Raw genomic sequence first — 288358 nt, forward strand, 5'->3', positions numbered from 1 at the left:
GGAAACAAGGTTCCGGGGACCGGTTTCTGCCATTTCAGGCGTCGTCGGCCCGGCTTGCTTGAATCCTGATGGTGCAATGAGCAAGGGACTCACATCTGAGTATACCCTTCCACGCTTATGGTGGACAAAATGATTCAGAAAAGGGGGTGGTGATGAACAGAGTGCCTGAATTAAGCAGACCACTCTTACCCAGTCCAAAGATCAGGGCTTGATCCATCACCGTTTTTTAGCTCACTGCACCATCCCAGCTCAGAACTTGGCTATATGCAAATTAGTCTGTTCCTGTCCCAGTGCATGATGGGAACAGGGCAAACCAAACTACCAAGCCAATTCTTATACTGGGAAGGAAACAAGCTTCCGGGGACCGGTTTCTGCCATTTCAGGCGTCGTCGGCCCGGCTTGCTTGAATCCTGATGGTGCAATGAGCAAGGGACTCACATCTGAGTATACCCTTCCACGCTTATGGTGGACAAAATGATTCAGAAAAGGGGGTGGTGATGAACAGAGTGCCTGAATTAAGGCAGGGACAGACTAATTTGCATATAGCCAGGTTCTGAACTGGGATGGTGCAGTGAGCTAAAAAACGGTGATGGATCAAGCGCTGATCTGTTTACTGGGTAGGAGTGTTCTGATTAACTCAGATATTCTGTCCATCACCACCCCCTTTTTGTAATTATTTTGGCCACCATGAGTGTGGAAGGGTATGCTCAGACATGAGTCCCTTGCTCATTGCACCATCAGGATTCAAGCAAGCCGGGCCGAAGACGGCTGTAATGCCAGAAACCGGTCCCCGGAAGCTTGTTTCCTTTCCAGTGAAGAATTGGCTTGGTAGTTTGGTCTGCCCTGTTCCCATGATGCACTGGGCCAGGGACAGACTAATTTGCATATAGCCAGGTTCTGAACTGGGATGGTGCAGTGAGCTAAAAAACAGTGATGGATCAAGCCCTGATCTGTTGACTGGGTAGGAGTGTTCTGATTAACTCAGATACTCTGTCCATCACCACCCCCTTTTTGTAATTATTTTGGCCACCATGAGTGTGGAAGGGTATGCTCAGACATGAGTCCCTTGCTCATTGCACCATCAGGATTCAAGCAAGCCGGGCCGAAGACGGCTGTAATGCCAGAAACCGGTCCCCGGAAGCTTGTTTCCTTTCCAGTGAAGAATTGGCTTGGTAGTTTGGTCTGCCCTGTTCCCATGATGCACTGGGCCAGGGACAGACTAATTTGCATATAGCCAGGTTCTGAACTGGGATGGTGCAGTGAGCTAAAAAACGGTGATGGATCAAGCCCTGATCTGTTGACTGGGTAGGAGTGTTCTGATTAACTCAGATACTCTGTCCATCACCACCCCCTTTTTGTAATTATTTTGGCCACCATGAGTGTGGAAGGGTATGCTCAGACATGAGTCCCTTGCTCATTGCACCATCAGGATTCAAGCAAGCCGGGCCGAAGACGGCTGTAATGCCAGAAACCGGTCCCCGGAAGCTTGTTTCCTTTCCAGTGAAGAATTGGCTTGGTAGTTTGGTCTGCCCTGTTCCCATGATGCACTGGGCCTGGGACAGACTAATTTGCATATAGCCAGGTTCTGAACTGGGATGGTGCAGTGAGCTAAAAAACGGTGATGGATCAAGCCCTGATCTGTTGACTGGGTAGGAGTGTTCTGATTAACTCAGATACTCTGTCCATCACCACCCCCTTTTTGTAATTATTTTGGCCACCATGAGTGTGGAAGGGTATGCTCAGACATGAGTCCCTTGCTCATTGCACCATCAGGATTCAAGCAAGCCGGGCCGAAGACGGCTGTAATGCCAGAAACCGGTCCCCGGAAGCTTGTTTCCTTTCCAGTGAAGAATTGGCTTGGTAGTTTGGTCTGCCCTGTTCCCATGATGCACTGGGCCAGGGACAGACTAATTTGCATATAGCCAGGTTCTGAACTGGGATGGTGCAGTGAGCTAAAAAACGGTGATGGATCAAGCCCTGATCTGTTGACTGGGTAGGAGTGTTCTGATTAACTCAGATACTCTGTCCATCACCACCCCCTTTTTGTAATTGCCTCTAATCTTCAACACTTTGGTGTTGAGAAACTGAAGAATGTTTCTCTGGGTGCAGAACTTGGGAATTTCCTTTAATACAGAATGAAAATGGATGCTTTACATTAACTTTAAAGAGCAAGCGCAGGTTTGATACAGACCACTTTCTTCATCGATATCTGTTTATGTAACTATCTGTATTTATTGTTTTCCTTCTCGAGTCAGTGTTTGTTGGACAGTGGTGATCAGACTGTCCAAGCTTTGGCCTTTCTGCAGAACGATGTTCACGTGTACCAATTGTAATTTCTGTGTTGTATGAGTCTCTGAAGGAGTAATACATGGATGTCGAGGTGCTGATTGCATGAAGAGATGGTGGTGTGCTTGCAAGTGAGGAGAGTTGTGTGATGGAGGGGGTCATACATGCGGTGCATGCAAGATGCAGCGGGGGACAGTGGACAGAACGAGGGAGATGGCATCTGGGTTGTGCAGATTGAGGATTTCGGATGCAGAGAGAGACAGGGTGTGGGTGGTTGGCAGTGAGAGACTACAGATAAGAGTAGTGTGGAAGGAGAACAGGAGAGATCGGATTGAGAGACTCTGGGTACCGCTGGGCCATTCACAGATCCTAGTGATGTTTGTTTTATAATCACATTTGATTATTCACAGCACAGTTGCTGTTGCTTATTTGGCTGGTACTGTTGACAGGGATTGGCAGAGCCCATGGGTCTGTCTTATTTTGAGCGTGTGTTCATTTTTTGTGATGTGTCTAGATATGATGGTGGAGAGTTCACAGAGAGTGCTCGGGTGCTGCTTGCTGCTTTAATTTACTTGCAGGAAGGTGCCACTCATTTATCTGTGCAGTGTCACTCACACACACTGGGGACACTGAATTCTAGAGGCTTCGCAACTATGCACCCATATGGCTCACTGGGCATATTTTGTGCTTTGTGATGGTGTGGGAATCTGGAGGACAAGGGGATGTGCGCACACATCACACATGCACAGGCATTGTGTTCGCCCTGCCTGGTTTTTTTAGGTCTCGGCTAAGCGCGCGGAAGCGCGTTCTCGCCGAGAACCTATTGTGGCCGTGTCTGCTTCCCAGGAGACAATCCTGGCCACGCGCATCCCCTTGGTGGCAATTTGAAACTGCCAAGCGCACGCGAACGCGTGCTGTGGCCAGGCGCTGTCTCCTGGGAAGCTCAAAACACCATACACGCATGCGCATACACACAGACACACACACAAGGGCACACGCACGCACATACATACAGAGACACCCCCCCCCCACACACACATACACACACGCGCGCACACACACACAAGTGCACTGAGGCGCCCCCTCCCCCGTCGCCGTCGCACACATACATACACACACGAGCATACACACACACACACACGAGTGCACCAAGCCCCCCCAGCCCTTTGGAACTTACCTGGCCAATCTCGAGGACTCTGCTCTCAACACGCGGCGCGCAACCTCCTGCTGGCGGCCCCGGGGCTCTCCACCGCTCACAGGAGCCCCGGGCCGCGAGACGCATTGACTCCGCCTGCCTCCTCTTCCGGTCCGGACGCGGCCCCGCCCCCGTCACAGGCGACCTTGCCTGACTTCCGGTGCGGCCGCGGCGGGATTCCGGGGGCATTTTCTGACAAGAGCACTTATCCATGCTGGCTGGACTTCATTTGATTCTTTTTGTTAACTGGCCCACGTTTAAATCAAGAGAGCAGCCTGCTAATTTGTAATTTGTAATTCTTGTGCGTCATTGCTCCTATGTTGATATCTATGGAAATGGGAGGTGGTCACTCACTTGTTTGCTGGACCTTACAGGTTATTCGTCTTTTTAGCAGGTCTTTACTTAAAAAGATATAGTGTAGAGTTGATATGTCTTTGAAATTGTGTATTGATTTGCACCCTTTGGTCCTTTCTAAATTGGATTATCTCAGGTCAAATTCTTTGAGGCAAGCTTGTAATAAGGTTTGTTGATGGTCGCCCTGGGTTGCCTAACACTGGCCCATGTCTCGGGTGTTAAAGACTCCAACCACTAAGCACTTGTGCATCAGTTGCTCATATAAGAATGTTTTTACTTGTTCAATGATGTTCTTGATTTTGGCCCTTTTTACATTACATTGAGCTATTGGCATTTTAAATGACAATGCCATTTATTTATATGTTTTAAAAACAAAACCATAAATAAAAATAATGTCATGAGCAATGCCAATGGCTCTAACTTTATCAATGCCGAGACCATTGCATTGTAAATGCTTGTTCCTACATTTAAAGAGCTTTATTTGAGGGGTAGATTTGGGAGCAGCATTGATGAAGGACACCACAAGGGATGGGGAAACACAGGGGAAATTCCAGATACTTGTTGCACGGGGAGAATGTGGGCGTTTAAAGATATCTGGTCAGTCAAAGTTGAGACAAGGACGGAGACTGCAAGATTTGTCAAGGCGCACCTTGAAAGGGCCACGATGGCCAGAAACACTTTACAGGTGGGGGAGGGCGGATTATTCGGGCTGCCTTGCTGATGCTGCACTGCATATTGATTGTAGTAGCTTTATCGGTGTCATCCCAGTTGTCTTCAGGGAGAAGGATGCAGGTCCTCCCAGGGCCAGGCTTGCATCCCCCCAACCACCAAGCAAGATGTGGGATGGTGGGGAGCCATGGCCAACAGTCCTTGGGTCAGGGGAGCTACGGACCGAAAACGTTTTGGAACCTTTTCATTACAACCACTAACCAGCACGTGCATCATAAGTCACACACTCTGAAGACCTGGCATCAGATCCACGTTAATTCTGTAGCTGAAAAACCCTTACTTTGCCCAAAAAGAGTGTCCTTCTGGTTTGCCAGACACTCAGAATATATTTATTTGCAGCTGCCAACTGGTGGCTGCTAACAAGCATATAATTTATAGCCTACATGAAACCTCAGCAATTACAGAAACATACAGAGTCTGATTCTCACTGCTTTTTCGTATGTAACCTGAGCTCACATGCACAAATAGGCTTTTCACAAGTTAAATCATGATAGATGTTTTTTATTGTTTGTATAAAGATTTGCCTGCACATATTTTCGCCTGTATATCATTTATATAACCTATACCTCTAGCTTTCTTTAAAAAAGTCCTCTAGTCATCGTATGAAATGCTACAGCAGTGGCTCCCCAAAGTGCATGCTTGGTGCGCGGCACCCGTGGCTACCTCTGATGGAGCACCGGGGTGCTGCAGCGCGCAGATTGTGAACCATTGTGCAATACATTTATTGTGGATTGGCACATCATAGAAAAGTATCAAACTATGTGTTGGCAAACCTTCGCTCTGTTAAAAATCTCCACATACAAAATACTTTGGTAGTGTTGTGATTTCTCAATAGTGCTGCCTCTAATCTGGAACACGTTGGTGTTGAGAAAGAAATGAGTTACTTACCTGTAACTGCAGTTATCCAGGATTGGTATCTTTCATAGATTCACATGCTTGAATCATTCCCCGTCGTCAAAGTGGGAGTCCCACGGTAATATAAATAAAGCAGCAATTAACAAGTCACATAGGCTATCATGGGGAGAACCATGCATTTAATAGCCTATCTACCTCCTTTTCTACAAAAAAGGACCAAACTTAAACATAACCAATCAGCAACCAGCATTCTCTAGATCCTTTCCAAGAGAGGCTGAGACCCTCAGATTTTCCAGAACAAGTGAGAACAGTAATACTGTAGTGTCAGAGCATCCTCTCTGGGGAGGAGGGTGAGTTGCATGTGAATCTATGAAAGATACCAATACTGGATAACTGCATAACTGCAGTTACAGGTAAGTAACTCATTTCTTATCCAGTATTGGGGTATTTTTCACAGATTCACATGCTTGAATCAGAATAGTAAGCAGTTACAAACATTTAGTAAGCACTTCTAGTGGATGGCGGGTAGTGCCAATAATACTTTCATATGTATGCACAAAAGGTATACGTTTTTAAAGTGCGGGTGCAGAGTAAAAGCATGTAAAAGGCATTTGACGTGCAATAAATATCTCTATTGTCAACACAAGTATATATAAATTCAAAATGTATCAAACACACATTTTTTACATTTTCTATTGATATTGACAATAGAATAGAAGTCCTCCACTTAAAGAAGCTCACAATATTGAAATAAGGTACGTAGAACTGCCTGTCCACTATTGCGTCAGCCCGCTCTGTTGACTCCAGGCAGTAATGCTGTGTGAATGTATGCATTGTTTTCCACGTTGCCGATCGGCATATTTTTTCCAGTGGCACACCAGGAAGCATGGCAATTGAAGTAGAGACTGCAAGGGTGGAGTGTGCTTTCACTGTCCTTGATAATGGTTTACCAGCCTTATCGTGGCAAAATTGAATTGTGGTTGCTATCCATCTTGCTATAGTAGTTTTAGAAACTGCAGTGCCTTGACAGCCTTGCACGTAGGCTACGAATAGTTGACCCATTTTGCGTATAGGCTTAGTCCTTTGCAGGTAGAATTTAAGACATCTTTTGGTGTCTAAAGTGTGTAGAGCTCGTTCCGCAGGCGTAGAAGGAGCCTGGAAGAAAGTCCTTAGAATGACCGATTCGTTCAGGTGGAACTGAGAGGGAACAGGTCTGGAAACAATGTATGACCAAAAAGTGACTCTGAAACAGTAGGATGTGTATGTGAACAAAAGTTGTTGAGAGTTGTAGGTAACCAAAAGCTAGAATGATTCCCATCAGACCACCTTCACGATGGAGTTAACGTCACGTGGGAATTACTGTACAATCCATACCTCACCTGAGCGTCTATATCTAGAGATAGCTGTGAGGTGAACTTTAACAGAGGAATATGCCAGCCCTGATTTTTTCAAGGATAGTAAGTATGGTAATATTTGTTCTGGAGCAGAGAGGTAAGGATGCACCTTATTACGCCGACACCATAGACAAAATCTTTTCCATTTCAGTCTGTACGTCATGCTGGTGCTTCCAGCACAGGACCTGGCGATAATGTCTGTGCACTCTTGCTCAATAGTTAGATCCTTAAATTAGAAGAATTCAGGAGCCACGCATGTAATTAAAGAGACGCTGGCTCCGGATGACATATCTAACCCTAGTTCCTGGTCAGTAGAGTTGGTGTTGGTAGAAGATGGATGGGTTGGGCTTCCGAGAAGAGGAGAAGCTTCGTGTACCAGTGTTGTCTGGGCCATCTGGGGGCTATTAGAAGAAGGCAGCAGTGTTCCACTTTCAGTTTCGTAAGGACCCTGGGTATCAGTGGAGTGGGAGGAAAAGCTAAAGCATATATCCCTGACCAACGCATTGAAAGAGCATTCCAGTGAGAGTTTGGGAGAGGGAATCTGCTTGCAAAGAATTCACATTTGGAATTGATTTGAGTCACAAACAGATCCAAGGCTGGTCTTCCCCACACTGAAAAGATCCTCTCCAGCTGTACTTATTCGAGCTCCCACTAGTAGCAGCTGTCTTTTTTTCTGCTCAGAGTGTCTGAGAGGGTTTTCGGAAGTCCTAGAACATGTTCCGCTGTCAAGGATATCCAGTGAAATGTTAGTGAGCTCCATAGCTGCTGGGCATCTTGCGCGATTTTGTTCCTCCTTGTTTGTTGATATAAAACATGCTTGTGGTGTTGTCCGTACGGACCAACACCAATGAACCTTTTATTTGAGGGACAAAAGCCTGCAGGGAGAGAAAAATGGCTTTTAACTCCAGCCTGTTTATGTGCATTTGACGCTTGGCCAAGGACCATCTTCCCTGGATCTGAAGGTCTTGAAGATGACCTCCCCAACCTTCCATGGAAGCATCTGTGGTGACTATTAATTTTGGGATCAACGGCAGAAAAGAGAGACCCTGAGACAGATGTGACTTCAGTGTCCATCATCTGAATGCATCATTCATGCGTGGGGTGATAGTTATCATGTCGTCGTAGGATCCCGTAGTTTGGATCCATTGAAATTGGAGTTCTTCTTGCAGAGGTCTCTTATGCAGACGAGCTAGCGGTACTAGGTCGATTGCTGAAGAGAGCATGCCCAGTAGAGATTTGTATGTTCTCACAGAAGTGCACTTTCTTCTGGAAAGTCTGAGAGCCAGAGCTTGCAATCGGTCTCACCTTTCCTGTGAGAGGGAAGCTTTGTTCTGAATGGTGTCCAAGTCGGCCCCTAAAAATGTCATTGTCTGACTTGGAGACCAATGATTTTTGTAGGTTTATCGAAAGGCTTAATTTGTGAAACAGGTCCACACCATCCTCTGTAGCAGCCTTCGCCAGACGAGCCAATGGAGCTTTCAGGAGCAAATCGTCTAAGTATGGAAATATTTGATGACCTTGGTTCCGTATAGTTGCTGCCACTGGGGCCAGACACTTCTTAAAAATCGGTGAAGCCAATTTGAGGCCGAAAGGAAGGTCTCAAAACTGATAGTGGGTACCAGCCACTGTGAATCTGAGGAATTTTCTGTGTTTGGGGTGAATAGGAACTTGAAAATAAGTATCCTCCAGATCCAATGAGGTCATGAAATCTCCGCTGTTGAGGCGCCGAAGGATGTCTGAGAGTGTGACCATTCTGAAGGTTTGATTTTTGAGGAATTTGTTTAGTTATCTGAGGTCTAAGATAGGTCTCCGCTCTCCCGATTTTTTGTGAATAAGGAAGAAACAGGAGTAGAAACCTTTCCTTCTCTGAAGTACAGGAACACTTTTTATTGCTCCTTTTTCTAGCATAATCTATGCTTCCTGAGTAAGTGAAGACGACGGGGGTGCGATCCTCTGGGTGGTGTGTTTGGTGAACGCTTGGTAACTTCTAGAGTGTGGCCATAAGATATGAGGTCCAATACCCACTAGTCTGTTGAAATATCGCACCAGTGACGGATATGGTTGGAAATGTTCACACCTGTTGAGGGGGAGTGAAAAGTAGCTGGTACCCTGTTAAAATCACTGTTTGCGACCTGAGTCGCCTGCTTGCGATGCTGGTTTTCTGCGAGAGCCCTGCCTGGAGAAACGAGCTGTTGTTGGCTGTCGATAGGATTGTTGTTGTTGGTATCCCTGGCGATATTGTGGCTGGAAGGATTGGTAATTCGGGGTGCGCTGGAAAGTTCCTCTATGGCTCGAGAAGCAACAACCTCGATCTCCCCGAAAGGGCACCTTACGGTACTGTAGGGTACCTAAACCTTTAGAGGTGTCTGTATCTGTTTTTATTGCCTAAGAGCTTTGTCTATGTGTTTTTCGAATAGACTATCTCCATCATAAGCTATGTCAAGTAGTTTTTACTGCATTTCAGGGCGAAAGGACGTTGTTCTAAGACATCCATGGAATCTTAAAACAGCTGCACCATCCAGCTGGCGAAAGCTCGTAGTGGCTATATTCATAGCACAATCTATAATTTTGGCTGCTGTGGGTTCTCCTTCCACCAGGACCTTATTAAATTCCTCCTTATTTCCCTCTGTAATAAACTCGCTCATGGCTCCTATATCGGCACATTTGGCAATCGTAGCGGCCCAGAATGGCTAGTGCATTAGATGCTCTGTTAATGATTGCGGACATTGAGGAGAATCTTTTCCCAATGGAGTCGAACCGGCGACTCTCCTTATCTGGTGCAGTCGATATTGGAGTAGACTGATTTTTTGATCTCCTTTGGCCACTTGGGAAATCACAGAGTCTGTTTTGGGATGACCTGTAAGACATGTAAGACATGCAGGGGAATCCACTGGTGCCCTGTAAGACATGCAGGGGAATCCACTGGTGCCCTGTATTTTTTGTCAAGTCTTGGCTGTACCGGTAGTACAGAAGCTGGTGTCTTCATTACCTTAATTTCTTCCTGCCAGATACAATCAATAATGGGTATCTGTTAGACTTGGCATCTTTTGGCGTGTTTCCCCTGACTTTTTTCTTTCTGACCTCCCGGTTTTGACTCTGTTTTTGCTGGTGTAAGGATTCTGTGCACTTTCCTCACTGCTATCCAGTGGTAAAGTGCAAGTACTCGTGTATAAAATGTGTTGTGGATTTGTATTTCCATGATTGGCCTGTTTGATTTACGTGTCAGTCCCTAGTAAAGTGCACTGCGAGTGCCGGGCCTATAAATCAAATGCTGGTGGTGGGCTGCAGCACTGGATTGTGCCACCCACGTAAACAGCCTGTAAAGAGTAACTCTGCCCTGCCATTGGAGAGCCTGTGCGCAGCCTGGGGCTGCCATGTCGACTTGGCAAGTGCACACACTTGCAAGTCCCTAAACCTTTCATTTTCTACATGTGAGTCGCCCCTAAGGTAGGCCCAAGGTACCCCCATGGGCAGGGTGCATTGTTTGTAAAAGGTAGGACATGCTCTGGTGTGTGTGGCATGTCCTGATAGTGAATCACAGCCTACTTCGTTTTTCACTATTGCAAGGCTCCCTGTTCTCCGTAGGCCAGAATGGGCAATTTTGGTCATTACATCCTATGTTCCTAACTGACTCAGGGAACATGGTATAAATTTGAGTTTAGTATGCCTGAACTCAGAATGATAAAATACATCTTTTAGTGAAGTTAGTTTTAACATTCTGTGTTTGAAAATATCACTTTTAGAAAGTAGGTATTTTCTGGCCTAATCATCCAGCCTGCCTCTTCTAGCTTGTGTATTAGCTGTCTGGTTTGTGAGTGACAGGGGCTGGGGGAGACAGGGTGAGTCAGCAGGGCTGAATAGGCACATGTACACATAGATGGGTGGGAGGAGTAGCACCTGGGTCTGAATAGGGCTGGGTTTACCTTCCACAATGCTGGCTCCACCTTCTGTGGTGTGTCTGAGGACCCTGGCCCACACTGACAAAGAGAGAAGGTGCACCCTGGCAGAATGCACCCCAAACTGGTTTGAACTAGGTCCAGGCCCCTATACCTTCAGAGGACAAAGGAATTGCTGGTATAAATATTGGGGCCCAGACCCCAAGACTTTAGATCTCGCTGGAATCAAGGAACCTTCCAAGAAGAAAAGCTGTCAGGAGGAGTACTGCCTCTTTGCTGTTTTGTTGCTTTGTTGGGTTGGCCTGCAGCTGCTGCTTCTGCCTTGGGCAATGAAAGGACTGGACTGAAATTTCTCTACTTTTGCTGAGTATCTCCAAGGGCCTGAAACTGAGCTCGCCTCCTGCTAAGGAGTCTCAGGAACTGCAAAGACTTCACCAACCTCTGGGTTCCGCTCCTGGAACCGGTTTTTCAGTTGCCACAAAGAAGAGGGAACCGCGGCCGACTCCGTAATCCGACTCCGTCGACGGCCTTGTGTCCTGAAGGCACAGCAGGCCGCACCATCTCGCCCTGCACCGCATGCCTTGGTCTCACCGACGCCGTCTGGACGATCATCACTGAGCCGCTGTCTGCACCTCATCGAGAGGCACCGCAACCCGCATCGCCTCGCTTCAGTTCGCTGGCCTGGTATCACCGACACGGTCGCCGCTTGCTCGCCACCCGTGACCGACTCGTCATGCACAGCTGTCCGGCTCAGCCAGCGCCAATTCCCGCCAGGGGGCTCTGTCGCTTGCATCGCAACTTGCCAGCACCGCATAGAGCACTGTCTCGCCCTGCACCTCACACCTTGGTCTCACCGACGCCGTCAGGACGATCGTCACCGAGCCGCTGCCTGCACCGCATCGAGGGACATCGCACCATGCACCGCTTCCACTTTGCACAGTAACCGCGACGGACGCCACGACCGGCTCTGTCACCTGCACCGCGACCTGCCAGCACCGCATCAAGCACCGTCCCGCCCTGCACCGTGAGCCTTGGACTCACTGACGCCGTCTGGACAATCGTCACCGAGCCGCTGCTCGCACCGCATCAAGAAGCACCATGTACCGCTTCCAGTTCGCATCGCAACCACAACGAGTGCCAAGACCGACTCGCACCTCCGTGTGAGTCGCACTAAGAAAGGTACTGTGAACGAACCTGTCCCCCTGCTGCAGGCCCGCACCGACGTGGTCAGTTGGAATTACATTACGTTAGGCACGGACCGAGCTACCGACTCGTACGAACTGTGTTTTCAACTTAACTTTGCAATTTAAAGACATTTTGCAACACAACTATTTTTAAAGTACTGTACTATGGATTTTTATCGAATTTGGTCGTGTTTAAGTATATACAAATATTGGATATTTTTCTAAACTGGTCTGGTGTCCGTTTGTAGTGCTTACACTGTATTACTGTTGGTTATGTGCAAATGCTTTACACACTGCCTCTAAAATAACCCTGACTGCTCGTGCCAAGCTACCAAGGAGATGAGCAGGCGTTATTTTAGGAGTGTAACTCCCTTATCCTGACTAGAGTGGTGGTTTCTGCCTGGCTTTGGTGCAAACCTTGCCAACCAGAAATCCCATTTCTAACAGTATCGATCTTATTGATTTTCTTGACTGTTCTTTAAAATAATAAAGAAAGCAATCTGATTGCTTGACAATAGTGGGCAGATGAAATCTGGATGTAGCCCTGTCCATCAGGTTATGAAAACCTACAATATCCTCTGGAGGCGAGTCCGAAGGAAGATGAGGAGGAGGGGACTGCGTCGGTACCACATAATCATCCCATTCTTCTGCTGGTGGAGGTGGATCATTAATTTCTCCTTCTTCAGGCTCTTCCTCATAAGTGGTTGAGTCCGGCTGCAGTGACAGTCTGGGCTTTGTAAATGGAAGTGGAGTTGAAGGGCCAGTCGACGACCCCGAAACTGTCGTCACCGGCAAAATTGTCGACAATGCCGTCATCGAGGCCTGTGACGTAATCGCAGTCAACAGTGAAGTCATTGTCGACGGCAAATGTCTCGTCGATGATGGAGTCGTCGTTGACTGTGGAGCCTTCATCGACGTGGGAACTCTCATCCACTCTGTAGTCCTAGTTGACGGAGGAGTTTTCGTTGACGGTATCATCGATGACAAGGGTAATGCAGACGGTATCAGGCTTCTTGTACTCGCCGGCGAAGTCGTTTGCGCCCTCGATGACGAGAGGATAGTCGTCGTTGTCGACATTGTTGAAGTGATAGGCATCGACGGTGAGATTGAGGCCGATGATGATTTGTGGCCAGACTTCCGTCTGGAATGTCCTGAGGAGTCAGGTTTTTCTTTATAAGTCCCAGAAGAGTGAGGTGAACTTATCTCTGAGGAGACCTTAAGCTGTTTCTCCTTTGTATGAGATTCTCTGGTCAAAGGAGAGGTGTTTGGGTGTTTCCTGCCCTCCTCAAGTTGACCCTCAGGCGACCTGGGCCTCTTGTGTGATTTAGAAGAAGTGTCACTTTCTTCACCTGATGATTCTCCTTTCTTCTTCTTCAGCCAAAGTAAAAGTCTGCCCTCTCTGTCTCTGATAGTTTTGTTTGAAAATGTGCGGCTGATTTCACATTGTTTTGCCTCATGATGAGGATAGAGGTAATATATGCAATCCTTGTGGGTGTCATCAATATGCACCCTCTTCTTTCCACAGGACTTACAATGTCTAAATAGTCCCTTCTTATCAGACATTGTCTATAAAGTAAGAAGTATGACTTATCTGAGAAAAATTGTAGAAGAACTGAGCAAAGTTCAGGGAGACTCCCTTCACACACGACGTGCAGTTAAAATCTGAGGGTCTCAGCCTCTCTTGAGAATTGTATTGTATTGTTGTATTGTAATTGCTTTTATATAGCGCTTACTACCCCTGACGAGGCGTCAAATCGCTTTTTCGGCGAGTAGCACGCTACTCTGGGACCCATAGAGGATTAGTGTTGAATTAGTATAGTGAAACATGCAAGTACATTTTAAGTGGTGGATAGGTTAGTCAGTTATTTGGATTTGGAATGATAGCAGAAGTATAGAGGAGGACAAAGGTTTGTATTTATGTAGCGCTTGTTGACGCACGCTATTCAGGAAGCCTACAAAGGATTAGTGGTGAATTAATATGGTGAAATATGAAGTAATTTCAGTGGTGGATATTAGTCAGTTACTTGAAGTGAGAAGGATAGTGGAGGGATAAAAGGGGAAGATAGATTTGCATTCATATAGCACTTGTTAACCCTAATCGGTGTTGATTCGCTTTTCTGGCGAGTAGCACGCCACTTCAGAACCCATAAAGGATTACTGTTAAAAATTAGTATAGCAAAAAAATATGAAGTAATTTGAGTAGTGGATATGTTATTCAGTTATTTGGGTAGTATATTAGTATAGTTTAATATGGAATTTGAGAAGTGAACATGCTAGTCTGTTCATTTCGATTGAAAAGGATAGTGGAGGGATAAAAGAGTGAAAGATTTTTTTTATTTTTGTCTTTTGTCTTAGCAATAGGAGGAGGCTTTTGGATGAGTAAAAAGGAGTTTGGGGTATTGCTAAATGAGAAACAGGGCAGCAATTCTGGCCCTAGTCCCGACCAGTCTCGAACAGGCTCAAACAGGCAACTACCCTTATCCACTCTGCCCTTAACAGGCTCAAACAGGTAACTACCCTTATCCACTCTGCCCTTAACAGGCTCAAACAGGCAACTACCCTTGTCCTCTCCGCCATTAACAGGCTCAAACAGGCACCTCCCCCTTTTCCTCTCCACCCTTAGCCGAGACGCCCTAAGCCTGGCCTTTTTTATAGACCTAGTAATCAGGTGACCTCTTCAGCCAATGGGAACACTAGCCCTAACACTATCCAATCACAACACTAGCCCTAAAATCTAGAACCAATAGGAGACCAGGACCTTTCTGCCAATCTTAGCCCTAGTCCAAGCACCCAATCAGTTCAAAAACCCTGATCTCTACGTCCAATAAAGGCCTTAGCCCTACCAGTAGTCCCAACCCAAGTCCAAACAGCCAATGCTACAAGTAGCCCTAGTCCCTACTGTGAGAAGTTGGCCTGGTATATGATGTTCACTATTCTAGTGAGCACCTTGCACCAGTCCAAACAACCCTTATGGTGATGGTTGTAAAGTCAACCCTATAGACCAGCTATCCTAGTGGTAGCATGGACAAAGCAGTCTTAGGCTAAACTCAAAAGGGCATGTGAAGCCAGCTGTTTTACCATGTGCAATCCCTTTAAAACCAAATGAAAGGACACCACACAGGTTATATATGTAAAATATATATGTATGTATTACTAGAGGTTCTAGAGGGCGCTGGTTGCTGATTGCTTATGTTTAAGTTTGGTCCTTTTTTTAGAAAAGGAGGTAGATTATAGGCTATTAAATGCATGGTTCTCTCCATGATAGCCTATGAGACTTGTTAATTACCGCTGTCCCAGCATCTCTACTGACCTTGCTATCAGCGCTACTTGACCCCCTCGACCAGCGGCCGGGCTTGGCTCCGCCGCATCTCTGTTTGCAGCGACCGGCCGGGCTTGACTCCGCCGGTCTGCCTACATCACCCAGGATTCCAAGGGGGGAAGTGACGACGACTTCCACCAGCGCGCCAGGCGGCGCATAAAGCAGTGTCAGGGGCCGAGTTCCCCGTGTCCCAGCATCTCTACTGACCTTGCTATCAGCCCTATTTGACCCCCTCGACCATCGGCCGTGCTTGGCTCCGCCGCATCTCTGTTTGCAGCGACCGGCCGGGCTTGGTCCGCCGGTCTGCCTACATCACCCAGGATTCCAAGGGGGGAAGTGACGACGACTTCCACCAGCGCGCCAGGCGGCGCATAAAGCAGTGTCAGGTCCCTCGTCCCGCGAGGACGCGCGCGGGACGTGCCGGACGAAGCCCGGACTAAGGGCGGACAGTCTAAGACAGTCCGAGACAGGCAGAGACTGGACTGGGCACGTTATACTGCCCGTACTGGCTAAAAAACATCCGGTCAAAGTAAGAATACCTGTACTTTGCTATATGCCATTTGTATCGCTTCCTCTGTTTCCCCTTTTTTACCCCCAGTGTTTACCCTGATCGTAATTGCTCGGTTTAAAAACCTGCTCCCTGAATATCTTCATCCAGGATGCCTAAAAAGAAGATCACTGTCGTGGAAAACACTATGGACAACTACATGGTACATGTAGTAACTAAGATCAATAGTGATAGAAGACAGTCACTGGGTTTAAGTCAATCTCCCATTTTACACCCTATGAGTCCATCTCCTAACTCCCCATGGATAGACATTACATCTCAGGAAGCAGGAAATCAAATTCCAGACACTGAGACACTAGATAGTGAGATTCAAAATCACAGTGTCCTTCTAGAGCTTGACCAAGACTCAGTCCATTTCACCGATACTGAATTGCAGCCTGATGACGTTGTACAGGATTCTCCTGTACGTGCGGACATACAGGCGGATAGTGCAGTTGAAGACCCTCCAGCTCTAGTGCCTAATACACGAGCGATCAGGAAATGTAGAAAGACACAGACAAATCGCGGAGGGAGGAAGAGGGTTGCAACACTCCCAAAAATTAGGGATAAAAGCGTGGGTAAAGGGGATGTTAGTAACAAACAGTTAGCTGATGATGAATTATTAAGTAGGATAGCGGACATGTTTGATAGCAAGCTTAAGGCTTTTATCAAACTGGTGGTGGCTAGACTCGATAAGCTTAGTACTGAAGTGAAGAAACTAGGCATGGCCCAGAAAATGTTGACGGATGAGTTAACTAACCTGTCAACTATAGTCACTAATTTAGCGAATACTACCAAAGAGCCTAACATGACAGTGACAGAGGGAGGTGCAATTGTAACACAGTCTAACTCACCTTGACACACATCAGTAACACATAATAACTTTTTATTGTCAAAAAAAGACCCACCTTTAAATTCAGTTGAAATGCCAATAAACCTCGAAGGTGACTCCCTACATTTTATTGAAGAAGCATCACCCCTAGTTTTGGTACTTGCAAATGTCCCATCTTTGGCTACTGGCCAGAGAGAAACCCCTACATCACTGACAAGCAAGGCCCTCCATTGGCTGTCTGGCAATATGCAGGTGGCACCTCACGGGAAACACCAGCTAGCAGAAGAGGTTAAGTCAGCGAGAAGGGTACCCTGGATAGGACAAAACCCAAAAAAGTTTGCCGGTGACTGCGTAATCTTAAATTTTATGAATGCAGTCACATTACCAAACATCTTATCGAACATATTTCCCCCCCAACGCAGGAAAGGCACCATCGTACCACTCAACTTAGAATTTTTTGGTAAAAAACAACGTAGCATGACTTACCCTAAGATAAATCATGCTTCCTCAAGACTAGCCTGGAATGATACATCAAATGGTTGGGGTATAGTTGCACCTGACAATAGTTGGGGCGCAGATTAGATAGGTGGGAAAGACCCCAACAGATATACCAACATGAATATCAATATCCAACCCATTTTATCCCTATTTCGAACAGGTTCAATGCCCTCTATGGACAGGGAGGTTTGGATGGGGTCAAATGACTACCGGACATACCTCTTTCCCCTATTCATGTGAATCACAGTCAACAAGGGGTAGAACCGGGATATGAGGACTATCTAATTGGGATTCATGGACATACTTATGAGTTGCCTGCCTTACCAGCTCAGACAAATAACTATATCAATCCACCAGATATGCATAATCCTTTAACTATAGACACAATATATAATTCTGTGGCAGGAAAAATGGACAAGCAATTAAGCGCAATGCAAAATATTTTACCTGCTAAATCTGACACAGATACATATACCAAAACCTCTTGTCCACCATCATCCTGCAATGAAAGTTTGATATCATGGAATATAGCAGGGCTCCGCGATAAATCTAATGATATCGGCTGGTTATCTCTAGTCAAACAATATGCGGTAATTTGTCTACAGGAAACATGGCTGGTGGGGAAAAATGTACATATTGAGGGTTTTCAGAGTTTTTTTACTCCGGTTGTACCTTCACTCAGTGGTAGAGCAAAGGGGGGATTGGCAATTTATGTTAATCTGTCGCTTATATGCTCTAAATCTGAATACCACTCTGGTAACCGAAATATCCAGGTTTTGAAGCTAAAGAGGGGTAACACTACTTACACTCTGATTAATTTTTATAATGCGATTAACCACCTAGGTGATTGTAAAATACAGTCTTTGTGTGACTTTTTGCGAGAAAATACTGAGAGACTGCCCCGTCAGTTGCTGCTTGTTGGTGACTTTAATACACATCCATGCGGAAACCCCGGAGTTACTGCCATTAATGATCTAGGATGTAATAACCTGGATGGCTTCCACTTTGATCATTCGCGGCGTGGTACGGATTTAAACTCACTAATGAATGAAAATAATTTAATTTCAGCAATGTCAACGGTGGCGGATCAAACTCTATTTCTTATTCCCACGTTTAAAGGTCACACTACTGGATCATACATAGACCATATTCTATTATCTGCTGACCTTGCCAATGCTGTTTTGAACTTCCACATCCAGATGAGTATTTATAGTGATCATAATCCTATGTGTATTAAAATGGGTGGGGGAATTTTCGAACAGTGGAAGCCTCGAGCGGATTGTGGGTCCATAAAATGTATAAATGGGAAGCGTCGCTTAAAATGGTCAATGGTGAACCATGAAAATCTGTATAACACTATTAACAGTACCTGTAGTTCTGAATTTTCGATATGCATATCATCTGTATCAACACCGCAACAAGTCTTGGCATCCTTCGAGGGTGTCACAAAGATAGTAGGATCAATGTTAACGGTGACAACTAGAGGGGAACTTAAATAGTAATCCAAAATGGTTCGATAATGATTGCTCAAAGGCTGGCCGCGAGCTTAAGGTGGCATTAAAAACCAAACCTAGAGACATAGCGCTTATAAAAGCTTCTCGAGCTAGATATAAAAAGACTCTTGCAAATCGCAAAAAAGAAGTAAAAAAAATGTATGGGAGTCCCTCTTAGACCCTGAAACACTAAGAAATAGTGCAAAGTTCTGGGATATCATAAATAAAACCCTTTTTGATAACGCAATTGATTCTACCACGGGCACAAACATCCCAGAAGCAGAGTGGGTTAATCATTTTAGTTCTATTTTTAAAAGTGACGAGTTGCAGGCAGAATGCACGCATGTCGTACTAAAGGGAAAACCACTGCACTTCACAATAAATGAGGTCGAAAAAGGAATTGATGGGCTTACTAGTAATAAGGCCCCAGGACCGGATAATCTTCCACCGGACCTTTTTAAATCCTGCAGTTCACTATGGGCTCCAGTACTCACCGCAGTACTAAATGCGGCTGTGGTTTCTGGCTGCCCAAAGTCATGGGGGGTATCTACCATCGTACCCGTGTTCAAGAAAGGGGACCGTAATAGCCCCCTTTGTTACAGGCCAATTTCTTTGATCAATTCTATTGTCAAAGTAGTGGGGGGCGTAATTTTAAACAGATTGGTCGCATGGGCAGACGAAAATAACGTAATATCGCCCATTCAATACGGTTTCAGACCCGGACATTCTAGTATTACCCAGTGTTTGAATTTGTACCTAATTATAGGGAAGTATACCAAGGCACGACAAGGTACAATTCACATGGCGTTCATGGATCTGTCGTCGGCATTCGACTGCGTGAGCCGTAGAGAGCTCTGGACAGCCGTGGCGAAAATGGGCGTAGAGCAGAATTTAATTAATTTACTAGCAGACATGCATTCTAATACAAGGTCAAACGTCCGGTTCACACGAGATTTAAATGTGACAGAGGAATTCAGTGTGCGCCGGGGCGTCCGACAAGGATGCATCTTAGCCCCGTTCCTTTTTAACCTATATATAAACGACCTGGAAGAGCATCTTTTAAGTACAGGAGCAGATTACCCCTATATTGGCCGTAAAGGACTGCCAGTCCTGCTCTACGCGGACGACGCAGTCCTTTTGTCTAGAACCGCTAAAGGTCTTCAAACGTTATTAAACTCCTTCTTTACATTTATGAAATCTCTTGATCTGAGTATAAATAACTCTAAATCCTTCGTAATGAAGGTTGGCCAAGGTAGTAAAAAACCAAATTGTTTAACTGTAAATGGGGTAAAAATCCCGATTACAAAAACATTCTCCTACTTAGGGGTCCTGTTCGATCACCAACTGAACTGGGGTCCCGTAGTTCAAAAAAAGAAGGGAGAGATAGTTAGGGCAAATGCTGCAATACTTAATTTTGCAAGAAGAATGGGAAATAGCCCAGTGGCAGCATTACTCCAACTATACCAGGCCAAGAGTGTCGCCATAGCATGCTATGGCAGTGAGCTATGGGGATATGTCTCACTAGGGGCGCTTGAAATAGCAGAAAACAACTTTTTTTAAAAGATACTAAGGGTCCCTGGTGGAACAGCAAACTTCTCTGTACATGAGGAGCTAGGTGTACCATACCTATGCGACAAAATAGCAGTAAAACCCTTAGTATGCTGGCTACAATGTTGGACAAATAGTGATGTCCCTCTTACCCAGCTAATACTGAGGGAAGCGCTCAGGCTCAAGGTTCCCTGGTTAAAGTACCTAAGCAATTGCTTTAGGGAAATCGGCCGCCCCGATCTTTTCCTAGATCCGGATTGCATTACAAAACAGGATGTTACTTCTGTGAAGAAGACCTTTACTACCTTACGGTACTTAGACAGGGAGGCCGGCGAAATAACGAAGGGTAGTGTACGTAAACATGTGGTATTACAAACAACCCTGTTCATGGAACCGTACCTGACATGGCCAATGACAAATTACGATCGTTTCCTGCTGATAAGATTTAGGTTGGATCTATTTCATCTATTGCTGGCTGTGCCAAGGGGGGCCCACCGAGGACAAGTGTTGCCGGCTTGCGGCTGCGACGAAAAGTCTCCGCAAGACCTGGCTCACTTTTTATTTTTCTGTCCATTTTATGACATCCCACGTAGGCTATATTTAAAACCCTGCCTAAAAAAATTGAATTTCTCCCAACACAGACCAGCATTGTGTTACCTTCAGATGTTAGGATGGGATTGCACTTTATTTGTGTGCAGTTTTTTAAAATTGGCACTGACATTCAGGAAAAGTATGGATGGTTAACTGCTCTTGAAATTGATATGCTTTTAGTAAAATTATTTTTAACTTCTTTTTATGACTGTATACTAACTCCTTTTTAATATTTGAGTACATGTTTTGTCTGTAAAACTCTTTTACATCATTATGTGTTATTACATGTATGTTTGTAATGCTTTTATGGTTGTTTTTTCAAATAACCGAATAACGTTTTTTTTTTACCTTGACCGCTGGACTCCCACTTCAACGATGGGGAATGCTTCATGCATGTGAATCTATGAAAGCTAGCCCAATACTGAATAACTGAAGAATGTTTCTGTGGGTGCAGATTACATTCACTGTATAGAGCAAGAGCAGACCATGTTCTTTATGGGTTTATGTAACTATCTGTATTTACTGTTTCCCTTCTCGAAACAGAGTGGGTTGGACGGAGGTGATCAGACTGTACAACCTTTGGCCTTTCTGCACAGTGATGTTCACATGTGCCAATTGCAATTTCTGTGTTGTATGAGTTTCTGAAGGAGTAAAACATGGATGTTGAGGTGCTGATAGCATGAAGAGATGGTGGTATGTTTGCAGATGAGGAGAGAGAGGGTGGATGGGGGCTTGCAGGATGCATCGGAGGACCGTGGAGAGGACAAAGGTTGTGCAGATTGAGGATTTCGGATGTAGAAAGAGGCAGGGTGTGGGTGGCTGGCAGTGAGAGACTGCAGATGAGAGTAGTGTGGAAGGAGAACAGGAGAGATGTGATTGGGAGACTGGGAACCACTGGCCTATTCACAGATCCTAGTGATGTTTGGTTCACATTCACATCTTTTCAGACTTGAGGAATTTTCAAATTTAATTATTCACAGCACAATTGTTGTTGCTCATTTGGCTGGTACTTTTGACAGGGATCGGCAGTGCCAGTGGGTCTGGCTTGTTTTGAGCATGTGTTAATTTTGTATGATGTTTCTAGATGTGATGGTGGAGAGTTCACAGAGAGTTCTCGGGTGCTGCTCACTGATTTAATTTGCTTGCAGCAGGGTATCACTCATTTATCAGAGGAGTGTCACACACACTGGTGACACTGATGTCTGGAGGCTTGGCAACTATGCACCCAAATGGCATCACTGGGCTTATTTTGTGCTTCGTGATGGTGTGGGACTCTGGAGAACAGAGGGGACGTACACACATGAACAAGCTATGTGATTGCCCTCCTGGGCTTTTTCCCTCCACTTAAAGAGCATTTTTTGAGGGGTGCTTCTGGGAGCAGCAGTGATGAAGGGCACCACAAGGGATGGAGAGACACTGGGGAAATTCCTGATACTTGTTGCAGGGTGAGAAAGTGGGCATTTAAGGATATCTGGTCAGGCAAAGTTGAGACAGGATGGAGACTGCAAGTTTTGCCAAGGTGCACTTTGGAAGAATCATGATGGTCAGCAATCCTTCACAGGTGGGGAAGGGCAGGCTGCCTCAATGAGGCTGCACTGCATATTGATTGTAGTACCTTCATCAGCTTCATCCCGGTTGTCTTTGGGGAGAAGGATGCAGGTACTCCGAGGGTCGGGCTTGCATCCTCCCAACCGCCAAGCAAGGTGTAGGATGGTGGGGAGCAGTGGCCAACAGTGTGTGGGTCCGGGGAGCCATGAATTGAAATAGTTTGGGAACCACTGCGACATAGGCTTGTAAATATGCCCCTGTATTTGCTATGTGTTTAGAAGTGTGCACATATTCGTAACCCGGTGCACTATCAAGTTGTCATGATTTTTGGGCCTTGAGAACTGTTTCAGTAGAAGCTCAAGTTTAAAGCCTAACATCCAATTCATATTTAATCTTCAATGTAGAATGTATTTGTTTGCATTTTTTTGTTTCTATTGCAGGTGCGTTTTAGTTAGATAGCAAGGTATGAGAAGATGGATCTTGGCATGGAGAAACGCAGTAATGAGCAAGGAGGTGAATTCCCATGGAGAAGGAAAAGAATGGCCAAGGATGAATGAAGTAGCAACTTATCGATGTTGGAAAGGGGGTGCCAGTAACCAATCTGTGCTGGAATCATGGAAAGTTACTGGAGATTAATACGTGACTTACCTTGAGTGCAACAAATGTCTTATCATGTAACGTTGTGATGGTCAGGACTTCATGAGGTACAGACCCCTGCTTCTGCTTTGTGTGGCTTCATGTTATTTGACCTTTAGTTGAAATTTCTTATTCTGAGGGCTCTGACAACTGACATCTTTCTATTAATCATACTTACTTAATGTTCTTAGTTTAGGGTTCTCCCTTTTAAGGCAGTGTCGGGAGATATAGAATGCTTATGCTTACCTATGAGAATCATTTGATGCAATTTAACGTTAAATTCTGTTTCGTGATTACTTGCATCTTCATAACAGAGCACGTTGTATGCTTCTTGTTATATAGGGTAAATATCTTGATTTGGAGTCATTTCCATACTGGGATGCTGATGTTGATTTATATCAATCTATTTTTAAATGTAATATGAAACCTTTTCTAATCTCACATTTAGATGTCAAGTGGATTATTGCGTGACTAAATTGGTTACACTGTACTGAAATCTATTTGTGAATGTGTTCTCCTTCATACCTCTCATGCACCTAAAAAGACCATTTGGTTGAGTAAGAATGTTTAAGTGGGCCCAGCTCTCTCAGGGGCATATTTACAATAGAAGTGACGGAGCACGGTGTTAGCCTCCTTGGCTTAACGCAGCGCTCCACCACTTCTGAAATGCAGAGATGCACCATATTTTCAACAATATGGTACAGCCCTGCGTTTCCCCCTGCCCTAAATTTAGCTGCCTAGCGCCAAAGCAGGCACCCTTACACCATAGTCCAAGGGTGTCCTCATTGCAGGGGAAGATTGTTTATGTGCAGGAAGGTGTCGCTTCCTGCACATAAACAATCTTTAAATGGCGTTTTATAACTTTTATGGGGCATATTAACAATAAAAGTGGCGGAGCGCAGAGTTAGTCTCCATGGCATTACGCCGTGCTCCGCCACTTCTGAAACGCGGGGTAGCACCATATTTACAACAATATGGTGCAGCCCTGTGTTTCACCCTGTGCTGGCGCTAAATTTAGCTGCCTAGCGCCAACGCAGGCACCTTGCACCATAGTGCAAGGGTGTCTGTGTTGCAGGAAAAGATTGTTTATGTGCAGAACAGTGTACCATCCTGCACATAAACAATCTTTCAATGGCTTTTTGTTACTTTTATGTGTGCTGCTTCATGCAGCACACATAGAAGTTGCAAAAAGTCATGTTTTTAATGATTGCTTATGTGCAGGAAGGGACACCTTCCTGTATATAAACAATCTATGGTGTTTTGCTGTTTCCACTTATGCTGCAAAACGCAGCACACGTAGAAACAGTGAAAATGAGGAGAAATAAAAAATGTCTCCTTGTTGCGATGGAGCGCTCATCACAACACCCATTGCCCTCCCCTTTCATGCTTAGTGTAACGTGAAAGGGTGCCTTATTTACAAAGCATTGTTAACGCTGCATTGTAAATAAGGCAAAGCTCCTATCGCCACCACAACGAAGTGGTGGTGACATGGGCTTGTAAATATGCCCTTCAGTCTTTTGGGCACATAGTAAACAACCAATGTAAGTTTAGTTTAGGAAGTAAAATTTCGCACATGTATTTATGAAAATTAGTTTACCACTAGGATTGCCAGATGCTTTTCTGTTATATAATTCTTGACTGCCAAATACTTATGTCATAATAATTTGAAAGTAAGGGATCGCCACTCAATTCATAACTTTCAATCATTCACTCTGGGTTGTAGGCACCAGAATCAGTTGGGTATTAAATTGGCTTCCAACTAGCAGGACCCCGTTCTCTTCAGATTGTCTTTCGACTGTTGGAGAACCGGGCTTTAAGGGCCGAGCGGCGCAGGGCACGCCTAATATCTCCGAGTTCACCTGCCTTGTAGGACAGAGACACGAGACACTCTGTTAGGCGTAGAAAATCGGGTTTATTAGCTGCAGCTAAGCACAGTTATCCAAGAAGTACAGGGTATGTTCTTAGGAGACTGCCACTTAATTCCGTGGCGCACAATCTTTTATAGCACACATATTTACAACGTCTACTCCCAAAACATACAAAACTGACAAATAGGAAAAGTTCGAAAACAAGCTATCAAGTATCTTGAATACGCCCTTCTTTCAGACCCCGTGTTCTCTCCTCCCCCCAAGTTAATTAATGCTAGTGCCTGTAATCCAATTTGCAGGTGGCAGGACGTATCTACATGCCTCAAAGGATAGTTGTGTAATAAGAGAATACAAGGAAAGAATAGCGAAGGCCAGTCAAATAAGATAAAGTAAGAGAAGAAAGGTGGGACCCAAACAGTCAACTAAGACAAGGATCAATCAGTCTAGACATGGATTAACAAACTCGGCCAGACCCTGACATCGGTTTCATAAGCAAGGACAAAGGGTTACTTTTTAACAGAAGAGATGCATGTCAGCGGAAAATGCAAAAACACTACGTTCGCCGTGCTGCCTGAGTGAAGGCAACACAAAATGGCGGCTAGACACAAAATGGCAGCTAAATATGAAGCGAAGTCGAAAACCACAGAACCTCAGGCCCTCCTTTTGCCATTACTCAGGCAAAACACAAAGGACTCAAGTTAATCTGAGTCAATGTCAATGGTCATGAGGTCATTGAGCTGCAACATCATTTTAATATTCTCTGTTTTCTGTGACACAGGCTTTGGGACACACAAGGTGGCACAAAGACCACAAATGGCGGGGCCACACTGAAAACAAAGACAGCAAGAGAAAATGATGGCTAAAATCATTCCAAGGAAAGTTAACACTTTCCATCGCCATGTGGACAGTAGTCCCCAAAACCATCCCATCACAGACCAATCTCCGGTGTCCTGATGAATAGACTCGGAAATTACATGTAACTTAGAAATGGCTTGGTATACTGTAGGAGCATTATCAGGAATGCAAATGCAGCAACTAGACCCAATCAATTTACAGACTCCTCCTCTATCTGCAAGGACAATGTCTAAAACCATTTGGTTTTGCAAAGTCATAAGACGATCCGCCTGAAGTTCGGCTGTCAGATTACTCAAGGCTCCGGAACTACATTTATCGTAGCCTCAACAACACGAACTAGCTGTCTAATGTTTCAGCTATTGGCCAGAAAGGAAGAGACCCTTTGATAAAGTCTCCTCCCTCTTGTCCGGCTGTGTCTTTAGAATCAATAACCCCTCTGCCATATCTTTTTCTGTGATGACCTGAAGGAGCAGTGTATGTAGGGGGGAGAAGAAAAGCCACATAACATGTTCCTGAAAAATAGGGGGGAAGCCATGTATAGGCTCTATCATGACAGATGAAATATGTACCTTGGGATGGTACTAACGGTGAAGAAATCAAGGGTGAATAGATGTATGTGTGGGAACAAACACTCTTTTCCTGTTTATTCTTATTATTTTGACCATTTATCTGCAAACATAAATTACCTCAATGAGGTATGGTCCAAATTGGCAAGGATCTTCTTTGTCTAGCCTTATCAGTAAGGCTAGTAATGTAACGAGTCACGTTCCAACCATCATATGCTCGTTTCTCATCAACGGGAATCTTACCAATTTCGGCAATTTTAGCCATAGTCACTATTCCCTTTATCAAAGAACTGTGACTAAAATTTGCTCCACCATTATGTGGACCACCAAGAGGATGTCAAAGTTGATTTTGGTATGCATTAGAAAACATAGCCAAATAAGCCCAAGCGGAACCTTCATAAGAAAACGGAAGGACTAAATATGGCATCCCTTTTTCTCAGCGTTATGGGGCATAAGCCCACAAACCCAACAATCGGTAGTGTTGACTACCAGTTGATGCTGATGTAACAACTGGATAAATGAATTGTTGAAGTATTCTGTCCTCCTAATTTGCTCGTGATCTGGGAGTATATAGAACTTATGCGGGTAGGTAGTAGTAGATAAAGGCAAAGAAACAGAAATTGGAGCAGGTGCTTGCTGCATAGTGTGGACAATCCAACCCACACAGGCTAATAAAATACATAAACATACTAAAATACATGCTACGCCACATCGACTAAACAATAATTTCTTATACTTAATTTTCATTGCAACTTTCTTATCATTCCCTTCCACTTTATTATCCATTCTCTAAAGCGTTGCTCACGGTAATCTTTCTGGATCACTTAGTTGTGGTTATTAGCCGTCCTATGACACTGCAAGTCCTGCAGACCTATGTCACTACTCAGGTCACAGCCCAAGACTCATACCGTGACCCTGCAACTTGATGGATAGTGAAAAGGAAATGTCTTTTAAAAAAAAGGTAACCAAAAAAAGAAAAAAAAAGTTCAATTGTCTTTAGTCAACCTAGGTCTTAGGTTGTACGGTGTTTTGCCAGGTATCGTTTGGTCTCGAAACAAAGTCTCTGGGTTCGTTGTATTCAATCGCAAGTGTGGTGGTACAGCTTCTTGCAACACGTCGTCATCTTCTTTCTCAGAACTTGTCCAGTCCAGGCGTGCACTACTGAAAGGTACAAATCGGGGTACTTTTTCACTCTCACTGTCACCTACGCCTTCTCGGACCCACTGGTCGTAAGGCAAAGGCAAGGGTACCCTTTTACAGTACACGCCATGGACCCAATTTTTCTTCCCGACGACCTTCACGGCTGTACGTGTTACAAGGATCACCTGTCGTGGCGGTCCCCAACGAGGTTCCAAATTCTTCTTCCTCTGGAAATTCTTCCAGCAGACAAAATCTCCAGGTTGAATGGAATGACCTGGATCTGAGGAAGCCTCCGGCAAAGCGTTTTGAACCTGTTGATGAATAACACGTAATTTAGTGGTGAGGTCATGCAAGTAATCAACCAACAATGGGTATGGGATGTCAGAATACCTTTTAGGTCGAGGGACTCCCCAAACATTGGCTGGGCGCCCTAAAACGACCTCATAAGGACTAAGTCCTAAACGAGAATGTACAGTTGTTCTCGTAGAGAGAAGTGCCAAAGGTAAAGCATCGGGCCAAGCAAGACCCGTGCTGGCCTGAATCTTTGCTAATTTGAGCTTGAGAGTGCCATTATAGCACTCTACCAAACCCGCTGATTGAGGGTGGTTTGCCGCATGGAATTTCTGCCTGATACCAAGACCCGCACACACCTTCTGCATAATTTGACCTACAAATTCAATTCCATTGTCACTCCAGACAATGCGCGGCAAACCAAACCTCGGGAAGAATTCCTTCAAGAGGACTTTGGCAGTGGACAAAGCAGTATTATCCTTTAGGGGTAGGCCTGGAAAAGGCACAAACCACCACCAGAACATACTTGAGGTTATTGGAACGTTCCATATGAATGTAATCAATTTCGAATACCTCAAAGGGATACGTAGGGGGAGCAAAATGAGTTGCCGGGGTTGGGGTTCCCTTTCCTGGATTAGGCATCAAACAAACAATACAATGCTTCACCAAATTTTCCACACATTTAGGGATACCTTCATTCTGCCATACTGGAGCCAGAAGCTTGCATATTCCTTTCGCACTAATATGAGCAGGACCATGCGCCATAGTAACTACAGGCAGTACATAGGTATCTGGTAACAACCAACGTTGGTGTTCTGACAATTCCGTCCAACACCCTGTCGCGTCCAACATTCCCGTACCCTCTCTCCACTTACTCAATTCCTTCTCAGTTGCTTCTTCTTGAATCATTTTCACGCTTTCTACTGTGTCCTCACACATACCCATTTCTCTGACCCATCTTGCAGGACCTGCAACATACATACGACTCTTGACATCTTTCGCTGTTTCTTTTGCTACTTCATCTGCAAAAGCATTCCCACGGCCCACCTCATCAGTGATCCTTTTATGTGCACTGCACTTTACAATCGCTATCTGAATAGGCAGGGCAAGTGATTCGAGAAGGTCAGTTACCAACTGACCATGCTGTATTTTAGTCCCATGGGAAGTAAAGAATCCTCTTTGCTTCCACAAATGACCAAAGCTATGAGCCACGCCAAAGGCGTATTGGCTATCGGTGTAAACAGTCACTCTCTTTCTCTTTGCCAACACACACGCTCTCGTCAGTGCAATCAACTCAGCTGCTTGTACTGAATTCTGTGAAATGCGTGCAGTCTCTACTACCGTATACAAAGTAGTAACAGCATAAGCTGCAGTCGTCTCGCCATTAGGAAGCTTGAAGCAAGACCCATCCACCCATAGGATCCCATCCGGGTCCACGAGTGGTGTATCTTTTAAATCTATTCTGCCTTTTGTTTCCTCCTCTCTACGAAGAAAACAATCATGCTGTTCTTGTGTATCTTTCTCTTCTGGAATAGGTAACAATGTTGCTGGATTTAAAACATTACATCGCTTGATGTGTATGTGGCTAGCCAAAAGCGTCAACTCATACCCAGACAAGCGAGAACTCGTGAGATGTTGCGTTTTCGTTCTGTTCAAGAGAGTATCCACTGCATGTGGTACCATAACAACAAGAGTGTGATCCAATACCAATCTAGCAGATTGACGAATGGAGATCGCTGCTGCTGCTGTTGCTCTGAGACAACTAGGCAATGCCTTGGCTACTGGATCCAATGTAGCCGAAAAATAGGCACATGGCCTTTGTTTGTCTCCAAATTGTTGCGTTAAAACTGACAATGCACATCCTTCTCTTTCATGTACATAGAGTGTGAAAGGCTTACTATAATCTGGAGTACCCAACACAGGAGCAGAACACAAAGCAGTACGTAAATCAGAAAAACTCTTCTGACATTCATCAGTCCAAGGAAGAGGTTGGGGTGTATCTTTCAGAGTAAGTGCCAACAAGGGTTTAGCCAACAAAGAAAAATTCGGAATCCACTGCCTACAATAAGAGGTAATACCCAAAAAGGCACGCACCTCCCTTTGTGTGGATGGTACAGACATTCGTGCAATTGCATGAATACGTTCTGGGGTAAATCGCCTTCCCTCCTTCGACAAGAGATGACCTAAATAGGTAACCTCTTGTCGGCAATATTGTAACTTAGAAGGTGACATGTTATGGTGTAAGTCAGACAAATGACGCAAAAGCGAAACAGTCGCATTTTTACAAACATCCTCTGAATCGGCAGCCACTAACAGATCATCCACATACTGAATAAGAGTAGCACCTGGAGGCAAAGAAAAAGCACAAGCTGAGATTTCAAAGCTTGACTATAAATGGAGGGACTCTCACAATAGCCTTGAGGTGCACGTTTAAATCGAAAACTTCGGCCTCCAAGAGAGAAACCAAAGAGATCCCTACTCTCCTCAGCAATAGGAATGCTAAAGAAAGCATTCTTAAGATCAATAACTGAGAACTAAACAGCCGAAGGAGGGATCATTGTGAGCAAAGCAGTAATATCCGGGACAACGGGAAACTGAGGGACAACAATTTTGTTGACCTCTCGAAGATCAATCACAAAACGATATACAGGAGGCTTAGAAGGATCAGTACGTTTAAGAACAGGCAGAACAGGACTATTGCAAACATTTCCTCTCGTTTCTTCAACCACACCCTTCTGAACTAAATCATAAACAATGGCTAATAGAGCTCTTTCGCCATCGTTAGAAATCTTATACTGAGGAATGTGTGGCAATTTAACGTCAGGTTTGACAGTAATCACGTAAGGTGGAATTTTGAGCAAACCAACATCATTCGGACCCGTGGCCCAAAGCGTAGCAGGAAGTAAACGCAATTCAAGTGGCAGTTCATCCTTAGACAAATACATAGGAGAAACCAATTTATCACCCAAAGTAAGATGTACACCAGAGGGGGAACAATACAATGTTGCATGTAGACGTTTCAATAAATCCAAACCCAACAGATCCTCACCGCAACCAGTCGTTAAAATGAGCAGGGCTTCCAAATCATAAGGACCAATGGAGATAGGCAAGGGACAAGAAACCGGGTTGCGAACTGGGGCGCCAGAGAATCCTACAGAAACATTCGTTAAGCCAGACAAAGGTGCCCCAGGGAGTTTGGAGTGAATGATAGAACTTCTCATGGCACCAGTATCCAAAAGAAATGGCTCTGAAACACCCAATGCAACAACGTCAACATAAGGCCCATTCTGATCCACTGGAACTGGTACTACTCCCTTGCTTTGTCCATGGCTGTCCTAGCTAGTATGAAAATCCTGATTTTCGCTTTCAGTACAATAATCGTCATTGTAATATTGTGCAGACTGGGAATTTTGCTGATCAAAATAATTCATAGAATTCTGAGGGGGAAAGGAAGACAACGCACCTCGCCCTCTACCCCTAGGTGCTGACTGAAAACCACCACGGCCTCGCGGCCCTAGCAGTCCACCATTACGCTGCAATAAAACCGGACAACTACTCTTAAAATGACCTTCCTCCTTACAGTAGGCACATTGATTAGGACCCAGCAAAGGTCGCGGAACAAAAGGTGCAGGTTTCTGTAACAATCTTTGAAACTGGGGAGGCTGTTGCAATCGACGCTGCGCAGAACGAGGGGGATAAGCTTGTTGCAAAAGAACCTTCGTTTTCAACTCTTTAGTCTTTTTCTCCATTTTCTCCTTTTCTTCCTTATCCCTATTCTCGTAGTACTGAGCAGTAGCTAATATCTGGGCAGACGAAGAAACAGCCCACGAACTCTCAGAATCTTTCAATTTATGCGATAATTCTGGAAGTAAAGTAAATACAAATTTATCCACAAATAATCGCTGTCCACCCTCAGTACTCATATCTTGACCACTATGGTCAATGAACGTCTCCTCAAAATGGGTGAAGAAATCGGAGACACTCTCATCTTTCTTTTGTTTACACGCAGCTAACTTATCCCAATTAACACGTAGGGCAGGCATCATCGCTTTCATTAGGGTAATGATTCTACCGGGCAATTCTGTAATTAAAGCATCAGGTTTAGCACCACCTACTTGTGCTGCATCTGCGGCAGTTATAGCAGCCCACGCACCACCTAAAGCTTGATCATGGTCCTCCTTACGAATCCGAGCCCATAATGCTTGTGGGACTACATTTCCCATCAACATATCAATATCAGCCAAATTCATAACGCACGCATCAACAGTCTGGGACAGTTCTTTATAATATCCAGCAGGATTCTTACGAGGGTCAGGGAAAGACTGTTTAAGTGCCAAGACTTCGGACCGTTTCCAAGGGACATGTACCCATATACGCTGGAAATGAGCAGGGACAGGCGGATTAGCACCTGCCTGTGGAACTGCCTCTCTCCATTTCGGAGGAACTTCTTGCATAGGGTAGTGTTTCACTTTACGTCGGACCGCAGGATCAGGTTCAAGAGAAGTTTGAGAGAAAATGGAAGACTTAAAAGTGACAAGTGTCTGTACGGCATCCTCTATGTCGGGACCCACAATAAGTCCTTTATCAAACGTAGCCTGTACATCTAATAGACTCTGGGGAGCAAGACCCAAATCCATATCTTCCCAACCTTTAACAAGAGTGTCACACATGACATTAAAAGCATATCTCTATCTGGGCTCATCCCACTCGGAAAAGGTACTCATGATATTGGGCACACTATACTGTGGACCACTCGTGACCCATTTACGGGAAAGGTTATCCAACACAGTTCGTTCGTCAGTACCTGGAAGTTGATTACGGGATTGTCTCCGAGAAAGAGTAGGAGTCAAATTAAAAGATCCAAAAAGGGGGGAGAAAAGGCCAGAAACAGTATCAACCAATTGTCTTCGAGCTGTATGAGAATCTGACAGTAAAACAGGAGACAATGTATTAAGCACAGCAGGAGAAGAGCTAACAATAGTAAGGGGAACCGAGGATAAAGGAGACTGAGGTGTAGGAGCCCCAGGAACGGGAGTCGGCGGCAAAGGAGGCAGGGGTGGCAATACTGGAAGAGGTAATTGTGGAATAACTGGATCAACTGGTTGAACAACAGGTTGCTGAACAACAGGTTGCAATGGGGGTGCATTAGCACCTAATACATAAGGCGGAGGCAATCTCAACAAATGAGACATTAAGGGATCTTCGTCAAGATCTTTATTCTGTGGGGAGTAGACAACACAGGATAACATCTATCTATTGCCATACGATGCTGTCTTTCTGAGACTTCAATCATCTGATCAGTCTCATTATTCTTGAACTGTTGAGCAGCCTGTAAAATAGTCATATCTTGTTCTTTCTTATCTCTTTTTCCCTGTTTAATTTCTTTCTGTTTGGCTTCCTTACGCCATAGGTGGAAAGAATCAAACATTGCCGGCCGGGCTTTTCTCTTAAACAAAATTGTTTCTAGGTTATCTAATATGTCAGACTCAAAACTACCATTTTGTGGCCACTGCAAAACACCATCTTTCTTTGTATATCGGATCCATGTGTCATTAAAAATAATGGGGCCGAGACCATGTTTCGAATAGAGCTCATAAGTAGGAGTTCCAACCAGAGGAATTGGACAAGAGTCCTCTAGCTGGGAATCCCTATTACAGTCAAAACAGCAAAACGTCCTAAACTTACTAAGCTCAGGCATTTCGTAACGTACTGGACTGTTCACAAACTTCAAGGGGGTTAAAACAATGATCTCAGCACAAACGTACTTACCCCTTGGCTTCGACTAGTGCAAAAGTCGAATAACAAAACAAGACAAAAGGGTGGGCGCAACCCACGAATACTTAACTAAATGTTTTCTCACGCCAACAGATGTCCCTCTAACGTCTCGCGATACCAATCATCACCAGAGGGCCAAGGCAGGGCGGCAGTCAGGGCAGCAGTCGTCAGCAGCCGTCGGAAAGGAGTAGCCGTGCTGCAAAAGACTTTCGGTCCACTTCGACATTCAGGGGTCGCTTGACGTGGTTCGCGAATCCTCCCGAATTTTCTTGCGAGGCTCCTCACGACCCTCGGGCTGAACCGCTACCACTGAAGCCGCCCCACGTTGGTCGCCAGTTAAGGGCCGAGCGGCGCAGGGCACACCTAATATCTCCGGGTTCACCTGCCTTGTAGGACAGAGACACGAGACACTCTGTTAGGCGTAGAAAATCGGGTTTATTAGCTGCAGCTAAGCACAGTTATCCAAGAAGTACAGGGTATGTTCTTAGGAGACTGCCACCTAATTCCGTGGCGCACAATCGTTTATAGCACACATATTTACAACGTCTACTCCGAAAACATACAAAACTGACAAATAGGAAAAGTTCGAAAACAAGCTATCAAGTATCTTGAATACACCCTTCTTTCAGACCCCGTGTTCTTTCCTCCCCCCAAGTTAATTAATGCTAGTGCCTGTAATCCAATTTGCAGGTGGCAGGACGTATCTACGTTCCTCAAAGGATAGTTGTGTAATAGGAGAATACAAGGAAAGAATAGCGAAGGCCAGTCAAATAAGATAAAGTAAGAGAAGAATGGTGGCGGCTAAATACGAAGCGAAGTCGAAAACCACAGAACCTCACTGTAAGCTTCAATAGGTTTCATTAGAAAGGTTTGGATGTCTTAAAAACGTCAAGCTTCAAACTGTGTACTTGAGGGAAGGAAGCCTGGAGAAAGTGGAGAGGATGCCAAAGAGGAAAATGAAGAGGTAGTGGAGAGGGTCAGATGTGGAGCGTGAGCTGTTTGTGAAAACCGGATAGGGTTACAATCCACTAGCCAGCCACAGGGTTCCCACTAAGTGAATGTGAGGATTAGGGTTCCACAAGTTTGGAGCCTACATTATGTTTAATTAACTTCAATGTAAATCATTTAACTGTTAAACCCTTCAATTTCGGTAAGTCGTTTATTAACATGCATGAGAGAGAGATAAAAGCGATAAAACACTTGAAGGCTCCCTTGCTGTCAGGTTGGCTAGAGAAGCAGACCACGAAGGTGCTTGGTGGTGATAGGTTATTTTGCCAATAAAATTGTCAGGTAGTTCTGCTCCCACTTTCTGAAAGCAAGATGTGCTCGCTTCAGCCTCTTTTTTTATATATTAATTGTAAAACTTGCAACATGTGAAAAACTAGTCAATCATGTCCGTGTATGGCAGAACTGCGCTTGTTAACTAGCTGTTTGTCTCCACCCAGTTGATGGGTTCCTTTCTTGGGGCCAGTGGGAGGAACATAAGACTGGGCTACGTTATGAAATGTTACAGAAACCTTTATTGGAACCTTAGCGGAAAGCCTGCTGGTTGCATACTGCTGAACTTTTGAATAAATCTGTTACCTTAAAGACTGCCTTCTCAAGTCTTTCCAGTGACTAGAAGTGAAACTTCTAGATAATGTGACTACCAAAACAGTGATCAGGTTTATGATCGGTGTTTTAGGACAAGGAAGGTCTTCATGATAATGGGCACAAGTGACATACTTAGAGATAGAGGAGTTTCTCAATGGACAAGATGCTGGTAATATTACCCCAGAAGCAATGGCCTTGGTGAACCCTTTAACAGGGTTATTAAAGATGATTTGCAGGTATCTTTGGCTAATGGACTGAGCTGGAAAGAGGTATTTATAGATTGGCTGTGGGAGGTGCGGACAAAACCTAATTTGAGTAATGGTCTATCTTCCTTGTGTTGCTGAGGGGCAGAGTAGCAGATGCCAAAATTACTGAAATAAATAAAGCAAGATGAGATGTGTCAGTAGAGATTAGAAACAGAAGACTGGTGGTATCCAACCCAGAGAAGGTACTAAAACAAGGAAAGCGGATCACTTAAGGGGTGTATGTGTAATTGAGTGAGGCTGAAACTGAGTGGATGCATTCTTACGGGGTTTTCCAAGAGCAGGAGTATGGTGGATGTTATGAATGCAATAGTGATACTTGAGGGCACGAAGTTGTGGAATAATGATAGTGCTTGGTCATTCCCCATGATTTGCATGAAAAGATATGTCATTGGTTCTGCAAAACTGAAGGCCTCATTTGCAAACCTTTGACGCACTGCAACGCAGCAGGCCATCCTGCTGTGCTGCCGTACGTAAAAAGTGGCAGGAATGCGCTGAATCTACACAAAAACAATCATTAATGGCATTTTCCTATTTCCTTGTGTGCTGCATGAAGCAGCTCGCACAGAAAGAGAAAACAAGCATTAGAAATGCAATCGGGCTCGGATTTATTTGAGTTTGAGCTAATGGCATTGTAAATGCCAATGTATTGTTGCTATGTGTTATGGAGTGTGTTCATGTGGTGTGTACTGCCAGTGATCTCCTTGTGAGTGTGAGAATATTGCACCGTTACTGCCTGTGATGTCCTTTTTGTGAGTGTGAGAAGCTTGCACCTCTGCTGCCTGTGGTCTTCTTGTGAGTGTAAGAAGCTTGCACTGCTGCTGCCTGTGATGTCCTTCTTGTGAGTGTAAGAAGCTTGCACTGCTGCTGCCTGTGATGTCGTTCTTGTGAGTGTGAGAAGCTTGCACCGCTGCTGCTTGTGATGTCCTTCTTGTGAGTGGGAGAAGCTTGCACCTCAGCTGCCTGTGGTATCCTTGTGAGTGTAAGAAGCTTGCACAGCTGCTGCCTGTGATGTCCTTCGTGTGAGTGTGAGAAGCTTGCACCGCTGCTGCCTGGGAGTATGAGAAGATTGCATTGTGCATCTCTGTGCTGTGCCTGTTCTTTGTAAGGGACTCTTGCTCTGTTGCTGCTGCTGCCTTGGCACAGTACCTGCTGTGAGTGTGTAAGGGCAGCTTGCACCACTGCTGCTTGTGATGTCGTTCTTGCGAGTGTGAGAAGCTTGCACCTCTGCTGCCTGTCGTCTCCTTGTGAGTGTAAGAAGCTTGCACTGCTGCTGGCTGTGATGTCGTTCTTGTGAGTGTGAGAAGCTTGCACCGCTGCTGCTTGTGATGTCCTTCTTGTGAGTGGGAGAAGCTTGCACCTCAGCTGCCTGTGGTCTCCTTGTGAGTGTAAGAAGCTTGCACAGCTGCTGCCTGTGATTTCCTTCTTGTGAGTGTGAGAAGCTTGCACCGCTGCTGCCTGTGGTCTCCTTGTGAGTGTAAGAAGCTTGCACTGCTGCTGCCTGTGATGTCGTTCTTGTGAGTGTGAGAAGCTTGCACCGCTGCTGTTTGTGATGTCCTTCTTGTGAATGTGAGAAGCTTGCACCGCTGCTGTTTGTGATGTCCTTCTTGTGAGTGGGAGAAGCTTGCAACTCAGCTGCCTGTGGTCTCCTTGTGAGTGTAAGAAGCTTGCACAGCTGCTGCTGTGATGTCCTACTCACTACTCTACTCTACTCACTACTCTGCACTCACTACTCACTACTCTACTCAGTACTCTACTCACTACTCACTACTCTACTCACTACTCACTATTACACTCACTAATCACTACTCTACTCACTACTCACTACTCTACTCACTACTCACTACTCTACTCACTACTCTACTCACTACTCTGCACTCACTACTCACCACTCTACTCACTACTCTACTCACTACTCACTACTCTGCACTCACTACTCTACTCACTACTCTACTCACTACTCTACTCACTACTCTACACTCACTACTCATTACTCTACTCACTACTCACTACTCTGCACTCACTACTCTGTCTGGGTTAAGGGAGACCCTCGAGGCCCTGGTGTCACTGCACCTGCTGCACCCTCACAGCCACTGGTAGTAAAATACAGGACTGTCTGGGTTAAGGGAGACCCTCGAGGCCCTGGTGTCACTGCACCTGCTGCACCCCTGGACACCCACAGCCACTGGTAGTAAAATACAGCACTGTCGGGGTTAAGGGAGACCCTCGAGGCCCCGGTGTCACTGCACCTGCTGCACCCTCACAGCCACTGGTAGTAAAATACAGCACTGTCTGGATTAAGTGAGACCCTGAGGCCCCGGTGTCACTGCACCTGCTGCACCCCTGGACTTCCACCGCCACTCGTAGTAAAATACAGCACTGTCTGGGTTAAGGGAGACCCTCGAAGCCCCGGTGTCACTGCACCTGCTGCACCCCTGGACACCCACAGCCACTGGTAGTAAAATACAGCACTGTCAGGGTTAAGTGAGGCCCTCGAGGCCCCGGTGTCACTGCACCTGCTGCACCCCTGGACACCCACAGCCACTGGTAGTAAAATACAGCACTGTCAGGGTTAAGGGAGACCCTCGAGGCCCCGGTGTCACTGCACCTGCTGCACCCTCACAGCCCCTGGTAGCAAAATACAGCACTGTCAGGGTAAAGTGAGGCCTGCTGCACCCCTGGACTTCCACCGCCACTCGTAGTAAAATACAGCACTGTCTGGGTTAAGGGAGACCCTCGAGGCCCCGGTGTCACTGCACCTGCTGCACCCCTGGACACCCACAGCCACTGGTAGTAAAATACAGCACTGTCAGGGTTAAGTGAGGCCCTCGAGGCCCCGGTGTCACTGCACCTGCTGCACCCCTGGACACCCACAGCCACTGGTAGTAAAATACAGCACTGTCAGGGTTAAGGGAGACCCTCGAGGCCCCGGTGTCACTGCACCTGCTGCACCCTCACAGCCACTGGTAGTAAAATACAGCACTGTCTGTGTTAAGGGATACCCTCGAGGCCCTGGTGTCACTGCACCTGCTGCACCCTCACAGCCACTGGTAGCAAAATACAGCACTGTCAGGGTAAAGTGAGGCCATCGAGGCCCCGGTGTCACTGCACCTGCTGCACCCCTGGACACCCACAGCCACTGCTAGTAAAATACAGCACTGTCAGGGTTAAGGGAGACCCTCAAGGCCCCGGTGTCACTGCACCTGCTGCACCCTCACAGCCACTGGTAGTAAAATACAGCACTGTCTGGGTTAAGGGAGACCCTCGAGGCCCTGGTGTCACTGCACCTGCTGCACCCCTGGACTTCCACCGCCACTCGTAGTAAAATACAGCACTGTCTGGGTTAAGGGAGACCCTCGAGGCCCCGGTGTCACTGCACCTGCTGCACCCCTGGACACCCACAGCCACTGGTAGTAAAATACAGCACTGTCAGGGTTAAGTGAGGCCCTCGAGGCCCCGGTGTCACTGCACCTGCTGCACCCCTGGACACCCACAGCCACTGGTAGTAAAATACAGCACTGTCAGGGTTAAGGGAGACCCTCGAGGCCCCGGTGTCACTGCACCTGCTGCACCCTCACAGCCACTGGTAGTAAAATACAGCACTGTCTGGGTTAAGGGAGACCCTTGAGGCCCTGGTGTCACTGCACCTGCTGCACCCTCACAGCCACTGGTAGCAAAATACAGCACTGTCAGGGTAAAGTGAGGCCATCGAGGCCCCGGTGTCACTGCACCTGCTGCACCCCTGGACACCCACAGCCACTGCTAGTAAAATACAGCACTGTCAGGGTTAAGGGAGACCCTCGAGGCCCTGGTGTCACTGCACCTGCTGCACCCTCACAGCCACTGGTAGTAAAATACAGCACTGTCTGGGTTAAGGGAGACCCTCGAGGCCCTGGTGTCACTGCACCTGCTGCACCCTCACAGCCACTGGTAGTAAAATACAGCACTGTCTGGGTTAAAGGAGACCCTCGAGGCCCCGGTGTCACTGCACCTGCTGCACCCCTGGACACCCACAGCCACTGCTAGTAAAATACAGCACTGTCAGGGTTAAGGGAGACCCTCGAGGCCCCGGTGTCACTGCACCCTCACAGCCACTGGTAGTAAAATACAGCACTGTCTGGGTTAAGGGAGACCATCAAGGCCCTGGTGTCACTGCACCTGCTGCACCCTCACAGCCACTGGTAGTAAAATACAGCACTGTCTGGGTTAAAGGAGACCCTCGAGGCCCCGGTGTCACTGGACCTGCTGCACCCCTGGACACCCACAGCCACTCGCTTTTTCACTTTTTTTTTTTTAAAGTTTTACACTTTGCTTTGATGCGGACGCTTTCTTACACTGTGGCATGGAGTCATCCTGCTCAGCTCTCGGCCTCGCCACTGCAGGCATATGCTTTCAATTATCTCCGCCGTGATGGCGAGATAATTGAAGATATATGGCCTTCTCCTCTTAAGACAATGCCTTTCAAGTCTGCCCTACACGGAAAGAAAACACAGGAAAAGCACGAACACCGAACGCCGCCATTCCCAGCAGACTGGTGAACGCGCCCACAACATCTGCATTACATTATCGCGGCACCCTGACAGCTCATAATTGAAATTAATGGACTCCTGTGCGCGTAACCACAGAGAAAATGCCAAGATGACGCACGCTAAATTACAGATAGCCTATCATGTCAAGGCTACTAAAAACACAGCACAGCGAAGACGAATGAACATGCACATGCCATAAATAAAAGCGCGTGCACTAAGGAATGTTGCTGTCCGGACCCCTAAAGACACTTTTTTTTTTCTTTTACTATAGAGCTCGGAGCTCCGCCCCACTTCGTGGTGACGTAGGCCCGAGCCCTAAAAACTAGGAGAAATAAAAGTATTTCTCCTTATGCCACTCCTTTGCCTCCGCTGAGGAAGCATAGGAATCTGACGCATTCCCAGGTTTACGATTTCTCATAAATCTGGGAATACTTCAGATTCCATGAGGGTTACGTGGGAACACCCACAGCAACACCCGTGGAATGCCCATTTCACACACTGTTCTGCGTGAGACGGGGGCACATATTTACAAGGCCATGAAGAGCCACGTAACCTGGCTTTGCGTGGCCTTGTAAATAAGATGTGGCACATTACGCCACCGGAGCGTAAAAAAAGTGACACTCCAGCGGCGCAAAAAGGCTGCAAGGGGCATTGTATAGGTGGCCCTGAAATTGCAAGTCATGATGAAGAGTCACATGTGAGAGTCGATGGTTGCAGAAAACTATCAAGTAGAATTACAACCCTGTAAAAACATTCTGTGGTTTTATGATTTAGCTAAGCGCACAATTTGACAAACTACCTATTGTTTCTTAGAAATTGGGAAGGGAGACGGGGTGTGTTGGGTTTCATTTTTGGGATTGTTGGGTGGAGCATGGAACTTAGATACGTAACCAAATTTAAAATTTTAAACTGAGCGCTCTCCCTCTGCAACTGCCCAGCGGGAAGCATGACAGTTGACTAATTCTGAAATTTTCAATAAATGTTGAGTCTTTTCACTAGTCCGATAAAAGAACCACCAGCTATTTTTTTTCTACATGGCTATGAACAGAATTTACTTTTGTATAAAACACATGCTATTAAGTTAGGTAAAACTGCATTTCACCTAGGAGATTGATCTTGGATTTGCTTTCTACATTGCCGACCAAACAATGGTATGAGGACTCTTAGAAGCGTACAAGCACTTTTAGACGATCTCAGATGGATCGTACACATGCTGATGAGGTGTCTCAGAAACCTCCAAAGTCTTCCACCAATAAAAAAATAATGATCTGTCTCACCTTCCCTATAATACCTGGTCAGCCACTGTCCCCCCCTTTCGGTATCACTATGCTTAGAGCACTTTCTGAAGAGTAGGCAAAAAAGTTCATCTAAGACCTGAGCAAGTGCTTTTTTTTAAGCAACAGCACTTTGAAAGTGCTTTCAATGGGATATGACCCTTCCTGTCACATGGTTGTTGCACTACATAGGTTTTGCTGGAAATATAATGTATAATGTTAACTGAAAAATTACATTCAAGACAGAGCACCATTGAGGGAGCATAGCCAGGGACAGTGTTCATTAAAAAAAAGATAAACTCAGTTGCAGACAGGTGGAAGTGCAGGTCGTCAAATGATTAACGCCCTAATATAATTTAACTTGCCCAGGTATGACAATCGTGTTCATTATCGACCCACAAGCTGTAGATATTGCAGGCAGATAGGGACCACTAGGACCAGTCTGACGATTTCACTCACTTCATGTTTTTGGGCAGCCTAAGGTCTATTTACCGACTCTCATATATCATATTTATAGAGACACTAATGTAGGTTCCACACAAAGGGGCATATTTACAATAGAGTGGCGGAGCGCGACATTAGCCTCCTTGGATTAACACAATGCTCCGCCACTTCTGAAACACAGTGCTGCACCATATTTACAACAATATGGTGCAGCCCTGCGTTTCCCCCTGCGCTTGTGCTGAATTTAGCAGCCTAGCCCCAACACAGGCACCCTTGCACCATAGTTCAAGCGTGTCTGCGTTGCAGTGGAAGGTTGTTTATGTGAAGAATGGTGTCTCTCCCTGCACATAAACAATGCTTAAATGGTGTTTTGCAACTTCTATGTGTGCTGCTTAATGCAGCACCCATAGAAGTTGCAAAACATAATTTTTAGGTCGAGCCTAAGACAGCGAATGATGTGTCTGCAAGAACTGTTGTATCCTATTCCATGACTTGTGGCACACCCAGTGATTCTTATTTGCTGTTGTCTGTGTCAATTAGAAATGCTGCTTTGTTGTTGCTGCATTTCAGTAGCAGTCCCTCCTTTGTGTGTTTAGCTGTGCTTATGGCGATTTAACTCGGAGAGCATTTATTTTGGCCATCACACTGTATAGCGTGTGATGGCCCTTCCTCCCTCTTCCGAGCTCATTTACTTCCAGTGTTTCCCTTGAACAGTGGGGTAGGTCTCGCTTTATCTTTAATCATGGCAGCTGCCAGCTTCATATTTCAGTCACACGAGGTGAGAAAGACAGTGAGTGCCCTGTCATACCCTGCAGCTTTTATCTTTTTTTTTCACCACACTGTCTGCTTTTACATCAACAATGGCGCCGGTTTTATTAGTCAAAGGCCCCAAGCCCACAGTAAGTAACTCTGCTTCTGCTGTGCACACTCAGCAAAGCTTTTTCTTTTTTTCTTGTTAAAAAGAGAGGATACATGTAAATGATTGTGTTTAAATAAAAATACTTTACGTTGTTGCATGTTCGACGTGAAATCATTGCTACCTTTTAGTATTAGGTTTGCATACTATTTTAGTTTAAAGGGTCATGTATTTAAAGCATAGATTTCACAGTGTACCTTCTGCGAGTCCAAATGTTTCAGAAGTTCTTTTGTATTGTGGTATTGATGGGTAGGTAATGGCACACACAGCCGGTAGCAGCATTGAACGTATGCTATCATCAGCATGAACGCGCTTGTTTTTAAACAGCAACTCGAGGAATTTGCTATGTTTAATTAATGCACTTCTTACATACTGTATTGCAAAGAAGAAATAACTGGCACTCAAAAACAGGAGTTAAAAATAACAATTTACTATCGCGCACATACAAGTCCTGTTTTTAAAGGAGGCCGCATGCAAGCTGCGATTTTCTCTGCAGTGTTGTTAATTGGGCCAAATATGTTAACTCTTTTGAGTAAGCAACTGACATTTTTAAATCTCACTGGTCTAGTTACTGGTTTAGCTTTTCACGTACATGCTGTGCGGCATATCTGCACTATTTAAGCTTGGCTTACACTCTTTCCCCTGTATCAGCTAAATGCAGTGTTCAGGGGTGCCTGTAGAGTCCTGCGTGGGTCAGAGTGCCTGGGGCCTATGGCGCGCAGTGAATAATGACACATGCACACAGTATTTAGGTTGGGTGCCGCCTGACCTCGTGCGGTCACACCCCCTTTATTTATCCACGCTCCGCTCGCCCGCCGGCGTAAGCTCGTAGGTGCAACATATCCGGCATGTGCCGGGTTGATCAGCTAGCCCACTGACTCATTATATACCATCCCAACTCAGTCTATTTTTCCCCTCTTCTTTGCAAGCTGCCCGCTGACTCACCACCTGGCAAGCAAAGTCTCTCAGACGGGAGCTCGGACCCGGATTATCTCTCATTCCATACCTGGCGTGACGACCCCTGGTGAGGGATAGGTACTCCGGTGCCCTGGATGTTTCTGTAGGCTCCCCGGGGCCATTCGGTGTTGTCTCAGTCCCTTGGAGGGTTTCCCTTGACGCTGTGGGGGGTATTTGCTGCGGGGAGAGACACCATTCTTCACATAAACAACCTTCCACTGCAACGCAGACATGCTTGAACTATGGTGCAAGGGTGCCTGTGTTGGGGCTAGGCTGCTAAATTCAGCACAAGCGCAGGGGGAAACGCAGGGCTGCACCATATTGTTGTAAATATGGTGCAGCACTGTGTTTCAGAAGTGGCGGAGCATTTGCTGCAGCGGGCTTGCATGGTATTCCTCAGGGTCTCTGTCACTCGTTTTGCCTGCTCCAGGGACATGATCTTCTTCCGCCGCAAGAAACGGCTCAGACACCTTTTTGAACCATGAAATATTTCTGGTCACCTCTGCTCCTTCCTTTTCCGCCGTTATTATAGTTCTCTTCACAGCCACTACTGTCCAGTAGCCTGGTTTGTACATGGTTCGGAATTTTCCTCCTGGTCTCTGTTCTTTCACAATTACTGTGTCTCCTTGTTGTAGGTCCTGGGACTTCGTCCTTCTTGTCCGGCTGGTAGCGAGGTTTTGTCTCTGCCTTCGCCCGAGGGCGTCTTCCTCGTTGTACAGCGGCGGCGCAGACAGGGATGGTGTCCCAGCGGGGTCTGTTGAACATCAACACCCACGGGGTCTGACAGGTGGTGCTGTGTGGCGTGCTCCGATACGCTCAGAGAAACAATTGCAGGTGTTGTTCTGGTTCTGCATTTTCTGCCACAGCGATCCGCAGGACCTCGTTAAGAGTTCTCATAAATCTTTTTATTTCTCCGTTGGCCTGAGGCCATTGTTGGGTGATGCAGCGATGTCGTATCCCATGATGCAGCATGAAGTCACGGAACTCACCTCCTTGGAACGGGGGCCCGTTGTCGCTATTGATCTCATCTGGGCACCCGAAGATTGCAAACGTCTTCTCGAGCACCGGGGCAACCCGGGAGAATGCGGTGTGAAGCTGACAACTTCTACCACAGTGTATTTGGAGAAGCTGTCGACCATGGCTATGGTCATTCGGCCATCGGGGAAACTCCCGAAATCGATGCTCACCTTCTCCCAAGGGGCAATTCCATGCTCTTCCATTTGAAGGGGGCGCCGGTTAGCTGGCAGGCCGGGCATCTCTTTACGGCTTCCACCACTTGAATTTCCATCCCCGGGAACCAGATCTTTTCCTGCATCTGGGCTTTCATTTTTTCAACCCCGTGGTGTCCCCCTGTGAGCCAGCTGTGTTGCGTGGTGTTGCAGGGCTGCGGGCATGATGATGCGGGATCCTCTCAGCAGAATGCCTCCTTGGGTCACACTTCACTCATTCCTGATCTTCCACATCTTCAGGAGTTCTTCCCTTTCGGGTCCCAACAAATTGATGGCTGACTGCAAGAATTGGTGCCAGTTGCCTCCTTGAACAGCATTGCACACCTTGGCAATTATGGGTTCTCCCTTGCTGCTGCGGCGATGTCCGCCAGCGTCAGTGCTTTCGGGCATGTGATGGTTGAGATCATTTTCAGGTGAGCTTCAAGTGTTTTGACGTTGGATTCTTCTCCTCGCCCTCCTTTGGAACCGGGTGTCAAGAGAGGAAATCGTCTGGGTTTTTTGCACTTGGTCGATATATGACTTCCATCTTATATTATTGGAGTAATGGCCCATCGTTCAATCTTTGGCGGTGGGTGCGGCGCCGACCCCCTGAACAAAGGCACCAACGGCTGATGGTCTGTGACGACCATGAATGGTTGGCAGCAAATGTACAAATGAAAATGCCGGCATGCCCACCGGATGGCCAGGTCCTCCCTCTCGATCTGCACATAGCGCGCCCCCGTGGGCAAGAGTGCCTGGCTAGTGAACGCTAGAGCCGCCCACCTTCCCGGCTCTTGTTCCTAGGCTAGTAGTGCCCTGAGGCCCACGGGGCTGGCGTCAACAAGTATCTCTGTGTGTTTGGCGGGGTCGAAGTACACCAACGTGATGTGTGGTCCAGGAGGGTGCTATTGACCTTCTGGAATGCTGTTTCTTCCAGGGGCCCCCACTTTCACATGGCGTTCGCGCGAGTGAGGTTCCGAAGGGTTATGAATCGGTAACAGTACGTGGCCATCCCGCGGAAGCTTCGCACTTCGGACACTGCATGAAGGGACTGGTGTGTCTTTGATGGCTTGAGACTTCAGCTGATCTACTTGGATGCCCTCCTGGTTGAAAAGATAGCCAAATAATTCTTTCTGTCTCTGGAAGAAGAGGCACTATTCCTGGTGCAGGGTGACACTGTGTTCTTGGAGTCGCTTTAATGTGGCTCTCAGGTGTCTGTAGTGTTCACCCGCGGTGTTGGAGTGGATGAGGATATCATCACACAAATTCAACACCCCTGGCAGACCTGTTATGATTTCTCGCACCGCGTCCTGGAAAAACCTCTGCAGCAGACGAGATTCCAAAGTTGAGGCGCTTGTATCTCCGCAATCCTAGGTGGATACTGAACTTTGTGAAGAAGCGGCTTTCTTTGGCTAGGACCAACTGGTGGTACCCCGCGTTCAAGTACAATTTGGAAAACCACCGGGACCCGTTTACATCGGCCACGATGTCGTCCATCTTTGGCGTTATGTGGCGTTCCCGCTGGATGGCTTTGTTGGGAAGTCGCATATTAATACATAGCCTGATCTTTCCTGGCTGCCGTGGTTTGTCCGCTATCTCCATGGGGGACTCCCATGGCATGGGCCCAGAGACCTTTTCGATGACTCCTTGATCTTCTAGCTTTTGCAGCTCCTGCTCCACAAGTTGGTCTGAGGTGGAACACGATTTGTCGGTGGCGTAATGCAGTCGGGGTGACAGCCGGGTCGATGGGGAGTTTGATTGGGGCCTTCTTGATGTGTCCTAGACCCTTGAACAGGTCTGCAAATTGGGCCAGCAGTTCTTTGGTTTGGTTCACCTGCACACTCCTCGTAAACATTACTAGGCCTAGATCTTCGGCAGTGTGGCTGCTAAGTAATGTGTCGGCCTCTTGGTTGATGACGTGAATGTCGGTGGTGATTTCGTTGTCTTCTGACCGTATTGGCATGGTCATTTTGCCATGGAGCAGCAGGGGCGAATTGATTCCATTTGCAAAGATTTTCATTTTTGAAGGTCTTAGTTCCGGTTTGGGTCTCAGTCGATTACACTGTTGAACCCCAATGACGTTAACCTAGCGCCGGTGTCAATAACTGCGTTTACTTCCGATCCGGGGATCTTCACCGTGCATGTGGGCTGTGGTATCCTCCGCTTCTTGAGCGCCTGTGTGAAGGAGACTAGTTACGTCTCTCCTTCTTCGTCTTCTGTAGATGTATCTTTCACTCGGTATGTGACTTGTTCGTTTCTCTTTTCACCTTGTGAGGATGTGAGGGAGGCGCTAGATAGCTGGCACATCAGCCTTCGCATTGGTCTGGCTCCCTTGCTGTCCTTGCGCTGGGTTTTCTTCCGGCATACAGACGCAAAATGATATGGGAAGCCGCAGTTGGAGCATGTCCTTCATTGGGCGGGGCATGCCTGGGCTGGGTGTTCTTTGTACCCGCAGTAACCGCATTGACCCTTTGGGGTCTGCGGTGGACGGCCTCGCTGCCCACTCCCTCTGTTTCGGGTTCAGACGGCGTATTCCTGTTCCACCTTGATGGTCGCGCTCTTTTCTGTAGTTCGCGTCAGCGCCAAGTCCATCTGATGCGCTCTGGCCGCTGATAGGTCATGTGTTCTGGCCAGAACAAGTATATCGTTGAGAGGTATGTTTGGCTGTCTCAATATCAGTCCACGTAGTATATTGCTGCGTACTCCCTGTATGAGCTGAGCACGGATCTCCTCTGCAGCTCCGTCCTAGTCGGTGTATGTGCTTGCAAGCTCTCTCAGTCTCGCGTGGAACGCATCAATCGACTCCCCTTCCCTTTGTTGGGCTTGTCTCAATTTGAATCTCTCGAAGTCGGGGTTTAGTTGTGGGTTAAAGTGCGCGTTGAGCGTCATCACAACCGCGTCGTAGTTGTTTGGTGCTCCTGTGTTAGGGAGGTGTTTGAATAACAGGTATACTTCTTCCCCCGAATAGTGAAGTAGTAGTGAGCGCTTCACAACTCCGCCTGTTTCCCTGGTTGCCACAAAGTAGTTTTCCAAACGTCACAGCCACGTTTTCCACCGTGGGGACGCAGTGGTGGGGTCAATAACTTCACTAAAAGGGGGTAAGACACCTGTGGGTGCCTGTTGTGTTACCACTCGGTCATTAGTCAAAAATCCTTCATTAAGGACACCACTGAGGTCCTCAACATTCTTGAGAACACAAGATTTGATCCTGCCAGAGAGTTCCTGGTTACCATCGACATTGAGTCTCTATACACGTGTATCCCCCAGGAAGTGATGCTGGTGGCAGCAGCGCGCGCCCTGGGGGAGCAAGAGTAGTTTTATGACGCACCGTAATCATTTGTGATGCAGTGTGTCGAGATTGCACTCACTAAGAACTATTTCAGCTACAAAGATCAGCTGTATTTTCAAATCCCAGGAACTTCAATGGGAGCCACTATGGCCCCCAGTCTGGCATGTATTTATGTCGGAGAGTTAGAGGAGCACATCGTCTACCCTTCCACCAATACCTTCCAGAGGAATCTCCGCCTCTGGAAGAGATACATTGACGACATGCTCTGCATTTGGTCAGGAACAGAAGAACTGCTTTTGGAGTTTCTCAGATGGCTAAATACTCAGGATCCAAGCCTCAAATTCACATGGTCCTATAGTCAAAAAACCGCTGTATATTTGGACTTGGTAATCGAGGTCCAGGGTGATGTTCTTGTTACCTGTGTGCATCAAAAATTGACAGACAGGGGGCATGGCCGGGCAAGATGGCCGAGCAGACGTGAACTGCTTCGGCTCCCGTTCCGCGCGTCACCTGGCGCGTGTTTGCTGCCGGTATTCTTGCACGGAATCACCCGCGCAGCGCAGCCCCAGACAGCGGATGGGGTGAGGCACAGTAGACGGCCATTTTCGCGGCGTCCCGAGGTCTGGAGGCTTCATATGCGGCGATCCTAAAGACGGCGGGAGCATCGAGGATAAAATGGTGGCCGTGAATCAGCCCTGACGGACTACGGCGTAGTGTCGCACAGCGGAGTTGGGATAGCAGCGGCGGCATGCCGGAGACCCCACAGTATTGGAGGTGATGGTGGTGTGTACAGGCTCATGTGCGGCGCTTTAGATCCCTGCAGCACCCCGACGGAGGAGCTTTTCCCTGGCGCCTGACCTCAAGATGGCGGCCGTGGAGGTCCCCTGAAGCGTGGGAGCCCCTTAGACGCTCGCCCTTACTAGAGATATATCCTGGAGTGGTGAAAGGGGTAGAGCAGCGGAGAAGGTGAGAGGGACCCCCTAATGGCGGTTATGGCTACATAAGATGGATGCAGAGACGGAGTGACCTCGGGCGATTGTCTTGCCGACCCCCCACAATCTAGATGGTCTCGTCTCCATGGGCGGCTAGTTCTTTTGGGCTTCCCCCTACTTTCCTGTGCTAGAGGAGGGGTGCAGGGCCCCAGTCCGGATGACACTTGAGTGAGGGGGCTCCAAAGGTGATAGAGGTCTGGTGATTGCTCCTCCCACAGAGTCCCTGGATACTGGAGTTCTGCGTCCACTTGGGCTTCCCTCAAGTTTCCTTGGAGGGATCCTCCCTATGCCGCCGAAGAAAGGCACAAACAAGGGGACTAGCAAGGTGTCGGATTTCTTCGCTACCGCTGATAATCGGCCAGCACAGAAGGGAAACTCCGACACGTCGAATATGGCCCTCTCGAAAGCGGATCTGCTGTCCATGTTCAAGGACGTCAAGTCCGAACTTCGCTCTGAACTAGGCCGGGACATCAAGTCCTCTATTGACCAATTACGCACTGACTTATCGGAGCGTCTGACATCTCTTCAGCAGGATGTAGACTCAGTGGGCACCAGAGTCCAGGATCAGAGTCCAGGATCTGGAATCTCAACATCAGGAGCTAAGGCAAACGGTGGGGGACTGCCGGAATGACATCTAGTCCCTCAAGGAACAACTCCAACAGTCGCAGCTTAAGGCTGAGGACCTAGAAAACCGTGCACGACGGGAGAACATTCGCGTCAGGGACCTGGAGGAGGGCGCAGGAGGGCCTGACCTAGAAGCTTTTATGGAGGGTTCTTCGCCGAAATCCTGAGCCCCCAGGTTTTCAAAATCAAGCTGGATAGAGTACATAGAGTGGGCCCCCTGCAGAAGGATGATAAGAAGAGACCCGGAGATGTACTGGCGAAGTTCCACTCCTACAAAACCAAGGAGGCAGTTTTGCAGGTGGCCAGGGTGAAAGACTCTATCTCCTTCCAGAACTTCTCCTGCGCCATCTTCCAAGACGTTGCCCCGGCCACGTTGGCGCGTAGGCAGATGATGAGGCCCATCACGACCAAGCTTCAGGAGGATGGTATCACATACCGGTGGACATACCCCTTCGGTCTTAGTTTCGAATATCGCAACAAAAGGCGTCACGTCACCGATCTACAGGGCGGCTTGCAGCTACTGGGCCTCGCTTCCGAAGAAGGAGGGGATACATCCCTGGAGACGTCTGGGGAACCAGCGAAGGGTGCAACTCCAGCTTCATCCTGGGTACCGAACTTGAGAAGAGGACGTCGTTGACAAAGCCCGAGGGTCGATACTTAGACGTGAGTATGGCTGTCCTCCTGGGGGGGCATTGCTGAGTTACGGGCTGCCATATTTGGGACTCGAGGTTCTTCTGGAGTCCAGAGCCACATCGGAGGTGAGACTATGTACTCTTTTGGTTATTTGGTGTACCCTCCTCAAGTACTTTGGCTCCCGCTCCTAGTGGGGGCGGTCAGGGGCTCATGTTCAGACTCCAGAGTCTAAGGGTATCGACTGAACTTTTGCAGTGACCTGGATCTGCTTCATGGACATGCTGGGTGGAGAAGATGTGGCTGACATTGTGAAATAATTAGCGCAACAGCACTGAAGTTCTGTCTGGTTGAGCCGGTGTTTAAGCCTTTTAGCCAAGGGCCGTACACAAATGTGCAGTCCGATACTTGATGATTCCGCTAAGAGTTCTCGCTAGGGTGGGGTGCGGACTGGGTCCCAGGACCCATAGTCCCCCGTCTATATGTGTGGGCGTATTCGCCCTGCACTACGAAGGAGTAATGTTTGCAGATTTTTGTACTGTATTTTTCTTCTTTGGGCTTTTGTGGGGGTTGGGGGTGGGTTAGGGGGGGTAGTGGTGGTGGCAAGGGATTGTTAGCTCACAGCAAAGATCAGATTGGGGGGTCTTCGCATGCATGGATGTTCTGTAGAAGGGGGGACTGGAGGGGGGGTAACTTGAAAGGATGGAGGATTGTAATGCTTGGGCAGATCCAGAACACATTCGGAGGTCTGGGCGGGCTGGATGCTGGAAGGGTCAGCCGCGCGGTGGCCCCTTGGGGTTGGAGTGGGTGGGCACCCCTTGCAGCACAGCGTCTTTGGTTATTTCCCTGATGCTGCTTACTATAGGGACTTGGAATGTTAAGGGGCTGAATTTTCTCCAGAAGCGCCAAAAGATTTGGAAATATATCAACGACCACCAATTAGATATAGTCGGCCTCCAAGAGACCCATCTGACTAAATCAGAAGACATACGCCTCAGGCACAAACAGTTCCCACTCATTTATAGGTCCTCTGCCTCCACAAAGCAAAGAGGGGTGGCCCTTATGTTCAGGTCGGCCGTGCACTTTCAGCCTATGGGAGTTCAGAGTGATAAAGAGGGGCGTTGGGTCATCGTGAAGGGCCTCCTGCGGGGCAGACTGTGTACCTTTATCGTAGTGTATGCTCCTAAGAATGGCCTGAGTGGGTTCCTCCAAGTCCTCTTGGGGAAAATTACAGACTTTGCTGAGGGGCCATTGATTCTCATGGGGGACTTCAATTTGGTGTGGCAGAAAGACCTAGATAGCACTCATTCACAGCGATCTGACATGGGCTCATTGTCCTCTGACATGCAACAGAAGATTCATGACATGGGCCTTTTTGATTCTTGGCGGTCCCTGTACCCTCAATCCCGAGATTACACATTTTTCTCCCACGTTCACCGCTCTTATTCCCGGCTTGACTACATCTTCCTAAGCCAGTCCCTGCGCGGTGATCTTTGCGAGGCCAAGATTTTCCCAGGGTCCATTTCTGATCATAGTCTGCTCTCAGTTTGCCTCGATTGGGGCGTGAGGAGTCAGGCCAACCCTAGATGGTACTTCCTGGCGTCCCTAGTTCGGGACAAAACCTCCTGTGACACTCTGAGGGGGGCTATCAATGAGTTTTTTGCTCTTAACGACCCGGGGACACTTCAGTCTTCATCACATGGGACGCATTTAAAGCGTGCTTTCGAGGGCAATGCTTAGCCCTAAACGCTGCTCTCAACAAACAGCGAGGTCGGGAGAGGGAGCAATTAGAGGAGGAGCTATCCACTCTGGAGAAGGCACACAAGGGGAACCTCACCAGACAAGCACTACGTAATCTAACGGCAGTTAGAGGTAAACTTCGGGCGCACTACAATAATAGGGCAGAATACACCTTGAAGTTGCGACGTCTTTCCTATTCCCAGGTTAACAAGGTAGGGAAACATCTTGCCAGGCAGCTAAGGGACAAGAGGGAGCGGGAGTATATTGGGGGTATCCAGGATACTCGGGGGAACTAACGCACAGGGACGAGATTAAGGCCGAGCTCTTCGATGCCTTGTACAAGAATCTATATTCGGGAGACGCTCTTGATTCTTCCGCGCAAAGAAAGTATCTGCATACTTACCGCTGCCCCAGGTATCGGCGGAGTGGAATGAGACGCTTTCTGCTCCTTTCACTAGAGAAGAAGTGATGGCTGCCATTAAGGCCTTGAAACCCCATAAAGCCCCCGGGACGGATGGGTACACGGCCATTTTCTATAAGACCTTTGCCTCTGAACTCAGCCCGTACCTAGTCCGTTTATTCAACGGTATGGCGGACGATGGCGAGACCTCGGGAACGATGGCTGAAGCCCTGATATCCATCATACCCAAACCCGGGAAGGACCTTAGCAGGTGTGCCTCCTATAGGCCAAGTGCCCTCCTGAATCTAGATGCAAAATTATACTCCTCCATAATTGTGCAACGGCTTAATGACCTGATGCCAGTGCTCATCCATCCTGACCAATCAGGGTTCATTAAAGGGCGCCAGACCCATAACAACACAAGGCGGGTAATACATCTGATTGAAAAGGCCAAAAAGTTCAAAATCCCGGTGGTCCTGGTGGGCCTTGATGCCGAGAAGGCGTTTGATAGGGTGGACTGTTTTTTTTTTATTTCAGACGCTGACTGCCTTTGGCTTCTCCTCTAAATTTTTGTCTATGATCCGGGCGAACTACCTTTTCCCCAGGTCCAGAGTAGCGGTGAACACTTGCGGGGCACCAGGCAGGGATGTCCCCTATCGCCTCTGCTTTTTGCCCTAATCATAGAACCTTTGGCACTGGCGATGAGAGCCAAATCCGACATCCGAGGCCTGCCCTTCACTGGAGAGACGCATAAGATCACTCTCTTCGCGGACGATGTCCTTCTCTCCTTCTCTGAACTGGCCCACTCCCTCCCTCATGTGCAGGTGGAACTGGAGTGCTTCGAAGCAGTAGCGGGGTTCAAAATAAACCTTGACAAATCTTACGTCCTTAACCTCACTCTCCCCCAATCTGAAGTCCTTCGTCTCAAGGCGCTCACACCTCTCCCATGGGCCAGATCCTCTATTCAATTCCTGGAGATCCATCTGACTTCCACGCTGGGGAAACTATACTCGGCCAATTTCCCCCCGCTACTAGCCAAGATCCAGGCCGACCTCGCCCGCTGGAAGCCAATGTTTATATCATGGCTGGGGAGTATTCATGCCGTCAAAATGTCCCTTCTTCCCAAACTGTTATATTTGTTCCAAGCCCTTCCCATCGAGCTTGACGGGGAATTTTGCCGGCGAGTGAAATCTATGATGTTACGCTTCATTTGGCAGGGTGGTCGAGCACACTTTTCTTTTTCTATTTTGCGCAGACCGAGGAAGGAGGGTGGTGCGGGGCTTCCCGACATTCAATTGTATTACAAAGCAGCGCAACTCCGCGTATTGGTGGAATGGACACAACAGGAGTCAGAAAAATACTGGTTACATATGGACCGGAGCGTTGCAGGGAGGACGATCTGGGATTTGGTATGGAGGCCCAAGAGCGACAGGCCCAAAAATGTTTATATCAGCACCCCCACCCGCACTACTTTGAAGGTTTGGGACTCGGTTTCCAAGGATGATAGGTGGACTACCTTTCCCTCCCCTTTTATGCCAATACACTTCAATCGTGCTTTTCCCCCAGCGATGGACGAGGGTCCCTTTGAGGCTTGGAAGGAGGGAGGCTGCCTTGCATTAACACATCTCTTCCATAACTTCGATCCGCTCACCTTTGACAGTTGTAGGAGGGACTATGGGGTTGGGGACAATGAACGGTATCATCACGCACAATTACTTCACTGGGCACTATCTCCTCAGGTGAGAGATGCAGCTACACGGACCCTCACGAAATTTGAGGCCTTTCTTACCAAGACCTCCTCCATGAAGGGTGTCATCTGACTCCTCTCCTTCATATACGGGTTCTTACTTTCCACTGTGATTTCCCCCAGACCGATACATGTCCATGTGGGAGGGAGTCCTTCGTCAGGACATCACCGACGAGGAGTGGACGCATTTATGGTCAGATATCGCAAAGTTTAAATACTCCTTGGAACTTAGAGAGTCGCACATGAAAACCATGATGGATTGGTACCTCTACCCAGCCAAGCTGAGACAGATATTCCCCGGTACCTCTGATAGATGTTGGAGGGGATGTGGGCTACTAGGAGACATTCAGCATATCTGGTGGGACTGCCCCGGTATCCGTCCGTCTGGGAGGAAATTCTTGCCCAAATTAAGGAGATGTTGGGTTACCCCATCCCTACATCGATGGCTGCTACCCTACTAGGTCTCCGTGATCCAAGTCTCGAACACAGACTAAGGCAGATAAAAAGATTATGTGGCTTTGCATCGGGGCGGCCAAGCTCACCCTGGCTGCAGCGTGGAAAAGAAAGGAGGCGCCGGCCGCCTCCCTCTGGCATTTGCGCCTCTGGAAGCTACTGAGTCTAGAGGGGATGGCAGACATCTTTAGTGATGATTTTAAGAACTGTGAATTCCGCTGGAGCCCATTGGTCGCGTTTCTCTCCAGGGGTCTTCCGTCTGCGGTGTGTCCTGCTAGTGTTAGAGCCCTCCACCTCTTCCAGCTATGATTCCCTGACAATATGTGTACTTGACCTCCGTCTTTTTTAAGTTGCTACCACCACTGGGGAGGGTTTTGGGTGGGGAGGGGGTTCCGTATTTCGTTGTTTATTCCTCTTATCATTTCTTCTACGACAATGCCCACAAGGGAAACTGCTTGGGAAAGCACCCCGATTGACATACCGTACTGCAGCGGCTATTAATTTTAGCCCTGGAACTGTAGGCCGCTAAACAAGCCGCCGGGAGGGCGTTTGCCTTGAGCCTTCACAACTTCTCTTCAATTGGCAGGTCGCATGGTATACCCCGTGTATGTCAGAAGCTGTATCCTTCAGAGAGCTAGCTTGTGTGATAGGGGTCCTGCTTATTTGGGGTCTGGTCTTGCTCCACCATGTTGCATTTGGACTTGATTGAATTGCTACCCCCTGCGTGGGAAGATGTGCGGGATTGTCGCATGTTTCTATTTTAAATAATAATAAACATAACTTTGACAAAAAAAATTGACAGACAGAAATTCCTTGCTGCTCTACAATTCTTATCACCCTAGAGCACTTAGGGACAATCTCCCTGTGGGGCAGTTCCTCCGTTATAGAAGGAATTGCTCCACCACTGAGACATACCTTGAACAATCACAGGATTTGGCTAAGAAGTTGCAACATCGCAACTATCCGTCTAAAGTTGTTAAACAGGCCAAGAAGAGAGCCCTTAATACTCCTCGTAGCGCCCTTCTTCAGAAAAAGAATGTAAAGACAAAAATGACTGTGTCCCTGTGGTCATGACTTTCGACCCAATGGCGACTAAGATTAGACAATCCATCAGCAAACACTGGTCACTATTATCTAGTAAGGATTTCAGAATGCCACCACCGAGGTTTGCTCTTAAGCGGGCCAGTAATTTAAAAGATAAACTTGTGCACACCCGCGAACCGAGGACAGGACATAAGAATGACACCACTGTCCCCAATGGGCATTTTCCCTGCGGAGGGTGTTCGGTGTGCCCGCTAACAAAGAAAACAACTAGTGTGACTCTATTCTCGGGAAAAGAGTGGTTTCTAAATCGTTTTAGCAACTGCAACACTACTAATGTTGTATATCGTCTAGAATGTGAATGTGGCCTTCACTACATCGGCCTTACCTCGCGGAAGATCAAGGTGAGGGTGCAAGAACACCTTAGTACCATAGGGGCAGGGAAACTCACCACCAAGCTTGTACAACACTACTTCACAGAAAAACATACATTCACATGGGTGGTTTTGGAGAGAGTTAAGGATACCATACAGAACATTGAGAATGTGCTTCTCTCCAAAGAAGCACGATGGATTTATCAAAAAAGAAGCAACCAGATAGGTCTAAATGAAATTATTGAATGGAATAGGGTCAAGTGATTTTGACTTTTAAGGTGGCTCCTTGATCTCTGACCAAAGTTTTTCTAAAAAACTGCTCTATGCATAATGAAGTCCATTTTTACCTATGTGATGGATTGTTCCATTTAATATAGAGAATTGTGACGTACACGAGGGGATAGGAACCTCTGTTTTCAGCAGAGATCTGCATCCTCGAGAGAAAAATTGCATCTGAGCATCCATCTGCTGTCGTTTCCAGATTTTCATGAGGGTTTCAATTTAAGATGACATCAGGTTAATACATTTTTTGTGGAAGACGACGTCTGTGCTCATAATGGGCCATGAGGAAGGGGACAGGCGCTCTAGGGCATTGTTTTTTGGTGCCTTAACATTTTAAGCGCAAAATGTAAAATTCCGATAAATCACAAGAGTCTTTCCTTATTCATAACCCCTGTCATTCTGAGTAAGAAATCGCCCGATCTAAGATGGCGGACGATGTTTTGCCTGGTGTCGATCATGTGACCCAGTGTGTGTACATCAGTTAATTAGAAGCCCAGAGAACGCAGAGACACCGAGGACGAGGAATGGATTCCAGTAATGCGGTAGACGGTGAGGAGTATGGGTGCGGGGTCACAGGGATGATAAAGGTGGTGACAAGGCTACCCCGTTTTGTAATGTTACAATTTAAATGTTAGGCAAGATTCGACAAGCTGAGAAAAATATTTGTTAGAGACTTTGAGACCATGATGTCTGCATGGAAAGCGTAGCTGGCAATTTAGATATACATGGCATATCACAAATGACACGGCGATATTAAATCATTATTAGGTGTGAGGCACATGTTTTCGTCTATGGAGCGTGTTTAACGGGACACTTTATGGACGTTAAAATTATGGATGACATGTTGGAAATGATGGTTTTGATATGGCCATTTTACTTTTGCAGATTGATAACAATATTGCGGCGCCGTGCTTTTAAGAAGACTCACGTGAGGAGTATACCTCTTTTTACCATTCATTCACCCTGCAGCTGGTATGAGAGATAAAAGCTGACAGAGAGTAATTAGTAAAATATGAATAATGTCCATTATCAGTCTGGAGAGAGACCGTTTGGGAATCCTCACTATATGTGTTTTCTTTTATTTCTGTTTTTCCAATTTGACAGTTCAAGGTGAACGTAGTGTCCAACACAGGTGGTGTGACAAAGTTATCAGCCCTGAAGAATCTGCCAGAAATTACTGTAGGCAGAGAAACATGTTGGCAACAGGCATTGGTATGCAATGATAGCTACCTTTCCCTTTTTTGATTCAACAGACCACACCTTAGAAAATAGAATAAAGTGTTGTGAGAGGTGTGCCTGTTTGATTTTAATCTCTTTGTCTTTGTCACTGGGGGAGTGAGATCGCCTTTCGCTCCTCTGCACTTCACATAAATTACACAAACCTTTTTTTTCGGTTTGGACACAGTTTCTGTCTTTTCTTTTCCTGGACAATAAAATGACTGCCTGTGATGAGAAAAGGGGCATAATATGGTGAGTACCTGTCAGTTACCCCGAAGGTGGTGCGCCCGTGATGGGTCATTTTTGTCCTTCACATTTTTTCACTAGTTGATGTGTGTAACAACTTGTGATTCAGACATTTGTTCTTTGGACTGTCTTCTGGAAACGTTATTTACATCAAAAATAAAAAATAAAATGAGAATTTTTTGAAATTTTAAATATTTGATGATATACAGTTTGACTCCTCCTGACTAATGAGAAGTGAGGGGTCATAGCAGAGGAAATAAGTATATGATATTCTTTCTGCAATTAAAAAACTGATATATATAAATCACCCATAGGACAGGGTTATTGTTGTATTGATGCTTTATGAGTGGAGGGCAACCCTGCCTGTTTGTGCCTCTGTGCTCCTGCTGAAATAGAGGTGTTACCACTCGGACCTGTGTCTGGTTCTCCTCAGGGTTGTCCCCCATTGCGCTGTGAGGTTGTTGTCAGGGATCTGCAGGGGTGAGAATTGTGCTGGTCTTCTTGTGTGCCCTTTCTTAGTGCTCTTTCCTCACTACTCGAGCGTGTGCAGTGGGGATGTGCCACTAAATTCTTGCTGGGCCTTGGATTGTTCCCTGTCAGCAGCTAAGTGATGCCTCGTGCTTGTGGCCTCCCACTGCGGGTGCTCTCTGTTGTGTCCTCTGACCTTGTCCGTGTGGGCGTGGCCTCTTGCGGCTGCTGGGAGAAGACGCGTGTGGCAGTCTAGCGCGAGTATGCGCTGTGTGTGGGCATATGAAAACGTTCAGGGGCCGCACCCTTACCAGCTGTGCAGGATCTTGCACCGTCTTAACAACGGGTGCTTGTTGTCGATTTTGCCAGCTGCGGGGCTCAGGGAACGCGGGCTGCGCTCCCGCCCCTCCTCTCCGGTGTCGTCGGGTTGCGCGGCGACTGTGCTCAATGGCGGGTGAACGCGTGTGAGCGTAGGTCCAGCTCCGCGATCGTCTCTAGTGTTGAGTCCTGCGTGGGTCAGAGTGCCTGGGGCCTATGGCACGCAGTAAATAATGACACACACATACAGTAATTAGGTTGGGTGCCGACTTATCTCATGAGGTTGCACCCCCTTTTATTTATGTGCACTCCGCCCGCCGGCGTAAGTACGTGGGGGCAACAAATCCGCCTGTGCCGGGTTGATCAGCTAGCGCGCTGACTCATTATAATACTTGTAGCGTCCAGCTACAATAAATACAAACACTAGTATAGTACTAACTGGAGCTTTATTACATACATGTTACTCCTGCATTGTCCCTGCTCTAACTAACCATTTCCTGCGTCCACTCCTCCTCTTCCTCTGGCCCCCTAGCTCCTCCCACTCCCAACTACTGGTGTGCTAACTTCACAACATCTCCCCCCTTTGTAACAAACAAACAGAACATACTGACTTCTTAGTCCATCTCCTCGATCAGTCTCTTGGGTGGACGTACGTCACGATGAGGTCGTGGCGACCTGGCTCTCAGACTATCGGTACTCAGTGTCTCAATGATCGGAGCAATGTTTTCTTGACCATTTGAATGTGGTTCTTCCACTCTGGGATTGTCCATGTCACTCATCATGGTTCTTGAGGTGTCTGGTGGCAGTTTCTTAAAGTGCGAGATGTTTCTCGTAACTCGCCGCTGCTCGGACTCCGCAGTTACCATAGTCCCTTTCCTTCTGGTGACCACCAATGGTTCATTCTTGAATGGACAGTCAGTCTTTTTCTGCGTCTCTTGCTTGACGATAACATTGTCCCCTTCATGTAATGACAATGACCTTGCTCTCCTCCGGTGGTCTGCGTAGGCCTTCATTTTTCTTTTGTTGCGGTCATCAGTGGCTCTTATTTCACACAGGTCCTTCTCAGATGATGATGCTTCCAGAGCTCCATCCCATGTGGGAATGCGATTCCTCATGGGACGACCCAGCATGAGAGTCGCCGGGCATTGGCCAGTCGTAGCATGAGGAGTTGTACGGTAAGCTCGAAGGACCTCATTGAGTGCTGTTTGCAAGTCTCTCCCTTCCACGGTAGCATGTTGGAAGGTCTTTTTGAGCGTGGCCATGAACCTCTCAATTGTCCCATTCGCCTGTGGCCAGAGAGGCGTAATCCTGCGGTGATGAAAGTCTAGGTGCTTCGCAAAAGCAGCAAAGTCATTTCCGTTGAAAGGAGGCCCGTTGTCTGATTTAACGATCTTGGGAACTCCCCACGTTGCAAAGACTTCATCAAGGACTTTAAGAGTACTGGCAGTGTTCGTGGATGACACAAAACAGGCAATGGGGTATCTGGAATACTCATCGATGATGGCCAGCACATATTTGCCCGATGACAGGGGTCCATAAAAGTCTATGGCGATTTCTTGCCACACACCACTGGGCAGGGTGGTCATATGTAAGGGTGCTGGAGGATCGCTCTTGCTGGTGAGTTGGCAGAGATGGCAATCTTTCAAGGTGGCTTCCACTAGTTGATCGAGGAACGGAAACCACACTCGTTCCCTTAGTGCTCGTTTGGTCGACACTATTCCTCGATGCCCTTCATGTGCAAGAGCAACCACTCCTTGTCTCAGTTGAGTAGGAATTACAATCCTCTGATCACGCAACAGTATGCCATCAGTCGTGACCGACAGCTCACCACTCACATGCCGGAAGGCTTGTAGTTCACGTTGGGTCAAGGAATCGGCTTTATCGTCCTGAGGATCATGCCTCCATCGATTGTTGCGGATTTTGTGAAGGACTTTCTGCAAGATGACATCCTGTGCTGTAATCTCTCGAATGGTCTCCATAGGAATAGCTGGAGGAAGAGCTTGATCTGTTACAAAATGAATGTACTCTTCCGCAATGGAGGATTTGGAAGCTGATGATGGAAGAGGATGCCGGGACATGTAGTCCGCCGGATTTTCAGACTTCCCTGGTTTATGAAGTATAGTGAAGGTATATTCTTGTAACCGTAGGCCCCACCTTTCGATCCTCGGGGGCATCTTGGATCTTGGATTTCCATAGATGGTGATGAGAGCTTGATGATCTGTAATTAGGGTGAAATGTTTGCCATAAATAAAGACATGAAAATGTTCACATGCCCATACCACGGCTAGGCTCTCTTTTTCGGGTTGGGAGTAGGCTCGTTCCGGCTCAGTCAGACTACGACTCGCGTAGGCAATGATGCGGCGTTGATCTGAGTCATTTTCATACTGTGCCAGGATCGCTCCAAGTCCCACCGGACTTGCATTTACAGTTATTTCAGTTTTTCGCTTTGGGTTGAAATATGATAAGTGATTCGCCGATTCCACCGCTTTCTTGATTTTCTTGAATGCCTGCTCACATTGGGGAGTCCATTCAAAAGGCTGACCCTGTTTGGTTAGCATGCGGAGGGGGTGGCTGATCGTAGCGTAGTCCCTAATGTAGCGAGCACAATAACTGGCCATTCCCAGGAACGACCTGAGGTCGCTGACATCTCGGGGACTCTTGGTGTTGTTTAAAGTCACAATTTTGTCAGGATCAGGTTTCATGCCGGCACCAGAAAAGATGTGACCGAAGAACTTCAGCGTGGCCTGTTGAAATTCGCATTTTTCTTTGTTCAGAGTCAAGTTGGCCGCCAATAGGGCATGGCAGACACGATTGAGTGCAATGTCGTGATCTCTGACGTCAGAACCATAGACAAGGATGTCATCGCTATAGTTGAGCGTGTTTGGAATATTTTGAATGACTTGCCGAATCATTTCCTGAAATATCTCGGCCGCCGAGGACACACCGAAGCTCAGTCTTTTATATCTAAACAACCCCAGGTGAGTTGCAAAGGTGGTGATATATCTAGACCCTGCTTCCAATTCCAATTGATGGTAACCTTTATTCAAATCCAATTTGGAAAACACAGTGGCTCCATTAAGTGCCGCGATCATGTCGCTCAAGTGTGGCCCCGGGTGTCGCTCTCGTTCTATTGCAGTGTTGGGCAGGCGCATGTCCACACAGAGTCTGACTTTGTTGGCTGTGCCCTTTTTGGGGACGATGACGACCGGCGAAACCCATGGGGTCGGGCCATCAGTGCGTTCAATGATGTCCGCAGCTAACAAATCTTGGAGTTCTTCCTCAACAGCGGCCTGTAGGTGAAATGGTACCCGCCGAGGGTGTTGGGCGACAGGCCTGACTTGTTCATTGATGTGCAGTCGCACTTGACAGTCTTTCAATTTGCCCAAACCTTGAAACAACCTGGGAAACAGGCGAGTCACGTCTCGGATGTCGCTAACTTTGAAAAGAATTTCTACCAGGTGGAGCCGTTCAGCAGTTGGTAGGCTCAAAAGACAGTCTGCTTCAGGGCCTTTGATAACATGGATGACCGCTGATATAGTTGTGTTGTCGTGTGTAAGCGTCGTTGAGAACTTCCCTAGGCAGGGAAGTGGCTTCTTAGCCATCCACGTGAAAACCCTCACAGGTGCAAATGTCAGGGGAGGTCGTGGACTCATCCTTTCATATTCAGTAACTGGAATGTAGTTTAAGGAGGCACCAGAGTCTAGCACAAACTTTGAGTCATGATTTCCAACTTTGATGTCCAGCCGAGGGTATCTTAAGCTGGTCCGGATCTGCTGCCAAATTCAGGTATTCAATGGTGTAGGCAGAGTCTCGGGACGAAGGTCTGGATTCTCTGGAAGGTGACCTCCTCTCCCACCGAGACCGACGTGACTCTCTGCTGGAATGTGACGATCCAGGGGACTGTTCCTTCTGATCTTGGACAGCTCGCGCATGGTGTCTTCGAGTGTCGGACCGCGACACTCTTGGAGCTCTGCTTCGTGTGTCAGATCGTGTAGTACCTGAGTGGCCACTTCGTTTTTCTTTGTTGTAGTCCCCACACATTGCTTCAAAGTGGTTAGTGCAACCACACTTTCGACATCTATGGCCCATGGCCGGGCAGCTGTCCACATGAGGGTAATCATACCCACATCGGTAGCACTTTCTCACTCTTTCCAATCTTCTCTCCTTCTTCCATGATTCTCGACGTTGATAGCCTGATTGTTCTTGACGGGAGGACGTGTGTGACCTCCATTGTTTGTCTCTGGAGCGTCTTCGACTGTCACTCCTGGCGTGTACGCGTCGCGCCTGTTCATGACTCCCTTTGTGTTCCGTTTCCATGACGGCTGCGTACTTCTCCGCCTGATCATAAGCTCGTGTCATTTCCTCTATTTCATCCAATCCATGTGGTTTCCTTAGTAGTCGCCTCCTAAGTTGATCCGAATGACATCCGTCTATTATTTGAGATTTGATGGCAGCATCTGTAGAGAAGGAATCAAATTCACAGTACTTGGCTAGTCTCCGCAGACGCACCATGAATGCACTCATGGGCTCATCCTTCCCTTGCCTAGCGGAGTGAAATGTGTGTCGTTCATAGTCTACATTTCGCTTGTGAAGAAACTTTTTATTCAGGACCTCACATGCTTTAACATAAGTATCTACGTCGGTAGCGGGCAGGTCTTTGAGTATTTTGACTATCTCTCGCCCCGCCAGGTTGCGCAGAGCAATCAGTTTCTTTTTCTCATCAGTGATATCCGAACCTTCAATATAATCTTCAAACTCTTCCAGCCACTCTTGCCATTTGGGGCCCATGCTCCCTTCCGTTGTTACCTTGATAGGGGCGGGTGCTCGCAAAAGCGATCCACTGGGTGGAAGTTGAACATCTTCGTCAGACATTTTGCAGCGATCTCACTTGTCTTCGCCAGTGCTTATTTATTTTCCACTGCTTGTTTCTTTCAGTCGCCAATGCTTGTTTACTTCGCCAATGCTCGTTCCTTGCAGTCGCCAATGCTTGTTTGCTTCGCCAATGCTTGTTTCTTTCAGTCGCCAATGCTTGTTTACTTCGCCAATGCTTGTTTCTTGCAGTCGCCAATGCTTGTTTGCTTTGCCAATGCTTGTTTCTTTCAGTCGCCAATGCTTGTTTGCTTCGCCAATGCTTGTTTTCTCCCCAGCGCCTGACTTCAAAATGGCCGCCGTTGCTTTGCACAGGGTTGTCCTTCCTAGGCGCCTGACTTCAAGATGGCCGCCGTCCTTGCAGGCACACACGAGGCTGGCTCTCCAGGCTCATTCACTCGGGTGTACTCAGGACTCACCGGCGGTCGGCTTCTGGGGCAGTCCACGCCAGGATTTACTTCTCCACCACCACCACGGACATCAGGTGAGATCGGGGTGGGCTCCCGACTTGCCTCGGCAGTTCCCGCGTTTGTTCGCCGATGGTCTCCCAAACCTCACGCATCGGGCGTGAGGTTTTCCGACGTCCGATGTCGCTCGGGCTCGGATCTCAGCGCTCTCAGCAGCGCTTGCTGGCAGCACGTCGTGGACGCCGTCCACACCTCTGGGGCACTCCACAGGGTCGGAGTGGGCTCCCGATTCCTGCTTACCGGCTCTGCACCTGGGACACACGCTTCCAGTGTGCAGCGCGTTTTCAGCGCGACAGCTGCTGGGGACAAGGCGTTTTCACGAGGCTCTGCACACAGTGGAGTTTGCTCAATCCCACTCCTCGTCGCCAGTTGTAGCGTCCAGCTACAATAAATACAAACACTAGTATAGTACTAACTGGAGCTTTATTACATGCATGTTACTCCTGCATTGTCCCTGCTCTAACTAACCATTTCCTGCGTCCACTCCTCCTCTTCCTCTGGCCCCCTAGCTCCTCCCACTCCCAACTACTGGTGTGCTAACTTCACAACAATACTGAATTGGCAAGTTGAATGGGAGGAACTTGCTGATGGCTTGCAAAATACATGCTAACTTCAAGTTACATTAATTTTAACATACCACTATATCAGACAATGCTTAGCGTCACATGGATGTATTTTAAGCTTACTCTTTTATGTCCAGGAAGGCCTATGATGCCTCTACCTAAACAGGGCCAAATTCAACATCTTACTTAGCAGCGTACATTTTTTCACATTTGCCAACAAGCTCAATGAATTTAGATGTGTAATTTAGCAAGGAACCGATTTGTCGTGTCACTCAAAACCGTGTCGAATTTTTATATATAATCATTGGACTTCTTATGGTGACATTGCCTTCACTTGTGGCTTAATATTTATTTTGACACTAGTGGCCTTATGAACAAAAACACGAGTTTCAAACTTTTACTGACACACAGGAACTACGAAATACATTGAGAATCCAACAGACTGTTCTACAATTCGCTGAGAAAAGCAGCAATGGATATTTCACTTTATAGTGGTACGCCACATGCTTTGGATGTTTTTCTAATTGTAGAAGTAATAGCCCTTTTTGAACGATTACCCAAATAATCAAATATCTTACCAACTGCCAAGTTAAGTTATACATCCAGGCAGCTCGTGCCCCTCAGTAAGCAGTTTACAAAGAGCTTTGGATTCAATGCACAATTCCAGCATGCACATTGCGCTTCTTTGGACAGGATGTCTGTGTATTACTAAAACAAAAATGACAGCCGCCAGATGTCAGTTGCAATGCAATAGGTCTTGTATTTGTGAGATTTTGAGCTTTTGACATTGTAAATGACAATGCCTTTTTATATGTTTAAAAATCCTGCAATAATCAAAGGCATTGTCATTTACAATACCAATAGGTCAACGTTTCGAAAATGTGAGACATATTGCATTGCAAATGATTGTTTTAAAATTATTGCTTATGTGCAGGAGGGGATACCTTCTTGTACATAAACAATCAATTGCTTTTGCTGTTTCCATGTGTGCTGCACAATGTAGCACACATGGAAACAGAAAAACGAGGAGAAATTAAACATTTCGCCATTGATTGTTTATGTGCAGGAAGATGTACCTTCCTGCACGTAAACAATCATTAAAACAAATGTCTTTTTGCAGCTTCTATGTGTGCTGCATTAAGCAGCACACATAAAAGTTACAAATCAACATTTTAAAGATTGCTTACGTGCAGGAAGGGACACCTTCCTGCACTTAAACAATCTTCCTCTGCAAGGCCGGTGTTGGCGCTGGGCGGCTAAATTTAGCACCAGCGCACGGGGAAATGCAGGGCTGCACCATATTGTTGTAAATATGGTGCAGCCCAATGCTTCAGAAGTGGCAGAATTCTATTATAAATATGCCTCCAGGTTTTCCCTGGTCTTAATTTTGGTGCTTCCCCATATTTACGCCACCCTTGTAAATATGGGGCAGTGTCAAAATCAATGGATGTTGTGGCGGAACGCCCACCACAGCACCCATTACCCACCCTTTTCAAGTATAGTGGGAAAGGATGCCTTATTTACAAGGCAGCGTTAAGCCATGATAAGTGGCTTAACGCTGCCTTGTAAATAAGGCGAAGCCCCTATCGCCACTACAATGTTGTGAAAAGTGATGTTGTGGTGGTGATACATGCTTGTAAATATGCCCCAAAGTGCTCCGATGGGGCAGAGATCTTCATTGCTACGTCACCCTGACCGCTAAAGAATCAAGTCTTTCTTTATCCTTAGCACAATACAAAATATTCAGATAATATGTGTAATGAGTGTCTCAACTCGGCCACGCTGGTTGCCCTTGAATTATGACAAAATCATACGCTTTGGGCTCGCTTGGAAACCCCTTTTAACTTCAATGGCTCTAATTAAAAGCTTAGAACACACTTTATGAAGACAGTGTCAATTTAAAGGGGGCCTTTCACAGGCAGAGACAGACATTTCAGCGAAAAATCCAAAATTCACTGAGGCAAAGAAATCCACTTGATGTAAGCGAGAAGGCTTGTGCTAAATCAGCTATAGATGACTAAAATCAAGTGATCCAGCTTCACTGCTATTGGGTGCCCACTCCTCCTTCCCTGGTGTCTGCTGTAAAATCCACCAAGAGTGCAAAAAGGGCAGAAGAAGCCCTGACTTGTCTAAAGGAAGTGTATTCGGCCAAGATGGCGACCTGATCGGACGCAGGCTTCAGTGGCTCCCTGCCCCGATCCCTCCTAGAGCCCCTTAAAAGTGCATTTTGCCCCCCCAGCCCTTGGTACCTTGGCCACCTGGTGAAGGTGCTTTGCAGTCGCCCCCGGAGTGTGGTTGTCGGGTCACCGAAGCCCCCGAATCCGTGCCAGCGGAGTGAAGCTGCTGGCCCGCGAGTGGGAAATGGCGGCCGGTCCGGCGCTTTGAATAGCTCTGCCCCGACCTCCGATCATCGCCAGGGCCCTCCTGCAGCCATACGGGACTGTGCCATTGCCCCATTGAACTGAGCCCTGGATGGGGAGGCGGTGCCGTACACAAGGAACTGTCCCCGCGACACTCCCGGTGGCGTGAGGTGAAGCCGGCCGGGAGTCACGAAACTTGAGGGCCCGGCTTCGGGCCTACGAAGAGGGCCCTGCGGAGACCCGCGCCGCTGCCTTGCCAGCTTGCACCCTGGATACACGGACGAGGCCCGGCACACACCGTCGCCACGGCGTCGCTCCTGGCGGCACGGGGCGGGATCCAGCTGGAGGTTGCGGACCTTGGAGCCTCGGCCTGGAGCCTATGAGAAGTGCACGGCGGGGTCTGCCTGGCGCGTCGGGCCCTGAGTGACTGTGGAGCGCGGCCAGGTAAGGACAACGTGGAAGTTGCAACAGAGGCGCTGCTACAGGCGGATGGCGACAGAGCTGATCGGGGGCTGCAGCAAGTGGGCCTTGGCACTAGCCCACAAGAAGGCTGAGGCGAGCACCTTCCATCGAGCCGGGACCGGCACCGGGACACCAAGAGACTCCTGACAATCCCCGGGGAAGACTGGAACTGCGGCCTGATAGAGGTGAGGAGAGCGACACGAGGCGGCTGAGGGTGCACGGCTCGGGGGGCATAGTCGAGCCCCCGGCGTTGGGCCTGGCTGCGACCATAGGTTGGGCTGCACCGGCGGAGAGGTGGTGGGCCACACAGCTTATTGTGCCAGCACCGGGACCATCAGTCACGGGGATCCCATTCACCATCCACCTGCACATTTGGGGACGTCGGGGGAGCAGCTGGGGGTCCGCGTTCGGAGCAGGCTTGAGGCGCGGCGACCGCCTGCCTGGATGTCGCCATTAGCTCTGCCCCGGGCCTCCTTGAGGCGTGCTTTGAGTGCCGGACCTCCGAGAAGTCCCTGCATAGCAGCAGTTATCCCCCGACTGGTGGACATCCGGGGGTGTGAGGCGAGGTGCGGGCCCTCCCTGACGCAGCGGCCTGCCGCCTCGCTCCCCATCGAGACTGCAGCGGCGGGCCACATTTCCTGGGCTACTTTGCTCTCCGCAACATCGCAGACTGCAGACGCACTTGTGGTCTCCAAGCCTCTACGTTGATTCCCAAACCCCCTGAAGGCCGACGGGTGGGATCGAGCTAGCGGCCAGGCACGACATGGCGGGCCTCAGGGGGAAAAAAGTGACTCAGACACTCCCGGAAATGCGGGCAAAAACCCAACACAAGACTGGCAATGAGCCACCCTCCCCTGAAGTTGCAAAAACACCGCCGGAGCCATCCGGGGACCACGCACCCATCACCAGGTCCTTTCTGGAGACCTTGTTCAACTCCCTCAGGGATGACTTCAAGTCCCTGAAGCAGGAAGTGGCCGGGGAGGTTCGGGAACTCAGGAGAAACGTGGAGGGACTTGGGGAACGAGTGGTCGCCATTGAGGAGGCTGACCAGACGAGGAGCAACGAGATCGAACAGCTCCAGCAGGAAGTCCTGAGACGCACAGATCAACAGCTAGACCTCCAGGCCCATGCAGAGGACCTTGAAAATCGGTCCCGTCGCAACAACATACGGGTCCGGGGGGTCCCTCAGAAAGCAGAGGGGGCGGATGTCACTGGCTACCTACAGGACCTCTTCCGGAACATCTTGGAGGAACCTGCCGACTTTGTCATCCGGATAGACAGGGCTCATAGAGTGGGACTCCCCAGGCGCGCTGCCGCCCCGCCGCCGGACATCTTAGCCTTTCTCCCTGACTTACCGCTCAAGGAGAGGATTCTTCGGGAGGCCAGGCGGGCGCAACCTCTTCAGTTTCAGGGTCACCCTGTCGCCCTGTATCAGGACCTCTCGGCCATCACGCTACAAAAACGGAAAGCATTTAAAGTGGCGACGGATTTTTTACGGCAGCAAGAGGTTCCATATTCTTAGGGTCACCCGTTCCGGCTGATATTTAAGTGGAATGGGGCCCTACAACAGATGCGTTCGCTCAAAGACACTTGTGCTCTACTGGGACTTGACTTGGAGGAGGACGCGCCACTGGTGAGAGCAGTGCAGGGGCCTTCCAGAGGAGACTGGCAAATAGTGGGCCGTAGACGTTCCCCGACATAGCGCTTGAAGCCTGAGGCCCACATCATCACGAAGGAGAGGGCAATAGCCGTGGCAGAGGTGGCCAGGGAAACATCATCCTCTGGCTGATTTCTACACCCTGTGGGGGGGTTAATCATAGCATATAGCATGCTCATAGGCTGGGGGCGTGAAGTGCGAGGGCCACGATGGTTGCCGCTGGACATGACCCTTGTAAGTAACTTTACCACAGCCCTGTGTGGACTGACAGGACTGGGACTATGCATTCTCATGGTTTGGGTGTTGGGGAGAGGGTGGTGGGTGGGGGGTGATTAACATTCGGGTTGGGAGTTGGGGTCCGCGTTTCAAGCTCCCGGGGTGGGAAGGGGGATGGGGATGGTGGGGCATGGTTTCAGTTGGGGTTGGTTTGGGGTAATGGGTGGGACTGCGGATGGGAACCAGTGTGCCAAAGAGGGATTGCCGGAAATGGAATAGCTATAATCCACATTTGTCTTCTGTTGCCTTGCTTGCCTCCTCGGCTAGCGCCTTCTTTACGTCTACCTTTAGATGTGTCTTTATCCACACGCGGCGCTCCATGTACACTTACTTTAGGAACCGGGGTGTCGAGGGGTCTTACAGTGCTGATTCGCTCACTACATCTCCATTTGCCTCAGCAGCGTGATTCCGATCATGTGACACTCCACTCACCTCCTTAATATGGCAGACTCCAGTTTGAAGGTATTGAACCTTAATGTGAAAGGGTTGAACAATCCTGTCAAGAGGACGGCTGTGATTTTATACCTGGAGAACTCTGGGGCCGAGATTTGTTTATTACAAGAAAGTCACCTTTTGCCCAAGGACTGGCACAGGATGCGCTCCCGTGCCTTCCCCCAGCAGTTCATTTCCTCTCTCCCAACGAAGAGGGCTGGGGTGGCTATTCTGGTATCTAGGCGCTTCTAGGGAAAGGTGGGGGACAGGGCGGGGGAGATCAAGGGTCGTCTCTTGGCTTACACCTTTCTAATTGGAGACCGACGCTTGACAATAGGCTCCATCTACGCCCCGAACACGGGACAGGAGGCTTTTTTAAAAGGCGCAGTTTCGGAGTCACTTCAACCCTCTAATTCTCTCTTGCTCATAGGGGGGGGGCTCAATCTGGTTATGGACACGAATAAAGACAGGTCAGGGCATCGCTACGGGGATTCAGGCGCTATCACAGCCACCGGTACAGAGTGGGTACGGGAGAGAGGCCTGGTGGACCTCTGGAGGACCAAGCACCCTAACACGATGCAATTCACCTTTAATTCCCACGTGCACCGCACGTATGCCAGGTTAGACCATTACTTAGGCTCCTCTGAGCTACTCGCGACCCTCGGCGATGTTTGCATAGTGCCTGCGGCCCTCTCGGATCACGACGCGGTGGAGCTGTCGCTCAAGATTCCCTCCGCCCCTCCGCCCCCATGGGTCATGGCACCTGCGTGAAACCCTCCTGCAGCGACCGGACGTCACCAAGCAGCTTCATAAATGTATCAGTGAATATTTAGCCATTAATGATACTTCGGAGACATTGGTGTCGGCTCTGTGGGGAGCCCTGAAATCAGTGGCCCGCGGTAAACTTATCGCGATAGCAGCAGCAGAGGCATAGGTCCGTAAAGCGAAAAGAGACGACCTCAGCTCTCAGGTTTCTGAGCTGGAAAGGGTTCATAGCCGCACCTGTGCTCCACGGGTTTGGAGACAATTGAAGGCAGCCAGGACCCAGTTAGCCAGCCTAGACACTGACAGGGCGGAATTTGCTGCTCTCCGTCTCCGCCATACGTATTATGTTGGGGTAACAAAACTGGCCGCTTACTTGCTAGCGCCCTGAAAGCTGAAACCCAACGTTCAAAAATCTCCGGCCTTACAGATGACTCTGGCGCAGTCCTCACTGAGGAGACTCAGGTTGCGGAGGCGTTTCGGACCTTCTATGCCTCTTTATACGGGCCGATGCGGTGTCCCTCGAGGACGTCGATGCTTATTTGGATTCGGCGGCGATCACCGAGCTGTCTCAGGCAAACGGACGCGCTCTGGATGCCCCCATCCATCTGGATGAAGTGCTGGCCGCTATATCCCGCCTTCGCCCACTCAAATCCCCAGGACCGGATGGCTTCTCGGCCGGTTTTTACAAAACCTTCAGTCAGCTGCTAGCTCCTGTTCTCAACCGGCTTTTCAACTCCTTTGAAGGCCCAAGCTCCATCCCCCGGACATGCTGGCGGCCGAAATAGTTGTGCTACCTAAACCGGGTAAGAAACCTACGCACTGAGCCGCGTTCCGCCCTATTTCGTTACTCAACTTGGACCTGAAGCTCTTTACCGGAATTTTAGCAGCGCGTCTTGGTCCATGCCTGCCTGGGATTTTGGAGCCTGACCAGTCAGGCTTTGTTCCTAATCGCCAATGCAGCGATAACACCAAACGGGTACTCCATCTGGTTGACAAGGCCCACTTCCAGGACTCGGACTCTGCGCTGTTGGCCATCGATGCTGAAAAGGCGTTTGATCGGGTCGACTGGACCTACCTACAGCGAGTCTTGGCACGCTTTTGGCTAGGAGACCGCTTTCAGTCCTGGATCGCAAGTTGCTACCACCGCCCCCAAGCTCGGGTCCGCTTGGGTGGCCTCCGTTCGAGCCCTTTTGAGATCCAGCGTGGCATGAGGCAGGGGTGTCCCCTCTCACCCCTCCTGTTTGCCTTGTACATAAGAGCCCCTGGCGCAGAAGATCCGGATAACCCTGCTATCCATGACGTCACCTACGGCGGTGAACCTCACACAGTCGGCCTTTACGCCGACGACATAATAGCCGCTCTCGACCATCCAGACCGCTCCGTACCCGTCTTTTTGGAGGAGCTGGAATCTTTTGGTGCTGTCTCAGGCTTCAAAATCAATAGAGGGAAATCACTGATATTGCCCCTGGGCAAAAATGCCCACCCTGGCAGGAATACATCCGCATACGGGGGCGACTTACAGCTGACCACACAACTCCCATACCTGGGTGTAACTCTCACTTCCTCGACGGAGTCGACGATAGCTCTCAACTACAAAACCCTCACCTCCCAGATCTGGACCGACCTTACACGCTGGTCCAAGCAACCCCTCTTCCTACTGGGGCGTGTCGCAGCGGTGAAGATGTCAGTTCTACCTAAGATCTTATACCTCTTTCAAACCCTCCCGGTCCTGCCCACCGCTGGCGTCCTTGCGGACCTACAAGCCGCTCTCCATCATTTCATCTGGAAGGGGAAGCGGTTGCGCTTACATAAACAGCTGGCATACCGGAGCATAGATGAGGGGGGTCTCGGAGTCCTCAACCTTATGCAATATTTCCAGGCCTCCCAACTCCGCTATTTGGTGGAATGGTATAGGCCGGAATCCGAGAAACTGTGGCTATTTCAGGACAGGGCGATGGCCCAGACGCCCCTTTGGAGGGTTCCTTTCCTCCTCCGGCAGCACCGGCCGCGTTACCTCTTGAAGTCACCTATCACTCGCACCATCATGCGGGTTTGGGACACGGTCCCTGTTAAAAGAGGTTTAACAACCTTCCCCTCCCCATTTACCCCCATCCTGGATAACCCGGAGTTCCCGCCGGGCAATGACCCCCACACCTTCTAGCAATGGCGCGGTACCAACTGCCGTTCTGCCGGCGACCTTTTCGATTTACGGGGCTTTCTCCCCCTCTCGGACATCAGGCAGGGCTATGACATAACAAATCCTCACCTTTTCCAATACTTCCAACTCCGGCACTGGCTCACAAACCCGGTCTACGCCCCACTAGTTGGTCGACCGATGACGGCCTCTGAGAAATGGCTGATGACAAAAGACTCGGAGAGACATCTTATCTCAGACATCTACAAAATGCTCACGCCCCCAGCCACTCCAGGCAAAACAGCAGGTCAGAAACGTTGGGAAGCGGAACTTGGCAGGGCTCTGACACCCAGAGAATGGAGCTATATATACTATAGGGCCTCACACACCCCACACAACACTGCAGGCAGGGAAACAGCGGTGAAGCTGGCCATGTATTGGCATCTCACTCCGGCCGGCTCCATAAGGGGAACCCGACCCGTAGCGCATTGTGCTGGAGGGGATGTGGGGAACGGGGCACCTTGACCCATCTCCTCTGGGACTGCTGTGAAGTTCGGGGCTATTGGGAGACGGTCCTAGACGACATTGACTCTACCTTCGACACCGAAATCCCGAGATTTCCAGCCTATACCGTCTTGGGCCTGGTAAACAACCTTTACTACGAAGTTTTTACCACGCGGTACCTTTACCACGCGGCCATTACAACGCAAGTCGTTACCACGACTTGCGGTGGAGGGCGATGTGGGATAAGGAATTTTATAAATTTATATTCCAACACCTTCCCTACTGTTACGGGGACTGGTGTTGGAATATAAAATTATAAAAATCCTAAATCCGCGCCCTCCAACGCAAGTCGTGGTAACGACTTGCGTTGTAGCGGCCGCGTGGTAAAGGTATGCGTTGTTACAACCTGCGTTGTAACAACGTACATCCCTTGGGCCTACCTAACACAATCACCTTTCCCCTGAAATCTACCCAGGGTCGCCAAATGGGGATCGCCATGCAAGCGGCTACGCAACATGTCCTATCGCTCTGAGGCTCGACCACCAGGCCTACACACACGGGATGGCTACACAAACTCTGGTTCACTTTGGGGATGGAACGCATCCAGGCTACACTTACACACACCACAGCTGCATTTCAGAGGGTCTGGCTCCCGCTGCTATCCCTCTTGTCCAAAGAGTTTAATGAGATCACATGCCCCAAATACCTCCACATTCTGCGACTTACGGAAGCTGCGCATGACCCTCCGCGATCTCATGTATCATTGCAGTACACACTACCTGATTGTTTCTGAGATTGTTTCCCATGCACGGCACACTGGTTGGGGTGGGAGGGGGGGGGTTGGTCAGGAGCGGGGGTGGGTTCCTGGTTTCTGTTTCTTCAGTTTTACTCTCTTACAACGCCTACCATTCGTTGCCTCGGCATTATACCTCTGCTCTGGCATATGTACCTTGCCTACTGTTCGATTTACAGAGAAGACGTGTCTGTCTGTCTCGCTAGCAATTTATACCTGCTGCCTTTCCATCGTACTGTGATGCCTGTTTTTGCTCCTAAAATCAATAATACACATTTGAAATTAAAGGAAGTGTATTCTAAACACGGCTGGGTTATCCTAATCTCATGATTTTGTGTTTAATTTGTAATATAAATAAACAAGTAAAAATTGTTTTGCCAATACCTAGACTTTTCTGTGCTTGATTCCAGTACATGCCTCTTCCTTCCACCACCCTACACGTCCTGTCTCTTTAGCTCACTCCTGCAGGTTCTTTTTTGTCCCTTCAGTCTCACTTTGTCACGATTGCTTCTTCTCCGCTCTCTTTTCTGCCTCTCTCTCCTGCTACGAGTCAAAGTCTGATGATGCAAAATAAGTCCAGTCTCCATCAAGCATTGGAAAAGCCAATAGGTCTTGCCTATTCGAGAGCTACTGGCTTTGGCAATGTGTTTTAGGTATGTTGTGCACCCTGTAGTTCTTGCCAAGAAGGCCACTGGCAATCTGCGCACATGTGTGGACTTGCGCGACCTTTAGAAAAATATATAGATCGACCAACATCTCTTGCCCAATATTACTCAGATGACATCTACTCTCAAGGGTGCTAAATATTTCAGTTTACCAAATATGTCATCTGTGTATCATCAAATTGAGTCACATGAGGAATCAAGACATCTTACTGCATTTATCACTCCGGAAAGTCTGTTTCAATTTAAGCGCATGCCCTTTGGTCTTGCCTCCACCTCTGCTGTTTTTCAGAGAGTGGTGAAAAGTATGTTCAAGGGTATGTCTGGGATACAGGTTAACTTCTGGAGGGATTCAGCCGAAGCAAAATCTGGTAAAAGCTATTGAGAATTTCAGCATTCCTACCGACAAGGACCAGTTGAGATCATTTATGGGTCTCATTAAATTCTATGGCATTTTCATACCCACCTGTGAATCTAAAACCTTTCACATCAGGTCATTACTAAAAAAAAAGTTAGGTTCTGTTGGAATGATGAATGCACCAAGGAGTTTGATGAAATCACACGAGAAGTAGTTCATGCTATACCCCCTTAAGGCATTCAGTACTACAGATTAAACTATTATAATAACTGATGCTAGTCAAAAGGCTCTGGGTGCGGGGGGCGTCGCTTGGACGGCAGCGGTGATGGCTGTCTGATCGCGTCGCTCTGTAGGCAGAGAGGAGCGATTCCTCCTGATTTCAGACGCTACACCAGCCCTGCCACGGCCGACTTGACATGCCATAATCCGCGCTGCCTGCCGCGCGCTCTGTGAAGGTGTTTTGGGGCCGCCAGCCCACTTCTATCCTCACCTCTGAGCGAGACAATACGCTCTCTGTCTCCGGGCTGGAGCCTTAAGATGGCGGCGATCTGATGAAAGGGTCTCCTCCGCCCCAGAGATCGCTTAGCCTCCTATGTCCTGCTACACAACGGGCGCGCTGCCCAGCCATCAAGACCTCTGCCGAGACCTCCTTCACTGAGGTGGGTGCACAATTTACCCGCTACCGGCGCTCCTGCCAGACGAGCCCCAGCTATGCCTGACTTTAAGATGGCAGCTCTGATGACGCTCCAGCGCTGATTCGCGCAAAAAGGCCCGATGACACCTGCTTTTAACCTGTTCTTATTACGGTGCTTTGCCACACTACCTGCCTCTGCTAGCCACCAACAAGACACACTGTGTGTCGGGAGTTCCCTGGCTCTGTGCTCCTCAGCAGCAACATGATGCTACAATACTGACTTTCTCCCAGCCACAGCACTATGCCACTGTGCCCCGGGTTTTGGCTCTCTGTTGCCACCACAATGGTCCTGAGTTTTTCCGGTGTCGTCCTATGAGCCATACAAGCCACTAGCGCTTACTTGGAGAGGCACACTGTACCTGCCACGCTTTGCCATAGCCCATACCGCGCCTCAGCACTCTAAAATGGCGTTGTGCTAAGCAGTGATTGCTCTATCTCGTCGCACCTAATTCACTAATCTACGCCTAACAACGGTACCAGCGCCTATACGGCATACGCACTTTAAAAAAAAAAACACCAATACGGACATCACATATTGCAGAGACACCTGGGACGGCTTGCCTCGGTTCGCTGCTACTTGCACACCTGCGGCTTGTAACCAGGGGTATATGCCGCCCAACGAACGTTAGCCCAAGCCGCCAGAGGCTTACCTGACTACTCTAGTCACTACCAGATGCCGGTAACGCTGACTGTTGCGGCTTGACTTACACCACACTTCAATACATGGAGCCACTCATTGTACCGTGAGGCCCACGGAAACCAGCCTGACAGCTGACGAACCTCATCTGTAGATCTCGCCTCTTCTGCTACGGGGCCCCGCTATATCCTGCTGCCCTCGCACCGCTTCTTGTGCCAAAATGGCAGACAGGGAAGGAAGGAATAACTCCAAGAAAGTGCGACCAGAACCTACACTGTCGGATTCCCCCATCAGAGCGAGGGCCGACATCTCAGCCACCATGGACATGATTCTTAAAAAACTTGCTGAAGTACATGATCTTGCTAAATCCACCAAAAGCAATTCAGACTCTATGCAGCTGGAACTCACAGCGATCAGAGCGGATATGAGTAGCATGAATAAGAGCCTTAGCGAAGCAGAACAACGCTTGTGCGACGTGGAGGACAAAGCCTCACAATCCTCAACACTGATACGGCGCCTTCAAACCACCACAGATGACCTTCTACGCCAAAATGCTGAGCTGGAAGGCCCTAACAGGAGGGGGAATATCCATATCTGTGGCGTACCAGAAAATTCGGAAAAGGATGCTGGTTCATGTGTGGCATTCCTAGAAGCATGGATTCCAATGATCACGGGGATAAAGTTCCAACATGAGTTCGAGCTAGACAGAGCACACAGAATCCCCGCCTTCCCCATCCAGGGTAGGAAGGGCCCTCGCCCGCTAATCTGCAAACCCCTCAGATATCAGCACGTCGAATCCATCCTGCAATTCGCAAGGAAAAACCACCAGATCTTATGGGAAGGCCAGAAGATACTATTTACCCAGGACTTCTCCAAAGAAACAGTAGATCTGCGGAAAGGCTTTCTCCGACTCCGAGACAAGCTGAAAGCAAAAAGCATCCTGTTCTCCTTTGCTGGCCCATCCAAGTTCAGAATCACTGACAAGGGCAAACAGCTTTTCTTCTCTGATCCACGTGAACAAGCAAACTACTTGGAAGGCTGTCCAACCCAGAACATGGACCTGTCGAGCGGTTCGTCCAATAAACGGAAAACGGACTTTCAAGACGCCTCAAACACCTGATATGCCAAGCATCCAGTTGCATTGCTTGCTCATAACTCAGGCCTTCTATATAGGCTATAAGTTCTGTCTGGTTTCCTATCATGCCATTCACCTCGCTGAGGTGCTTTTTTGCCCCTGTTGGGCTACTGGTTGCATCTTTGCTTAATTTTGTGCGCATGCTATGTCATGTTGATTCTGTTGAGGGTATGTTGATGTCGACCGCAATTAATGTTTCTTGAATTGCTCCGATGTACCCATCTACAGTGACTATAGGTAATATCGGTTTCCATATCTTTTCCCGTCTTGCCATTTACCACGTTGGTTGGCCACTAGGTTACAGCACTCGGTGTGCTTTTTGCCCCTGATGGGCTGCTGGTTGTCTCTTTGCTTATTCTTTATGAACCGACTATGTCATGTTGAATTTGTTGAAGGTATGCCGATGTCATTCACAATTTATGATTCTTGAGCTGTTCCGATGTATCCACCCCTTGTCCTTTGTTTTGCACTTGTTGCTGTGTTGCTTCCTCACTCAGCAATTATTGTTCAGGGCTATCGTAGGCTCCTCTTGCAACCTGCCCAGCCTGAAACTTCATGGCCCACTTTAGTATCCTCTGTTCTCTTAGCAGACGGTGCTGCCATCGCACACTCCACCTTTCGTATTCTGGGGAGGGGGAGGGGGAAGGTGGGGAGGGAGTGGTTGGGGAGAGGGGGTTGGGGGTAGGGGGGGCAAACTTGAGGTCTCTCACCTCACTGGTAGTTTCCACTTATTTTGTTTACTGTTTTTTGTTTCTTTTTTGTTGCGAAGGTCCTTCTTACACTGCCTACTATGACTATGCGCACACTGCGCTTGATTGTACACCCATCCACAGAGATAGTAACTGGTCAACTCTGTTTACCACTTCTTCCTTTGTCCATGACTGTTTTACACGGGCGACTTCCCTCAGCGCCGCTTGGATAGGTGATTATGACTAACTCAATAACGGAGAACCTCACTGTAATTTCGCTGAATGTTAAGAGTCTCAACCACCCTGTGAAAAGAAGCAAGGTTTTTGAATAACTTTCTAAATCCAAGGGGGATGTCATTCTACTGCAGGAGACTAAACTATCAGAAGATGACTTACGCTTTATCAACCTCCACTGTGTCTCTCATATCCCATGCTCCTCAGCAATCCACAAAAAGGGAGGGGTGATAACTTTAATCTAAAAAAAATCCAATCTAACGCTCACCTCTCATACGCATGACACAGACGGTAGATTACTTATTACCCATCTACTCAGGGATGATGGCCCAATACATGTAGTGAACATCTATGGCCCCAATGCAGACTCACACGACTTTTGGGAATCAGTTTCTCTTGCCATTGAAAACATCCCTCAGGATGAACTTTTAGTGGTGGGTGGAGATATGGACCCCCTGTTTGACCGCAAATCAAGGTGCCCATTCCAACCCTCTATGTCACATTACTCACTAATGCGCCTTTGCAATAAATTTCTGCTAAAGAATTCCTGGCGTCTCTAGAACCCTGATGGCAGAGACTACACCTTCTACTCAGCCCCTCATAATTCCTACTCCAGAATTGATTATATCCTGATATCCAGCCCCTTTGCTCATCTCATTGAGGAAACTGATATTGCCCCAAAGCTGATCTTCGACCATGCTTGCATTAGCGTTAAACTTGCAGGCTCCCATTCGATTGTGCCCCCAAAACGTTGGCGCTTTAATGATGAGATTCTATCGTCCACCGCTAACAAATAATTAATAGAAGACGCCATTGTTGAATACATTAATATGAACGACTCCCAGGACATTCCCACCTCCACAGTCTGGGACGCACTGAAGGTCACTATCAGGGGGACAATCATGGGCATTAGAGCGCGTACGAACAGGGAGTTAAACTAAGATCTGGATAGGCTTGAGAAAGAAATTAAATCCTTGGAAACCTCATACTCCACTGACATAGACAACAAACAGATTCTAGAACAACTCACCAGCAAAAAATATGAATATAATTCCGCTGTCAGCAAACGTGCGGGGGTCTGGATCAATAAATTAAAATCCTTAAAGCTCTGCGATGGGAATAAAGCTGGGAAACTCCTCGCTTCCTATCTCAAGCATAAACAAAAACTACTTACCATAAACTCGATCAAGGACACATCTGGTGCCACACATACTAAGCAAGGGAAGATCATATATACCCTTAAGTCCTTCTACGAGGACCTCTACAAGGATAAGACACCCTTTAACCCAGCTTCGTGCACTGACTACCTAAGGTCCTTGACTTTACCCAAATTATCTGAAGAGGAGAATGCTGCTTTAGGCTCCCCCATTAAAGACACTGAAATCCTGTCCTCTATCAAATCACTTAACAGCAACAAAGCCCCGGGTCCGGATGGCTTTTCCGCGAACTTTTATAAGGCCTTCGACAACTCCCTAACCCCCATGCTCCAAAAACTCTTCAATTCGATAGCCCCCTAGGGCAGTGTTTCGAAATCCATGAGCGAAGCCACCATAATTGTTATCCCCAAGGAAGGTAAAGACCCCCACCTACCTAAAAATTATCGCCCCATCTCCCTTATAAATTTGGACTGTAAGATCTATGCAAAAATGTTGGCGCGCAGATTAAACGCCATCCTTCCTAAATTAATAGGTGACTCCCAAGTAGGGTTTTTAAAACACAGAATGTCCAACGACAACACACGACTCCTTTGCCATATTTTAGAGAAAGCAAAATTAATACCCGCCCCATTGGTAGCCATAACCCCTGACGCTGAAAAAGCGTTTGATAGGGTTTCTTGGCCTTTCTTACACCAGTGCATGACAAATTTTAACCTAGGGACCTCCTTCATTAACATGGTTATGGCCCTCTACTCCTCGCCTTCTGCCAGGATTGCCATCAGTGGCACCCTTTCAGACTCATTCTGCCTACATCAACGCACCAGAAAAGGATGCTCTCTCTCTCCAGCCCTATTTTTATTAGCTCTCGAACCCCTGTTGATAGACATAAAACAGAATAAGGATATAGCCGGAGTCCCATTCAGTGATACTCAGCTGAAGTTAGCAGCTTATACTGACGACATCCTAATTACCACAGAAAAACCTGAGACCTCCATAGAAGCCCTAATGGATACCATTGACAGGTACTCCTTCCACTCAGGGTACAAGTTAAACCGCGACAAGTCTGAAGTAAAGCCATTAAACATCCATGGCACCAAAGACATGCTGGGCTCCTCCGGACTTACTTGGCAAGCTGGATTCAATAAATATCTGGGAATCAAATTCGGCAGCTCCCTGCTGGAAACGCTTCACCATAACGAAACCCTCATTCTAACCAAAATTAAAACACAACTGGATGGCTGGTCCCCCCACTTTATAACTTGGTGGGTAGGGCCGAAACAATTAAAATGATGATCGCCCCCCTAGTCAATTACCTCATCATGATGCTCCCTCTTACCCTAACCCAAGACTTTCCTCATAAACTTGATAAGCTTCTCTCTAATTTCCTGTGGAGAGGGAAGAAAGCCAGAATCAGCCTAAAAAAATTGCGCCTAGACAAATCCATGGGTGGGTTCAATATAGCAAACTTCAAACTATATCAGACGGCCTTCCTAGCGAAACAGGGCTCCTATTGGTTAGTGCCACCGGCCAATTACACTCTGGTATGGCTCATTGTTGAGAAAGCCCTTATTAAAAATCTCGCCCCAGCTTTCCTCCTCACAGCCAAAACAAATACACCGTGCTGCTCAATTCCCATTTTTAAAAACACGAGACTTGCCCTGCTCAGAATTGACAAACTAAAACCGAAAAGGATTCGGGGCTCAGAATGGGAATCGTTATGGCACAACCTCTCCATAAAATATAAGGGGGTACCCATCCAGAATGAGACCTGGATTAACAAAGGGATATTCTTTCCCTATCAACTGTTCTGTAACAACTACCCACTATCCTTCAGAGATCTCCAAAATATGTACGGTCTAGACCCTGCTGAATTCTATAACTTTCTAAATATTAAAACAGCAGTCACCAAAGCTAAATTATCCAGATATCATCTTTCCCTTCCGCAATACTTAATTTCCCTCAATAAACTGGGCACCAGGTCTCCAGACTTTATAAATTACTTTGCCCACAACACTTCAACCTCACTACAGATCTCCAACAGTACTGGGCAGCCCGCTCTTCAACACCAATCTCAGAAGGGGACTGGGCCAAAATCTGGGAATCTGCCATAAGAAATAAGATAAGCCCTACACTTTCCCAGACAAAATGTTGGCAACTCCACAAAGCCTTCTGGACGCCGGCACGCCTCTTTACACACAAAATCAGGGACAGTGCCTTGTGCTGGAATTGTCATGAGAAGGATGGAGACCTAGAACACCTTCTTCTAGGCTGTAAGTGTGTACGACTTTCTGGGACCAACTCTTTGCTTTCGTAACTAAGGTTTTTTCCTACTCCCCTCCTAGAGAGTTCTCCACCCTAGTATCTGGGTTCACTAAAGCTTCCACACTATCGGAGGATGATAAGGCCCTACTTGATCCCATGTTCACGGCCGGCGTAAAAATCATCCTGAATAATTGAAAGGACACCAGCAAGGTCTCCTTTAAATGCTGGCTAAACTGGCTCACATACTTGAGTGGTGCGGATATCTCCCTTCAGAGCACCCCGTGGAGACCCCCCCACCGACGACTGTGGACGTCTCTAGACAATTACTTCAGCCTGCACAAGCCCCCATGACTTCTCGATCTGTAACCCCTGCCCACCGACCCTACGACCCCTGAGATAGGATGGTGTGTGCTTCGCGCCTAACACCTCTAGGAAGTGGCCTAATAGGTATTTAGGGCCCGTTATTGTATCACCTTCGCTTGTATTGTATATGCTCTGTTATTGCTGTATATTTTTTCCCAATGTTTGTATCATTTCTTCCCCCTCCCCTTTTATTGTATTATATGATACGAGGTTGCTATCTTCATTCTCACTGTATTTTCCCTATCAAAAACTCTCAATTTTTGTATGTCGCCATGATTCTTTTTTCTTTGTTTCCTTTGATTAACGATATGTTTTGGAAACTACCAATAATAATAATAAAAATTTGTGAAATAAAAAAAAAGGCTCTGGGTGCTGTTCTAATGCAACATAGAGATGGCAAGGACAAGGCGATTGCTTTCGCTTCCAGCAGTTTACATGGTGCCAAAGCCTCGTATTCCGTGATTGAATGTGAGGCCCATGCTTGTTGGTGGGGTATTACGCATTTCTGACATTCCCTGTATGGTTCTAAATTTGTGGTATGTGTTGACCATAAACCCCTGGTTGAGTTATTCACCACAAGAGGTGGTGGTAAAGCGACTCCCAGAATCGTAAGATGGCAGTATAGACTTATGAAACAGAATTTAACTGTTGAGTATGGTCCAGGCAAGAGGAATCTTGTTGCTGATTGTTTGTCTCATCTTTGTTCTAGTGACAATGATGCCTTGGCAACAGAAAGTGTGGATGATGATTTGGAATCGGTATGCAGTGTTTTGGGTCATTCTGGAAATGCCATATCTGAGCAAGAGTGGAGAGAAGCCACTGAGAGTGATTTGGAGTTTAAGGAAGTTATAAAAACGTTAAGCAAGGGGTGGTCGCATGAGATTAATGAGTGCTCTGTGAGCAAGTACAAGCATGTCTTCGATGAGCTGTCAGTAGTGAAAGTTTTGTTGTATAGATCATCTCTGTTAGTGGTTCCTGTTGCTATGAGGAGTAAAGTATTCACCCTTGTCCACGAGGGTCACATCAACATGCGTGCCATGAAGAGGAGGGTAAGTGAACATTTCTGGTGGCCGGCTTTGGACAAGCAGGTGGAGCATTTTGTAAGGGATTATATGGAGTGAGCTGTTAGTGACAAATCGCAAGTAACCACTCCTTGTCCTGTAGAGGCCATCTAGGTTCCCGACAGACCATGGTTCAGATTAGCCATAGACATCATTAGTCCCATGATTATGTCTGGTAGTGTGTCTGAATACGGTATAGTCTTTTTGGATTTTCGTTGGACCGAGGTCAAATGGGGGAAGTCATCTGATTCCTTGAGTCATTATTTTCAAGGGAAGATGTACCTGAGGAATTACCAATAATGGCCCCCAAGTGTTTCCTTACAATTTGACGAATTTTCACAGTCCTTAGGTAGTATTAAGTATGTCAAAACGTCCCTTTATCATCCCAGGAGTAATGGTCTTGTAGAGCGTTTCAACAGGGTCATCAAACAAAATGTGCAATTGTCCAAAGCAAGTAACTTGAATTGCAAGGATGAGTTGCGTAAACTGTTGTGGGCTGTAGGCACAACTGTCAATGCTGACACTGGTGTGTCCCCATTTGTTCTGCTAAGGGTGTGTGTACCCACCTCCAAACTGTTATGGGGATGGATGCGTGGTGGCGGTGGGTTCACGTTGACCACAAAGAAAATTGAGGAGGTTGGCAAAAGGCGTGTGGATGCCAAAACAAATATGTTCAAACAAGTGTTGGGCCGTATTCCAGACAGTTGAATGTCAAAGTGGGGGACATGGTAAGTGCTCTAGGATCTTACCCAAAGCTGCATCCAAGTTTTCGGTTTTGAGAAGAGTTGTGGGGATCAACAAAATCGCTGTCAAATTGGATGATGGTAAGTGGTGGAACAAAGGAAAGATTGTTGTATCAAAAGTGGGCCTGGTTGTTCTTTCCAAAGAACCTAGTCATGTGGAAGATCTTAAAAACTCGAATGTTGCGACTCGTCAATTGTCCTCCAGGTCCACAAAATGTCCTTCTATGTTCCGGGACTATGTTGTGTGATGTACGGGCAACCATTCCGCCCTTTCAATTATCTCATTGTACTTTTGCTGTTTATGCTCTTTTATTAGACTTTGAACATATTCCTTGTTGTGTTCATTCTTATGTTAAACTTTGTGTAAAGGGGAAAGATGTGTTGGGTTCTCCTTCTATTCTCTGGACGTTGGGAACTCCTGGACGTCGGGAGAATAGAAGGAACATTGCGGTGCCAGGGGGTTCGGGAGACGGTTGGGAAGAGTTGCGGTGAGGAGCGGACTGCTACCTTCAGTCCTGTTGACTTAAATAAATAAATATTTTTCCTCTACCTTCGTCTGCGCTTCCTCACAGAGTCGTCCTTGAACAATTGCTGGCAAGTAGAAATCTCCTGGAACTCTGCCCCAATAGAATGTATCAGAAAAAATGTAAATAAAAAGAACGTGTTGTAATGCAACTTGTGCTCATTTAACCCCTTCCGTGCAGCGCACGTTCAGCGGACGTCGCGTGCACTACCTCGGTAGTGCGCACGTCCGCTGAACGTTCCGGCCCCGCCCGCGCAATAGAACGTTCGCCACCAGCGCGGAACGTTCGGCGCAGCGGAGGGGTTAAATGGCTCTGAGTTGGGTCAAATTTGTGCTATGAAAAAAGGGGTAAAAGAAGGAAATGAAAACTGAGTATTATATTTGTATGGTTTGATTGTGCAGTTGCCTCCGGGGTGCAGAGCTCTGCAATACATGTGCAACTTGACAAATAAAATGTGTTTAAAAAAAAGTACCTCAATGACAGCGCAAGCAGCACACAGACAATAAATTAAGATATCACTGTATACTCCGCCATGCGCCACACAAAGAACTGAAGTGATGCAGGAACTGACGCCTGGGACATGCTGTTGAATAAGAAGGCAGTTAAGAAGAGTGATAATGAGGACTATGAATGGTAAGTAATGGGCGAGCTAAAAGCCAATTTTAAGGATTAATTTTTTAAAGATACATAAGGTCACCAAGTGCGCTGCCTGCAGGCCTATCCTAAAAACAAGCATAGCCAATAAGTCTCGCCTTTGTGACCTTATAAGTGTTTAGCCTTACAATCCTTAATGTTGGGGGGGATTCAAGGGGGCAGAGGGGAGGGGTTGAAAGTTGCGTATATCTGCCAGTAAATAAAGGGCGGTGGGGAAAACACCTTCTAAACCCCCCACCCATATGCACAGATTCCTTTATCCAGCCACCTCATTGCCAGCTTTAACCCTCCAGAAATCGCAGTTGTCATCACAGCGAACATGTAACAGGCAGCATAGCTCATTGGGTTATGCGACTACTGCTGAGATCGCAGTGATGCCTTTATGTCCCTGTCTTGAACCATAGCGGTGCCAACTTCATTCTGTGGTGCTGAAAAGAGTACCATTAATTTGGAGGTCGCCCTAATGTTATTGTGAGCTCTGAAAGTATGAAGTCTGGTGGCAATGGGTGCTCCATAAATAGCGCGCGCATGTTACGATTTATAATAACCTTTTCACGTGAAGCATTAAACAGACTGATACCCCAAGGGAGCTGGGGGAGAGTGGAGACGATCTATCCTACTATGATGAAAGGTTGGCTCGAGCCCCTCTGGGTGGTGCGGGTGCACCGCGCCTGGCCGTCTCCGTGAGTTTCTGGGACAGCCATGCGGTAGGGGGCGTTGAGCAGCGAGTGGATGGAAGCTGAGTTAACAGATAGATTACAGTAATTAAATTACTTGGAAGAGAATTCCTCGTGCATCTCATTACGCATGGTCATGTGACCAAGTTTGCAGCGTGTCCAGTCTCTTTGAAGCGCAGACTTTGGGTTCTGTTGAACCTCTTTATGAGCTGATTGCGTTCGCAAAGTACATTTTACCGACTGTAGCGCAAAGACGCGGTCCAATGAAAGATGCTGTATTCGTAAATTGCATCGTTCATAAAGTGCTACAAAGGGCACGTCAAAGCGTTCTTCACTGCGTTCGCCACAGTCTGTTTGTATGGTAATGCAAACACGCAGGGAGAAAAGAGGCGAACGGCACAAGATAACACGGTGCGTCGATGGGGAGTGGAACTGGCCGGCAAAATACACCCAAACATCAATTGTCTATTACTAAATATGAAGGATGGGTGCGCACCCTCAGGTCAGCTTGAATGTTGCACACAAAGGGTGAGGAATGGCTGGTGCCCTCTCCCAGGCGGCAGACCTTCCAAGCGTGGCGAGAAGAAGCCAGCCCGGCTTGGCATGAATGGAGCGGGTGTGTGTTCATGCAGGGAGGAGCCAACCGAACGAAACAAGCGCTCGCGCGGCAACAGGGGGAGGGATTCACTCACGGAAGCGATAATTGCGACCAGATGGGCCGGGCGCTCCCGCGAGTGGATCTCCTGACGGCACGAGCTGCCATTGAAGGCAATAGAACGCGTGCACGTGCTTGGCTGAAAAGCCTGTGCTCGGAAAAGGTTGTTTTCCTTTTTAGCGCATGCGTGCTGCGAAGGCTCGACCTAATGAGTGCTGGTGCCCACCACCTGCAACTACTTGCACAAATTAACCAAGGGCCCATGTTTCTGTACAACTTTAAATGAGCTTTGCGTAGTTTAGACATGACAAACGAAAGACATGAATATGCTCAGGAGATAGAATATTTTTTCGATATGTATTATTCCCCTAAAGCTTTTTTTGCATGCCGAACAACATAAAACTGAGCATACCTAACAAAAGTTTCCATTTAGACTCTTAATACTTACCATGACCATTTTACCATCTTTAATCTCTCTAACGAAGGTAGTTTCCTTTCCGTCCCATTTCTGTATATGAACCAATTTGTTACCATTCATTTTGAGTACAGACTGCAAGAAACAACAAAAACAGGAAATTAATAAAAGCAATATAGTCTTATTACCTTACATTGTACTAAGTGTGTATTGGCTTGGTCTTGGTCTTTCAGTGGAGTGATGGTGTGGGTGACAGCCTGATGATGTATGAATAAGTGCATGAGGGTCAATAAAAGAATGAATGGATGGATAAATGAATGTGAGGAAGGATTTTCGTGCATGTGGGTGGCTGGATCAATGTGTTGAACAAGTAACTAACTATTAGAAGAATAAGTGAGGAATAAGTGAGGATGAATGGATTAATATGCTGTAAAGGTGCAACCAGGAAGAGGTCCATTACGGGGTGGCCAAGAGGGTGAACCGATTAAGTGGGTGGAGACTGAATCTGGGAATGGTGAGCATGCTTAGACAGACAAGGCACCCCCTAAATGAGAAATCCGACCCCGAATTCCTCAGAGTAGTTCGGAGGTGCAAAGGATATCATTAATATGCAGAAACAATGGTGTTCAGAGCACATTAAAATAGGTATCTGAGCGGAGAGTAAGTGGCAGCTGCGGCATGGTGTGGATCACAAAGTAATGTCAGGCAGCTTTAAAGGACAACCATATCATCCACGTGTGTTTTTATCTCGTGGGATCTAGAAGCTCATGCATGAAAGAAGCTGCAAACACAGGCCCAGATTTATTAACATTTTGCACCTAGATTGCGTCAATTTTTAGATGCAGCACAGACACAAAATGTATTTTGGGATTTACTAAGCCACGCAAAGCTTGCTTTGAGTGGCTTATTAAAAAAAAAAAATAATGCAAAACAGTGCATAATGTTGCCTTCTCTTACTTAGCACTGACGAGGTATTCCATGGCAGGAGCATAAGTGTTCTAGTGCATTCACCCATGTGAAGCAAACCATGATTTTCTAAGGTCTCAAAAGCTGGGTTTGCGCCAAAATGGTGCGCCTACCCGAGAGAGGCCTAAGAAGAAGAAACATCTTAATTTCTCCTTGTTATTTCCTCTTTCCATGGGCACTGCATTCTGCGGCACACAAAAAAAGAGAAATGTGCAGCTGACAACTGTTTTATGCAGGAAGGTATCTCTTCATGCACAAAAATAATCCTGACCACAAGCAGGCATCCTTGAGATATGACAGAAGCGTGCCTAGGCAGCCACAAGTGATCTTTGTAAATATAGTACTGTTTAGCTCTTTCCCGTCCATGCAATGAAGCAACTTATTTTGCTGTGATTCATGAACTTTTAGTAAATCTGCCCCATAGATTTTACCCAGAGGAGCTTGGCTGGCTATTTTAATATCCTTAATGCCAAAGTGTGCGACCCATTTCAAAGTAGGTCACTTTGAGTTATCTGTATGTGTGCATACATTTGAACATCTGATTTTCAGTCTCTTATCTATGTGTCTATATTTACTTTCAACCTTGGTTGTGTTAGGCAAGTGCCTGCCATCTTCCAATTCTATTTTTTTTTAAGTAGGAAGGGGGGGCGTGGCCTAGCGGTCCAACATGGTGGACGCGCTGTAAAGGAGAACCTGCAGTCCCTTACTAATCCTGCTGCATTGGTGCTTGAAACAACACCTCTGACCCCTCTGGATATTACAAGATTCGACTGCAGCGGAGACCTGGCGTGAGGTGAAAGCAGCGAACCCGCTCCGAGACATCTGAGAGGTGCGGTGCGCGTGCATACCTTTGATCTGTGCAGCTCAGTGCAGAATGAGGGGAGGTCCGGTCGGAATCTGTCTTCGGGGCCTCTCAGCCAATAAATGGTGCCCACAGCTTCCCCTAAGTGGCGTGAGATCACTAATGTGATGTGATCGCTGTTGCAAGAAACACTGCCCTCCGCCTATACATCGGCGGCCATATTGGGATGCGAGACGCGCAATAACCCGGGGCAGACTACCGGGACAGCCTCCTGACTGCGGCACCCGTGAGTCGACATCTGCATGTGCGTGGGCAACTGACCAGCAAGACCGGTGCTGGTGGTGAGCTGTTCTGGTATTGGAGGAGAGGCCTACAGACAGCCCTCCCTCCATTACAGCCAACTGGGGCTGATGCGAAAATAGGAGAGTGGCCCACACTTAATCCCCGTCGGGGCGCAAGCTGCTGACATAATGACATCCAACTTTCCTTACTTGTGGCTGGTCCGCGGGGAGAGGGGTCAGACTGTTAGTATGGGTAGTATCATTACACTCCACGGTCATCCTCCACCAACTGTGCCTGAAGTGGCCTAGGGTTCGAAACTCGCTATTCAAACCAACACTGGCGGTTATTCATGGCCTCAAACCCCCTTTGCCGCACATAGCATCCAGGTGATTTGAGGTGGTAGCAATCGCGCCCTTCAATATTCTACGTGGTTGAGCTGCCATATTAACTTGGCCTACCACATCGGTCCACACTAAATACATCCATAAGGGATTGCTCCTGCACCAAATATCTACATCATGACCAAAGACAAACTCCCTAACGCAACGTCACGGCAAAATACCATCGATAAATACACAGGCACTGCGGCCTCTATGCCTTACTCAGGAGACCCGACGCCATCCATACCTGACAATGTTGCTATATAGGCCAAAATCGGGGAAGTCAGCTCGGACGTCATGCTACACAGGCAGGATCTTCGTAACACAGTACAGCGAATAACAGAGGCAGAAACCAGAATATCGGCAGTAGAAGATACAGAGACTACTCTGGAGACAATTACAAAGGGTCTTGCAACAAGTGCTGAAGATGCAGAGGGGTGTGCACGCAGAAATAACCTCAGCTTCGTGGGATTCCCAGAGGGCTGCAAAACCAATGACATTGAGGGATTCCTTGTTAAATGGCTGACGGACTGACTCCCCTCTGGTGTACTATCCCCCTGTTTCATCATCGAACGTGCACATCAAGCTCTGCTGCAGATAACAGCACCGGGTGCCCGCCCTAGGCCTATTATTTCTAGGTTTTTAAATTATAAAGACAGGGATGTTATCATGCAGCAAGCCAGGCTTAAAGAGACCCTCAACTATACTTCATACCCTATCATGATATTTCCAGACTATCCGAGGCTAGTCCAACAGCGCCAACAATCCTTTACTGAGGTCAAAGCCTGACTGAGAGCCTTGTAAATCCAGTACTCCCTGATGTTCCCGGCCAGGCTGCGGGTCTCCTACAAATCACAGACACACTTCTTTGAATCACCCGAGGAGGTGTTCACCTGGATGGATGTGGTCATCAAGCTTAAACCTCACACCCCACCTAGAATGGATTCAGACATATCGCCGCAAGACCTTCCAGACTAATGGAAAACGACGTCGCAGATCACGGTCCGAGAGATGGTTCAGGATTTACAGCAAATCCCGTATCCGATCTACAGAGGACACCATATTAAAAGATAATATCCTTGTTAATCTTTGTCATGAACACTTTATTCATAATGCCGATGGCACTATATCTTGGCTATTGTTTTTTCTTTTTTTCGTGCCTCCCTTGACTATGGAGATACTTGCATGTAAAAGGGAAGCTCTTTAGGGATCCATTGGGAGAAGGTAGTTTCTGACCCGTGTTGGAGTTGGGACACCTATCATTCCACAAGAAATGCTTGAACGTTTATGAGGTATTGGGGTGGGTGGGAGGGGGCCTGGGGTTTGGGAAAGTTATTTTTTTTTAATGTTTGTGTTATGTATCCACAATGCTTAGGGACTGTTTCAATTAGGAATGCCAACCATGTATTTTCTCTTACCCACATGCTTCACCGCCAACCACATCCCTACATATGTCCAGGCTATATGAAAGGCACCTTCGCACTGTTATCTGGAATGTTCATGGCCTATAAGGATAAGATCAAAAGGGGGGGCTATCTTCCGCTAAGCTGAATGATATGAAGCTGATATCTTGCTTTTGCAGAAAACACATCTCCTAGGCAATAAGACACCGTGCCTGACACGATTTGGATATGTACAGACCTTATATTCCAGATTCACTAGAGGCTCTCGGGGATACCTGTGATGATCCACCGCTGGCTCCCTTTCCTACACGAAAAAACATGGTCCGACCCCCAAGGCAGATACATCATTATCACACTTTATGGTGAGCCGCTTGCTCTGGGCAGCGTATGTGCCCCTCTTCCATTAGCATAGAATCTAGCAGAACGCCTGATGAGACTGTGGACAGAAATTCCACAGTCTCTGACATTAGTTGGGGGTGTCTGGAATAATATTTTATGCCTCTATGCAGATAGATGGCGCCGCGTAGGAGGACCAGTAGCAACAAGTGAGTTGAAACTTCAGTCCCTGGTCCAAGGGATGGACTGGGTGGACACCTGGCAGCTACTACACTCAACTGACTTAGGAAACTCATACTTTTCTAGTACACACAGGTCTTTCTTGCGCATAGATTATGTCTTTATATCCGTAACACATGTACATAGACTCAAGGTAGCAGAGATATTACCCAGGGGCCTCGCTGATCACTCCCCTATATAGCTAGATCTAAGACTAAACTCTAAAAGCCCCCCTTTCCTCTGGCGGTTATCTCCATGGCATCTACACGATGAACAATACAGAATTCATATACACACTGCCATCACAGAGTATTTTTCCCACAACAATGGGACAGTGGAGTCACCCGTGATCTTGTGGGAGGCCATGAAGCCAACACTCCGGGGGGTGGATATTGCATACTGCACAGCACAACGTAGGCAGCGCCGCGAGACGCTGACACAGATGGAAGCCCAGCTCATTGACACAGATCTCAAGAGCAGTATGGGCGATGGCGACACTGCACATAGACAACTGCTCCATACACAGCAGATATATGCCAGCGAGCTGATGGATGAGGTTAGAGTGGCTTGGTTAGCTACCCGTAGCAGGATTTATCAGTAGGGGAACAAGTCCAGTGCACTACTAAATTGCCTCTGTTAGAGGGCGCTTTGTCCTCTTACTATTCCGAGCATCCGTAGCCCTACGGGAGAGATACTTACTGATCCACTACAAATTGCAGCAAGCTTTGCAGGATCTGTATGCCCCTAGAGAGACAATTTTGCCGCACCTTGTCCATAAATTTATAGAGCATATGCCTCCAAGTGCTCTGACAGATTCAGTCAGAGATGGGTTGGATAATCCGATAACAGAGAAGGAACTCCACAGGGCACACTCTGAGATGCGCCCGGGCAGGGCGCCAGGCCCTAATGGTTTCACGTGCGAATTCCACCAAAAAATATCAATCCTTACTGATGATTCCTTACTTAGCGGTACAAAAGGGGGTGGTGATGGACGGAGCATCAGAACCAATCAAACACTCACACCCAGTCAAAAGGTCTGGGTTTGATCCATCACCGTTCTTTAGCCCACTCTGCCACCCCAGTTCAGACATGGTTATATGCAAATCAGTCTGACCCTGTGCCTCATGGGAACAGTCCAGCTCGAACTGCCAAGCCATGCCTTCCCTGGACCGGAAACAAGCTTCCGAGGACCGGTTTCTGGCATTACAGCTGTCTTCAGCCCGGCTTGCTTGAATCCAGTGGCAAAGTGAGCAAGGGACTCACGTCTGAGCATACCCTGCCACACTTATGGTGGCCAAAGCGGTACAAAAGGGGGTGGTGATGGACGGAGCATCAGAACCAATCAAACACTCACACCCAGTCAAAAGATCTGGGTTTGATTCATCACCGTTCTTTAGCCCACTCTGCCACCCCAGTTCAGACATGGCTATATGCAAATCAGTCTTACCCTGTGCCTCATGGGAACAGTCCAGCCCGAACTGCCAAGCCATGCCTTCCCTGGACCGGAAACAAGCTTCCGAGGACCGGTTTCTGGCATTACAGCCGTCTTCAGCCCGGCTTGCTTGAATCTAGTCGCAAAGTGAGCAAGGGACTCACGTCTGAGCATACCCTGCCACACTTATGGCGGCCAAAGCGGTACAAAAGGGGGTGGTGATGGACGGAGCATCTGAACCAATCAAACACTCACACCCAGTCAAAAGATCTGGGTTTGATCCATCATCGTTCTTTAGCCCACTCTGCCACCCCAGTTCAGACATGGCTATATGCAAATCAGTCTTACCCTGTGCCTCATGGGAACAGTCCAGCCCGAACTGCCAAGCCATGCCTTCCCTGGACCGGAAACAAGCTTCCGAGGACTGGTTTCTGGCATTACAGCCGTCTGTAACCCGGCTTGCTTGAATCCAGTGGCAAAGTGAGCAAGGGACTCACGTCTGAGCATACCCTGCCACACTTATGGCGGCCAAAGCGGTACAAAAGGGTGTGGTGATGGACGGAGCATCTGAACCAATCAAACACTCACACCCAGTCAAAAGATCTGGGTTTGATCCATCACCGTTCTTTAGCCTACTCTGCAACCCCATTCAATGCCGCTCTAGACGAGCAGAGCCTTCCAGGGGATTGGCATCATACAGAAATAGTGGTGTTCCTCAATCCGGGCCGACCCCCCGATCATCACGCTTCGTACCCCCCTATATCACTACTTAACGTAGAAGCCAAGCTTCTTGCTAAGGTCATAGCCAATCGCATAGGACCCTATATTGCAGATCTAGTTCACTCTGAGAAGGCAGGCTTCATGCCAGGCCATGCCACACGTCACAATATTCGCCATGCACACAATGCCATTGCGTCAGTAAACCGCCTGGACGACAGGGCTTTGACTCTCTTAGCTGGACTTACCGCTTGCACTCCTGTTGATTACATTTTGGCCCGCCTCCTTAAGTAAATCCAACTTCTTTATACTGATATTACAGCCTCCATCCACGTTGCAGACTCTATATCACAAATCTTCCTCATAGGGCGGGGTACCCGCCAGGGCTGTCCCCTTTCTCCATATCTCTTCGCTCTGGCCATGGAACCTCTCGCGGCCTGGGTACGGATAGATGCACAGGTTTGTGGCTTTGAATGGTCCAGGGAGGTCTCTGACTGTATAGCACTCTATGCAGACGATCTTCTATTTTTTCTCAAGCGACTGGACCGGTCGGGACCAAGACTGCTGAGGATTCTGCCGATCTTTGGTGAAACATCTGGGCTTTATATGAATCCCCGGAAAACCTACCTAAGGCCTGTGCAGGATGGGTGTCCCCTGGGTGAATGGGCTAATGAAGTGTCAGTGGTGCGCGACAGGTTTATATATTTGGGAGTTTTCCTGGCGGCGTCCCAGCCTGCGTCCTGGGAGAGGAATCTGACCCCGCTGTGGGTACAGATTAAGGAGCAGACCCAATCTTGGTCACACTTACCGCTTTCCCTGTTTGGCAGATCCGCCATCTTCAAGATGGTTTCCTACCCCGTCTATTATACCAACTTCAAACCCACCCGTACCAGATACCACCTATCCGGTTTCGGCAAATAAATGCAACCCTTCAACACTTTCTCTGGGGTGGAGGTTCAGCACGTGTGGCACTGAAAACATGCTTCCAGTCTACGTATTGTGGAGGCTTGGCAACGCCGGACGTGCAGGCATATTATGTGGCCTTGCACCTTCTTATCCTGAATGACTGATGGTATGGAGATAGACGCGATCCCGCGGATGAAGTTGAACGCTGCCTGATGGGTGATACGTCATTACAGACGATTCTCTATGCAGGCCCGACCCTGAAAGTGCTACCGCCACGATATTTAAGATCTGGAAACGAAAGCTGCATCACATGGGTTTGTGGGGCCGACTAACCAAAGAGGCCCCCCTTTGGCACAATGGTCTTTTACCTCAACTGGCAGGGTTAACTGGCTTTTCTAGCTGGGCGCTATAGGTATATCTGCAGTCGGCAACGTTCTCCATGGTCAGACCCTGAAGTCCTTCCAGGAATTACAACAAGAATATGAGAGGCCCCGATGGCAATTATATAAATACCTCCAGTTTTGCCACGCCTTCTCTCCTTACCTCACACCAGGAAGCCATACCAGCCTTTAGCCCCATCTAGGCTAAAGTGTTTATGAGGGAACTCGAAGAGCATAAGATCACCAAGATATAGCGCACACTCGTAACAAATAGCCCCACTGCACTTAGCAACACGTGCGAGGCTTGGCAAATAGATTTGAGTCCCCTAGATGACAAAGACTGAGATGAAGCACTGGAGTCCCCAAGTGGTGTGGCCATTGTGGCATGACTACAACCTATACAATTTAAATACCTTCACAGGGCCTATTACACTAGACATTGGCTCTGGCGCTGGGCTAATTGCTTCGCAGCTCCGCCTGCGATTCCAGGCTCCCGATGGTGCCCTTATAAACACCGTATGGCAGTGTACAGCGCTTTCTGGATTCTGGCGCGGTGTCATTACAATTCTGTCGGAGGTCTTGGTGTAGGACATCCCCCATTCACCACGGTTGGCCTTACTCCACATCACCAATGGTATAGGGGGCAACATATATAAACACCATTTACTTCTCTTGGGCCTTACACTGGCAAACCGGGACATAGCTAAAGCATGGAAGGATACTGCACCACTAGTTATGGTATGGAGGAAGGGCCTTGATTTTTGTATGGGGTTGGAATTACCTATATTTAAAGCAGGAGGATGCCCCTAGAAACACCTCAAGATTTGGAAAAGATGGGCAGAATATCAGGGACTATATTTGAAGCCAATTCCAACTGTCTTAATAGTTTAGCAATTGATAAGATGGACACAATGTGGGATAAATATGGTAGGAGATGTATCACTTTTCGATCAGGGCGACTAAACTTGGCATGTACTGTATTATGCTTCCAATATATGACACTCCAGTTCACAGTTAGAACAATATGTTTAATTGTACTAGATCCTCAGTAGTTTTATTGGAATCAAAAAGTCAACTTCACTATTGCTATTATGTACACTGTATTATTGATGAACTTGGTTATGCCTGGCCTGTTCCGGCTGTTAACAATAAAACTTGTTGTGATAAAAATAAAGTAGGAAGCACTCATAACCACACAAAAAATATCAAAAGTAATGGTGGGGTACATAGCTCTGACATTTGTCCTTTCAAGATCTGAAGGATCGCTATGCTTCCTTCAGCTGCGACATGCTCTGCAACCACACATCTCACCAGACGCCCGCTTCCTGAATACAGTTGGTTTGAAGCCAAGATCCTCCTGGGGCACCTGGGGTAAGGAGCATCTCTGATTTACTGCTCATTGGTCAGTCATGCCCCGGATGGCTTTGATCTGCTCAGACAGAAATGTGTAAATTGGGTGGGGGAACTTGATGAGGACTGGAGGGAGGGTTGTCCCGCACCCCGTGGACTGGCGATCTCCTCCTGTATGCCCATGATTCACATAAACTACCTTTATGCAACATATCTCTCTCCTTCGCCGCTTGAACCAAATATCTCCCAAAGCCTACACTGCTTGCACGCGGTGTGTGCTCACAGCTGCGGAGTTCCTCCATATGGCATAGGACTACCCCACGCTGCTTTTCTTCTGGAAAGGGGTGGCTTGGAAGCTCTCTGAGGTTCTTGGGTGCTCTGGAATTGGCTCCACATAATGTGCTGTTGGGGCTGGTGGAGGAACTGTGGGGGCCATGGGCTGATCGTGTTTCCCTTGGGGTGGCCTGCTTGGTGGCCAAGAGAGATGCGGCACACACATAGAAATAGCCGACACCTCCATCGATCTTATTTTGCCACAGGGGTTAGACTGGTGTGTGCAACAGGAAAAGTCAGTTTATGCTACTTGTGGGTGTCCCCATAAACAGAAATGGTGTGGGGAAAGTGGTGCTCTTTCTATGTATTATCGATGTAATATAATTGATATCATCTGCCGAAATGTTGCCATGTCTTGATGTGTTATTTTATGCATAGCCCTTATTGCATGTTATGATGAATGCCCCTGCCGCAAAATTGCAATAAAGTTGGTTATTAAAAAAAATGTAAAGTCTAATTACTGAATGGGATTCTTGCTAGGTGATGTTTACATGTGTTCAAGACCAGCAGCCTAATTTTTCTTAAACATTACATCAGTATGTGTATATAGTACAAAAAAGGCATCACTAAATAGTTGCAGGTGAGTGGTAGCATAACAACACCTCCACTCCTGCATCATGGCAACCATCAACATTTGGCCCTAAATACTTGTAATGGGGAAGTACCGGCACTTCACAATAGCACACAGGTACACTTGACCAGTGAGGACCTACACTTTATAATTCCATTTCAGACACTGAGGGCATGCATATCCAACTTTAATCATTGTCTCCCAGTCCCCTAAATGGGCTGGAAACATGGCCCACGCACTTCTTTCACCCTGACAGGCAAATGAACAGAGAAATCAAAATACGATATGCAATAAGATACCATCCAGCTGCCCATAAATGGGTGTTATTGCATGTAGTCTATGCTTTCCTACTCTTTATACAGGTCTTGAATCCTGCTATGAAACTGTAGGTCACTACAGAACTCCTTGGTGAGATGCATTATAACATACAGCTGGGGTACCATATATCTTTTCACTTCAGCAACAAATGTCCTTTTGGGTTCTGCCATTAATTGCCAACCGTTTATTTAGGAAGACCTCAAAAAATGTCGCCGTTCTGTGTACCAGGATTCAATCACATGAACCATTTGGACTGACAATCACTTAGGTCAATGAGATCTATGCAGACACAATAAAAATGAAATCAATGTTGCTCTCACATCACTAGGGGGCTAATCACAAACTGCACTGTGTGTTCCTTCTCAGTCAAGCCAATATGTGCAGTCAACACTGTCAAAGACGCTGTAGCAGCGGTCCAGCCCTCAAAAGAAGACACAGTACAGGCGACCCCTGGTGCGCCGGTCACCCCCTGACACTGCTCACATGGAACGTGCACGGCTTAGGAGATAAAATCAAGCGGGGTCTGGTACTGCAGGCTCTCAACCGTCAGGCCCTCATGTTGGTACTCCTACAAGAAACACACCTCACAGGCACGGCGTGCAAGGCACTGGATAGGTGGGGGATATAAAATGGCGGTGCACTCAGAGTTTTCATCAGGCTCCAGGGGAGTAGGTATATTGATACAGAAGTCTTCCTCCTTCATAATACTACAGACAAAAAAGGATGATCTGGGGAGATTTGCAGCGGTACGGGGTCAATAAGAGGGGAGGGCTATCAACGTAGTGTCGGTGTACATTCCCCTGGCGCTCCATACTGTAGCACTTCCAGCTCTTAGTGATTTCTGCTTGCGCTGCCAGAGGGGGACCTGATTATCGGGGGGGACTTTAATGCGACGATGAATGCTGACTTAGACAGATACCCAGTTAAGGTGCAGATGCCTGGAATCTCTCGCCTACAGAGTTTCACAGAGGCACTTGGACTGGTTGACATCTGGAGATACCAACATTGCACAACACGACAATATACATTTCACTCAAACGCACCCAACAGTCTCTCCAGAATAGACTATTTCCTGACTTCTACTAATAGTTTGCAAAACATAGTTGATGTAACAATTAAGCCCAGAGGCATCTCCGACCACTCCCCGATAATGCTGACTTTTTCACTTCACCATGTGACCCGTAGGAGGCAGTACCCTATCTACCCCGGGTTCCTACAGGTCCCGAAAATTCGTTAGGAAATCCGCAAAGCTACGAAATATTTTTTCACAGAAAACACTGCGTCCGCTATCTCCCCGTCAGTTCTGTGGGAAGCTTATAAAGCGGTCATTAGAGGGCAGGCTATAGTCTCCATCACGGGCTATAAGCGAGAGAAACAGAAAGAACTACTAGATCTAGAGTAGGAACTGCACTCGGCCGAGATACAGCACTCAACAGATCACTCTTCATCCTCAGCGCATGCACTGCACCTCAAACAACAACAATATAGAGACCACCTGCGAAAGGAGACTATGTCCAACCTAACAGCCACTTGGCATAGGATCTACAAAGGCAGGGAAGCTCTTGGCGTGGCTAGATAGGCGGGAGCAAGGCTTCAGGGGAATAGCACAACTACGGACGGTTGAGGGACAATTGATAACAGACCCACAGGAGATAGTAAACACACTGGCGCGACACTTCCGAGACGTTTATACGTCAACATCGCTCGTGTCAGAAGAGGTGCTGCCGCTTCCATAAAAGATATAGTAATGCCCAAGCTCACTCAATAGGCCTCCATGGAGTTGGAGGCAGATTTTGTAGAGGAGTAATTGCACACCGCAATCTGTTCGTTACAGTCCGGGAAGGCACTAGGACCCAATGGGGTCCCAATAGAATTGTATAAGCAGATGGCGGACGTTCTTACCCCCCATTTATTAAGTATTTACAACGATAGCCTGGGAAAAGGCGAGCTGCCGCAAGATCAGCAACTAGCCACAATAGTGGCTATTCCGAAACCCGGGAAGCCCCCGGCCGAATGCGCCTCCTATCATCCAATCTCCCTGATAAATGCGGAGGCCAAAATTCTGGCTATAGTTTTGGCTAACAGACTTATAGCGCACCTCCCGCACTTAATTCATCCGGATCAATCAGGCTTCATGCCAAATAGAAACACCGCGCTGAATCTCAGGCGCTTACATGGGGTGATAACCAAGGCACAGGCCCTGACAGAGCCGGCAGTAGTGATGTCCTTAGATGCAAGAATGGCTTTCGACATGGTGGAGTGGAGTTTTCTTTTTGCAGTCCTTAGTCATTTAGGGTTCGGCCCCAAATTCTGCGCCTGAGTCCGCCTCTTATATTAAACACAAAAAGTTAATCCGAATACCTGGGTTCGCCTCTTATATAACAGCCCACGAGCGCAGGTGACGGCCAATGGGCACATATCGGACAGCATACCGTTGACAAGAGGGATGCGCCAGGGGTGCCCCCTGTCACCGCTCCGTTTTGCGTTGGTTTTGGAACCCTTGGCAACTCTGATCAGAGGAGACCCTTTCCTGAAAGTAATCCGGTGGGCGGAAGGCTGGGAGGACCGTCTGTCTCTCTATGCCGATGACATCCTGGTGTACTTGACAGACCCTGAACACGCCATACAAGTGCTTCTTGAGATATGTGACAGTTACGGGAAAGTATCAGGTTACACTATCAACTGGCCCAAGTCTGTCCTGTACGTATTGCAGGGACCCACGCCACGTCTCCCTGAAAGCTGCCCACTTCTGGTCTCCCGTAGTTCCTTTAAATATTTAGGCATTCATATCACAGCCGGACCAACAGATTTCTTCACCAAAAATTTGGCGCTCCCACTGGAGCGTTTGAGGAGAGATGTGGTACATTGGGAGCTGCTCCCGCTAACGCTGTTGGGAAAAGCAGCATTGTTTAAAATGATGGCCTTACCCCGTTTCTTATACGCCCTTGAAAACACACACACCGTACCCAGTGCCTTTAAAGTATTTTAGCAAGAACACAAAATGTGCCTAACCCACCCTTATTTATACACAATCTTAATTGTAACGGTCCAACAACAGATTCATTGGTTTGACCAGGTATTTTTATGAAAGTTTTTTTTTGGGATGGATGTTGTCAAAAAGTTTGTTTAATTTAGTGTATATATGTAATGTGAATTTATGTTTGTAAATTGTATGGTATATTAGTGTAAATATATGAATGTACAGTTTAATTTTTTTGCATAAATGAGTTTAAAATTTTTTCAAAGGAAAACATAAAATGGAATGGTATAAATAAAAATACCTGGTCAAACCAAAGAATCTGTTGTTCGACCGTTACAATTAAGATTGTGTATAAATAAGGGTGGTGTAGGCACATTTTGTGTTCTTTGCTATAAAAAGGTCCAGCCTACCCCATGCCCCAATGGACCTAACTCCTTAGTTTTACAAAGTTTAAAGTATTTTAAGCAAATAGCTGCGCAGGTGTCCACGCTACTGTGGGGCAATAAGCCGGCTCGAATAGCACAGGCGAAACTGAGTCGCAGTTGGTACGACAGGGGAATAGCGCTCCCTAATGTCCAATTGTATTATTGAGCAGCTCACCTCAAAATTATTAATCAATGGATACACGCCCCCCAAGACGACCCAGCCTATAGGGCAGACAGGTCCCAGCTGGGCACAGGAGCTTTGCTTTTAATGCTCTACAATAAAGACCAAGTTCTGAAATTATTAGGACCGACAAAACACAAAGCTACACTATGGCACGCAGCACAGACACGACTGGGATGGAGGGGGATCCTGACCTGACTTACCCCACTAGGGACACAAACAAACTGGGGCGTTTGCATAATAGCAAGGGATTTGACCAATGGGACAATATTGGTATCTCCACGATAGGCAACCTGTGGGATAAAGGGAATGTGATTCTGTTTGCCCAGCTCAGACAAAAATATGACCTTGCTCCATCTGAGGCTTTCCGGTACACGCAAATACGACACGCGCTGCTGGTGGCACTGCCGCAGGGTACGGAGGTCCCTGAGGCTTCCCCGCTGGAAGATAGACTGCTCACAGACTATATGCAGAAACGCGCCACTTCGTTTACTTACCGTAAATTAATCAATAACCTGCCGGGCCCTACTACATCGTTGAGGGAAAAATGGATGGTTGAGGTGGGGGACATAGACGAGTCGGAGTGGCAGAAGGCACTGACCTCTCCCAAGGAGGTAGGGATACCAGCACGGCTCCGGCTCATACAGCTTAAGACTCTACACCGCACGTACCATACTAGACGCACACTACACAAAATGGGCAGAATACAGCATCCATACTGCCTTGGGGGATGTGGGGAGGAGGGATCCTTCTTTCGTACACTATGGGACTGTCCCAAAATAGCTGATTTCTGGAGGAGGGTACTGAGGACACTGTCACAGGTCACGGGTGTGTCACTGGTTCCAGAGCCACGAAAGTGCCTGCTAAACATGTGGGAACCCAATGACCTCAAGCGCCTGGTGCAAACGTGGGCTACACTGGGGCTCATGGTGGCTAAGCGCAACATAGCGCAAAAATGGGAAGCCGAGGATTTACCATCACTAACGGCCTGTTGCAAGGATATAGACCTAGCTATGATGGCCGAAAGGACGGTCTACATAAACCGGGGTTGCCCCCATAAATGGACCAAAATATGGGAAGCATGGAACGTTTACCGGGGGACCATATGTGAGCCTATACCTGACTATGAAGAAGACAGTTCTGATGATGACCTATGAGGCATGTGGGGGAGATGTGTTAAATACAATGTCTAAAGTCTTTATTGCAGCCGGCCGGATTACTGTAAATTTTGCTACTGGTTTTTCAAAGCGGTTATGTATGTTAGGATACGAAGGCAGTAGATCCCCTTTCCACTATCATGAGGGCGGCTACAGGTAGGAATATGCTGTACCGCGCTACTTGCACTACATCTCCCAGAATGCCCTGGTGGAGGCGATCGAGTAATGAGAGACACTGGGTGTCTATGGGCCAATCAGACGAGGAGAGGAGGCTCTTATACCTCCCCCACCAAGATGGCGGCGCTTGGTTTTCCTCGCTTCCATCCATAGGCGTGCTCCGTGTTTGGACCTTGGATCTACCCTGGTTTCCGATATCGAGTATCTGGAAGATTCCTCCCTGCCTTTCCCTCAACTCCTGAACCGCTTCACTGTTTCTCTTTGGCTCACGGCATTTGCGCCGAACGGAAAGAGAACCGGTTCCTAATCTTGGATGAGCCTGGACTTCGTGACTCCTCCCCCACACTCCCGATCCAATCCCTCGTCACTTCAGTGATCCTTGACCTGGAGATTCGTGTCGCGCACGGGAGCGCTTACACGAAACAAACTGTGTTCGAGTTCCTGGAATTTAGCAGCGCGAGGTCGCGGCTGTACTTCTTGGTTTTTCCGTTCCTTTGGAAACACGAGGAAGTGTTTCTATATTCCTTGGCCACATTATTATTTTGAGGGAATGCGAGGTAGCGTTTCTACTACAAACAATAGTGCATAGTGAACTCTGGAGAACGTGTGGTCGTGTTCTTTCCTATGCACTCAGATAATCCTTCTCTGTTTGGAACTTTCTCACCTGATAACGTCCCTGGAGCAATAAGGGAAAAGAAAAACCTTCTGGGACTCTGTTGCCTTACTGTTTATTTTTCTTCTTCTTCGAGAGAGAGACCTAAAGACTCCTGCTTGATTTATATCCTTTTTCTGCTACTTAAAAAGCCTTATGATTTCCTTTATCACAAAGGTCAGGTAAGAGCGTGACAGCATATTCCACTTGTAGTGGCTAGTAAGCAAGTGTTAAGACTTACAAGATTGCATGTTATTTAATTCCCTTTGTGTCTCTTGTCTCTCTACCCTCTGCAGGAACCTGTGTCACATTGACGTTCGGTTCTCTCCCCGGATCCCATTTAGACCTATGGTTTTGGTCTCTCTCTTTTCCTAGGATAGTAACCATCCTCTTGTGTTTCTGTATCACGGAGGAGGGTCTGTCTTGGGGAAGGGGAGTGACGCTGTCTACACTTCTGAGGAGTCTGGTTTCTGCCTGGATACTGGTTGGCGCACAACAGAAAACCAAGCCCACGTTGCATATCTCCTCCCGAGTGTAGACAGTCATGGACGAGCACGTCTTAATGGAGGATTCTAACGAATGTACCTTGAGAGACTTAGCCACGACAGTAGTAAACTTACAGACTGAATTAAAACTATTAAGAAACGAGAATCAAAGGTTAATGTCCGAGAATACGATGTTAAGAGCAGAGAGCAAGCCCACTGAGATACAACCTAGATTTAAGAGAAGTTATATACATCCTGCACATTTCCAGGTTCCTACTACACTGAACCCCTCCCTAACTCCTCTGAGACCTCTTCTAACCCTGTCCAAGTCACGGTAGTGACCCCCCCACAAACTCTCCTCGCCATGCCTGAGAGATTTAATGGAGACAGTCAAAAATATTGTGTTTTTATGAACCAATGCCACCTGACCTTCTTATGTAAAGCTGCCTCCTTTCCTGATGATGCGGCTAAAATAGCCTTCATTATCTCTTATTTAAGCGGTAATGCAGCCACTTGGGCTGTTACCCTTGCTGAAAATGACGACCCTGTTCTGTATAATTTAAATGTATTCAAAGAAAGAATGAGAAGTCTGTTCGCGAGGCATACATACATGCAAGCCAGCGACAACAAGCTTTTGAACCTGAAGCAGGGATCCAAGGATTTGTTATCCTACATCACAACTTTTAATCGGCTAGTAACCAAAACTCACTGGCCTGAAGATAAACGTACTTCGCTCTTTTATAGAGGGCTCAAAGATGAATTAAAAGACATCCTATCCCAGATTGTCGATCCCCCTGAGGAATGCTCCGCATTCATAGATCTTGTGGTAAAACTGGATCACCGACTTACGGAGCGTAAAGGAGAGAAGACAAAAGGAGATTATCCGAAACTGTTACTAACCCGACCTGAAAAAAGAGAACCCAAAGATACCAGTGAACCTATGCAGATCGGGGGTATTAGGGGTCCTTTAACTTTAGAAGAGAAAGAAAAACGTAGAAGACTAAGTCTATGTCTGTACTGTGGTAAGGCCGGACATTTTGCCAGAGAATGTCCGGTAAAACCCAAAGGCCCTGTCAAGGATGCACAGAGCAAGGTCCCTAAGACGGTGCCTTCGGGAAACTGATTGACTTGGGGAGTACCGAGGTCGCTCTTCCAAGTCCCTTTGTGTCTCAGACCTCTCATTGCCTGGCAAACACGTGGACGCACATACCCAAACCTTTTACCATTAACGTGGTGTTTATCTTGCCTTCTCAATGTCGACATACCATGGCCATCCTCCTAGATTCAGGGGCGACGGGCAACTTCTTAGACATAACCCTAGCTAAGTCATTAGGACTGGAATTTGTAAAAAAAAGAAAACCCAGAGAAAGTCAGAGCCGTTGATGGGACTGAATTATCGTCAGGAATGTTGATGTACCATACTCCTGAAATCATTGTACTATGTGATAACGGACACAGTGAGAGTGTGTCTTTTGACCTCATTGATGCACCTTCTTTTGGAGCCATCTTGGGGATTCCTTGGCTGCAAACACACAACCCCCAAATAGACTGGATAGCTAGAACAGTCACTCTTCGTTCTGCTCACTGTTTAAACCATTGTTATCAAGACATTACTCATTGGCATACCCCTGTCTATTGTGCTACAACCACTATTGATGGTGCCTCTCTACCTAGAGAATATCATCAGTATGCCGATGTGTTTGATGAGGAAAAAGCAATTGCTTTACCTCCGCATAGAACCTACGATTGTAGGATTGATTTAGTGCCTGGTGCAGATCTACCTGTAAGTCGTACATATGCGCTCACAGAAACAGAGACTAAGTATCTCTACGACTATTTGCAGGACATGTTACACAAAGGGTTCATCAGTCATTCCACCTCACCAGTCTCATCCCCCATCTTTTTTATTCCAAAACGAGAAGGGGGGCTCAGAGCTTGTCTGGATTACCGCTCATTGAATAAGGTGACAGTAAAAAACAAATACCCTCTCCCCCTTATCTCTACCCTACTGGATCAGGTGCGGAAAGCTACCCTATTTACCAAACTCGATCTCCGAGGAGCATACCACCTGATCCGCATCAGAAAGGGGGATGAGTGGAAGACTGCCTTCCGAACCAAGTTTGGATTATATGAATACAACGTCATGCCTTTTGGCCTGTGCAATGCTTCCGCAGCGTTTCAGTTTTTTCATCAACGAGATACTGCGGGAGTATTTGGACATCTTCGTCATAGTCTATATTGACGATATACTCATCTATTCTTCCAATGAGACAGACCATGTATCACACGTGCAAACCATCTTGAGCAAATTACAAGAACATCATTTGTTCGCCAAACTTGATAAATGCATCTTCCACACCACAAGCGTGGCTTTTCTGGGGTTTATCATTTCCCCCTCTGGGATACACATGGATCCAGCCAAAGTTTCTGCCTTAGTCGAATGGTCTAGTCCAACTTCAGTAAAAGAGATCCAATCCTTTTTGGGGTTTGCTAATTTCTACAGACGGTTTGTCTCCCATTTTTCGGATCTTGTTTCACCGATAACCCGATTATTAAAAAAGGGGGTAGAATTCAAGTGGGATAATGAGGCGGAGAAAGCCTTTCAAGCTTTAAAGGCTAGTTTCACTTCTGCCCCTATTATCAAACACGCGGACGAAACACAACCCTACTTTCTCGAAGTAGACGCATCTCAGTATGCAGTAGGTGTTTTGTCCCAACGCGACTGTTCTAAGGGAACACTCTATCCTGTCGCCTACTTCTCCAAGACTTTAACCCAATCTGAACAGAACTATACGATAGGAGAAAGGGAACTCCTTGCAATAAAAAGAGCCTTTCAAGAATGGCGTAATTATTTATTGGGCTCTCCCCATATGATCACTGTATATTCAGATCACCAAAACCTACAATATTTCAGCACTGCCAAAGCCCTGACACCTCGGCAGTTAAGGTGGGTCTCATTCTTCAGTGAGTATGATTTCCAGATACATTTCCGTCCTGGAATAAGACAAGGCAAAGCGGATGCTCTATCCCGGTTGGGAAAAGAGAATAAATGCACTGTGGAGAAGCCTTTGCCCATCATACCAGAGAATAGACTCATTGCTGTAGGAGACATAGCAGTGGACTCGCATACTTTCCTTGTACATCTTGAAAAAGCCTACACTCACTTAGATCGGGAAAAATGGGTAGCAGACAACAATAATGTCATTCTAGGTAACCTATGGTTTCATGATCACAAACTCTTTTTACCCACCAAAGAAACACAAAGACTCATACTGCACTGGTGTCACAACTTGCCTTTGGTGGGACACCCAGGAGAAGCCAAAACTAGACAAATGTGTCAACGCTGGTTTTGGTGGCCTGGAATGGCTCAGGATGTTAGCGACTATGTCAAATCTTGTCCCACATGTGCACGACAAAAGTCATCTCATTCCGCACCCACTGGGTTATTACAGCCTCTTCCTGTACCAAACAGCCCATGGACGTCCATTAGTATGGACTTCATTACAGACTTGCCTGCGATTCGGGGTTACACTCCTATCCTGGTGGTGGTAGATCTACTATCGAAAATGGCCCATTTTATACCCCTTAAAAAATCACCTACGGCTTTGGAACTAACTGAAGTCTTTATACATGACATTGTTCGACTGCATGGTCTACCTTCAATAATCATCTCAGACAGGGGGCCCCAGTTTATTTCTAGATTCTGGCAAGAATTGTGCAAAGCCCTACACATTGATCACAGATTGTCCTCCGCCTATCATCCTCCGACGGATGGACAAACTGAAAGAACAAATCAAACATTGGAACAAATCCTACGATGTTTGATAACTACCTCTTGTCATGATTGGGTACAGGCCTTACCCCTCGCAGAGTTCGCTTATAACAACTCCACTCACTCTGCTTCCAAGATCTCTCCGTTCTTTTTCACAACAGGTTATCACCCTAAATTTCTTCCTCTAGAACACCTCCCCTCTGACACTCTAGTACCCGCTGTGAGGGAGCAACACGATAACCTTTTACGCATTTGGAAACTAGCTAGAGAAGAATTAACACAGGCCAAAGCAGCTATGAAGACACAAGCTGATAAACACAGACGCCCAGCTCGTGACTATAAAGTGGGGGATAAAGTGTGGCTTTCATCAAAAAACTTAAGACTAGAGGGTCCCTGCAAGCTACAACCTAGATTCCTAGGGCCTTTTGAAGTGCAGAAAGTGCTTTCCTCTGTGGCCCTTAAATTGAGTCTCCCCCCTGAATTACCAATACATCCTTTCTTTCATACCTCCTTACTGAAACCCTATTTGGTACCAGCACACCCTGAACCCCCTCCACCACCTGTCACTGTTGAAGGAGAGCTAGAGTATGAAGTAAAAAGAGTATTGGATTCTAGACGTCTTCGAGGGAAATTACAATATTTAATTGACTGGGTAGGTTACCCTCCTGAAGATAAAACATGGGAACCCGCAGAAAACATTCATGCCCCTAGATTAGTACGAAGGTTCCACGCATTGAACCCCTCCAAACCCAGACCCGTTAGGAGACCATTAGGGGGGAGGGGGGGGGGGTACTGTTAGGATACAAAGGCAGTGGATCCCCTTTCCATTATCATGAGGGCGGCTACAGGTAGGAATATGCTGTACCGCGCTACTTGCACTACATCTCCCAGAATGCCCTGGTGGAGGCGATCGAGTAATGAGAGACACTGGGTGTCTATGGGCCAATCAGACGAGGAGAGGAGGCTCTTATACCTCCCCCACCAAGATGGCGGCGCTTGGTTTTCCTCGCTTCCATCTATAGGCGTGCTCCATGTTTGGACCTTGGATCTACCCTGGTTTCCGATATCGAGTATCTGGAAGATTCCTCCCTGCCTTTCCCTCAACTCCTGAACCGCTTCACTGTTTCTCTTTGGCTCACGGCATTTGCGCCGAACGGAAAGAGAACCGGTTCCTAATCTTGGATGAGCCTGGACTTCGTGACTCCTCCCCCACACTCCCGATCCAATCCCTCGTCACTTCAGTGATCCTTGACCTGGAGATTCGTGTTGCGCACGGGGGCACTTACAGGAAACAAACTGTGTTCGAATTCCTGGAATTTAGCAGCGCGAGGTCGCGGCTGTACTTCTTGTTTTTTCCATTCCTTTGGAAACACGAGGAAGTGTTTCTATATTCCTTGGCCACATTATTATTTTGAGGGAACGCGAGGTAGCGTTTCTACTACAAACAATAGTGCATAGTGAACTCTGGAGAACGTGTGGTCGTGTTCTTTCCTATGCACTCAGATAATCCTTCTCTGTTTGGAACTTTCTCACCTGATACCGTCCTTGGAGCAATAAGGGAAAAGAAAACCTCCTGGGACTCCGTTGCCTTACTGTTTATTTTTCTTCAAGAGAGACCTAAAAACTCCTGCTTGATTTATATCCTTTTTGTGCTACTTGAAAAGCCTTATGAGTTCCTTTATCACAAAGGTCAGGTAAGAGCGTGACAGCATATTCCACTTGTAGTGGCTAGTAAGCAAGTGTTAAGACTTACAGGATTGCATGTTATTTAATTCCCTTTGTGTCTCTTGTCTTTTTACCCTCTGCAGGAACCTGTGTCACATTGACGTTCGGTTCTCACCCCGGATCCCATTTAGACCTATGGTTTTGGTCTCTCTCTTTTCCTAGGATAGTAACCATCCTCTTGTGTTTCTGTATCACGGAGGGTCTGTCTTGGGGAAGGGGAGTGACGCTGTCTACAATTCTGAGGAGTCTGGTTTCTGCCTGGATACTGGTTGGCGCACGACAATGTACGTTGATTGTAACAGATGATACTTTACATTCTGATTTACTTGCCAATGTTGTAAATGCAAATAATAAAAAAGAAGGCACAGTACAAGGAATGCATGTTCTTGACTTTATTTCACAACGGGAGAGCGCCAGGGTCACTCCCGCACACAGAGCCCTCAGTGCAGAAGATTGCCGCCGGTGCTCCCAGCATCCTTCAGTGGGCCACGTGGTCATATACCACTAGAGCACTACACCACATATCTCCCTCCTTTAGTAACACCACAACACAAGAACTGTAACAGCAGGGGGCACCTGGGGGGAAACCCAGGCACAGATTTACAACATGTTTCCGTAGGCTACTGATCATAACAGGGGTAAGGAGAAGGGAACGGGGGGGAAAGACAAGTTCATAATGCATCCAGATTACATATCAAACTCTTTGTATCTTTTGGGTAACACTACTGCCCTGCCTGTGCGGGTGCGTGTAGTAGGTGTTTGTGTCATGTGTGTCTCTCTAGTGCATGTTCTGGTTTCTCTTGTTCTCCCGTGCTGGTCACTATTGGAAGCCGTGGAGGTTTGTCGCCTGGTGTCTGATTTGCCGATATTCTGGTCCTCTAGTGACATAAGTTGTCGTGTGGCCTCCGGACTCCTCAGTTCCTGTGTATTGCCTCTCACGTCTTCATTGACTCCTGTAGTACCGTTTCTCTGTGTATCTATCTCTGGTCCATGCTCCTCATCATCCGACTCCCAACTGGTGTTTCCATTTTGTGATGCGGCTTCTTCTTTGTCCCATCCGATTACTTTATTGCACCTGGTCATTCTGCTGTGGGACCATACTTTGTCATCACTTAATAATGCAGATCGTGAATAGGTTTCCTTGACTCGCAGAGGGTCACTGAACTTACTTTTGCCTTTTCTCTGTAATTGTGCCAGCTTCACTCGACCCACTCCCCTTTTTCCAACAAAATTTCTTTTACTCTGTGCTTCTTGTTGTAGTGGTTTGTGTAGATTTTCTGGGCCTTCTCCAAGTTGCTTCGGACCACTGCTTGGGGCCATTTACTTTGTAGCGTCAGGTTCATCCAAACTGTGTTGTCTCGTGTGAACGGGTCTCGGACCCGTAGAATCTTAAACTGACTGTATCCCGTCGTTGTGGGAGTAATACGATAAGCCCATACCGTATGTCTGATTTCCGTCTCCCAATTCTTTCCCGCCGCGCTGATAGCAGCTTGCACGGACCCCATGATCACATAGTTGAACCTCTATGCGAGGGCATTTCCAGCTGGATGATACACTGGGGTGTGTTTGGTCACCATGCCGTTCTGTTTCGTGAAGGCAGTCCATTTCTCAGACGTGAACTGGGGGCCGTTGTCGCACGTGATGACTTTCGGTATTCCCTCTCTCAAGAATGTGGCTGTGAGAAAGGCTACAATCCTGTCCGTGTCTGCTTTTTCGCAAAGTTCTACTTCCCGCCATTTGGAATATCGGTCCATCAGCACAATGGCATACTTGGGTAAGCCCCATGAGTCGAGGATGGGGCCCAGAATGTCGACGGACAATTCTTCCCATGGGCTGGTTGGAGTGATGAACTTCCCCAGAGGTGGTCTTAGCATGGTTTGCACTTTGTCTGTATTGCTCCCAGGTCCTTACGTGCTTCTCCACCTGGCTGTCGACCGCAGGCCACCAATACGATTGTTTGACTCAATGCTTTGTCTTCACGATACCTAAGTGGCTCTCGTGCAAGATCGTGAGCAGGCATTCCACTAATTGTTGTGGAGGGATCACTTATCCCCTTGTAAGAGGAATATGGCATTCTCACCGATGGGCAATTCTTCCCGCACTTCCCAGAATTTACGGAGGTCTGTGTCCAAGCGCTTCTTCTCTAGCCACCCCTGCGTGACAAATCGTTTAACCTTTTCGAGATGAGGGTTTTCTCGTATGCCGTTTTCCAGTCTTGTGCGCTTATGACTTCCTCTTGATCATCAGTGAACGCTATTGTGTACTCGTCCCATTCCGTGTGTGCGGGTGCACCCTCGATCGCCGCTGATCTGCTGAGGTAGTCCGCTACTTTGTTCTTGTTGCCAGGTATGTATTCTACATCATATACAAAGTCCAACAACCTGAGGGTCATTTTAGCAATGCGTGGAGTGGCACTGGCATGTCCGCTGGATGTAAGAACCTTAACCAGCGGCTTGTGGTCCGTCCTGAGGAGGGACCTGGAACCCCAGAGAAACTGTTAAGATGTTTCCATTGCCCAGATGGCCGCCATCATCTCCTTCTCAATGACGCTGAACTTCTCCTCATTAGTGGCTTGAGAGCACGACGCAAAACTGATGGTGGTTACAGCGCCGTCCGTGGTCCTCTGCGACAGGACAGCCCCCAGGCCTTTGTCGCTGGCGTCCATGGTGAGGATGGAGAGGGCAGTTTGGTCGAAGCCATGGAAACGTACGGCCTCGCAAATGTCGTTCTTGATTTTTTAGAAATTCCTCATTGGAGTCGGTTGACCAGTTGAAGGCATTCTTTTCTTTCAGTATTTGACGTAGATGGTGGGTCTTGGTGGCAACATTTTTCACTAATTTTCTATAGAATTCGGCCATTCCTGGGAAGGAACCGACTTCTTCATTGTTTTGAGGTGTAGGCGCTGACTTGATTGCTTCCACGTAGGCACTCTTGGTAGAGATCCCTTTATCGCTTTTTTCATGTCCCAAGTAGGTGACTGTGTGGAGGCTAAACTTGCACTTTTCCCGTTCTGCTGTAAGGCCGTTGTGTGATAGGATTCGCAGTACGTCCGAGAGTTTCGTATTAGGATCTTGTTTGGTTTTACCCATAATCAGGATGTCATCCTGAAAGTATTGCACTCCACTGATGTCTTTGAATAGCCTGTGCATTAGTTTCTGAAACACCGCTGCAGTGGATGCCAGGGCAACGGGCATCTGCCGGAACCTGTAGCAGCCAAATGGTTTAATAAAGGATGTGAGTTTCCTACAGGAGGGGTGCAGTGAAATTTGATGGTACGCCGCTGTGAGGTCAATGGTAGAAAACCATTTGATTCCTTTGGTCTGGGACAACATTTCATCAATTCTGGGCAATGGGAATTTGTCCACTATAATGTTTTTTGTGAGTACCCTCAGGTCGATGCATAGGCGCACCTTCCCGTTGGGCTTGCGTGCGACTGCCAAGAGCGCAAACTATTCCGCGCTCTCGATTGGCTCGTTCACCCCATTGTCTTCCAGGCGTTGTAGCTCCAGCTGCACTGCTTCCCTGCAGTTGAATGGGATGTTTCTTACTTTGTGGCATACTGGCACGGCCCCGTCCTTGAGGCAAATTTTGTGTGTAAATTTAGTGAGCTTGCAGATGGTGCCGCCAAAAACTGCTGAATAATCAGCCCTCCATGTACCACTCTCATAAGTCTGTAGGTTATCTGTCATGAGTACCTGCGTGGGGCCTCCTAGATTCAGTTGAATCCCTAATGCTTCTTGGTCTGCCCAACCTAAGACAGAGTTTTTCTGCCAGTTTGCACTCTGAGGTCCTACCTTTGAACTCAAAGCGTAGTGGGCGGAAGCCTACAATGGGGATCTTTTCTCCCATGAAGGTGACATGGTGGACGTCTGTGGGGTGTAGGTGAGTGCCTAAGGTGCGTATGAAGTCCCGCTCCCAGATCTTGCATTGGATGATGGTGTATGGGGACACTGAGTCTACTACCATGGACACTTGTACACCCTTGATGGACACTAAGCAAGAGGGTTTCTTGGTACTGGAACAGGTGATGCCTAGAATTTGGTCGTCAATGCAAAGAACACTGTCCTCATCAGCCTCACCCTCCATCCCGTCTGTGTCAGAGTCCTGTAGGACACATTTAACAGGTGAATTACTAGGCTTAAGTCTATATGCTTTCCCAAAATGACCCATCACCCCACAATATGAGCATTTGACCCGAAATGCTGGACACCGTCTGTCATTTGCTGCATGCGTATGACTGCCGCACCTATAGCAGCTATTCTTGTAGTCACTAGATGCGTTGTGAGGTCCGGCTGCCCTGGGTATGGGCTTCCTGTGGTACTTTGCCCCAGCTGTGGGTGGAGGTTTGTTGTAGTGGGCCTTGGTTTCGGTCACTTTGCACACTGTGGCTTTGCTGGCACTGTCCTTTTTCGCCGCCATTGCACACCGTTTAGACAGTTCCGCCTTCTTAACCATGGAAATAATCTTGTTGAGGGGTGCATCCCCACTGACCCACAACTTTTCCTGTATATTTGTATTCACAGTGTGCATTATTATCTGGTCGCGTACCAAGTCATCGTGGAGGTGACCAAATTTGTAAGTGACCGCTAACTTTTTAAGCACAGCCACATAATCTTCTACCAACTCAGTGTCTGTTTGTTTCCGTTGAAAGAAATTATAACGGTCTATGGCCATACAGACTACTGGCTGGTAATGGCTGTCCAAATCCTCCAATGCATGTTGAAATACGTCGTCGGGCATTCTAGTCTTTTTTACCATATTCTCATACACTCTTTAAGCCCTTCTGGACGCAGATTGTGCAAAAGGATTTTTTTCTGCGTTTGCTGGAAAATTCCTCCTCCCCTTTGTCTGCTAGAGCTGACAAATAATTAAAAAAATACCCCTTCCAGTCCTCCCACTTCATGGCTGGTTCCCCCGGTTTTGGCTGGAAGGGGACTGGATTTGTGAGGGAAAATGTTATGTTATTCTTGCTTGTATAGCGCGCGAATCACCGGGAGGCATCTCGGCGCTTTTTTCTCAATCGCAGTCACGAGAGGCATAGCAGGACAACTAGAACTGGTACAAGTGGGCTTTAAGATATTTCCTGAAAGATTGGTAGGAGGGGATGTCTCGAAGGGTCACAGGGAGACTATTCCAATACTTAGGGGCCAGGTAAGAGAAGGCCCTACCCCCAGTCCTACTTCGTTTGATGCGAGGGACATGCAGAAGATGCCGCGAACTAGACCTCAGTGGGCGGTTGGGCGTGTATATTTCCAGCTTTCGTTGGAGATACAGTGGTCCGCGGCCCTGGAGAGCCGTGAAGGTCAGGCAGCAAACTTTAAAAAAGGATCTTTGCTTCACTGGAAGCCAGTGTAGGATTCTCAGTAGAGGCAAAGATGGAGTGCCCGCCGGTTGGTTCAGAACCAGCCTAGCGGCTGTATTTTGAATGACCTGCAGTTTCCTTATGTGTGTTGCACCTACTTCAGCAAGCAGAGCGTTTCCATAATCCAGCCGGCTAATGATTGTTGCCTGAGTCAGCGTTCTGCGATGTGTCATGGGGATAAAAGGAAGGATCTTCGGTAATAATTTCAATCTATAGAAACACGTCCCGGCTACCGAGGAAATGTGATCTTGCATTGTAAGGGTGTGGTTTAATTTGATGCCCAGATTATTCACACACTGAGATGGCAAAGGGAGCGAGCCTAGTTGTGCTGGCCACCAATCCGGGGACCAGGATTCCTCAGCTTTACCCAACAGCATGACTTCCGTCTTGCTCGGGTTCAATTGGAGGCAGTTATTGGCCATCCAATTTGCGATCTCCATCACACCAGTGCAAAAACGGAGTCTATCGGCTGCCACGTCTGGCCCGCAGTTGAACACCAGTTGGGTGTCATCGGCGTAAGACACCGTCTCAAACCCCAGGACTTCCACCACACTCGCCAATGGAGCCAGATAAATATTATGTCTGTGCACACATGCTGATAGGTCACTGCGGTCGGGATCCACATGGTGTAGACAAGGGAATGCAGGTGGGGACTGACTAGGTGGAAGCACAGAACCAGTCTGTTGTGCTTGGTCGTCAATTGTGTGGTCCTGACCCCTATGTGCAAGGGCTGGGTGCAGGTGACGGGGCAACGCCGCACTTCCACTGCTTCTGTGCTCGTGGGGGGGCCACTATGGATATTGCACAGTTAGGTTGCACGCTGGGGTGGGCGCTGTGGGTAACCAGCTCTCAGTCCTGCCCTGTAGGTAGGTCAGCTGGGAATGTTTAAGGCTTCAAGGTGAGGCAGCGCTGGGGTGGTGTCCCTGTGGAGGGGCCCTTCAAGGAGTAGTCAACAAGCACACAGGCACTTACTTTGGAGGCACTGGACGCTGGAGGCTTCTCATACCGAACTGCAGGGTCTTGGCTGCTGTACTCAGCTCCTTTCTGCTGGCTTTATATGTGTGACCTTGTGCAGCTGGTCCCAGCTCTTGTGTAGGGCTGAGTCTTTGTGTGGACGTTCAGGAGTGTAGGCGGGCGTCTCAATGGCCCCGCGTCCCTCTGCCACGCTCTCCCTGCAGGGGTCGTCCTCCCGAGCACAGAGGACCGATTCCCAGGCATGCGTGTGTTTCCGCAGGAGGAGTGCGCTGTGCTCACCAGTCTCGTCGCCAATTTGTAGCAGCGGTCCGGCCCTCAAAAGAAGACGCGGTACAAAGAATGCGTGTTCTTAACTTTATTTCACAATGGGAGAGCGCCCGGGTCACTCCCGCACACAGATCCCTCCGTGCAGAAGATGGCCGCCGGCGCTCCCGGCATCCTTCAGTGGGTCATGTGGTCATATACCACTAGAGCGCTACACCACAGACGCGAAGCCATGTTTGTGGTGATAACCAACCGTAATTGAAAGGGAACCGGGCAACTACCATCCTCAGCTTTTGTTTTCTGTGAGGGTACTGTCCGAGGGATGGGCAGAAATAGAAGCTAGTAGGCTTAATGTGATGCATAATTTTGCCTTTTATTCACTGCTCAGAGGTTTTTAACAACAACAAAAAAAAACTGTTTTCTGTCTTTTCCTTTCTTGTAATGTGTAATCTAGGGGCCCCGGCAACAGTGACAAAAAAACTTCAAGTCACTCAAAATTGTGCCGCACGTCTATTGTTTAACATCCCTCGCTGGCAGTCAGCGAGGACTGCCCTGAAAGAGCTTCATTGGCTCCCAGTGGCTGCCAGAACACTATTTAAGGCCATGTGCATTTTGCACAAATCTTTTCATCGAACTGGCCCGGCAGTGCTGTACCCTTTAGTGCCGCCTTATGCGCCGCCTAGAACCCTCCGTTCGGCTTCACTGCATTTGGCAACTAAGGCAAAAATAAAGAAAGCTCGTTGGGGCGGCCGCTCCTTCACCCACTCAGCGGCGAAGGCATGGAATTCCTTGCCTTTACCCCTCAGACAAAACAACAACTTGATGTCATTTAGGAGAGATTTAAAACCTACCTGTTTTCAAAAGCGCACTAATTTTACCCAGTAGCCGCATTCAGTAATCAGTCTATAGCGCTGCGAGGCCTCCGGGTGGTTATGCGCTATATAAGTGGAATTTTTCATTTCATTTCATTCATTTCATGTGCTTTCTCTTTTCCTCTCTTTCTCCCTCCCTCTTGTAATGAATTCTACAACTTCTTCACTTTCTCCTCTTTTGTCTTTTCCACAGGTTCTTCTTCCAGATGGGGGACCACAGGACACTAGGAATAAAAAAGGATACCAGGACGGTGAGTACCTTAGCTTTATTTATTGTAGAGGTTGGATAGTGCCCTTCACCATACCCAAGAAGGTGTTACATGTAGTTTCACACGCTCTAGAAAGAGGAGTGATTATTGGATGGCGCCTCACATTCATGCAGTAGGACAAGAGGTATCACAAATAGACTAATAGGTAGTGGAGCGAAGTACAATTGAAGGTAGGCATCTCTCTTACTCCCTCTTCTCCCCACCCCTTCTTTTAGTTCCAACTACACAATGTCAAAAAAAAAGAAAGGAAAGGAAAACTCAACCCACATGAGCTAGCCTGATTCCCCAGGGCTCGATCCTCTGTGATCTGGCTCAGTGGGTTACTTATGTTACCCAACCTCTTTTGGCTTCCTTCCTTCCACCCCCATCCCATCTCTTTTCCTTTTCTCGACCTGTGTACAGTTACTCACCATCCATGCCGCAACTCTCCAGAGTTGCAGTGACGGTTGCACTCCTCCTGGGGGGAACCCACCAGTCCTCACACCACTCCTCGTCCGGTTCTTCGGCCAGCTCGTCTTTGGCGATGGGGTTTTCGTCTCGTTCCACTCCTTCCTTCAAGGCGGCCGTGCTGCAGTCTTACTCAGCGTCTTCCCATGCACCCTGTTCCCACCTCTCGACCTCCAACTTTCCCGACACTAGTTCGGGGGTGCTGTCCTTTTCGCCTCCCAGCGAGCTCTGGGATTGGTGTTCTCCGGACGAGGGACCTCCTTCTTCCTGCGTGGAAAAGGTGAGGAATCTTTTAACTCTTTCGTCCCTCTTCTGTACTCGGGATGCTCTCCGGGTCCACAGGGGCGATGCCACCCCACGAGGCATGCCGCGAGCAGTGATGGGTTCCATCTCACAGTCAGGATTTAGGAAGATGTGGCTAAGATTCCAACTGTTGAAAAAGGTCTTCCACATAATCACATTACTCCAGTTTCTTCACTCTTCTTCTAAGCTGTATTAACCTCTCCTTTAGTCCTAATCCCTACACTAGGCTGTGGTCGAAGTGGGGGGAAAAAGTAGGGGAACTGTGGGCGGAGCATCAGGGGGCGCGAATAACCAGAGGATTTGGTCAGTGGGCGGAGTCAGAGGTGTGGCTAGAAAGAGCAAAACATACCAATATTTAGTATGTTTGGATTTTCACTGACCAGTTACAGCTTAGAACGTTATTTAATGCAACCAATAGATACACGTTTATTTGGAGTTTAATATATGAGTTATTGACATTAAAATACATTTACAATGTGGGATATTTTTTCAATCACAGAATGTTCCAAATACGCTTATAAGTGGAATCATAAGCCATTTGTCTCCGAGCCATGCAGTTTCTTTTATCAGCACTTCTACTCCCTTTTTCAAACCATTTCTGAACATAAAATTTGGGTTTAAAATCTATAACAGGAGACCCCAGGTTTTGGGGAGCACTATTGAATATATCATTCTGTGCCCGACGGTCAATGCAAAATTGTAGTCCTACATTTTTGATGTTCTTCACGCAACATGTCATGAAGCCAGCATTAGTTGCCTCTTATTTCCTGTTATTGTATCTAGACATAGCACACAAAAGTGAATATATAGACCTAATACATCCCAGACATGCTGACTTTGCAGATGCTTTAAGCAGTTTCAGATGAATGAGATACAACTATTATATTAGTAGTTTGTGTAATTACTACTCAAGGTAGTTAGCATTGAGAATTGCAAATATATCAACTCTGGAATTATGAGTGTAGGAAGCTGGCTCTGTGTACCCTCTACCTTACTTTGGTATAGTATATACAGAGTCCAGTGAATCCCCAAAGGCTTACAAAGGTAAAAGTAGGCAATACCTTACACTCTATTTGTGGTAGTGTGGGCGAGAAGTAATGCTTTATCGGAGGGTAGTGGTGAGCATTTATTGTACACACTCAGGCAAGAAATGATAGCAAACACTCAAAGAAGGAGCTCAGACCAATTGTTTGTATAAAACACTTCTTTTATTGTATTTTATTTTTAGAACCAAGCAGGACTTGGTAATGTTAAGTAAAATTGTAATTTCACACACAGGTTAATAAGAATATGCAGCTGAATGAATTTGACTTCGTTACAGGTTGGTACAATGCTTAAAACAGTTGTACTAACTTTTGGAATACTTTGCGATCACTCTTTAGGTCACTTTTCCTACTCAGTGTGATATGCCTAGTTATCATACTAGGACATTTCCTAGACAATGGTAAGTAAAACGCTTTTACATTACATTAAAAACACAGTTACTTAGGTTTCCATACAAACACAACTCGACACAGAACTTTTTCTGAGAAAAACAGTTAATGCAATCCTGTGGAGGAAAATGTGGGTATCGGTTTGCAGGTAAGTTATCGGTCTTGAGGGTTGACTTTCAGGGGTTAGAACAAGGAATCCCCCAGGGTCAAGGATGAACTCAAAAAGCACCCTCAGCGGCACTAGGGCAGCTGGGTGCAGAGTGCTGTGCCCAATGTTAGCCTGAGGCGCTAGGGGGGCCTTTGGTTGGTCGCTGCTCACGGGCAGGGTCACGGTCTTGGGAACTAAGCTCATAGGGTTAAGATCGGGGCAAAGGGGGTCCCAGGTCAGCACTAAGTCCACAACACGAGCAGTGCCAGGGCGGCTGAGGGCAGAGTGCCTAGGAGGGGTCGGGTGCCCAATGCAATCCTATGGAGATTGCCTGTTTTGTTTTTTAGCTGCAAGCTCGGTCCTAGAAGTCTTCCAGGAGGAACCAACAGCTGGGCAGGTACGTTTGAAGGCTCGGAGAAGTAGGTCCACCTCAGGTCCTCTTTTCCAGAGTGCAGGGCGGCTGGATGCAGGGGTGCCTTTTGAGGTTGGATTTCACCTTACCGGGCCACTCAAGGTTGGGCGGTCTCTGTACAGAAGCTGCAGGCAATGTCAGGGAGTCTTGGAGGGGTCAACCCATGGAGGATTTGGATTCTGGAGCGCTGGGGACCCTTGCTGGGACTGGTGGGCCACTTGTACTTGGGCCGTAGGCGACGGGTGGCGGGGTGGTTCCAGGCATCGGGTTTGTCTTCAGCAGGCTCAGAGTCTTTCTTTGGGGATTCTTTTGAACAGAGTTGCTGTTCACAGGATATCCATTATTGAAGGCAGTCAGTCCTCCCAGGGGTTCTGGAGGTCGCTGGCTGCAGGACAAGATGACTTCTGGCGCAGGACCTCTGGAACCTGCAGATGGGCTGGTAGGGCTGGGGCCAAGTCAGTTCTCCTCTGCTGTGCATCTTCTTTTGTCCTTCTTCATAGGTTGTGGGAATCTCCCTTTTGGGTCCAGGGCAGCCCCCAAATCACAGTATTTAGGGGGTGTTTTAGGGGTCTTGGATTAGTAACCAATAGGCTACGGACCCTTGGGTGACTGCACCCTTGGGGTGCTCACCCTACGTGGAGGATTCGGCACAATCCCTAACCCTGAGTGGAGAGGGCCTACCATCTGAAGATGGCAGACACTAAAAAGTGGGTTTCACCTCGCCTCCCCCACCAGAGGAGTGAGGTTGGCAGAGGTGGGCACATCTTCTAGGCTGTCCTAATTTTGCCCGCCTGTCTTCCCGCCGAAAAGGAGGTGAGGCAGGAAGGGGCCTGCTCCTGATAGCAGGAGAGGCTCGGGGTGGCGTTGCAAAGGAGGCAAGTCCTTTGAAGCTCCCTTCCACAGATGGCTCTTCCTGACCTAGGGGAGGTGTGAACACCTTCCCCCAGGAATGGCTTTGTTTCTGGCCTCAGAGAGCGATGGCTCCCACCCCAGGGGTCCAGAAACTTGTCTCTTGGTAGCAAGCTGGTGTCTACCAGTCAGGGAACCCACCAGAGGCCGGTTGTTTTTCTGGTGGCATCTCTAAGATGCCCTCTGAGTGTAATCTATAATAACTCCCATACTGGCTTCAGTGAACCTTTCTGCACAAAAACAATCCTGAGAGGCTTTTTTCTCTTTGTATATGTGCTGAACATATAGAAAGAGGAAAAAACAAGGAGAAATAAAGATATTTCTGCTTGTTGTGCCTCCCTTGGGGAGGGGTAAGATTTTGATGCATTCCCAGGTTAACAAGTCCTTGTACATATGGGAATGTGTCAAAAACCATGAAAGTTGAGTGGGAATACCCACTGCAATGCCTTCCTTGTGCAGAGTAAGGCAAAGCAGTAATTTGCGCTGTGTTGCATTACTCCATATTTATGAAACCATTCAATGCCATGCAAAGTGGCTTTGCGTGGCTTCATAAATATGATGTTCCGTGGTGCAAGCAATGGCCCTCGTAAATATGCCCATTAGTTTGGTGTGCGTGCAAATCATGCAGTGCCGATCCCTGGTGGGTTGCACTACTACTGCTGGAACAAGGCCAATGGAGGCACCAATGGGTGAGGTGGACTGGCCTCAAGGGTCCTGTAACCTCAATGGCAACATATCTGTTGATCTAGGGTGTGCTGCTTTGTAGGCCTGCCTGCAAGTCTGGAGGTGAACCTCAGTATGGATTGTGGTGGACAGGGCTTAAAGGTTAGACCACACAGGCCACTAGTAGTGTCCACCTTCTGGTGCTAAGAGACCAGGGCGTCTATGTTCTAGCAGGGGCCTTCTACAGTCAAGTATGGAAATGTGCTCCCTCAGGATAGTGGTCTGGGTGACTGGTCATGATGCTTGATCCTGGTTCGTCAGTTCCAAATTTGGTAGCTCTGGCCACAGTGCCACATCCTCACCCCCTGAACACCTTTCTGCCCCACTGAGAGAAATATGCACTGCCTTCAGCTACAACTCAATTATGCCCTGTTATAAACGCCTAAATGTGACTCAATTCAAATTATGCACTGCCTGGAAAAAAAAAATAATATCCTGGAAAAAAGCAAACACTCATACGGAACTCAATATTTTGTAAAGCATGCAAAATATAAACAGGAACAAAATGGTTACCTTAACGCTTTGTTAAACAGAAGTGGGGCTGCTCCTAGTGAGGTGATCTACAGGTGCTTAAAGATCCGTGATTGGTGAGGGCATCTTACAAAAAGTGAAGGACTGGCCTCACACACCACCTGGTGCCATGCTTCATTATAGGCCGTCCTCGCCCTCTAAAAACTTGATAGAGGGCGGGCATACACCTAACAACAGGGATGCACTTCTAAACAAGTGGGGGCCCGTGGGTCGTGAAAGTGATCTAAAAACCATTATGTTGGACTTGGCCCTTCTGGCAGGTTCACCCCTAAAACTTTTTGCTTTTAATTGTGACTTGGTGTTAGTGATTTTTGGCTTCTGCAGACTTTACCACTGTGTCCCAGGGTAAAGTGCGTGCGTGTAGTGAGGTTGGCCTGCCCTTCCATAGGAATGCATGGGGAATGTATGTGTCCATGTTAGTTCCTGATGCGTGGGGAGTGCAGGTGCGAGTTTGGTATGTGCGGATTCTTGTGATTACATGCTGCGCGATCATGTGTGCGGCATAAATGTGTCTAGTGTGGAAGTGCCACTTCTAGAAGTTGGCATGTCTGTGAAAATTATGTGAATTGGCTGTTGGCTTGTGATTGGCTGGATCTGGCTGGTGAGCCTGGCTCCAGGAGTCTGGATGGGTCTGCCCCGGTGGTGAGTGGAGAGATCTGCATGACTGATGTGAGGGAGGAGTGCACCTGGGACCTGAATAGGGCTGGGCTTTCCCCACACAATGCTGGCTCCGCCCACTGTGGTGCGTCTAATGTCCCTAGCCTGGCCAGTGAATGAGAAGAGCGGCTGAGCCCATCAGAGTGCTCCAAAACCAGCTGCGACTGGTTTTCCCCCCACCCTGCAGATACAGACAAAGGGTTTGTGTATATAAAAAGGGGCTGTGACCCCTTACAAAATGTTCTCTCTTGCTGATCCTGACTTGAGGGGGGCCTGCTGCTGCTGGGCACCAGGAGGACCGCCACTGGGACTGCCTCCCTGCCTGGAGGGCCCTGTGAGCTGGCACCTGGGCCCAGCCTTTGCCCCCACCCTGCCTCCATTTCCTTTCTGGATCTTGTCCCTGCACCTGTGGGGCTTTTGTGGCCTGCCAGCACCTGGGGAGTGCTGGCCTCCCCCCCAACGATAGCGTGTTGGGCCGCTGATGTGGCGATCCGTATTTCGAGGGATTCCCCTTTCTGCTGATTTGCGGCACAGGTGCCCACCCCGCACTGCCTGCCGCTTAAGTGCCTGGGTTCTTTTGTTATATAGCCCCTGACGAGTGCCCACCCCGCCAGGGACCTTATTGTGAAGAGGGTGCCTACCCCTTGTTTTGGCCGAGATACGAGAGAGCTTCCCCCGGGCCGTTGCCTAGCGCAACCTGGAAGTGGAAGCGAGAAACAGGAAGCGGACGGGAGCCCACCCCGTGCTCCTGTACCTGGAAGGAGATCGTAGCGTTTGTACCCGGGGCCCCCAGAGCAAGGGAGAGCCCGAGGTGCAGAGTAAGGCGGAAGGGGCCCGAGGCGCATTGTCGGCGCCTGCCCCCGCCGCAAGGGAATTGTTGCTGCCTTTGAGCCCGGTGGTGACCAGCACGGGAGGCGGAGAAGAGCTGCAGGGCCGGAGAGAGCCTAGGGGAGGGAGAGCTTCCCCTACAGCCGTCGCCAAGACCTGAGTCCCACGAGAACCGCCTGGTGAGTAAAGGAGGGCTAGTGGGGGCTCCGCGAATGTGACAGTGGAGCCGGCTCGTACCCGGCTCCGGTCCTGAGTGGGCCCGCCGTTGCGGGCCGCTCCAACAAAGGGGGTATTTTTGAATTTAGAGCCCACGAGAGGCTCCGGGGCACATTGCTGTTGAGAGCCCACGAGAGGCTCCTGGGTATTGGCTGATTCTGAGTCCCCCGAGTGGGACTCCAACGAAGGGGCTATTGGTTTCCTGAGTCCCCCGAGTGGGACTCCAACGATTGGGGCAGTTATCTATAGCCCACGAGAGGCTTCCACATTCCTGGGGGCATTTTCGAGGGTAGAGCGGCCCCGGTTGGCAGCGGGCCGCTCCCCCCAGTGTGGTGACATTTGTTTAGAGTCCACGAGGCTCCCAGGCTCCTACGTTGTTTTGAGCCCTATTGTTTGTTCAAGGGCCCCAGAAGAGAGTCCCAGCTGCCCAGCACTTAGTTTAGGCCTTGCGCACCTCCTTTGGCTGCCTGTGCAGCCTGCCCTAACATTTTGGACACGGGACGTTTCAGCCCCTGAAAGGCGAGTTGGCTGGGGGACAGTTCAGGTGTTTGTGCCCTTGCGTGGGGTACATGTATGCCCTATGTGATCTTTGCGCAGTTTGTGATTACCTGCCTAAGGGATCACTGAAACAATATCGACGTCAAAAATATCGAATTACAAAAATATCGAGGCAAAAATATAGAATTCCAAAATATCGACCTCCTATCTCCAAACAGGTAAGTACAAAAATATCGAATCAAAAATATCGATGTAAAAAATATAGTTAGTCAAAATATCGAATTTTTTTAAATGCTTTAAATTATTTAAAAATTAATAACATAATAAATATAATTAACTTAAACATACTTAAAATACTTAATTAAGTAAAAAAACATACAAATTGATTTGTTGATACATATATATATATACGTAATATTAATAAAAAAATTACAATATTTTTACCGTAGGATAGCGGAAAGGGGAACATTTACTATTACCACTCCAGTGAGTGCAACAGTAGGGAAAGCGTTGGATAGCGTAGGGGTAAAAATTACTATTCCCACTCCAGAGAGTGCAACAGTAGGGAAAGCGTTGGATAGCGGCAGGGTAAAATGTACTATTCCCACTCCAAAGAGTGCAACAGTAGGGAAAGCTTTGGATAGCGTAGGGGTAAAAATTACTATTCCTACTCCAGAGAGTGCAACAGTAGGGAAAGCTTTGGATAGCGGGAGGGTAAAAATTACTTTTCCCACTCCAAAGAGTGCAACAGTAGGGAAAGCGTTGGAGAGCTTAGGGCTAAAAAATACTATTCCCACTCCAGAGAGTGCAACAGTATTGAAAGTGTTGGATAGCGTAGAGGTAAAAATTACTATTTCCACTCCAGAGAGTGCAACAGTAGGGAAAGCGTTGGATAGCGTAGGGGTAAAAATTACTATTCCAACTCCAGAGAGTCCAACAGTAGGGAAAACGTTGGATAGCGGGAGGGTAAAAATTACTATTCCCACTCCAGAAAGTGCAACAGTAGGGAAAGCGTTGGATAGCGTACGAGTAAAAATTTCTATTCCCACTCCAGTGAGTGCAACAGTAGGGAAAGTAAAGATTTAATATATTAATAAAAATAAATTAAATATCAATACCAAGAAAATATTAATTAAAATAAATTGCCAATTTAATATTATATAATAATCAATCAATCTAAAAATACAAATTAATATTAATAAATACAATTAATTACCTATTAACACACATTAATTACCAATTAATTGATACATTACAAATAAATACAAATTAACAAATAAAAATGATTTACTTAATTACAATTACCTTACTTCCCCCCATTCCCCTAAAAACCCACAACCCAATACACAAAATAAATTATTAAAATTACCTTAATTATCAAATAATCAATTACCAAAATTAAATGACCAATTAAAAATAAAATAATTAATTAATTAACATTTCAAAGTCAATACCAATAAATTATTTAACATATTTAATTCATTACAATTAAATTACTTCCCACCCTATTCCCCTGTAAACCCACAACCCGCTACGGAAAATAAATTAATTAAATTAACATAATTATCAATTAATCAATTAATAAAAATACATTACCAATTAAAAATTAATTACCAATTAAAAATTAATGAATTACCAATTAAAAATTAATTAACAATTAATTCAAAATAAATACCAATAAATAAATTAACATTTTTAATTAATTACAATTAAATTACGTCCCACCCTTTTCCCCTATAAACCCACAACCCACTACGGAATATAAATTAATTAAATTAACATAATTATCAATTAATCAATTAATAAAAATACATTACCAATTACAAATTATGTAATTACCAATTAAAAATTAATTAACAATTAATTCAAAATAAATACCAATAAATAAATTAACATTCTTAATTAATTAGAATTAAATTACTTCCCACCCTATTCCCCTATAAACCCACAACCCGCTACAGAATTAGATTACGCAAAAATTAAATAACATAAGAAAACACTCAAGAAAATTAGATATTATTACAAAATTCGATATATTTTAATATCTATATTATATACTTCGATACTTTATCTTTCTATATTTTAAAAATCGATATTACTTACTTCGATATTTTAACTTTCTATATTTTAAAATTCGATATTACTTACATCGATATTTTGACTTTCTATATTTTTAAAATCGATATTACTTACCTTCTATTCGATATTTGTAACAACTATATTCTGTCCATTCGATATTATGTCCATTCTATATTTTTTACTCGATATTATGTCTGTTTACCCTGCCTAATGTGATTTCTGCATCATGTGTAATGCTTTTTGCCCTATACCTCTAAATGTATTTTGATGCTTAGGAGGTCGTTTTTCCTAGTATAGTTATACTAGTGAGTTCATAGTTCCCTGCGTGATATTTTCCTAAGGTGGTTAGGGTTGCATAGGTGGTACTTACCTTTTACCAGTGATTATTGGCTGGGTGCTACATTGGCTATTTGGTGCTACAGTTATTATATGTTCTATGTTCTAAGTGCTAATTCTACCAAGTGCTAGTTCTAAAAGTGCATATTCCTGACAGTGGTCCATGTGGCCCTGTCCCATGTATATAATCCCCTGTAAATTATGCCCGTGTCTCTGGCACATTGTAAATGGTGTGTTTATTTTCTAATGTGTTTGGTATAATACGAAGGCTATTTTTATATATAACCTTGTATGGAGTTTCCTTTGTGGTGGGCCTTGGGTGTTGTTGCTGGGTGCGTGCGCAAATACTTAACCTACATTGCCTCCCGGATTAGCCTTACTGCTCGTGTCACGTTACCTAGAGGCACGTTACCTAGAGGGTGAGCAGGGGTTATCTTTGGCGGGTAACTCCCTTGCCCTGACTAGAGTGGTGGTTTCTGCCTGGCTTTGGCGCTAGCCTTAGCCAACCGGATATCCCATTTCTAACACATTACAATTGTCATAAAGACTAACTTTCTGAAGAGTCCCTTTATCTTCTGAGCCCTACTTAACCCCTTCCTTGCTGTCCACGAATGCAACAAAGGCACACCTGTGTACAGGAGGAGCCCTCTATTTGTGTCCTCACGTTTGAGGCAAAAACACTCATTGATTTCTGAACAGTGAGTGTTAAAGCTTTAAGGTAGAACACACTAGCCCTGGTATGCAACCGGGGATGGGAACTAGAGGCACTGGGCGTTAGGAGCTAGCTAGCCTCTCACGCGAAATGTTAAACACAAGTGAGGCTGCTCCTAGTGAGGTGATCTACAGGTGCTTAGAGAAGCGTGATTGGTGGGGGCAGCTTACAAAAAGTGAAGGACTGGCCTCGGTTTGATAGAGGGCGGGCATACACCTGACAGGGATGCACTTCTAAACTGTGTGGGCCCGTGGGTAGTGAAAACGATCTAAAAGCTATTACAGTTGTCATAAAGATTAATTTTAATTAACTGTGCAACTGTATGGTGTTAAAAGAAGTGTGCGGTGACTTACGGAAATGTTTATCCCTTCACTGTGACATATGTGGTCAACATGTTTCTGCCTAATGTCCCATGAGGGTACGTGGCATTCATCAGGAACTTTCTTCTAATGGGCTACGTCTTTATAATTAAATAATTAAATAAAATCAACCACTCGGTGGGGTGTGAATTACAGCTCACCCCACTGGTATTGGACTACAAGTCTAGCCTGTAGAAAAATGAGAAGACAAACACAGACATATGTAGGTTTTCACTGGTTATTTAACAAGTAACCATCCATCACCACACTGCTTAGCGCACGTGGTTTTGAAAAGTGCATGACACGTGTCACTCATACGTGTGTGCACTCATTTAAAAACTATGAGAGAGAATGTCTCATAGCTTACCCTAGAACTTTAAACTACTTTCTCCATGGGAGGCGTGGGGGAAGGCCCCTCTAGTGATATTCTGGGAAGGTAGGAAAAACAAAACCAGATGATGTTCCATCAGGTTCATAAATAAATGCAGATTTTATCAAAAAGGATTTTGAAGAGACAGAGAAGTGCCCTCCTTAGGCGTTTCAGCCGTATCCACACATACACCAACACTCATATTCTTACTGTCTCTGGGTGCGCCTTCCGCCGAGAAACCTAGCTGTGTCTGCTCCGCCTCCCCGTCGATGAATGGGAGTGGGCTTGGCGGGGTTTTATATAGTCCTCCATCGCATATAATTGGTGCCAATGTAGATTATATTGGTAGCACCATGGTAGGATCCGGTGTCCCAGCTAAATGACGTGTTTCGCTGGCTTGTCCGCCTGACTATGGGTGTGCTTGGTAGTCTCCCTAATTTAGATCTCATGTCCCCGTATCCCTAAGCTTTTTGTAAGCCTGACTGCCTGACTCTGGTCGCCTCCGCGGAAGTGAGCGTATACAGCTTCCTGCCTTGATCGCACTCACAGTGATTTCGCTATGTAGTTGAACCATTGGTGGGCGTGGTCGGGGCGGCATCACGGTCATGCCGTTAGACGTTGAATAAATATACGCCAAGGACGCTAATCATGGTCAGTTACTGCCTGGTCTCTTGTGGTGCTTGACGGGTCTAGAAAGATTTGTCACTTTATGCGGAAAAAATTACAGGAAGTATACTAAACTCCTCTGGTGCTTACGGGACTGGTGTTGCCACTCACCGTAAGACACAGACACTAATTCAACTTTTAGCACTTTCACAAATAAAACTGGGCCATGGTAGTGGCAAGGGTGGATTACGAGGTAATTAGGACGCAGGTTGGGTTTAATTGTCCATGGGTTCTAAGATTTTTACGGGACTGGAGTCACTATTCACTGTAACTTGCAAAAGGGATTTCCAAATGCCATCCCCTAATAAAGAAAGGTGTTCACACCCTGGGAGTGCGCAAAGGTTCTAATCACATGGTGGGCGGTACCCGTAGGGTGGGAGGGCACTAGCATTGCTGATCTATAATGTGTTCATGTTCATACACAGTGTGGGGTGCACTGTCTGGTCGATTCTTTGCCCTATTCGAGAGTGTTTCATTCACTGTGGGGCGGTAACCCTGAGATTACTGGCTTTCCGATTAGTGATCTATGATAAAGTGCTGATGTTTGCACATACTGTGGGCATGCAGTGGGGTAGGGTGCACTGTAAGGTTGATGTTATCGTGCCATCTGCAACCATGGGATTTCATCATTTAGACCAATGTCCCAGGAGCGCAAGCGATATACCCAACGTTGTTCCCTGACATGCAAATTCCTTGTGATGTCCGTTTCTTTGTTTTCTCATCACTTCCAGGACTACCCATTGTATATCAGATTCATTATCGTTGAGGTCTAAGAAATGCTTCGTTAGTTTGGTATTTGATTTTATGCAACGGATAGTGCTTCAGTGCTCGTTGATCCATGTCTTTTCTCGTGGTCATCCCCACGTACCTGAAATTGCATGTGCATGTTTTTTTTTTTTTCAAATAATTTTTATTAACTTTTATGTCAATGGAAAGCTTCCACAATACATCATTTGCTGCTAGACGTGGTACAACGGTGTAGTCAGGCGAAAAGGATGTATACAATAATCTGTGGATACACGGATTGGGGGTATGGGGTCGCTAATAACTGATGCAGCGTGAGAACGGGGGGACACTTGGGGGAAAAAGGGGGGAACTAGGAACCATTTGTGGGAAGAAGGAGATTGTGAACATAGGTCGTGTGACTGCAGGGGAGAGGGGAGAAAATACCCCAATGAGGGGAGAAAAACTGGGGGAGAGGGGGGGATCGAGAGGCGAAGACTGAGGCAGGGGAGCAGGATTAAACAGATTGTATAGGGCACATCTATTAAGAAGGCGATGAGGGGGACGATGGAGGGGGGAGGAAGGACGCGGGGCGAAAGGCTGGGGAGGCGGAGTGTGATGAAGGAAGGGGAGATTAGGTAATGTGCATACTAGAGAGGTGTTGGTGCTGTCGTTGGTGCTGTGGGGGACGTGGAGGCGCGTTGCGAGGTGGTCGGGCGTCGCGTTGGTGGGCTAGCAGAAATTGGTAGGACAGTGTGGCCCATTCCAAAGATATAGGGCGCTTACGCTGCCCCCTTGCCTCCTCCTCCCGCAGTGTGTCTTCCTCTGCCATAGCCCATTTTTTCACCGCTCCCACCCATGTCTCGAAAGAAGGTCCGGCAGCCGCCCGCCATTGCATGGCTATGTTCCTTTTAGCTAAGAGCAGGGATAGGGCTGCATATCTGACCTGTACCTTGTGTGTCTTTGGCTTGCGGAAGATCCCTAACGCAACTGCCTCCCAGGAGCGTAGGTCTGCGAGGCCTGTGAAGGTGCAAATCGAGTCAAGAATGGCCGACCAGTAGGACTGAACGGTCGGGCAACTCCAGAACATGTGCAGGAAGTGTGCGTCTGGAGATTGACATCGGGGGCATAAGAACTGAGTGTCGGGATAGAACCGCTGTAGGCATGCAGCGGACTGATAGGCCCAGTGTAAAATATAGAATTGTATATTTTTGAACCTTTAGTTTCTCAAGACTTTCTTTGGGAATTCTAGCGCCCTATCCCACTCCTGGTCTTGCAATTGTCGTCCGAACTCGTCCTCCTAGGTAGCCCTCAGAGTGAGTAAAGGTTTGTATGTGAGTTCCCTGATTGACTTATATAGCCAAGTGACAAGGTGTATGCCGCAACCCATGTAAAGGATGGTGTGAATTACAGGGTGCGTCGCAGGTTCGCCTGCTGTTAACTCGCTGTGTGGGCAAAAGCAGTCAATGAGTTGGTGATGTGTCAGAAACTGTCCGGGCGGGAGGCCGTGGTCCTCTATGAGTTGGTCGTACGGGCAAAGTTGGCCCTCCGCAAATAGTGTCTCCGCCTCCGTGATCTCAGATTCTGTCCATATGTGTACCATGGCGCTTGTGAAGTATGAGCCCCCTCTGGGCCAACCCACTAGTGGTAGTCGTGGGGAATAGCAAGGAGTCCTTGCGCCATACGGTGTATATGTAACATACATTGTCGGGCCACAGACACCTGCAAGGGTTATGTCCGGCGGGGCTTGGTGCAGGGGAGCAGCAGGCGACAGAGTTCCGGTGTGGGAATAGGGCCGTGTGATGTGTGAGTTTCCCCGGAGTGTCTGCCAGCCGTCCAGTATGACAGCCACTGGAGTTGCGCTGCCAGGAAGTACGACTCAAAGGCAGGGGCACCCAGGCCCCCCCCCCCCTGTGTGGTGGGTAGTTGGAGCTTGGCGAGGGCTATTCTATGTCGGCCATTTCCCCACACGAGGGTGCGCAGTAGCGTGTCCAACTCGCAGAAGAAGCTTCTGTGTGGGACAACCGGAAGGTTGGTGAAGTAATACAATAGTCGGGGGACGATGACCATTTTTGCAAGTGCTACACGACCGATAGGGGCCAGTGGGAGGTTTTTCCAGAAGCCCACCGAGGCGCGGATGCTGGCGAGGACTGTACGATGATTGCCCTCGTAAATGTCGGTGGACGATCGATAGAGGCGGACTCCAAGATAACGAGGGGCACCCTTGGTCCAAGAGAGGTTCTGCATACCGATCCGGACTTCCCGAGGGTCAAGGGAATGATGCAGGGGATACACCACCGATTTCTCCCAGTTCACTCGGAGGCCAGATGCCTCGGTAAACTCGGAAAGGATCGTCCATATGGGGGTTAGGTCGTTGGTGATGTCCTGAACATATAGTAAAAGATCGTCCGCGTACATAGAGACGCAGTGGATCGTATCTGCTATGGGAATGCCCCATACTGCGCCCTCCCGGCGTAGGCGGATCGCCAATGGCTCTACGGCCAAGGCAAAGATCAGCGGCGAAAGCGGGCAGGCCCGTCTTGTGCCCCTCTCGACTCGCAACGGGGCCGAGATGTATTTGCCTAGTCTGACCTGAGACCTTAGGTTAGTGTAGAGCAGCCGAGTGTATTGTATAAGGGTGGGAGACCTATTCCCGTCCGACGGAGAACAGCAAAGAGGTATGGCCAAGTCACTGTATCGAAGGCTTTTTCGAGATCTAAGATAATGCAGGCCGCACGTGGAAAGGTGTCACCCACCTGAATATGAAAGACTCGTCTGATGTTCTGGGATGTGTTCCTGCCGGGTACAAAACCGTTTTGGTCTGGGTGTATTAGGGGGCGAAGTATTTGTTCAAATCGGGTAGCCAGAATTTTCCCCAGGAGTTTCCAGTCCGCTGAGAGGAGTGTGATGGGGCGGTAGGAGGATAGCTGTTGCGGGTCTCTGCGCAGTTTGGGAAAGGTCACAATCACTGATTCCCGGAGAGAACTTGGGAGTTCCCCTCGCTCGAGAGCGTCCGCGATCATGGCCGTTAACAGGGGAGTCAACAATGTGGAGAAGGTACTGTAGTACTCGAGAGGTAGCCCATCAAGGCCTGGGGCCTTGTTCCGAGCTAGGGAGCGTATCGCACTGGAGACGTCGGCCGCTGTGATTTTCGCATCCAGGGTATCCCTGGTTGCCTCCGCGATATGGGGAAGTGGCAGTGAATCTAGGAATTGGGAGACCGCTTCCTGCCGATAGTGTGTCTGGGTGCTGTACATGACAGCATAATAGTTCTGGAACGCATCGAGTATGTCTTGTTGAGAGCGTACCAGAGTGCCCGCGGGGGTCCGAATTTCGGTAATGAGTGTCGCGTTCGAGTCTTGACGCGCCAACCACGCCAGTAGTGTGCCCGTTTTGTCCCACTCCTTGTGGACACGAGCGGCATAAGCTCGGAAGTTGAACTTGCGCATATCCGCTAGAGCAGTGGCGTATTTCGTTTTGGCCTCAGCTACCTGGGCCACTGTAGCCGACTGAGCATCCTCCTTCTTGGTGAGTGTTGCTAGCGTACGTTCTGTGTCGGCGAGTGTGTGTTCAAGCGTGCGGCGGGCCCCCGTTATCTGTTTAATACAAGCGCCTTGTGCTACTACTTTGAATGCGTCCCATTCCACAAGTCTGGAGGCGGCGGTCCCGATGTTGAAAGTAAAATATTCTTGGATCGTCTGCGCATGATCGTGTCTAAATACCTGGTCAGTGAGACAGTCTTTCGGGAGACGCCAAGTGGGTACCGGAGGGTGGGGTGGTCTCCAACGGATACTTAGGTTGTGTGCGTCGTGGTCTGAGATCACGCGGCCTAAGTAGTCAGTGTGTTGGACCGTGGGTATTAGTGACGGGGTGCATAAAAACTTGTCAAGCCTGGTCCGCAGATTGTGTGGGATGGAGTGGAACGAATACAACCGACTATGGGGATAGTGCGCTCTCCAAGCGTCTACTAGTGACCAGTGTGTGACCCAGCGACGGAATCTTCCGGATCGTGTGTGGGCTGGGGAATGTGGAGGTGGTGGATGGGATCTGTCGAGTGTAACGTCGAGCTCACAGGTGTAGTCGCCCCTCAGTATCCACGGGAGCGTGGCGAATTGGGCGAGCACGCCCGAGAGGGAGTCCCAGTACCTATCCTGCTCAGTATTGGGTGCGTAGGTGCTACCTAATAGGACTGGCTGCCCGTCCAGTAGACCCTCCAACAGGACATACCTTCTCTCCTTATCCACTACCCTACGTGTCTCCTGAAAGGGGGTGCCTGGGCGAACCCAGATGAGCGCGCCACGCGCAAATGCCGAGTATGATGTGGCGCATATGAGTCCGCGCCAGCGGGATCTTAGTTTGTCTGTCTCTGCTGCTGAAGATGTGTTTCTTGTAGGAACACGATTTGGGCTTGTTGGCGCTTAATGTATGCAAAGGCGGTATATCTCTTACGTGGCGTGTGTAAGCCGCACACGTTCAGGGTGAGTATATTAACGTCTGCGTGCTGCATGGGACGGTATGAGAAGGGTGGCCTGTGCCTAAATGCGGCTTCTCGAATACGGGATATATGGGCATATCTGTGAGCGTGGTGGTGCTGCGTGTGGAGATAGCCCCCGTTTGCCTTCCTCCATGTGAGTCATCTGCCCTTATGCTCATGTCTTCTGTGGGGTGTAGGGGATGTGAGAACAGGGTAAACGAAACCAACAACTGAATGGGAAAACTGTCCCAATACGTGGAGCGCATCGGCAAGCTCGATGCGTCCAAACTATCTCTCCCAGAACCAGGGAGCTAACAGTCAAATCTTGGGGGTGGCAGGCCGGGCCTGCGAGGCAAGTTCCTTTTTGGGCGTTTGCAGGAGAAGTGGTCATCCATTCGGGGTGTACTGTGTCCATCATGTCCTGACATGGGTTGTGGGTGGACCCCAGATGGGGTGCCCACCCGCATTGATCCTCCAGCTGAGCATGTAGTCAGTTTGCAGCCAGTGATATCGCTATTGGGCAGAGTAAGCGATCAAGGGTGTGACCGGGGGCATGGTGATGGAATCAGCAGTGGGGTGGCGTGAATTACTATCCTCTTCACTACTTGATGAAAAAAGGTGCGGGATCCCCTCTACGTCTTCCTCCCCCCAAGGTCCACTACGGCTTGAAGGGCTCCGCGACGCTCCTGCATAAGCTGCTCCAGGTCCGGGGATTCAACTTCTCGGCGCTTGGTAGGATCTCTCTAGTTCATTTGTCCCTGCTGTTGCGTTTGCTGTGTGGCTCCCTTCCTATTGCGGGGTGTCCTGTGGTTGCGTTTCTGTGCCTGGGTCGCAGCCGATCCACGCGTGCAGTGGAGACCAGCCCAGTCGCACGCCTCTTCAGCTGTGGAGAAAAAGTGTGTGGAGCCTGCGTGGATTACTTTCAGGCGGGCAGGAAAGAGCAGAGAGTACTGTACGTCATTCTCCCGTAGGCGTCGTTTCACCTCCAGGAAGGACGCCCAAAGTTTTTGCACCGCCTTGACGTAGTGCGGAAGACCATGACGTGTTGGTTCTCGACCTGCAGAGGGCCCGCACGTCTGGTCACCCGTAACACTGCGTCCCGGTCCTGGAAATGGAGGAATTTCGCTAGTAGGGGGCGAGGGGCGCTGCTGGGTATCCGTCTCCCGGTTGGCCCGTTTCAATGAGAAGAAGGTGGTGCGGTCCTTTGTCGGAGTAAAGGATTTTACCCAAGCCTCAACATATTCGATGGGCTGTGTTCCCTCGACCCCCTCCGGCAATCCTATTACACGTATGTTGCAGCGCCGAGAGCGCCCTTCCAAATCGTCCACCCGGTCCTCTACCGTGGCCAGACGGTCCATGGCCGAACGGAGGGTCGATTGCTGGGTCTTCAAAGTGGGTTGTACGTCTGCCAGGGTCTTCTCTCCCTCTCTGACCCTATCCACCAGCTTCCGCTGGTCGTCACGGATTAGGTTGATGTCTGTGGTAAGAGAGCCCAGGCATTCTTCCATGGAAGCCCTGGAGAGTTCAATGGCCGCCAGGACTTTGTCTAGTTTGTCCGATATGGTAGGGTCCGATTGCGGCAAAGGCGTCTTGGTGAGGGTGCTAGTGCGAGGTTGGTTTTCCGGCACAGTTTCAGGGACCGCCAACTGTTGTGTGGCTCTTAGCTTCCCCATGGCAATGATCCGGGGTGCAGCGTTCGTGTTCGTCTTCTTCAGGCACGGTAGTGTGGTCGGGATGTCGCTCCCCTGCGCGGCAGTCATATGGCTCGCTTCCTTCTTGTGGTAGGGGGCGTAGTGCGCCCTGAGATTGCCCACGCCCCAACGGGGGCCGCACCGCCGTGTCGCCAGTTGTTCTCGTCAGGCGGGGCCCACCGCACACAGTATATCCTGCGTCAGTCCTCACAGCGCACCTGCGCTGGCAAATAGGGCGGGGGATCACCCCTCGAGAGCAGTCTGATGCCAGCCCAACAGGGATAATCAAGTGTGCCCCCGGCAGCACCGCCTGCTGAGGAGTATCCAGGAATGGGGCCGGGTTCTTGCCCAGATCAGTCGACCCTGGACGCCATCTTAGGGTCAGGTAGAGGCAATTTTGACGGTCGGTTTGCCAGCAGGGTGCCCGGGCTGTCAAGGGTAACCTGCGGCAAGGGGGCCGAGGGGGGGCCCGCGGGAATGACTGCTGGGCGCAGCACTCACCCCCAAATGTCTGCTTTCAGGGTTGGGAGTGTTCTTCGCTCCGACGGTGTCCCGGCATGGGCGCCATGTTGGGGTCAGGCAGGCTCTGAATCCAGCGACTCCTGTCTATTATCTGTGCCCCTGGGGGGTGGAAACCGATCCACTGGCTCTCCTTGGGGTCATGGTGTGTGTCGGGGGGGCTAGGGTCTCCCCTGCCTCCCGCAGCAGTCCGTAGCAGAGCGGTGATGTCCAGCGCTCGTCAGCCGTCTCCGTCTCTCACGTGGACGTTACAGGCGGTCCGCCAGCATCAGGTGATATTGCCAAGCGCAATGCTCGATGGCAGGGGAGGTCACCAAGTCGCCGGAACCGGCCCCTCACATCCGCCGAGCAGCGCAAGTCCGGGCGGGTCGCCGCCGTTCTCCCCCGTCCCTGTCAGTGACGGGTCGCCGCCATCTTGGCCTCGGGTCCGCGGAGCCGGGCAGTGCTGGTTTCTCGCTCCTCTGGCATGAGGGACCCGGGCTTCTCTGGCGCTCCCGGTGCCGCTGGTGATCTGGTGTCTGGAGGGGGTGTTCTGACCCCAAAAGGACAAAGATGAACGGACTAATGGGCCTCAGCAAGCAGCAGCCGCCATCGTGGCTCGCTAAGCCACGCCCCCCCAGATTGCATGGGCATTTTATTAGGTAAATTACATTCTCTGTATTGCAGTTGCCGAATCCTTCAGCTTCCACGGGTTGTTTGTACCGATGTCGACTTCTTTAGTGGTGTAGGTCAACGCGCAGGTTACAAAGTTTCCCCATGAGAAATGTCCTGTCCGCCTTGGTTGGTTCCACAGTGTGGTCTTGGTCCCTTCATCATGGTGCTCAATTTTATAATGTACCAAATCATCGCAGAGGTTTCTACTTCTCTTGAAAGCGAAAAGGGGGGGTTCCCATTGTCTCTGTCCACTGTTTAAAATTGGCCATTTCTTCCTTATAATGTTCTGGACTCTGTTTGATACAGGGGTATATGTTGTTACGCATACCATCCTCTCAGGTTTGTCTTTAGGTGTGGGGTCCAGCAGGGCTTCCCGGTTGTTATTTCTATCCCTTTTCTTGGCTTTCCCAATCAATTTCTTTGGATAGTGTTGTTCCAGAAGTTTGGCTTCCAGCTGTTCTGCCTGAACACTTCTATGTCAGAGCAGTTTTTCCGAACCCTAAGGAATTGTCCCTCTGGCAGGTTTTGACGCAGTGCCCTCGGGTGATAGCTTTCGTACAGAAGTAAGGTATTCCTATCAGTTGGTTTGTTGTATACTTTTGTGGCGATCCCTTCATTTGTTAGAGTGATATCCAGGTCTAAGAAGATGGCGTGGTTTTTCTCAATAGTATGAATGAAGTTTAGATGTTCGTCTTTGCTATTAACCCACTGGACAAATGCTGTGGCTTCTTCTGGCGTCCCATGCCATACGATGACAATATCATCTATGTAACGCTTTCAGGTCTTCAGTTGTAGTGCATAGGGGTTGTTTGGATTGAAGATATAGTCTTCCTCAAATTGATGCACATAGAGGCACGCCATGCTCGGGGTGAAGGTGCTGCCCATGCCATGAACGTGCCCTTGATCTGGTGGCACACAACCTCCTCAAACTCGAAAAAGTTTTCGGTCAGTGCCATCTCTGCACACTCCATAATGAAATGCCTCGGGTCATGAAAATCCAGTCTTGATTAAAAGGATTTGTTTGAAGACTGCCAGGGTGCGTTTTGGGGGGATGCTCGTATAGAGCTCCTCGATGTCCATAGTTATGAAGAGATCCTCATTGATGTTGACCTCCAAATCTCGCAGGTGGCACAGGACATCCTTCGTGTCTTGAGGTATGATGGAGATTTTTGCACGATTGGTCTCAGGAACCAGTTGCAAAATTGCGACAATGGCTCCAGAACGGATCCGATCCCCGACACTATCGATCTCCCTGGTGGGGGCATCTTATTTTTGTGGATTTTTGGTAGGACGTAAAATCTTGGTGTCCTTGGGTCGGTGTTCATGGGGAATTCCGCCTCATGTTTGGTAATCCAGTCGTTCGCCATTCCTTTGTTGACCATGCTCCCAATTTTGTTCATGATCCATGTGGCGGGATTGCTACGGTGTACCTCATAGCTGGTTGTGTCCGATAGCAGGCGAAGGCATTCATCTTTGTACATTGTGTAGCTCATGAGGACAATGGCCCCACCTTTGTCCGCTGGTTTGAATACTAGCTCAGGGTTACACTTAAGTCTCTAGAGTGCTGTTCTTTCTCCCTTTGTTAGGTTCTGGAACCCCTTTGTGTTATTAAAGTCAATTTCCACGACCTCTTTCAGGACCGCTTGTTCAAAGGCCAACACGTTGCATGAAATATTTTGTGTTGGTGGGGAGAATGTAGACTTCTTCCGGAGGCCGGTGTTTAAATTTTCAGCATGTTCCTTCAGGGTGTCGCCAAAGTAGTCCCTCGGTTTGTTGTTTCTGAAGAACTGTGCCAGTTCTGTATTGAGAGTGAATGGGTCATTGTTCAGAGTTGGAACAACACCGAGTCCTTTAGGGAGGACAGATTCTTCGTCCTTGCTGATTGTGTGTCCACTGAGGTTCACGATGTTTGTTAATCTTTGCTCGTCATTGGGCCGCTGCCTATCCCCTTGCTCCGTGTTACAGCTCCCCCGCTGGCGGTGGGTTCGTCCTCGCGCTGTACCCTGGTGTTGCATCTTTGCTTTTGCCTGCCTCTTCCCCTGCCCCTGTATAAAAAAGGCTGCAGGCCTTGTTGGAATCCAAATCCGGGCAGGTAGTATTGTTGTGGCCAGAAGCCAAACGGGTGCATGGGTGGGGCAAACATAGGCTGTTGGGGTTCTGATGTTTTCTTATATACTGCCCTCCAGTGCTCTCATCGCTGCTGCTGTCGCTCCTCTCATCTCCTGAGCTGAAGGTCCAATTTTGAGGGGTCGGTCTGAAGCGTTGTTGTTTCCTGGACATTTGTGGTTGGGGGGGTCTTTCATAGTATTTGTCGGTGGTGTAAGGATATATGGTTTAGCGGCTGAACTTTTGTACATCATTCTGTATTTTTGTGATTTTTGATTGGGTGAGATATTCTCTGTACGCCGAATGATCATTATTTAACCTGATGGAACATCATCTGGTTTTGTTTTTCCCTACTTTCCCAGAATGTCACTAGAGGGGCCTTCCTCCATGCCTCCCATGGAGAAAGTAGTTTAAAGTTCTTGGGTAAGTTATGAGAGACATTCTCTCTCATAGTTTTTAAATGAGTGCACACATGTATGAGTGACACTTGTCATGCACTTTTCAAAACAACGCACACTAAGCAGTGTGGTGATGGATGCTTACTTGTTAAATAGCCAGTGGAAACCTAAATATTATGTCTGTGTTTTTCTTCTATTTTTTCTACAGGCTAGACTTGGAGGCGGATACCAGTGGGGTGAGCGATAATTCACACCCCACCGAGTGGTTGACCTTTATTTAATTATAAAGACGGAGCCCATTAGAAGAAAGGTCCTGATGAATGCCACGTACCCTCATGGGACATTAGGCAGAAACATGTTGATCACATATGTCACGGTGAAGGGATAATCATTTCCCTAAGTCACCGCACACTTCTTTTAACACCATACAGTTTCACAGTTCATTAAAATTAGTCTTTATGACAACTGTAATGGTTTTTAGATCAGTTAGTTTAGAAGTCAATCCCTGTCAGGTGTATGCCCGCCCTCTATCAAACCGAGTTTTTAGAGGGCAAGGACGGCCAATGATGAAGCATGACACCAGGTGGTATGTGAGGCCAGTCCTTCACTTTTTGTAAGATGCCCCCACCAATCACGCATTTCTAAGCACCTGTAGATCACCTCACGAGGAGCAGCCCCACTTGTGTTTAACCTTTCCTGTGAGAGGCTGGCTAGCTCCTAGCACCCAGTGCCTCTAGTTCCCATCCCTGGGTGCATACTAGGGCAAGTGTGTTCTACCTTAACGCTTTAACACTCACTGTTCAGAAATCAATGAGTGTTTTTTGCCTCAAACGTTGAGGACACGAATACAGGGCTCCTCCTGTACACAGGTGTTCCTTTGTTGCACTCGCGGACAGCAAGAAAGGGGTTAAGTAGGGCTCAGAAGATAAAGGTACTCTCCAGGAAAATCTGATCTGACTCACGGAAACCCACAAGGGCTTTTTCACATTCATGTCAGCCAGCTAGCTGCTTAAACATCGACATAATGTATTGAAGTGTCCTGCAAAGGATACCTTTTGAAGTGTCCAGCTTGGCTAACTCTCCTTCCCACAAAAAACTTGAGTTCTTGAGAGTAAAAGGCAAAAATTATATTTTCATTTGGGAAGTGAACGATACATCCAACTTAATTTTTTTGGGTGACACTATAGTATGTTAGTGATGCTGAAAAGCGTCGCCAAAAAAATTCATAAACCTAAGAGGTCCCAAAGGCAAGACCCACTGGTTTGCTAATGCTTGTTTAGATATCTAATTTGCTTAATGGGGCACTTTTTATTTGGTGCCAGACAGGGCTGAACTGGGAACCCAAAGCAGTCCTAGCAAAGAGGTCCCAAAGACAAGACCTATTGGCTTTGCCACTGCTTGTTTTTATATCTCATTTGCTAAATGGGGCACTTTTAATTTGCTTCCTCTCAAGGCTGAACTGGGAACCCAAAGCAGCCCTGGCACTTCGTCCATCCCCTGTACGGTGTGTTGCGAGCCAACGCAGTAAGCGAGCCTGACCACTACAAAGGGGACTTTGGAAGAGGGTGTTCTCTATCCAAGAAATTGTAGAAAAAAATACATAAAGTGTGCATTCTAAAACACATTTTATTATTTATTCAATTGTATTGGCATTTAGAGCGCAGTAAATGGTGAACTTACAGTGCACCAGGATACAACAATCTTGTTGGGGCTCTTCAATGTTTCCCTCACTATCACCCTCCAACACTGCCCCTCATCTCTCCGTAGCCCCTCTCACATGTATTTATTTTGTTTTATGTAGCGCCTCTCATACCAGTGTAGCTTTGCGCAATAGGAAGGGAGCAGGATAGCGCCATATTTTCAGAGATATGGCTAACTCCTCCCCTTTCCCTTGCGCAGGTGCTCATTACGGCTGTTGTGCACCACATACACACCTTAGCGCCATAGTGCTAGGGTGTGTGAGTCCAGCATTGGCTTTGTACAGGAAGGGTACCCTTCCTGTACAAAATACAAAGCTCAGGCACATGCAATGTTTTTCCCACTGTGTATTCGTGCTGCACAGTGCAGCACGCACACAAAGTCGGAAAAGGAAGGAGAAATTAAAGCATTTCTCTTTCCGTGCGCCTACTTGAAAAAGGCGCAGTTTTCTCACGCTAAACCCAATCTACTTCATTTAGTAAATTGGGTGTAGTGTGAGAAACCCTGGGTGGGTGCTTGGGAACACCCATGCTACACCCTTGATATGCCCCCATGGCGCTAAGTAATGCGAAGCGATTCAGAAAAGGGGGTGGTGATGAACAGAGTGCCTGAATTAAGCAGACCACTCTTACCCAGTCCAAAGATCAGGGCTTGATCCATCACCGTTTTTTAGCTCACTGCACCATCCCAGCTCAGAACTTGGCTATATGCAAATTAGTCTGTTCCTGTCCCAGTGCATGATGGAAACAGGGCAAACCAAACTACCAAGCCAATTCTTATACTGGGAAGGAAACAAGCTTCCGGGGACCGGTTTCTGCCATTTCAGGCGTCGTCGGCCCGGCTTGCTTGAATCCTGATGGTGCAATGAGCAAGGGACTCACATCTGAGTATACCCTTCCACGCTTATGGTGGACAAAATGATTCAGAAAAGGGGGTGGTGATGAACAGAGTGCCTGAATTAAGCAGACCACTCTTACCCAGTCCAAAGATCAGGGCTTGATCCATCACCGTTTTTTAGCTCACTGCACCATCCCAGCTCAGAACATGGCTATATGCAAATTAGTCTGTTCCTGTCCCAGTGCATGATGGGAACAGGGCAAACCAAACTACCAAGCCAATTCTTATACTGGGAAGGAAACAAGCTTCCGGGGACCGGTTTCTGCCATTTCAGGCGTCGTCGGCCCGGCTTGCTTGAATCCTGATGGTGCAATGAGCAAGGGACTCACATCTGAGTATACCCTTCCACGCTTATGGTGGACAAAATGATTCAGAAAAGGGGGTGGTGATGAACAGAGTGCCTGAATTAAGCAGACCACTCTTACCCAGTCCAAAGATCAAGGCTTGATCCATCACCGTTTTTTAGTTCATTGCACCATCCCAGCTCAGAACTTGGCTATATGCAAATTAGTCTGTTCCTGTCCCAGTGCATGATGGGAACAGGGCAAACCAAACTAGAGAAGCTTGTCTCCTTTCTGGTGAAGAATTGGCTTGGTAGTTTGGTCTGCCCTGTTCCCATGATGCACTGGGCCAGGGACAGACTAATTTGCATATAGCCAGGTTCTGAGCTGGGATGGGGCAGTGAGCTAAATAACGGTGATGGATCAAGCCCTGATCTTTGGACTGGGTAAGAGTGGTCTGCTTAATTCAGACACTCTGTTCATCACCATCCCCTTTTCTGAATCAAGTAATGCGAAGCAGCGCAATGCGCGGCCTCACATTACTTTTCCATTATTTACAGCGCTAAACAAGTTTAGTGCTAGAAAATAAATTGGGAAAAAAAGATTTTGCGATGATTTGCGTCACTTTTGTGACGCAAACACAGTGCAGAATCTTAGTAAATCTCCCCCTTAGTGTGCTGGACAGCCCTGCTGGTTTTGTTACTGGGGGACAGTTTTGCAGCCCAGAGTAACAAAACCAGCCTCCCACTCCTCCAGCCTTCATCCCGATGCATGTTAAGCCAGTCCAGCCTTGGTGCCTGGGCCTATTTGTTTTCACAGTCAAACCCTGGATAGGGTCCACAAGGTGCTCTGGTGCTTGGGTGTCTCAGAACTGGACACCTGGGGCTGCTTTTATGTTATATCCTTAAAAAAGGTAAACGGTATTTTTAAAAATACCACATCCCTAAACACAGACAGAGCAGCAGTACACAATCTATAAGATAAAATAAGGAAGGCATTAAACGTTTTCTAATGCTTTTTTTTTTAAAAGCGCCATGGTTAGTAAACAGTCTGCCACAAATTCCACACTGGAGTCCTCTTCCTTTTCTCGTGGCATTGTCAGTCAGGGTGGGGCCGCCAATGCATCCTGATGTGACATATTGTATTAGTCACAGTGGGGTGCAGGCAGGTAGCATCGTCTAAATGAGATGTAATCATTGCAGCAGCAGGGGCATCATTGGAAGCCACTTTCTCATGCTGCTGGATTGCTCCTACAGTGCAAAACAGCTCCTACAGTGTTCCTGGGCAGGCCCCTTCCCACAGACACAGAGGGGAATGGGGAGGAGGTTCCGCAACTGCAGAGGCCGTCCTCAACGTGCACCAAACAGGGCTCGTAATATTTTTTCAAAGTTCGGACCATTCCTGCCGTCCTGGGACGCATTTTTGAAATAAAGTAGGGGAACGGACTTTGTTAAATTAAAAAAGTTGGGGCACCCTGTGCCCTTCTGATCCTACCCACTTCTACCACTGTCTCTAGGCCATAACCCTGTGTACTCCCTCACCATGTGCCACATCTCGACACTCACCCCTTTCGATTCTCTATGTTCCCCTTTGCAATGGATGCATGTTTCTTGGTTTTACCTCACTCCTCCCATGTCCCCCTTCCTCTGTGCTGCTCGTCTTCTACCACGAGTTTCCCACAATGGCTGACCCTCAGTTCAACACCTGAGACCCACTCTTTCCATCCACTCTGGCCGTTCAGTGCACACTCTTATTTCACATGTCATTCACCCTTCCAATAGTACTCACTGCTTGCCACTACTTCAAACCTTCAATACCTCTCATTGTGGATCTTTATGTTTCCCCCACATGCCCACCCTCACCACCCATGTATGCCACAGCACCCTGGAAAATGAGGACCGCCATCGTGGGTGGTGTGTTAGGAGTGGCAGGCTGGGGGAGTTAGGGCAGCCACAGTCTCCCACTGGGTGACTGTGGCAGTCAGATGGCAGATCCACCATCAATTTAAGTGAGGTCAGGAAGCTGGAATTAGAAGGAAGTTAGGGTGGGTCTGCAGGGGAATATTTACTCTTTCTGCCTTGCCCCTGCGATTAGCTTAAGCCCTAGTAAGCTGTGCTGTAAAAGAAGGAAGACCACAGGGGATTTTCCACTCCCTGATCTCGTGGTCCAGGTGTAGAAGACATGCTGGAAAAGGAGGTACTTGCACCACATGGGTTTTCCAAATTCCCGGCCACTGCAGGCAGCTTAGGTGTGCCACCAAACTATAGAGCTTTTCCATATTGTTGATAAAGATAGCATCGGGACAAAGATATTGAGATTAATGTCTGCAGCAATATCATCCGGTATTATTAAGGTAATGGTTAAGGTTACAATTAAGTTCAGGGCTATGACAGGCTTAACTTCAGAGCTATATTTGTAGGTCAAGCTTAAACAGACAGTGCAGCTATGGGAGCATAAGCAAGTCATACCGTGGACTTACCCAGAACAAACAGGGTCTTTGAGCCCATCCATTGATTACAATTGGTTGGCTTTCATGTCACTCATTTGCCTGCTTCTTAATCGTACTCCAGCTTGCCATTCTTATGTTTGTACCCCCCCCCTTCATGCAGCATACCCTCCTACCCATCTCTTTTGATTGGCTGGTTTCTATACTTCTTTCGTTTTTCGTTAAGCATTCCACTAAAGTGCATGTGTTTTCCAGCTGTCTCCCCTGTGTCTTTCTCCCTACCATCACTCGTGTGCACTTGCCCTTCGTCCACACCTGCACACTCCTGTCACCCACTGCTTCTCCTCTCCATCCCTGCCCTCCGTGTTGCTACCCCCCATTTGTGCCATACGTGTTGCCTCCCACCCGTGCTTAAAAACATTTCTTTTTTAAATAAACACTTTCAAGCATTTTTAATTTTTCTTTTCTAATGCAATTTGGATTGGCAAATAAAAAGGAAAAAACCGACCATGTATGTCTTGGTCTTTTTCCCCCTTGTGTGGCCATGCCGCACAGCACTGGGATGCACACTCCTGTCACCCACTGCTTCTCCTCTCCATCCCTTCCCTCCGTGTTGTTACCCCCCATTTGTGCCATAAGTGTTGCCTCCCACGCGTGCTTAAAAACATTTTTTTTTATAAATAAACACTTTCAAGCATTTTAAATTTTTCTTTTCTAATGCAATTTGGATTTGCAAATAAAAAGGAAAAAACCGACCATGTCATGGTCTTTTTCCCCCTTGTGTAGCCATGCTGCACAGCACTGGGATGCTGTACAGCATGCTAAAAGTCATTGACAAAGCTAATAGGTCTGGAAAGCAAGCCCTATTGGCTTCATGCAGCACCCATGAAAGTCACAATATGGCATTTTTTTAAACAGATTGTTTATGTACAGGAAGGGGGACCTTCCTGTACATGAACAATCCATGGCAGCTTGATTTTTCCATGTGTGCTGCACAAGGCAGCACACATGGAAAAAGCATAAACGAGGAGAAATAATGCATTGCTCCTCGTTTTGCCAAGTTAAGACCAAATTTTCCCAGGTCTTAATTTTGGCATTGCCTCCCACGTACGTTGCCCTTGTACATAGGGGGCAGCATCAAAATCAATGGGTGTTGCGGTGGAACGCCCACCGCAACCACCCACTGGCCACCCCTTTCACGCTAACTATAGTGTGAAAGAGGGCCTTATTTACAAAGCATAGTAAATAAGACTAAGCCCCTATCGCCACTACGTATAAGTGATGTGGTGGTGAATGTCATGGAGGTGTCAGGCACGACAGTCACGCATGTAAGGGGTACACAGTCACTCCTTTACCCCCTTACTCTACTGTAGAATGACTGGGAGCCAGCTGCCCCAGAGATAGTTGGCAGGAAGAGGCATCTGTACTCAACTGCTAACTGAGAGCAGGATATAAGCCCCTCCTACACACCGCCCGGTGCTTGACAATCTGCTTCCCTGTGTTTGCATCTGCGCTAGGAGTTTGCTTCCTGGCATCTCCAACATTCTTGTTTATTGGATTTCTGGCTTGCCTGTAAAGCGCACATCGGAGAGCGTCAGCTCCTTCCTGGTGAAATGGAGACTTCCCTTCACATGAGTTTCTACAGCGCGTCTTGTCTGTTGCAGCTGCCCTTGGCTCTGCGGGTGATGCCGTGCCTACTGTAAGGACTCAAGAGTCGGTCAGCATTCTAGTGCTGAGTATGTATTTACACTAAACACCCACCCACCACTGATGTCACTGGTCAGGTGACACAGGCTTAATAAAAGTGGCCAGTGTGTCCTGTGTCTGCAGTTATTGCCAGCATGAGGGCCTAGTGCCTGACCCTACAATGGCGACGAGGGCGGACGTGAAACACGCGTGCCGCAGCTAAAAGGAAATTATTGGAAAAGGGGAAGAGAATGCTGCCCGCCTGAGGGCGCCCCCTACAACGATCAGAGCAGGCTGCCGAGAGGCCCGCAGGGCGTGAGACGAGCCCCGGGCCTGGACAGTAACGAGACGGTGACCGGGAGCCCACCCCGCACCTCTCAAACCAGCCAAACGAGAAGCGGACCGACCGGAGCCCACCCGCATCGGCCGCCACCAAGCCTGCACTGCCCCCATCGTGGAAATCCACGCGGAGCCCACCCGTGTGGATGAAGAGGCCCACCTGGGAGAAGAAGTGCACCGAGAGACGTGCGGACCGGCCAGAGCCCACCTGCGCCGGCCGCGACAAAGTGACCCCACCGGGAGAGGCCCGCAGGCCGAAGGTGAGCCGGCGTGCGAGGGGCGAACCACACATGAAGCGAGGCCAGCGGAGCCCACCCCTGTCTCCCGCCGCTGTGGAGAGCTGCTGGGCGCCGATTAATTAAAGCGGAGCCCACCCGCGGTAAGGAGGAAACTTTGCACGCCTGCACCAGCGAGCACTGGTGCCAACTACTGCACCCCGAGTAGGCAAGACCAGCGGAGCTCACCCGCGGCCTACCTGCAGCGAACCCTACCCCCGCCGCGCAGCGTGTGACTAGTGAGGCTACGGCGGCGGGGAGCGTGAGGAAAGCTGCCGGACCCTGCCCAAAGTCAGCGGGAGACCCCCCCCCCCCCGCTCCTCGATGTGCCCGCGGTGAAATCCCCGCATGGAGAGTAGAGTGGACTTAAGAAGAAGGGAGAGTGGAGTAGCTGCCCATTTCCCCGTCCCCGCGAGAGAAACCAACTGTGCCCGAAAGCGGAGCAAGCAGCCCAAGCGCCACCGCCCGTGCAGAGAAGAGAGTTGCTGAAAGTAGCGGCGGGCGGCCCATACCCAGCGCAGGCAGCACCAGCAAAACACCTCTCCCCCTGCGCGGCCCGGTAAGAGGAAAGGCCTGCCGCGAGGGGAGGGAAAGTTGTAATGAAATAAAGATTACCCACCGTAGTGAGGTGAAGTCCTCCGATTATGCCGGCCTGCCAGCGTGTGCCCACAAGAGTCCGCTAATATACGTTGTGCCCTCCCGCATGACCCGGTGGTGAATGGGTCGAAGCTACCAGGCAGCGCCCGGCGAGAACTGAAGCCAGCCCGCCCCCCGTGCAGCATGTGTGCAGAGCGGCTGCAAGCGGGTGTGGAAAGAGGGGGAGGCACAACAGGAAACCACGGCATCCTGCAAGAAGGATCGGGAGCTAAGCAGTGAGGTCCTTGCAACGCGGAACACGAAGCCTACAGCAGAAGGGAAAAATCTCCGAGGCTGAAAGGAGAGAAACAGCGCCATCTAGTGGCCAATATCCGGTACTGCAGGAAAGGAGACAACAAGCTGCGACAAGCCAAAAATCCCTGCAGCAGCACTAAGCAGACCCCCCAGGATATAGCGGCATGGATTGGCAAATTTAGCGGCACAAAAATGAAAATTTAGCGGCACAAAAATGGAAATTTAGCGGCATTTAGCGGCATTTTATTTTGGGTTTTTCGCAACACCAAACACAGATATCTTACTGTTTGAGTTATTCATTCTTCATAGAAGTGTATTTCTTTTATATGGGGGTGGGTGTTGCATACCTTTAATGATGCCGAGACCATTGCATTGTAAATGCTTGTCCTAAAGTGGATGGCCGCTGAACACAGAAGGTGAGCATCACAGAGCTACATGCTGTAAATAACACACCCCATAGATGTCGGAATGACTGAAAAGACATTGAATGAAAACGATTACTATTAACAGACAGCCCCCTAGCCATGGATTTCGGTTCCTCTTCGCATTGGAATTCGCTTCTGCTCGAGCACAGCATGACAAACCTAAATAAATGTAAGGACGTAATGCATTGTAGTATGACTAAACTGCGATCTGTGGCGAAATTAGATTGCAATGGGCCCTAATACAAACAAAGGAAAATAGGCCGCTAACCCCCGAGTGAGTTGTAAAAGCAAGGGCGCCATATTTGATCTTCAGTGGGCATTCCACAACCTGGGGTCCCGGCACCACTGCACCTGCTGCATCATTTATATCCCTCCACCACCCCTTATTGAGATGTAATAATAAATGGTGCTCAACAGATCTCTATATTTTCCACTAGAGGGGGCACTTGGCTTTCTCAGACTTTCAAGGAAGTTTCATTCTTCCATTTCAGCAGTATTGGTCCCTACAATATTATTGAACTACAGTGTATTTTCTTTTGCTCTCCGTGGCGAGTTCCATTCTGTTGTATACTTAGTAGCTATAAATCATTTGGGTGACGCACACATTGGTTGAGGTTGCACGACGAGCATCGATTACACCAGACGACAGAAGTGCAGCGCCCAGCGCTCCTTCGAAGCCCCGTCTTTTCGGAATGGTCTGTACATTTTAATCTCTATTTCAGCACCTCCCAAATCCCTCCCCTCTATCTGACCTCTCCACGCACTTACTAAGTCAGAAGTGTTTACTCCAGTGATTGTTCGTCTGTATTGGTGAAGAGGTGGACAGATTAGCACCCGAATGAGGGTGTTACCCCCAACACCGACACATCAAATGCGTTTCAGCAACAGTCAGTCAGTGGGGGGCCCGCAGATCACCTCACCACAGGATGGCCGATGAATGACAGAGGGCGTTTCACAAAGGGTCGCGCTCTCACACCTTTTAGCTCACCCTACAGCTGGGGAATTGAAAATGGGCTGGATTTTAAGGCGGAAACGGCAAATTTCGCGGGCTTTTGCCCAAATATCGCGGCATTTAAACAGATCGGCCGATTTCGCGATTTTTTTGCAAATCGCGAAATCGCGATAAGCTGGAGGGTCTGACTAAGACACAACCAAGACTAGCGTCAGTGCACACAAGGGATTGTGACACCTCCACAGGAGCACAGCACAACAGCGCCCAAAGAAAAAACAGAAAATAAACACACAGCCAAGAGTGCATAGCCCCACATGTGATGCCCAGAGACTGATAGAGGACCACCTGCTGGCAGGTGGCTACTCCCAAGCAGAAAGGAACTGAAGAGCACGCAAGAGACAGTCAGCAAAACTGGATGCAAGGCATACACTCAAGGCACTGTAAAAGGCGACGGCGCAGGAGCGCGCCAGAAGCACAAAAACGCGCCAGAAGCACAAGAATGCTACAGAACCCCAGAAACGCACCTGAAGCCCCAGAAGCGCGTCAGGACTCCAGCAACTCCACGCAGCGACATTCCGAAGGATCGCAACCAACAACGCAGTGGTGAAGCGCGACGACAGCAGACACTGCTCCAGAATCCCCGAAAGCAAGCAAGCACACCCCGTAAGGTAACGGGAGCGACCTGAAAAGGAAGAAGCAAAATGGAGTGGTGACGCAACCCTCCAAAAGCAACGTTCCAGAAGCACCCACGCCACGCCGGAAGAGAATGCAGCAATACCTAGTGGCCACAGGTCATCGCTGCAGCAGTATGGCGAAAGTAGGAGCACCCCCTCATGAACCGACGATGGTTCTGGAACCCGGCATCAAGAAAAGAAAAGCTGCATGACACAAATGCGCAGCAGTGCAGACAGCACTAGCCCAAAGCAGCAAGTCACAAGGGAACACCCAAAGAGCGCACCCAGTTGCGCACCAAAGCAATCCAACTGCGATGAAAGGAAAATGGTTGCGCAGACAACCCGCAGCATTGAAGACGCAACACAAGAGCAACCTGACCACTCAGCCTGGTCACAAAGCATGAATCCGACCAGCCAGATGGTCGCACCAAGAAGCCGACCAGCCAGATGGTCGCACCACGAAGCCTACCTGCCAGACCTCGGCAGAAGGGACCAGCGCGAGGTCCAAGAAGTTCAGCCAAGGCGCAGTCCGAAGACATGGACCAACGAACTTCAACTTCACAATTAATGGAGGCGACAGAAAGAGGAAGTGAAGGTCGCGACGCTAACCCTGGGAATTGAGTGACAAGAAGATAGTGTCCTAGGAATAGGACAAGACTAGGAAGACACATGTAGAGTGCGCACGCTGCATGGGGAAGCCTGGCCAGGAAAGATGAAGAAGATCGGGCCAGGTTATGTCGCGAAGAGAAGAAGAGTGGCCACTGCCACTGAGAAAAGAAGGAAGAAGAAACCAGAGTGGCACGCTGCCACTGCATGAAGAAGGAAGGAGAAATCAGAGTGGCCACCGCCACTGGAAGAAGAAGGAAGGAGAAGTCAGAGTGGCCCACTGCCACTGCAAGAAGAAGGAAGGAGAAGTCAGAGTGGCACACTGCCACCACAAGAAGAAGGAAGGAGAAGTCAGAGTGGCACGCTGCCACTGCAAGAAGAAGCCGCCCCTGCGGAAAGAAGGAAGGTGACAGTCACTGGAATACTTGAGTACGTTGGAGAACAAGGCCGCACTGGAACACCTGAGTGCGTTGGAGAACAAGGCCTGGCAAGAGCACCGGCAGCGCAGATCAAAGACACCTACCTACGAGCCATCCATCCACATGGCGATCGCAGAAGAGAGCAAGCTAGACTGTTGGCGACATCTACCTCTGGGGTTGAATGGAAGATTGGATGGCGAGACTGCTCAGGCCTCCGGAAGCCGAGGAACTGACCACCTCACACCAGCCCGTGGCAACCCAGGAAGCAGAGGCCTCAAGGGACTCTGGTGGCAGCACGTTCCGCACGGGAGACAGATCTACAGATGCGCGTCTACAGGACCCTCGGGATGAAAGCCTCGCGAGCAAGGAAAAGAGTCGACAACCCAACCTTCAGGTGGAACTAGGACACAACGGTGAGGCTCGTGGAGCGCCCTGCTCACGGCCCGAAAGCTATGGTAGAGCAACACGACCGACAACACCAGTCCAGTGGAAACCTGGCAAAGAGGTCCTCCCGGACATCTGGTGAGAGAAGAACACCGGCGAGATGGGCATCCTAGTGAGAGGGATGTTTGCACCTACTCTCTTCACCTGCCAAGAGACACGCTGAAGCCTGCCCGGAAACATCACGGAACCAGAGTGGAGAAAAGAAGCCAGAAGACAAACAACACATATACGCCATCTCTCTCTCCAACTAATCATCATCACCAAGTGAGCGAAGAAAAGTTAGGGCTGATCCCAACGTCCAGACAGCACAGACAAAGAATGAACCCGCCGAACAACTGCGAGCTGTGCCACAGAGAACTGTGAGTCCGGAATGCAGGAACTACACGGCCTGCGGCATGCAAGCAGCCAAAGACACTCGTTTGAAATTATGAGTCATTTGTTATATTTCTGGTGTTTTCTTTTCCCCACAGGATTTTGGACATTTCCCGTTTGGTTTGTTTTTCACCAATTTTGGGAGGGATGTAAGGACTCAGTCGGTCAGCATTCTAGTGCTGAGTATGTATTTACACTAAACATCGACCCACCACTGATGTCACTGGTCAGGTGACACAGGCTTAATAAAAGTGGCCGAGCGAATGTGCTCTGGGCCAGTTGCACCATGTATCCAGTGTGTCCTGTGTCTGCAGTTATTGCCAGCATGAGGGGCTAGGGCCCGACCCTACACCTACCTGCCTGATCGAGAAAGGAACTTCCTCGGCAACAACTCACGCCAGCTCCCACATTTCGGCCGCAGCTTTCTCTTCTGTCACCAGGCGGTGAAGAGGGTCATATTGGGACGCAGAAGCTAAGTGTTCCTCGTAAAACCTTACCTTTGGAGTTCCCCATCCGCTCCTGTGACGGAACAGTGAGCCGCTCTTGGAGAGACAAACTCAGATAAGTGGTGGAGCACATTAGTGGCGCTCCTGACTCTTTTCTTTTCCCTCATGTGATTTGCTTTATTATTGTATTTTGAAACTTTATTGACAACACAACTGTCTCCTGGAGGAGAGTACAGAACATTAGACCATGACTTTCGAGCACTATATCTGTTGTTTTCTCTACCTAGCTGGCTGGTGGACTATGTCCCCCTGGTCATTGCAGGATCGTCGTTTGCTGTGTGAGAGGGGGATGTGAGTACACAGGACCAAGACCAGGGTGCAGTGTTGAGGGTTTTCTTTGTGTTCATGTCTTTTTTCATTTCTGTCTCCTGTCTTGCACACAGGGCTCATCCAGTATGGGCGATGGTTCCCCGACATCTTAGAGGTCCTTACTGTCCAAGAGGGTTTCCTGCCAAGCACCTCTCCGAAAAAATCTCACAGCCTTTATTATTTTCTCCAATTCCCCTTTTGCCCCCTGCGTTTCTTTGCAAAGCAGTGACTGTAAAACACTCTTTGGGAGGCAACGTAGAAGGTAATAGAAGAACCAGCTTCTAATCATCATCCCAGCTGGACGGTTCAAAGGTCAGTGGTATTTCAATCTGACATCCCTGACAGTGATAGGGGCTTGTACATATGCCCCTGGGTGGCTTACCATGGAGGTGGGATATAGGGCTTGGCAATACCACAAACAACATGAGATGGGTGGTAATTGATCAATTAGATGATGGTATCACCAACCTGCAGAGTAGCCTTCTCGATAAAGAACAACAGTGCGTTTATCGTTTATCAACACAAAAACGGACTAAATGACAATATCCCATGGAACTCACTCAACAGACCACAATAGATAGATCCCACATCCAGGCAACCTAGGACCAATAATTAACCCAATTTCCATATGTTCCAAAGCACCAATTAACATAGGGGGGAACTGTATTATCATACATGAGTCACTTTTTCCCAATGTATACATAACATTTAACATACAACGACTCATGAGCCACTACTAGAAAAATATAAAACACGTTTTCTCAACTTGGATAATTCACAAATAGCCTTCTCAATAATTCCTTAAACGACTATGCGTGAGCTTGCATATTATGCTTTTCCGGTATATTATGGTTTTCTGGTATAGTCACTTTTTCATCCTTTGTGACTTTATGTCCCCCACGTTGAGGCGCACAATATTACGGATCACCTCCTTATAATACAGAAGTCACCAACATTCTATCCTTGGTAATATGTAATCCCATACCTTACGCCAGGAACCTAGCAGGATCTCCTAATGCAGATTCACAGTTCTTATCCGCCTCCCCTATTTACATACATACACCACTTGAGAATTTTACACACAATAGTACAGGGCATCTGTCATTGGCATTATGAACCGTTTCTTTTCACCTATATCTTTATTGTTCATTTACAAGCATTAACATAGTCTCCCTCTCCAGGCACGCCACGTCATTGAGGTTAGCACTCCAGTAGTGTAAAGAACCACAGTCCCCCGAGCACGTGACCACGTCACGTTACGCTACCACACCCCTGCCAAGCGTCACGCTACGCTGCCACGCCCCAGCCAAAACACCAGGTAACGCTTAATACTTCACCTCCACTCACGGCTGGTATCGGCAGGATACTGAGAAGACCGGAGTAGGTTTGAAAGGCAGTAGGTCATCCTTGATGAAGTAAGTGACTATGCATTACATTGCGACAAGGGCATGTATCGATCGGCCGCAAGCAGGTCTCCTAGACAGACCGCTACATTTTCACGTGCCTTACTTTTGTTTTCATATTGTTTGGCTACAGGAGACCCCCTCTTCCAGGATCCGTTTGATCTTTTTAATTTTCATAGCTGGTGTAAGATATTTTCAATAGTTTTTTGCACAGCTGAAAAAAGGCATCTCTGTCTTGTCGCGCTGACTCTTTCGGTGACATTAGGAACACAATCTATCTTGGTATATCAATAATAATACATGAGCTAGAGAATTATACACACGCTCAAATTAAGACACCATACAAATTGGCCATTTCTAGAAACTATCAGGTTTCTTTGGGAGCTAACTCGATGTTCTAAAGTTTGCATTGCTTTTTCCCCCCTTTCACGACTGTGCATACTTGTGACTACGCAAGGAGCTTATTCAGCTTACCACCATGCATGACCTCTTGCTTAGCTTATGTATATGTAGTATGTCTACATATGAATGGTTGGATGCAAACACATCCAAAATTCCGACTCACAAAGTTCACTAGAATATTTCAGTGAGCACATCACGAGCGTAAAGTTAAATGAAGCCATACAAAGAGTTGTGATAATGCTTCTTTACATGTTGTGTATGTCTTTTACGTTGTGTGTTTTTCTCTTACAGATTTCAACTAGTCAGTGGGTCTGTAAGTACGTCTACACCACCTCATGCACAGCACACCTTAGCGTGTGTGCTGAAAAATATTCACAAATTCTCGAGGCTATCACCAATTTTGTAGCCACATCACAGTTCACATTCAGTGGTCCTGAAGAAAGCCTCATTACTATTGGAGAGGCTGAAACATGTCGGCCAGTATTTAGGGGATATTGAAGGCCAATTTTTCATCTTCATTATATCCCCGCCTTGTTTTTAAACGTGACTTAGGACCTTATGAATAAATATTTTTCCAGTCGGGCATCCTAGAGACATTTTTAACCTCAGCACTTTTTGAGCACACACCACACTGACAAATCAAAACACGCTTTGCTGTAATCCAGGTGTTGAAGCACAGCTGGGTTGCACACTGCAGCCCAGCTGGGAAACTAATGATGAAGCATGCTACCAACTAGGTTGGTGGGTGAGGGTTCTTCTTACAAATCCACTGGATTTTTGTGCTTGGCACTGAGTCGGTTAAACTAAAGGATTCATTAGTGGGTCCGTCCATGTGGTTGCATTTATTGTCAATCAGGGGAAGAGGACGCACCCATCTGTTCTTCCTTGCTCTTTGATTCTTCCACCAGTTACATTACACAATGACACAATTCATTTCTGGTAGGCACTGGGAGATTAAGTGATTTGCCTAGAATCACAGGATGTGGAGCCGACGCCGAGACTCGAACCTTGTTCCCCAGCTCCAAAGTCGGCAGCTCTGGCCGTAAGGCCACATCCAAGCTTCGGTTTCTAACTGGACAACCAAGTAAAGGGGGATAAATGGAGCTTATATGCTTCGACGAACAGATACTAATAAAACACAAGATGTGGGAAAGGACAGGACATTTTCGTACTTAGGAACGGAGTGAAGCCAGACAGCATTTAGGTATGGGAGAGAAAGGTGAAGAAATATAGATAACAATATAATAGAGCAGGCTTTGGGACCACGCTTTTCAACCACTGGCCTTCTTCGGCCAGCATCTTTCATCCAGTAGGTTGAGTTTCAATCCAGTAATTATTGCCTCCTCTGCAAAAAATATTGTTTCTAGTTCAAGCGTATTAAAAAGGTGCTAAGAAGACAACACTGCAGGTTTCCCGCAAAGGAAATTGCTAATTGTTGGCTCAGACAGTGGAATATAACACATCTCACCTAATGCTATTGGCTGGGGCCGTCTGCCACAACAAAGCATTTGCATTGAATTAGCTACACGCGGAACTACTTTACATCTATTGCCCTCTATGTTTGCACCAACGGTTTCCTCCCAAGTGTCTCTAATGTGCAAATTCGTCACATGTTAGCACATTAAACCCAGGCCTATTGGCTCTTAAAGAGATTGTTTAGATTGCTGTGTACTTTGATAACATTTTTGCTCTATCGCCAGAAAGCACATTAGTGATAAGCCTAATTGGTCCAACTCGTGGGTGACTAATTTCTGCCGCTCCTGGGCCGACTTCTCATCCTGCTGGCAAGCGAGGATCCCACTCCCTCAGTTCAAGTGATAGCCAACTGTCCTGAATTTCAAGCGGCAATATCAAAGGCATCCGCCCAGTCCCTTCATTTTTTAAACCCCTACCATACATATGTTGCCCCATAACAATTTTAACGATTCAACCAAAGTAAACTTAAGGGGAAAAAACTCGTTTTCAAAGGTAGATTTTCAGTTAGTAATTGTTTTGCGTGCAACTTCAGAGACTGGTCTGGAGTAGTGCGTGCAGTGCACACACTAACATGGCATACAACTGTACCTTTTCTCTGGACTATACTTGTAGTAGTCGGAGAGAGGTGTTCTTTGTCTGGGGCAGTGGCATGGTCAGTGTGTCATGGACACACAGCAATGAAGGAAATGTCCTAGTTGGCCGCTGTCTCGACCGTAAAATACAGCACTACTCAGTGTTTAGCGGGCCACTGTGCTACTGCACCCGCTGCACAAAATGAGGCTACGTCAATGGTGTGGACCGTGGTCTCGTTGAACTCCTCGCCCAGCTTGAAGTTGATCTCCATGTTCTTGAATGTGCTCTCGGTGCGGATCGTCACCTTGTCGCCATTTTTGCTGATGATCTGGGTAGGTTTGGTCACATTTCCTGCCTGCCGGGTGGTGAAGGCCACTTCTGCGGAAAAGAACCGTACACAGAGTAGGGTGACCAACTGGCATGGGTGCAAATTCAGGATGGTGAGTGTAAAAATTAAGGACAAAGGGTTAAAATTCAGGACAGGAGGTCAAAATTCAGGACAAAACTTCAGGATAAAAGGTACGTTTCACAGACGCATCCGAGGAGGTCGCGCAATAGTATATAAATATATATTATTATTATTAAAGGGGTTTGTAAAGCGCCTGGTGAAGCCTCCCGGCGTGTCCCCGCGCTGTGGAGAGAGAGTTTTTTTTTTTAGGAAGAGAGGCAGAGATAGCTACCACTAAAGAGTAAATAAATGGGTTTTCAGCAACTTTCTGAAAGATGCCTCGTTCGTTTCTTGTCTGATATTCGTGGGGAGGATATTCCACTTCTTGGCTGCCAGAGTGCGGAAGGACCTACCTCCCATTCAAGCTCTTTTAGGGAGCGATGTTTTGAGCAAGCCCATTCCTTTAGATCTAAGATAAGATCTAATATACAAACACTTAAGTACAAGTACAAGTCAAAATAAGTTTATATTAGGTTGAGACAATTGTACACTTCACGGTTTTCAGTATGAGCGCAGCTTTGAGCAAATGTGTAGGTCTTTTTTTTTTTTTTAACTTCATATGATAATAATCTATGTATATGGTTACTGCACTTGGTTGTCCAGTCTGATATTTTGTTTACAATTCTTGGTCCTGAGCAGGCATGTCTGGTGAGAGAAATTGTAGGGAAGATCTGCTCGGATTGACATTGTGAGATGTAAGCGGTACGCATAGGATGCAGCTAATTGGGCCCTGCAGTGCTGGACTAGAGTGCAGTCCTCCGAGTGACCAGCTTTATGTGTCAGATTGCCTCAAGCATTCTGTTAGAAGGTGGTTCTGACACTATGGGCTGCCCGTATTTTTCACTTTTTGAGCACCTAATTGTGCTTTTACTGTGGGGGAGCCTCATAAGTTGGGACTCGCCCACAGTGAACTCAGGATGAAAGAGACTGCATGGGGATTTTACTGGTGTCCCCCTGGCTTGACCAGGCCACTGCGCAGCAGCTGGAGTAAGGGACACCAGGCTGGTTACATGCAGACACATGTGTACATGCGTGTGCACACGTGTAGGGGCTGCACAGGGAAGATTCCTAGCGTGTGCTGCCAAAGAGCAGGTGCAGATAGACTGGTGTGGCAGGACACATGCAGAATGGGGTGGTGACATGGAAAAGGCTGTATACTCTGGGAAGAAACATGCCAGGGAAAGTCAGTGTGTTTTACTGTTTTTCACTTCATTATTTCCCTAAGGGGATGTGAAGCCCATTAACTTTCCTAAGGTCTACAGATTCCAGACACACATTAAAGTCCACTGTAAAGGGTGTGAGTACAAGTATTCTGCAGAGTCCAAAGTCCTATTTGTACTACTTTTGGGTCATCCAGAAATTTCATATTTCTCTGAGTCAGCCATAACCAGGGCCTGGCTGAGGGCTTACCTCAGCAGACTGGATTGATAACCTTTCTTCCACAAGCTAAGGCCTCCTCTCCAAGGAAGAGAAGATGGGTGGAGCTGCAGGCTCATCCATCAGCAGCTATCACTGGGTGTACCAGGCACCAGGCTCCACCAGGGAGAAGGCAGCCCTGGGGGAAGGGGCTTTTTCAGGGACCATGTGGACAGAGACCCTGGACGACGCCAACTTGAACCAACCCAGAGCACTGGGTAGGAAGGAGGGAGCCGAGGCAGGGAAGTGATGTGTCGCTGTGTGATAGGGAAAACAGAGACTTCCTGCCAGCCCCCTCCCCAAACTTTAAAAAGTGTTTGCACAGGAAGAGATGCTCTCTCTGGGGTGTGGTCAGCAGAGTTAAAGGGTGCTGGAGCCTAGTGCAATGGGCAGTTAGAAGAAGGAACCCCCTGACTGCCCCCAGGATCCTGAACAGTGCCAGGAGAAGTGTCCAGGAACAATGTGCAGAAGCAGGGGCCTCTGCGCAGGGAGAAGAGAGGCCCAGGAGGAGAGCAGGTGAAAGGCTGGCGTAGGCAGCCAGTGAAGACAGCTCCCTGCTGAATACCCCCTCTCAGAGACGCAGAGGGCAAAGGAGAGTGCTTCCAGTGGCTGGGGAGCGCCACCAGGAGCAAGAAGAGGCCAAAATCCACAAGATCGGTCACCTGGGGGCTGAGATCGGGCCCCCAGAAGGTAGGCGACCTTTGGCTGACCGATGACGAAGCGCGTGAAGCTCCGCCGCCGGTCTAGAAGATGCCCCCGGGGTGGGTCAGGTCCCGGGATCTGCCCCCAACACGAAGTACAGCCGGGGAGCACTGACGTGCTCCCCGTGAAGTGACCCCCAAAACGGTGGCCAGGAGCCCACCCTGGCCCCCGAAGATGTTCGAGGGCCTGGGATTCCATCCCCGGGCCACGAGTGCCGGAAGGCGGGTGACCAGAGGAGCCGGTGAAGGTCTGCACATCTGCCAGCCGGAGCGGGCAGACAAGAAATGCTTAGCCGGCTCCAGAGGCAGCACGCGAGGGTGCTGGCCGTGCGGGGAGCTGTCGGGACTGGCCTGCAAGAGTAACACAGCGTTTTCACTTCTTGTGGTGGCCCCAGGAGAACGGGGTCATCTCCATGTGTGCAAAGGTGCAGGGGGAGCTGCTGGAGAAGTGCGGTCTCCCCAGCACGTTAATGAAAATCCCTCCCTAAGTCTCTTGAGAACTTGAAAAGGATAACCCCCTCATCAAGGGCTGCGCCAGCATTTTAACACCTTCTAGGCTTGAACTTTTGTTCTACAGCTGGGGGTGTACTGAGAAGTGCATTAAGGAGTGAAGAGCTGAGTTGGGGATGTCTGGAGGAGGGCATCCCTGGAGGTGAAGAGGTGTAATTGCACCTGTAGTGCATTTACTAATGTTATTCCTTTTAGAGGGACTGAAGGTCACATGTGTAATGTACCTGTGTAAGGTGATGTCATAAGCAAAGTGGGGTTATGCTGCCAGACATTCCTACTAGGGTGTCTGGCTGTATATGCATAATCCTGTGATTTCATCTGTGATGCCTTTAGGGGCTGTAATTGCAATGCATTCTTATGATCCACACATGTGATGTGTACTGTCATTCTCAAGTGATGCTTAAACATGTATTCTTGCTGCTGCGGTTAAGAACCCAGACTGCTAGCCCTTAAGATGTACAGGTGTATACTTTATGGTCAGTAGGAAATGCTCAGTCAGGGTTGCGTGCCATCAAGGCAGGGTTACCTATTTTAAATGCTTGCGGGATAAGTGGGGGGGGGGGGTAGCCACTGGGATGGTGCCAGTGCGCAGGGCCCTCGCTCCAGGTTATGTGCAACTAACTGCAGTGGGGGCAACATGTCACAAAGTAATTCCAACAGCTTATGTATATTTGTAAATTGGTGCATAGTATTGAGTAGTGTGTGTGTTGGACTTGGCCCTTCTGGCAGGTTCACCCCTGAACTTTTTGCATTTGAGCTCTGAAATAATTATAATGATTTCTGGTCTTTGCGCACTTTTGCACTGTGGCGCAGTGTAAAGTGCGTACGCTCTCTGAGTGCGTGTGTGAGATTGGCCTGCCCTCCCACAGGAATGTATGTGTCCATGTTAGTTCCTGATGCGTGGGGAGTGGAGGCTCGAGTTTGGTATGTGCGAACCCGTGAGATTTAATGCTGCGCGATGATGTGTGCGGCGTTCATGTGTCTAGTGTGGAAGTGCCACTTCTAGAAGTTGGTGTGCCTGTGCAGTGAATGTGCCGGCTTGTGATTGCCTGGAGCTGGCTGGTGAGCCAGGCTCCATCAGTCATGCTGGGTCTGCCCCGGTGGTGAGTGTTGAGATTAGCATGCTGATGGCTGGGGAGGAGTGCACCTGAGACCTGAATAGGGCTGGGCTTTCCCCACACAATGCTGGCTCCACCCCCTGTGGTGTGTCTGATGACCCTACCCATCCTGTGAATAGAGAGAGGGGCTGAGCAAAAACAAAGTGTCCAGGAACCAGTTGTATCTGGTTCACCCCTTGCCTGCACCTTTAGACAAAGGAAGTTTGTGTATAAAAAGAGGCTTTGACCTCTTGTAAAAGGTTCTTGTTCCTGACTTGAATCTACCAGGGGAGTGCTGCTGCTGGGGCCCAGGGGAAGGCGTGCCTCCCTGGGCCCTGCTCAGCCCTTGGATGCCTGGAGGATCCCTCTACTTCCTGAACCCTGACATAGGGGGCTTTGCTGATGGTGGGGCCCAGGAGGGACCGCCATGGGGGCTGTCTCCTTTCTGGACTGCCCTATGTGCTGGCCCCTGGGCCCTGCCTTGCCTCCCTGACCTCCAGGATCTTTTGCTGTGCCTTTGCCCTTGCCCCAGGGCTGTGGCTGCCCCCAGCGCCCTGTGAGCGCTGTTCATTGTTTCCTGGATTGTCTCCTAGCGAGGGAGAGCCGGGGGCTGAGCAGCACGATGCTGCCCTTCTCTCCGAGGGATTCACCGGCGTGGGGATCCCCCTTGGGTCATTGTATGGCGCGAGTGCCCACCTTGCTTATTTGCCGTCATCAAAGCCTACCGAGGGTGCCCACCCCTCATTTTCCGATATCGAGATCACGGCCGCAGCCCTAGGCTGCTTGTGTACACATTGCCAGGCTGCTGCCTGCCGCGACCCGGAAGTAGTGGGGGTGGGCGGGGCCTGGTGACCCTGTTGTTCCACTTCCTCCTGCCGGGGGGAAGCCGTTGTGTGTTTTTCCGGTCTCCCGTAGGGAGAGGGAGACCGGAGATACCGCCCGCCACCGAGGAGGAGTCCCGGAGCCTTGCGGGCTCCGTTTTGAAAGTCCTGGTCCCGAGATGGGGGACAGGGTGAAGTAGACCGGGAGCCTGGTGCAGGCCGCCGGACCGGGCAACGAAGGAGAACCACCGAGAAGAGACGCCACAGGAGAGGAGACGCCACCTCCCAACCAGTGGTGAGTGCTGGTGTCTGTGTTCCCTCCTGCTTCTGAGTCCCCGAGCGGGACTCCAACAAAGGGCATATTTTATGTGAGAGCCCCCGAGAGGCTCGCAGGCATTCTGCTGCAGGGGGGAGACTCCATCGACGGGGGCCGTTTGCTCAGAGCCCACGAGGCTCCCAGCCCGCATTAGTGTTTCTTGAGCCCACGAGGCTCCAAGGGGGGCAGTTTGTGTTTAGAGCATGCAAGGCTCCCCCGAGGCCCCGCGTCCCCAGAGCCATATGGCTCAGTTTGGCACTGTGGTTGTCCCAGACGGCTGATGAGAGCTCTGGCGCAGTTTTGCTGATCTACAGCTGCCCAGCAATTAGTGGGCAGCTTCACCGGTTAGGTATTTTGCTTCCTAGGGACATGTTCTTTTGGACTCAGGAGTGAGTCGCACTCCTTCGCCCTACTTTGCCTTACCCAGCTGCGCGGCACTTAGTGTCAGCTGCAGCGTTTAGGCCCTGTTCTGTCCCTCAGCTGCCCAGCAAGTAGTGGGCAGCTGCTACGTTTAGGTTTTCGGCGCAGTGGCGCAACCTGGACTTTGTTGTGAGTTATGTGCTTCTTAGGGTGCTAGGAAATGTACTATGTGTTGTATGTTTTGCGCACCCTGTGTTCTGGTACCTCTGAATGTGTTTTTATGCATCATGTACAAAGTTTCTTTCCTACACCGCTGAATGTGTTTTATGCATCATGTGTTTTTCTCTACACCTCTGAATGTTGTGATGCATCATGTGTAATGTTCTTATGCCTATCCCCCTAAAGGTATTGTGATACTTAGGTGGTTGTTCTTCCTAGTACAGGTGTTGCTAGTGAGGTCCTGGTTCCCTGCGTGATACATTCCTAAGGTGGTTAAGGTTGCGTAGGTGGTACTTACCTGTTACCAGTAGTTACTGGTTGTGTGCTCTATTTTCTATTTTGTGCTAAAGTGATTATTCTATGTACCAAGTGCTATTTCCAACAAGTATTCTAAACCTAAATGTACATATTCCTGACAGTGGTCCATGCGGCCCTGTCCTGTACATATCACCTGTAAATTCTGCCTGTGCCTGTTGGCACATTGTAAAGTATGTGTTCTTATTTACTGTGTTTTGTAATACAAAGGCTATTTTTATATAACTTTGTGTGGAGTTCCTTTTGTGGGGGGGCCTGGGATGTTGTTGCTGGGGTGTGCGTGCGCAAATACTTAACTTACATTGCCCTGGGGATCAGCCTTACTGCTCGTGTCACGTTGCCAAGGGGGTGAGCAGGGGTTATCTTTGGCGTGTAACTCCCTGGCCCTGACGTAGGAATGGTGGTTTCTGCCTGACTTTGGCGCAAGCCTTAGCCAACCGGAAATCCCATTTCTAACAGTGTGTGTTTAATAAATGTACTCTTACTTTTAGAAAGCAAAGTACAGACTGTACAATCAATTATTGAGTGTTTTTTCTGCGCACCTGCAAATGGCGAATACTAGCCCACACCAACTACCTTGAATAAGCTTCAGACTGCTCTGCAACGCTATCCTCTGAGAGTCAGATGCTACAATTGGGTGTTTGGTTCCCAGTAAAGGACAAATGTAGTCATGTTATTTGTGCAGGCCTCACGGATGCTGCCTCGTTTTCCAACACATTCCTTTTCTGTTCAGCTGGTAAAGACTGGTATGCGGGCTGGTATAGTACTGAGTGATGCATGAGACCCTTAGCGGAGAGGTCTTTTATGAGGGTAAGAACACTAAGCAGGAAACTGGAGTTATTAACCAGATTGCATGAGCTATAAACAGCTGAGTGTAATGGTATTATTATTGTGAGTCAGAGCAGTTAGATAGGAGTTGACATTGCCATATCGTGCCCTGGCTCACCATATATCAACCCTACTTTTTAGCTGTATATTGGAAATAGTATACTGATTGGGCTGTTTCATTTCCATGAGCTTTAAACGGCAGATTCTCATTGATGCATAGAAGTGTGCTACAGATTAGAAACTGTATACGCTGTTGAGGCATTATTGTAGGGCAGAAGGAGGCACTGTCTTTTACATACAGACCATTTTCTATTCAAAGGAAGCAAAATGCCATCATGCAGTTTTACTATATAATCTATATAGCGCACAAATACTAATGTGTGGAAATGCGGTTTCAGCAAATATGTATCATTTGAGCATCACCAAGTCAAATGTTTTGATTGTTTTGATCCTATTAAAACTCTGCCTCCAACACACTCTGAATTACAAACAAGTGGACCATTTGTGGTTTCCTAACTGCTGATATGTTTTGAAATTTGTTGCAGTTTATTTACAGATATTTAAAAGTTGTTGTGTGTTACAAACAAACCGACAGCTCATAGCCTTTGCTTTCGCACCCCCAAGAAAATTTGGGAAAACATGGTGCATTGTACAACACATTTGTCATTATATATCAGTTGTATTAGCTTCTAAGGCATAGTAAATAAATGACTTTACTGTGCCACAGGATACGACAATCTTTGATAGGGCTCTTCAATAAGTCCCTCACTATCACCACCAGTGCCTCTCATCTCTCCACAGCCCCTCTCTCGCATGTATGTCATTTGTTTTATAGCCCTTCTCGTAGCAGTATAAGAGGTCGGAGCACTTTACATCACACACACACAGACAATGAACCATACATGTGTAAATCAGTGTATAGAACATGTAACACAAGGCAAAGGGCTCTACAAGGTGTACGATGCACATGTCACCTATAATGGTAGGCATTTTAAAGAGTTCTTTGTCTGAAGAAGCACACATTCAGGATTCAGAACATAACAGCATGGTTAGAGTTAACTTTAATGATAAGAATTTATTCCTACCCTTTGCAGCAGGCATATTAACCTCCTGTACTACCTTAAAGAAGATTCAAAACTCCCATTTCGCTCCTGCAGGTACATTAGTCACCAGACACTTGCGAACTACACCTGAATATAAGTGAGGCTGCTTTTATTGTTGCCTGAAAACTACTGGATATACAAGGAACTTTGCAGTGCCAGCCCCCTGTAACAAAACTGCTCCCCACACCTTTGCAGCCTCCCAGGGAAACGCCCGATGTGGCCTTGCTACTGTTACCGGTATGTTTGCACTCGGAGTCTGTGCCAGGATTCCGCAGTGGTGGTTGACCAGAGGAAAGCTGATTGCTGGCGGCAGCGTCCGCACATACCTGCAGTCTGAAGGGGTTTGAGTGGAAATAAATCTCATTAACTTAGTACTGCATCAAGCATCTTTCTTCGCAACAATGGCGACAAGATACTCAAACCCCACGAACCCAAGCTACTAATTCCTTGAATTTTGGTGTTCATCGCTATTTTCCAAAATCTTCTGGAGTATAAAAGGAAACTAAGGAATACAAAATCACGACAGCAAAAAAAAAGGAAACAGAAGAGCGGTCACAGCCCTACCACACCGAAAGGTATTGTTCTACTTTATTTACCTTGGTAGTGGGCTCCGCTTAGTGGTACTGCCTACCGGCCGCATCCTTCGAGCGGCAGCAGAAGAAACTAAGGAATACCAAATTTCGACAGCAGACGGAACCTGTAGAGCGTTAACGATCCTACCACACCTAAGGTATTGCTTCTACTTTATTTACCTTGGTAGTGGGCTCTTCTGAGTAGCCGTTATAGGTAGCTGCTTACCGGCCGCATCTTTCGAGGGGCGTTCCAGACGGCATCTTCGTGACAACCTCGTTCTCTTGCTCACTCTCCTGCTGACGGATTACGCACGTTGAATAATACAAGGTCACGCTGTGGTGACACTTCGTGCGGCTATTTTTACGCTCCCCGTTCATGTATAAATTAAAAGAGATATTGGAAATTGACCCGTCTGTGGTATCGGACTGGTTTTCACGTATTTTAAAAAGTAAAGTCATTTCTACTCAATTTTCTTCAGCGTTTTCTACAAATTAGTCTTCACAGTAATACGCACACTGCGTGTCAACAACCAAGGTACTGTCTTAGTTTCGTTTTTATTTTATAATCCTCCACTATTAGTTACACTTCCATCCATATCAAGACTAATTAACATGGCAGTAGCTATCATGAATTTACCTGACCCACAACAAGTCATGGTGAAAGATTGTGAAGTCTCTAGTCAGAGATGGGAGTAATGGAGAGATTATACCTTTGAGAGTAAAGAGTTAAAACCAGAAAGGAAGAAAAGTATTCTTTTACATTGTTTAGGTCTGGTGGTCTAAGAGTTTACAACTCAATTGAAAAAAAACATTAGCTGGTAGCGAAGTCAATGTGTCCCCACAGGCCATCGCTGACCTTAATGCCTGCTTTGCACCCACTGTATGTAAAGGTGTACATAGATACAAATTTTACCATAGGAAGCAGGAATCCTATGGGAAGGTGGAGGATTATATTGCTTCCCTAAGAAGATTAGCCTTGTCCTGCAAGTTTGGAGTTATTGAAGAAGAATTAACGCGAACAATTAATTATGCACTGTAACAATCAAAACCTTCAAGATAAACTTTGGATTAACGGGGATGCTAGTTTGCGGGGAATTTCTGCTATTATCAGCAAAGCTGAACTAACGTCAAGATGTGCTAAAACCGTCATTGCAAAATTTAAAGGAGATAATAGTAACGAGATGGTGAAAGTTATAAAAACTAACTACGTTCGTCCTGAACTAGTCAAAAAGAAAAATGACAAACTACCAGTTAAAGAGAAAGGAAGGAACAAGGAACGTAAAGAAAACACAGTGGAAAACAAAGAAAGGTATTACCGCTGTGGTAGATCTTCACACCTTGCCAATGATAAAAGATGCCCAGCCCTTGGTGAAAGATGTGCATATTGTAAAATGTCTGGCCATTTTGTACAAGCTTGTCGTAAATCCAAAGTTGTTAAATGTATTGCTGAGGAGTATGAACATGTGGATGATAGCGATGATTCTGAGTAAGAAGACAATAAGGTATGTTGCATTCCTGACAATGAGGATCAGACTTCTGGTAAACAAAGAAAAAAACCTGTTTGTGAGATAGTTGCCGGTGCGGTGCAGGTGACCTTGATGGCAGACTCTGGGTCACCTTACACATTCGTGAACAAAAACAAATGGGAGGAGTTTTTTAGTGCTGTTATTGGGCCTAACCTAGAAAACCCTGATGTACAATCTGTAAGTTAAAAGGGGAAAACCCATTGAACTCCTTGGTTTTCGGAAACTCACCTTTGAGTATGAAGGTAGAGTAGCAATGTGTAAGTTGTATGTATCCAGAGCAGGACCCTGTGTTTTAGGTTGGTGGGACCAAGGTGAGTTGGGTATACGCCTGGATCCCAATAGTCAAGAACCTGTCCTAGTTGTGAGTCCGGCTCAGGAAGACCTGCGCGAAGAGTTTGCTACTAAATTTCCTAAGGTTTTCTCTGGAAAAATCGGTGAGCTCAAAAGATTCTCACATAAAATAATCCTTAAGAATGATGCTAAGCCTTGCATTCATAGAGTTAGGAACATCCCTTTAGGTGTTTAGATGAAGTTGTTGGGGAGATTAAAAAACTTGTATACAAGGGCATAATTTAGAGCATAGAATCTTCAGATTGGGTCACCCCCCCCTCGTCGTTGCACGCAAGTCCAATGGTGAAATCTACTTATGTGTGGACTTGAGGGACCTAAATAGAAATATTTTTATTGACGTATTTCCCCTTTCCAAAATTTCAGAGGTACTTTCAGCCACCAAACTCATGGTATGGTTTTCCACAATTGATTTAACTTTTGACACCCCCAGAGGCTGTAAATAAAGGCGGTGGAGACACAGATGAGAGCTTCCGACGTTGGGGTAAACTCGACGTTGAAGATCTTAACGCTCTCCTATCTAAGAATTCGCCGGACACCAGTTTGTCATTACCCTTGTTCGATGCAGCTGTTTCGAACTGGATAATGTTGCTGTTAATACTCTTCTTCCTCTGGTGCCTAAATACTCTTTGCCACACCGTCCCCCAGTGCTGTGGTTTTCAGAAAACTTAAAGGCTATGAAGTCTAAATGCAAGGCCCTTGAGAGGAAATGGAGGCGCTCTTATTCACCTGCCCGTAAAGTGGACTATAAAGGTGCCCTTAGAGAATACCATAAACAGTGTAAAATGGCAAGAGCCACCTATATCCTCAACACTGTCACACATGCCCAAAACTGTTCGCGTACGCTTTTTTCAGTGGTAAAAAAGCTGACAGGCTCTGATACTGTACCTATTCCCCAGATTTTAGATGAGGCACAATGTGACTCAATTGCGGAATTCTTTATAGCAAAGGTCGAGCTTATCTATGATTCCCTGGGCTCCCCTGTTCCCCCTGGGAAATCTATTCTGCTTCCCGAATCCACTCATAGTAGCACGCCTGACTCCGCAACTAAACTTGCTGTCTGGTTACCCTTTGACGATACATCCTTTGCTCTCTGTCTGGAAAGTATTAAATCGGGCTCCCCGTGCGACCCTTTGCCGATTTAAGATTTTGAAACAACTTGGTCCAGACTCCCTTTGTGTTTTGAAGGAGCTCCTTAACTCTTTTTTGAGGGAGGCTTCTGTCCCACCGGAATGGAAACATGCAATGATTATTCCTCTCTTAAAAAAGGCCGGAGCTGATCCTTCAAAACTATCAAATTACAGGCCTATCTCCCTTTTGCCTATCCTTTCAAAGATTTTAGAAAGGCATATTAATACACAGCTTACCCATTATGTGGAAAGCTCGGGCTTCTTACATCCGTCTCAATCAGGCTTTAGGGCAAATCACTCCACTGAAACAACGCTTTTAGGAGTCACCGAGAGATTGCGTTATTGTATTGATCGCGGAGAAAAATCTGTACTCATATTACTCGACTTGAGTGCGGCCTTTGATACGGTGTCACATTCCATCCTTCTCGCATCACTTCGGTCTCTGGGAGTTGAGGGTCCTGCTTTGGCTTGGGTGGCTTCCTTTTTAAGTAGCCGCACTTTCCAGGTCTTCTCTGCGACAGCCTCTTCCAAAATTTGTTCTTCAGCGTACGGTGTACTCCAGGGGTCTATCCTGAGTCCTTTACTGTTTAATATCTATGTTAGACCCCTGGCCACTATTGTGGAGGAAGCTGGCCTTACTTTATTCTCGTACGCTGACAATACGCAAATTATTTTTTCCTTTTCTAATGTGGAAGATAGCAACATCTCAGTTCTTAAACAAGGACTGATTAAGGTCTCTGAGTGGATGCGCAGTAATTTTCTAAAACTTAATGGAGACAAGACCGAGGTTGTCATCCTGGGCAAAGGGAGAAACTCATGGGGCCCTCAACATTGGCCTAAAGAAATGGGCTCCATCCCCAAACCTGTCGCCCAGGTTCGCAACCTCGGATTTCTCATTGATGAGAATCTTTCTATGCGGCAGCAAGTAGTAAAGCTGGCTTCTATCTGCTTTACTATTTTTAAGATGGCTCCACAAAAACCTCTGGATGCTCCCTGTTTCTACCCAAAGGACGGTGGTCCAGGCATTAGTTGTTTCCCGCCCGGACTATGGTAACCTTCTTTGTTTAGGAGCTGATCAAGACACTTTAAAAAAACTTCGGGTTGTGCAGAATGCGGCTGCACGACTCCTATGTCATGTTCCGCGGAGAGCCTCCATCTCTCAATCACTTCATGATCTTCACTGGCTTAGGATTGCCAGTCGATTTAAGTTCAAGGCTCTCTGCTACATTTTTAAGATTAAACAAGGCACGGCCCCTACATACCTACTAGTGTAGTGTGTTTATATAGGGACCTGTATCGATACTCCGATTTCTGACCCTTGTCCGGTTATAAATCACTAATATCCATACAACGGCACAGAAACCCGTTTCATAAATCAGTCATAGCGCATGCTGTCACATTAAGCAAGCACTATTCCTCCAGCCCCCTAGAAAGCACACCGAGTTCTCTAAACAAACCAAGCCTCCAGCAAACCTGGGAAATCCCCGCTGCTATTGTTTTGATTTCGTTCGAGAACTCCTGCAAAGAATGTAAGAACGACCAGTTCTTAATTGACGTCTTATGTCCATCCTTACGTCAAACCCGGCACCTCTCAGGTATAAATATACCGACACTGCCCTAAGTAAAGACACGGTGGTGATGAGCTTGGAGCAGCGACTACTTGCCGGAGAGCCCAGCTGATGCGAGAGCCCACGGACGCTGCCCCTCCCTTTTTGACGCGCTGAGGAGAAACGCTGCCTTTCCTCTTGCCGAGGAATCCAGCCTCCAGCGTTTCCAGCTTGCCCTCGCGGGTAACTGGGATACCGAGTCCTGAGAAAGAGATACCAGCCCTCCTGCCTTCTAAATCCCAGGTACTGAACTGACTAACCCCTTACAGAGAATTCTTGAGTCAGACTCTTGGCAAAACCAACTTAACTTAAACTGCTACTTACTTACTCCCTCCCATGTATTAGGCTTAGGTCAGGTACACCGGGGTAGGCGTAGTTAGAAGCACCAGTTGAGTACGATTAGTCAATGTATATATGTATGTATATCTTTTATCCATTTTAAAGTAACATATGGCTAAGAAACCATATCAATGCTTTTACAGTATTATTTTATAATCCTGCTCTTACTGTATGCACTTTACTTAACTATAAGTATTACAATTGTAGCGATTCATTTCTCTTGTATGAGAAAAGAGACTGATCAATAAATAACACCTTTTATTGAAAACGCCCGTCTCTTCTTTTCTCTACAATCTGGTGAAACTAAGTATGCACGTATTGACTGAGTAAAATAGCTGTCTTTTGTTTTCACACGACTCTAGAGATATACTCTTGATCAGGGAGAGCAAAGTTGTCATGTTCTATGGTTGTCAGAAACTAAATCCCTTCGTGTCTATCCAGGGAGGTTAAACTCCTTCTCGCCTATTTGAGAAAGTTTCTAGTGAACTCTGAGCTAGCTGGCACACAAAACTTAAGTCTAATATCGTCAGTAGAAGACCTAGTTAACCTCTGTCCTACGTCTATACTATTGAAGATATTATTCCAATGCGCAGAGCCTATTGGGAATATAGGAACTACACTACATGGCGCCCAACGTTTGGTAAGGCAATAAAACTAACGCAAGACATTAGAGTAACTCAGTCGTGCTTTTCACACAGACCCCTTTCTCCCATAATTACTCCAAAGACGTCTGGAGTGGGTCAAAGGTTAAAAAATCCGCCAAACTTAGTAGGAGGAGACTCCTATGTATGGTTTTTGGTTTATTCAACGTTGAAGGATACAGTGTTCCAAAATATTGTGCACCTAATCTTTGTTTCCTTGAAACTTGATCTGCAACAAATTAAACCTTCCTGTCAGTAAAATGTCAGACGGTGAAGGAGATAGGGAGACAGCTAGATTAGCAGCTCAACTCATAGCGGATGACACAAGTCCCCTACAGCAAGACCCGGATGCAATACTAATCCCCGTCAGCATAAGAAAAACTATAACACTAAAACTTATAGAAAATGGACTAACACCAAGAGGTGGTACAGTCATATTCGTAATTGAGGCACACGAATATCGGCAGACAGAGGTATTCTATTCATGGATAAACTTTCCAGCAGCAAACGCTGTCACAAAAGAGTTCCACTATTACAAAATAGAGGAACCACCGGATGAGTACACTCCTTTCGAGGAGGTGGAAATACCATTAAAATACCAAGAGCACCTGCTCTGGTTTAAAGGCGCCCTAAAACATAATGATCACATCACCAGGCTCGGTCCACTAGGTAGACCAGGAGCAACGTGGCCGGTTCTAGCCAGCTACACACCACATCCCGACATTGAAAAAATGTCAATACCAGAACTTTTAGTACAGCTAAAACAACTGATTAAAATACATAGACAATTGGTCCAATATGTAATGCACACTTCAACAGTCCAACCAGCTATTAAAATTCCACAGCTGACCCCTCATCAGGGGAACACAAATAAAATCACACCACAGAACATACAGTCCTGTCTAGGCAAAGTACCCATTAAACGGGAACAAATTCCATTCTAGTTAGCACAGAAAATCACTCAAATAGAGGCAGTATTTCCGGATACTACCCCTACTGAGAAACACAGAATTCTGACTATCTGCCTTCCAATGGGGATCGCACCACATGTGGAGGACTGTGACACTTGGGGCACAGTCTTTGCTTCCATTTACACAAAAACACATGGTGTTCCATCCATGGCGGTAATACCAGATGTGCTAAAACAGATTCAAAATGAATACGGTCCAGAGCCTGCTTTAACTCTGGGTATGAAATTACTTGAAAGACTTCAAGCAGGTCTCAGCTTTATTGTTATCCAACATAAAAGGAGAAGCAGCATCTGTGGCGATCCGCCAAAAGTTGAAAGAAACAGATATAGCAGAACAACCATTTGAACTTGCCAGAATCATAGAAAAATCCTATGAAGAACTAGGAAGAGATAGTTTGGGTGGGAAACCAGTGAAACCCCAACTAACTGAAAATCCTGAAAAGGTATTTATTAAGAATAATCTAACAGCTCCAAAAAAGAACTGGGATGGAAATAAACAGTCCACTCCCAAAGAAAAAAGATTCCAGTCCAGAGGAAGGTCTCCTCGGCGGAGAGAGAGATCTCCGGACCAAGGATACAAGTCTCCCCAGAGGGAGCCCTCTGAGAAAAAGTACAACCTTAGAAATAGGGATAATTTGAAGAAACCTGATAGATATCAAGATATTGATACACGTCCCTCTCGATCTTTTCAGACTTCCTCGCAGAAATCGGAAAGAAGAGGACGGTCAGAACAAAGGGAAGAGCACTTCAAGTCCAAAGACAAGGAGACTGCTCATCAAAACAAAAAGTTACAATTTCCAAAGAAGAAGGTAGCCAGTATTAAAGTAATCAAACATGCCGAGGATCCTGAGGACACAGCTGAAAAACAGAGAGTGGGCTCAGACAATGCTAGACAGCGCAGCAGAAGTGAGCATAGCTCGCAAGATCCTGATGAATCATCTGGAGACAGTGGACACGAATGAATACATTCAGGTGGAAACTGCAGACACCAGAGTTAGCAAACCTCATAAAATATACGAAATAACATTACGTATAGAGGGAGATAAGACTAGGAAAATAAGGGGTCTATTTTGGGATAACCTCTCCAAAGGCTCATGACATCCTGTTAGCTGAGAAAGACTGGCCACCAGAGTTTGTCAGGGAGTGCCCTCATGGCGAAGAAATGATTATGCCTGCCTTCTCAAATCACATTCCAATTCATAAAAAATATACACTTGCAAGAAAGTGGGCAGTAGCCCAAGCTCCTGCATTATATAAAAACCATGTGGGATGGGATGAGGACTCTTTTCCTCACAAAATCCAGTTAAAATCATAACCAACTGCACAGAGGTAGTACCCAATTATGCAAGAAGCTAAAAAACAGGTCAGGGAGATCTTAGATCAACTTGAATACCAAGGGGTGATTGAAACATGCACCTCACAAATGAACAATCCTTTGTTTCCTGTCTCCAAACCAGATGATTCATATCGTCTAGTTTTGGACTACAGACACCTTAACTCATGTTGCAAAACTTTTGCAGTACAAAACTCACACAGTGCAGCACTAATGAATAGCATAGTGCGCAAAAAATACAAAACAACATTAGACATCTCTAATGGATTCTTTTGTCAAAATATAGCACCTGAAAGCAGATATTTGACCGCTTTCTCAATAAATGGCTCGCAGAAATTTCTGTCGTTTGCCACAGGGGTTCAAGAACAGCCCAGGATTATTCTCAGCGAGAGTAACAGAGTTACTACAAATGTATGATGATGAGGCATTATCTTATGTCGATGACATCTATCTAACAGATGATGACTTGGATACTCATTTGAAAAGAGTGAACACCATAATACTTGGGTTCGCAGCAGAGGGTTACAAATTCAACTTCAAAAAGTCAAGAATTGCCCATCTAACTGTCCTGTTTTTAGGACATGAATTATCAAGTGAAGGCAAAAGCCTGGCTGACAATTTCTTAGAGAAATGCGCTGTAATCCAAGCACCAAGAACGCTGAAAAACTTACAATCAATTCTAGGTTTCCTGAATTTCGGAAGAACATACATTCTAAATTATGCAGAGAGGGTTAAACCTCTCTATGAACTAATAAAACCAGATTTTAAAACAATCAATTGGACTCAAAAACACACAGAAATTTTGAGATCATTGCAAACAGACATGTTAGCTAAAACAAAATTGCAAACACGCGATAACACACGCAACCTTGTGATTCCGGTCATCCCAGGAAGATGCGGATTCACATACCTAACCTCTAATGAGGGAGAAACGGTACCAATAGCATACAAATCACACTTGTACACAGAAGCTGAAAAAACATTCAGCATTAAGAAAAACATTGTTCATGCGGTTCAAACAGCTGTAGCAAGAGAAAGAGACCAAGCTGACGGCAGACGGATTACAGTCAGAACAGCAGAATCAGCCTTTGAGGCATTAACAAGCCCATGTAATTTACCTACTATGGCATTAAATCCAAAATGGATACAATGGGAAAATTCTCTTGCTACAGACAGAGTGAAATACTACTTTGACCCGGAAATGAAAAAATTAAAAAATCTAGAATATGAAAGAGAATATCCTCTGCCAATCAACATTCTGCCCATACGACAGTACGCCTGTGTAATATATACAGACGGACATGCACAACCCTCGGTTTGGGGAAAGCAAGCCTATAACGCCACATGCGAAATTGTTAAATACGTGTGGCGCGGAGGTAAATTGAGACCTCTGGTAACTAAAACACATTCAGTGGAAAATAATTCAGAACAACAAACTGAAATAATAGCGTTAAAAATGGCGCTAGATAATGCCGATCGCGAATTCCCGACACTAATAGTGTGCGAATCATATTACTGCGTCAAATCATACAATAAAGATTTGCAGAACTGGGTTCAAAACGGTTACAAAGATGACACAGGTGCCACAATAAAGCAAAAATCGCTTTCGGAACAAGTAGTTCTTTTGCAGAAAGAACTACCAAAGACTCACGTGATACATTCATTGAGTCATCAGCGTGATGGCGTTCACGCTGCAGGGAATTTATTGGCTGAGACAGCCACAGCGGAAGCAACTAAATCGGCTCCCGTAGCTACAAAAAAGCGTTCAGGAAAATACGTTGACGGGGAAACAATGCTGGCGGTGAAAACGTCATCAAAAGGCGACTGCTCAGCGCTACCCATCACCTATCCACTCAATTATACATACATAATCGATGCAAACTCCGTTCCTTTTGCTCAAATCCCTGGAGTGGGGGATAGAGTAATTCCAAACACGAACAGGAGAGGCTTGTTAATAGCAGACGCACATATGGGTGAGGGTCTTAGACACCTCAAGCTTAAAGATTCTCTGGAAGAATTGCAATCCACATACTGGTGGCCAGGAATGAGCCTGCAACATCACATATTTGCAAAAAACTGTCCAAACTGCAACAGAGATCGCAGTGGCGACCGAGACGGTGTTTTACCATGGCGTTTCGCTCAAGACGGGATTAAACAATAAATATATAAAACCCAGTATGATTAATGCGTCAAATTAACATATAGAGACTATCATCACTTAAAATGTAGACCCCAGCTCTCGGCTGACGTCTGAACGGTTATAAAAAGATTTGCGAGTCTATAATGGCATATACGCATGGGGCATGCTACATTCTGACCATTGCCCTGCTTTTAGCTCTCGAGCTTATGGGGGGGGGGGCATGGCCAGCATGGGCATTGCATTGCGGGACTCTTATCACTTCCTTCCTGAGGGAAACGGGATGGTGTAAAGAAAAAACCAAGGCATAGAGCAATCTATAACGGCAAAGGTATTAGGTTCGGGAGCTGGGTGGGTCAAACATTTAATAAGTGTCCAACGTAGTCTTAATAATCTGCCAAGAAATTCTCTGAGAGGTCTCAGTCCGTACGAACTATTGTTTGGGACTAGAATGTTAATCCAGGACCTCGATAGTCAAACTTCAGTGGTTAAAGAAAAATGCTTTGATATCAAAGATCGTTTGGCTATTTTACAGGACTTAAATGAAACAAGAAAAGACCTGAGCAACATAAAGTTTAAACAACAATCAACAACCACTGAAGAAAAACCACCTGTCCCAGCAAGGCCTGTCTGGATTCCAAAAATCGGGGATCTGGTCAGAGAGAAAATAACGGTGAAGAAGGAATTTGGGCCTTCTTACAGAAAAGCAGTACCTGTCTTAGCTATCAACGGAACAAGATCAGTTGTACTACCGCCCCTTGCTGGTAAAAAGGAGAACCGAGTTGTATCCACCGACCTGGTTAACCCACAATCATGTGGCCGATAATAAGTAGTAGGCCAAGTGGACTCCCAAGAAATAGCAGAACACCAAAGTTTGCTACAAACACAGAGGTTCAAACTGAGAGACTAATCACATTTGATAAACCTACAGTGAATCAACAAGGACTATGCAACAAAGCCATGGAACTTAAACCTCTTGAAACCCAAATCCAAATCTTACATCAAGAAACACCAGTCTACAATGATGTAACCACAGACTATGCTAATGAAACAAAGAAAATTCCAAAAACAAAAAGGAATCCAGAAGCAATTGAACCAATTGACAGAACAGCATCAGGCTACTTCATCAACTTCGATGATTTTTCTGAAGATCCGAGCGAGCCTGAGGAACAGCCGACAACATCAAAGACTTTTAAAGACAAAGAAAAATAACTCTTTCACCAACTACAAGAAACCTATCTGATTTCTCCATGGATTGAATTTTGGGTGGCACAAGGTGTATTTGTCCTCATACTTTGGCTCATCCTGGTACTATACTTGGGTCTTTTCATTGAGGGAAAATATGTTACAAAGGACACAGCAAGTCAGAAAATCAACTTGGTCCTGAAACCACACGTCTTCACACATCGAGAAAAGAGAACTTTCTTCAGTAAACTTCACAGCCAATCCTATACCCGGTGGGGTAGCATGGGACAAAACTGATTACGAAATCTATGGCCCGGTTGAGCTCCTGAAGTATCCTCATCAATTCAAGATTTCATTAAGTGACTTTGTAAAACCAAGCACATTCGCTGATGATTGGGACTTTGAAAGTATTAATGATATGATGTCAGATCTAGTGATGTCAGCTAAATTTACAGAACATGATTATTTACAGGGTTCATCTAATTATGACCAGATGTACTGTTACAACCACTATGGTAACCATTATCTGCATAAATCTGCTCAACCTAGAAATGTTTTTAATGATAACCAATGGGAACATTGTGCAACTCCACCAAAAGGCAGGTCGAACACATTTTATGAAAAATTTCCATATTTCTCAGGGTTTAACACAAGTAATGCAGAAACGTTTTATTTCAAACTGTTAAATAAGACAGGAATGAAAACCATGCTCACAAATACAAAATTAATCTATTCAGAGACATTTTTTGACAAAATGAATACATTCGGTTTTGATTTCTGGAACAATAACATTGAAACAAAAACAATCTGGGGTACAAGAAAATGGCAGGTCAAAGGTATAGAATCATTGTTTAGAGCCTGCATGATCCCAGAACAAATTATATTCTTGAATGACACAATTCAACAAACAACCTGTTTTGGCCTAGCCAAAATTAAAGACTTAAACAAACCGTCTATTCCAAAACCAACACCTGACAGTAATAGCACTACAGATGTTGAGATAGACGTATCCCATATTTTTAACCAAAACAGAACACATCCTGATTGGAAAAGATGGTTGATCTGGCCCACAGACACGAATAACTGTCAAGATAGATTCCTGAACAAAAAACAGGGGTTCACAATAACCAGGCCAGACCCTAGATACTCCCAGAGACAGCATCCAGGGATTGTAACTACATACAGTGTAGGGAAACTCTGCCTCGAATGGCTACGAACATCCACACTGGCAGAAATTAAGCAACACTTGACTTTTCTTAAAGAAGGTGCTGACTTGCGTGATTTCATTATGGGACCACGCAAACAGCGTCAAAAACGTTTCATAGCGGCCTCTATATATGAAGTTTACAACGAAGCTTGGAAAGTAACTCAAATTGAAACAGCAGAGAAAATACGGGAAATTGACCGTGTTCATTTGGAAAAATCACTTTCTGTTGTGGACAATGGGTTAATGACTCTGTCTTCCAGAATATATTTGCTGGACAGTATTGCATCATCTGAAATCGATATAATAGAGCAAGACTTACTGATGTTACAACACGGTCAGTCTCAATTGCGTTCTATTGTACAGCTTGGCTGGACGTTACAAAATCTGCGTTCAGGCTATATGCCTTGGCGTTTAATCAACACAACGTCATTATTCGGTATCTTTAACCTTACTGATACACAAATCAGCTTGGCACAAAAGGGTGCAGAGTATACAATTCTGAGCATTGAAAAACTTGAGAGATTACCATTGACAATGTCAGAACGACCTGTCATTGAATGGATAATACATGGAATCATAACTATTCCGATAACGACTTTCCAATTTCGATACTGCCAAAAATATATACAGGCAGGCCAGTATGAAAGGTTGGGTAAAGGATACATTAAGTCAACATGGAACCTACCTTATACACACACATGTTATAGTGAAAAAGGACAGAGTGTATTTCTTAGTGGTAACAATTGTGAAAAATCACTAAGTGGTATACTTCTGTGTCAGGGTATAAGTTTACATGGGGCCTGTGAGGGGACTTCAAATAACCTTTCATGTCACCAACTCGGCACACCTGCAACAAAAATAGAACCATTCTTTAGAAGACTTTCTAACGGGAGTTACAGTCTAATTGTAGATCACAGATGATGTGGCTTACTGCCAGGAAAACCTTATCTAGTAAGCGTGAGTTCCATGGTCACTTGCTGTGAGCGAGTATTGTTCCCGAATGCCACTCCAGACCGGGAGGGAAAAATTTGGCCCAGTTTGAATATCTCTTCTATTCGAATTGATACTTTAAGCAGAATGAAGACTGTGCTCCTACAGACGCCAGTTCACTTGACGTCATCAAAAGAAACGTATGATCTCCAAGTTGCAAGGACAACGGGAGAGATACATGCATTGTTATCAACAAATTGCCCCCTACACTTTGCAGAAATGCTAAGCGAAATCTTAAATATTTCAGATACAAATGGTATCGCGAGTGTATTTAAGTCCGTTTTTTCGGGACTGTTAACTCCATTCAAAGCAGTCCTGGGAATACTTCCGAATTTCGTCCATTCTGTCTTTGGCGGACTTCCACTCCTGTTGGGACTCGTAGCAGGCATTTTATTTTTGCTACTCCTGCTTCATTATGGCAAGCCATGTCACAGACAAGACTCCAGCAACAATGGAAGAAAACGATCCTAGCTATACGCTACCGGGACCGCATAACTAAAGTCCTTGGATTAGCCCGGCTACGAGATCTGAATATGACCTGGTTTCTTTTGTTCAGACCCATATGGCAGAATTGTGTCTTACCTGTATTAAGATGCATGCTGTGCGGCGAGGAATGCGTGTTGGACACATGTCTTACACTACAATCAGAAGTAACATTGGATGCAGATACTTTGTTGGGTCCAGTAAAGGCTCATGCATTGTGCTGTCCCCAGCGGCTACCTATCCTGATGACGGCATTCGTGGAGACTTCACCACTACGATTGAAGGGTAGTGAAGTACAGGATGAAAGCAGCATCAACCAGGTACGGCCTTCTGTAAGCAATGCTGATCAAAACATCACTGAAAGCGAACATGCGCACGACTGCATGGTAGCGACATTTTCCAACTTGGTCGAAGTTTCACCTGAGGCAGTAAACTGTTTTTTTGAAAGTCTGTCTGAAATTATGTTTTCACCAGAACAGAGAGAGTGACTTTAAACAAACGTGCACACAACATTCCCTGAACTCTGAATTTGGCCTTCGGCTTTAAAAACAAAGCTACTGACAATTTTTTCCTTCTTCCCCCGAAAACGAAAACCTTTTTCCCAAATCCAAAATATTTACTTTTTGGCACTTATCTTCTGCTTAAAGTAGAACTATTCCTAGAGAACAGAGCTTCTATTTTTAGGAACTATAGAGACAATACATTACCTCAGCCTCTAGCGTATTTACAAGTAAATGTGTTTATATGTGATGAAGTGGTCTCGCACTTTTTCTTCTGTATTAAGAGACATTTCATGTGTTATTTTCGCAAATCATACATGCTGATATAAATTGTGCATCCTTTCTTTTTGAATGATTACACTGCTTGAATGCATACAGTACCTATACTAATTTTCATGTATTTCGAATATGCCTATTTTTTAAATGCAAAAATGTATTTTGGGGTGGTTCGGTATACACATGCACTATTAGTTATGTTTACTATTGATTAGGTTAGTAAATATGGACATGAATTCGTAGAGTGGGTGTAGTGTGTTTATATAGGGACCTGTATCGATACTCCAATTTCTGACCCTTGTCCGGTTATAAATCACTAATATCCATACAACGGCACAGAACCCCGTTTCATAAATCAGTCATAGCGCATGCTGTCACATTAAGCAAGCACTATTCCTCCAGCCCCCTAGAAAGCACACCGAGTTCTCTAAACAAACCAAGCCTCCAGCAAACCTGGGAAATCCCCACTGCTATTGTTTTGATTTCGTTCGAGAACTCCTGCAAAGAATGTAAGAACGACCAGTTCTTAATTGACGTCTTATGTCCATCCTTACGTCAAACCCGGCACCTCTCAGGTATAAATATACCGACACTGCCCTAAGTAAAGACACGGTGGTGATGAGCTTGGAGCAGCGACTACTTGCTGGAGAGCCCAGCTGATGCGAGAGCCCACGGACGCTGCCCCTCCCTTTTTGACGCGCTGAGGAGAAACGCTGCCTTTCCTCTTGCAGAGGAATCCAGCCTCCAGCGTTTCCAGCTTGCCCTCGCGGGTAACTGGGATACCGAGTCCTGAGAAAGAGATACCAGCCCTCCTGCCTTCTAAATCCCAGGTACTAAACTGACTAACCCCTTACAGAGAATTCTTGAGTCAGACTCTTGGCAAAACCAACTTAACTGAAACTGCTACTTACTTACTCCCTCCCATGTATTAGGCTTAGGTCAGGTACACCGGGGTAGGCGTAGTTAGAAGCACCAGTTGAGTACGATTAGTCAATGTATATATGTATGTATATCTTTTATCCATTTTAAAGTAACATATGGCTAAAAAACCATATCAATGCTTTTACAGTATTATTTTATAACCCTGCTCTTACTGTATGCACTTTACTTAACTATAAGTATTACAATTGTAGCGATTCATTTCTCTTGTATGAGAAAAGAGACTGATCAATAAATAACACCTTTTATTGAAAACGCCCGTCTCTTCTTTTCTCTACAATCTGGTATGCACGTATTGACTGAGTAAAATAGCTGTCTTTTGTTTTCACACGACTCTAGAGATATACTCTTGATCAGGGAGAGCAAAGTTGTCATGTTCTATGGTTGTCAGAAACTAAATCCCTTCTTGTCTATCCAGGGAGGTTAAACTCCTCCTCGCTTATTCGAGAAAGTTTCTAGTGAACTCTGAGCTAGCTGGCACACAAAACTTAAGTCTAATATCGTCAGTAGAAGACCTAGTTAACCTCTGTCCTACGTCTATACTATTGAAGATATTATTCCAATGCGCAGAGCCTATTGGGAATATAGGAACTACACTACACTAGAACTCATCCAAGCCTACCATCCTACTCGTTCCCTTAGATCTTCTGGTAAAGGTGATTTTGTGACTCCGAGATTTAGGTTGGTGAAGATGGGCGGCCGCTCATTTTCCCACCTAGGTCCTAAGCTCTGAAATGCCACTGCCCGTTGTTTTAAAAACTGAAACTAACCTTTCCCGCTTCCGCAAAGGACTTAAGACTTGGCTCTTTTGGCAATGATTCACGGTTGCTCTCTCACACTCTTTTAATCTGTCCCTTGGCGCGGGAAACCCACTTAGGGTAGCTGTGCGCCTTATAAGTTAAATAAAATAAATAAATAAATACCAAAAGGTTCCCCTCCATGAGGACATTAAACATCTCACAGATTTTGTCACCCCAATTGGTATATTCCAATTTAACCGCGTTCCCTTCGGGTTGGCATCAGCTGCGGCTATGTTTCAGCGTACTACGTATCTCATTTTCAAAGGCATAAAAAACGTACTGTTCTTCCAAGACGATATTCTCATTATGGTGAAAGATAGAGAAGAACACGATGTTGTTTTAAACAAAGTTTTACAAGAACTAGAGAGAAAAGTTTTGACCGCCAAGAAGTCCAAATGTAAGATTGCCACGAAAAGTGTAACTTATCTTGGACAGGAGATAAGCACTTCTGGAATCCGCCCTAAGTCAGAGCTTGTTGAAGCCATAAAGAAAGCTCCCACTCCACAAAATAAAGAGGAGGTCAGGTCTTTCCTTGGCCTGGTGGAGTTTTATTCTAAATGTGTTTGCAATTTGGCAGGAAAGATGTACTGTATCAGACAACTGCTCAAAAAGGGTGGTACCTTCAATTGGTCTAATGAGTGTCAAGTGTGTATGGATAGAATTAAAAGAGACATTTGCTCAGCTTCTGCACTCCAAGGTTTCGACTCAAAACTAAAAAGTATTATTACAACCGATGCTAGTAGTAGAGGCCTTGGTGCAGTTTTATCCCAACTACAGAAAGATGGAAGGAAGTGTGTGGAGGCTTTGCATCCAGGGCACTCACACCAACGAATGAAAAGTATTCCGTTTTTGAAAGGGAGGCACTTGGTTGTTTATGGGGACTTAAGCATTTTAGATCATTTGTGTGGGGAACTTGTGTTACGCTGAGAACAGATCATAAACCACTTACAAAGGTCCTCACTTCACAAGGTTTAAATAATGTCTCACCCAGAATTTCACGTTTCTCTGTCTAACTTTTAGATTTTGTGTATGAAGTAGTGTATGTCCCTGGAATTCGCAATAGAATTGCAGATTTTTTAAGCAGGTGCCCCCTACCCTTGTGTGAAGACACTTGTAATGAATGGGATCATTGGTTCGTGGCAAGCGTTTTTAGCAGTGAACTTTCAAGAATTTCTTATGATGACTAGGTGAAGAACATTTCCCTTGATGCAGTGAGTAAGTGAGTATATTCACAAAGGTTAGCGGGAAAAGTCTAGTTTACTCAAAGTACTAGTTCCATTTTGGGAAGTAGGGAACAAACTTCCTTTAAAAAATGAATTGTTACTCAGAGGGGGGAAGTTAGTTCCACCTAAAACCTTTCGTGAGAAGGTAGTTAAACTGTGCCATGAAGAACACCTGGGGATTGTCAAAACTAAATGTAGAATCAAACAATCCTACTGGTGGCCTGGAATTGACAAGGACATTGACAAAGTTGTCCGTGATTGTTTTGGGTATAGAGTCAAAATATCGAGTTTTTATTATCGACTAGACATAATATCGAGTAAAAAATATAGAATAGACATAATATCGACTAGACAGAATATAGACTACCAAAATATCGACTAGAAAATGTTAATATTGAATAAAATGGACATAATATCGAATCAAAAATATAGAATGGACATAATATCGACTAGACAGAATATAGACAACAAAAATATTGAATTTAAGGTAAGTTAATAATAATTTTTAATATTTGTGTAATATAATTCTGTAGCGGGTTGTGGGTTTATAGCGGAATAGGGTGGGAAGTAATTTAATTATAATTAATTAAATGTTATTTTATTTATTGGTATTTATTTAAAATTAATTTCCAATTAATTTGTCATTAATTAACATATATTTGGTAATTAATTTTAATTGATTAATTGATAAATAAGTAAATTTTTGTAATTTGTTTTCTGTAGCGGGTTGTGGGTTTATATGGGAATAGGGTGGGAAGTAATTTAATTATAATTAATTAAATATGTTATTTTATTTATTGGTATTTATTTAAAATTAATTGTCAATTAATAATTGGTAATTAATTAAAATATAATTGGTAATTAATTTTGATTGATTAAATGATAAATATGTTAATTTTAGTAATTTGTTTTCTGTAGCGGGTTGTGGGTTTATAGGGGAATAGGGTGGGAAGTAATTAAATTATAATTAATTAAATATGTTTTTATTTATTGGTATTTATTTAAAATTAATTGTCAATTAATTATTAATTGGTAATTAATGAAACTATAATTGGAAATTAATTTTAATTGATTAATTGATAAATATGTTAATTTTAGTAATTTATTTCGTGCGTTGTGTGTTCATAGGGGAATAGCTCGGGAAGTAATTTAATTGTAAGTAATTACATTTTTTAAATATTTTTGTCTAATTTTTAATTATTTTTATATTGTAAATTAATTTATTGGTAATTGGTAAATAATTAGTATTGGTAGGTAATTTTTATTATTAGTTAATTTTTATTTGTAATTTTAATTGATTAATTAATATATTTTATAAATTTTAAAAATATTTTAATTAATTTTTAATTGGTATTAATATTTATGTTATTTATATATGAAGTATTTACATTCCCTACTATTGCACTCAGCGGAGTGGGAATAGTAATTTTTAACCCTACGCTATCCAACGCTTTCCCTGCTGTTGCACACTCTGGAGTAGGTATAGTAATTTTTACCCCTACGCTATCCAATTCTTTCCCTACTGTTGCCCTCACTGGAGTGGGAATAGTAATTTGTACCCCTACGCTATCCAACGCTTTCCCTACTGTTGCACTCTCTGGAGTTGGAATAGTAATTTTTATCCCTACGCTATCCAACGCTTTCCCTACTGTTGCCCTCACTGGAGTGGGAATAGTATCTTTTACCCCTACACTATCCAACTCTTTCTCTACTGTTGCACTCTCTGGAGTGGGAATAGTTATTTTTACCCCTACGCTATCCAACGCTTTCCCTACATAGATATATAGTTAGTGCAACTAACTATATATGGAATTTCAATAGTTTTGTGTGAGTAAAATAAGGTTTTTTAAATGCTAATCCCTAACTATATATGGTCTATAACCTATGGTTTTTTCAGTGAATTTTCAAGGTTTTTTAAATGCTAATTCCTAACTATATATGGTCTCTAACCTATGGTTTTTTCAGTGAATTTCAATGGTTTTTTAATAGCAAATATCATAAGCTGTCGAATGTCAAGTACGTGGTAAGTAAAAACATTTTCGTGTTTATGCACACTGATCTGCTTTGAATGCTGCCCACCCTCCCCCTCATTTCTATTAGGAGTACTCTCTCTTTGCAGATAGTGAAGGGTAGTTAACGCAGGCCTTTGCCTCCGTTGTAATCCGTCGTGCCTGCTTCTCTCTCCATTTGATTGATTGTTATCCAAGCATTTACTGTTTTAGAATTGGTTCTCTTTGGTTCATTCTCTATTTACAAACAAGCACAGAGTCGCAATACTCTGTTTAGTCTTTGCAGATAGTGAAAAATCGTGTAAAAAAACAAAAGGAATCGAGCAAAATCAGTAGGCCACTAATGGGATCTCTTTTTGACCTCGCTAAAATAGAAACATTAGGAACAACCCCTCATGAGAAATACGAAACTAGTGAGATGAACTGAGCTCCACACCATGATGGCTGCAAGACAGCTCGGCTCCGCCACCCACCCCGCCCAAAATAACGATAAACTCTATGCAAATATTACAAATATATACAACACACCAGCAAAGTAACAGGGTAAAACATTTTATTAAATAACTATTTACATAACTATTTTATACTTTTTGTTGCCCGATCCGGCTAGCTCAATCGATCGAGCATGAAACTCATGCACTCTGATAGTTCAAAGTTTTGAGGAGTGCTTGTAACACTGTCTGAAACCTATTTGTACTTGCTACAGCTTCACTATTCTCAATGTAAGTGGGGGCTGTTTGAGGACGTGACTGCATTTGAAAACAATGTGATGCGGTGCCACCCTGAACCGCTTGACGGAGGCCCCCGAGGGACGGTGTCATGGCGCGGACTCGGAGGGGGCGCTTGGCTCCGGCCCCCTCCGCAAGTCGTGTTGCCCTGGTGTGGCCTGAGATCGCCCCCGACATAGGTGGCCGGCTCCAGGGGTCAAGCGGAACTTTTTGCCTTTTGGTGACTCTTCCATTCTTGACCTTGTCCCACAATCCGTTTCACCTAAAGACACGCTGTAGTGGGGCGCCCCTTTACCATTTCAGTTGCCATTCCGCCCGCTTTTGCTACACTGTGCCTCTTCCGCTATTCAGCTGTTTACCGCCCGCTCTTTCGACTACAGCGTCTCGCTCACCATGTACTTGAGTTGCTCCCGCTCTTGCGGTGCAGCGATAGGCGGCTGCCACAGGACTCTCAAAATGGCGGCCGGCTCTTCAGATTTGGGCGTGGTCCACTAAAATGGGCCTGCGACACCTTGGAACTCGGACGCTTGTCTGCTAGAGCTTGGGCTCCATTCTCGAAAGCGTCCCCTTAGCCTTGAAGATTCTACAAAAGTCTTGGGGGCCCCCGACTCCCGCAGGCTTCTGGTGGGGAGCGGCTAGCATGATTGCTCGTGGAATGGCCACGACGGAGCTACGAAATGGTGGTGCTCTCATGCTAACGCCAGCTTCAGTCTGAAACATCCAGAAACACTTTAGACTACCAATTCGATCAGTTCCGGTAGCACCCCAACGTGACCCGGTAGAGAAGAACTTGCCCTCCCCTCTTTGACTGATGGTTCTTGTTGCCTGTCCCTTCTGTTGTCATTTAACAGAACTATTTAGCCTGCTGAAAGGGGTTGTGTTCCAACCGCTGGTTGGTGGAGACATTTTGACTATATTCTGGACCTGCGTTGTCGCGTAATGCGCCATATGACGCGCCGCGTTAGCGCATCCGGAAGTGCTCCGGTGCGCGAAGCGCAGCTTCCCGGAAGTGATCTGGGGCGCGGCGCGCAGCGCGTAACGTAAGCATAACAGGTCATGTGACTTGTTAATAAAACTTCTCATTGGTTCATTTTACTTTTCTTATTCTAATGATGAAAGGCTTGGTCATATGACCTAAAAATTACGCTTTTTATTACTTTCGAACATTATTTTTTCTTAAACATATGTTATAATGTTCCAGGCTAATGTACTTTCCCGGAAAATTTACAACTGTCCTGCAAGTAAAATATATTCCTTTTTCGAGAAAAAGGACGTTTCTTTGTCCCATGACGGAGCCGTTGAGCAAAAGAGGCTCGGCCTGCTGTCTTAGTCGCCGATACGCCTGAATATCAGATTCTTATCGATCACTTTATGTTGCAGAAGTAGAAACACAACAGCCCTTGACCATTTATCTTTACTGCGTTCCTGCGTATTATACCTTTTACCCTTCATGAAATTGGACTGCTTTATTTCACTTGCCTTTTACTGATTCTAAAACAGTGACTATTATTAAAAACTTTACCTATGTAAATACTACTACCATGTTTTCTTTTAAAAACCTTTATTGTGAAAATGTCAGTATACAAATACGGGCCTATAACCACGTGGGCCGGCCACGGAGAAAACTGTAATCGTATATGATGAGTAGACATTTACACTGTAGAGGAACGTAACGGGCGGGCCATTAGGTTGCAAGAACTAAGGTGTCTAACAGTTGCGGAATCGGTGGACGTACATTTTATAATTAAAATACGACAGAGCCAGTTACAATAAAATTATCTAGATATACATTTGCGGGCAAGTACCATGGGTGACGTTAATTCGAACTTTCAATAGTACAGTAATCAATAACACATCAGAACTTAATATCAATAGGGATGTCGAAATATTCAATCAATTCTCGTCCCCGCCCGCCATGTGCTTCAAAACTGCATACGTATCTCGTGATTTCAAGGTTCAGCAACCAGTACACAACAAGGAGTTACGAGTCCCATTTATTCCGGCGCCATTTTGGGCGAGGACGGGCAGGTCCAGGATATAGTCAAAATGTCTCTACCAACCATCGACTATGATGATGTTCATATGCTGTATTTATTAGAGTAACACTCATCTGTCCACATGAAATTAATTTGCCACAATCTAAACATGTCATTTTAATCTTTCCAAAGTTCTTCTAAATATTTGGGACCGTTTCCCTTGCCTCTGATGCTGTCAGTGCCACTTCTTTGGTGAATGTACTGGCAGGTCGGGGGTTCTCCTCCAAATCTCTCTTTTGTGCAGCACTATAATTAATCGGTGCCACCTCTCCATATGACGATGCATGGTATAGTTACCATAACTATATTTTTTTTCGGTTCCTCTGGAGAGTACATCGTGGCAGATGAGGCAGGTAACGTACCGGGCATTTACCTTTTTTGCATGTAGAGGAAAGGAAAAAAAATTAGAGCGTCCGAGTTCTAAGGTGTCCCAGGGCCATTTTAGTGGACCAGGCCCAAATCCAAAGAACAGGCCGCCATTTTGAGAGTCCTGTTGCAGCCGCCTGTCGCTGTAGCATCAAGAGCGGCCGAAACTCAGCTGAATGGCAACTGAAACGGTAAAGGGGCGCCCCATTACAGCAGACGAGCCTCCACCTGGGAAGGCCCGTTCACGCCGCCTCCCCCCCCCCCCTTCGGGCACCCCACGCCGTTATTCGGAGCAGCATTGTAGGATGGCCACACCAGTGCGGCAACTTGCTAGACACCACCTCGGTGCCAACCGAATCTCAGCGCCTTGTGGTGTCTTCCATTCCGAAAACATTGTTGTGCTGCCTTCGGCCTATTCGCCGCAAGTGCGCACGCAACTCAGCTGCATAGCGAGTGAAGCACCAAGGGGCGCCCCACTGCAGCCGAGGAACCTTCATCTTGGAGGCGACGCACAGCATCACATTGCTTTCCAATGCAGTCAGATCCTCAAACAACCCCCACTGACTGACGCGAACTCACAGGCCAACGGAGCGCCCCACGCCGACTTTCGGCGCAGCATTGTAGGATGGCCACACCAGTGCGGCAACTTGCTAGACACCACCTCGTTGCCATCCGGATCTTGGCGCGTTGCGCTGCCTTTGGCCCTATTCGCACATCGGTCCGCTACTGACGCCATCTCACAGGCCAACGGGGCACCCCACGCCGACTTTCAGCATTGTAGGATGGCCACACCAGTGCGGCAACTTGCTAGACACCACCTCGGTGCCATCCGAATCTTGGCGCGTTGTGCTGCCTTCGGCCTATTCGCACATCGGTCCGCTACTGACGCCATCTCACAGGCCAACGGGGCGCCCCACGCCGACTTTCAGCATTGTAGGATGGCCACACCAGTGCGGCAACTTGCTAGACACCACCTCGGTGCCATCCGGATCTTGGCGCGTTGTGCTGCCTTCGGCCTATTCGCACATCAGTCCGCTACTGAAGCGAACTCACAGGCCAACGGGGCGCCCCACGCCGACTTTCAGCATTGTAGGATGGCCACACCAGTGCGGCAACTTGCTAGACACCACCTCGGTGCCATCCGGATCTTGGCGCGTTGTGCTGCCTTCGGCCTATTCGCACATCGGTCCGCTACTGACGCCGCCTCACGTGCCAACGGATTTTCTACGCTTTTTATACCCTATGTCGCATAACAGGTCATGTGACTTGTTTATAAAACTTTTCATTGGTTCATTTTACTTTTGGTTTCCTAATGATGGAAGGCTTGATCATATGACCTAAAAACAACACTTTTCATTGGATGAAAACTTTTTTTTTTCCCAAACGATGAAAGCCCCACCTTGTTTCTGGATGTTTCAGACTGAAGCTGGCGTCAGCATGAGAGCACCACCATCTCGTGGCTCCGTCGTGGTCATTCCGCGAGCAATCATGGCAGCCGCTCCCCACCGGAAGCCTGCAGGAGTCGGGGGCCCCCAAGACTTTTGTAGAATCCTCAAGGCTGAGGGGACGCTTTCGAGAATGGGGTCCAAGACCTAGTAGACAAGCGTCCGAGTTCCAAAGTGTCCCAGGGCCATTTCAGTGGACCAGGCCCAAAAAGGAAAGAGCCTGCCGCCATTTTGAGAGTCCTGTGGCAGCCGCCTATCGCTGCACCGCAAGAGTGGGCGCAACTCAGCTGAATGGCGGATTTTGGCACACTGTACCAAAAGCGGGCGGAATGGCAACTGAAACGGTAAAGGGGCGCCCCACTACAGCAGACGAGCCTCCACCTGGGGAGGCCCGTTCACGCCGCCTCACCCCCCCCCCCCCGCCCGGGGCGCCCCACGCCATTATTCGGAGCAGCATTGTAGGATACCAAAACCAGTGCGGCAACTTACTGGACATCACCTGGGTGCCATCCACATCTCAGCGCGTTCTGCTGCCTTGGGACTATTCGCACAACAGACCGCTACTGACGAGGCCTCCCCCCGCACCCCCCGGGACGCCCCACGGAATGGCAACTGAAACGGTAAAGGGGCGCCCCACTACAGCAGACGAGCCTCCACCTGGGGAGGCCCGTTCACGCCGCCTCACCCCCCCCCCCCCGGGGCGCCCCACGCCGTTATTCGGAGCAGCATTGTGGGATACCAAAACCAGTGCGGCAACTTACTTGACATCACCTGGGTGCCATCCACATCTCAGCGCGTTCTGCTGCCTTGGGACTATTCGCACAACAGACCGCTACTGACGAGCCACCCCCCGGGACGCCCCACACCGTTATTCGGAGCAGCATTGTAGGATACCCAAAACCAGTGCGGCACCCAGGCAACATCACCTGGGTGCCGTCCAGAACTCAGGACGTTGTGCTGCCTTGGGACTATTCGCACAACCGACCGCTACTGACCATTGTTCCTTCTTTTTTCCTAAAAATGTTTAAATGTTTTTACTGTTTTTGTTGCGTTGTTTATATTTATAAGTTATTAAAGTTTTATAATCCTACTACTTTGTTGGAGTGCTATATATTTTTAATGTGACACATAATTGTAAAAACTTTGATGTACAAAGAGGCATCCCTGGAATCTTCCGCTTCAGGCTCGGTCCCCTCCCCAATCACAATACAGGATGGTTTTCAGATAGTAGGAACGCGTGTGGTGTGATGGATCTCATCGGGTGGGGGCCTTGATCTACTGTAACTCCTTTGAAGAGGGGTGATTCTTTACAGCTGGGGCCATAAAGTACATCTGCAGGGCTACCTGATAGCCTGGGACCGGCCTGGACAATCGGACACAGAGGAAGAGGAGTGTCAGAGGGTGCGGTAGTGAAAAGTGCTAAAGGGAGGTGTCGGGCGGGCACAGAGTGTGATTCTCAGGGAAGAGCAGCGCAGATGGGGGGAGGTTTATTGCCCATGCATAAGACAGAGAGCGGGGGTGACCAGTGCCTGGGGGAGATGCTTGCGAGGGTGGGGAGCCATGCTAAGGATCGACAGCGTGCAGAGAGTGGGTCTGGTCAAGGCATCTAAAATGGCTGCCGTGCACGACAAAAGTGTGGCATTTGAAAAAAGGCAAGATGGCGCAGACAATGTTTTTCAACACTTCCTGATTTCCTTCGAATCGAACGTTAACAGACGTTATCTCTCCCACACTACCGGTCCCCCTGGGCTTAAACGCCGAGATGGTAGGGACTGCATCCCGTGGAGATAGGCCGAGATGTCACTCGGCAGAAAAAAAAGTAAAAAAAAGTCTATAAACATACAATAAGTTAAAAGTCAATCATTCTTGTTTCCTTGTAGTACGCTCCCCAGTCCGCTTCCCGTTACGCTAACAAGGCGCACCCCACCAAAAAAAACGATTTTTTATTTTTATTTTTTTTTGCCCCGCGGAGCCCTTTTAAAGCCTCCACATCAAACCTATGGGGTCAGGGAGGATCTACTATGCCCCCTTATGGTCATTTGCCCCTTCGCTTTGGCCTCCTCTTGTCTCTCGATCCTACCGAGAGACAAGATGGCGGCCGCTACGGACTGTTTGGAATGTTTACAGACGCCGGAGAACCAATCAGCTTCGCTTCGCAAAGCTCCGTAACGCGAAAAGTACGCGAAGCGGAGCGCTGCCCGGAGCGCTGTCACAGATATGTATCTTTTTTTGAACGTTAATTTCTCAAAATCCACTGGAGCACATATATTGAGACCTAGCAAAGGCACATCGGGCTACCAGTCCCTACAATTTTGCCAAGTTTCGTGCAAATCCATTCAGCCGTTCGAGCTAAAAGTGAGTCCAACCGCCCTATGGAAATTAACATGGGAAAAACGCGTTTTGGGACCCCCCTTTTTTCTCGGCCCCCCCTTGACAAACCCCCCCCAAATTTTCAGGGGCTGCTCAGAAACAAAATGTTCCATTTTCCTGAAAATTTCAGCCAATTCCGTCCACAAACGCCAAAGTTATTAGACATAGAATTTTCAAAAATCCCATAGAGAAAAAATCCTAACTATATATACCTACTGGCGACCGCCAGTAGGTAATATATATATATATATATATATATATATATATATATATATATATATATATACCTTCTCAACGGTCCCCGTCGCAGAGGGAACTCAGTATGTCGGTGCCCGCGTTAGAGACCGGGAACGTGTCTCTGTTGCAGAAACAAAAAATCACGCGGCACACTTCTTGGCAGTGAAGATTCTGGTTTATTTCACAGGTCTAGCGCAAAACTCCTACACGTTTCGAACAAACGTTCTTGGTCACGGCAGTGTTCTACACTAGTCCTTTCTTACTTTCCACATTTTATACTCTCTCCCTTTCACTTTCAGGGTGATGTATTATGGGCCTTGTAGTTTGAATCAAAATACTTTATTGTTTTTTATTTTCGTTTTTTTGTTATATGTATATTTCATCAGTTAGGGGTTTTTGTGGGGATATTTATCTTAAGAGATATATTCAAAAATACTCACTTGCATGTTTAATCCTTTAGTAGGAGAATTTTAACGTGTTAATTCACGGAAATACCGTGAAGATATGCCATAAATGCTTTGGTTAGCGCGATGGCTCTGTGAGTATTGTTTGTTGATGTTTCACCTGACTACTAGGGCTGAGTGCCCTTTGCCCCACTTTTTCCCTTCTCTTATGCTGTTCCCTATTATAGGCCCTATTGTTGTTTACATTTGTGCATTAATTCATACAGTGGTTATTGCTGCGATCAAACAGTACATGCTTTATAAACATTGTCCTTTCAAATTCCATTTCTCAGTTATTAAAGATGAACATGCATCTCCTCGTCTGCATTCAGACCCAACGGATGCCTCGTCTTGAATTTTATTATAAGTCTGGACTCCAGTCTTCTCAATTTTTGTAGTCTGTCCCCACTTCTTTCTTGTTTTGGGACTGTTGCCAGGCCTAAATATTTGATGTCTTGCCAAGTCTTTCCAACATGAGTTTTGATATGTTTTGCCATGGCATATGTGTTGTCATTATTCTGAATTGCCCGGATATATATATATATATATATATATATATATATATATATATATAGTGTTTTAAAATTATAATTTTTTTTAAAGTTACATTAATTATTTATGAATTTTAAGTTTAAGTATTTTAAGTATGTTTAAATTAATTATATTTATTATTATATTAGTTTTAAATTAAATTAATTTTAAGATATTTAAAAAATTCGATATTTTGACTGTCTATATTTTTTCCTATCGATATTTTGGAGTCGATATTTTTGTACTTACCGGTTTGTAGACAGGAAGTCGATATTCTGGCATTCTATATTTTTACCTCTATATTTTTGCAAGTCGATATTTTGACTGTCGATATTCTGTCAGTGATCCATTGTTTCGAGTGTACTAATTCTAATGAAAGTTTAACCACCTGGAATCCTATTTTACATCCCATTGTTGTACCCAATATGCCATGGGAAAGGATTGGAGTTGATATTTTTGGCCCTGTTAGATCTGAAGAAGGTATGCATAAATACATTTTTGTCATTGTAGATAATTTTTCAAAATGGCCTAAATACAAAATTGTAGATAAGTCAGATTCAGAAAATGTGTTACATTTCCTGAGTGATGTGTTTGCAAGGGAAGGTCTCCCTAAGGACTAAGTTAGTGACAGTAGTGGACAATTTGTTGGAGAGAATTTTTAAAACTTTGTTAAAAACACTGGCATTGTACATAAAACAACATCTCTTTATCACCCAGAGGGTAATGGAAGCGTTGAGCGCTTCATAGAGTTGTTAAAGGCATTATTGAACTTGCGAACGGTAATGGCAAAGACTGGGAGGATGAATTGAGGAAAATGGTTTGTGCTTACAGAAACACCAAATGTCAATCCACTGGTTGCTCCCCTTTCGAACTCATGAGAAGACGCTCTCCTCGTTCTAAAGATAACATGGGATGCCTTAGTTGCACTAATATTGTTTTCTGGTCTATTAAAGGAGTCGAGCATTCTCTAGAAGCCAATCAAAATCATTTAGTGGAGAAACGTTCTTTAACCAACAAAGTAAGTAGAGTCAATTTACAAGTTGGTGACTTGGTCAAGGTCAAGAAAGGTAGACTTGTACGCAAAGGGGATAGTACAAAATCCTTTGCAATTCAGCCCTTTTGAGTGATGGTAAAGTGTGGAATGCCAACAGAATTGCATTGTTTAAAGGGCATATTGAAGCAAAACATGATGCATGTAAGCCGGCACAAACATGTAGTTATGATTAGATTGACGATGTTAGTGCTACCAAAGAATTTTGCTCACCTGATAATACCATCAATATTCCAATTGAGCCTGTGGTAAGTTCAAAAAGTAAGCAAAGTACTGCTACAGCCAGTGTTTGAGTTCCCAATTCATTCAATATTGATGGGGTGGGAGTCTCACGTACAAAACGGGTGTGCACCAAACCTAGAAAATGTGATGACTTTGTCACACACATCGATTGTTAAAATAATTGTATTTGGTTCTTTTTTCATCCATTTATGCATATGCTATGTATCCTTATGCATGTATGTTCTGTTGTTCAACGTTTCTGTTTTAATTATTATTTTAATTTTGTTGGTGGGAGGGGGAAGTGTTATGTTTGTACTCGAGCTAGCGCTCGAGTCATTGTAGAGTGTTTACCCTTGAGTATGTGCCAAGATTCCAAGGTGGTGGTTGACCAGAGGAGAGCTGATTGCTGGGGGCTGCGTGGGCACGTCCCTGCTGTCTGAAGGGGTTTGAGTGGAAATAAAGCTCATAAATTAGTACTGCATCAAGCATCTTTCTTCGCAACAGCTACCACCCTCCAATGGTGCCCCTCATCTTCACATAGACACTCTCTCATGTGTATTTAATTTCTTTTATAGTTCTACTCATTGCATTTATGTAGGGCAAGGTGTCGAAGTGCGTTACATCACACACATATTACATAGAGACAATGAGTCATATAAATGTGAAAGTCAATGTATAGGAAGTGTTTCTTAAGATAATGAGGGTTACAAGATGTAATCATACTTTCATCCATCATTCAATCTGTCCTTCCATCTGTGTGCCCATCCATAACCACATTTAACCACTTACCATCATGTATCCTTCCATCCATCATTTCACTCATCCATACCTCCATCCAATCTTTCAATCATCCATCCCTCTATCCACCCATTCACTCATCCACCCTTTCACCCTATTCATCCATACACTCATCCATCCACTCTTCCACACATCCTTTCACTTACTCATTCATCCACCCAGTCACTCATCCTTCCACCAATGTACCCTTTCAGTCATCCATCCATCCTCCATTTCTCTCCCCCCCTTTCACTTAGCCATCCATCCCTCCATCCACACACACATCCATCGACTTATTGTTGTGAAAGAAAGCAGGTCCAGTTCCATGGAGATTGGTTAAGTAAGTTCATTCAGTATGATGTTAACAAGAGCCCCATCAGGAGCAACTTTCCTGCTGCTCAGCCCATCCACCAGCTGACTCTCTCACTCACCAACATTCCACGGTCACCTCACACACCAACATTCCACCACCACAGTCACAAGGGCTGAGCAGCAGGTAGCACACATCTCCTTTCTTTACACAAATTAGATTGGAACTCTGGAAAGATGACTTTAAAACTAATGAATGTAAAACAATGACATTTGAACCATTGCAAGGTAGGAAAAGGTTTAAGGACAATTGAATGCATAAACAATGTAGCAATTGACTAATGTGGGTGCATGAAAATACCAAATGGTAACATTTCACGCACAACACAAATTAAAATGATAAAGGAAACACTGTGCGTAATAAGGATACATACATATACGCCATCTCCCTTTCTAACCACACGGAATAGGCACACTACCACATCACAGAACCACAAACCAAACCCAGATACCCAAACCAAACTGGCTGGCCAGGCCAACAAGAAAGTAGTACTTAGGGTACCGACTACGAGGCGCAGTAGGGAACCATCCAACAAAAACAAAAAAAACTAAGCAGATGGGGAAAATCACTCCACGCCAAGCAAATAGCATCAACACTGCCCTCCACCCTTACCCAAAGTAAGGGTGGTAAGTGTGGAACATCCCTCCACACTAAACATATGGCATCAACACTGCCCTACACCCAAACCCAAAGTTAGGGTGGTAAGTGTGGAACAACAATCATGTAACAACAACACAACATTACACCCAAATATGTAATACGGTATAAACAGCAATCACTAGTGATAAAAACACCCACTCTTCAAAAGTATGGCTTGCTCTCTGCCCTACACCCAAACACGTAGTAAGGGTAGAAACTACAATCATAAGAAAAAACACTTACACTTAAAAAAAAACCTGGGTTACTCTCAGCCTTTCACCCTGATCAACAGGCGGGGTGGAAAACACTACAAACCAATGTACTGTGGCTTCACTCTGCCACACAACACTAACAAATTTGGCATCTTCCCAGCCCTTCACCCTTTCCCGTTGTAAGGGTTGTAAGTGTGGAAGACCACACCACACAAGTAAAATGGCTTCACTCACAGTAGAAAATTCGAAACCCGAAACCCAAAACATCACAAACGTAAGAATAAAAGAAGGTGATAAAACTATGTTGTCCGATGAACTCCAAAGTAAATGGTATTGCTGCATGTTAAAAATAGGATTTCTGGTTGGCTAGGGCTTGCGCCTAAGCCAGGCAGAAACCATCATTCTAGTCAGTGCTAGGGAGTTACACGCTGAAGATAACCCCTGTTCACCCCCTTGGTAGCTTGGCACAAGCAGTCAGGCTTATCCCAGAGGCAATGTGTAAAGCGTTTGAGCAACGCAATTCAATTCAGTTTAATTAAAGTTTTGGAACACCAATGAGGTCCACTTAAAAAGATACATACCAATAAATACATAAAATACAATGAAGCCATGTAAAAAATACAGAATGACAAGGCGGTTCGAGAACAAAATTTTTGAACATACAGCAGTATCAAAGGATAAAATTTAGAATTTAGCAGCCAACATGAGGAAACAGCAGTATCAAGGGATAACATTTAGAATTTAGCAGCCAACAATGAAAAAGCAGATCATATCATGAATTGTGAAAGTAACAATTAGGAAGCAGCCGGGACACCATAGAGCACCTTCATGTATCAAAGTTTACAATTAGCAGCAGAAAGTGAGAGAACAGGGCAAATCTGGAAATATGCAAATGACATGTAGAAAGCAACCGGTTCTTGTGCAAAATTACAAATTTAAAGTTAAAAATTAGATGAACATAAAACATTTAGAGTAGAAGACAGAACAGTGCGAAATACCGTAAAAAGTAGGAGAGGATAAACGTCTACATAGAAGGTCAGCGATTCAGAAATTAAATCCCACTGGGAAATATACAGTTAAAAAATGTACGTGAATTCCTTAAAAAAGTTAACCAATTTTACGCATACTGCTTCATTTTTTGGATTAAAAAGAAAATTGTGAGCAAAAACTACATCCTTAACACCATTTTGTAAAAACGTTGGCCTAAGCCAACAACGGCAATGAAAGGCTAGTGCCAGACAAACAAACAACATGATCCAAGTTCTGGATACTCAGTTCACAAAAATTACAGTTTTTTCCATTTTTGGGATTCTGATACCAGTGTGCTATTAGATCATTTAAAGGTAGGAGATTTAATCTAAATAAGGAGAACCTGCGTCTTGTTCCATGATCTAAGTTCCAAGTTAGATATTTCTGAGGCAGTTTCGGAGAAGTAGTTTTTGGTATTATCTTTAGTCTCTCTTTAGTATTACAGAACTCAATATCTCTATTAAAGCTGATCTTACCACTAAAGGTTTTTACAAAGGATTTGAATTCTAATAACGGGAGGGATATCACGGATTCCTCCTGAACACAAAACAATTTTAGAGCCAGAGAGAAATCTCGATTTAGAGAGAATTTCTCCCCCCATACTGCCGAAAATTTCCTTACACATGAAACCCCTTAGTGAACAAAGTTCACTATTTTATAACTGGAATCCCCAGCGTAAGACTCTGGAGATGCCTTGAATATAGGTGCTTATCAGTCCAAATTCCAATCCAATAGCAGCTGAGGAAACTAACGTATTAAAATTGCAAAATTTTCTTAAAATCTGATCTTCTATCTTCTCTAAAAAAAAACTCCATTCCTTTACAGATATTGATTCAAAAGCATAAAGTAAGGTTGATGGAATTTTTGCTTTCAGCGCCGTCAGTAGATGTAAAAATGCCTTCTACCCATTGTATTGTAAAAACAAATGCGCAGACCAGTAGCGTGGGACATAGCTTTACTGGTAATGTGTTCAATATGGAGTTTATTCTTCCTATTGCTCGTGATTAATTTCCCTAGCTATAAATATGAATCCACCACCTTCAACTTTTCCTTGCCAATATGCCAATTAAACTTTAATTTTCTGCTTCTTTCACTTTTCAAAATTAAAATTTTGCTTTTCGAAACATTGATCTTCAAAAAATAAATATTTTGGTAGTGATGACAACTTTTTGTATAGCCCTAAAGGAGTTTGGTCCATCACTACAATATCGTCTGCATAAAGGAGGCATGTGAAAGGACAGCTACCTATCTTTGGAGCATCGCCCACTCGCTGAGAAAGACAGTCGGGTAAATCTGCTAAATATAAGGAAAAAAGTATTGGGGCAAATAAACAACCTTGTTTCAAACCATTTTCTATTGGAAATACAAATGTTAATCCTTGGTTTCCTCCCCTTAATACCCGACACCAGGTTTGAGAGTGTAATGCTATGATTAAGGACAACAAGGGAGCAGACAATCCCATATTTTGTAGTTTCCTCCAGAGAAGCGGCCGATCTACCTTATCAAAGGCCATAGAAAAATCTATGAAGGCCAAAAAAACATTTGATTTGCGAGATAGCGTATATTTCTCCTCATTTCATTTCAACATGATAATATTATCTAGTGTGGGATGATTTTTCCTGAAACCTGCTTGTTCTATAGGGAGGACCTTATTCTCCATGACCCATTCCATGAGATGATTGAGAATACTGTGTGCGAATATTTTCCCCACTCCATCTAATAAAGCTATTTGCCTATAATTACCCTGATAAGTTCTAGGGCCCTTTTTGTGTAGGGGGATTAAAATACTTCCAGACCACAACGGCAGTGTCTTGCCCTGAGAATAACAAAAGTTAAACAGAGGGGCTAAAACGTAGTCCCACAAAAGAGGTTCATTTTTAATTACCGTCATCGGTATTTCGTCCGGACCCATTGCTCCTGAGGATCTCATTTTTTTTTATAAAACCAACAATGTCACTCACTGAGTGTACACAGTTGAGTATATGAGTTACCAAAGGGTCAGGGGCAGAAGGAAGAAAACTAGGGGAGTTAGTATCTGCGGCATAGAGGGCTACCAAGTGGATTTTCCAATCCTCTTCTTTAACAGGAATGGGGAGAGATTTTACTCTTGTACCGCACCAATCAGCAATTACTTCCGAATATTTTTTTGAGTTAGTTTTGGAGGCTGCCTCTTTTAATTTACCCATACCCCATCTTCCATAAATTGCTTCAGAGTGCGTTTTTTCCTCAGCCTTTTCCTCTTCAATAAGTTGATTAAATTACAAAGTTCATTAGAAAAGTTCAGGAATTGTGCCCTCGCCAATTTGTTGATTTCCCTATTTAGAATAAGCAATGGATTATAATAAGATTTAGGTTTAGTTGGAACATGCAATGATTTACTTAATACAGCCAAAGAACCAAAGATATGGGAAAAAACTTCCAAAAGATTAATTTGAAACAAATCAAATTCAAGCACACCTAGGTATCACTGATCTTTTATCAGAGCTGTTAAATTAGCTTTTACTTTGCCTGTTGCTTGAGTGTTCCAATGAATTCTACCATTATTTACATTAAACCCTACATTGCTGCATCTAAAGTTCCATGGGCCTACCTTGGCACAAGTATAATTAAATTTAAAACAGATCAACATATGACCACTAACATCAGATCCCAAGACTTCCATGCTTATAAGATTACAAAAGAAGTCAGAGGAGACTATTAAATAATCTATAATAGATTTCCCTGTTGGGGCCTTATGGGTATAGTTAGCAGGAATATCGTTTTCTAACCTCCCATTAGCAATTATAAGATCTAAACTTCTCAGACCTTCAAGTAATATGGTGCCTTTTTTATCTGTCCTTCTTTTATTCAGAAATTGGCCGTAGGGATTTTTAGGGCTTAATTTTTTTCAGTGTTGGAAAATACCCTGTGCAGAGATTTTAGCATTCATATCACCTACTAGTATTATAGACTTACAGTCTTCCCTTTCCAGAATAGAGGAAATAAAAACAAAAATATCTTTTAATAGGTGCACATGGGATGCATCTGGAGGAATGTATACGTTTACAATTAGTAGTGATTCTAAATGATCCTGGGAATCCTTAAGATGTAACTTAATTGCCTGAATCAAGTTAGAATCATGGAAAAATTATTTATAGGGCCAGCTAAAATTTGTACTAAGCATAATAGTGAATCCTACTTTAGCATGTCCTCTGTTCACTTGGAGCGCCGACCGGCTCAGCACTATATAATCTTCAATGGGCCAATCCATTGTGATCCAGGTCTCTTGTAAGCAGATTATATTCGTGTTCAGATCCTTCAATAATGAGAATTTATTTTTATTGGAGTTTTGGCCGGCTGCGTTTCAAGATATTGCAAAGATATCCCTGCTAGGGAGAATTCCTGCAATTTAAATCTAGGGATTTATTTTTATTCAGAGCGCCTGCCACCCAACTCCAGTTCTTATCTTCCTCATTTATAGGGGGATCATACTGAGGGCCAAATGTAGGTAAATATATTTTACTGATTCCTAAATATCGAATTTTACCGATTTGGTATTCGGGAATCGGTAAATGAGATGTAGCAAAAAATTTGGTAACATTTACCGATTCGGAAAAATTCGGAAAATTTTCCTGAATGGGTATTTTCCAAATCGGTTTTTACCGAATCAGTAAATACTGAATCAGAGATTCAAAATACAAGCAATTGAGGATTCAACCAATCATGTGCAACCACCCCACCCCACAACCAGGAAGTGGCCATGCCCATGCAGGTGCAGACAATCAGAACCTTCTGGAGAGCTGAGAGCAACTGAGCCACTGGCTGAACTGTGCTGAGCAGAACTGCAGGATGGCATCCCAAGATTCACAGAGGGAAGGAGCTGATAGAAAAAGAAAGTTGAAGTTCAGCACAAGTGAGCTTCAGGTGCTCGTGGAGGAGGTGGTGAAACACCACACCCAGCTTTTTGGGAAACAGTCCCTGCAGGTAGCAGAGGCTGTGAAGAGGAAGACCTGGCTGGCAATCCAGGCGAAGGTGAACACCATAGGGGTGAGCCCACGAGAAATTGATGATTTAAAAAAGAGATGGTATGATCTCAGGATCATAACGAAGAAGAAGCTGGCTGCACAGAGGAAAGAGGCCAGTGTCACAGGGGGAGGAAGGAGCAGGGCACCTGCCCTCACTGACCTGGAGCAGCTGGTGGAGTCAACCCTGGAGCCCGAGAGTTTGTTTGGGATCGGGGATGCAGACAGCTCAGCCAGAGTTGCCACAAAACAAGGTAAGGAGAATTCCCAGCAATCCTCCCCCCCTTCCGTTTCACCCTTCCCCAATGTGGCTGTGTGACTCACACTCCAGTACAGGTTTTGGTACACACCAGCAATGCATCATGGTAGATGTAGTCATTGAAACACCCATCAAGACAGTCAACACACCAAACAATAAGGCATGCCACACACATCAGTCAGAAGCAGTAGAGAACATTGAGATAGTGTGATAGGATTGTAATTTAATACTGAAATACAGGGTTGCTGGACCACTGAGCTAATGTCCATATCTGTCCACCAGAGAGTCATCGCGCAGGACAGCGCAGGAGAAGGAGGGAAGGGCACCCTGTAAGGGAAGGACTGAGGATGCCAGCACGAGTGCAGGCCACAGCACTGAACCACCATCCGCACCAGCACCACAGGCAGCTTCACCACCAGAGCCAGCCACAACAGTAGAGCCAGCATCATCACTGCTGATCGAATCAAAACAGCAGGACTCTCAAGGACAGTCAGCATCACCAGCTTAAACTGCATCGGTAGTGGTAAGGCCCAGGAGGCATGCTGTACCCACACTCCATGTCATGGAGTCGTCCTCTGACGACACAAGGAAGGATGAGACGCCAACTGTTCCCCTGGAGGAAACCAATGCTGGGCTGCAGTCCACCTCTGAGGGTGTGCACACAGGTGCGAGACGCCGTAGGGTCCAGGAGCGCAGCACAACTCGTCAGGGTGACGGGGTCTTCGGAGGGCTGGAGGCCACCATGGTTAAAGTGCCGCGCCTGCAGAGGAAGGCCATACAATCGGTGCAAAGACAAATGCAGCACTTAAATCAAAACATAGGCAATATTGACTGGGGCAGCAGCTCCATGGCGGAGGGCATCAGGAAAATGGCAGAGTGAATGCGGTACATGTCCCAGGCCTCGATGGTACTCTGCGACAAACTGGATGACGACAGGGCAAGAAGGCGCAGGGTGAGGCAGTACATGCAGCAGCACACCAAGGCGGTGAACCGTCTGGCAACTGCCACTTTCCTGCTCTGCAGGCGCTCTGTGGCAATGCAATAGGGGCTTGTGCACTGCTGCACAGATGTCTCCAGGGGGATGGGGAAGGTGGCATCCGCTATGGAACTGCTGCTGACCACCCAGTCAGCCAACCCTGGTGCTCTAGGTGTGGGGGAGAATGAAGAGACCACCAGCAGGAGCAGCAATACACCACCTGTTCCTGACATCCGGAGGAGCAGCAGGCGGCATGCTGCCGGCCCTGCCTCAACATCCAGTTCGGATAGCCAGCTGCAGGCATCATGCACTGTTGTGCGTGGGCGCAGACATTAATGCTGCCCACACCTTAATGTACAAATTTTGGGTGCAGTAACCCCTGACTACCTCTTAAGGTTGTCACCAATTAGACTGGCATGGTGTGCCATTTGTTAATTGTCGTAGTGCTCAGTTATTAAACTACGTCATGCAAATGCAGCGCCTGGCTGTGTCTCCTTACTCTCTTACAAATAGTTACGTGTGATCTCTGCCCCTCTTGGTCTCCCATCTGTTGCTGGCGCTACTCCTGCTGCGTAGGGCTCTGGCTGTTCAAGTCCATCATCAATGTCCTCATGAAAAGTTATTTTAACTTCTGTACCTTTCTTTGTGGCAAGGTTGTGCAGCATAACACAGGTTGCAATGATTTTACAACAGATGATGGGTGTGTACTGACGTGCACCTCCACTTTTGTGGAGGCAGCGGAACCTGCTTTTCAAAAGTCCAAAGGTGCGCTCCACAACGTTGCGTGTTGATTTGTGTGCCACATTCTAACATCTCTCTCTCCGGGTTGATGGGTTCAGGTAGGGAGTGAAGACAAAGGACCGCCCAGCATAAGCGCTATCGCCTAGGTGGGAAAGAGAGTGCCATTAGTTACATACAAAAGAACACATTCCGCTGCAGTATCTATCAGGGTGTGTCACAGTGATTTACCTAGCAGGTATCCTTCCCCAAAATCCCCAGCAGCCAGCCGTGTGTAGATCCCACTGTTCTGGAATATGTACGAGTCGTGGGTGCTCCCAGGAAATTTGGCCTCAATGTCAGTGATTATGTTGCCAGCGTCGCAGATTATCTGCACATTTATTGAGTGTGTGGACTATCTGTTCCTGTAGATGTACTCAGTGGCTGCAGGAGGGCAGATTGGAATGTGTGTCCCATCAATACAGTGCGGGAATTGTGCAATCTGATAAAAGTCTGTCTTGGTTTTCTGCAGTTCCGCCTGTGTGTTTGGGAAGATATGTAGTGGTGCATTTTCTGCATCATGGCATCCAGGAACTTTCTAAAGAAACGGGACAGGCAACTCTGAGAAACCCCGCCTACCGCAGCTATCACCCCCTGGTAACTGCCAGATGCAAGGAGATGTAGGCTACAGAGCACCTGCACATGTGGTGGTATGGCGTGCGCCCTTGGTGTTGGGTGCTCCAGGAGTGGGTGCAGGTCCCTTATCAAGTCCAGGATGTTGTGGGGGTGTAGCCTGTACCTTTCATGGATCTCTGCCTCAGTAAGTTGGAAGAGTGTGATACGCTGTCTGTAGACTTGCTCCTCCCATCTCCAGATCCTCTCTCCTGCTGCCTGTAGCCGTAGCCGCCTTGCAATGACGTAGAAAGCCGCCATAGTGATCACAATGTTGCATTTTGGGATTGCTTATATACCATGTGGCTGATTACCACCTGCTTCCAGTTGGTGTTAATTACCGACTCTTAAATACCGAATTTCATGAAATTTGGTATTTCGGATTGATTCGGTAAATACTGAATCGGTAAATACCGGTTAGGTAATTTTGAATTCGGTAACGATGAATCCTTAAATTTGGCCACCTACATCTCAAATGCCTAAATACCGGTCGGTAACGGCAAATTTAACGAATTTCGGCCGTTAGCGACCGGTATTTAGCTACCTACATATGGCCCTGAGTCTTTTCTTCTACGAGAAGCGAGACCCTCCTGCCTTCGTTACCTAAGGAAACCTACGAAATGCTTTCTCTCTTCGTATGGAAAAGGCCCCTCTGTTAGAGACTTCAGGATATGATTTAGTCTGCAGATTTTGAACCACTTTTTTAAAGCTAACTCTACTTCAGGAATAAGAACATCAATGCCACAACAACGCAATTTATCGCTATGCAACATTATCAGATGGGAAATAGCTTTAGATGTGAATGTTACTCTAGCTCCCTAAGGATTATTGTACTTTTGAACCAGAACCAGAGCAAGGTCAGTGCTTCGGATCATTTGAAGGCCTGGGATTTCGGTAAAAGCAACTTAACAAAAAAGATTTATTCATAAATGGTTCATGATCAAAAATAAATGAAAAATCCAGAGAGTAAGGTGCAGATGGTAGGTCTGACAAGATACCTCAGAGTTATTCTCATGGCATTGTAAATGACATTGGTACCTACAGAGGAAGCAAATAAGGAGGCATTAGGGTTCAGGGTACTCTGAACAATCAGATGCACACTTATAGCAGATACTGAAGACTCTTGAGAGAAATGAGTTGGGGTACTTAGGCTCAAAAGAGGTGTACAAGGGCCCAAAACATTGGATTCAACTAGTCCATCTTCTTTCTTCAATACATTTAAGTCCTGGCCTATTGGTACCTTTAAAAATTACGATAGTGTCAAAGTGAAGTCTTTTTGCCCTTTTTTTATGAATTCTTCCTCTTTTTTCCCTTCTTCTTCTTACTGATGCTAATATATTTTTTCTTAGCGTCGTTTTCTTTAAGAGAGAGGCTACCAACAATTAGATCCTCCACTGAAGAACACGTCGGTGGATTTACGCCTGTTGTTTAGAAAAATAGGAAAAACTTTACGGGAAGTGCCTAGAGTACCCTTTTTTTCTTGTGCGACTGATGAAGATACTCCCTCTGGAACCGCACTCTTAGGATCAAAAAGTTCTTGGAGAGTGGAGGAGTGAAGATTATCAATAATGTCTTTGCTTTCATTCAATTTCATTTTATTTTGTCCTCCAAAATAAAGGCTTACCAGCCTGCATACCAAAGTCCCGCCCGTTAGCAAGATATGGAGAGGGTATTTGAAGAGGACATGGCTGGATAGAATTATCCTCTATAATTAAAGGGGGAGAAGGCCTCTTCACGATATTAGGCAAACAAGGGGGAGGTAGGTCAGTTTTACCCAGTGACCGTCTTTGCTCTGACACTAATGACTTGGTAAGGGCCAACAGCGAATCTAAAATGGAGTCGGATTTGTTCACCGATGTCTCCATTAGTGCTACTATAGAGGACAGCACTCTTTCTAAACAGAGAAGTGAGTCCGACATCAACATTTTAGACTCTGGATTATAAATTAGGGGATAGAAATGCAGGGATAAGTCAGGTGTGCTCGAGCCCCGTGTATCAAGAATGATTGTTCTACTAGGTGTATGATGAACAATTGCATTTGTACCGGATGACCCTGAGAGGGAACGCAGGTACTGAAGGTCGAGGAATTAACCAATTTAAGGTGTCTGGACGACTCTAAATTAAGTGCACAAAGCATCTTTGAAGGCTGAATTAAAATAGTATTAAAATCAGGAAGATCTGGGAGTCTTCCACATAGGATCTCCAACTTTTAGTGCTAATAGAGATACACCTTCAGAGTGAGAGACTTCATTTGCTAGAGCATGGGTAGTTAGATTTGCCAGAAAACAGTCAGTTTCCCTTAAATCCAAATGATGGTTATCTTTCAACCGAGAACCATCAGTTTTGGGAAAGTTATTGATGTGTACTTCTGGAAATGAGTTTCCAGGTATAGCCTTAGCCTCATCATGTGCTTCTGGAGTAGACTCCATCATCCCTGCTAAATTTAGGCTTATATCGTTTTTAGGGAAAAAGGAGGAAACAGAATTAAAACTTTTTAAAATATTTTTTTGTAATGAATTGTTTCTTAAAGGGTTAGCTTTGGGTTTTTTGCACGCTCCTGTATATAGCACTCTACCAGAGCGCAATTTCTTTGCAGTCATTACGTGAACCTCACAGCCACGGACCCACGGGCTCTTGACCTAGATAAAGGGACAGCCTGTAGCTCCTATTTGCCAGTAGACCGATGCGCCGCTCATGCAACACCAGATACCAACTAAGGACACTACTAGGACAACTGGCAACCCAAGCAATCCTAGAAGTCCTTGAGATCCTGAACAAATACAAATACAAGCTGGCCAAATGAGGCACCCAGGGATCCTTAAGGCTGTGTTTCTAAGCCTCTACAAATGATCCCAGAAGCTCCCAACCATCACAAGCGGTTCCCTACCAACACCCTCCGATTCTCCGACTCTTCCAGGGCTCCGGTGCTCCAACAAGTCTTTCTTAGCCACAATCGTCACTCAGAAAAACGACTCCTTTGGACCGCAGCTCACAAGGAGGCACTGGGTGGCTACTCGCGACTCCCGCCGCACAGGAGAACGACTCGCAGCTCCCTACCACACTTAATGATATTCCTGCGGCAATTAAATGACCCTTTACAGTGGGAGAGAACACTGCTGCACAGGAGGACAGCCTGTAGCTTTCTTTTCACCCAATATATGATTAGGCACAAGGCAGTGGGTCAGCTCACTATAGCTTGGACCAACAGGTCCAGACTGCAACAACAAGGGACTCGGTGGAAACGTTTTTTATTTATTTTTTATTTTACTGTTCTGGGGCAACGTGCTATCTTCACGCTGCCAAAAGCTCTTCTTGCAGGGGAGGGTACAAGTTGCGGGTTAGGACCCCTCGGCTGCCACATCCCGCCGCTGAAGGATAGCCTGCCGCTAAAGGACAGCCTGCCGCTAAAGGACAATCCGCGGCCGGCCGCCACTCGCGGTATTGGCAATAGGGGGCACACCCAGCTGCTGCAGATTTGAGCTCAGCTCCGGGTGTACTTGCCGGTGTTTGTCCCAATACTGCAGCTCAGTCCCAGCTCGTGCAAGCTCTCCTCCCCACCACTGCTGCCGCTCTGCTCCGTGACCCACTCTCACGGTTCAGTCTGACTCGAGCCCAGTATCACTGTTCAGCTCGCAGCTGCTCTCCTCTACTCTCCTCCGCTCGGGGTGGCACAGGGTTCCTCAGGGCTCCCTGGATGTACTCCGATGCTGCGTCCATTCGGGACACCGGGAAGCCTGCTGCCTCTGCCACTGCACTGCCTCACCTTTGCTCTGCTGCTGCTTCTCCTGGGCAAAAAGGCTCAGTCCAGCACCAGCACTGATGAAGGGAGGCCAGACTGGGCTGGGTGCCTTACTCACAGTCTGCCCTGTCTGCAGCCTCTGTCCCAGGGCTACAGGGCTCCATCCGGGGCTCAGTCAGCGGTACGGCGCACGCCCCCGTTTTGATCTTCAGTTCAGCTCAGCGCCTCAGCTCCACGGCACCAGAGCTCCCTCGTGGCACCACGGCGGCTTCACAACTTCGCAGGATTTTCACGGCTGCGGTATTGCGGTTTCACGAACCCCACACAGTTGATCAACACACACACAGCAGCAACACACTAGGCACACTACAAAAGAAACCCCACGCAAGGTTATATAAAAATAGCCTTTGTTTTCTCTAAAACACATTAGAATCATAATCATACATATATACTGTGCCAACTGGCACTAGGCAATATTCACAGGGGATTATATACATGACATGGTCAATTGACGCAAGTCCTATCCTTACCGCTGACAACCAATGTTACAAAAGGGGTTTCTGGTTGGCTAGGGCTTGCGCCTAAGCCAGGCAGAAACCACCAGTCTAGTAAGGGCAAAGGAGTTACACGCTGAAGATAACCCCTGCTCACCCCCTTGATAGCTTGGCACGAGCAGTCCGGCTTATCCCAGAGGCAATGTGTAAAGCCACACAAGGTTATATAAAAATAGCCTTTGTATTATCCAAAACACATTAGAATCATAATCACACATATACACTGTGCCAACAGGGACTAGGCAATATTCACAGGGGATTATATACATGTCAGGGCCAACCATCACGAAACACAAGTAGTACATATAAAACAAAGCCAGTAACTACTGGTACAATACTGTACTTAGTATTATCACCGGCAACATAAACCCATTATATCTGCATCAACACATGGTGCATAAATCACATTAGGCATAGAACACATTAGCATAAACACCAGAAGCATAACACCCTGGGCACAAATCACATTTGGCAACCATCCGTATAAACAATTATGCATACATTTGGCAGTGCACCACAATAACACCAATTAGGTGCATACATCACCTTAGGGCCTTGCCCCCTATCTACACCGTAAAGCTGAACTCAGGCCAACTGGCCTTCTGTGAGCTCAAATGCCATTTGTCCAAAATGTCAGGGCTTGTACTGGGGCCTTCCACTGACCCTTTTGCTGCCTATGCAGCCCACCTATGGTGCCTCTGGAGCCCCAATCCTATCACCAAATTGCTCCCAACATTGCAGCTGCCTGCAACTACAGTGCAGCTGTGAAGAACAATAAAGGTACTGGCACTAAATGTTCTTTGGGAGCACTACAAATGCTCTAAGCACAGCTCCCACTCACCGAGGCTCGTTTGTACTCCTCCGGTCGCATAGGGAAGGCACCGACAATGTGCCTTGGGAGATCCTTCTCCAGTGGGAGCTCTCCTGACTTCGCCTGGTCTCTCACTCCAGGCGCGGGGTTGGAGCTCGCCCGGCTCCAACGCGTGTGGCTACACGCGGGGTCCCTCCGGTACATGGGGGCCCGCCTTCTTCAGCCAAGGCTTCCTCTTCGACTGCGCTGCAATTGGTCGGTCGTTAGCTTAGCCCGCACACAACCAGACACGGCCGCCTCGCTTCCGGGTCGCACTCAGAGCGGCGGCTTCTTTCTTCGAGGAAAAGTGTGGGGTGGGCTCCTGCCGTAAATTAAACACCACTGCGGAGTAGGCTCCTGCTTTCAGGAGCACACAAAATTGCGGGGTGGGCTCCCACTCCACAGGCAAAACGCAGGGTAGGCTTCCGCTTCAATATGAGCACAAATGCACAGTAGGCTCCCGCTCCTCTGGCAGGCAACACAGGGGGAATCCCACACGCCGGGATTCCCTCAGAGCACGTTGCAGCACAGTGCTGCAGGACACACGCGCTCCTCTTCCCCCAGCAGTAAAAAGATAGCGCTCACGAGGCGCTAAGCCTCCAGTTGTAGAGGGGCAGAGCTGGGCACAGGCTGGCCAGCATGTAGGGACCCTCAGGAGCCAGCAGCTGGGTCCCACGGCGATTACTCCTGTCGCCCAGCAGTCCTTCGCCCCGGAACAGGTACCAGCAAGCATAACATCTCCATGGGGTCACAGCCCCAATATTTATACACCCTTTTCCTTTGTCTGTCCTTGGCACAGGGCTTGGGGAAACCAGCCTGAGCTGGTTCTGGGGGGTTGTGGACCACTCTGTTTACAGGGCTCCTCTTCCCTATTGTCAGCTGGGGTCATCAGACCACCACAGGGGGGGCAGAGCCAGCATTCACCCAGGAAGGCACAGACCTATTCAGGGTCAAGGGACTACTCCTCCTACTATTGCAAATGCAGATCTCTCATTCAGCCTAGCGCTGACTCACCCTGCCCTCCCTGGAGCCACACACACCTCACCAGCCCCTGTCACTCCAAAGCCAGTCATGCAATCCACATCAGGCAGGCAGACACATAGCACACAGAAATGCTAACTTCTAGAAGTGGCATTTCTAAAATAGTAACAATAAATCTGCACCCACCATTGTGCAGCATTTATTATTCCTATTCCAACCATATCAAACTTGACCACACTGCTCCTCTCATATCAGGAATTACCACTGAACCACTTATCAGGGAATCCCCAATGCATTCCTATGAGAGGGCTGCCTCACAGCAGTGAGAAACCAAAATGGCTGTTAGTCACTACCAGGACATGTCCCACACCTAAGGTACATGTCCTACCTTCTACCTACAATGCACCCTGCCCACAGGGCAAGCTAGGGCCTACCTTAGGGGTGACTGACATACAGTTAAAGGGGGTAACAGGCGTGGCACACACTTTAGGTGCCATGTCACTGTGGCAGTAACACTGCGCGCAGAGGCCCTGCAATGACAAAGGCCTGAGACAGGTTTGAAAGTCTACATTGGTGGGTGGAGCAATCAGCACTACAAGCCCACAGGTAGCAATTATTTTACCAGCCCTGGGTATCTGAGATACCACTTTACAAGGGACTGACAGGTAAATTAAATATGCCAAACAGGTGTAGACCAATCTTACCATGTCTACCACAGAGAGCACACGCACTTTACACTGGACAGCAGTGCTAAAGTGCCCAGAGTCCTAAAACCACCAACACGATGTCAGAAAAAAGGCTAGAAGGAAAGCAAAACGTTCAGAGATGACCCTACAAAAAGGGCCAAGTTCAATACTGCACTATTCCACATGACACAAACGCATCAGCACCCCAAAAAGTGGGAGGGCTGAGAACTAAACACGGGCATAACACCCCAATCATTCCAACTGTACCAATGAAAGAAAACATACGAAAAAGCAATGACTCACGAACACAGTGAGACAGGGTATTTCACCAACTGAAAGCTGCAGGCAGGGCTACATAGGAAAAAATGTTTAAAAAAAATAAAAAACAACCCTCCTCACACAGCTGGAACCGTCAAACAACATCTAACGTCTATGTGGTATATAAGGTAAATATTAGTTCACATATGTACTTTGCACTATCTCCTCAAACCGTTCGCCATAAGCACTGTAAAAGAATAAGAGCAATAAAGATTGTAGAACCAACATGAAATGTCCAAGGAACTGTCAAAATCAAACATAAGGGTTGTTATTTCATCAATGGAAAACAATATTGCTAGTCCCAACAGCAATGCTTTTGAGCTGACCACACACCCCAAGACAGATATTGCTGCTCTTTGAAGTAAAACCCTTTTTCCCTTCAAATGATTTGCTTATCCTCCATGCGTTGAAGCGATAGTAAGCAAGAACCAAAATCCTCCATGACAAAAACATCAATAATGTTATCGCAGCCAGAAAATTCAACACAAGTCAGGTGGAAATCCACAGCAGAGAATAAGCACCGATGATAGGGGTTGCTTACTGGAAATTCTTAAGGCTCACAAAATCGTCTTGCTTCATACAGGAGGCAGACAACATACCAAACAGTACCTTTTGTCCAGAAAAAAAAATTCCCCCAATGGAAACTGAATATGTGGGGAAAAAGAAAGAATGCTCACAGCGACAGTGAACTTCGATGAAAGTTGCACGAGATGGGTACTAATGAGGTCCGATACTGAAAGTTGCCACTAAATCCAAGATGGTGGCATGCATGCGTTACGTGCGCCGAGTGGCTCCAGGCACGAGCGTGCGACAAACATTACTGCCGCGGAGAAAGGATCGTCACAAAAGGAAGATCCTTGACTGTGGGAAGACAACGCTGATGTAAATTCATGTGACTGAAGCTCGAGGTAAGAAGATGCCTCGCGGCCCGTTCAAATCTCGCAAGATGACAACGGTCACTGTAACGTTATACCATGGTGCCGGGCTTGTTTTAAACAAAATGTGAGCGTGAATAAACACTAGTCACTGTCTAACCTCAGGTAGGTGACAGCAGCTTGCCACTCTCAATGCCCCCGGCGCAGCTCAGCTGATCCTCTCATTGCCGTTACACTCCAGACCAGTGAATAACTGACGGCTGTAACACATGACATTTCCGAGACACACACTGCATACATCAACAAGTCTTTGTAAAGCTTACACCCGATCCATAAGTGAAATTCAAGAAGTACAAAGCGCACAGCTCAGTGGTGATGTCAAAGGGCCAGGAAGTTCCCATCCATGTGACAAAGTAGATTGTTACAGCCAAATGTTGCTCAATAGAAGTATGCCCAGGATGGTAAGCAGTCCGATGGCAGAGGACACTGGTGGAGCTGGGGCATGATGTCCTTCTCAGTACTTCTTTAAGTTCCTTTAAAATGTTCTTCCAATAGATCCTTCAGACTGTAGTTACTTGTGGTTTGGTTTCCATCCACTGCACGCATAGGTTCTTCAGTTCCTTTAAAGTTGTCGACCAAAATATGTTGAGGAAGAGAGCAGGTCCAGTTCTATGTAGATTGGTTAAGTAGGTTTATTCAGTAAGATGTGAACAAGAGCCCCACCAGGAGCAGCTTTCCGGCTGCTTAGCCCACCCACTCACCAACATTCCACAGTCACCTCACACACCAACATTCCACCACCACAGTCACACTGGCTGAGCAGCAGGTATAAAACGTATCCACTCAAGGATCCATCCATTGACCCTATCACTCATCCATCTTTACTCTCATCCATTCCTCCTTTCACTCATCTATCCCTCCTTTTGTACATCTATCCTCCCTTTCACTCACTCATCCAGCCTTACATCCACCATTTTACTCATCTGTCCACACATCCACCCTATCACTTATCAATTCATCAATCCATCCACCCATTCACACGCCCATCATCCACCCTTTCACTCATCCACCCTTTCACTTATCCATCCATCATTTTACCCTTCCACCCATACATTCATCTATTTACCTTTTCTCTCATCCATCCTTCCACCCACTCATCCATCCATCCTATCTCTCACAATCCATCCATCCATTCACCCTTTCGTTCATACAGTCACCCTTTCACTAATCCATCCAGCCATCCACCCATCCCTTCACTTACTTACCCACCTTTTCACACTAATTATGACTAATGCTCCCCGTTTTCCATTTTTACTGATTTTTACAGATACATACAGACCGAAAACAACTTATTTTCTTGCATCTATTTATTTTTGAATGTGGATAAAAATGGAAATTGGGTGCTTTTTGAGTTATTCTAAAAACACTTTGCCATGACTGCCAGGCCAATCACTGTGTGGCTTGATAGGTAAGGGAGTTAAAAAAGAAAGACATTTTAGTAAACAGGCTTAAAGTAGTTATGCACAAGGTTGATAGTGAACTGTGCATATTTTCATATAAGTGCATTGATTTATTTTCTGCGGGTTTTCATATCACTGAAACCTGGCAGACATTCAAGCATAACTGCATATTTATTGGGTAAATAACTGGAAATATACCAGTTTCAGCTTTACTTTTTTTCATAAAACCAATAATAAACATGAATAAATACAGATAAAGATGACAAAAAATAAATATGGATAAATACAGACGGAAATGACAACAACAAAAAATACCATAAAACCGGGAACCCTATTTATGACCTGAGCAGAGTTGCAGACATAAGAGACCCATCAATAATTTCACCTTTGCTGTAGTTCCTAAAGCAAGGGTGGGGGAGAGTTCACAATGCCCCTGCACATAGGCAATCTGAAAAAGTGGAAGCAATGAGTCATGCATGATGCACAGTGCCAGGACGTGAGGCGACTGCGACATGGTGTTGTTTCCGGATATTTAAGTGGGATGAAAAAAACTGGGGGGGTCTCTCCAAATGGGGTGTTCGATGTAATTAAGGGAATGGCTTAAAACACCTGAGCTAAAAATTTTGCTTAGCATAGTGTGCAACCCAACTGGTATTTTGCTGCTTCTGTCATTGCATCCATATATATAATACAATAAACGTTACACCTACAACAAGCCAGGGCTATTGGCTTTGTCAACGGTTGCTAGTTGCATGAAATCCAAAAAGCAGCAACCATAGCTTTGTTAAATATAATATTGAAAATGTGTCAGTTCTGAAATGATGAGACTGTGAAAGAACTATAACCCCTTCTTTTTAACTTGTTTTGCCGCCTTCTTTTCATGAACTGGATTCTCACGTAGCACGATGGGCGTTTTTGTACATTTCTTCCATCTGACAAAATGCCCTGCCCTAGACCGAAGCTGGAGGAGGCCACCACATGCTGCAACAGCCTTGACCGGCCCATTGTCATTCTGTACGTGGCAATCAGCCGGAATACAGAATGATAATGGGTGCGGTGGGGCTGCTATTGAGCACAGGAGTGTTAGGCGCCCCAGCAGGGAGCTGAGGTTTCTTGCATGGGAACAGAGCTGCTCCCCTCAACGCCCAAAATTACAGACAAAAGGCATCCGTAAAAGGGATTATCACAGACAACAGACGTGAGGTCCAAAGTATGGAAGAATGAATTAAGCGGAGACGACCAGGAAGGGGCAGTGTGCTAAGGGGTGACCCGGGTAGATTTCTGGCCATATCACCCACGTTCAGAGTGCGGGTGGCCCAAAGGGGGGACGGGAATGTGTGTATATGTGGTTGTTAGAAACGGGACCCCCGGCTGGCCAAGGCTCACGCCAAAGTCAGTCAGAGACCACCATTTCTAAGTCCGGGCAAGGGAGTTACACACCAAGATAACCCCTGCTCACCCTCTAGGTAACGTGACGCGAGCAGCAAGGCTAAACTTGGAGGCGATGTGAGTTAAGTGTTTGCGCACGCACCCCCAGCAACAACACCCAAGGCCCACCACAAAGGAAACCCCACACAAGGTTATATATAAAAATAGCCTTTGTATTATAATAAAACACATTAGATAAAACACACACTTTTACAATGTGCCAACAGCCACGGGCAGAATTTACAAGGGATTATGTACAGGACAGGGCCACCTGGACCACTGTCAGGGGTATGCACTTTTAGAACTAGCACTTGTAGAAATAATAATACTTGTAGGTATAACACTTAGCACATAGACATATAATGACTGTAGCACCAAAATAGTACATGTAGCACACAACCAGTAATTACTGGTAAAGGGTAAATACCTCCTACGCAACCCTAACCACTTTAGGAAAATCAAGCAGGGAACTAGGACCTTATTATCAGGACCTATGGAAGGAAAACACCATCACCTAAGCCTGTCACATTTAGCAAAGGGAAGGAAACATAAAACAATCCTCTAAGCAGGTCACTTTTAGCAAAGGGGAAGAAACATAAAACAATCCTCTAAGCAGGTCACTTTTAGCAAAGGGGAAGAAACATAACACAATCCTCTAAGCAGGTCACTTTTAGCAAAGGGGAAGAAACATAAAACAATCGTCTAAGCAGGTCACTTTTAGCAAAGGGATCACATAAGCAAGGAAATCATAAATTGCGCAAGGTGCACATAGCACAACACTAGAACTGTCCCTCAGGCCAACTGGCCTCGCAAGGGCTGAAATGCCCTTAATCCAAATGTCAGGCAGGCTGCGCAGGCAGCCAAGAACACAAGCCTAAACGTAGCAGCTGCCCACAAAGGGCCAGGGTCAGACTAATTTGCATGTAGCCAGGTTCTGAACTGGGATGGTGCAGTGAGCTAAAAAACGGTGATGGATCAAGCCCTGATCTTTTGACTGGGTAGGAGTGTTCTGCTTAATTCAGATACTCTGTCCATCACCACCCCCTTTTTGAATTGTTTTGGCCACCACAAGTGTGGAAGGGTATGCTCAGATGTGAGTCCCTTGCTCACTGCACCATCAGGATTCAAGCAAGCCGGGCCGAAGACGGCTGTAATGCCAGAAACCGGTCCCCGGAAGCTTGTTTCCTTTCCAGTAAAGAATTGGCTTGGTAGTTTGGTCTGCCCTGTTCCCATGATGCACTGGGCCAGGGTCAGACTAATTTGCATGTAGCCAGGTTCTGAACTGGGATGGTGCAGTGAGCTAAAAAACGGTGATGGATCAAGCCCTGATCTTTTGACTGGGTAGGAGTGTTTCGCTTAATTCAGATACTCTGTCCATCACCACCCCCTTTTTGAACCGTTTTGGCCACCACAAGTGTGGAAGGGTATGCTCAGATGTGAGTCCCTTGCTCGCTGCACCATCAGGATTCAAGCAAGCCGGGCCAAAGACGGCTGTAATGCCAGAAACCGGTCCCCGGAAGCTTGTTTCCTTACCAGTAAAGAATTGGCTTGGTAGTTTGGTCTGCCCTGTTCCCATGATGCACTGGGCCAGGGTCAGACTAATTTGCATGTAGCCAAGTTCTGAACTGGGATGGTGCAGTGAGCTAAAAAACGGTGATGGATCAAGCCGTGATCCTTTGACTGGGTAGGAGTGTTCTGCTTAATTCAGATACTCTGTCCATCACCACCCCCTTTTTGAATCGTTTTGGCCACCACAAGTGTGGAAGGGTATGCTCAGATGTGAGTCCCTTGCTCACTGCACCATCAGGATTCAAGCAAGCCGGGCCGAAGACGGCTGTAATGCCATAAACCGGTCCCCGGAAGCTTGTTTCCTTTCCAGTAAAGAATTGGCTTGGTAGTTTGGTCTGCCCTGTTCCCATGATGCACTGGGCCAGAGTCAGACTAATTTGCATGTAGCCAGGTTCTGAACTGGGATGGTGCAGTGAGCTAAAAAACGGTGATGGATCAAGCCCTGATCTTTTGACTGGGTAGGAGTGTTCTGCTTAATTCAGATACTCTGTCCATCACCACCCCCTTTTTGAATCGCCCACAAAGTGCAGGGCAGCTGTAAGCAATGATGATGCCAACGTTGGAGCCTCGTGGGCTCAAGAACACAATGGGGCAAAACACAGCGTGGGAGCCACTGGGCTCTAACCAACTAACTGCCCCCTGAGCCTCGCTGGGCTATAAAACAAATATAATGTCACCCAAGAGCCTTTCAAGGCTCGTAAACAATGCGGGCTGTGAGCCTCTCTGGGCTCTAAAACAATATGGTGGCGCCTGGAGCCTCTTGGGGCTCGAAGACCAAGTGTGGCGCCGCTGAGCCTCTCGGGCTCTAAAGAACCAAATGCGGGTGTCGTTGGAGTCCTTCACGGGGACTCAGAAACAAATGCAAATGCCCCAAGAGCATCTCTGGGCTTGAAACAACTAGGCGCGTTGATCCTCTCGGGGCTCAAACACTACTGGGCCCCTGCGAGCCTCTCGGGCTCGAACACAACTGGGCCTCTCTCAGGCCAGGCCCGCATACTGGAGGGGAGGGGCGGGCACCGGCAATGTGCCCCAACGCCCTCCTCCCTTTTACTCGCACACCAGGGCCCCACTCACCGGCTTCTCTGCTTCGCGTGCGGGCTCTAGTTGCGGGGCTCCCTTGGGCTTTTCTTCGGTCTCGGGGCGGCGGCTGCTCACGGGTTGCGGGGCTCTTCCTCCTGGATGGGGAGCCTCGCTGGCGGCCGCGCCTCTGTTGCTTCACCCCGGGGCTCTCCTGTCGTCTCGGAGCCCCGGGGGAGGGAGGTTACTTCCGGGTGTCCGGAGATCCCGCCCCCGGCCTGCCTGACTTCCGGTTCGGCCGGGCGGCGGCGACGGGGACGATTTCGCGGGCAATGCCGGGTGGGCACCGGCTTTAAGCATCAATACAGCGCTCCCAGCGCTATAAGCCAAAATAAAGCGCTCTTAAGCGCTGGAAGCAGACAAAGCACTCCCAGGCGCCAGGGGCAAGGAAACGCGCTCCCAAGCGCTAGGGGCAAGGATAAAGCGCTCACAGCGCTATGGGCAAAAGTAAAGCTCTAGCAAGGTCTGGAGGCAGACAGGGGGGCAAGGCTGGGCCCAGAGCCAGCTCACTGGGCCGCCAGGCAGGGAGGCACTCCAAGTGGCGGTCCTCCTGGCCCCAGCAACAGCAGCAGCCTCCTCTGGCAGGATCCTGGAAGAGAACCCATTCATGGGGACACAGCCCCTTTTTATACTGTACAATCCTTTGTCTCAGGGTGCAGGGTGGGGGAGAAACGAGTCACAGCTGGTTTTGGAGCACCCTTGATGGCTCAACCACCCCTTTCATTCACTAGGGAGGCTAGGGTCGTTAGACACACCACAGGGGGCGGAGCCAGCATTGTGTGGGGAAAGCCCAGCCCCATTCAGGAACCAGGTGCAGCCCTCCCTCACATCACTCAGGCTGATCTCTCCACTCACTCCTGGGCAGACCCATCCAGACTTCCTGGAGCCAGGCTTGCCAGCCAGCTCCAGCCAATCACGCTCCAGCACCCTAGCTGTACACACACATCAATGTCTAGAAGTGGCACTTCCCCACTAGACACATAAAAGCCGCACATACCATTGCGCAGCATTCACTCTCACGAGTTCGCACATACCAAACTCGAGCCTGCACTCCCCACGCATCAGGAACTAACATGGACACACACATTCCCCATGCATTCCTATGGGGGGGGCAGGCCAGCCATACTACACACACGCACTTTACTCTGGGACACAGGGCAAAAGTGCGCAGAGACCCAAAAATCACTAACACAGATCACATACTAAAAGCAAAAAGATTAGGGGTGAACCTGCCAGAAGGGCCAAGTCCAACACAACCCCCTTCCAGCCAAAACGCAGGGCAGACCAATCACCACCGTGATGGACTTCCCTGCTTGGGGCGATAAAACACGGACGCGGGCCCGCAACTGCAGGGACACCCTCCTGTTTTACGCCACGGTGAAACCCTGGGGTTCCTTCTAAAACTACTGTAGGGACTAACCTGGCTACCCCACTGGTACTCTCCAGCTGTCCTCGGCCAGGGCCAGGCCCAAGGCCACCCAGGTGCCACTGGTTCTGCCTACTCACAGAGTGGGGGATAGTAACCCCTGGCACATAGTAGCCATTCTCCACTCTTCCTGTCTGCAAGACAAGGCTAGACTGCCACTGGTTCTCCAGCCTAGGGTCTACAACCTCAGGCGGACCAGGAGTCTCAGGGGAGGCTCTCCTCCCCCTACCTCTTCTTCTAGGGTTCCTCCTCCTCCTGCGAGGGGTACCCTCAAAACACCATTCTCCCAACCTAGGGTTTAACCCCTCAGGTTGCACCGGGGTCAGAGGTGGGCTCTCCCACCCTCTGCACCCCCTTCCAGAGTCCTGCTCCCTCCCAACCGGAGCGGTACCTCTGGAAGAAGAACTGGTCAGGACACTGATTACAGTAGTCCCACCCTTCAGGTCAGGCGGATCCTGAACCTGGCCTCCCAACCTCGGGTCCAAAACCTTCGGTGGAACAATTGCCTGGCACTCCAGGACTTCTGGGGACTCACATACTCTTCCCCAATCACTCCTTGCGCTGGACTCCTGTACCCCCCTACCGGAGCGGTACTGCCAGACTCTAGAACCATAGAAGCTCCGCTTACGGATGCTCCAGGTCCTCTACACACTAGGAGATCTCCCTCAAGTGAACTAACAGGAAAGCTTAGGTTCCCATCCTAGTGTTCCCTAAAGAAACCATCCAGGCTCTGGGGCAGGGCTTCGGGCGCTTGGGGACTCTTGGTCACACACTCACTCCCGCTCCACTGAGACGGGTAGTAAGCCCCTACACCCTCCTCACTGTACTGGGACCTTGCTGGGCTACTCTCACCCTCCTCCACCACGCTGGGCTGCAGGACACCTGCCCCACTATTGTTGGAATCACTCACTAATGACTCCAGAGAACCTCTCGCACTGTCCCAGCGATCTGCTTCCTCTGCCAGCTTCCATGCTGGAGACAATCCACACCCTAACAGGTGTTGGCGCAACTCTGGTGAACAATAACTGAGCAGGTGCTCTTTGATAATCATGTTGAACAATCAGTCAGACTCGACTTTCGTGTGAGCCTTTTCCCAATCAAACAGTGCCCCACAACAGTCATCCTCAAAATCTTCCCAAGACTGGTGAGACAGTTTCCTAAGTCTCCTGAACTTCAACCTGAACTCCTCTTCTGGGGAAACAGGTACCATACTCGGGGAACTGAGAGTGGGACTTTCTACACTGACATTTAAATAGCTGCCACCACTGGACTCAACCCTCCCTGGGGAATCCAGAAAATTAAAACTGCACTCAGGGGATACCCTACCCTCTAGGGTTATCTTCTCCCTGAACAAGGCCCTTTCAGCCTCTAGCTTGGCATGCTCTAACCTGAGCTGTTCCATCGCTAGCTGATGCTCCTGCTCTTCCCTCCTATCCAACCACTCCTCTGGGGACAGGACAAGGGATGGGGCGCTGGTATTGACACTGGACCCAGCAAGGGACTCCCTATCTATGGGGTCCTCACTATCTGCTGGTGCCCATTCACTGTCATCTTCATCCTCTTCACATTCTTCAGGACTCCCCACAGACTCACCATCCTCATGGCATGCGGCCTGGGCCCCCCCTCTCTCTCTCTCTCTCACTGTGCTCAAGATCCCATTGACCCTTTTGCCATTGGATCAGGCTGTCCCTAAGCTTGGACTGAGTATCCGACTCACTCACCTCCATGCCTCCCTCTTCACAGAATCTGACCAGCTCTAACCTACCGTATCTAAAAAGACCACAGAGATCAAAAGCAGGCTCAATTGTGGCGGGCGTTCTCAAGAAGAGTTTGACACAGGGAACCTGGGGGTCTGAGCTTAACAGGAGTATACAATTACAAAAATTCAGCAAGATCCCTACCTCGGAGAACTTGCACTCCTCTGTCCAGTGTAACACACCACTCATTGACACACCCCCCCCCTCGGTAAGGCAGTTTCTACCACCCCTGATTTCTCAACCTGACCATAAGCGACACAGGTACCAATCTGGGAGCAGGGCGGGGAACAAATGTACTGGACACAATTATAAAATGACACCTTTCAGGAGAAGAAATACTGGAACTTCACCTAAAAACAATAATCCCCAAAATGTGGTTATCTAAAAATGTAGAGTTTTGTAGTGCGGCCTGTCGTCACTGTGGTACGGCGCAAACACAAATCCTTATCCTCTCCGCTGCCAGCCAATATTAGAAACGGGACCCCCGGCTGGCCAAGGCTCACGCCAAAGTCAGTCAGAGACCACCATTTCTAAGTCAGGGCAAGGGAGTTACACACCAAGATAACCCCTGCTCACCCTCTAGTTAACGTGACGCGAGCAGCAAGGCTAAACTTGGAGGCGATGTGAGTTAAGTGTTTGCGCACGCACCCCCAGCAACAACACCCAAGGCCCACCACAAAGGAAACTCCACACAAGGTTATATATAAAAATAGCCTTTGTATTATAATAAAACACATTAGATAAAACACACACTTTTACAATGTGCCAACAGGCACGGGCAGAATTTACAAGGGATTATGTACAGGACAGGGCCACCTGGACCACTGTCAGGGGTATGCACTTTTAGAACTAGCACTTGTAGAAATAATAATACTTGTAGGTATAACACTTAGCACATAGATATATAATGACTGTAGCACCAAAATAGTACTTGTAGCACACAACCAGTAATTACTGGTAAAGGGTAAATACCTCCTACGCAACCCTAACCACTTTAGGAAAATCACGCAGGGAACTAGGACCTTATTATCAGGACCTATGGAAGGAAAACACCATCACCTAAGCCTGTCACATTTAGCAAAGGGAAGGAAACATAAAACAATCCTCTAAGCAGGTCACTTTTAGCAAAGGGGAAGAAACATAAAACAATCCTCTAAGCAGGTCACTTTTAGCAAAGGGGAAGAAACATAAAACAATCCTCTAAGCAGGTCACTTTTAGCAAAGGGGAAGAAACATAAAACAATCCTCTAAGCAGGTCACTTTTAGCAAAGGGGAAGAAACATAAAACGATCACCTAAGCAGGTCACTTTTAGCAAAGGGATCACATAAGCAAGTAAATCATAAATTGCGCAAGGTGCACATAGCACAACACTAGAACTGTCCCTCAGGTCAACTGGCCTCGCAACGGCTGAAATGCCCTTAGTCCAAATGTCAGGCAGGCTGCACAGGCAGCCAAGAACACAAGCCTAAACGTAGCAACTGCCCACAAAGTGCTTGGCAGCTGTAAGCAATGATGATGCCAACGTTGGAGCCTCGTGGGCTCAAGAACACAATGGGGCAAAACACAGCGTGGGAGCCACGGGGCTCTAACCAACTACCTGCCCCCCTGAGCCTCGCTGGGCTCTAAAACAAATATAATGTCACCCAAGAGCCTCTCAAGGCTCGTAAACAATGCGGGCTGTGAGCCTCTCTGGGCTCTAAAACAATATGGTGGCGCCTGGAGCCTCTCGGGACTCGAAGACCAAGTGTGGCGCCGCTGAGCCTCTCTGGCTCTAAAGAACCAAATACGGGCATCGTTGGAGTCCTTCACGGGGGAAACAAATGCAAATGCCCCAAGAGCCTCTCTGGGCTCGAAACAACTAGGCTCGCTGAGCCTCTCGGGGCTCAAACACTACTGGCCCCTGCGAGCCTCTCGGGGCTCAAACACAACTGGGCCTCTCTCAGGCCAGGCCCGCACACAGGAGGGGAGGGGCGGGCACCGGCAATGTGCCCCGACGCCCTCCTCCCTTTTACTCGCTCACCAGGGCCCCACTCACCGGCTTCTCTGCTTCCCGGGCAGGCTCTGGTTGCGGGGTTCCCTTGGGCTTTTCTTCGGTCTCGGGGCGGCGGAGCCTCGCTGGCGGCCGCGCCGCTGTTGCTTCACCCCGGGGCTCTCCTCTCGTTTTGGAGCCCCGGGGGAGGGAGGTTACTTCCGGGTGTCCGGAGATCCCGCCCCCGGCCTGCCTGACTTCCGGTTCGGCCGGGCGGCGGTGACGGGGACGATTTCGCGGGCAATGCCAGGTAGGCACCGGCTTTAAGTATCAATACAGCGCTCCCGGCGCTATAAGCCAAAATAAAGCGCTCTTAAGCGCTGGAAGCAGACAAAGCGCTCCCAGGCGCCAGGGGCAAAGAAACACACTCCCAAGCGCTAGGGGCAAGGATAAAGAGCTCACAGCGCTATGGGCAAAAGTAAAGCTCCAGCAAGGTCTGGAGGCAGACAGGGGGGCAAGGCTGGGCCCAGAGCCAGCTCACTGGGCCTCCAGGCAGGGAGGCACTCCAAGTGGCGGTCCTCCTGGCCCAGCAACAGCAGCAGCCCCCTCTGGCAGGATCCTGGAAGAGAACCCATTCATGGGGACACAGCCCCTTCTTATACTGTACAATCCTTTGTCTCATGGTGCAGGGTGTGGGAGAAACCAGTCGCAGCTGGTTTTGGAGCACCCTTGATGGCTCAACCACCCCTTTCATTCACTAGGGAGGCTAGGGTCGTTAGACGCACCACAGGGGGTGGAGCCAGCATTGTGTGGGGAAAGACCAGCCCAATTCAGGAACCAGGTGCAGCCCTCCCTCACATCACTCAGGCTGATCTCTCCACTCACTCCTGGGCAGACCCATCCAGACTTCCTGGAGCCAGGCTTGCCAGCCAGCTCCAGCCAATCACGCTCCAGCACCCTCACTGTACACACACATCAATGTCTAGAAGTGCCACTTCCCTACTAGACACATACAAGCCGCACATACCATTGCGCAGCATTCACTCTCACGAGTTCAGGAATTAACATGGACACACACATTCCCCTTGCATTCCTATGGGAGGGCAGGCCAGCCATACTACACGCACGCACTTTACTCTGGGACACAGGGCAAAAGTGCACAGAGACCCAAAAATCACTAACACAGATCACATACTAAAAGCAAAAAGATTAGGGGTGAACCTGCCAGAAGGGCCAAGTCCAACAGTGGTCGATCAGGAAATAGGTCCCATCTTCGAGAGTAGCGTGTGTATGTGTACCGTTGAGAGTAGATTGCCTAAGAGAAGCATGGGCAAGAGGTATTTGAGACATCGCCCATCATAGAACGTAACATTTTGTGTATTTGTGAATTGCACCGTCACCACTTGGCACTGAATATCAATAGGTTACTGTTACTCAACTAAATGGTACTCACTTTACCGCAGAAGGATGAAAACTTGAGTTGAACATCCCCACATCAATCAATCAATCAATCATTTGTAAAACGCACTACATACCTGCGAGGGACTCAAGGCGCTTGGGGGGGGGGCTCTACTGATCAAACAGCCAGGTCTTGAATATCGTCCTGAAGGTCAGCAGGTCTTGGGTCTGTCGTAGGCTCAGTGGGAGGGTGTTCCTTGTCTTTGCGGCGAGGTGGGATAAGGATCTCCCGCCAGTGGTTGTTCTTTGAATGCGAGGGACGGTGGCGAGTGAGAGGTTGGCGGAGCATAGCTGGCGGTTGGGGATATAGAAGGAGAGCCGTCTGTTGAGGTAGGATGGGCCGGTTTTGTGGAGTGCTTTGTGTGTGTGGATGAGGAGCTTGAAGGATATCCTCTTGTTGACGGGGAGCCAGTGCAGGTTTCTCAAGTGGGGGGTGATGTGGTACGTTGAGGATGAGTCGTGCTTGGATGTGTTGTAGTTGTGTGAGGAGCTTGGTCGGGGCTCTCGCGTAGATGGCGTTTCCTTAGTCGAATCTGCTGCTGACGAGGGCCTATGTGACTGTCTTTCTTGTATCTATTGGGATCCATCTGTAGATCTTGCGGAGCATGCAGAGGGTGTTGAAGCAGGAGGAGGAGATGGCGTTGACTAGCTTGGTCATTGAGAGCGAAGAATCGAGGATGATTCCCAGGTTGCATGCGTGGTCGGTGGGTGTCGGGGCTGCCCCCAGTGCCGTCGGCCACCAGGAGTCGTCCCTGGCTGAAGGGTTGGAGCCGAGGATGAGTACCTCCGTCTTGTCCGAGTTCAGCTTCAGACGGCTGATCTTCATCCAGTCGGCGACAGCCTTCATTCCTTCATGGAGGTTTGCTTTGACGGTGATGGGGTCCTTGGTGAGGCAGAGGATCAGTTGAGGGTTGTCGGCATAGGAAATTTTGTTGAGGTCGTGCTGTCAGGCGTCGTGTGCGAGCGGGCCATGTAAATGTTGTACAGTGTCAGGCTGAGGGAAGATCCCTGGGGTACGCCGCAGACGATCTCGGAGGCTTTGGAATGGAATGGGAGAGGCGGACGCTTTGGGTTCTGCCGGAGAGGAACGCGGTGGTCCATTCCAGAGCCTTGTCTCGGATCCCTGCGACGTGGAGGCGTGTGCGTAGAGTGCGGTGGTAGACGGTGTCGAAGGCGGTGGAGAGGTCTAGGAGGATGAGTGCTGCAGTCTCACCTTTGTGCAGCACAGTCCGGATGTTGTCGGTGGCGGTGATGAGTGCAGTGTCGGTGCTGTTGTTGAACCCTAACTGGGAGGGGCCAAGATTCTGTTTTCTTCGAGGTATCGGGTTAGGTGTTTGTTGACGATTTTCTCAATGACCTCGGCTGGGAAGGGGAGCAGAGAGATAGGCCGGAAGTTCTTAAGGTCTCTTTGGTCTTCCTTAGGTTTTTAAAGTAGGGCGTTGATCTCGGCTTGTTTCCAGCTCTCTGGGAAGGTCGCGGTCTAGAGGGAGAGATTGATGACATTGTGCAGGTGGGTGCGATGGAGCTGCTTGCTTTGTTGAAGACGTGGTGCGGGAATGGGTCTGACGGAGAGCCAGAGTGGATTGTGCTCATGGTCTTGATGGTGTCTGTTAGACTTGGCATAATTGGCGTGAGTCTCCCTTCCATTTTTACGGATTGCCTCCTCTGTTTTGATATGTTTTTGCTGGATTTATGCTTTGGGCACTCTGCCCCACTGCTAATCAGTGCCACAGTGCAAGTGCTCCCTACATTAAATTAATGTACTAATTGGGTATTCCATGATTGGGTTATTTGATTTATCTGTCAGCCCCTAGTACAGTGCACCAGGTGTGCCCAGGGCTTGTAAATCAAATGCTGCTGGTGGGCTTGCAGCACTGGTTGTGCCACCCACAGAAGCAGCTTGTAAAGTGTGTCTTGGGCCTGCCATTGCAAGGCCTGTGTATAGTCTAGCACTGCCATGTCGACTTGACCAAGTGCACCCACTTGGCAGTCTCTAAAACTTCCCTTTGCGTCATATTAGACAACCCTATGGTAGGCCCAAGGGCATGGTGCATTGTAAGTATCAGGTAGGGTATGCTCTGATGTGTGTAGCATGTTCTAATAGCGAATTACAGCCATTTTTGGTGGATGCATTAGCCCACTGGGCCACCACTCCCGGCATTGGAAAAAGATAGGGAAACGTGTGGGTTGTATATTACCAACCTTACACATGGGTAAAGTATGGCTGCGGTTATTATAGCTCCAATTGAGAGGTGTGAGAGAAACATGGATGTGCTGAGATAGAGCAAACGAGGCACGGGGAGAGCATGGGTGATGAGTACAGCGCCTTCGGAGAGTATGTGTGATGAGTACAGCGCCTTCGGCAGAACACAAGTGGTGGTCGTGGTGGTGGGGGGGTGGTGCTAATCCATTGCCGGATTTAAGATAGTGCGAACTAAGCATGGGAGCTTCAAAATTCCCTCAGGACTATCCTTTCTAAATAGAGTATAAAGCGGCGGAAAAGCAGTTCAAATTGCATATTATACTCACAACTGATTAATATACAACACGTTAAGCTCTCAGCATTGTAGTCTGGCAGGTTTGGTAAATATCCGAGCTCGGCGGAGATGGGTAGGTGATCCCACGCGGACACGGGCAGAGTGAGCCAAATCTGAAGGCTTACCCCGATGTACTGACCCGCCGACCACTCATGTGGTATTTAGCCCTTAACCCTTAGGCATAGGACTTTCCATTGAGGTAAACTGTATACCCATACCACACCATATACATGACACTAGCATGTTATTGAGTTAATTTTCTTCATTATTTTTCACGTTCTAAGGTCCTGATGAATCGCAGGATAGTAATCCATTTGCGAGAAACATGTTGACCACTTGTTGTTTTTCAGAGCTCCACATAGGTCACTCTACCTAACGAGGTGACACTGAGTGAGCTCGTTTTCACGATTTTAACTGCAATAGGGGGACCACCAGAATAAAATAGTTTCCGGTACCTCTTACTGCATTTTAACCTTCACCTTAGGCTCAGTTGCCTCTCCGCCCACACTCCCACACTTCACCATAGGGCAGTTGGATACAAAAGATCTCCGCCAAAGTGCCCCTCTTTGAGGTGTGCCCGTCGGGGATTGCACCGCCCCCCCGACGAGGAGCAACCGCCGATGATGAAGCATGACATCCTTCGGGGTGTGTGAGGCAAATACATCCAACAAAAGGGATGCCCACAGGTGTTACATTTACACCTCTGGCCACGCCAGTTTTTGCATAGTCCTCCTTAGTCTTCCTCTTCTCTTCCCACTCCTTGCAGGAACAGTTCAGCCCCCCGCTTTGTTAGTGAAGACCACTCACGGACACATGCTGTAACTGGACCTTCCACTCCCCTAAGTGGTAACTAGTGTCCGTTGATCTATTGATCTCCCTCCCTCCTTTTGATAAAGAGGTTTGGTAAATAGACAGGGCCACTGGACTAACCCGGCAGTGGAAGAACAAAATTATGCGGCAACATTATGCAAATAAGGCGGCATATTTGTAGATAATACTACTTCATTCTTTTATCTGCACAAATGTTAACACTGTCTGGGCAACGGTTTCAACTAATTAGTTCTAGAATTATACCCAAACACAGCAATGTGCAATGTAAAAGTGACCAGTCAATATTTGCGAAGAGTTTTCTTTTGCAGGGCAGCACACACTGCAACCTTTAAAAAAAAAAAGAAACAACTTTCGAATCAATGTTATTTAGCAACAATTGTTGGTTAACATATGCATAGTATGCAATAGATAATGGATTATGTGACAAATACTACTAAATCAATGATTTTGAGGAAAACTCCTCGGTCGCAGAGTCGCAAAATTCCAGTGGCCAGGTAGAAATGTCTTCTCGGGGCATCTTCAGCGACGGTTCAGATCGTGTCTCATCGTGCAGAGCTTCCCGCTGTTCGGAAAGTTGCAAGCCTGCTGTGACCGGCAGATACTGGGTCAATGTATCGACTCCACGCACAGGCGGGAGCGGCTTGGGGAAGGGGACAGCAGCCTGAATACGAAGGAAAAGAGGCGCCAGGCCTGTTCCCAGATCATGCGGTCTCACGCGTTGACTACATGGGTAGCCCCTGTTACTCGCTGGACAGAATATACACACCCTAGGAGTTTATGACATGATGTGCTGCCAAGAAATGTACATTCCATTGGGTTTGTAAGTTAAGAATGGCAATGGCTGCTGGTGGACGAGTGTGGAAATTATACCTCATGTCACCACCATGCCAGGCCGTGAGATGTGCGTCCCGAGTCAAAAATATGCACCACACAAGAAATGCGTTTGCATTAAGTTATTCAAATGAGGTGTCTGTGAAGAGCTCACCCCCAAGTATAACATTAGTCAAGGAAATTGGCATGAAATCATCAAACCTATGCTGCTGAATAATTATGATAATGATACATAACTTTTCTATGAGCAGGCCGTGAGATATGCGTCCCAAGTAAATTACGTTAAATGAATCGTACAACGCAATAAGTGCACCGCCTGCGGTACTTGCGCCCCTCCAAATGTCCTCCCATGTGATTTATATTCCACAACACGCATGCTACGATATGCGCACTCTAGAAATGCGCCGCCCTTCATGAGACGGACAGTTTATCCCCCGAGGCGCCATTTACCGAGAGCCTTCATGTACTCATCGAAGTTGACTGTTTCCACCAGCTTCCAGGTGCCAATAAACACGTCGACCATGTTGCTGAGGGTGGAGTGTGGCTGAAGCTGCCACCTAGAGAGCACCGCCACCGAATCACGACTATTATACCGAGGGGGGTCGCCCTTCAAGGGGCGAACTTACAAGCCACGCCTCCCAGCGCTCACTCGCCCAACAAGAAGCGGGTGCGCGTGGAAATATTTGAATACTCCCGCTGATTGGCTCAGGCCACCCAGCCAGGCGAGAGCGGACCGAGAATAAACGGTAAAATCGCCCCACGCAGTAGCTTTTATCAGATCGATAATCCTCTTCCTGGACCAGCGGCTGAAGGCTGCTGAGGACCAACACGTGTGTTGTACATATGTAATCACGTGTTTTACTTTTATTCTTTTGTTCGCTATAGCTTACTTCATTTGCATTTCCTGATCTTTGTCCCTATTATCTTTTGCATCATATGTCATCATATAATCTTACAGAGGTATTTATATGATGTCAAGGAATGTTGGAGTATTCTTCTGGGTATTTTTTGTCAGGAGTAGTACACCTCTTTACTGCAGCTTGTGGGATTTATGATCTTTACTTGCTTTAATAAATATCCTCAGTGCTTTAAATGGGCCGGTACTCACCGGTACGGAGTACCGGCACTTTTATATTTTCGCCCGTGGGTACCGGGAGCTTTCCTTAGAAAAAGAGAGTGCCGGTACCGTACTCATAACGGCCCGCTTTTGATGTGGTTGGTGCCGCGCTTCTGAGCTCCATCCTTGGCAGCTCTTTCTGCACGGCATGCAATGGGTTAAAACGCTTTTCAAACCGAGCTGAATCCTGGGCTGAGCTGGTTCAAAAGCGCCAGCACAGCAGCTCGTCTTCAGTAGAATGGTATCCTCGGGGGAGAGAGCGCAAGCGATTCTCCCCCGGGGATATTCGCCCGATTGGACCAGTCCAGAACCATCGGGAAGGGGAGCGTGAGCCAGCTGGTAGGGATTAGTGACGCGCATTTAGCTACTGCGCAGTCAGGAGGTTTCTCTGTCGGGAGAGGCCGTTTTTGCCGAGGAGGCTCGGCTCTCAGCTGTTTTCACCAGCGTTTTCGACAATGGTTTCACAGGAGGAGCTCAGGAATGCGCTCCGAGTGCTGGCGGCGGCCAGCAGTGAAGAAATTGAGGCTGTTGGGGGTGTTTTGGCAGCGGTGCCCCCTGCCAGGCCTCCCAGAAGGAATGCTGCAAAGGGGGTCCAGCGTGTTGTGGATGCTTGCAGAGCCCTATCAGTGGGCACAAGAGGACCCCGAAGAGCTCGCCAGTCCAGGGGCAGGAGGGCGACGCCGGTGAGGGGAGTTCAAAGGGCAGTTTCAGGATGCCGCCCCTCGCGCCCCCTCTCCCCAACATACCCCGGTGGGCATGGAGGTTCTGGCAACAGGCAGGGTGAGTCCAGGGTGCAGCTGGGAAAGATGCCAGGGTTTGGGAGGGGCAGTTGTCAGGTGCCCTCAGTGCCAACAGGGGCGCAGCCAGGTAGCAGTCAGTGCATGGCGCAAGACAGGCTTGCCAGGCCCAGGCCAGTAGCATTTTTTTGTGTTCCCCGAGGCCAGGTTATGGGGCAGCCTGCTGGGTCTTTTAACAGCCGGATGGAGGGTCAGGAGGACATGGGAAGTGCACAACAGTCTGTTACATTGGTGGATTACTCTAGCGAAAGCGAGGATGGCACTGATGACCAGCATTATCAAGAGGTCTCAGTCTGCAGGCTAGAGCGTAATGTCCTTGCGTTTTTGAAGACAGTGGGCGGTTCCATTAATCCTCCCCCGAGCCCTGGGGTGTCAGACTTTTCAGTGGTACAAGTGGGCCTGGATGGGGGGACGGGTTGCCCCGATAGTGGCTTCCAAACAGTGCGCAGGCAGCGTGAAGGGCTTGGTGACCCTTTGGGGGGGGCCGGGTGGAATGAAGAGGCCCCAGGGGAGGATGTTGCTTTCTCCGTTGAAATGGATGTAGAACACACCAGTAACTTCCCAGACTTCATATTGCCAGCAGCGCGACGGGCGCCGTGGGGATATTCACAAGATGACGAAGATCTAGGGGAGGCACTGGATGGACAATGGGTGTGGGTTGAGCATGCCCGTGCCCAGAGCCCCTACACTGACAATGGCAGGGTTGTGGGTGGGAGTGGGGAGGGGGGTTTGCAGGTAAGCATCGGAAAAAGCACCTCGAGCAGGTTGAGGGAGCACAAGGCAAAGGCGAAGAAAGTTCTCCATCGTGGGACAGATAGCGGACTGCAGGACAGCGACAGGGCGGCCGCTGTACACAGTGGTTTAAACGTTGAATTTTCAGCGGATTCTTCACAGGCGGACAGGTTGTTAGAGTGGGAACCTGTTTTGAATTGGAGAGAATATAACGGAGACGTGGGGGACGGTGAATGTCCTGGAGGCAGTCATCAAATTCTTTACCCACAAAGTACATGGGCCAGGGACATGGAGGATGAAGGGAACCGTGGGGAAGGGGTTGGTAGGCTAAGGTCTGGGAGCAAGCGTAAAGTGGTGGGAGGAGGGAGGGGGAGTGGGTCAACGAAGTCTGTTAAATCTTTTCAGGTCGAGCTGCAAGGCGAAGTACCTCCGGATCTGCGAGAGCATCACGAGCGGATAACTCAAGCGGATTTGAAGAAAAGGGGAGAGCAACTACCAAAGGGTAAGCCAGTGTGGTGGGGGGGCCTGGGGGGTGGGGAGGTCAGGGGGAAGGGGGGCTGCACAGTTGGTTGACAAGGAAACGGTAAGACTGAGACAACAAGACACGTCACCAGGAGAGGTAGTGCTTAAGGATAGTATGGGTAAGGGGCAGGACTTGGTAAAAGATATTTCTGCTGTGCACAAAAGATTGCCGTATATGGGTTTGGCTATGCCATTGGGCTCTCATTTGTCTTTAAAGACGAAACAAAAAATATGGCAACATGATTATGTAGATGTGTTTCGCTTGTTGCATAGGGACCTGCAGACTAAGGAGGGGTCCAAGGAGGAGGAAATGGAACTTGCTAGGCGCCCCAGAGTCCCGCGTAGCATAGATAACTGGACATCTGCATTCCTCATCTTTGCCAGTATTTACTGTGAAAGATATCCGGACAGGGCAGTCTCTTTATTTAAGTACATGGACATTGTGCGGAAAGCGCATATGCATTTTGGTGGTTTCTCGTGGTTGAATTACGACGAGGAATTTAGAGCCAGGATGGTTTTGGACGGGGATAGACCGTGGGGGGATATAGATACAGAATTGTGGCTGCAATGGATGTCTGCATCACACCCACCGGCGACGACTCATACAGCCAGTGGGCTGCCGGTGACATATCGGCCCTTTCAAGGGCGCGCCGCCCAGGGAGGGGCGGGATCCATGGTTAGAGGACAAGCCAGTGGTCTGGGAGCCTGTTGGAACTACAACAGAGGCTACTGTAGTAGGCCGTACTGCAGATTTAAACACGAATGCTCCCAATGCGGTGGTAGGCACACATTGTCACAATGTTTATCCACAGCGCCACCTGCTATGGGACACAAGCCGGCAGAGCAGATGCCAGCCACGAGGGGGAGGGGACAGCCCTTCCCACCTTTACCAAAAGGCTTTTACCCCAATTAAGTGGGATCTTTTCATTCCATGGCTTTGACTGCTATCCCGATAGGCAAGCGGCTGCAAAATTATATTGGGGTTTCAGAGAAGGTTTTCGCCTCAGCTATCAGGGTCCTCGGGTTAAGAGGTGGGCGGATAATTTAAAATCTGCAAAGGATTTCCCTGAGGTTGTCAGATATAAATTGAATGAGGAAGTGAAGCTAGGTCGAGTGGCTGGCCTATTTACGCAGTTGCCTTTTGACAATCTGATAGTTTCTCCCTTGGGAGTTATTCCCAAAAAAACGCAAGGCGAGTACCGAATGATACAGCATCTTTCCTGGCCGGAAGGTATGTCTGTCAATTACTTTATTGCTCCTGAAGATACTTCAGTTTCGTACACTACGGTGGACAAAGCTTTGGGCATGGTGAAGGATTTGGGAAAAAATGCTGAGCTGGCAAAGTGTGACATACAATCTGCTTTTCGCCTCATTCCCATACACCCAGCCGATTTTGAGCTAATGGGCATGCAGTTTGAGGGTCAGTTCTACTTTGACAAGGTTCTACCAATGGGCTGCGCAATATCTTGCTCCCTTTTCGAACTTTTTTGTACATTTTTGCAGTGGGTGTTTCAGCAGTGGTGTACTAAGGGTCGCATCTGTCACTACTTGGATGATTTTCTTTTTATGGGGGAGGCACAGTCAAAGCATTGTGAATTGGCGTTGCAGGCTTTTCAGTCATTGTCAGCAACATTTGGGGTTCCCTTAGCGCCGGATAAAACCGAAGGCCCGGCCACCATGATTACCTTTCTGGGCATTGAAATTGACACGGTGCAGATGATGGCTCGGCTTCCACAGACTAAGTTGGAAGAGATAAGGGAGTGTGTCAAAGGTGCTTTACAGGTTAAAAAATTACAGCTTCGACAGGTGCAGCGCCTCCTTGGTTATCTAAATTTTGCATGTCGCGTTGTCAGAGCAGGCAGGACTTTCTGCAGACAATTAGGCTTGGCAATGTCAGGAGCGACCATGCCCCATCACAGGATCCGGGTCACTAAGAGTATGAGAGAAGATTTGCGCATATGGCTGTTGTTTTTAGAAGAATTTAATGGAGTGTCTTTGAATTTCATTTCGGAGGGGATGCTTTGGCAAATACAGCTGTATTCAGATGCGTCAGGTTCCCATGGCTTGGGTATCTTTTGGGATGGGCGCTGGTGCGCAGAGGAGTGGCCCCCATTGTGGAAATCTCAAGGTCGCAGCATTGCGTTCTTAGAACTGTTCCCATTGTTGGTAGCTTTGCTGGTTTGGGGTGCTGAATTTTGCAACAGGACAATACTTTTTCATGTAGACAACATGACGGTTGTCAATTTACTCAACAGACAGAAGGCAAAAGATTTGCGCGTACTGGGATTGTTAAGGGCATTTATGCTATTGAGTCTCAGGCTTAACATAGTGTTTAAAGCAAAACACATAGAGGGAGTGAATAACACTATAGCTGATGCACTTTCTCGTTCCCAGTGGGACAGATTTCGGTCGCTGGCCCCGGGAGCTGCAAGCAGAAAGACACCTATTCCTCTCCAGGTGTGGGCCCTCGGGGACTGAGGATTGTGCATCTGGTGGAGCAGTCACTAGCGGCAGCCACCCAACGAAGCTACCGGCTGGCATGGCAAGAACTTTTAAGTTACGGGAAAAAATTTCACAAACTACTCCCTAATCAAACATGCCCTTCATTTCTGTTCGATTTTATATTGGAGTTAGCGGATAGGGGGTTGTCACACACGACGATTGCAGGAAAACTGGCGGGGTTGTCTTTTTATGGCCAATTATATTGGGGTTTTGACCCAGCGAATAATGTCCTTGTCAAAAAACTGCTGAAAGGTCTGCAGAGGGAAGGGATGCATAAGAGCAAAGGTAGAGCCCCCATTTCTTTTGAATTGCTGCAGCAAATATTACAAACATTGCCTAGCTTCTGTTAAGATTCTCATGAACTCAGAGCTTTCAGATTATGTATGATCTGGTTATTTTTCGGGGCATTCAGGGTTTCGGAACTGTTGGGATTACAGGCAGAGAGTGGTCTGGAGAGGTCAGATGTTGTGTTGGAGGGACAAGCGCTAAAAATATGGTTGAGAAAATCAATAACAGACCAGATGGGGAGGGGTACATGGATACACTTACAGCCTAGCCTAATACCTACATGTTGTCCGGTAAATGAATGGAAGGGTTTTTCATTGGGACGGGTGTTAGAGGAAGGGCCAATTTTTGTGCATAAGTCAGGTGGTAAGATTTCGAGTTATCAGCTGCTGTCTGTTTTGAGGAAGGCGCTGTTGCTCTTGGACAAAGATCCATCCCAATTCGCTACTCATTCATTCAGGATTGGAGCGGCATCAGAGGCTGCTAGACTGGGTCTGGGTTGGGGGGCAATAAAGCAGATAGGTAGATGGCGCTCAGCTTGCTGTATGCGTTATGTGCGAAAGTAAAAAACAAAAAAAAAAGCATAGAGTAGGAAAAAATGTGAAGAACTGCTTTGTTGTATTTCGGTTCCGGTTGTAATACTGTTTTCTTTTGTATAGGTGAAGTTCGGGTCTTGAGCACAAATAAGCAGCAAATATGGATTATAGGCCACTCCTTTGTCAAATGGGCTGCAATTTTTGCGGAGCATCAGATCTATGGAAGGAACCTCAGCATACCCAGCGAAGGACACAAACTTTACTGGTGCGGTAAAGGTGGGATGAGGTGGGATGCGTTGTTTCCTTTTTGCTGACAAAGATCAGATATGATAGAGGTGGACCTCATCTGTTGCTCTTACACCTTGGTGAAAATGACTTAGTCGCACTGTCTGGTTTGGCGCTAATGAAAAAAATGCAGCTGGATCTAACTGTGATAAAGAACAATTGGTTGGGTACCAGAATTGTATGGTCAGAATTTGTCTTCAGAAAGCACTGGAGAAATGCGAGTTCCCAAGGGGCCATGGAAAAAGCTAGAAAGAAATTGAACAGGGCCATGAAAATTTTCTGTGTGGCATCGGGCATTTTGTACATATCACACGACAACATCACGGGCAGGGAGAGCCATTTGTTCAGGGAGGACGGGGTACATCTTACCCAATTGGGGATGGCGTATTATATCTTGGAAATACGAGATATGTTGTCCAAAGAAATGAAAGTGGATTTATGGGTTTCTGCAAGAAGGGAGGAGGAATGAATAAAGACATCCTGGGTTGGACAGGGTGATGAGGTGGGGCAGGAAGGGGTGGGGTCAGGAAAAATCCTCGGTTTTTCCTGAGTGGCGGAATGGGGGGGTCAACGCCTAGAGCGGGCTTGACCGTCCTTCATGAGAAAGGGTGGGGGGAAGGAATAGGTTGGGGGGAAAAGGAAGGAAAACAAGGAAAGGGAATATGTTAATATATGGGGTGATTTCATAAAATGACGTTGATGGTTTTTGGAAAATAAATGTGACAAGAAAGAAGTTGAGAAATATATTTATGGTTTTGGCCTGAAGTTCTAAATTGCACGGTTTTGATGACAATGTTTTAGAAACAGAGTTAATTAAGTAATATTATAAATTGCCTGATATTATGAATAAAGTGGCCTTTTATGCTATAAGTGATGTTGTCGGTGATTATTGGAGTTGTGGGCTGGGCTATCTTGGGCGATGGTATCCTCGGGGGAGAGAGCGCAAGCGATTCTCCCCCGGGGATATTCGCCCGATTGGTCCAGTCCAGAACCATCGGGAAGGGGAGCGTGAGCCAGCTGGTAGGGATTAGTGACGCGCATTTAGCTACTGCGCAGTCAGGAGGTTTCTCTGTCGGGAGGGGCCGTTTTTGCCGAGGCCCACCCACCCAACCCTTTATAATATTTTTTTTTTTAAAACAACAAAAAAAACTTAATGATAAACTATTTACAAATAGAGTAACAATTAGCTTTTCTGCCTTTCTGAGCAGATCACTAGCCACAAATAGGACAGGCAATTTGCTGTATGTGTCACTGCAAAGGCGGAATGGGGGGGGGGTCAACGCCTAGAGCGGGCTTGACCGTCCTTCATGAGAGAGGGTGGGGGGAAGGAATAGGTTGGGGGGAAAAAGGAAGGAAAACAAGGAAAGGGAATATGTTAATATATGGGGTGATTTCATAAAATGACGTTGATGGTGTTTTGGAAAATAAATGTGACAAGAAAGAAGTCGAGAAATATATTTATGGTTTTGGCCTGAAGTTCTAAATTGCACGGTTTTGATGACAATGTTTTAGAAACATTGAGTTAATTAATTAATATTATAAATTGCCTGATCTTATGAATAAAGTGGTCTTTTATGCTACAAGTGATGTTGTCGGTGATTATTGGAGTTGTGGGCTGGGCTATCTTGGGCGAGACAGAGCTGCGTGTGCCTCTCTGGAGTGAAAGGTCAAGTATCCCTGCAGGGTCCCTTTCAGAGGTAGTCCGGTCAGAAGGTGACAAAAAACCTGATGGGCGCGAGCATGGGCCACATTGTTCAGGGCACACAGCTTGTTAGTATGCCCTTCCTCCATCAACAATATAAATGAAAGGGATTTGCATGACACAAAATCCCGGCCCTCTAGATTACATAAATGCATTCAATTAAAAAAAAAAAAACTCCAGCACTAGTACTGATTCGTTAGTGTGCCATTTATTGACAAACATAGCCCCGCCCTTTGCCCGCCCCCAATCCACTGCCTATTTTTGGTGAGTACCTGCACTTATTTTTTTCCATTTAAAGCACGGAATATCCTTCTTCCACCACTTCGGCTGTGTGTCATAGCGTGTCAAGAAAATGTGTCCTCAAATGCATTCCAGAATGTAAATTGTAAACTGCATTTCGTACACTTGAAGTCTTTGAAGCAAATCGTGGTTTCCTTTCCTGGAAATAAATCTCTTCATTCTACACATCTTGTTCCTGTTTCCATTTGTGGATTCAACTTATTCATTGAAGAGCTTATTACAGTCCAGCCTTCTGCAGTTGAAGAAACGTATTTATTTAGCGTCCAAGTATATGGTGGTGTGTAGATTAACTCACTCACTGATGTTCAGCGTACATTTTACACTGTGGCTATGTATCTCATTAGGTCGAGCCTGAGTCAGTCTGTAGTACAGTACGGAAGAGAAGTCCTACCCATATTTTTCAGTGGTTTGTGTCTTTGTCCTTCCTAAATGCGGTCTTCTGAATCCTAAATAGGCTTGTGAGTCCTTCCTTAGTACGGCCCTCATTTGTAACCTCCCATGGCTACTGGTCCCTTCACTTGGTAGTTATATGGTAGGTGTAATATTTTCTTTATTGAGTTTCTCCTACATTAGGCACAACGAGGTGCTTTAAAACGTAAATCCAGTATTTGTAAAGCGCCGGAGGCATCCCTGCACTGGCGGCCATCGAGAAGATTAAGCAAGCTTTTGCCCAGAGTCACATGGTGCGGAGTTGCCACCGGTGCCGGGATCGAACCATGGGCCCCAGATCCCTGCGTCAGTCGCCCTGGGTGCGCGCCACATCTCTTCTTTTGCCTAAATTCAGCGGTCCATGCCCGCTTTCACTTTAGAAGCAGCCGGGACAGGGCGGACATTTTTTTTGCTTGCAATGCCATAGGTCTCTCATTAAAATGCAAGACCTACAGCATTACAAATATTTTTTCCTTTGGTACCCCTTGCCGTCACTTAATATCCCGTGCAATCCTTTCCCCCATCACCACCCCCTGCCCTAAGTGAACACAAAATTCAAATACAGACTAATAATTTCAAAAAATAAACTACACCGAACTACGTAATTTGAAGGACTTTAATTATGAATACGGGCTTCTTTTTTAATCACCATGCCTGCAGAGCAATGTTACGGCTGCAGAGCTTGTTAACTTGTTATTACTAATTTTCAATATGCACAGCTCGCCCAAGTTTCAGTCACTTTCTCCACACTAACACACACAATGGGATTGCAGGGCATCCGTGCTTCCCCATGCAGAGACTCTCTCTTTTCCCCTAAGTCATGGCCGCCGATCTGCCTCCTTTACTGACCAGGCCCAGTTCAAAGCGAGGGAGTCAGCGTAACACCTCCTGACCGGACTGGGGTGTCCTCCGCCGCGTCCCTGCACAAGCAATGCGAGCCGGGACACCAGGGAGTCTGGATGAATTGGCCCGTAAAGTTGCCCCTGATAGGTAGGAAGTGATTCGGCGTGTAAAACTTCTGTCTCTACCAGTGCCCAGGCAAAGGGGGCTCTTTCGTTTTCTGACCTGCTTGCTCGTTTGTTTTCAGAGACTTTACGTCCAAAATGTTTATTAGCACAGATTCGGTCACCCTCTGTTCGCCCCCTCACTCCACCTAACTCTCTATTCGTCCTATCAGTGACTGTCATAGGCAGTCTTTGTAGCACCCTCACACAGGCCCCATGGTAGCCCCTTGCAGTAATGACAGCTGCTACAGCTCAATATAGATTTTTTTTTTCAGTGTGCATTTTTAATTAAGCATTAAAAGGGAAATTTGGTACGCTGGGTGATTCTGAATGATTTCAATCATGGCAGCCTGCCTAATATCTTTGCAGACTCACAGGAAAGGAAACCGAACAAGTATTTGTAATGCAGTAGATCTTGCATTTGCGAGAGTTTAAGCTATTTGCATTGTAAATGACAATGCCTTTTATTTATGTTTTAAAAACCAACACATAAATAAAAGCCTTTGTCACTTATTGCCAATAGCTCAAAGTCTCGCAATGCGAGACCTTTTGCATTGCAACAGCTTGTTTTTTGGTGGCTTTCAATATTTTATAACAGCTTTAACAATAATGGTTTAAGGATAGTTCATCTTATTATCGCGGTAAAGCACTTAGCAGTATTTTATTGGCACATCGACCCCAGTGGTGCCACATGGTATACGCGTTTCTCCAGTATTAGGGTGTCTTTCATAGATTCACATGCTTGAATATTCCCCGTCGTCGAAGTGGGAGTCCCACGGTAAATAAAATAGCAATAAAATACTAATAACATATGTATGTAAAAACATAACACATAAAATACACACTAGAAAAGGTAGTAAATTCCAAGACATAATTCCTACATAGGAATACATTGTAGAGAGAAAAAACACTTGTAACATATTCCTGTCATTATGTCAGTCCACACTACAGCCAATCAGGTTCAAGCACCCCACCAGAACCTTCTCCTCAGAGCTCAGTCCCTCAGATTTTCTACCGCACGTCGTGTGAAGGGAGTCTCCCTGAGCTCTGCTCAGTTTTCTCAACTTCTTCTGGTGTTCCTGTGATTTCTACTATGTCTTCAAGTAAGAAGTCTTTATTTAGACCTTGTTCTTCTTGTGGGAAGCTGCGGCTTTACTCTGAAGATCCCCACAAGAAGTGTATTTACTGTCTTTATCCCGACCATGAGGTTGGCAAATGTAAAATTTGCAGGACCTTTTCCACTAAGACCCTTAAAGACAGGGAAGGCCGTCTCCTCCTTTGGCTACAAAGACTTAAAGACAAGGATTCAGCACTTTCTGACGCAGAAGCCTGGTGTCAGGACGTTCCAAAGCAGCCTCAAAACATAGCAGTGTGCAGGATTTGCCTTCTCCATTCTTGAAAAAGAAAAAACGTTCACTCTCTGTGGCTCCTGAGGTGTCTTCACCTCCTCCTGCTACGTCTACGCCCATGAGATCTGACTCTCAGGCGTCTACGGCTTCTTCCCATCATGTTTCTGCCAAAAAAAATGTCAAATCGTCGACGGGAGCGTCGACGATCGTCCAGACGACGAGATCTGCCGTCTCCGGCTCGTCGACGGTGACGTCGACATCTGCTTCTGGCTCGTCGACGACGGCTACATCAACGTCATCCAGGTCGACAAACGTATACCTCAGTTTTAAGACTGTTTCGTCAACGATACCTATCGCCTCGTCGTCGAAGAAGACTCTCGCGTGGTCAGCAAAATCTTCGTCGACAAGAGTTGTAAAAAAAACCCTCTTCGTCGTCGGCCCCTTCGGCAGTTTCATCGACGACGACTTCAGCACTGTCGACGATGGCCCCGTCGACGGCGGCTCCTTCAGCTACGGCTCCGTCGACGCCTATGCCATCATCATCGTCTACTTTGACAACAACTTCGTTGACGACAATTAAATCTTCCTTTGCTTCGTTGCCGATGGTGCCGCTATCTTCCTCCGGGTCTGGTTCTTCCACCATCGACCCTTTGCACCAACGTCGCCAGATGCCTGTAGACCAGCTGTCCATTCCAAGTGACCCACAGCGTCCTTCGCCCTTGTTTGCCACAGGTTCTGACCAGGACTCTGGTTCTGAGGACGATGTGTGCGATACCTTCCGGGCGGAACACAGTCCTTCTGATTTGGTTATTAAATGCCGGACTATGGTGAGGACGATGAGGATCATTATTTTCAGGAAGAGGAACGTTCCGTGCAGGTTCCTACAGCGACACTGCCTCTGTCTCTCATCTCCAATCTCCAGCACATGTTGGAGGATTACAACAGACGTTTTTCCACCATCTCAACAGGGTTCGCCAGTGCCTACAGCACCTACGGCTGCTGCAGCTCCTGCTGCTGTTCAGCTGCCACAACCACCAACGCCTTGTCCTCAAGTTCAGACGTCCGTTCAGATACACACTACAGTGTATGCCGATGACGATGATGATGTTCACCCAGAACGTGAGGATGGCGGGGTTCACGATGATGATGATGACGAGAGTCCTATGGCTGAGTGAGACGACTACCAAATTCAGACGCCGTCCCCTCCTCCCGTGACGCCAGGGTATTCTCCTCTGGTGGACATTGCAAGCTTCCATCAACTGATGGATAGAGCGGCTCAAATCTTTAAGCTGCCAAGGGTCCAAAGAGAGGAGGACTGTTTTCTCTACGACTTAAAAAATCAACTGTTTAAACAGGTCCATACTGTCCCCATCATCGACTTCATCTGGAGTGAGGGGGTAAAATTGATGCAAACGAAAAATTCCATTCCGACGCAACTGCCTCGCCTCGAGAAAAAGTATAAGGCGCCCTTTGGTTCCCCAGCGTGCCTGATTGCGCAGCTTAAACCAGATTTGGTGGTCACCCAGGCTGCTCAGCGTCGCTCCAGAAACCCGACTTCTCCCATTACTGCTCCTCCTGATCAGGAAGGTCGTCGCCTTGACGCTAATGGGCACACATTTTCAACGATGGCCTCTACTACGGTGAGAGCGGGGAATGCTTTGGCCATTTTGGGACGCTACGACCGCCAGATGTGGTCAGACATGTCTGCCCTTGTTGGCCCTCATCCCGGAGCCCTCCAAAGCAGAAGCCTTGAAAATTCTTCGAGAGGGGGAGAGAGTGTCGGAAGAGATCATAGACTGCTCTGTAGACATCGCTTATACTGGCTACCGTCGGCTTGCAGGGGCAGCTGTTTTGCGACGGCAATGTTGGGTACGTTCCACCTCTTTTCGCCAGGAGGTACAGGCGAAGATCCTGGATATGCCGTATGATGGCGAGTCACTCTTTGGTGCGCATGTCGACGAGGCACTGCAGACAATCAAGAAGGACACTGACACTGCTCGTTCGTTAGGAACTTTACAGTTCCGTAAGCAGCCTTTTCGTGGTGCGCGCGGACGTGGTGGATCCTTTCAATAACACTCCTACAACCAGGGAAATAAGCGATATTCTTCCCAACAACAGCAGTCCTCCCGTCAGCAGTCTTCAAAATCCTACTGAGGGAAGTCTTCCTATAGAGAATCCACTTCCAAAAGACAATGACTTGCCTTTCCCCCCAAAAGTTGGAGGTTGAATCTCCCTGTTCTCTTCTCAATGGTCCTCAATCACCTCGGACCGTTGGGTTCTGAACATTGTAGCAAAGGGCCATGCTCTGGTGTTCGTCTGGTGTTCGTCAAAATTCCTCCGCCCACTCCCCCATCCGGCCCGCCTCCAGCCCACCTCAGAGAGCAAATTCGTATTATGATCCAAAAAGGTGCCATCAAAGTGGTTCCCAAGTCTCAAAAAGCAAGGGGATTCTATTCCTGTTTTTTCCTTATACTCAAGAAGACAGGAGACTGGCGTCCGATTCTGGATTTACGAGCACTGAACAAGTATCTCAAATGCCAATCCTTCCGCATGCTAACGCTCGTAGAGATTTTGCGTCTTCTTTCCAAGGACGACTTCATGACCACCATCGACCTCCAGGACGCTTACTTTCATGTCCCAATTCTTCCACGGCATCGGAAGTACTGGCGCTTCCGGGTGGGACAGAGAGACTTTCAGTTCAGGGTGCTGCGTTTTGGCCTACGCTCCGCCCCTCGTGTCTTCACAAAAGTGTTAGCTCCAGTGGTGGCTTACCTGCGTCTCCAGGGTGTCCAAAATTTTCAATACCTGGACGATTGCCTCCTCAAATCGCAGTCTCGCAGCCAGCTAGTTCGGGACACTCAACTTTGTCAGGACGTATTTCGCTCCCTCGGCCTTTCCATCAATGCCGAGAAGTCCCAGGTCGACCCAGCTCCCTGCAGAAACTTTCTAGGAGCCACTTTGGACACGTCACTAGCCAAGGCATTCGTGTCTCACGAGCGTCAACTGAAGATTCTCCGCTTAGTGTCTCTTCTTCGTGCAAAACAGTCCGTTTCAGTCTGGATCTTGAAGTCATTTCTGGGGATGGCATCATCATGCATTTCTCTGATCCCGAATTGCAGGCTAAAGACTCGCCCCATTCAAGAAGAATTGGACGGACAGTGGCGTCAGGTCACTGGTTCCTTCAACAACCTCGTCAGTGTAACCGCTCGCATGAAGGCGGCTCTCAAGTGGTGGGCGCAACCATCCAACCTTGCAGCAGGGACTTCTTTCCTCACAACCACTCCAGAACTCATTCTGACAACGGACACCTCCTTAGAAGGATGGGGCGCACACCTTCAAGGGCTGTCTACAAAAGGCAAGTGGACTATTCTTCAACGCTCTTGGCACATCAACAGGCTGGAGTTGATGGCCATCTTTCTGGCACTCAAGTCGTTCCATCCTCTGATCCAGGGAGAATTGGTGCTTATCCAAACGGACAATACAACCAGTATGCACTATGTCAACAAGCAGGGCGGAACCAAATCTCCTCTCTTGTCTCGGCTGGCTCAGTCGATCTGGGATTGGGCACTCCGTCACCAGGTTACCCTGACCGCAGTTAATCTACCAGGCATCTCCAACATGCTAGCGGAATCCCTCAGCAGATTCACGTCGTCGACCCACGAGTGGGAGTTACATCAACCAACACTCGACTTAGTCTTTCGACGGTGGGGTCATCCGTCCTTGGATCTCTTTGCAACCCCGGAGAATCGGAAATGCCCATCTTACGCAAGTTGGCATTCCCTCCACGGGTCGTGCAGGAATGTCCTTTTGATGAACTGGTGCGATCTAATCGCCTACGCTTTTCCTCCGATTCCGCTGGTGCCTCGCGTGTTGTTGAAGATGCGGAGACAGCCTTGCCACATTCTCCTGATCGCTCCCAGATGGCCCGACAAGCGTGGTTCTCGGAGCTGCTTCTTCTCTCCCAGTGCAAGCTCATCCTCCTTCATCCTCGAGCGGATCTCCTCACGATGGACAAGGTTCAGATTTGTCATCCGAATCTCCTCCTCTCTGAAATTATCGGCCTGGAACCTGAGCACCTTGAATTTGCCCATTTGAATATTTTGCCAGACTGCAGAGACATTCTCGCTCATGCCAGAGCTCCGTCTACAGTTAAGACTTACAAGCTCAAGTGGAAGAGATTCTGTCATTGGTGCGCAGCTGCCAATATCTATCCTATTCATTCCACTCCGGCTTAGCTGCTACCATTCTTTTTGCAACTTGCTCAATCAGAACTTTCCCATTCCACTTTGAGAGCTTTCTTGGCGGCAATCTCATGTTTCTGTCAAGATGGCTCCTCCTCGCTCTGCTCTTCCAGAGTCATTCGTCAATTTTTCAAAGGTCTATTCCGGAAGTTCCCGCCCATTCGGCGTCCTCCTCCTACCTGGTACCTCAATGTCGTATTGGCACAACTAATGAAGGCACCATTCGAGCCTATCCACATGGCGGATTTAAAGTTTCTGACCTGGAAGGTAGCCCTTCTCCTTGCTCTGACCTCCTCACGACCCGAGAGTGATATTCACGCCTTCACCATTAAGCCTCCTTTCCTCCAATTCAAATCGGACTGTGTAGTGCTTCGCACCAATCCAACATTTTTGCCTAAGGTGCCCACTGATTTTCATATTAACGAACCTGTTTTCTTGAAAAACGTCTTTGCCAATACCCAATCTCCGGCGGAGCAAGGCTTACATTCCTTGGACATTAAAAGATGCCTTAAATTTTAAATCAACAGGACGGCACCCTTTCGCAGGTCTGATCAACTGTCCATTGCCTATGGACGCATGCGCAAAGGTCGTCCTGTTACCAAGCCAACTATTGCACGTTGGATTTCTTCAGCAATTGCCTTCTGCCATCAGAAAGCCGGCAAGCCTCTTCAGTCTTCAGTGATGGCTCATTCCACCAGGGCGATGTCTTCCTCTACTGCCCGGTTTGCCGGTGTGCCGCTTCATCAGATTTGCAGAGCAGCCACGTGGTCCAGCAGGCACACTTTCACAAAACACTACTGGCTGGATGCCATCAACGAAGCCGATGCGGCAGTGGGACAGGCAGTGCTTCGCAATCTTTTTAACTAAGGTGAGCCTCTGTCTTCCCTCCACCTTGATGGTTTTATATGATTGTTATTATTACTTGCATGACTATATTATGTCTCATTGAGTTTTTTCCATGCTTACGCATGGCTTATTCGAGCCTTGATCGGCTACTACTGCTCACTATTCTATTCAAGCATGTGAATCTATGAAAGACACCCTAATACTGGAGAAGAACAATTGTTACTTTCCTGTAAACAGGTGTTTCTCCAGTATTGGTGTCTTTCATAGATTCACATGCGACCCAACCACCTCCCCTCAGAGGCTCGCTTCTCCTCCTAGACTCTATTGTCACTCCTGTGCTATGAAAATCTGAGGGACTGAGCTCTGAGGAGAAGGTTCTGGAGGGGTGCTTGCGCCTGATTGGCTGTAGTTTGGACTAACATAATGACAGGAATATGTTACAAGCGTTTTTTCTCTCTACCATGTATTCCTATGTAGGAATTATTTCTTGGTATTTACTACCTTTTATAGTGTGTATTTTATGTGTTATGTTTTTACATACATATGTTATTAGTATTTTACTGCTATTTTATTTACCGTGGGACTCCCACTTCGGCGACGGGGAATATTCAAGCATGTGAATCTATGAAAGACACCAATACTGGAAAACCACCTGTTTGAGGTAAGTAACAATTGTTTTTTAGTAAACATATTAGTAATTAGAATGAAGTGGTGTTGCTTTAAACATTGTTTTAAACATTCCCTAGCATTTCAGACAGGTGGAATGGCCCCAGTGACGCAGAGGAGTCCAGTTGATGATGTAGATTCGGGGGGAAGGGACAGAGGCTCGCTAAAGGCTAGTGTGAAGTTTCCTCTTTTAATTTTTATTGCGCAACGCAGTCAATGACTTGTCAAGTTTTTGCAGGCAACAGACTTCCCGGTAGATTGGCAAAGCTGCAAAATTCATAAAGCCTAGAAAGGGTTTGGCTCTATCCAAAACACGAGCTCAGACATCTATAGCATACACGTCACAAGACTGTTATGTAAAAAATAAGCAAGGGTTATTTTCTTTCAACATTTGTGTTTCATATTTACATTTGAGATTATAAGACTGATGGAGTGCTCCCTCCTCTTCAATGTAAGGCGCTACTGACTGATGAACGGGGAGCGGTGCTAATCCACTATAGTATTTTGTGGTTCCTCAATCGATCTGGTTAGTATGTAAATTCGAAATCAAATAACATTTCATAATTGAATGTAAAGCATATTAGGCTTCACAATAAAGAATAACAGGTATTATAATGAAAACCATAAAGAATAGCAAGCAAGTATGATGAAAATCATAAACGTTTGATCAAATCAAAAACATTATAACGTGCAGTTTCAAGTTTGTTTTATTCATGTACAGCTAATAAAAAACATTTTCATTTTGATAAAAACTGTTACAAAAAATATTTATAAAACATTTAAAGTGAGACAGCAAGCGACCAACTTATGTCTAGTGGCCAGGTAGTTATAAAATATTCAGATAGATAATAAAATACACGTTTAAAGTCACTGTGGTAAGATGATCTGTTGGTAATTTCGTGCATTTGGAAACATTGTCAACCATTTCTTTCATTATTAGGACAGTTTAAAGTCCAGAAACAATTTTACCTTGGTCTTTCCCATGTTTCAAGTATAATGCCCGGAAGACATATTTATAGCCTTCAGATGAAGAATTGACGTTTAGTGGGCACACGTTATTATGAGTAGGGCAGTGCTTCGTACATTAATAAGTTACAATACAAAGGGATCTGATAATGGAATTTTAGGTTTCAGAAAAGCCCGGTGGAGCAACGGCTCTTAGCATTTTTTCGACTTAGCTAAAATGTAACCAGGCCGCAGATGGCTTGTTTGCATTGTGTGGATCCCTTGTATGATCTATACTTGACGGAGAAGTTTCTGGCGAACATCAGTTAAAACTGGGCAGATGCTGAGTGGATGACCTAAACTTTCTTGTGATTGGCTGCACAGCCGACACTAATTTGACGCTGGATGCGGGGACCAAGATGGTAAAAGGTTCAAAGATGAGAAGATTCCTATCCTGATGTGTCAGTACTTGATTTTGAAATGCCCAGGGAAAGTGTCTGTGAGTTAGTTTTGCATCTTGTTTATGTTATAACTTCTCTGAATAAGACAGGCATGCTTTCTAGCCATCAGGGGCCGGTGGTCTTGCAGAAATTAAGCTTTTACAATTGCTCTGTTTAACGCCTTCTTGAAATTTTGATGCAAAAGATTTTGAGTCCAAAGTGTGGTGACTGTTTTCAGTTTTAGTGCTTCATCCACGTTAACATACTAAGGGTTTTGGAAGACTGGAAAATTAGTTTCAGATATCTCCTGCAGATTACATTTTTCAAGGTTCCTTCTTTGGCAGCGCACTTGGCATGTAAATATTTAAGAATGCAGGCCTTTTGTGCTAGGACTTATTTGTGTAACCTGAATTACTCCAGTATTGGAGCTTTCATAGATTCACATGCCTGAATCATTCCCTGTCGTCGAGACGGGAGTCTCCGGTATATAAAAAAGCAATGCTTAGTTGGATAGCAAACTAAAAAGAGGCCCAGGCCCTTTTCCCTTTGATAACCCATAACCTTTGTTATGTAAAAAGAGACCAAATTTGTCCCTGAACAATCAGAGACTCTCACCCTCTAGAACACTCCTGAGAGAACCTTTTGCCCCTCAGACTCTCTACCACACGTTGTGCTAGGGAATCTCCTTTGAGCTCTGCTCAAATTCTACTTTTTCAACCTGATTTGAGAACTTTGTTCTTAAACTTTCACCTGGATTTATACTCTTCTTGGCTGCCTTCTACTTCATTCTTCAGAGAATGTCTGGAAAGGAGAAAAAAAGGTTTATTTGGAGCCTGTGCCACCTGTTCCAAGAAGAGGCTCTACATGGATTACCCTCATGCTGATTGTATTTACTGTCTTTACCCGGATCATCAAGCTAAAGACTGTAAGCTATGTCGTACCTTTTCAAGTAAGACCCTGAGGGATCGTGAAGGGCGCCTTTTGATATGGTTTCAAAAGCTAAAGGCCAGAAAGGAAGTTATCTCCAGTGATAGTGATGAGGCATCCTCCTCTACGTCTAGGAGATCTCAAAAGAGAAGAAAATATCCTCATACTCATTCCTCAGAGGAATGTCCTGAGAAGGCCCTCAAAAAGACCACTCAAGGGTCTTCTGGTTGCAGTCCTTCAAAATGTCCTCAGTCTAAAGAAAAGGAGAGTAAGGGACATGCTTCAGGGGAAAACCACCAAAAAAGACGAGTTCTGAGCCTTCAAAATCACCCCTTCAGGTCAAGGAACCCTTCAGAAAGCCGTCTTCTATGCCTCCTGAGGTAAAATCCCCAAAACCTGCACCGTAGACGGGATCGTCAATGGTGAAGTCTTCATCGTCGACGACGAAGATTGAGGTGAAGCTAGTTTCCAAGAAGCCGTCATTGCCTGTGGCAGTTGGCTCTCCGTCGACGGCGTCATCGTCGACGATGGTGTAGATGCCGGTAATATCGATGACAGTGACGATGGCGACTTCTACAACGACCACGACAGAGTCGACGACAATATCGTCGACGGGAACATCGACGACAGTAACTATGTCGTCGAGGGCAGATACATCAGTATGCTTGGTATCGACGACGGCATAGATGACATTGGTGTCATCGGCAATCTCGTCGACGAGCCAAGAGGGTGACTTTAAGGAAGGATACGGGGAGCATCAATATTCTCCACAACAACATTATCGCCAGGACTACCATGAAGAGATGGTTGGCATGCCAGCTTCCTTGATGATGGATCTGCAGTTTATGCTGGTGGACTATAGAAAGAGGTTTCTGCCAACCCCAGACTCTCAGGAAATACCTGCGTCGCATCGACGCTCCATCCCTACTACTCCGATTAGAAGCAGAGATTCACTGCCAGACCCTGCACCTAGATCTCCTCAACCAGTACACCAACAGGATCCTGTCACCACTGACTATGATGACCAAGAGGAGGGAGAAATAACAGATCCTAACAAAGAATGGGATGATTATCTTATTCCATCACCGTCATCTCCCTCACCAGTGCCTATTGATTCTCTGCCGGAGGACATCGGCGGGTTCCATAATTTGATGGAGAGAGCTGCAAAGAGGTTTCAGCTTCCGATGTCTACGACACAAACGGAGTGTTTCTTGTATGATTTTAAGGAGCCATACCGCAAGTCAGTTTGGGCTATCCCGATTGTTAGCCATGTGTGGGAAGAGGGCTTAAAATCACGAAGACACCGGCGACAGTCACACCTGTTCTCGCCAGACTAGAGAAGAAATATAAAGCTCCTTTAGACGATCCAGCTTGTTTACTGGGCCATACTAAGCCGGATTGAGTTATCTCTCAAGTGGCACAACAGAAATCTAAGAATCCCTCAGCCCCTATATCAGCGCCTCCTGACAGAGAGGGTAGGCGTTTAGACAATGCAGGAAAAAAATTTTCGTCCATGTCTGCTCTTCTATTTAAAGTGGCTAATGCCCTTGGGCAGATACGATAGGCAGAAGTGGTGTGACTTGGCACCTCACATATACCTCATCCCGGAAGATAATAGGCGATGTAAAAAAGATCCTTCAAGAGGGAGAAAGGGCTTCGGCTGAAATCATTGACTGCGCGATAGATATCGCGACCACGGCCTTCAGGTCGCTTGAAGGAGCGGCTGTTCTATGCCCTCCGGGATGGTTGAGAGCGACTGCTTTTAGACCGGAGGTCCAAAATAAAATTCTAGATCTTCCCTTCGAGGGGGAGGATTTGTTTTGGAGAAAGTGGATGAGGCACTTCAAAGTATCAAGAAGGATACAGACACCGCAAAGGCCCTAGGAACTCTACAGTACCGCAAAGTGCCCTTTTGGGGGCCCCGAAGTAGCGGCCAATCAACATATAGAGGAGGTTACCAGCAAGGCAGATACCCCTCTGATTCCTCATCTTCTCAACCATACTGTCGACAATATGGTCAACGACAGTCAGGGATCTATACAAAATCTGCTCCTAGAGGAAGAGGAGGTCGTCAAGGAAAGAACAATGGCAGAAGACAATGACAACCTCTAGGATCCGGCTACGTGTGTTCCTTCCCCTCCACAAGTTCCCCTGGGTGGAAGAATTGCTTCCCATCTCCATCATTGTCAAAAAATAACGACGGACAGGTGGGTCCTCAATATAATACAATTCGGACACACTCTAGAGTTCCTTGAGTTCCCCCCTTGTACTCCGCCGACACGTCAAGAGGTCAAACATCTACTTCAGAAACTGTCGGAAAGCAGTCCTGGCAACCAGTGCTGCTTTTAAAATGACCTCAGGCTTCAGCAGTGCACACATGCTTAGTGCAGAAAAGCTGCTGTCCTCTAAACTGCCATACCCCAGGGTACTGGGGACTTCTAGGTAGCTTCAATCCCCTGCCCTATTATATATTAGGGGCCTATGGGTAGGTCACACCAATTACAGGTGTACCCCACTATACCATAGTGCACCCTAGTGTATGTTGGGTGTTTTAACTGTATTCTAATGTGTTCCTTTCAGCTCAGCACTGGCCCTGTGCCTGGTTAGGCAGCGCCCAGGGTCAGTAAAAATCAGTTTCCACCATCATCAGCCAGCAAAAGGTTGTGGGGTGCCCAGGGCACAGGATGACTTTGCAACAGAGGTTCATCCGATTCATCTACAACCAATACCTCCACTCTTGACGATGTCCCAGGGTCAAGTTCTACATCCAGATCTGAAATCGCTACGCTTAGCGGCCTGGTTCTTGAACACTGTGAATTTCAACACCTAGATATTTCATCGGAATGCAGAAACATATTATCAAATGCCGGAGCGGAAAGTAAAACAGGACATATAAGATGAAATGGAAGATATTCTGTTTGTGGTGGCAAGAGCGTAAGAGTCATCCTTTTAACTCAGCGGCTCATCAATTTATCCCATATATTCTAATGTTGGCAAAATCTGGTTTGGACTGATCTGAGTGGAGAAGCACACCTCTATTTATAATAAACTTTATTTGAAAAAGCTTTAACTGAATATATACCAAGCGTGCTACAGAGGTAGCACGTTTGTCCAAAATCTGTGCCTACATTTAACCTACCTCAAGTGGACATCCCACTTGACCTCTGTGCACTGTTACTAATGTAGTTCTACTTAGAACATTACACAAGTTTTTAAACTTCGTATTGTAAAACTTAACTTTACAAAGTCTTTTATGTATTTCAAATTAACACAAGTGGTGACCTTATTATTTTAAACAGTACAAATTTAATAGCTTCAAAAAACTTTATCTTTTCTTCAAATAAATCACAATCACATTTCCAAAAGTCATATACAAATTAAATTTCTTTTTGTTGAAAAATCCAAATCACTGATTCCAAATAATGCACAATGCATTTCGAGCCCAGAAGGGCTCTTCTTGAAGGGCCTGAAAACGAAACATATACGCAAACGTAATGAATGAATCATACATGATGATGATTTTTCCCAACACTTTCTTGTTACAAGCATCCAATTTTACAAAGAACACGATGTTTACCCTCTTTATACACCTGTGAGCTCAAAATCACGTATTTCATAAGATCAAAAAAATGACATCGAATAAAATCAAAAGTACATGCAAAGGTGTTTGTTGTGTGTGTGGCCCTTCACCTCTCCGAATTATGTGTTTGAAAAATCTTGTGATTACTCCCTCAACCCCCGAAAATCCGGAAATCACGTCTTTGTGAAGACAACTAAACTAATGCAAAGAATATATCCCGTAAATAACAAGCATTTACAATGCAATGGTCTCGGCAATAGCAAAGGTAGAGCTATTGGCATAGCTTTTTATTTTTTTTGTTTTCATTAAGAAATGGCCTTGTTATTTACATAGGCAATAGCTTAATTCTTAAATAAATGGCATTGTCATTTACAATGTTAATAGAATTTTAGTTTGCAAATGCAGGACCTATTGCATTTACACCTACACAGAGCCACCCACACAAAGTTAGTCACACAAAGTTATTTACACAGTCATTGTAAAAGAGCTACCTGCACAGACTCGCTCTTACAGAGATAGAGCGCCGCCAAACACAGGCCTGCTAACGCGTTCAGCATACGCTGCACAACCTGAAAATGAGCACCAGTGCCGAGCCTGCTAAATATAGCAGTTTCGAGAACCTTTTGCGCTATCACCTATGGGCAGAGTGACAATAGCTAAAATGTTAGTATTGCCTAGATTGCTTAATCACTTCTCAGCACTACCCATCCTATTACCCAGAAGTTTCTTCAAAGACCTGAACTCTAATACTCTCTGACCTCCTCTGAGGGTCGGAAAGGAAAAGCATAGTGCCCCATCAATTGTACGCCTTTGAACAGGGAGGAGGGGAGTGCGGAGGGAGCCCCTGATTAGGAGCCCTCTAATATGCAGCAGCACAACTGCAATGGGCGTCAGAGTGGCGGACACATTGATGTCCTCTTTCTATGATTAAGGCTACCAAGCGGACAGATGGACCCACTCCACTGTCAGACTCAAGCACTTTGACTTTCTTGGTGACTGCAACAGATAGAGACTTGACAAGGTGCTGTTGCTGCATGTAGTAATGTGCCCCCCTCTATCCTTTCAGTAATGAATCATCTTTTTCGACCTGAAACTTTGGACAATGAACAGAAGCTCTCATTGTGGTCCCTAAGCAGACAGTGGTTACAGACACAATTCTGTTCCAAACATATAAATACACAGCTGCATGAAGGCAAAGTTTAAATGGTGTTTTCACCATACCCTCCACCACATACGAGTCATTCATGTATATATCCTGGCCACAGGATCATCAGGGAGTTAGGCTGTGAAAGTATGATATTATAGGGATCTCATTTCACAAGTTTGATATTTTGTATCTGTCGGTGGCAAGAGCTTTTTTCCGTAGCGCAGCGGTCACACAGCTGAAGATGCACATCCCAACATGAAACAAAAATTCTTTCTTCGAAGAAAAACAACTTCCAGCATCCAATCCCAATGCTGAGTGTGCACAGAATGTGATAAACAGCGGCACATGCTCCGAACATAAGATTCAAATCAAACAGAAATTCCCGTTTCCTGTATTATGAAAAGTAGATAGGCAAGTGAGTCTTTGTATTGTCCCTTCTGAAAAAATGGGGAATTCAGTGACAGATAAAAGGGCTTTCGATTTCTGAATAAAACAATAGGGTTGGGCAAGACAGCAATTAAAGCAATGTACACAAGCCAGAATGACTAGTAAAGCCAAACAATGGCGTAGGACTACACATACAATCATGTCCTGCGCACAGAACAACAAGCTCAGTTATGCACTGTGGCAGGGCTACAAGTAAAGCCATGCAAGGGATGCAACAAATAAAACCATACACAGGGACTACAGGAGTAGTCACACATTGGGCAGACTTTAAAGTAATGCCACGTCAAGAAGCAGTACTACCAGTAAAGTGGTAGACTTGGGCAGGAGTATAATTCAAGCAATGCACCTGGACTGACTGACTGACATAAGAAAAAACAAGCATTGTCAAAGCCACTAAGGTCTGGCTTAAGAGAGCTACTGGCTTTGGAAATGTTTGTTAACCATGCTGTATAGCAGCGAAGCTACAGTGCAGCATGTCTAAAAGTAATACAAATAAAAGCGCTATGATGCAGCCAGTACCAATGCTTTTTCCCCCAAAAGTGCTTTAGCACTGGCCATGCCATAGCACTTTTTATTTTTAGGTGTGTGCTCCTGAAGCAACATGGGGGACGAAGGACGTCAGAGAAGGATGCAGAGAGCAAGGAGAATAGGCGAGAGGGGATGGGTGAGCACACGGACAACGTATGGTGGGCAAGAAGGGCTGGGGGCAAGCACATGGACAACGGAGGGTGAGCTGGTGGGGCTACGGCCAAGCACATGGACAAATTCAATTTTTTGGCATGGGCAAAGCACACAGACAACGGAGTGTGGGCAGGAGGGCCCGGGGGGGCAAACACAAAGACAATACGATACAATTTTGCGAGGGAGGGGCAGGTGTAGCCACGAGAACAAACGAGAGTGGGCGGAGGGGCTGGAGGCAATTGAGGGGAGAGACGGGACAACAAGAGGAGGGGAGGAGGTGGGTTCAGCTGGGACGAGAGCATGGTGGGTCGCAGCGGGGTGGGCGTCGCGCTTCTGGTTGGGTCGTCAGGCGGACCCTTTGTGCAGGGGCAGCTCCAACCAGAGTGAGTTGATCGGCAGGGCCAAGCTATTTTTCCGATCCTTTGGAAAAGCGTCCATGTCTTTTCATATCTGACTGAGTTCCCCAAAAAATTACATTTAATATATCACTCTGAAGGACTGGAAAATCCGAATTATAACGCCTTACCCGGAACCGCGTGAACCTATTGTTTTATCTCTCACACTAACACACTGGAAAACCTGACTCTTAGCAGGGTCTGACTCTTAACACCTCAATTTGAACAAGTAAAGTATCCCTTGTTTTACATCTGACACCAAACACCCGATAAAGCTGCCATTGACGCATTAAAACTCTGAAAATCTGTACTTTAATATCTCACCGTGACCACTGGCGAAGCTGACAATCTATTTTAATTGTGAAACGCTGGGAAGGAGAGCTGCGGGCGGAGAGAAGGGGGGTGCGAGATGAAGGAGAGCTGCGGGCGGAGGGAAGGGGGGGCGAGAGCGGGACGGAGGAGGGCTGCGGGCAGGATAGGGTACAGAGGCTGCAAAGACAGAGCTATGTGGAACACTGCTCCTATCCTGTGCCAAGATAAGACACAGGGCTGCACATGCATGCGGCGCTATGTGGAACATGGCTCATCGGGCGAGAGCGGGACTTCACAGACAGGGGAGAGGTGCACGTCACACAGGGCAGAGGTGCACTTCACACATTCAGAGATGAGGCACACTTAACAGACAGGGCAGAGGTGTACTTCACAGAGGCTGGGCAGAGGTGCACTTCATACAGACAGACCAGGTGTGCACTTGACACAGGTAGGGCAGAGGTGCATTTCACACAGATACATTTCATATAGACAGGGCAGGGGTGCACTTCACACAGGGCAGAGGTGCACTTCACACATTCAGAGATGAGGCACACTTAACAGACAGGGCAGAGGTGCACTTCACAGAGGCAGGGCAGAGGTGCACTTCATACAGACAGACCAGGTGTGCACTTGACACAGGTAGGGCAGAGGTGCATTTCACACAGATACATTTCATATAGACAGGGCAGGGGTGCACTTCACACATGCAGTGATGAGATGCACTTCACAAACAGGGCAGAGGTGCACTTCACAGACAGGACAGAGGTGCACTTCACAGACAGGACAAGGGCGCACTTCACAGACAGGACAGAGGCGCACTTCACAGACAGGACAGAGGCGCACTTCACAGACAGGGCAGATGTTCAGTTCACACAAGCATGGCCGGTGTGTGCGTGCCAAACAAGCCGAACAGGTGTGTAATTCACATGGGTAGGTTATAAATGCATTTTACCCTGACGACAAGTGCACAGACGTGTCCCTAGTGGGGCAGGTGCCCCTGTTACACATGCACAGCAGTCACATTTCAAGCAGGCGTGTTGTGTTTTATGCCGCCATCATATGGACACATTCCATACAGGCAGGCAGAAAAACCCTTCACTCTCGTCGGGCAGAGATACCCTTCACTCTCGTCGGGCAGATATACATATGGGGGAGGGGGAGTTTGAAGCAGCGGTCCCGGAGATGTGCCCTGGCATGGAGCGCTCAGGCAGGACAGGACAGGGGGCTGCGGATGAGAAACTGGAGTCAGAGTGAGAGAACGGGGGTAAAGTGCGCGGGTAGTGATCAGGTTTATGGATAGTAACAGAGTGTAGGCAGGGACCGTGGTCGAGTGTAGGGACAGTGGTAGGTATGCGAACAGTTGTACATCTCTTTATCCGTGGTAGTCTGTAGGGACAGGGTATGTTATGGAATAGGGACCAGTGTCACGTGTAGAGCGTTGATAGAGTGCGGGGTGTGAGGAGGGGTAGAGGATCGTTAAAGTGGGGCAACGCAAGGAAAGCAAAGTGTGTGAGTGTGTTTCATGTGTGTGGGTGTGTAACGGGCACCAAGGACAGGCTGAACAGTGTCAAGAGACCAGACCTGGCGGTAGGGTGAACACACCCTGCCTAGCTCGCCTGTACCTAGAGCGTGCCTATGCCAGAGTTCTGCCAGCCTGCGGGGTCCACGGTGCCTCCGGGCATGCCCCAGAGCAGCCAGCGAGCTCGCCGTGGAGCTGGGATCTTCTAGCAGCGCCACACCGGCCACGGCTTCAGAGCGACAGGTTACATTAACAGCACAGTAACTTGATAAAAAGAAAGATCTGGAGCGGTTCTCACCACCAGGAGGCGGGCAGCAGAGCAGGGCGGCGGCCAACAACAGGCGGATCACGGGCATAGTGGCCCGCAGCCCTAGGTGGAGTCCCTGCGCTGGATACGTATCGGGAGGGGAGTCTACCTCCGACTACCACGCCAAAATCAAATGTGGAGCATCACACTTGCCAAGTTGCCCCTCTATTTACCTTTGGCAGAGGGAGAAGGAAGCAGGAAGAAATGATGTGCTTCACTCCCCATGATCCGTACGGCAATACATATACACCCCCCTGCCTTTCGATTTAAAGCGCCCTCCGTCACCCCCGCCTCTTATACCCCCAGGGAGGGGCCGCACCTCTACCCCCCTGACTGGCGCCCGGCTTCCGAGAGCCACGAGGAGAAAACTTTTAACAAGTCAGTCCCGGGCCGGCAGCCAATCACAGCGCGGCCCGGGGAATGACGTCACGGGGGTGTCCCGGCCGGCAGATTCGGGGGCGTGTTTTTCGCGCTCTCCCCTTCCCATTGGCTGGACGGTAAAATTCCAGCCAATGGGAAGAGGAGAGGGCGGAACTTAAAAAAACACACAGAAACGCCCCCGAATCGCGTTTTCAGGGGAAAGCGTGAGTGACAGCCAATCTCTTCCAATGGCTAGCCTCCATTTATGGAGCTAGCCAATGGAAGACAAGGCGGGACCAAAGCCCATATGTAGAGACATAAGATTTCGGCTCCGCCCACCCACTGCTCACGCAGTGGGACGGTAGCCGAAACCTAAAAACTCTCAGTTAACCATCCTGGAAATGCTCGTTCACAAACCATGGACGAACGCTTACCTTAGACTAATCTTGTAGCGCCCAACGTTCCTGTCTTGACCTGAGCTTAAACCACACACTCCGTCGCCCTTTAAGAAAAAAGTATGAGCGCCAACGGTTACAAACTACTCTTATTTAGTATAAGAACTCTGTTACCCCTTAATGTAAGCTGTTTCTACCGGCACAGAGCCGTACCTCTGGGCAAAACTCTCCTCCGGTTTACTACAACGCCACAGTTCTTCTCTTCCTCGTTGTACACTTACATTACATCACAGTTTTGTTTTCATTTGCACACTTTTTCACGTTTAGTTCCATGGGTGCGAACACATTGAGCTCAGTACTTTGTGGTTCTGAGAGGGTTTTTTTACCGTTTAAACATGGCGACCATTTGAGTGAAAGGGTTGAGTCCGTTGTCAGTGTCTCCCCTTAGGGTAGATAGAGATCTCGGGGGAAGGAGTGTTGATACGGAGCTCCAGCGTGAGGAGAGGGAGTGGCTTTGAAGAGTGGCGTTTTGTCGAGTTTGAATTTACGAGGAAGAGAAGAACTGTGGCGTTGTAGTAAACCGGACGAGAGTTTTGCCCAGAGGTACGGCTCTGTGCCGGTAGAAACAGCTTACATTAAGGGGTAACAGACAAGGCCTTTCCGCAAGTCTTCTCAACTGTTTGTTTCTTATAGTGCACCCAAGAAGTACTTTCCTTTATCAAAGAGGGGAATTGCGGTGAGCCCTCTTTACCATGGAGGTTATTGGTTACATATGCACATTTTATTATTATGTATTGTATTATAGGCAGTTTTTGAAAGATTCAGAGTATATATATATATATATATAAAAATATATATATATTACCTACTGGCGGTCGCCAGTAAGTAGTTCTAGTTAGGACCTTCTTTTTACCTGTGTGGGGGGGCTCGAGCCACCTCCCACACCCCTAGGAGCGCCACCTCCCCGGGGGTACTAATATACAAATTTGGGGGTCCGTTACAGATCCCCGAGGACCACCACCTCCCTGGGGCTGTGCCATAGGTGGGAGGTGTTCCGCGGCCACCCCCCTGGAGCCAGTGATGGCCCTGGGAAACACCACCCCCCAGGGCCGGCTCCTGCAGTGCCCCGGGGTGCCCACCCCCAGGACACTGCCATTTGCAATGACAGAGCAGGAGCCTCGCGGCTCCCGCCCTGTCATTGCAAACTCTGGGTCCCCGGGGCCGAATATGGCCTCGGGAGGGTGGCCACGCGGCCCCCTTCCATTATATATATATATATTAAAAAAAAATAGGGGTCAGGCCCTGGTGGATGGGGTCCCCAGGGCCAATAAAATAGAAAAGGAAGGGGGGGGCCACACAGCTCCTCTTCTTAAAAAAATTAATTTAAAAAAAGACCGGCATCGCGCCTGAGGCCCTGCCCCCTCCCTGCAGCACTCTGCAAACGCGCTCCCTGGCGCCTTGTAAGATAGGGAACTAATTCCCCTTGAATACTGGGGGTCCCTGAGGGCCAACTAGCCCACCAGGAACCTTCAGTATGCACCAGGGAGCTGCGTTGCAGAGAGGAGTTCAGAGGCCACGCCCCTTTTTACACCTCTCTGCAACGCAGCTCTGTGGCGCTTACTGGAGGTATCTGGTGGGCTAGTTGGACCCCAGGGACCTTTAGGATTCAAGGGGAATTAGTTCCCTATCTTACAACGCGTCAGGGGGCGCGTTTGCAGAGTCCTACAGGGAGGGGGCAAGGCCTCCTGCGCGATGCCAGTCTTTTTAATAAATTGTGGCCCCCCTTCCTTTTCTATTTTATTGGCCCTGGGGACCCCATCCCCCAGGGCCTGACCCCTATTTTTTCGGTGAGTGTGTAAGTAGTTATTGCAGTTGGAGTGTCTATGGTTTTGAGAATTGCAGTCAGTAATTTGGAATGGGTGAATCAAAGGTTATATTAGGGTGTGAGAAGATGCATCAAATTATCACATGGATGATGTCATGAGTGATATCATTTGAGATGTCATCAGTGATGTCACTGACCATGTAATGAGTGATGTAATATGCGACGTCATCAGCAGTGCATTGCGGGGATGCGAGTTATAGTTAGCTGAACTAACTAGAACGGGGAATTTCACTGGTTTTGTACGAGTGAAATGTCCAACTAACTATAAAGCCCCTGAAACCTTTGTTTTTTTCAGTGAATTTCTAAGGTTTTTTAAATGCTAATTTCTAACTATAACGTGCCTGAAACCTATGGTTTTTTCAGTGAATATATATACATATATATATATATATATATACATCTATATTTATTTATAAAGAGTGCTATTTTCAAGGTACATACGTTGCCTAGTTATAAGTCTTAGGTGACAAAAAATGTGCTAGGATTTACTGCTCGCTATTCTGATTCAGGCATGTGAATCTATGAAAGCTCCAATACTGGAGTAAGAAAACAAGTTACTTACCTGTAACTGTAGTTCTCAAGTATTGGAAGCGTTCATAGATTCACATGCGACCCACCCTCCTCTCCTGAGAGGCTCACCTTGGATTTAGCACAAAAGGTGTCTAAGGCACAAGTGCAGGAAAATCTGAGGGGCAAAATGTTCTCTCAGGAGTGTTTCTAGAGGGTAAGGGGCTCTGATTGGTTCAGGGACACATTTGGTCTATTTTACATAATGAAGGTTATGGGCTGCAAAAGGGAAATGGGCCTAGACCTCTTTTCAGTTTGCTATGCAACTAAGCATTGCTTTTTTATATACCGAAGACTCCTGTCTCGACAACGGGGAATGATTCAGGCATGCAAATCTATGAAAGCTTCTAATATTGGAGAATTACAGTTACAGGTAAGTAACTTGTTTTCTTCTAGTAGAATCTGAGCAGCTGCAGCGTAATTTGGCAGTTTAAACAATAACCTAAAAACTTTGCTCCAGGATTTGTTCAGAAAGGAAGCCAGCTTGCCTGGGCAGGCTTTCGAGCCATAGGCCAATGTGGGGATTAATTTGTTTTTTACTATCTTCAGTAATGGTTCTAGAGTAGGAATCTTTGTGTGATTAAAGATGATTTGGAAAGCAAATTGTAGTGCTGCAATCTTTGGTTTAAGTGCTTTCTCATTAGTTAAATGCCCACCCTTGTCATCGAGCCAACATCCAAGGTACTCATAGCAGGGGGCTCTGTACAGTCTGTGGTTGTTAAAGTACTATGTCCGAGTTTTTTTCCTTTTCTGACCAAATATCACAAGATTGGTCTTCTCGAGATTTACTGTCAAGCGATACATACTGCTGTGTGTAGATAAGGCATTGAGCAGCCTATGCAGCCCCCTCGCTGTCTGGCTCAAAACAACATTGACCGTGTAAACTAAGGAAGCAATGTGTCGATGCCCCAGCTTTTGTGGATCGCTAACAATCGCGTCAAGAGCAGGGACCAGGTCACTCAAAAATATGTTGAAGAGGGCTGGTGCCAGAACACATCCTTGTTTGACTCCTTGTTCTATTCTGATCTTGTTTGAAACTGTTGAGTCATAATATCTAATTTGGCCCTGGCCCATGTTTCAGAATATAAAGTGCACAGCTACTCAACAGTGTCCTTGCGCCTAATGAAAGTTAAAATGCATTTACAGAAATCGGGTAAATGGTAAAGACACAACCAGTCAGTTATTTGTCAAATATAAGCATAAAACTCAGAATAAAATGTAAATCATGAGAAGCAGAACAGCGTATATAATGCATCTCTAAATAATTCAGAAAACCGTGTACCATGGAAGAACTCCTCTGACACTTATCTGCACCAGCGTTGTCTGAGCCACCATGTAAGTGCATTTCCTTATTCTTGTCTGCTTGGCCTCTCGAGTATCAAAAATGGCAGTACTTTACAAAGTTCAGGATTTTGTGTACCAATTTTGTTTCTCAAAAAAAGAGCAAAGAGGGAATTCAGGGGAGCTCTTTACTCAGAATAATGCAAAAACAAATAAAGTTTCCACAACCCTGAAAATAATTTTCGTTTTTTTTAAGTAAGTGAATAATAACCCTAAACACAGAATTTCATTGTATGGAGAAAGCAGCCTACTCGTATGTTGGAAAGAAGACTGGGGTGACCACAGCCTAAAAGGACGGATCAGTGTAACAATAGGTTCGTATTTGTGCAAATGTGCTAAAAGGAAACCTCAATAAGCTACTACCGTGATCCATTGGGAAACATTCCTGCTAGCTCCATCTTCTCATCATTGGTGGAGCTCCTGTTCTAGGGGGCGGGAGGAGGCGGGGCACTCAACAAAAATATCAAAACACCTATAAGGACCCTCGGTCAATTATTTCATCTAGCTTTGAGGGAGTGGTAAATGCCCCTGGAAATCCACCCTACAAGTAGTGTACAGGAAGGCTGTGTGAGAAAGAGTGCCCACTTACACTCAAAACAAGCATTTGCAATGCAATCGGTCTCGCATTTAAAGCATGTTTAAACTATTGGCATTGTAGGGGCGTGGCCAAGATGGCGGCGGTGTAGGACGCTGGTTTGGGTCTCTCCGGCACCGCCACAATGAAGTATTGTTTTCGCGCCCTTTCCCCGGGTCCTACGTCTGAGCTAGGGGTCCCCTGAACGCACGAGACCCGTGCTACACCTGGAGATCTGGGACCGTCAGTGAGCACAGCCGTAGCGAGCCCGGGCCTTGCAGCATGGAGGAGTGCGGCTCCAGTCCGTGGTGGCCACGGGTTGAACAGGAAGGCTTTGAAGTGGCTTGCGAGGAGCAGTGGCGGACCTGCCTGGCAGAATCAGAGAGGTGGACACTTGCCGTCGCGGACAGGGGCCCGCTGCGCAAAAGGAGGGGTCCGGCCCCGGGAGGCTTGCGGACGGTCCTGCGGCCTTCGATGCCCCAGGCTGTAACGGAGCGCTGACGGGGGACCGGTGGGCTCTCTATGGTGCTCGGAGGCGGGCCGGTAGCCTCGGGCCGCGCGCGCCGTGCCCCTGGCCCAGCAACAGTGACGGGGGTGTCTGAAACCAGCAGAGGGGCCCTCGTGGAGATGGGGTGATCTATGAGCCAGCACGCCTGCGGCAGATGGTGGCGGAGCCAGCAGACGCCATCCTCAGTGAGTGCCCCGCCATTTTACAGATCAGCGCCCAGCCATTTTCTCAGTGAGGGGCTCATCACTTACAGACGCCAGGGAAAGCAAAAGCATGTAGGTGAGGCGAGGAACAGAACATCTCCGTCAGCACCGAGTGACCTTTGTTGTATGGCGTGCTTGATGCAGAGCAGTGGAGGTCTGGATGGACAGTGGACTGTGCTTTAAAGGGCCCCAACAAGAAGGATCACACAGTAGAAGCTCTGGAAGTGCTGGGGTTTGCGAGCCCCGTGTTGGCAGCCGGAAGCGGTGTCGGAGCGCCACGGGGGCCACCCTGGACAGCGCGTTAGTTGCTGGGGGGGGGCGCCCCCGCAAGCTGAGGAGTCCCGTGGTTGCGCGGGGGGTGGGCCGCCATTTCGAACGCGGCCGCGGATGGAGTTGTGTGCTTACCGGCTTTAAGAGATAGCTGGCAGTAGTGCAAAGCGGGATTATGTGAGGCCTCGCCGGGCACCTGAGATTGCCATAGCTGGTGGATCCCGGCTGCGATCTTGGGGCACCCATTCCGTGGGTCCAGTGCGCCGTCACTCTGCAGCGCAGCCAAAGGAGAATATTGCAAACGCCTGTCACCCGCGGGGACCTCAATCACCGATAGTGATCGGAAAGACCCCCGAGGACAGGAGTTGGAGTCCGTGCAAGTAGTGAAGCTTGAGAGAGTCCCCCGGGGTGTGAAGTCGGAACCTACCATTGTGTTTTTTTCCCAGATACCCACCGCAGGATACAGGGTAGTTTGGCATATAGCTCCTCCCACATCACGGAGAAGGAGGGTTTGGGCATGCCCACATACAGAGTGCTTTGATGGTGATAACTGGCGGGGACGATATCCTTTGGAAAATACTCCAGCGACCATTGCATGAGGCTGCAGTGCGGCACACGCGCTCAGTTGCTGAGGCCAGCCAAGACGAACTCCCGCCCCAAGAAAGAAAAGTCGCTAAAAGACATGCTCACGAAGCAACAGGGGCCCTCCACGTCTTCAAGTGAGAAGAATCAGGTGCTGGAGGATGGAAATGACACCCCAGCCACCAAAGCCTTTATGCTGGAGTTGTTTGCGGCCATAAAGGAGGACGTTCAGGAGCTAAAGGGTCAACTAGCTGCAGACCTAAGAGATGTGCGGAGAGATTATGACGGCCTTGGGGAGTGGGTGGCCTCCTTGGAGGAGCAAGAACTCTGCCAAGGTGAAGAACTTCACCAACTGCAACAAGAAATGTAGTGCCTTCAGGAACAACACCTGGACCTGCAAGTACATGCCGAAGATTTCGAAAACAGATCCCGGCGCAACAACGTGCGAATGAGGTGTGCTGTGGAAGAAAGAGGGAGACGACCTGAGAGCCTACGTGGATGCGCTCTTCCAACAGGTATTAGGCGAGCCCCAACCAGTGGACATTCAGATGGATCGGGTTCATAGGGTGGGCCTCCCGCGGGGTGCCGGCTCCGCGCCACTCGACATCATTGTGTGCGCACATGATTTTCAACTAAAAGAACGCATCATCCGTAAAGCAAGAGAAACCCAACCCCTGAGTTTTCATCGGTGCACACCAGTGATATATCAAGACCTAGCAGCATCCACGCTCATCAAGAGACGAGACTTCATAGCAGTTACTACGCACTTGCAAGAACACGGTATCCCCTACTCGTGGGGCCACCCTTTCCGAATTATCTTCAAATTCAATAGGAAGCTGCACCAGATCCGCTCACTGGTGGAGGCCATGAAATTGCTCAGGCTTGACCCTTAAACAGCTACGGACTCTGCAGCTCAGCAGCAGAAGTCTACTCCTCGTCGAGCAGCTGAGTGGCAGAAAGTTGGCAAACGTGGCACGATCCAGAAGCCAGATCAAGCAGAGATGCACAAGGAGAGAGCAGCAGTGATTTCTGAACTTGCACAGGTCACTGAGCAGCCGGAGGACTCATGAGGTAACCAGCGCAGGATGCTGTGGGGGGGGGCCCTATGGGACTGATGGGAGCCCATGTGAGATACTCAAGATGGGCACTGGGATTGGGGGCTTACCGAGGTTTCAGAGGAGTTAGATAGTTCCAGCTGTTCTATGACACCCTGTCTGCCGGCGGGCGGGTAAACGACTGGCCTATAATAGGTCTTCCCGCTGCCCATGCCATGTCCCATTGGACTTTCCTCTTCTCAACAGACTTTGGTCGTTACTGTTTTGGGGTATCTGACCCGCTTTGTTAGGGATGTTTTTGGGTGGTTTTTTTTCTTGGTGTCTCCGCACCAGCCAGCCTGTCAGCAATTCCTCTGAGCCCTCTCTAGGCAACACACCTAGTAATACAGTCACAAGCGACAGAGTGCTTCCGCGGCCCACATCCAGGACATCACACCTCATTGATGGGGAGAGACCTTAAGGTAGTTAGCCTTAATGTTAGAAGCCTCAATAATCCAGTGAAGAGGCTTGCGATGTTGTTCCTCCTAGCGGGTCTAAAGGGCGACATATGTCTACTGCAGGAGACTCACCTCCTTTCCAGAGACACCATACGGATGCGCGATAGGCGCTTCCTCCAGCAATTCTGGTCTGTAGGATTGTCTAAAAAGAATGGGGTGGCTATACTGCTGCTAGGAGCTTGTTTCCCCGGGAAGGCGGTGGCGACGGTGGCGGAAATAAAGGGGCGCCTCTTAGCCATTAGAGTATAATGGAGGGGACTCACTTTACTATAGCCTCCTTATACGCCCCTAATGCCCAGCAGAAACCCTTCCTCCTTTCTGCCGTAACAGAGATTCTCCCAACTCCAGATGCAGCAATTTTGGTGGGAGGGGACCTGAACCTACTTGTGAGTGCAGAAATGGACAGATCAGGGCAGCGCGTAGGGCAGGCTGGGGAGTTTTCCTCCAAAGGGCGGGAATGGTTTAGGGACAATGGCCTGAGTGATGCATGGCGCGCACAGCACCCTGGGGAGCGGGACTATACCTATTATTCTGCGGCCCACACGATGTATGCAAGACTAGACCATAACTTGGCCTCAACCGCTTTACTCTCTATACTGCACACGGCCACGATAGAAGTGCGCTCTCTCTCTGATCATGCTCCCATCTCTGTCCACATCCAGCGCCACGCCCGCGTACATTACCCCGAGCCGGTGCTTTTGTGAGACCCTATTACATTCAGACGAGACGATACAGCGCGTTCTAAATACGATCGAAGACTACTTTACACACAACGATACAGATACAACGCCCTTGTCCTCTGTTTGGAAGGCACTGAAATTAGTCACTCGGGAGAATTTATCGCTATCTCCACTGCGTATAACACGCTCCGCAAAAAAAAGCGTGCGGAGCTTGACAAAGAGGTTCTAGAACTTAAAAACGATCCATAAGCGTACCGGAGCCTCGAGAGTCTAGATTGATTTGGAGAACCGGAGGCGCATGTTGAAGCACCTATACTTAGACAGGGCAGAATATGCCCTTCTCCGTCTCAAATTCTTTCTAAGCAGTGACAAGTGCGGCAAGATGCTAGCACACGCATAAGAGCCAAAGAGCAAGCCTCTCAGATCCCTAGTATACAGGATCACATGGGGGTGGAACATACGGCAGATGAAAATATAGTTGACGCCTTCTGCCAGTTCTATAGTACACTGTACTCTGGGCAGGACACACCTGCTTGAGACCCCCAGATATACCTAGACACTTCCGAGATCACACACCTCACTAAATACGCAGCAGACCGGCTGGAGGCAGAGATCAGAATAGAAGAGGTGATCAAGGCCATCTCCAGACTGAAGGTGGCTAATTCACCTGGGCCTGATGGGTTTCCAGCCTCCTTTTATAAGACTTTCTGTGTGGAGCTGGCTCCCCTTTTAACCAGATTGTTTAACTCGTTTCTGGAGACGGGTAACGTTACCCCCTTCATGTCTGAGGCAACCATCACTGTAATCCCGAAACCAGGGAAAGATGCGAAGGAGTGCGGATCATACAGGCCTATCTCCCTCCTCAATATTGATGCAAAGATATTTACAGGGGTCCCGGCGGCCAGACTTAACCTCCTTATGGCCGGATTAATAGATCCGTATTAAGCAGGCTTCATTCGCACGCGCCAGGGGTGAGTTCACCAAACGGCTCTTCCACCTTTTGGACAGTGCACGGAGATCGGATAGAAAGGCCTTCCTACTAGCCATTGATTTTGATCGGTGGATTGGGGATATCTGTTCGAGACATTGCACTGCTTTGGTTTCGGGAGAAACTTCCTTCAGTGGATTCGGTGTATCTACCGGGCTCCGTCGGCCTTTGTGCGCGCTAATGGCTGCAGATCCTCGCTCTTCCCGATCTCCAGAGGGACCCGACAGGGGTGTCCCTTGTCACCGCTCCTGGTCGCGCTCTACATGGAGCCCTTTGCCCAGCGCATTAGAGCGGACCAACACATTGTAGGCATGAAGTTTTGGGCGGATATTCACAAAATAAGCCTATATGCTTATGCGCCCGCAGACCTCGTTGCTGGCGGAACTCTCGGTTTTTGGGAAAGTGTCGGGGTTTAAAGTGAACCTGCATAAATCCATCATCCTGAATATAGCCATCCCCCCACGAGGAGGTCGCTGAGCTGGAACAATTCCCATTTCAGTGGACGCAGAGCGAAATACTGTATCTGTGTATCCGCCTGGCCCCGACACTTGCCCGCACAGTGGCGCTTAATTACTCTACACTGCTGGAGCAGACGACCAAGGCACTTGATGCCTGGTCAAGGCTGCGACTTGCATGGTTTGGACGAATAGCGGCGGTGAAAATGTCAATTCTCTTGCGCATTATCTACATTTTCTGATGTTACCTATGGCACCACCGCCTGAGCAAAAGCCCTCATCAATAAGTTTGTGTGGGGGGGGGGAGAGAAGCCGCGACTCTCACTCGCACGCACAGATTAGGCGTCCGAAACCGCAGGGTGAGCTGGGTCTGCCCCTAATTGGAGGATATTACCAAGCCACATGCCTTCGATACTTCGTCAAATGGAACAGACCACGATCGGACAAACACTGGAACTTTATGGACCAGTGTGTGGCGGGCAGAAACAACTGGAGAGAACTATGTTACCCTGCAAACATAGGGCTTGGGCTCTTTACTCCTCGCCGGTCACATCACCAACACTCAAGGTATGGGACAGAGTAGCGATCCAAAGGGGCTTTACCTCTTTCCCCTCGCCAGTGACCCCCCTAGTAGATAACCCGGACTTCCCCCCAGGTCAGGACTCAGTGATTTTCCAGCAATGGCGAGAGCAGGGCTGCAAGCATGTGTAGGGTTCCTCGTTGAGGGACTGATCCCTTTCACGCACTTGCGACAAGATTACGATCTACCCGCCTCTGACGCGTACTGTTACCGTCAACTAGTACACTGGGTCACAGGGCCTGCTAACTATACTCAAATGTCAAGACTGCTTACAACGTTGGAGAAATGGTTGATATGCAAGGAGGATGACTGTCGCCTCATATCCAAACTGTACACCATGCTTCTGACTGGGCCTAGCACGCAATGCACAAGGGCACAGGTCCGCTGGGAAACTGACCTGGGCAGACCACTCTCCCTCAAAGAATGGCAACGTATCCTATATCGCATACACCACACAGTATATCCCGGGCTGAATCCTCCTTCAAGATCTTCTCATATTGGTATTATACGCCTGCACAAATACATAGTTGGGACAAAAGCAAGACAGACCAATGTTGGCGGGGATGCGGGATGACGGGTACTCTAGTGCACCTGCTCTGGCATTGCCCGAAACTACAACAATGCTGTGCAAAGGTCTTAGATAACATAGATGCGGCATTTGACAGATCAATACCCCGTGCTCCAGAGCACACCCGTGTAGGAAGGTGGATACCTGACTATGGTTACCTCCAGATTTTTTGCCTTGTGTTTAGCTGGTTTTAGACTTAGTTGGCCTGGGATCCTGCTATTCAGGACCCCAGGCTATCTGCTCTCTCTGTAAAGTGGACTCCATGTACTGTAGGTGCATACCAAATTGGATATCGGGCCACCCTTGTGAGTCCCTGTATAAGTGTAGCAAAGGTACCCAGGGCATAGGTGCACCCAAGGCCTACCAGGGGCTGCAGCATATATTATGCCACCCCTGGCTGGCCACCTAAATTGACACAACTGGCTGATCACTCAGCTGGGGCAAGGTCATGTAATCGCCCCTTGCTTAGGTATAGTATCCCTATACCTACCTTACATATAGACACATTGTAACCTATAAGTCACTCCTATGGTAGGCCTTAACAATCCTGGAGGCAGAGTGCTTGGTTATGTGTGAGATGGTGCTCTAGCATGAGCTGAGCCTGTCTGCAGCTTTCGGAACCATGTCCTTATATCTGTTCTATGATATTGCCATACCATATACTCTTAAGTGCATTATAATCCTCGTGGTTAATGCTAACTTTGGTTTGGCTTTATCCAAACATGTTGTGTGAGGTGTCATACGCTTTGGAACACTACCCCCTCACCAATTCTGGCGACGGGGGTAGCATTCCCACCCTTCTAGAGGGAGAAGACATGTTGAAACTACTGTACCCGGTTAAAGTTAACCAGATCCCCAGCATCACAAAATGGATGTTGCTGCCACAGACACAAGTCTGACCTCCTGCTTGCTGGGAGTCCTTCCAGTCAGGGAGACTTGGACAATAGGTTTCCTGCCTGGGGAGGTGCGAGCACCACCCCAGACAGGACTTTGTGTATTGGGACAGGGAGGGCTGAATAGAATGAGACACTGCCTGGAGCACACAAGGTGCTCCACGTATACCCCAGTTCAAACCGGTTGCTGGGGCACTCCAGCCCCAGCTGTGGTGCGAAACTGGACAAAGGAGAGGGGGTGTAACCACCCCCCTTCTTGGTCCCACCCATAGGAGGGAAATGGAAAGTAATCCAGCCCCTTTTAGTTGTATAAAGGTAGGTGCTGAGTCCTGAGACTTTAGATTAATCCTGAATCGAAACTTGACACGAAACTCTGGACCTTCGACATTCTGCTGAAGCTGAAGACTGAAGAATCTCCCTTGTGGCCAAGGAGTGACCACCCTGGGCAACCAGGCACCATCCAGCAAATCAACAGCTTGCTTTGTCGACGTTCCCGCCGGAACCCGAGCACAGAGCCTGACAAGACCCAGACTTCCAGACCTCTCTGAGACCTCTCTTCACGACTGCAGCATAGCTGAGATCCGTGGAGGCGACGAGACAAGTGGGATCGGACATCTTGGAAAGCCTGCAACTTGCTAACTGTGCAGCTCCTGAGGCATCTTCGAAGCTGTGCACTGGGGATTGAGAAACCCCGAACCCGAGCTCCACCTGCACCGAAGATCAGCCCTCCACACTCCACGAGTTCTGCGTGGGGCCCTTCTGCTTGTGTTCTGCTCGACGTTTTATCCAGTTGCTGCCCGTTGGCTAGTAGCCACTGTGACGACAATCCTTTTTATCTACATCGCTGGTCTGGTTGCTCCAGACTGGCCCTTGCTTCCCTGAAAAGGTGAAGCACCACAGACCTTGCTGGTCTGCACTTTGTTGTATCCTGCGTGGTTTGCCTTTGCCAAGGCTTGTTGACTCCAATTCGGCAGTCGACCCCTCCATCTGCGAGAACCTTCGTGGGACAGCTCCTCTCCAGTACCTGGTCGTCATCGACGCCTCCTGGTCCGCGTGGCTGCAAAGACAAGCTTCAAGACAGCACCTGATTGCTCCTCGACATAGCCTGGTTCCTTCCTGGTTCCACCAGGTCACTGGCTAGTGACCCAGACTCTGTCCCCTCTGCTTTCAGGTCCTCTTCATCTTCGATCCACCTTTGAATCCACCCGGACATCTTCCTCCTGGTCGCCTGCAGCATCTCTCTTCAGAGGCTCCATAGGCTTCAACGGCGAAACCCGACACATCTTCACACCTATGCACCCGCCGTCCTTGGGTGTGGTAACATGAGTACTTCAGTGCTCCCAAGGGTATTGACTATCCAAGTGTCTAGGTCTTTAGTTGTTTCCTCCTAGCTAAACCGGAAGTGTCCTAATTCCTTCTAAATCTAACTTCTAAGTTCCCATTGACTTTGTATTGACTCACACGTGTGTGTAAAGACACTGCACGCGCCGCCTGGGGGCCTCCTACTTCTAAACTAAGGTTCAGACAGTGTAGCCCCAGCAATTCCCTAGGCCCTAGGCCTTTCCTTTTCTCGTGACGTGGTACTTATACCACTTTCTTAGTATATGATTTGCTTCGCCCCTAGGGCCTAACCGTAAATTGTGCAACTTAATGTATTCTAAGTATCTTGTTATGTGCTTTGGCCTCTGATCTCATAAAGAGTTCAGAGGAGTGTGTTATTAAATAAATACATATATATTTTATATATATCCTGTGTGGTGTCCTTTCATTTGACATTCAAGGGGTTACATATGGTAAAACAGCTGGCTTTACACGCCCACATGAGTCTTTTAGCCTAAGACTGTTCTGTCCACGCTACCACTAGGATAGCTGGTCTATAAGGTTGACTTACAACCATCACCATAAGGGTTGTTTGGACTGGTGCAAGGTGTTCACTAGAATAGTGAACATCATATACCAGGCCAACTTCTCACATTGGTGTGCAGCGGTTGGGATTGGAGCTTGCTGTTGGTTTACCACTTGTAATCTTGAGATATCATTTGAAAGATCACATAGGTACCTATAGGTACATATAAAAAACAAGTCTTAGTATACTTAAGTTCTACTGAACTTAGCTGTTGTAGAGCCTGGGCCTAGCACATCCTGACTACAACTCCTAGAAAATAAATAGTGTAGGTAGGTGCAACACCACACCTCACTAGAAACCATGTCTCAGATAGTGAACCCCAGTGGTTCCCTGCCTGCGGAGGTAGATCCCTTGAGGACTGCTTCGAGATATGAAGCCTTAGCCTTCCAATAATTGAGACAATTGTGTACTTCTAGAAGGCTAAAACAGGGTTCAAACCCTACCCTCAGATTCCTGGTTGAGCTCTTAGAAGAGTATGATGCTCAACAGCCACCTAAGACAGGTGACTCAGGTAGTGCAGATGAAGTCCTTCCCTCCTCAGATGATAATGCTGATACCATTGAACCAGAGGAAGAAGAGGGGGTAGAAGAGGAAGATTCTGATCTAGAGACAAACAGCCAGGTCCCAGTCAGAAGACTTAGCCAGGCTAACCTAAGCATACATGAGAGTCAGTATGGGCAGCCCCTATACAGACCCCCAAGTGGGCTTAACCAGAGGCAGAGGAGAGGGAGATCCCAGTCCAGGGAATCTCTCCAATCCCATGCTTCAAATGGCTCTCATGGCCCTGCTCAGAGAGGGATGACCTCCCCTCAGAGAAGGGAACATGAGGCCAAAATGAGAGAGGCTGCTCTGAGGATTGAGAGGCAGGAACTTGAAGTTGCCTTGGCCAAAGAGAAGCTTGCTCGTGCTAGAGAGCACAGAGAGAGTGGGTTAGAACCCACTGGTGGCAGCAATATCCCTAAGGATAAAGATAGGTCCTATGAGAATAGAAACCCAAGCAAGATTGTGCCCCCCTACAAAGAAGGGGGTGACATCCACAAATGGATAATTGCTTTGGAGAGGGCCTGCAAAGTACAGCAGGTACCCCAAAGTCAGTGGGCAGCAATCTTATGCCTCTTCTTTTCAGAAAAATGTAGAGATAAGCTCCTCACAGTTAGTTATGAGGATGATAACAATTACACTGTCCTGAAGAGTGCCCTGATTGATGGGTTTGGCTTAACCACTGAACAGTACAGGTTGATGTTCAGGGATACCCAGAAGACACAGACTCAGGACTGGACTGATTTTGTAGATTGTGCTACTAAGGCTCTGGAGGGCTGGTTATTGGGCAGCAAAGTACATGACTTTACAGGATTGTATAATTTGATTATGAGGGAGCAGATCCTTAGTAATTGTCAAAACCAGCTTCTACACCAGCACCTGGTGGACTCAGATCTGACCTCTCCACAAGAATTGGGTAAGAGGGCAGACAAATGGGTCAGAACCAGGATTAGGCCTAAAAATCAGGATGGTGACCAGAAGAAAGATTCTACCAAGCCTCAAGAGAAGGGCAGGGATAAATCAAAAGACAAGTCCTCCACAGGGCCCCAAAACTACAATGGTGGGTGTGGGTCCCAAAACACTTCCTCTAACCAAAAGAAACCTTATTGCCATGTCTGTAAACAGCCTGGCCACTGGAAGACTGACAGCAGTTGCCCAAGGGCCAACAATAAGGAAAACATTCCCCCAAGTAATACTCCCAGACCTCCTGTTACTGTTAGTAGTAATCCCCAGGTGGTGGGAGTGCCCCCAAGAATTTGGCTGGGTTTACTTTGGGAACTCAGGTGGACTCTGGCTTAACCAGGTCCCCTTCCACAGCTACTCGTGTCTGTGAAAATGGCATGGGGTTTGCCAACTTCACTGCTTGTCCCAACACTTTGGGCAAGTACAGACAGGAGCCCCACATCAATGGCCAGAAAGTTGAAGTCTACAGAGACACAGGGGCTAGCATCACTATGGTGACTGACCGTCTAGTCCCCTCAGGACAACTTTTAGCTGGGTTCACCTATCAGGTGACTAACATTGATGGAGTGCAGAAAGATCATCCCATGGCAGTAGTAAATCTCAGCTGGGGAGGTGTCACTGGCCCAAAGAGAGTGGCAGTGTCTACAAACGTGCCTGTAAATTGTCTACTGGGAAATGATCTAGAGATCTCAGCCTGGGCTGGGGTAGAACAAGAAACGCATTCCAAAATAGTAGGCCTTCCAGAAAAGATTAGTGGGGCTGTGATGGCTACAGCCCCAGCTCAAGCAGAATTCCTTCCTAAAGAGGTTGGAAGTGCTGTGATGGTCACAGCCCAGGCTCAAGCAGACTTCCCTGAAAAGGTTGGCAGGGCTCTGATGGTCACAGCCCACACCCAAACAGAGTTCCTTCCTGAAAAGGCTGGTAGAGCTGTTATGGTCACAGCCCAAACTCAAACAGATATTAGTGTTGTGAAGCCTGAAACTATGGATCACTCCACTCAGACAGAGAGTATTAGGGAGGAAGAAAAGTCTCCCTCCCACCAGACATTAGGTGAGAGTCCGCCTCCTCAGGGAACTGACCCTATCCTTTGTGAAGGAACTGCCCCAGAGGTAGTCCGGCCTAGCCTGGCAGAGCCCCTGATGTCAGTGGATCCTTCCAAGGTGGGACCCAGTCTGGAGCCGGTAAACAGCCCCTCTCTAGCCTGCCTCCGTCAGCCCAGGGCTGTAGAGGTCAGGAAGGCCAGTGAACCCCAAAGGGCCCCCTGCCCACAAGAACTCCCCCATCAGCAGATAAGGGACACCAAAGCTAGCAGCCCTAGCAAGGTGAAAGTTTTAAAAACTCCTGAGGGATCTCCCTTACATTTAGTTAGGAACCTCCCCCAGTTGGACTCTGTTGGGCACAGCCAAACATGGGACCTGATGGCCCCAGACCTGACCTGTCCCTCCAGTAAGCCAACGAAAGAGACCCAGCCTCCAGCTATAGGCAGCCAGAGGTTGACCCTGAGAGCACAGTGCAACTCAGTCATGGAAAGAAAGGCACACATGGTGGATAGTGATTGGAGGAAGCTGAGCCCTACGTTAGTGGAGCCTCACTTCAGTACTCCATCTCAACACCAGCCTTTTACTTTGCCAGAACACACCACAGGTAGAGAATCCCTATGGTGGAGAGCCTCTGATACCCCTAGGGTGAGGGATTGCTTAGTGGACCATGAGACAGGGGGTAACCATGCTAGTGCAGGTGCTTCCTTATATGGCCACTTAGGCAATATAGGCTTACCTGGTCAAGGATATCCTTATCTCCTTTCGTTTGGGGGGGGGGGGTTTTGTGTAGGAAGGTGGATACCTGACTATGGTTACCCCAGATTTTTTGCCTTGTGTTTAGCTGGTTTTCGACTTAGTTGGCCTGGGATCCTGCTATTCAGGACCCCTGCCTATCTGCTCTCTCTGTAAAATGGACTGCATGTACTGCAGGTACATACCAAATTGGATATTGGGCCACCCTTGTGAGTCCCTGTATAAGTGTACCATAGGTACCCAGGGCATAAGTGCACCCAAGGCCTACCAGGGGCTGCAGCATATATTATGCCACCCCTGGCAGGCCACCTAAATTGACACAACTGGCTGATCGTGTAATCACCCCTTGCTTAGGTATAAGGTAGTATACCTACCTTATATAAAGACACATAGTAACCTATAAGTCACTCCTATGGCAGGCCTTAACAATCCTGGAGGCAGAGTGCTTGTTTATGTGTGAGAGGGTGCTCTAGCATGAGCTGAGCCTGTCTGCAGCTTTCGGAACCATGTCCTTATAGCTGTTCTATGATGTTGCCATACCATATACTCTTAAGTGCATTATAATCCTCGCGGTTAATGTTAACTTTGGTTTGGCTTTATCCAAACATGTCATGTAAGGTGTCATACGCTTTGGAACACTACCCCCTTGCCAATTCTGGCGACGGGGGTAGCATTCCACCCTTCTAGAGGGAGAAGACATGTTGAAACTACTGTACCCGGTTAAAGTTAAGCAGAGCCCCAGCATCACAAAATGGATGTTGCTGCCACAGACACAAGTCTGACCTCCTGCTTGCTTGGAGTCCTTCCAGTCAGGGAGGCTTGGACAATAGGTTTCCTGCCTGGGGAGGTGCGAGCACCACCCCAGACAGGACTTTGTGTATTGGGACAGGGAGGGCTGAATAGAATGAGACACTGCCGGGAGCACACAAGGTGCTCCACGCATACCCCAGTTCAAACCGGTTGCTGGGGCACTCCAGCCCCAGCTCTGGCGCAAAACTGGACAAAGGAGAGGGAGTGTAACCACCTCCCTTCCTGGTCCCACCCATAGGAGGGACCTAGAAAGTAATCCAGACCCTTTTAGTTGTATAAAGGTTGGAGCTAAGTCCTGAGACTTTAGATTAATCCTGAATCGAAACTTGACATGAAACTCTGGACCTTCGACATTCTGCTGAAGCTGACGACTGAAGAATCTCCCTTGTGGCCAAGGAGGACCACCCTGGGCAACCAGGAACCATCCAGCAAATCAACGGCTTGCTTTGTCGACGTTCCTGCCGGAGCCCGAGCACAGAGCCTGACAAGACCCAGACTTCTAGACTTCTCTGAGACCTCTCTTCACGACAGCAGCATAGCTGAGATCCGTGGAGGCGACAAGACACGTGGGACCGGACATCTTGGAAAGCCTGCAACTTGCTAACTGTGCAGCTCCTGAGGCATCCTCGAAGCTGTGCACTGGGGATTGAGAAACCCCGAACCAGATCTCCACCTGCACCGAAGATCAGCCCTCCACACTGCACGAGTTTTGCGTGGGGCCCTTCTGCTTGTGTTCTGCTCGACGTGTTGTCCGGTTGTTGGCCCGTTGGCTAGTAGCCACTTTGACTACAATCCTTTTTATCTACATCGCTGGTCTGGTTGCTCCAGATTGGCCCTTGATTCCCTGCAAAGGTGAAGCACCACAGACCTTGCTGGTCTGCACTTTGTTGTATCCTGCGTGGGTTGCCTTTGCCAAGGCTTGTTGACTCCAATCCGGCAGTCGGCCCCTTCATCTGCGAGAACCATCGTGGGACAGCTCCTCTCCAGCACCTGGTCGTCATCGACGCATCCTGGTCCGCGTGGCTGCAAAGACAAGCTTCAAAACAGCATCTGATTGCTCCTCGACGTCGCCTGGTTCCTTCCTGGTTCCAACCGGTCACTGGCTAGTGACCCAGACTCTGTTCCCTCTACTTTCAGGTCCTCTTCATCTTCGATCCACCGTTGGATCCACCCGGACATCTTCCTCCTGGTCGCCTGCAGCATCTTTCTTCAGAGGCTCCATAGGCTTCAACGGCAAAACCCGACACATCTTCACACCTATACACCCGCCGTCCATGGGTGAGGTAACGCGAGTACTTCGGTGCTCCCAAGGGTATTGACTATCCAAGTGTCTAGGTTTTTAGTTGTTTCCTCCTAGCTAAACCGGAAGTGTCCTAAAGCCTTCTAAATCTAACTTCTAAGTTCCCATTGACTTTGTATTGACTCACGCGTGTGTGTAGACACAGCACGCGCCACCTGGGGGCCTCCTACTTCTAAACTAAGGTTCCGATAGTGTAGCCCCAGCCCCTAGTCCTTTCCTTTTCTCCTGACGTGGTACTTATACCACTTTCTTAGTATATGGTTTGCTTCGCCCCTAGGACCTAACCGTAAATTGTGCAACTTAATGTATTCTGACTAAGTATCTTGTTATGTGCTTTGGCCTCTGATCTCATAAAGAGTTGAGAGGAGTGTGTTATTAAATAAATACATATATATTGTATATATATATATCCTGTGTGGTGCATTTCATTGATATTCAAGGTGTTACATATGGTAAAACAGCTGGCTTTACACGCCCTCAAGAGTCTTTTAGCCTAAGACTGTTCTGTCCACGCTACCACTAGGATAGCTGGTCTATAAGGTTGACTTACAACCATCACCATAAGGGTTGTCTGGACTGGTGCAAGATGTTCACTAGAATAGTGAACATCATATACCAGGCCAACTTCTCACAACCCCTCCTCGGCCTCTCACACTCTAAGGCCTTCCCACTGAAATCCCTTAGAGGTAGACAAACAGCATTAGTGCTGCTAGCGGCCAGACAGGTCATCTTAGCACAATGGGGCACAATGGCAGCACCTGAGCTGCTGTCCTGGATACACAGTTTGTGGCATCTCTTAGCTATGGAGCGCTTGTCCCTTGGAGTGGAGGGTAGAGGGAGGGACGTTGCTACACTGTGGGCTCCCTTCATACACCTATAGACACAAGATATCAGAGAAGTCACATGCCCTAAGTATTTACAGGTTCTATACTTATTACCGATAGAGAAACCACCGGCGGACGCTACTCCAGAGGGGTAAATCATGGGGCTCATCTTATGTCTATCGTAGATGCTCAGATTCAATCATCGAGGCATTAGCTTGAAAGCATTTTTAGGCGAGACCTATAAAAAGCCCAATGAATCGTGTGTATGCTTTTGCTAAATAAACAAAAATTATTGCAAAGCAAGCAGGAACGTTTTGCGATGCATGATTACATTGGTTTGTTTATCATTAATAGTAAGCATTATTAATAAGTTACAATTCACTTTTAAACGAGACCGGACAGTGTGCATGCCTTCTATATTGAAAGCAGCTTGTGTTTGCTAGTTTGACCTCCTGTGTAGAGAGAAGAGAGACTAAAGATTCTCTCTACAATTACTCTCTTAAAAACAAGAGCAGTTCTTAGCAGAACACGGCTATAAGCCAAATAAAATCTGGTACCATGGAAATCGGGGAGGGGCACAATGCTCTTCACCCTGCTCATCGTTGACCTGATTTTTTTGTGTTTTTTTAGCTTTAATGATGGAGTCACATTTTCGCTTTTAAGTAAACATGTTGAGCGACCCAGATATTATCATCAAGGGGCTTTAGCACGACCGTCCGAGGTTAACGGTGAAAGTTCACCAAATAAGTTGAGATATCCAGAGGAGCAAAGAGATCAAAAGGCACAGGCAGTAACAGACCAGAAAACCAAGAAATAAGAGTCCCCCTCAGGAACACATTAAGAACAGTAGTGGATGTATACAGTAGTTAGTCCCTGCTGCCTGGGATGAACTGAAGAGAAAAAAAGGGACAAAGAGGCAGGACTGACCACTAGCAAGCAAGGATTTTAAAGGACACTGAAACAGACAAATCAAATGCAGGGGGGTGGCTTTAAGCCAACATGAGAAATTACAAAAGGTCTTGAATGCTCGACCTAAAAAGTTCATGTACATGGCTCTAATAAGGAGGGACTAACAAGCCTATTAAGGAATCAGACGCCAGCATTTAGGAAGGACAAAGACACAAGCCAATGAAAGATATGGATGGGGGAGTGGGTGGGGCTTCTCTCCCCTACTGAACTACCCCAGATCTATGCCGAGCAACGGTTACGAGCTGGCTCAGGCTCAACCTAAAAACGACAAAAAATGTGTACACCTATATTTAATAGTCCAGATCCTGGCATATAGCTAAAGCCACATATTTATGTTCCTTGATTCATGTGAACGCGGCTCACATGAGTCAGGGTCCTACTCAAAGCCATATGCAGAGCACAAGGTGAATTATTCATTAAGAGGCTCTTATCTACGTCACGAGTGAACGGTAACATTTTGCATATCTACATAATTAAGCCAATGCTACTTTACATAAGGGTCTTGTTCAGGATCTCCTTTAGACAAGGAGCCAGTCGGCCCTTGTCCTTTGAATAATTTTGCATATACCTCACCTGAGGACTGAATATTCCAGAGCCCGAGTTGAGTCTATCATTAAGTGGCTCTTACCTACAACACCAGTAAACAGTAACAAGCATTGGCATCGCCAATAGGTCTCGCCTTTGGGGCCTTATTAATGTTTAGACAGAGCTATTGGCTTTGTTAACGTTTTAATATGTGTTATAGAGCATTGTGAATGTTGTGCAGCATGTTTAAAAGATATAACTTATAATAAAAAAAGTGTTCCAACCATTTTTGTCACCTTATATATATATAACCTAGAAAACAATACATACAATATATACAACTGGAGTACCCTAATAACAAGCATTTGCAATGCAATAGGTCTCGCAGTAATTAAGTTTTGAGCTTTTGGCATTGCTTAATATTGCAACACTAATTGCAACAAAAGTCAATAAATTGTAGGTAAAAAAAAAGTGTTCTGAGGGTTTTGAAAGGGTCTATTCTAGTTATTTTTTATTCTGGGAGGGTGAATCCTTTATCTTATAGACAGCCCGGTGCAGATCCTGGGTCCCATCGACACCCTCCAAATGTAATCACCCCACAAAAAATCCATTCAAAATGCACCCTTCTATGCACTGGATATGCTTTGCTATAGGTCATGTGAGCTATAACAAGACGGAAAAATACCCGGACAGACACAGGAAAGTACTCCAAGTACAAACACAAAGACAGAGCTGAGACTGGATAGAGTGCGACAAGCGGGCGGCCTGTAGCTGCTATAAGCATCTATGCACCGTTATGCCAGCCCTGCAAAGTAGGCCGTGTTAGACAAAAAGATGTCAGTACGGCTAAACATGCACAGCAACAAAATAAAAATAAAAAATGCACGCAGAGGAAGAGAACCGTGCCTAAACTGTACATAGGGTTTCCTGGCTAGGGCCGGTTGTATCTCACCTAAACATGGCTCCAAATTATAGGTGTCCTTTATTTTCAGGAAGTTAACTGTGAGAGAGCCTATGCATAGTAGCAAATACATGCATATGGGCGCGCTGGTCCCTCGATGTGGCGCAAACCGCACTTGCTGATTCCGGCCACTTCTTCACCACCGTCAAGAGGACCGCAACCTAATGCCTGCCTTCTCGCTATCACTAGCCTCAAATGGCCCCCAATCCAGCAAGGCTCATACGGGACTCTACTACCCCCGCAGCAGAGGCAGCTTGTCACCCGCTCCCTCTCCGAACACTCAAGGAGGGGAGGGGGGGGATACGGGGCTAGAGGCAGCGATAGGGCAGGGAGTACGGCGAGCACGACTACGAGGGGTGTGGGGGGACTACCCGGGAGCATTATAACAAACCACCGACCTGTGCTGGGTTCCCAAACCTAGCCACCTTGCTGCCAGGTCACTCTGCTCCGTGCTGCCAGCTGACCGTACCTCGCTTCTTGCTTGAAACGCTGTCAGACTCTGCTTAACTTCTTCCGTAATCACTTCACTACCCACTCATGTTGACTATTTTAAAATAAAACGTACTCCCTGCATGCTCATCATACCATGTGAAGTTCCTGCGATGTGCTATGGCCTGGGCAGACGGGCTCCAACATGTGCAATGTTGTCATTCTTGCTGAGGTTAGGCCAGTTTGAATACTACAGCTCGCCTCTGTATGAAATGACCTGAAGGTCACAAGTTCGAACCGTTGCAAGGTTCTTGGCCTTCCACCCTTATAAGGATGGTAAAGAGAGTGGTCACATTTTATTTGGTAATAGTAGCAATAGGTATGAGTTAGCTGTACCAGTACTCAGTAAAACTTGCTACTAAAAGCACTATGGAGCAGCAAGTATAGGCTTGGAAAGACCATATAACTGAAAAAACTATAGTACAGAAAACAGTGCTAAATTAGTGCAATGCCTGTACTCTAGACGAACGTCAACATCCAGCTGAAGAATTCAGTGCAATATCAAAAAAAGCTTCTTGAGAACATTAAAAAAATAACTCTTACTGCCCCCGGAATCTCGCAGCGACCGCACCGGAAGTCAGGTAAGATCGCCTGTGACGGGGGCGGGGCCGCGTCCGGACCGGAAGAGGAGGCAGGCGTAGTAAATACGTCTCGCGGCCCGGGGCTCCCTGTGAGCGGTGGAGAGCCCCGGGGCCGCCAGTAGGATGTGGCGCAAGTGTTGAAGAGCCGCAGCGTGAACTCTGCGGAGAGGGCACGAGGCACATGCCCGGTGCCTGCCCCTGCCGCGTGCTGAGAGCGGAGTCCCCCGAGATTGGCCCGGTAAGTACAAAAGGGCGGGGGGGTCTCGGTGCACTTGTGTGTGTGTGCGCGCATGTGTGTATGTGTGTGTGTCTGTATGTATGTGCGTGCTCGTGTGTGTGTCTGTGTGAATGCGCATGCGTGTGTGGTGTTGCAGCTTCCCAGGAGACAGCAGCTGGCCACAGCGAGCGGGTTCGCGTGCGCGTGGCCCGCTCAAATCGCCTCCTTGGAGAGGAAATGTGCGCGGCCAGGTGCTGTCTCCTGGGAAGCACACTCGCTAACAATAGGTCTCCTGGCAAACACAGCGCTGTTAAACGCCACGAGACCTAAAAATCAGAATTAACACCAAAAATGTATTCTAGTTTTTTGGTTTATGCAATTCTGTCAATTTTTCCCTGCCTGTTCTATTGCTTTTTTGTTATAGTTTTTATTGTTAGATGGGGCAGTTCATCAAGGTAACATAACATAATGTGTATTTGTAAAGCGCACTTTCACCCGCAAAGGGGCATCTTGGCGCTGAATAACAGACGTCCATTGGTTACCAAACTCAATAGTACTAATTTTCTCGCCCTCAGAAAGGATAAAAGGCTGAGGGAATTTGCCGGGATTTGGACCTGTGACCATGAGGTCGAGCACAGTCCCCTGTAGTGAGCACAACTACATGTAAAACCTGGGAACCATGATGTAAGTTGAGCAGTGCATGTGTGTATAGCACAGAGTAAGTGTAGGACACAGAACATACACCACACATGGAGCGCATAGCAATATGTTGTAAGCACTAGCGCCTTGTTAACATTAAAGCAGGCCTTTGAAGATGTTAAGCAAAGGCTTTCTACGTGGGAATTGCAAAGTGGGCATATGCATAATGTGTGCAGAAGGGATTCTTCAGGCCACAAGCACAGCCTGAATAGCAGCGAGACTTGGGTTTGGGACCCCATAGTGGCAATGTATCACTTGTGGGTGGTAAGCCGAGCCTAAATGCTAAAAACATCAATTTGGGGAAACCTTTAATTGTTTCAAACAGATAGCTCTGTGGGGCTGGCAATTTGTATGTGTTTATACATAGTCCAGTGTTTTTGCACTTTCTGAAGCACTCCTTAACTTGCAAACACGACAATAGTTTTGCTTGTTCATTGCCAGTTTTTAAGCGGTATGAGGTAAAGGTCTGACCACCAGTCACAATTTCTGATTGGTCCATATCATACACTCTTTCAGACTGTCTCTCCACTACGTATTAGATGGGCAAACCTTGATGAATTACCTGCGTTTTCGGCAATCTCGTGGTAAGCCAGCCTACGCTTACCTGACTTGCTTGTGGCATGGGCACTGAATCTGACTGAACCGCCAATTTTTGGGTTACTGTACCCTTGGTGGTACCCGTCTACACCCTTGACAGAGATTTGTTTATATCACCTTCACATCTCTTTCACTTTTAAGGGCTCACCACCACCGTTAAAGTTGCACAAGTATATGTCAGCACTTGCTGACACGTACGTGGGTTTCACTCACGCTCCAGTTTACTTGCACAAACTCTCTCTCCAGGTCACTTGCACAAACTCTTTCCCTGCCACCACTCTAAATACAATCACCCCCCTCTTTATCCATTTTTCTTCTCTCTCTCTCTCTACTTCGCCTTTCTTAAACTATCGGAGCAACCTTTCTGTGAAATTCCGGTATGTTCTTTTAGTTAACATACACAACATTGTATGCCTTTACAGCCCTGAAGAAGCCCATTCTCTGGGCGAAACGCGTTGGCTGATTCTATTTCTGTGCATACGAACAACACGACTGAAAATAAAAGAAGAATACCAACACAAGACTCACTTCGTCAATCTGATTTTGCTTTTATAATTTGATCTAATTTATGTTGCCTCTCATCCACAAAAAATTGCTATATTTTCTATGATCTACTGGCAGCAGGTCATTTGAGGTGGACAATATACTATAATAATCTCGTGACTGTCCTGGTGGTGCTGTCTGCTAGAACCCAGCTGCTTGCTCCTACAAGAATTTTGCTTCCCAGAGGTGATGCTAGTCTAGTGCCTTTAAAGCCTAATTTTTGACTTGGGAGTTCGCTTTGCAGAGGTCTTCAATCTCTTTCGAAATTAGAGATTTTACGTGTTCGGAGCACCTGCTCTTTGCATCCCAGTTCACTTAGTGAGAGTAACAATTAGTTTCTATTTCTGGGCTGGAAGGTGCTCCAAGTCACCCTTGGGCAAAAGAGTTTGCACTTCTTGGAGCAAGATGGAAAGGGGCTCTTACGAAAGATGCTCCGATGGAGGTGGGAGGTGTGGTGGGTCTTAAATGAATGATAGGGCATAGTCTGGCTGGGCTTTCTGCAGGACCCACATGTTGGATATTCTCCTTTGCCACTTGGGGAGAAAATGTCTTATCCTTCCTCATCAACTGGCGTATGTGTGCTTTAGAGGCTTGGAGGTGGATGCCAGAGAGGCAGGGGACTGAGAAGTTTGCTACCGTTTGATGGCCTGGGCTTTGCCTGCTTGATCCCTGCCCCTGAAAAGACTGGGTGCTTGCAGTGGGGCAGATGGCCTTGGCAGTACGTGAATTCTCTGCAGAAGCCATGAAAGGGGCAAAACTGATGAATAATGTCTCGTGAGTGTAGAAAGGTCTAGGTAACATGCCACATCCTGATTTTCTTTACAGCATTCTACCACTGAAACAGTCTTCTTGACATACAGGCAATACCCATCTAATGGCATGTCCATTAAAGCACAAGTTACTTACCTTTGGTAACAACATATCTGTAAGAAACATTAGTGGTGATAGATTCCTTACCTTAGAATTACCCTCAGGCGTCAGACTGGATCTGGAAAGTTTTTCGTCAGCAGTGCACCTGCGCGTCGGTAGGCATCGTCGTGCGGCTCCGCGTGCGTCGTTGGTGCCGGGATGACGTCACTTGAGCTACTTAGACGCCCCACGCGCGCTGACGTCAGTTCTGTACACGACTTTCAGTGCCAGGAACTCAGAGCCATGCAAGAAACTGACCACTGGTGCCATGAAACTAGGGCCCTGAAAAGGATTACCTTAACCCTAGAAATCAGTTCGCAGAAAGGGGAGGATGGGTGTGGCGGTAAGGAATCTATCACAATTAATGTTTCTTACAGATATATCGTTCTGAAGGTAAGTAACTTGTGCATCTGAAAGAAACACGTAGTGATAGATTTCTGATCTTAGAATAGATACCCCAGCAATACCAACCCCAGTGGTGGGTCTGCGAGCCAAGATCACACCAGAAAGTCCTGGAGAACAGAACGGCCAAAGAAGCTGTCTCTCCAAACTTGGCTCCAGGCTGTAATGCTTGGTAAACGTGTGTAGCGAAGCCCATGTAACTGCCTGACCGATGTCATGCAAGGGAGCTCCCTGCCCCAAAACAGTGCCGTCGCCCTGGTAGAATGGGCGCATAGCCCCACCGGAGGCTCCTTTTTAGCCAAAGAATAACACAACTTAATGTACAGAACGTCCCACCGAGAGATGGTCCGCTTGTGCACTGCCCGACCTTTCTTGGCACCCACGTAGCCAACAAAGAGCTAGACATCCACCCGGAACTGTTGTGTGCGGTTCAGATAGAAAGAGAGCGCACGTTTTGGGTCCAGATGGTGGAGCCTCTTCCTCTTTTGAGGGATGTGGAGGCGGAAAGAAGGTGGGCAAAGTGATGGTCTGCCCGATGTGAAAGGCAGTGACAACCTTTGGCAGAAAAGATGGACGAGTCCGCAGAACAACTTTGTTCGGATGGACTGAGAGAAATGGAGGCTTGGAAGAAAGAGGCTGGAGCTCACTCACTCTTCTGGCAGAGGTGATGGCCACCAGGAAAGCCTGGATCAAGTGCCCAAAAGAACATCAGACAGTGCATCATTAAAAGGCAGCAAGGGCTCTGAAGATGTTGCCACTGGTTGAAGCATTTCAGTCAGGAGGTTAGTCCTGACGGCCACTGTAGGGAGTTCAAGTTGGAGAGCCTTGTCCGCCGTATGCAACACCACTGCATAACTCGCTCCCTCCTTCGTAGCCACGGAAGGAGGAAACAGTAAGCCGAAGTGTCGACCACTGGCATCCCCCATATCCTCTGCCCAGTCTGGATCATCACAGCACTGTTGTGCGAGAGGGTCTCAGACCCCTCCCAGTTCTCCCCTTCCTCCGAAGTCTGTGAAACAGGCTGAAAATAAGGAGGACAGACGTAGGGGTAGAAAGGCCCCATCCGCGTCGGAATCGGCGTCAAACTATGCCGTTCCGGCGCCGCGTCCTGTTCAGGTCTGAAACCGGGGACGACGTTGGCGTTAGTACCGGACGACGACGGAGGTGGTGTCGGAGGCATGGTCAACACCGGTGGAGGTGTTATCAGATTAACCGGTGTCGCCCGGGATCCCAGCCCGGATCCAGGGGTGCCCTGCGGCACCGAGGCCAAAGCCTACGGCAGCGCTGGGGCAAAACCACCGGCGTCAAGGGCCATCTGGCCTATGGGGTCCTAAGGGGCACCGTCGGGGCCAGATGGCCCAAAGAGTCAGGCCCTGGCAGCAGGAAACTCTTGCACCTGTGCAGGCGTCGCTGACGAACCTGGATAAGGTGGGTAGGCCGGCGGCAACGTCACAGGCTCCGCCGGAGCCGTAGGGGTGGCACCACCCGCACCCTCAGCCGCGTGCGAGGGGAAGTCGAAGAGCAGCGGCGCTTCTTCGACTTCTTCTTGGAATGCTTCGACTTACCTGACCCCGAGTGCGAAGACTTAGAGCCAGAGGAACGATGGTGACGGTTCCGCTTCCGCGACCGGTCCCTCGACCTCCCACGGGACCGGGACCTTGAGCGGCGACGAACCGACTGCCGGACTTCCAGCAACTTTAGGGACCGCTCCCACAAAGTTTTCGGTGCCATAGCCCGGCAGTCGGGGCACGTTTTGGAGTCATGGTCGCGCCCCAGGTAGAAGAGACACACGCGGTGCGGATCCGTCCCGACATCATGCGGTGACAGTCCCCGCAGTTCGTGAAGCCGGGCATCCCTACGACACCAGGAGTCGATCGACTCAGAAATGAGGTAAAAGGCCTCAAAAAAGCTCAGTCAAAAATTCCCGTATGTGCGCTTGCTGGCGCGGAAAAAGAAAGAACTGACGTCAGCGTGCGTGGGCGTTTCTAAGTAGCTCAGGCGCCAATGACGCACGCGTAGTCACACGATGACGCCTACCAACGTGCAGGGGTAATGCTGACGAAAAACCTTCTGGATCTAGTCTGATGCCTGGGAGTAATTCTAATGTAAGGAATCTATCACTACGTGTTTCTTTCAGATGAGGCTTACAAGTCTCCAGCGAAGCATATGAATCACATTCAAGCCTGACTCTCAAGTATCACGCTAGTGCCAACTGCTCTGCGTAAGCAGTCCGTATTGTCCAGCCCACAAAGGAAAATCTACTTTCTGCTGTCCCGACCATCCTTAATGGTTTGAGCCTAATCAACCCAAAATTCCTCAGGGACTACTAGAAAGATATTTCAAGAACTAGAGGGACAGTATCAGTGGGCTTTTTTGAAAGGTGCAGCATACATGCCAGAGATTTGCTAAGAAAAAAGGGTATGCAGTTCCTCAAAAGTGCTTAGAGAGAGGTGAAGAGAGACACAGAGACTATGATGTTGTCATTAAAGGGCATCCAATAATTCATTGGGGAGGAATTGCTCCTGTCGGAACTAGGACCCTCACACACCTAACCAGTTAGGTGTCATGCTTCATAATATGGGTCTGCTCCTCGTCTGGTCGGTGCTGCAATACCAGACGGGCACCAATAGAGGGGCTCTTTAATGGAGATCTTTTGTTCCTTGCTGTTAGGTGAAGTGTGGGTGAAGGGCCTAGGGAAGTGTAGATGTGGTGTAGTGACAAATAGGTTAAAACAGGTTGGGGAGTCAAAGAAGTGACTTTATTCAAAATGGCCAAAATAGGCCTGTCCCACCGATGCGTCAGCAAGTTGTGACGACTCTAGGCAGTAATGCTGTGCAAACGTGTGGGTCGTCTGCCACGTAGCCGCTCTGCAGATTTTTTCATGTGGTACTCCGGTAAACAGAGCAGTTGATGCTGAAACTGCTCTAGTGGAGTGTGCTCTCACAGTCCTTGATAATGGCTTGCCAGCCTTGTCATGACAAAATTGAATTGCGCTTGCTATCCATCTGGCTGTAGTAGCTTTAGAGACGATTTCCTATGTCTTTAGTTCTTTGCAAATAGGATTTAAGACATCTCTTGAGGTCCAGAATGTGTAGTGACTTTCCGCAGGCGTGGAGTGTTTAGGGAAGAATGTCCTCAGAATGATTGGCTCATTCAAATGGAATTGAGTAGGGACTTCAGGGATGAACTTGGGTTCGTCCTCAGAATGACCATTTGATCAGTGAAGTGCAAAAACTGATGGGATATGGTGAAGGCCTGTATCTCACTAACCCTTCTTGTCAAAGTAAGTGCTAGAAGAAGGGCGACTTTCCAGGTCAAGTACTTTAATTCTGCCTTGTGAATGGGCGCAAATGGCTTTTTTAGCAACTGAGACAATACCATATTAAGTTGCCATTCCGGATGTAGAGCTTTGATGGATGGGAAAGCTCTAAATAGTCCCTTCATAAATTGCTGTACGACTCTTGATGACCATAAAGGTGGAGTATGTGGCGATCGTCTGTATCTTGATATAGCAGCCAGGTGAACTCGGACTGACGAGTGTGCAAGACCAGATTTTGCTAGAGAGAGCAAATAAGGCAGGATCTCTTCCTGAGCAGAGAGAAATGGATATATCTCCGTACGTTTGCACCATACACAGAAGTGTTTCCACTTAAGCCTGTAAGTCTTATTGGTGGTTTCAGCTCTAGATTTGCCAATAATGTCTTTGCAGTCTTGCGCAAGGCTCAAATCTCTAAATTCAAAGAATTCAGGAGCCATGCATGCAGTTGCAGAGAAGCTGGCTCCGGGTGACGCACTTGACCCTTGTTCCTTGTTAACAGCGTTGGTGTTTGCACCAGAATGGGCTGTGATTCCTACAGAAGGAGGAGTTCCATGTACCAGGGCGACCTGGGGGCTATCAGCAGAATGCGGCAACGCTCCCATTTAATTTTCATGAGGACCCTGGGTATCAGAGGAATGGAGGGAAAAGCGTATGCATAGATCCCCCGAGAGTTTGGGAGAGGGAATCTGCTTGCCAAGAATCGGCATTTGGAGTTGAGCTGGGTCGCAAATAGGTCCAGTGCTGGCTTCCCCAAGATTGCAAATATCTCATCCAGCTGTGCTTGTTCCAGCTCCCATTCGTGACAGCTGTCGCTCATTCTGCTCAAGGTATCCGCCAAGGTATTCCGGAGACCTGGGAGATGTTCTGCTGTCTGGGAAATTTGGTGCAGAGTCAGCCAGTTCCACAACTGCTGCGCGTCCTGTGACAGAGTTAGAGATTTTCTGCCTCCTTGCTTGTTGATATAAAACATGCTTGTGGTGTTGTCCGTCCAGATCAACACTGACGATTCTAGTATTCGAGGAAGGAAAGCCCGAAGAGATAGGAAAATGGCTTTTAGTTCCAGTCTATTTATGTGCATCTGCCGCTGAGACAGGGACCACTTCCCTTGCACCTGTAGGTCCTGTTAGTGTCCTCCCCATCCTTCCATAAAAGCATCTGTTGTTACTACGTCATCTGGGATGACTGGAAGAAAAGACTGGCCTTGGGACAGATGTGAAGTCTAAGTCCACCACCTTAGGGCCTCCTTCATCCGAGAAGTGAGGTTGACTACGTTGTCGAAGGAACCTGAGGTCTGAATCCATTGACGTTGCAATTCCTCTTGAAGAGGTCTCGTGTGCAATCGAGTTAGCGGCACAAGATCTGTTGCGGAAGAGAGCATTCCCAGTAGAGATTTGAACACTCTCACAGAAACACACTTTTTTCTGTACAGCTTGAGAGCTAATGCTCGTAACCTTTGTTACCTTTTCCTCAGAAAGGAAAGCTTTGTTCTGGATGGTGTCCAGCTTGGCACTCAGAAATGTTGCTATCCAGTTTGGGAAAATTGAATATTTCTGAAAATTGACTGAGAGACCCAGTTTGTGGAAAAGTGAGAGGCAATTGTTTGTTGCATTCTCCACTAGGCTAGAAGATGGCGCCTTTAGCAGCCAGTCATCGAGGAAGGGACTACCTGATGACCTTTGCTTCTCAAGACTGCCGCCACTGGAGCGAAGAATTTTGTGAAAGTCTGTGGGGCCGACTTGAGGCCAAATGGAAGGACTCAGATTTGATAGTGGGTAACAGCCACTGTGAACCTCAGGAATTTCCTGTGTATCGGATGAATAGGGACTTGGAAGTATGCATCCTCGAGATCCAATGAAGTCATGAAATCGCCATTGTTGAGGCGTTGTAGGATGTCTGAAAGAGTAACCTTCCTGAATGTTTGACTCTTTAAAATGTGTTACATTTTTGAGTACTAGGATAGGCTGCCACTCCCCCAACTTTTTGCGAATGAGAAAGAAGCGGGAGTAAATGCCTTTTCTCCACTGGCGAAAAAGGGCCTTTTCTATTGCCCCTTTTTGAAGCATGGCACGTGCTTCTTTTTTGAGTAAGTGAAGATGAGAGTGGTGCGATCCTCTGGGAAGGGTATTGGGTGGTTTTTGGATGAATTCCAATGTGTGGCCATAAGAGATGATATCCAGGACTCACTTGTCTGAAGTTATGTCTCGCCACTGGTCGAAATGCGCAGAGATTGTCGCACCATTCAGGGGTAAAGGAAA

General features: G+C 47.4%; 1 protein-coding gene across 1 annotated transcript; it reads right to left on the minus strand.

The window, feature by feature from the left end:
* Positions 1-24797: 24797 nt before the first annotated feature.
* LOC144763132 (uncharacterized) lies at positions 24798-227865 on the minus strand. The gene is made up of 5 exons (XM_078648454.1): positions 227793-227865; positions 155777-155943; positions 89286-89297; positions 86642-86743; positions 24798-27645 (listed from the first exon to the last, which is right to left on the minus strand). The coding sequence occupies exons 1-5, from the start codon at positions 227863-227865 to the stop codon at positions 27181-27183; spliced, it is 819 nt and encodes a 272-aa protein (XP_078504580.1). The 3' UTR covers positions 24798-27180.
* Between the last annotated feature and the right edge of the window lie 60493 nt (positions 227866-288358).

Source organism: Lissotriton helveticus, chromosome 6 (genome assembly GCF_964261635.1).
Source record: "Lissotriton helveticus chromosome 6, aLisHel1.1, whole genome shotgun sequence".
In the NCBI taxonomy this organism is placed as follows: Eukaryota; Metazoa; Chordata; class Amphibia; order Caudata; family Salamandridae; genus Lissotriton; species Lissotriton helveticus.

What these genes read in the sequence shown, in the direction of transcription:
- LOC144763132 (XM_078648454.1), bottom strand. Translation starts at nt 227,865, where the DNA reads ATGGTCGACGTGTTTATTGGCACCTGGAAGCTGGTGGAAACAGTCAAC. An exon ending in TGAGTACATGAAGGCTCTCG is followed by an intron (nt 155,944 to 227,792) that starts GTAAATGGCGCC and finishes TCTTTTCCGCAG; the next exon opens with AAGTGGCCTTCACCACCCGG. An exon ending in AAGATGGTAAAATGGTCATG is followed by an intron (nt 27,646 to 86,641) that starts GTAAGTATTAAG and finishes ATTCATCAACAG; the next exon opens with GTTCAAAACGCTTTGCCGGA.